Source organism: Phalacrocorax aristotelis, chromosome 1, assembly GCF_949628215.1.
Source record: "Phalacrocorax aristotelis chromosome 1, bGulAri2.1, whole genome shotgun sequence".
Taxonomy (NCBI): domain Eukaryota; kingdom Metazoa; phylum Chordata; class Aves; order Suliformes; family Phalacrocoracidae; genus Phalacrocorax; species Phalacrocorax aristotelis.
The window spans coordinates 97,177,325-97,410,839 of record NC_134276.1 but is presented as its reverse complement, the minus strand read 5'-3'; the positions used below and the strand labels follow the sequence as shown (position 1 = coordinate 97,410,839).

The 233,515-nt window shown below is 42.0% G+C and overlaps 2 protein-coding genes and 2 long non-coding RNA genes across 6 annotated transcripts; 1 reads left to right on the top strand and 3 right to left on the bottom strand.

Annotated features, from left to right (window-relative positions):
- Positions 1-4,450: 4,450 nt before the first annotated feature.
- On the bottom strand, positions 4,451-40,697 carry LOC142059728 (ICOS ligand-like). Its single transcript, XM_075098712.1, has 7 exons — positions 40,541-40,697; positions 37,952-38,103; positions 15,584-15,667; positions 15,118-15,170; positions 10,155-10,499; positions 8,975-9,010; positions 4,451-6,159 (listed from the first exon to the last, which is right to left on the bottom strand). The coding sequence occupies exons 3-7, from the start codon at positions 15,589-15,591 to the stop codon at positions 6,056-6,058; spliced, it is 546 nt and encodes a 181-aa protein (XP_074954813.1). The 5' UTR covers positions 15,592-15,667; positions 37,952-38,103; positions 40,541-40,697; the 3' UTR covers positions 4,451-6,055.
- Positions 40,698-48,619: 7,922 nt separating this feature from the next.
- Positions 48,620-232,744, top strand: LOC142059703 (uncharacterized). The gene is made up of 8 exons (XR_012661496.1): positions 48,620-48,771; positions 76,444-76,588; positions 77,463-77,602; positions 79,603-80,379; positions 207,280-207,327; positions 216,928-217,030; positions 217,411-217,770; positions 232,443-232,744. It is a non-coding gene; the product is annotated as an uncharacterized LOC142059703 (long non-coding RNA).
- LOC142059698 (ICOS ligand-like) lies at positions 53,262-67,865 on the bottom strand. Its single transcript, XM_075098629.1, has 7 exons — positions 67,334-67,865; positions 63,962-64,002; positions 61,741-62,103; positions 60,962-61,246; positions 59,852-60,028; positions 58,688-58,723; positions 53,262-55,930 (listed from the first exon to the last, which is right to left on the bottom strand). Exons 1-7 carry the CDS (start codon positions 67,345-67,347, stop codon positions 55,920-55,922), a joined length of 927 nt encoding a protein of 308 aa, XP_074954730.1. The 5' UTR covers positions 67,348-67,865; the 3' UTR covers positions 53,262-55,919.
- LOC142052128 (uncharacterized) lies at positions 153,227-166,824 on the bottom strand. 3 transcript variants are annotated; one of them, XR_012658727.1, is made up of 3 exons: positions 166,503-166,824; positions 164,508-165,760; positions 153,227-153,390 (listed from the first exon to the last, which is right to left on the bottom strand). It is a non-coding gene; the product is annotated as an uncharacterized LOC142052128 (long non-coding RNA). The 3 variants fall into 3 exon arrangements; XR_012658728.1 differs by lacking the exon at positions 153,227-153,390 and adding an exon at positions 164,099-164,421; XR_012658729.1 differs by lacking the exon at positions 153,227-153,390 and having other exon boundaries at positions 164,099-164,613; positions 164,850-165,760.
- Positions 232,745-233,515: the final 771 nt, after the last annotated feature.

The following is a 233,515-nucleotide window of genomic DNA, read 5'->3' as shown; positions in this document are numbered from 1 at the left end:
AAGTCACATCTGGATTTAGAAGATCTGAATTTGTGCTTCAAAGATGGCACTATTTTCTTGGGAGATTTCATAGAGATGTCTCGTGCAGATCACCAGCTCTAGCGTGATTACAAAGAAATCATGGAGAGAAACCGAGTCATCATGGTAGCAGGCATGGTTCATAAAGTGGATTTTGGACATACTCTGAAACTTTTTTGCTTGTGCATCAAATCCTTTATGAGGTTTTCTGTATCAAGTTGGTGAGAAACAGAATTTAAAGCCGCAGCTATGTAATTCAGTGCAAGTAAAGACTCCTCTATAAGCTTTGCTTGTACGTAAGTGGATGGTTTTAATACCAATTTTAGAGAGGTTTAGCAGATTATGGAAGGTCATTATTTTTATAAAATATAGTGACATTTTAAAATGTGTGTCTTTCCTACATCTGCAGGAGTTCTGAAAGAAATCTGGTAACATAAGAAAGTATCACAAAATGGAGAGGGTATTGAAATCCCTGGAGCAGAGGGAGAACAGCTGCTGCCTGTGTTAATGGTACCTTCCTTTCCTGTAAGAGTGATCTAATTTGAGCTCAGTTCTTCCCATCAGGAACCGTGAGTTAAATCTTTCCATTAGTTCCCCTCACCACAGCACGGTTGTGTGCACACATTTACCATTTCTGATATCTGCAGTTCCTAGTAAGTGCAGCTGTGGTGGCATAAAGCTTCTTAGATTCAGGTGTCCTGAGCAAAAAGACGACTTCTTTGAAGAAATTGCTATATTCGTGCAGTGACCAGCTGTTGCAAGTTGTTGGTAGATCATCCAGATGTTGCCTCTTTTTACAGACCTCTGACATTCTTTCTTAAATCCAGATACCCAAATAATTAAGACTACTAATAATCTACTCTGTACCTTTCTGAGCAGGTGCCGTGGTCGTCATGTGGATCCCTGACCTGGTGGCTTCCAGGTTGGAATATCACAGTAGCACATGTTAGAATCAAGTATGCAAATTTAAAAGCTCGCTTAATTTGACATGGCGTCTCTTCTGCTAAGTAACAGCTATACTCTAAAATAATGGTGTCAATATCAGTGACTGTTTGAGGGCTAGGGCTGCGAGTTCTAATGAGAGTAACCAAAGAACCAGCTCCTCCTCAGTGCCTGGATTGTTTTTCAAGGTAGTTATAAAAAGGGAGCTACCCATACAGTGTTGTCTCTGCTGGAAGCTTGGGCTTTTGGTGGGGATGGGACAAACAGATACGCACTGGGGAAATCAAAGACAAAATCTTATTTTCAGAACTAATCCCATTTTAGAGCATCTTTTTATCCTTTTTTTCCATCATTCAGAGATAACAGATTTTAAGGGAGAATCATGTGCCAGAATTGCCTTTCAATTTTTCTATTCTGTCTAATTTCACAGTAAGGTGCTGAGTACAAACCTTCACTACACACATTTTTAAATATTTTTTTATTGAATGAAGATCTTTTAACTTTGGTAGAAGATGTAAGATTGCCATTCTGGCTTTCAGCCAGTGTAAATTTGGAGGGAAATTCCATGCGTGTTTAGAGATTAATCGAGACGTTTGTCTGCCAAGCTGGGTTTTTCTTTTCCTTCCATAGGGCTGTTTGGAGCTGCCGAGGGGTTTGCTAGTGTCAGCCAAGTGGATAGAAGTTCATGATGAATATATTTTGTTAAATGCTCTCATAAATAAGTGGAAGAATGTGTATTCTTCAAGCCTCCACAAGGAGGCATGCAATATCTGGCTTATGGACCCTGCTGTTTTTCATTTTCAGAAAGCATTTAAGAACTTTGTCCTGATGAAGAGGAGTGGTAACAAACACCCCTCCTGCTTGTGTTGGTTATCTAGGGATGTGACGGGGTTAACTTGTGGGGTGTGGGGAGGAGTTGCTACCTCTCGGTTGCATTTCTGCCTGTCCCGTTTTGCCCTCATTGATGCCTACACGCAAAAACCATTTTATGAAATGTTTCTCTGTGGATTGTTGCAACGTTCACAAATTTGACAGCGGTGCTTTTTTTCTTCTAAAAGCAGAAATGAGAGTTAAGGATTGAGATGCGCTTTTCGTTTTTACCCTTCGGTTTGTGGTTACCACAGAGAGACGTTTGGGATGAATAAATTGCCAGCAGGGGGCATTTTGTGAGCAGCGTTCTGTGCAGGCTTTCACTCACCCAGGTGCAGTATTCCAGCTGTTATTTTCTGTATGACATTTTTGTGTTGACATTTTGGGCACATAGAGGGAATCAGACAAATACTGCTTCCTACTTGTTTAACAAAAATAAACAGGAATTCCAGTTCCATCGCAATGAATGCATTTTTCCTGCTGTGTTGTTAAGACTCATTTCTTCAACACAGTGACTTCTTATTTATCTCCCTGAAAGTATAATATCAAACATGCTTATACTGAGCTCTAAAGCCTTCCTGTGATACAGTTATCACTGAAAAAAATGAGGAAAAGTGTAGTATCAAGTCATGAAAGTACCCAGTGGGCTGTTTTTCTTGTTGGTTTTTGGAGGTTTATTTTTGTTTTTAGGGTTTTTGTTTGTGTTTTTTAGTTGTGTTTTGTTTGGTTGGTTTTTTTTTCCTTTTTAATAATAATAATGCTATTATAGCCAAAACCAAGATTTGTAGGGAGGGACTTTTATCAGGCCAAGAAATACTCCTGGAAGGAAACACTCTGTTTCTTCAAGGGTTTGTGTGTTTGCAAAGTAGTGGTACCTTACACGTGTATGTATACATACATTGGGTTGGGTGGGTTTTTTTCCAGAGTGGGAGCTTAGATAATCCTCCATCTGCAAATAATTGAGAGTTGCCTGCATTCCAGGGCTTGAGTCTTTGTTTGAACTGTTCCTCTTTCCAGTGGCTTGCAGTGGCTGAGGGTAAGCTTGCATATTGTATGGGTCAGCCTTAGCCCTCAGAAGAATTAAGGAACTGATATTTGGTTATCTTTTCCAAGGTGATTTCAGTGGTGGTCAGCATCTCAGTGGAAAGAGAGAGAGGGGAAGGGAAGGGGCTAAACTCGGACAATCCCAGAAGTTGAAACTGAAGTTAACAAAGAGGTTTGCATTACCTATAGCAACATGATTTCCTGATGCATATTTTAAAATACTCGAGTATTTTTCAGTACCCTTTGTTCAGCCGCGGAGGATCGTGCTATATGAATGACTGCCCTCAGACTTAGCTGAAATAATGGTGAAAATTCTGAATCACATGTATTACATTTGTTTCTTGCTGATGACCAATATGGGCCATTTCTCCTACATGATATGGAACAGAAAGGAGTTCAGCAAAAAGCAATAGCGAGTTAAACTGACCTCACTGTAAACTTAAATAAACTACAAGATGAGCAAACTAACTCCTTTTTGTCTCCTACCAATGTCACTGTCAAACATGATAAAATGAACTTGCTTTTACAGCTATTCTTTTGCAAGAATAATGTACAAGATCCCTCAAGAATTTCTTTAATATAGCAGAGTATCAGTCGATGCTCTTGCATATGAAATACATAGGTGTAGGCCACCAAGGCACTACGAGTGAGAGAAGAGGAGATCCCTCATTAAATGTGTGAATTGTTTTTGTGCTCCTTTGTTTTCAAAGCTATCCCTCTCATTTACCATGAAACTCTGGAAAACACCAGAAGTATGTGCTGCTCATGTTCTGCATATTGAGTGATCTTTTAAGACAGATGCTTGCGGTGTTATCACCCAGGCAAGGAAGGACAAACCAAGGTCTGGGAATCATTCAAACCTTCACTGGTAGTCTCTTATGAAATTGGAATGGCGGTCATATATACTACTGGGAGTGGCATTAACTACAGCTCTGGGAAAATATAATAAACAGGGACGTTTAAACACTCCAAGTGCCGCCGCAAATCTGAGTAATGAAGAAAGTAGGGTTGTAAGCAACATTTAGAGGTCATCCAGTCTTCTTCGCCCCCCCCTTCATTCTTCCTACCCTCATGTGCTCGTGAGCTTACTGTGATTCATTCCAGATTTGCAGGCAGGCGAAACTGAGAGTGAAAGATGCAGATGACTGAGGGAATTGGGCATTCCTCGTAGGCACCAGCCAGCACAACACCTGCTCTTAAACGTACAGCTGGGCTATCCCTCTCTGCAGCAGTGAGACTCTGTTGTAGCCCTGCATGCCCACATAAAGGTCTTTAAGTAATTATTCAGTTGCTTGCCCAAGAAATGCAGCTATATATTTGCACAGCTTGCGCTTGTGAGTGGAGGTGCTCATGTTGTTTGTGTTCCTCAACACCTCTTGACAAGTGGAGGGCTGCTTAAGTGGCTATTAGATTTTAGAAATCTTACAGTCCTTGAAATGAGGGCAAGCAGTTCAGACTTTTGGGACTAACAGACCTGTACAGATGCCACCTTTTGGACCTTCTGATTGCACAGTGAGCCGAGCTAACTGTAGGAACAACTGGAATACAAGTAAAGAACTGTTAGAGACCAAGCAATTGCTCTTACCAGGGTTTGGTTTGGGTTTTTTTTTTGGGGGGTGGGGTTGTTAGGTTATTATTTTTAATCAGCTTTTATTTTGAAAAATACATAGAATCTGAGGCAAACGTTTGGAGGGTAGGATACAAAAAGACCGTCACTATGTACAGTTCTTATATTCAAATCTTTCTGTGAAGTGGGACTCCAGGTGTTACACTAAGCTGCTCTGTACCCAGGGTAGCCTAAGTACCAGCTGAGCTTCACTGCAGCAGCAGCACAGGCTGTGTGGGGGATTTTGTCTCTCTTCCCTACCGTGGGGAAAGGGCCCTTTTTTAAGAAAGTCAAAGGTAACTATGTCCTTCACCTCAGTGGATATGATTTTAAGCTGTATTTTATTCTGTTCCATGCCTTGCAAAAACAATTCTGTCTGTCCTTTGAAAGAGGGTGGAACTGTTCCAAATCAAAGTGTCTTCATGTGCATCCTTACGAGTCACCTCCCTCTGCTTGAGGGCTCAGCCAGGAGTGCATTGAAGTCACTGCTGTTCACCAGCCCAGGTGAGTAGTTCTCCAGGTGCTTCTCAGTTTTGTAATCGGGTGGGTTCAGCAGCTCTGGCCTGAAACAAAACTTCTGCCCTTTCTTGATACTGTTGGTACACAGCATCCTTTCAGTCTTAGTTTTACACAGGACACCTATGCTACCTGAACTGAACATTTCCAGGACTAAACTCATTTAATTTGCATAGGTATCAGTTACAATTATACTGACCAGTTTTTAATTCTTTTTCCCTCCAAAGGTACCATTTTTAAGGCAGTAACATTGTCACAGTAACAATTTTTTAGCATGCAGTGCTAGCTTAAGAATCCAGCTTTGGTGTGATGATCCCATTTACCTTGCTGTGTTTCATGACAAAAAGAAAAAATACTAAATTCAGCCTTCTAAAGCTTTTTGCTTATTTAGAAGTGGATTTTGTAATAATACATCACTTCCTTCCACTGTGTTGATGTTTTATGAACTTCCACCATCTTTCTTGGTCAGCTTCACCCTTCTGCTGAAGAAATACTACATTTCTTGTGGAAAAAAGTTGTTACTAATAGCCCATGACACTTAAGAGCAAAAACAGAAGCTAAAGTTCCACAGGCTCAAGTTTCATAAGGTTTCCATCCTTACGTTTCACAAAATATGACCGTCTTCCTACTTCCAGTTTTTATCTGACGCAGGGAGTAATTACCCCTTCTCCTCCTTTCAGTTCTCTCGAAGGACAGCGGGTAAGATGTTCAGCGAAAGATCTCAATTATAATGTGACCTTGAAGTTTTGTGAGTCCTTTATCCTGTCACTAAAGCAAAACCACAAAATCCAAAGTAAAATGTTCATATTGGCAGCACTAAAGCTGGGCTCCAAGAAACAAATGAAAAAGCAGACTTGCCGCCTCTGAGTTTTGCTGCCTTTGGTTTTGTGGAACACCAAAATGCGGGCCATAAACACCTAGTGCTAGGTCTGTTTTCAGATATTGGTGTTTCTTTCACATGGCTCTGGGACAGTTGTCACACTAATCCCACAGAGCTGTTCTGCCCAGCGAGCTCCTCTGGTGAGGAGAACTTTCCAAAGACAAGGTTGGCTTCCCCAGTTACAAGTGCCAAACCCTCAGTGTGACAAGGAGGTGGAAAGAGAGGGGAAGCGTAGCCAGGCGTGGCACATCAGCAGGGCTTCTGGAGGAAATCTGACTGTGTCCTGAAAATTAAAAAAGAGAAAGTTGGCATGTAACTGGTGGCTTGACAAGAAGTGTATTTGAAGACTCTGACATTTTACATGAATGCATTGATGAAAGATTGTAAAATCATGTGGATTTTGGCTCATTTTCAAAATTCTCCTTTGTGTGTGCGTACACCATCCAGAAAAACCAGTCTCAAGATACTGTGACAAATCGTTTATTCTCCTTCATAGAAAAGGAGCAGACACTCAGCAGCAATGAATATAACTTCATTTTCTGGGTGACTGAGAATTCTTGTTTAAAATCCTGAGAGAACAACAAGAACTAAAAGAATATAAAATACATTATCACTCTACCTACTCAGGGCCTGAGGGAGACCTTGCGATTAGGAGTCCGTAAATAATGGTGGTAAGTATTAAAAAGTCTAGGCCACAGATGCTTAGGTGGTAGCAGCACTGTGTACCTCTATTGGTACGTAAGCCACAGCGTGGACGCAGGGCACAGATTACCCTTGCCATAGGTGGTACCTGCAACTCATGCTGGATGTAGTACACAAGTGAAAAAAGATTTTGAACCACTGACTTAAGCAGTAGAGAAGTTTTTCCTATAAGCGTTTAGGTCTAAGTCCTTCTCTGGGAAGATCAAGCTGTATATTGTTTTCTATACCAATTCTTAGGCTGTTTCTATCGCTGTGGTAACTTATTGCTAGTAGGGGTGCTTCCTTCCCCTCTTCCTAGAAGAAGTATGTGGTATTAATGTGTAAAGAGCAAGTAGATGTTGGGTAGTCCTCAGTAACGCTTTGAAGTAAATCATGGGTTTTTTTATATGAAGCAAATTAGGATTTAAATTGGGGTAGAAAAAAAGAAGGATTATAGCAAGTCTCCTGGCCTCTTGTGACCTCTTCCAGGCCTGGGCACTGTCAGTTTTCCCAGAAAAAATCTTAAAAGAAGTTTTGATTGACCCAGGAGGAGTCTTGCAAGAAACCCAGAGTGACAGTAAAATTAGGCTTTTTAAAATAATTGTGAAAAACAATCAATCCAGCATATAAACAAACAGAAATGAAGTGGAAATGAAACAGATCAAAACTCTTTCTGTTTTATATAAAAATATTAGATATCTGCTGGTCTGCTTATGATGACTGCAAAGTGAGAGAATTATTTTGCACACAGTGTCTTTGTTCTCAGCAGGTCATTCAACTTATTCTAAGTCCCTTCCAAAATAACAAATACAAACCAGATTCTTTTCCTCCCTTTCTTAAAAAATTGCTGAAAATACAAAAAAAAAAAAAAAAAATTGGAGCTGCGGCTTCTTTAAAAGAAGTTGGCAACAGGAAATATGTTTTCCTTTTGCAAAAAATTATGTTTCAAAAGTTAGGCTTTTGTTCTTTCCTTCATCCCCAAGCTCCCCAAAATCCAGCAGTACAAGAACCTTCAGGGGTCTGAAGTGTGTCATTTAGTGTGTTCTCCTGTAGCAAAGTTGAAGCACTCCCCCTTGTCCCAGTCACTTCCCCCCCCCCCCCCCCCCCAAATGGAAATAACTTTTCATGGCCAGAAATAGTTTATATTGGCGATAAATTGTCAGAAAGTTTTCGGCCAAGTCAAACATATGTACAACTATCTCCTTTAAATACAGCCTACTTACCTTCTGCTTTTGAGAAACTTCCATTGCTACTGGATTAAAAAGTCTGACCCTTGGTAATCACTTATTTCTTGTGGAAGGTAACAGCTACAAATATTCTAGTTCCTGTTCTGTTTGCATTTATAATGTTATAATGTGCTGTGTCACTGAAGTCATATGGTACCATATTGAATTTAACATCATGTTTTTAGAAACTCTTAAGCCAGCTAGAGGAGATATCTTAGGTCTGAAAGGGTATTTCCTGTAGTTTTTCAAGTTGTTTATTGCTCATGGAGTACAGACTCATTTTTTCTGTGTGGTCATGAGATAAAACACTGGAACATTTTTGTTCTGTAGTTTCTATTTGAGTTTATTGCTGCTTAATCTGGCTGTAATTTTGTATTGTGGCTGAACTTGTTACGTTAACTGTAATATAATTACTGTTATGTAATGGATTCTATCTTTCAGCTGCACTGAGTAAAACAAATTGCAGCTATTGATTTTTATATGACAAAATGTTACAGGTTTGATACCAATTTAAGATTTTGTAGAGCTAAGAATAATTTGGCTTCCAAGCAGGATTTTTATGGGGGGATTTGCTGATGATGGCATGTCAGAGCCGGGCAGCCCTTCTGCATTGCATTCGCTCCAGAAGCATTTACAAATGATCCTAATGCAGTTACTTCTCTGTAATGATTAAACCTAAACATTAGCATCTGCACTATACTTGAGAATTACCTTCAGAGGAGATCTACTTTAATTTTCCCAAAAGAGATTATGTGGAGTCATTAATCATGTATTTTTAGAATATTTATTACTTTATTTACCCAAAAGGACCCCCCCCAAATCTCTTGATCTGGTAGTTCATTTGTGCCACAGTAATTTACAAAGTCCTTAACTCCCAGAACCAAATGGCTTACGTGTTACTTGGTTTTTACTGATTGTTACGATGCCCGTAATGGTGCGTAGCTTTATGGACTAGTGACTAGTCACTAGGCACTTCAGTATTCTTCCTTCTGCAGTCTAGGTCTGTCTTAGTGGTAGAGATATTTCTCCCTGTCTGGGACAGCTGTGTTTTGCTAGACTTGGTAAAAGAGAACAAGCACCATAAATCTGTTGGACTTTCTCTATTCAGCACATTTTATCAATCTTACAAATTCCAGTTAAAGCATGGGGTAATCACTCAGACATGTAGCAGGTTAAGGAGTATTGCCTTACCAGAAGGGGAAGGAGCCTCCTTCATGCTAGATGGAGCTGGAAAAAACCCACAATAATCAAAGTTATTTGTTTGAGCCTAGAAGAGAAAAAGGGTACTGATAATTGATCTAAGGGTTGGTGGTTTTTTCTGAGAAAGAATACATTTATCAAACAAATTGAAAGTTTAAATATGATCACAGAATTAAATCAGAGCAAAAGATACCTTACTGCTCCCAAAAATTAGATGATGAAAACATTCCGAGCCTGCATTTTCGAAACACTTTTTTCATTTTCAAAACTGCAAAATATTGCATGTTGAAATTTTCTGAACAAAAGTATTTCACTTTACATTTTAAAAACATTGTTCTCTTGAGAATGATGTGCATTAAAACAAAGATATTAAAGGGTTTATATTACTTGAAACCAAACTGTTTTATTTTAAGCAGAATTAAATGTGTGTGGTTGACCATAATGAAAGTTTCCAGCTGATTTATTCAAGGAAGACACCTTAAAAAACCAAAACTATGATTTGTTTTGACGTGTATCCCCTCTCTTATTAATTTGCTTTTTCAGTTGGTCAGCTGGCCATGCTTGTAGGTAGTTCAAATATATTAGCTCAGTTGTTTGGCATTATTCAAGCATGTGTTGTGGTCTCGCTCATTTTCCTAAGGAAGAAAAATAACAATTCATGTTGTATAAGTCCAGATCTTCCAGCTGGAAGGGAAATGGTAATTAACAACTCCCTGCCTTTCATCTGAAAGGGTCTATGGCCTGGACTTTGGATCCAGTTGTCAGAGGTGAAACTAATCATGTTTCACAGACCCAAGTGCAAGCAATGAAATAAACTCTCCCATTCCCCTGGGACAAGGTGGATCCAGTACAAACCCATAAATAATGAAATGCTTAACAGTCAGGGGTGACCTCATTATTCATTAATGTCTCCTGCAAAGGGAGGGGGAAGAGGCAGGCAGCTTGCCTTCAGGCCTGCTGCTTCTGTGGATATGCTGTGCTGAAGCTTGACAGAGATGCATTTTTTTTCCTTTTCACTTAGTCTTCCAGCAAAAGCAAGGAACAGTGAAACTGAGTGAAGATTTGCTTTAAAAATTGAAGTCATCCCAGTCGATGCCCATATATGGCTTGACAACAAGAAATGCGGCCTTCAACTCCCTCCCTCTGAACTAAAAAAAAAAAAAAATCTTACCTGATACAATGAGTGTAATTTTAGATTTCTGTGTTTTGTTGAGTTGATCCCCAGTCTGCTTGTAGATGCAAGTATAGTCAGCTGAGTCCTGTAACTGGACATTGGAGAGCTTTAAGGAAAAGTTGCCATGCTTCATCTGGTCCAAAAAAAGACTAGTTCTGCCATGGTAACGTTCATCCTGGAGCTTCAGCGAATCCTGCCCATTGTGAAAAAAGTGCACTACGACAGGGCCTATCTGCCAATAGAGTTTTGAACTGGAAAGGATCAGCTGTCCAGGAGGGGTGGTGGTGCAAGGCAAAATGACAGTTTCTCCAACAAATGCACGATACGTTGTGTTTTGTTCACCTGGAATAGAAACCAGACAACTCGCTCAGTGCGCAGCAGAGCTAGGGACGCCAGGATTCCTACAATTTGGCTTCATGGTATCATTATTGCCTCTCTTCCTCCCCCTTCTGCCCATGTCCTCCTGCTCCCAGCCAGGCAGGAGGCAGTACGTGCTCTGCCAGGACCAAGGGCCATGTATGCTCAATGCCCGGGCAGCTGCACAGCTGGACAGATGTTGCTGTGTGCAAGTTGCCTTCACTTTGTCTGCTTGAACTTATCTCCTCAGCTGGTGATTTTTTTTTCTCCCAGCTGCTGGGGATCTTAGTCTCTGAGATCGGGTGTCTGATTTGATTTTAGTTAATTGGTCAGTTCACAAGAGGAAGAGGGGGTGCAGGGCAGTGAAGATGGGCAGACTTGATGAAGCAAGTTTTGGTTTTGTAGGAAGTCTGGCTGAAAAAAGGAGAAGCGTGAAAAGGGTGTTACATCAGCGAGAGAAAAGTCCTGGATGAGTTTAGTCTCCCCAAACTCCCATTGCTCACCTGTCACATCATGGCTCCTGATTTGCAAACAATGTGCTAGATGCCCCTGACTCCCTTCCCCTGCGACATCTGGCTTGGTGCACCACTCCTGCGAACACCTGTCCAGCTCGTACTCTTTGGTACAGCTATTCTCCCAGTACCCCAGAAAGGAGGTCTGTCATTCCCACTTTAGGTAAATGGCTTTTCCAAGGCCTCAGGGAAACAGATATTTTGTATGGGTGGCCCAGACGATGGGCAGTGATGTTACCAACCTCACCAAACAATTCCAGCACATGCAAGAACAGGGGTGAGGGTAGCCCGCTGGTGAACAAACGGGCAGACAGGGCAGGAAGCCGGATGCGTCTCACTTACTTACACACCTTTAATAACTTTGATACTAACTACGTTTGTAAGTTCTTCCAAGTTAGTCGACAGTATACTAAAACTTGCACAAATGGAGGAGTCTGCCACTATCACGTAGGACATCTCTTATTAGATAGTGGTGTTATATTTTCTAGGGAAAGAACGGGTTATGGAAGAAGATTTCTATGCATTTATGAAGCATAGACAACTAGGTATTTTCAGCACAGAACGCGGGCTTAAATTAACACTTTGACCAAACCTGTTTCATAAATGACTTTTTAAATTAAACCGTTGATGAATTAAGTTGGGTGGGAAATTCATCCCCAGAGGGGAGCCGAACAAAAGCAGCACGAGTCTGCGGTTGTGCCAAGAAGAAAAGTTAAAATTCACTGTGAAACAACTCAAATCTGTTTTCATGGCCAAAGGTCTGAGAGTCATAAGGGGTAAGTAATCAGCCTAAATATAGAAATAAATGGTTTTGGTTGCTGTGTGTTCATTCCTGTGTTCTAGGCCTGGACCAGCTCTGTGCATACATAGGGCTGAGGACCAAAAAGGTGCCCAGTTCCTCCTTGAAGTCACTGACATCAGCCAGGGCTCAGCTTCCATATTAATCAGAGTCTGTTTTGAGGCTTGTTTGGTGTCACATTGTGTCCATCCAGACAGACATAAAAGCAGAAGGAAAAGTATAATTCAGAAAGCTGAATTGCAGAGCCAAGTAAGTCTCTCAGATTATAACTCTTTCACCAAATATCTGCTTTTCTTAGGTTTTCAGATTTTTCCGCTGAAAATCCCAGTCCACTTTTGCCCGGCAATGTAAACTTTTAGCTGAAAAAAACACATAACCCCGGTGCTATTTCTGGCTGTTGGTGGAAGAACAACTCCGTTACTGCATGGACAGCTCAACCATTTTCAGATTGTATCAGTCACTGCCCACATTTTGCTTCTCAAGGGAAACCTGAATTACAACAGTATCCAAACAAGGGGCTTATTTTATTTACAGTAAAGCTCAGCCTCCACTGTACCGCACCCTTACTGCCACAGCACATACGACCCTGCACCCCCCAAGGAGACTGCCTCAGCCCTGCAATTAGTGGCATACCCAGGCAGGGCTGTCAGTGGGGCCCAGCACACCTACCAGGGCCACTGCCGGCTGAGGGAGGGCAGGGAGCACCCTGAGACCTGTCCCTGAGCTGTCTGGGCCTGGGGAAGCTGAGTAAGGCCGTGCTCAGCAGGGTCCCTCTGAGGCAAGGGCACGTCTGAAAGCAGACCGTGGTTACGGCTGACCGTGGTTAGCTAACCACCGTGGGGACATGAGTGTGCCTGAGGCTGCTGCAGGTGTTTTGTAAGCCCTGGGAGAACTCGGCCTCCAGAAGAGCTTTCTGGTGGGAAGAGTCCTGTCCACTGGATGCCATTAGGACACAGAGTGCTTGCAATGTATGGTGTTGCACATGGATGAAGAAAAGATAATCCTGAAATCCACAAAACTTGTAGCTCTGTTCAGAAAAAATTTCTTAATGAGCAAAAGTGGGAGAAAGAGCATTGGTCCTATCTCCTGATTGCGGTCACTTCTAAATTTGATATTGGTTTTAGAAGTGCATCTATTTGCTTTTTGGCTCTTGATTCTTTTTCTGAAGATGGAGGACAGTGGTGCCCAGCATATCTGAGGCTAGCATAACCATTCCTTTCCTGCATGATACGGTGTAAAAACCTTGTAACACTTGTGGTGACGCACCCGTGGGGTTCAACCCACCCTGCCCGACACTGCTTTCAGCTGGCAAAACCAAGGCAGCAGGAGGCGGCACTGCTGAAGTTGCCTGGGGCAAGAACAGGTGACTGAAATCTGGCTGTAATGAGTTATTTAACAGAGCCTATGGCTGCATGATGGCTTTTGTAGATGGGAAGAACAGACTTCCAGGTACAAGTCAAATAAGTGACCTTACGGAAGCCAGCCTTGAGAAGAAGGGTAAAGTCATGCTGAAGGTTGGTGAGCCTGTGTTGAGCTTCTCACTGATGCTACTGATGCACCAGGAGGTGTGGAAGCAGAGTGCTTCCTGGCCAGAAGACTGAGGCAGCTGTGCAGTGGGGATGGGGGCAGCCGCTGCTGGGGTGCACAAAGCACGATGAGTAGTGCTCATTTGATCTACCTGGTAAGCTTTGTACATGGAAGGTGCAGTTCTCTACCTTGGAAAAAAGGGTGTTGGCACACTGCTTTCACTTGCGGTTGTAAGACTCAAATGTCAAGTGAGATGAGTTTATTTTGTGTGGATTTTTATCATTGCACATTTTAAATATTGCCCAAACGTTTAAGACTGAAGGTGAAGTTGAGTGTGCTAATTTAATGAGTCTGTAAGATTCCTATAATGAGAAAACTCTGCTGCCTCAGTATCTGAAGTGTGGTGCAGGGAAGCTCATAAAGACTGAGCTTTCTTGTTTCTCCATCCTTTCTGCCCCTGAAGATGATCTAGGGTAATCATCTTTGTCTATTAATTATTTATTGCTTATATTGGAGGAATCTGGGATGCCAGTAGGCAATCTAGAATTTACGCTCTGTGGAAAAGGGCCTGGAAGTGGAAAGCTCTTGAGTGCGTCTCTTAAGTTCACTCTCGTAACGTTAGTGCAGTTCTGACAGTTGACAGAATAGTTTAATAGTGGAAGTAATGGCTTAAGTGGAAAAAATGTTCAAGTGTTAGAAAGAAGGTAACAGGGAATTTCTTGTATTTCTGAGTACTTATGAGCTCAAACTGAAATGTGTTACCCTGACAAGGCAGTGTTGTGTGATTCCTTACTAGCTCATGTGTTACCTACATGCAAAAGTATTTTATTGGAGGTATGAGGCTGTTTGCGACCCCAGCTGCTTGCTCACAAACACTGACCTTGGATTCCCTCATTTTAGGAAGGAGAAAAATAAATAGAGTCAAAGGGTAGTCAGTTAGGTGGCTCTACATGCTTGCAGGTGCACTCAGCTACCAAAAGAACACATATTGAGTGACAATACTTTTCCCCCTGCTCTGTGGAGACACATGAAAGTTTTCCCCCAAAACATTTGTTGTGCTTTCAGAAGAGAGACAGACAGACCAGTTCCAGATGAAGTGTAGCCCCCTGAACAACTGCAGCAGCTGGTGAATATGAGGCACTTCTGGGCAAACAGAGGAGGTCTTAATATTGCTGAATTTAAGCCTCAGATAAGGAAGTCAGAGGGAGTTGCCCCTGAAACTTGTAGAAAATTCCCGCACCAGCACGTACTAGTGTATCTCTTCAGGGATGATAGGGAAGATCATATCTAATCTATATAATGTCAGAAATCAAACTCTGCTAGAACTTGGCAGGGCATGTGCAAAGATTTAGGCAGAGAGACTGCTGCTGGGCTCCAGTCCTTCTGGTTACCTGGTTATGCCTGTAGTGAGCCCAGCAACTTAATGAGTTTAAATGCAAAACCAGATGCAGCTGGGGCTTGTAAAGCCTGAGATTCCAAGTCATCCTTAGCATTATGGAAATAGAGTATTTTTAAGAATGTGGGCAGGATAAACTTTATAGGTAAATATTTGTGGGCCTGAGACACCTTAACCTTGAAACCACTTCTTTCAGATATAGAGGTTTATCTGAAGGTTATTACCTGTACTTGCAAACCTTGGACTGTGATGAAATGTATTTGAAGCAAAGCATGTTTTTGTTTTGCTCCAAGATTCTCAGTTTGCAGTTTGTGTATTCACATATAAATACTTCCACAAACTCCTAGATGTGTATTATAGTATATTTACCTCTGGGTAGAGATGGGAACAGTAAGCAGGCAACCATCCAGAGAGCAGTCTCCCTAATAAAGTGAGAGAGAGAAATGCCAAATGCTTTGTTAGAATGCTGGAGCAGAGATCAAAGACCTTTTCTCTGCCATAAATTATGCCCTGTGTCACAACTCCCACATCCATAAAGAGAATTTGGATACAAAGCTGGATCGATTAGAAACCCTGCCTTCTTTGGTCACCTAGTCTTGGTGTAGGTTGTATCTCCTGCCTGTAGATCTGAGGTTTCTCAATTGTCGTAATGGGATGGGGCTTCAATTGCTAACACTGGACCCGTACTTCCTGCTTGCGTTCTCATGTGGATAAAGATAATTGCGTATATGTAGTCGTAGTTTGCTCTTGAGATTATTTTCTATAGGTAATTAAATGAAATTCCCTCTGCTCCTAAACTCCAGCTGCTTTGCAGCACAAGAAAAGCATAGCTTACCACTTCATTCTTGTGCCTTTCCAGCCCTTAGGAATCCCTCCCTGTTGTGAGTTTCACCAGGCGCTCCAGCTGCTACTTCTGTCTCTGCAAAAGAGTGAAAGGCTCTTAATTTTTGTTGCCATTAGGTATTTCTCCAGAAGGGGATAGATTATTTACTAGTACTTAATTTGCTGCAGTTCAGTCTGTTTTCTTTCACTCTATGTATATAATACACAGTGTGTTGTTACATATATTTTGTGTATATAATACAGACACTGTATACAACAGTGTGTATTTACACTCTGAATACACTCTTAAAATACACAGTGTATTTGTTTTCATGAGAAGAATGGATGTTGGTCCCAGGCTGTGCACTGACTAGCTTTGAGCTTTCAACCCAGTGAAGGGATTCTTGTTCTATAGCCAGCTGAGATCAAAGGAAGTGGTGAAACCTAATGGGTATTGTATTTATCAGGAGGTATAGATACCATGCCTCAGACTACCAAATACCACCCAAGCTGCATATCTACCAACAAAACACGGACACAGCTAGTAAGTCTGTAAGGAAAATGTTACCTCAAAGATCTTTTTTAAGAAGGCTGTTAAATCAGGTACTTTCTCAAAGCGGGGTGACAAAGGGAGAATGTGGGTTTTGGGTTTCTTCTCCCTGTCCTCATAGCTTAAGGAGTACAAATATCTGAGTGATTGTTCCTCCCTGGTGTGCTCCAGAGATAATGCCGAAGGTGGAAGTAGTGGTTTAGCCAAGATCCTTTTCCTGCTGAGGCAGCTCTGTCTGGGGAAGGTGCTGGTGCTGTTCTCCTGCCTATTGATTTGGTGCAATGGTGCTTTCTAAGGTGAGCAAGACCAGAGAGCTGGATTTCTGTGTTTCTCCCTTTCTCCTCATGGCCAAGCCTTGGTTGTGCTTCATTTACCAGCCCCTTCCTGATACTCAGTGCAAGTTATCTGCCATCTTTGTCTTCTTTCACGTTAAAACCAGTGTGTCCGGCATGTTTTTGATGAACAACCCCTGTGGTTGCCTCCTTCCCCATTGTAATGGTTATTGTTTCAATCGAGGGTATAAATTTATGCAAAATGAGCCTGTGTGTGTTTCCTGCCTGCCTTTAGTAAATGAAACTGAGGTACTGATGGCCACTTTTATCTGCCTGACCTATCTCCAAGGTGCCCCACTGAGTTTACCCTCCCTCTCAGCTTTGTACAGATGTTCCACTCGACATAAGTTTGGTCCTGGCATTTTTGCAGAGCAGCCTTATCCTGCACTCTGGCCTGGCACTGGGGCAAGAACAAGGTGGATCTGGAGGGACCAGGGCTCCACATCAACTTGCTGTGAGGCAGCAGCAAGGTCTCTTGCCAGGCTGGAAAAGGGCAGCCTAGCAGCTGGTGCTCTGTAGTGTTACTGTGGCCATGCCCACTCTCTCTGTACGTAAAGGGGGTCCTTATGATATCTTCTTATGCAAAAGAACTAAAAATTTGGTAGGTGTGGCCAGCTAAGAAGTCTGTGTAAGTCAGAGCTCCTAGAAGTGATGTCACTTTTCTGAAGGGTGAGTTGTTTTCTAACAGTTTTGATTCTGACTCAAGAACTACATGAAGGTGGTTGTTCCAGCCCAGCCACCTAGTTTGTGTCTCCAGCTTTGGCTGGCTTACTCCCACAGAGTCCCTGTGGGGTTTCTGGTTCTCACAAATGTCTGTACAAAAGTCTTGGACTGGGAGGGAAGTGGGATCAGACCTGAAATAACAAATTGCATGTGAATGTTGAGCTGTCTTGCCATCCACATGCTTTTGTTACTTCCCTACTGAAGTTTAAGCTTGTGCATATAGAAGGGGCAAGACAGGTCTTGTTTTAGGAAGCAGTATCTAACTGCAGGAATGCTTCAGACTGGTCTAGCTGGAGCACCTGACCCTAAATTTAGCTTAATCCAGTGCTGTTTGGTTGAAGTAACATTTCGTTCTGGATTGAGCTGACTCTGCTCAGAACAAAAATGTTTACACTGAGCTTCCAGAAGGATTGTTCTTCGTACACTAAAGGAGAGATCTGTTCCTGTCTGTGCAGTTCAGCTGGTGTAAGATGCTTCAGCCACCACATGAATCAGGATTTAAAATAATTAGTTGCTATTTGATATTTCACATTTCTACCTCCCCCCTGCCCCCCAAGTGCTGGTTTAAATAAAATGGAAATTTAGGAAACTAACAAATTTTTTATTTGTTAATGTTTTGAATTTAAAAGCTGATGCATTTACCATTCATTTTTATCTGACAAAGGAATTATTTAGGACTTACTTATTTTTCAGAAGTTAAAGCAATTAATTAAGGCTTTGCAATGAAGACTCAATTCCTGAAGAGTTAAAATACTAATTAATAACTTTTTAAAACACTAATCTACCTGAAATAACTAAGGCATGTGACATAATTAAAGTGTATGATTAAACTGCAAAACTCTAAACTTCTTGGCAATGTTTGTCATCCAACTTCTGTGTTACGTGTGCAAGGCCATTTACTGAACACATTAGCTCAGCCTGCAATAAAACTAAAATAATCAAGTAGGCAAGTAACAAAATATTCCCAGTGCCTGTAGAAGAGCAGGACTTTGTGTCCCAAAGTAAATTGATTGAAGCTGTCCCTTCCCAAAGCAGGAGGGGTGGGGGTGAGAGAGGGTCTAAATGCTACTGTTGAAGGCTTTATGCTCCTGTAGCACCAAAACTCTCTCTTTAAGAAACTGTTATTTCCCAGAAGTGGTCTGTTAACCCTGGAAATAGTGTTGTTGTATATTGAGGACATTCCCCTGTGAACATTCTGTGGTCAGGCCAGCTGGGGAGGCAGGAGGGGAAAATGCCTTGAGTAGAGATGCTGTGCATAAGCCAGGAGCCCATGTTGTATGCAGATGGTTTTTTGTTTTGGTGTTTTTGTTTTTTTCTATTGCCATAAAACTTGCTGTGAATTCTGAAGGCAGCTGTTTGATCGTCAGGGATGAGTGGTGTGGTTGACATGCCTCTGGATGGGATACCGTCCAGAGGGAACTGGACAAGCTCATGAAGCGGGCTCATGTGAAACTCATGAGGTTCAAAAAGGCCAAGTGCAAGGTCCTGCACCTGGGTTGGGGCAACCAGCCTGTATCAGTACAGGCTGGGGGATGAAGGGATTGAGAGCAGCCCTGCTGAGAAGGACTTGAGGGATACTGGGGAATGAAAAGCTGGGCATGAGCCAACAATATGTGCTTGCAGCCCAAAGGGCCAACTGTATCCTGGGCCGCATCAAAAGAAGCGTGGCCAACAGGTCAAAGGAGGTGATTCTGTGCTTCTACTCTGCTCTGGTGAGACCCCACCTAGAGTGCTGCGTCCAGCTCTGGAGCCCTCAGCACAAGAAGGACACGGACCTATTGGATGGGGTCCAAAGGTAGGCCACAAAAATGATCCGAGGGCTGGAACACCTCTCCTATGAAGACAGGCTGAGAGAGTTGGGGTTGTTCAGCCTGGAGAAGAGAAGGCTGCAGGGATACCTTATTGTGGCCTTCCAGTACTTAAAAGGGGGCTAATAAGAAAGATGGAAAGAGTCTTTTTACCAGGGCCTGTAGCAACAGGTCATGGGGTAATGATTTTAAACTGAAAGAGGGTAGATTCAGACTAGACCTTAGGAAGAAATTCTTTGATGATGAGGGTGGTGAAATGATGGAACAGGTTGCCCAGGGAGGTGGTGTATGCCCTCTCCCTGGAAATATACAAAGTCAGGTTGGGTGGGGCTCTGAGCAACTGGTCTTGTTGAAGATGTGTCTTCTTATTGCAGGGGTGGGTGGACTAGATGAGCTTTAAAAGTCCCTTCCAACCCAAACAATTCTGTGATTCTATGGTGCAGCTGAAGCGTGACGCACCTGTGATCATACAGGGGGCAGCAGTTCTGGTGGCTGAGCAGCTGGGTTATGATACCAAAAAACCCACCTGGTTTCAGTGATCAGTCCAGCAATGGTTTGTAGCCATGGTGCACCTCTATACTTTCACTGCAAAGAATGATCAGTTTGGGATCTAGACCAGAAAGGACCTGGGAGCTGAAAATCTAGAGAAGGATTGTGAGAGGCTGTTATGGGATGATGGGCTGACGTACGGTGCTGGCCAGGGCAGGGAGGGAGATGCTGAGCTGGAACCTGTTTGACACAGGGAGGTACCTCTGTGTGGTGACCACCAAGTCTGACACTGATTTAAAAGTTGTGAACTAAGTGGACATGACAATTTGGATGTTAAATTGAAGGGATTGATTTGCTTGCTAGCTCTTCTGCTTAATTTGCCAACCTCTAGTACTGGTTGAGTAATATAGGTAATGCAGCTGGGCAGTGCAGCTGAGCACTGAATGAATGGTGATACAAGTTGGAACAGGCACCAGCCGGAGAAGAGAGCAGTAATTCTGAAAGGATTAGCCAAAATCACCTAGCAGATGAATGAAGGCCACTGCCAAGAAGGAAACTGCTTGTTATGCACCTGGCAAAGCTTTGTAGCTTAGTCACCCGTAGTTTCAAGTGTTTGCTTTTCCCCCTGCCTCCCTCATATGCCTTCAGCTTTTGACAACAGATTTATGCAAGCTGTCTGTTGTTACCGATTCTTGTAGGAGGATGGGGGGACCTTTCTCCGTGGCTTTGTGAAATCCTGAGAGCACTCTGAGCAGAGAAATGTTGCCTTACTATTGCTTGTCTGTATCAAGGTAATTTTCTGTCATGTCTTTAAATGCTCTCTGCTCATGTAACAGTCTGTTGACCTTTAGGTAAAAGCTAATAGAAAGCTGATGAGTGAGCTTGCAAGTGGAAATTACAGTCTGGCTTCTTAGAGAAAGTTCTTCTGTTGCAACAGCCTGTACTGAAACTGGATAATTACTTCTGACTTTATCTGAACACAACCTGTAAACAAAACAAGGCATCATTTAGAGACCTGTCCTGTAATTAGTTCAAGGAAAGATAAAGATCTTGGTGAGGGACATGCTGGCATGTATCTAAAAATGACAGTGGCCTTTTCTTTTAGGGTTTTAGATCTTGAAATAAATTACCCTAATTTGAAAGCAATTTTCTGGGGATTTGTGAGCAGTGGCAGGTAGTGTTTCTGTAGCTAACTGCTATGTCATTCACCCTCTTAGCTCAAAGCAGTGGGAAGGAGGGCCCTTTGCCTCCCGTGGGACTGTCTGAAGCTTCAGGGAGCAAAAAGTGCTGTGGTGGCAGCTGAGTCCTGGATTGGGATGCTTATCTTCAGGAGCACTATAGCAGACTTCATGCACTTGTGAGGGTGGCTGGCCTGGTTTTCGTGTTTGTTTTAGCAAAGTTTATAGCTGTTTAAAACTCTCTGAACTTGTCCTTATCTGCTGTGCGCTGGAGTGTTGTGTACTCTGTCCGTACTCAGTCCCTTCCCTCCCTGTGCTCCAGTCACACCATCTATGCTGTGGAGGTGGCATGGGGTGGGCGGAGTGCTGGCTTTGGGCTTGCTTACGTGTCCCCACGCTGCTGGAATTTCCCATTGCCTAACTAAGGCTTATCGTGGACCAGAGTCAGGTTCTGGGGACTTGAAAGATTGTTATCAAATGCATATCTAATCTGAAAAGTTATTCCTTCTCAGGGATAAAGAATGAATGAGTGATGGTGTATGGCTTGCTCCCAGTGGAAAGTTGTACCCTATACAGAGTACTGCAGCAGGAACATACACACCTTCCCCTGGCTTTGAATAAATAGTTTTAGTAAGGAGGAATTTATCCATACATATAGAAAAAACATCTGGGGGAATCAGAAATTACAGTTTATATATCTGATCAGAGTATCCAGGATTCAAACACACAACCGTCTTCCTAAAGTTTTGGAGGAAAACAGCAAAACTCTGGATCAGTCTGGCCAAAAAGGGTGTGTGTATGAGCTAGCACATCTGATAAACTGGAATGCTCAGGATATTAGACTTTATAATTGATTTCAGAATAACCTTTCTAAATAGCTCTCAGGCTAAACTGAAGTTGGTTGTGGCTTTGCAAAATAGGAAGGGTTTTGGTGGCTCAGGGGACTGATGCTAAATGTGGCACGTTTCATTTCAAGTTTCGGAAGGAAGGAAGCATGCTCTTGGTATGCAAGTGAGCAGACTTCAACACTGATCAAATGATGCTACAGTCTTGTGGGTATTTAGTGGTTTCATGTTTTGTTTGGTCTGGCTGAATTCTCAGGCAGTCAAGATCCATGCCATCCATATTTCCAGCTGTCATTTCTGAGGAATTTTATATCTGTCATCTGCTTGATTCCCTTGGGTGAAGGTCAATCCACGGACTAGAAGGATGGCTGTACACAGATCCCAGAGGTATGTCGTGCCACTGCTGCCTGTGGGGTCTGTGTTACAGTTTTGTATGGCAACTGCCTGTAATTTTCAGTAGTGGGCACTCATCCCGTTCTCTGAAAACATGTTTTTTCCTCTGTGTAATGTAACTTTTTTGCTAGATTTACCAGTTAGGTTTTCAAGAGAATGCCACTGCTGTATAGAATGGCAAGGCAGAGCCTTTCATTTGCTTGCTTGCTGTTGGAAAGACTCTTGACTTAGGGAGCAGTTTCTGCCCTCTAAATTCCTAGCAAGTGCTCCCAGTCCCACCTACCCCTGTCCTGCATATCACCAGTCCTCCGGGGTTTCCAAATGCTGCAGATTTGATGCCTTCTGGGCGGAAACTCTGGAGGCACAGCCTAAGCAGAATGTGATGTATCCCACTCTTTGCCTGGCCTTGTGCTTACCGGGTGACACTATTTCCTGTGACTAGCAGTGTGCGGTGGTCTCATGCCCTTTCATGAAACTTCTGAAGAGAAACCAAAAAGTCATTGTTCCTTCTTGTAATGTCTTTCTGACAGCTACCCCAAAAGTTCCTATTTTTCTCAATTCCTTTTTGCTCTTCTGAGAGTTTCTGCTGCTCTTTATCTGTTGGTTCCAACAAAATGTTTTTTTTCTCTTTCGATAAATAAATTCTTCTCAAGAATAAAGAGCTGTTCTTTCAAGAGATTGAAGTTACATGAAAAAGGCATAGGGGTGTGTGGTGTTTTTATTTTTTCTTTTGCCTTTTAGAAAACCATAGCCTTAAAGTAGCAGCTCACAAGGGACAATGCAGAAAGAGGCAAAGGTTCCTTCAGCTGAATCAATAATACGTTTGGGGTTTTTTTCTGACTTTGGGGGAAGTTTCTGTCTGAATATCTGCTTCTAGTACTCTCTGGATGATGTTTTGTTTTACTGTTGTTTAACTTCCAAAGATAGAGGTATTGTAGAGTAAACGTTAACATGGAAATAAGGACTTCAATTTTTTGTTCTTCACTGTGGGTTTTTCTCTCTGGCATCTGCTCAATCTAACCTTAAATCAGTGGCATTACCTGAGTCTGGAGCACTCTATTCAACAACCAAACAGCAAAGCTGATGCTGAGATTCCCTTATGTGAGGAGTCCTGGAGTCAAGTTAACTGATGTCAGTAAAAATGTTTGTTGGATTAATACAACACTGACCAATACTAATATTTCTAAAGTGGATGATCTGAAGCTAGTTGTGAAAGTGAGACCTGGTTTTGAAAGGAGAGATGATCCAGTTTGGGTTACTGATACCAGTTTGGAGTAGAAAGCTCAGCTTCTGTGAAAGTGGCTCTCAGTGGGTGCCTACTTATTGCCGTAACCTCTAAAAAGCTTAGTTAGCCCTCTTACTGCCTATGAGTGTGCGTAAGGTTCTTGCTGGCCATAAGCTGAGGAGAAACTCTTGTAGGCTGTATTGGGGTAGGAGAGAAGATGGGTGAAATAACTTTCCCTTGCTGCCCTTCCTCTGGCCCTCTCAAGTACCGAAACATCTTTTTTTTTCTTTAGCCAGTATGTCAAGTGATATGAATCTCTGTATAAAGAGATACATGCAAGAAGAACCAAAATGGATTGAAATACACGGGAAGGTCTTGCATATTATCGGTGTGGTTGATAGATATTTCTCCTTGTCTGTCTTGCGGCCTTTCCTAACCACTGTAGTTATGATTTTCTTTAGAGGGTTTTGTGCTATCTGGATTAGAGATTCCCTATGTGAAATAATTCTTTCTTATTGAAGGACTGGATCGTCTAAAGCTGCTGTTAATCTTTTACTTGTAGAAACGTCCCTAAACTGAAATGTCTTCTCCTAGATTAAATTTTTCTAAAGAGTTTGCAGCTCTATTGTTCAACGGGCTAAGCTCTTCAACTTGCATCTCTGTTGGAAAGCTCATGATTATTTGAACTCTTCCTTTGTTAGGAAGCCCCTGCAGAGGAACAAAGGCTGCACGGTACATGCAGAGATACACATGTACAGAGCTGGTTCAGGCTTCTTGGAAAAGCAGGCTGAAGAGGGTACTGCTGCTAGAAATCATGGAAAGGACAGAGCAGGGCTAGTGGTTGGCAAAAAGGTGTGTGACATGGGGTGCTGCCCCCTGCTATGGAGGAATGGGCATCACAGGAGCAGCAGCTGCCTTGTACTTCCCAGCTCCAGCCAGCCACCAGCCCTCTGGTTCAGCGGGGCTCTTGGTGATTTAAGCAAAAGCATGTTTTGCCTGTATCTCAGGCTGGGCCTGCTGTCCTGCAAATGCTGAAGCAGGCGTGTGGTCTGACCTTGGCTCCCTGCCTAGCACCTAGGTTATCTTGGCAGTCTTTGATTTCCTCCGCTGCTTACAGCTGATAAGTCTCTAAAAGCTCATGAATGTGATTCCTTTTGTCTTTGTTCTCCGTCCCATCTCTGCAGTGTCTTGATAGAGTGCAGCTGAAGGGCTGTGAAACTTAGGGAGTATATAACTCAACAATAATTCAGTTACTGAACGCAAAGTAAGAACAGTACTAAGCTATTTATATTGTAAAGTTCCAATGCAAAAAAAAAAAATCCCATTCAGTGTGATAATTTAATAAAGGTTTGCAGTGATGGCTTTAGCTGTGCCTTGCTCAATATATTATCCATTTTAGAAGTGTGTTTTTTCTCTCCAGTCAGCAATTATCTTTCACACCAAGTCAGGATTATAAAACCCCCTCACTAAATGTCATCAGTCCAAAGAAGGAAAGAGGAAAACTTCCCTCCCTTTGAACTTTCAAAATCATGTAGTAGATAAAGCCTGGTCACAAGGGAGAGGAAGAAAGGGAAATTTGGGGGGACTTTCCTAGGAAGCAGAAGGGAAACTACTTCAGGCTCAAAGCACTGCTTTGAGCTGATGGGACAGTCAATAAAATGCGTTTATTGCTTTTGTTCAACACCTGCCTAGGAGGAAGTATAACACTAATTCCAGAGAATTTCCATTCTCCAAAATTACTTTCCAGTTCAATACTGTGAGAGCAGGGAAAATTCCAGCCCACAGATGCTTATTTTGGCTGGCAACTGTTGCCAGCAACAGGCTCGAGGACTGCCAGTTGCGTTTCTGGATCATGAGTCCTCTCTCCTCTTAGCTCTTTTTAATTTGCATATTGTAGAAACCACCTCTCTTCAAGACAAGATGATGCTGTTAGTGATACAGATATACAATTCCACTAAGATACAATAGTCAGTTTATTTTTTCTCTGTCGGACCTGTTACTAGACAATATATCTCCCTGACCTGTAAGCCTACAATCAATTGGGTCCATATTTCCTGACAGGTGAGAGAAGGAAGAAAGTTGGATGAAGAATGAAGTTCAGAAAATATTTATTATTGTCCTCTAGGAAAGTGTTAAGTATTCATCAGCAAAGGGTGAACTTCACAGGTAAATGATGCTAATTAGTAGCTTATGCTGTTGTAGTTGCCACATTGGACAGGGCAATACTGGTAATGGTGGATCTGAAAATGGAAGCGCAGGATGCTAGGCTGAGGGGAGAAAAAGAAACTGAGGTTAACCAAGGCTGGTGTAACTTGTCTTGGCTCTTCCCCAGAGAAAGATGTTAACTTGTGACTGAACTGACCGAGCCATGTGCCGGGCACCTCGCTGAGTGTTTGTATGCCTAAAAGACAAACTACAGCAATGGCCCCTCTGAACGAGAGGAACCACCTGAATCACATCCTGAGTTTTTTCTACTAAGCTACAAAATGCAGTTTGTTTGAACATGCTTATAGGCAACAGTTCATCACAAAGTCTTTATAGTCCTGGAACAAATCCCGGGGCCAATCAAGACTATTAAGTGACTCACTGATGTCAGAGCTACTGAACTGAAAGGAGCCAGTCTCTGCCTGAGCTGGTGTCTCTAGGAGCATTGCTCTGTTAAAGCAAAAGTGAAGGTGTCTGGGTTTTATTTGTGGTTTGTTTTCTTTTAATTGTTGCAAACAGACCTGCAGCTGCAGCTTGTGAGAACTTTTTGAGGGAGGAACTGTTTATAGAACAACTTTCCCTGAAAGCAATACACAGCGTGTACCCAGTCCCACCTGTGTCCTAACAAAGTACCTCTGATATTCCAGCATATTCTGGTGGCACCGTTTTTTTATGTAAGGAAAACAGATAAGTGCAGTGAATGTAAATAACTGAGAAAAGGAAGAGCTATTCCTTTTTCTAGGAGCCCATCTTGGCCTTCTCCATAGTTACCCAGTGAAAAGCAAAAAGTACTCATGTAATACCTTGTACTAGTAAAAATAGTTCTGGTGGTTCAAGGACTCTTAAACCAGTGACAAAAATACGGCTGACAGTTGCAAAATATTGCAGACTTAAACCTGTCCCACTCCTGCCAATAGAATTTTCTTCCCAACCCCTGCTTTTTGAAAATATTTACAAAGCTTAAGTCTACAGAGTCTTTTAAACCTGACTGCTCTAGCATCAGAGCAGAAAGTTTCTAGTTGTATGGCTGTGTTACAAGCATGAGAATGTTAATGTCCAATTAACTTCTGTCTGTCAGAGATGGATGCAAACAGGATCCTAAATAGTGCCGCTAAAACCACCTGTGAGCACTTCATGCTTGTCTTGCTAAGCTATAAATAATTGTTCCAAGCAGAGGATAGTCACACATAGAGTTAGTGGGATGTACATAAATATATGACATAGTTATGCTGAGAGCACTAGGTTAATGGTTGGATTTGAATACCTTAAAGGTCTTTTCCAACCTAAACAATCCTATGAGATGCCCAAGTTAGTTTGCCCAGGTGTTGGAGGACTGCAGGCTCTTGGCTTGATAGCTGAGGTAGATTTGTATGATCTAGTGGGGCACTTCTTATTTGGGCAAGAGCTGCAGAGTGGAACGCATGTGCGTCTTAAACACAAGGAAAGAAATAACTAGGGCAGAGAGACTAGGAAATCCAACTGATGTTACTACAACAGCAATACAGGTGATACTACAAAGGATGCCTGAAGAACAGAGTGAGCAGCAGACAAGTTGGAAATGTTTTGCGTTGGATGTTGTATTCCCTAGTAGAATGGCTGTGTCAAGGGAAGACAAACTGTTGTTTCATAACTGCTGGAAGAAAACTGCACAAAAGTGCATGGAATGGGCAAACGAATTCTGGCATGGATTCTGCCTCCTGAATGTTAATGTCCTTGTTCTCTAACACAAATTCTCTGGACTCTTACGAGAGCTGACTTTATAGGGCTGTCTTGGTTTTGTCTCTTTTTTTTTTTTTTTTTTTTTTTTTCTTGCCTTGAGAACAGTGCTAACGACCTCTGGTGTGTCGTGGCATCTTTTTTTTGTTTGGGTTTTTCACTTATTTTTTTAAAGACTTGTCAAAGGGCTACAAGGGATGTTGGGGAGAAGGAAGAATTGGACAGATGCTTTGCTTGATCACAGAAGCCTTACTTTTCTCAAGAAACCAGGTTGTGAGCTGTTAATTGCATCTTCATACAATTGGCTTATACTGATCTTTCTGCGTTGTGAGAGAACAGAAGAGATAAGCCAGTCTTTGAACTTAAAGATGACAACCCAATATACAAAGTTCTTGGGAGCTATAATCAATATGTGGGGGATGTAAGTCCTAAAAGTTGCTGTTTTTCAAGTGGTCTTTCGTTTGCTTTCTAAGGTGATATAGTTCAGTGATAATAGAGCTCTGGTAGTGAATTCTCATTTCCTCAAAGGGAACTTACTCCAATTATAGCCATGCACCCCTTCGCCAGTTACTATGTTTAGTACCAGAAAGCATAGCACTTTTCATTTGAAAGTGGGACATAGCTGAAAGTAAGCTGGGGAATTAATACCTGAAAGCAACCAGACGGTGTCAAGCTTATGAATGCTACCCAGATGTCTTGTATTGTAATAGCATCTGATGGTCACTTGGTAGTGGACAATAGGGTCATCTTGAGGGTTGTGGTGGAGGTCACTTTAGATATCGCCCTGGGTTAGAACAAAATACCTTAGAAACGAGTCACTGGATCAGCTTCACACAACTCTGCTATAAAGGCAACTTGCTGGATAGGTAGGCAGGCTAGACATACACTAGGAGAGCAGTACACGGGTAGCTGCTGTCATTTCTCTTCTGTAATTAAGAGTCCATCAACCTCAACCTTTCTCAGTGTCAGAGATGCTGAACGAATTCTTACATGTTTATACTGTTTTAAGTGTGTTGGTAAGTAATGACTTCAAAAGAAAAAAGCAGCTTGTGCAAAACCACAGGCTTTCATGCTGTGAAAGATCAGCCTGACCTCTCTGTGGTCCTACACTTTCAACATAGGAAACCCCCTGTGAAAATTTAGGTAAATTCAGCGTTACGGTACATTTTCAACTAGCCCCAAAATGGAGGTTGAAGGTGTGAAATGCACATGCCAAATAAGGCTTGCAAATTCAGCAGCACATTGCACTGACCTACAGTTTGGTCTCTAGGCCTCACCTTTCCCTGTTGAGGCAGTAAGCTTTGAATGGATTAACTTATCAGCCTCAGGAATGATAGATACAGTTAAACATTTTTGCAATCGATGGAGTGATCTAAAACAAAATAATTTGAAATTTTGTAGGGATTTAGTCCTGCATGACAGGGTTCTGCACTGAGCCCCTGGGTCTGCAAATAGCAGCCTCCTTCAGGCACAGAAGTCGGCTGCCTAGGGCACATCTAGAGTCTGAGGAAGTAGCAGCCACCAGGTGGAAGGCTTGTCAGCTGCTGTTTGGGGAGAGGGTGCTAGAAGACAGAGACAGCTTCTCCACAATCTTACTTTACCCTCTTCCATCCCTTCCTCCTTCCCTTTGTTCTGTAGTGTAGGGGCGACTGAGCCCTTTCCTTTCAAAACAGCAACATATAGCTTCACTAGTGTTGTTGGGAAGTCTTGACAGTGGTCTAGCTGAAGCACCCCTTCTGTGACCATCTCCTTGCTCCCACCACACACACTTTAACGCCCTTGAATGCCTGCTCTTTCCCCTCCATTGGCTAACGCCCTGTGAAATACCTTCTGATGGCCTCTTACATCAGGGTTTTTTTCCCTAGGGTGATCCAGGCCAAGTAGCTCCTTCTGCAACGGATGAGCAGGCTGCAGATCCGCTGGTTGTGATCTAGTAGTTCTGAGTAGCCAGAGGAGCTGGTTTGGTCTCTACAGTGCCATAACAAAGATACAAGCTCTTCCGCACAGTAGCGGGTGCCATGACGCATCTGTTTTGGCACCCTTCAAGCTCTTGGCTGGAGTTGTGCACAAGTGATGAGGCTTTGCATCACTTAGATAATAACTGTTCTTTGGAAATCCAGGAATATGTGGGTTGGAGCATTATGGTGATTAGGTCGGCGCCACTGATTTTGGAAATGTTATTAAGTATGTCTGTCATAAGGCAGCAAACTGCTAGTTGGGCGCTAGATGTGCCTTGAAGTATGAAGGGCACCATATTGTTCCAGCAATATAAAAAAATCAAGATATGAGTGGAAATTTCTGATATTACCTCACAATGCTGCATCCTTGGATATCTTCTCCAAGGATGTCAGAGGACAAATATAATTTGGGAGGCCACACATAACTGAGCAGATGGTTATGACTATGTAGTTGCAGGGCCAGTCTTCTCAAATGTTTCTCTGTCTACGTATCCTAGAGCCATGACATAAACTTTGGGAATCCTAGTTGTGATAATCCTTAAAACTGTTTACTCTCAAGCTCTTCTGATAGTCTCAGCTTTAGTGATCTCTTAAGGTGCATATTTACCCAGATCAGAGACAGAGACAAGATCTTAGCTTTCTGTCATATCATACACATTCTGAGAAGTGTAAACACCAGTGAATAGCCCTGCTTTCCGTAAGTGAGAGCAAGACATGCAAAATGCCAGCTGAAGGGATTGTAAGCATTTCTGTATAGGTGAGAGATCACTGTTTGTCTTTGGGTTTCTCTAACTAAAAGTTCCTGTTATGCTTCTCTAAAGAAAGACTACTTTTATTCAGTTTTTGCAGAAGATCCATTTAAAATCACAGGCCAAATACTTTGAAGTAGTGTTTATCCGTGTGTAGAGTACAGAGACAGGACCATATCTGGCTAGGTTCTCTGGCACGTTGTAGTATGCTGTGGATATTTTGTTAGGATTGAAGGGTTGTCTAGTCTCGCATGTCTCAAAGTACTTATGAGTGTTTCTCCCCTACAGTCAAACCCTTCTAAAACACATTATTCAATGCACAGCTGTTACTGCTAGAGTGAATGATTAATTTTTCTGCTTTGTCATCAGATTCTAGGGAAGAAGACCCTTCTAGGGAGATGTCTAACAAAGCTGTAGCCAGGAGGGGTTTTTGTCACTGTAATATGCCACTTGCTTTTAGTCTTGACAGATATAGCAACTAAGTGAGTCTTCCTACTGCTGCTGGGAAGAGATGTGCTCCCTGGGCCATCCCTGTTTCCCACAGCTGGGCTGCCTGAATCCACATCCTCTCTTGCCACTAACACTTCATGAAACCCCATCTTTTGGAGGCAGCCAAAGCCTGAGTTCTGTGTGTTGTGGTAATGTATGACAAGACCTGGGGCCTCAGAAATGACTAAGCTTAGAGTCAAAACTATACAGAAACTTTGATTTGGAAAGACAGGATTCCTTCTCCCTTTTGTATTTGCTTACTAGTAAAAAGAGATGATGCATTCAATGAGAACTTAAATTGATTGGTCTTTGATGGGATTGTGGAGGTTACCTACTGCTGACCCAAACCGCATCTTGTAATTTTAGTTGGGAAAGTGGGGAGAAGAATGTTTAATGGGACTTGCTATGCAACCAACTGCATGCCTAACTCTTACAGGAAAAGGGGCATCTGATGTGCTCAGGTAGGCAAGTACAAAGTGCGAATTGACTAGAAAAGGCATTGTATTTGGTTTACTGGCAGCTGCCAAACATCTTGAGGACTCTTATAATTGCAGGTAAACATGTTTGTTGACATGTTTGTAGAGAGTTAACTAGCAATCATAAGGTGTGATTGGTACTGTGCTTTAACTGAGAACTCTTAAAGTAGAAGCTTATGGGTTGAACACAAGGGAGAAATCATTCATAGAAAGAACTCAAACTATGTAAACTCTAAATGACCTAGTGTTGAAGTGCTTCCTCTGAGCACTCATGGAAATCTTCTCTAGATGTTAACATGCTGATCTCATGCCTGCAGTTCAAAGCCCTTACATCCCCGTCCTACTACCAGATGGGATTTGAAGAGCCTCATTAGTTACGTATCTCACAATGGCTCAGATTTTGAGGACTTCAAAGCTGACCTTGGCACTTCTAGGACTGTTTATTTAGAGGACTGAACTAAGAGTGCTACATGCTGGTCTTTCGTAATCCTTAATTCAAGCTGTAAACAGTTGGTTGGGAGATGAAGTTGAGGTGGCAGCTGGAGGAGGACTGTGAACTCCTTTGAGCAGCTCTGAACTGGAACACAGAGTTTTTAGGAACTGAAGCAACCCTATTTCTAAGCAGTTCATTAGGGATAGCAAAATATCTCAGGATTAGCTTTGCACCCTTGCAGCCCCCTAGGCTCTGGAACCACCTGAATGAAATACTTGCCCTGGCCTACACAGGGTAAGTCATGGGGTATCTCTGATCTGCACCTGGCTGGTCTTAGCCATGACTTGTGTTACCTTAGCTATGCGCTATTTCTTACAGCTGCTCCACCCCAAAATCTCCTGTACCATTGGCTACAAATCTAAGGAGGATTGGAGCTGAAGTAGCACTTTTACACCCCCTGGAGATGACCCTCGACACAAGGACTATTTCTGAGTAGAAACTTGTTTATGCCTCTCTCAACACAGAAGAAAAGTAAGGAAAAATGGGAACAAAGACATTAAAACTTAATTTTAATCAAGGCTGTCCAAACTTAGATCCTTCTTTCCTTTCTTTTGAGGTATGGAACAGATCTGTAGTTGGGGTGAGGTAGGAACACACTGCCAACCACGCCAAGCCAGCAGAGTTGCACTGACTTAGGTTAGCTTGTGCATGTCACTTGTGCATCTGAATCAAGATGTTCAACTTCAGCTGTGAAAGCAGTATTCAGAAGACACCTGTCAATTAATATAATGGCTTCATAGCATGACCACCATGACTACCTCACTACAACTGCAAGTTCCAAAGGGTAAAATTAATTGTGTGGAGGATAATCTTTGAGGACAGACACTTCCCATGAGGAAATTCAAAGATCCCCCAGTCAGACCTGCCATACAACCCTGTTAGCCCTTTAATTTAGGTATTTTGCTTTTGGCTTGAGAATATTAAGGCTTCCTCCAGACTATAGTGCAGCCACATCCTACTGCCGTAACAGGAGTCTGTGCTCAGCAAGGTGCTGCTGCTTCTTTGGCTTTAATGGACCCTAACTGTGGGCCCAAGAGCTGTTTATGGAGTTAGGTTTCCCCTGAGTGTACTTATTAGTTGGATGACAATGGTCTAGTACAAATGAACACACTCTTTTCTGCTTCATTCCTCTGTGAGGAGTGACGAAATAGGGGAGGAGGTAGTAAAATGAGTGTTGTAGTACAGGGACTTACATGAGTTTTAGTCACAGATTAAATGCTAACCCCTGACTTTCTAGCTTGGCATAGCTGTTTCCCAGCCTGGCTTGCAGAGGAGACCTTTCCAGAGAAACCTTTTAGCCTCAAAGTTTTTAAAATTATTTTTTTCTCCCTCTCTTCCAGCAGAGGACTTGGAAGATACAAGAGATGCAGCACAACATGGGTACTCCAGGGAGCTCTCGTTCACATCCTCTCAAGATTGTTGTTGCAGTCTTTCTTGTCAGGAGAGATTCCTCCTTCATCTCAAACAAAATAATCACTCTGTAAAAGAATACAAACTTTGCTACAGGAGACAAAAGTTCTAACAACTTCTACTCTGTAGATTCTAGCACAGAAGGGCCTCAAATTCCTACACTGCCATGCTCTGCTTTCAAAACTTTCTTGGAAATATAACTCCAGTGCAGTTGCTGCAGGATGTGCAGATGCTGAGCCAGCTTTTAAGCCACTGCTGTGCACTTTGCTAATAGATGAGCAGTGTGTGGCAGCACAGGAGTCGGAGCAGGCAGCAGTTAGAGTAAGATTAGGCCGTGTCAAACACTGCACTGCCCCAGGCAGCTGGCTGCAGCACTGCTGACTAGCTGTAGTTCTGCTAGCTGCAGGGAAAACTTAGCTTGCAGCCTGAGTAGTCAGAAGCATTGCTATGGGTGATTGAGTGAGGAGTGCATGGGAGTGAATTAACCATGGAATGGCCCTTGCTGGCTGTGCTGTATTGCTGGAAAAGTGGTGACACTCCCTGTCACCGTTTGTCACCTCTTGGGCTTTACAAATGCTTCTAGGCATATTTTTTTTTCTTTTGGAAGTCCTAAATGTGTATTTCTGGTGGGTGGAGGGTAGGAATGTGGCTATTGGGCAGATTCCTTCATCATAACTATTTAAGAGATACGTCTTCCTCTGGATAGTAAAGTGTGTTTGGGTAAGAGGAAATGGCCACCTTTCAGGAAGCAAGAGTTCATGGTAACTGCAAGAGTTAGTAACTGTAAGATAAGTGTGTTTTGGGTGCAGTTCAATGTTTGCCCTATTCGTTTGCTGTAAAGGGGAAGAAAGACAATGCCAACTCCTCCAAAGCTGGGTAGCTGGAACTTGCAGAGTCTGCACGTGTACACAATAGTCAGTTTGCATGCATGCAAGGATGCAGAAGGCAAAATGTAGAAATTCCCTATAGACCCTGTAAATCTACTCTTTAAAAAGAACAACCAAGTTTAAGGTGGGCTGCCTCAGCAAGGGAAATATAGGGAGTTCTGGATGTTCTTCCCTTTTCTGATGTCAAAATAAAATAATCTTTTCAGAAATGATGGCAAGGATCCGCTTGGCTGTAGCTCAGATAGCTTTCCAGGTGTGGTGACAGGTGATGTTGCTCTGGCAAGGCTACTGAAAAAGCAGCTGAAAGCAAGCTGGCTTTTACAGAAGACTTGATGGTTCAAAACTTAAGCACGTGGCAATGTAGAACAAGGGGAAACTCGGATGTTAAGAAATGACGTCTGGGAAGCCAGAGGTGAAGAGGTGGTACTTCAAGCGTGCTTAGTTGAGAAATACATTTTGACTCTACAACTAACTTAATTTATTCATAAATGGGGAGGGTGGAAATGAAGCAAATGCAGTCTCCATCTCACTGTCCCTAGTCATTCCAGCAGTCTTGCAAGGAAATTGTAAGTGAAATAAAATAACACAGAAGACTGAGTGATAATATATGCACAAGGAGGTGTGAGAGGAAAATAGCAGCATGCAAAATTTAGGTTTTTTATTTTTTAAAATTATTTCTACACCCTGTGTTCTCTGGATGAATAATTTGCCTGCTTTCTCTATCCCCTCCACTCTTCATTCAAGTTTTACTCTTTAACTACACCAAGCAAAAGCTAACTACACCAGTCACCAGCACTCTACAGAACAAAGGTGAATTCAGAGTGAAACTCTGGTAAACTGCTGTAACCAAAACCAAAATACTTGGAATGAATCCTTGCAAATAACACTGTCCTGTGGTTTCATCCACTGCAGGTGCTCTCTTTCAGGATGCTACTGAGTGCTCTTACTGTTAATGCTGTGTTAATGCCTGCTGTGCTCAGTAGGTGGGCTGGGTGCCTGGGTATATTCCTATATGGATTCTGTAGTCATAGGCTTTGGTGTTAGCTCTTGATGCCTTTGTAGATCTGTGCAAATGGCATTTTGCCCATCTTGAAGTCTTGCTTACACATTGTCCTGTCTGCTAACGGAGCAAGTCTCTTCCTGAAAGGGTATAGTTGAGCCACCTTCACTTACACTAAGAGTAAGGGGTCCAGAGGATGTGGTAAAGCAAATCATATATGGGCAACGTTTGCTGAGGTCTATGCACAAAGCATAGCAAGGCACGAGGCTGACAACATGGGTTCAAGGGCTTCCCTCCCACACACACACTTGCAAGGAGGTAGACTCTCTGAGGTAGTAGCATCTGCTGCCAAAGTTGCTATTATGTTGTAACTAGAAAAGCTGTATTGAGCTTTTCTGCTGTGCACCAGGGAATTTTTTTTCCTGTGGTTGCTTTAAAAACAAAACCAAAAAGTGGTAACCCACAGATGGGGGATGAAAAAAACCCTATGGCTTAAAGACAGTTGGCTCTGGGATGTCAGAAAATCTTAACTGAAATTAGAGTGTGGTCACATCCTTTTAAGAAGTTGCATAACTTAACATGCACAATGTCAAAGCAAGTCTCCCATCCTGGAAACTGTCTAACCCTTGAGCTAGCTATGTATTTATTGTTCCTAAACTGTTGTGCTGGGAAGGCAGAGTTGTTATAAGCAATCTGCATTCCTAGAGGCTGATAGGCACACGGAGACCTCTGCAGTTTAGGACTTGTATATGTTCTATTCCTTCTAGAATAGATTATATTTTCTCTAGTTTGTGGTTTTAATTTTTTAACTTCCTTTACCCCTCCTCCTTTACTCAGTAGGCATCTTGAAACAGGTAATGACTAAGGACTACACACTTTCTTCTATCGTGCCCCAGGGGGGTAAAGACCATCCCACTGTAAGGGAAGATCAGGTTCATGACCACCTGAGGAACCTGCATATACACCAGTCTATGGGACCTCATGAGATGCATCCCAGAGTCCTGAGGGGACCTGGCTGATGCAGTTGCCAAGCCACCCTCCATGGTATTTGAAAAGTCATGGCAGTCAGGTGAAGTCCCTGGAGACTGGAAGAAGGGAAACATTGTGTCCATGTTTAAAAAGGGTAGAAAGGAGGACACCGGGAACTACTGTCAGCATCACCTCTGTGCCTGGGAAGATCATGGAACAGATCCTCCTAGAATCTATGCTAAGGCACACAGAGGACAGGGAGGTGATTTGAGGCAGCCAGCATGGCTTTACCAAGGGCAAGTCCTGCCTGACCAACCTAGCTGCCTTCTATGATGGAGTTACTATATCAGCAGACAAGGGAAGAGCTACAGATGTCATCTATCTGGACCTCTGTAAGGCCTTTGACATGGTCCCCCATGGCATCCTTCTCTCTGAACTGTGGAGATACGGATTTGATGGGTGGACTGTTCAGTGGATAAGGAACTGGGTGGATGGTTGCATCCAGAGGATAGCGGTCAATGGCTTGATGTCCAGATGGAGACTGGTGAGGAGTGGTGTCTGTACTGGGACTGGTACTATTTAATATCTTCATCAATGACATAGTGGGATCAAGTGCACCCTCAGAAAATTTGCAGATGACACCAAGCTGAACGGTACAGTTGGCACGCCAGAAGGGTGGGATACTATCCAAAGAGACCTAGACAAGCTGGAGAGGTGGGCCTGTGAGAACGACATGAGGTTCAAAAAGGCCAAGTGCAAGGTCCTGCACCTGGGTGGGGGCAACCCCCAGTATCAGTACAGGCTGGGGGATGAAGGGATTGAGAGCAGGAGAGCAGCCCTGCTGAGAAGGACTTGATGTTGCTGGTGGACAAAAAGTGGGACATGAGCCAACAATGTGTGCTTGCAGCCCAGAAGGCCAGCCATATTTTGGGCCGCATCAAAAGAAGCGTGGTCAGCAGGTCAAGGGAGGTGATTCTGTGCTTCTACTCTGCTCTGGTGGGACCCCACCTGGAGTGCTGCGTCCAGCTCTGGAGCCATCAGCACAAGAGGGACATGGAACTGTTGAAGTGGGTTCAGAGGAGGGCCACAAAAATGATCTGAGGGCTGGAACACCTCTCCTATGAAGACAGGCTGAGAGAGTTGGGGTTGTTCAGCCTGGAGAAGAGAAGGCTGCAGGGATACCTTATTGTGGCCTTCCAGTACTTAAAGGGGGACTATAGGAAGAATGGGGACAACCTCTTTAGCAAGGTCTGTAGCAACAGGACATGGGGTAATGATTTTAAACTAAAGCAGGGTAGATTTAGACTGGATATAAGGAAAAAATTTTTTACAGTGTGCGTGGTGAAACAGTGGCACATGTTGCCCAGAGAGGTTGTGGAGGCCTTGTCCCTGGAAATATTCAAGTTTGGGTTGGATGGGGCTCTGAGCAACCTGATCTAGTTGAAGATGTCCCTGCTCATGGAAGGGGGTTGGACTAGATGATCTCTAAAGGTCCCTTCGACCCCAAACTATTCTCTGATTCTTTCAGTCTTCTTGGGCACCTCCATGAATATACTGTCCTAGTACCAGCATTTTATTTTATTCTGTTACAGATGAATTTAGCAACTAGCACAGGGGTGTACTGGAAGAAAAGTCTGGTGGTTGGAATTGGAGTTTACAAAAAAGAAAATACAGAGACAATAGAGGTAAAGGCAGCTGAGAGGAGAACCAAATCTGGAATTAGTAACAGCCATAAAACAGATTCCTTTTAGTGACGCTGAAGGTGGCTCTAGTTTTATTTGTTCAGTATTCTGTGAGCAGAAAGGAAAAGGAAAACTTAGAGGAAAAATGCCCAAACAAAACCAAAAACCCCACCATCATAACCAACATCTCATTTGTCCCCCCAGCAATAAACCCAGTTAAAAACCCAAGCCAGTGTGAGTTCTGGTATGCCTCTGCTATCTGCCATAGGTGATATGGATGCCTTGGGCCAGTGCTGAGCAGCTGAGGGTGCCCCTGCAGCCCTCTGCTATGCTGATCTGAGCTCCTCTCCCAGTCTGGGAGCAGAGCCCTGTGAGTGTAGTGTGGGGAGCTGCAATTAGTAACGCCCCATCAACACAGGGAATTCGTGCCAGTACAACACTGCACTGAGGCAACGGCACTTCTCCAGACCCTGTTAGCACAGGCACCTCTGCACCATGCCTTGCGTGCACTTAAGGTGTGCCTGAAGGTGCTGAGGTGCTGTCTTAGAGACATATGGGAAGATGTGAACTGAAACCAATTACTAAAAGTCTCTGAGGCTCAGGATGCTTTGAAAAATCTGACTGCAAGTATATCTGCAAGGTATATACACCCCACATGCCTCTGAAAATTGGTAGTGTCCAAGGAGCTATTTCACGGAGTATATATATTCACGTTCAGTATGTGTGTGCATGTTTGTTTAATGGGCTATGGCAGAAAAGTATATTGTTGTTTAGAGGCTTTTTTCCTCTCCTCCTTTCTCTCACCTGTTGAAACAAAGCTCTGTCCATTGACATCTGCCTGCAGTGTCTCATCACCTGGACTGGACTGCCACCTTCTGCATATGTTTTCAGGAATGCTCAGCTTCCATAGGGGGTGGTTGGCTCTATAGGCTCCTCGTTCTAAGTGAGAGGGAAGGCTGAAATACAGTTTAGAAAAGCAATGTGACTGGGGGTTCGAGACACAGAAACCATCCCAACTTTTTCAAAGGATTCTTAAATACTAATCATAAAACCACAGAAAGGGTTGGAAGGGGCCCTTAAAGATCATCTAGTTCAACCCTGCAGCCATGAGCAGGGACACCTTCCACTAGATCAGGTTGCTCAAAGCCCTGCCCAACCTGGTCTTGAACACTTCCAGGGATGGGCATCCACTACTTCTCTGGGCAACCTGTTCCAGTGCCTCACCACCCTCATCATAAAGAATATCTTTTGTATATCTAATCTAAAACTACCTTCTTTCATTTTAAAACCATTGTCCCTTATCCTGTCACTACAGGCCCTGTTAAAAAGACTCTTTCCATCTATCTTATAAGCCCCCTTTGAGCGCTGAAAGGCCACAATAAGGTCTACCTGGAGCCTTCTCTTCTTCAGGCTGAATAACCCCAACCCTGTCAGCCTGTCCTCACAGGAGAGGTGCTCCAGCCCTCTGATCATTTTTGTGGACCTCTCTGGACCTGCTCCAACAGGTCCATGTCTGTCTTGTGCTGTCAGTAAGCTGTAGATGCTATCTACAATGATAAGGTGGGAAGAAGCCAACAAGCCCCCTAAAGAGTTGACTGCATCATTGTGGTGGTTGGGTGTTGTTTTTTTTGTTTGGGTTTTTTTTAAATTTTATAATATATAGGGTTGTTTTTCTTTTGAAGAGTAAAATGTTCTTCTAGCCTTTCCCCCTGGCCCCCTGCCCAGAATGGCTTCTCTGGCAGACAAAAATGTCAAGAAGTGGTGACTTCCACCAAAAGATCAGTTTGAGTGTAGTATACATCAATGAAATCTTATTTTAGGATTTTCATAACAGGACACAGCATATTAGAGATATTTTTTTTGTAGTGTTCATCTTGGTAAATATTTCAGTGGTTTGGTCTGCATTACAAGAAGAGGGTTTGGAGATAAAATTTTTCTACCATCTCCTCTCCCTTTCTAGAAATAAGTAATTATTTCTCTAGAAGAAAAAAATCTGTGCTGATCTCTGCCTTTACATTGCTTACACTTGTATAATCACATTAAACTCAAAACAATAGCAAGTTTTTTCATTTCATGAGAACTGAAATCTATACCTGTGTGGTTTCACTGCTCACTCAGTATTCAGTTTTAGTCAACTGGTGAAATGCTTCTGTCAATTTAGTCTTCAAAAAAGCTAAATTGTCTGGTATGAGGTGGCTCTTGAGGGACCTGAATTCCAAGTTTGCACAGAAGTACAAGAAACTGGGCTTCATGACATTGGTGACTTTCTACTTTTCCAAGGTGACTCTCTTCTACCATCCTCTCTCCCTGCATTACCTTGGTGGGTACAGTTTCTTCTGAAGAAGGGACAAGCTATCAAGAATAAAAATAGATTTTAAAATGGAAAAGTTGTTTTAAATGCCCTGCTGTATGACTGGTACGTATACCTGTGGCTGTGTTCTTTCTTTTTATTTATTCATTCATCTAACATAAACCTTCCATGAAAACTCAAAGGCAACAAGTTCCTCTGAAACCTACTTGTGCAACAGCATCTTGTTATATTATTTTTTAAAGCCCACAAACGCTTGTCACAGAAACCATGGTGACTCATGACTTGGGCAAATCCTCCTATGCACTCGCTTTGCCCTCTTTCCTTTCTTTTCACTCTTGCACTTGATTTCATCACTAGCTGCAAACTGAGACCTCGGGTTTTGTGCAGCATTGACTTTGGCTGTGCGTGCACTGCTCAGCACGATGGGACTCCTTACCTTCATCGCACGGGGGTTTTTAGCTGCTGTTACACGCTGTCAGTTTGTAAACAGTGACCATTCAGAACCTGAAAAGTTACGTATTATTTTGGTTTTGGTGTGACTAGTATGCTGAATGTCTTGTCTGAGCCTTTTACTCAGCTGACACTTTGAGGGAGTGAGTGTGATTATTTTCAGCCTGGTCTTCATTCTCTGAACTTCACCAAACCAAAACTCCCCATTCAGTCACTTCTGTTGGTGTTGTCGGTTTAATGACTGAAGAAAAGCAAGAAGATAAAGAGCAGAAATAAAGCCAAACTATACTCAGTGAGAAAATTAGTTGGATATACCTTTTGTTTTACTGGTAGCCTTAGCCTCGCTTCTCATTTTGCAGTCTAAGTGCACCCCAGCTGGCGGTCAGCAAAGGGGAGTGGAGTTACAGAAGCCCCTCAGTCTGGATTTTTTTTGTCTCCAGCAAGCTGCCACTTAACACACACACAAAATAACCCCACACCAAAAACTAAACATAGATTGTTTATTTTTCATTTTTCTCACGTTCACGTCATCTGAAGCAATTGTAAAATACCTTAGCTATAAAAGGCATAGCCAAGATACTGCAGCTTTGGTACTTTCTAGTACGAGATAGAAAATTTGATCTCTTACTTACCTATGTGGAATCTCTCAGTATGCTCTCTGAATATGCTGAGATTCAAACATGCTGCTGCAAGGAGCCTCTGCCTTGAATGAGGAAGTGCTGAAGCAGGACAGGATGTGGAGCAATGACTCAGATACCAAGGGCTGTGTTTCTTGACTAGCTGAGGAATAAAAGGAATTGTTGACAGCACTCACTGTAGGGTGCTCAGCTGACGTAAGGACTTGCTGGCTACCGCTTCACCAATAGTAAAAGCTCAGGAACATTCTCTATTTCACTCTTTATCTTTTCTCAAACTTTAGCTGCTTATGATAATGCAACATTCTGGTATTGCAGTCATCTCTAGGAGGATTATTTGCCTTTTGTCCAATAAAACATACATCCCTGCCAAGAAGGATTTCTTTGCATGAATGTGCCACTTGAAGGTGTTCATTTTGTAAAGGAATTTAAACTTACTTTCTATGGGCATTTCCTAGCATGGCCATCACTTCAGTGGGGTGGCATAATTGCACAATTCAGCACTCACGCATCAGAAATGGAGAAATATATCAGGTGGATTCTGTCCCACTCTTGCCTTCAAGCTACCAGTTTCTGGGTAGTATCTCTTGCATTGAATTGAATTCTGATATCTCCCTTTGTTAATTTTAAGTGTATCTGTATAGACCTACAATGCACTGTTAGTGTTGAACTTTCATTATATAAACATGCCATAAAAGGCATACTAATTGGTTTAAAAGAATTATTATTCCAAGCACTGTTCTCATTCACCTCAACTCCTCCTCTGTTTGGGTTAAGCAGAGAGCTAGCTATTTAATCGTGCTGATGAATTTAAATATTGGTATGAAACTGTCATATAAAAAAAATTTGCTTAAACTTTAGAGTAAGTCTGAATTGTTTAGTACTAAGCCAGAAGTTAAATAATTGAAAAAACTCTAGGAAATCATGTTCATTTTGCCAGAAAACAAATGAAATCCCTATCTTCTACTTAAAGGTCTGAGAAGTAACACTTGATAAATTAGTCAGCTTTGTGGTAAGTTTTTCAGCAATACACAGTTTCTTGCTTAAATGATGCTGCAATGGAATTGCTCATTCTCTCCTGTGACAGCGATGATTCTGAGTATTTCCTGAGGCACTTCACTTTTAGAAAGCTTTGAAGGCCTGATGCAACTCATTAGATGAGTGGTAAGACAACACAGAGGAAAATACTTCTGAGTCTGTGAAAGTTATTCTCTGTCTGGCACTGAAGCACAGAAGTGGAAGGCTTCCAGGACTAAAATTCCTGATGAAGTACCAAAAACATCTATCGCCACACTAAAATAATGAGAAAGATGTATTGGGTATTCCCCCCTGTGCTCTTCTGAAAGCTTATTTCTTGATAGGATACTGCTTCGAGAGCTCCTCGAGAGCAGAAGTATTGTCCAAGTTAACACAACTGATGGAATCTGATTCACAGATGCTATGTCTAACTCCATGTAAAAGAAAATCACTCCATAACCACATTGAAGAATTTGAAGGTGTATCCTTAATGCTTCATGCATTAATTCCATCTTTATGTGCCTGAAACAGGTCTCTAAGATTCTATGTAGCCCAGCCTAAATTTAAACCATCGTCTAAGGTATTTCCTCAGTGTGTCCAGTGATTTGAATAGTCTTTTTTCAGTCCATACCCTTTAAAGCCCTATGTCACTAAATACTCAATGTTTTTCTTGTGTTTGATCTTTGAAGTGCACTGGCATGGTGGTTAAGTACCATTGAGCAAAAAAATCATGAGAAAGGAAAGGTTGCTCTACTCCGGCTTTGCACCTAGGTATCCTCTGTGTCTTCCCTTCCATCCTTTTCTCACCTTATTACTGTCCTCCCGTCTTGTAGGAGGAGGTAGTGGATCTGGGTTACTAATGTTTTCTTCCAAAACAGCTTAGTGTACAAAAATACAGGAGTCACAGATATGTATTTTTTCATGGTCTGAATTGGAGGTTGTGTGTCTGGAGGGCATGCCCATACAGCTATTACTCAATTTGATTTTCAGTGATAAAGACAAAGAAACTGTGCTGATCTGTGATGACTGCTCACCAGGATAAATCACCCCAATATGTACAGGGTGTGGGTTGTTTTTTTGGTTTGGTGGTGTTTTTCAGTTTTTGTTTGTTTTGCTTCCAAGCTTGCTAACTGCTTATGTGGTGGAAGTGAGATACTGTGACTGAATGCTCAGTGTCCCACTGCACTACACTGAGTGTAGTTAAATATGAAATAAAATAGAGGACCTGGCAGCAGTGCGATACTAGCTTATAATTGTTCATCTTGACAGATAAGACTGAATGTTTTTTTTTTCTTTCTACTTCTCCTGTTCTTCCAACACAGTCCTCATAGTCCTGCTAAACTTAACACGGGTTGAGTCATCTGAAGGAGGTTGCTGCTGTTATGGCTATACAATTTGTTCATGTTCTCTCCAAATCCAGCCATAACTTTCCCAGAATCACAGAACGGTTGATGTTGGAAGGGACTTCTGGAGGTGATTTGGTCCATCCCCCTGGCTCAAGCAGGGCCACCTGCTTGATCTTCAGACAGAGCTTCCTGTGTGCTTTTGTGCCCATTGCCTCTGGTCCAGTCACTGGGCATCACTGAGAAGAGCCTGGCTCTGTCCTCTTTGCACCTTCCCTACGGGTTTTTATATATATTGATGAGACCCCACCTGAGCCTTCTCTTCTCCAGACAGAACAGTCCCAGTGCTCTCAGCCTTTCCTCTCAGAAGAAATGTTCCGGTTGTTTCATCATCTTACTGGCCCTTCACTCAGCTCTCTCCAGTAGCTCCGTGACTCTCTTGTACTGGAGAGCCCAGAACTGGACCCAGCACTCCAGGTGTGGCCTCACCAGTGCTGAGGAGAGGGGAAGGATATCCTCCCTCAACCTGCTGGCAATACTTTGCCTAATGCAGCCCAGAATACCATTAGTCGTCTTTGCCACAAAGACACATTGCTGACTCGTGTTCAATTGGTTGCCCACCAGCACACCCCCAGGGTCCTTTCTGCAAAGCTGCTTTCAAGCTGGGTGACCCCCACCATGTACTGGTGCCTAGGGTTGTTCATCCCCAGGTGCAGGAGTTTGCACTTTTCCTTGTTGGACTCTCTGCTAGCCCATTTTGCCATCCTGTTGAGGTCCCTCTGGATGGCAGCACAACCCTCTGGTGTATCAGCCGCTCCTCCCAGTTTTGTGTCATCAGCAAACTTGCTGAAGGTGTGCTCTGTCTTATCATGCAGATCATTGAAGGTTTTGAACAGGACTGGACCCAGTACTGACCCCTGCTACTGACACTGTTGGCCCCTTTTACTGGCCTCCAACTAGATTGTGTTACTGATCACTACCCTCTGGGCCAGGCTGTTCAGCCAGTTTTCAGTCCATCGCACCGTCTGCTCGTCCAGCCCGTACTTCATCTGCTTGCCTATGAGGACCTTATGGGAGATGGTGTCAGAAATCTAGGCAGACAATGTCCACTGCTCTCCACTTGCCTACCAAGCCATCATAGAATTTTCTCAAGTTGGTCGATCATTACTTACCCTTGGTGAATCCTTGCTAACTACTCCTGATCACTTTCTTGTCCTTCATGTGCCTGGAAATGGTGTACAGAATTAGCTGCTGTATTGATTTCCCAGGGATCAAGGTGAGGCTGACTGGGCTGTGGTTCCTTGGGTCATCCTCCTTGCCCTTCTTGAAGATAGGAGTTACATATTTTTCTCCAGTCCTCTGGCACTTATCACAGTTGCTATGATCAGTCAAAGATTATTGAGAGTGGCCTTGCAATGACATCTGCCTGCTCCCTCAGCACTCATGGGTGCATCCCACCAAGCCTTGTGGACTTATGTATGTTTAATTTGCTTAAGTACTCCCTGACCTGATCCTCTTCCACCAACGGTATGTCTTCCTTGCTCCAAACTTTCCCCCAGTCTCTGAGACATGGGATTCTTGAAGGCTGGTCTTGCTAGTAAAGCCTGAGGCAAAGAAGGCTTTCAGCCTTTTCCATGTCCTGTGTAACCAGGTCTCCTGTCTCCTTCAGCAGTGGGCCCATATTTTCCCTAGCCCTCCCTTCCTTTAGTCTCACAGGTACATATAGAAGCCTTCCTTGTTGTCTTTGACATCCCTGACTGGATCCAGTCCCAGATGGACTTTGGCTTTCTTAACTATGTTCCTGCATGCTTGGACAGTGTCTCTTTATTCCTTCCAGGTTCCCCACCCTTGCTTCCACCCTCTGTATGCTTCCGTTCTGACTTTTACTAGGAGATCCTTGTTCATCCATGCAGGCCTCTTGGTGTTTTTTTTCTTAGTTCCCACTTGTTGAACACAAATGTGTTGAGACAAGCTACCAAGCTGACATCAAATCCTTAGGCTGATTTGTGTACTAAAGACCATTGCCTAATACCTTGTTGGTTTTCTATCCCTGGGGCTGCTCGCTTTAGTGATTAGAGCTGTTCAAATGAGCAGTATCTCTTTCATGCTGCTTTTAGGTTGTAAAAATTTGCTTTCTTTTTTTCTTCTTTTTCGCCTTCTTAATTTGCTGTATCCTGCATATTTGCTAAAAGGCTTCCAACAGAGGCAAAATGCAATCTTCCATAGAATACAGCAATCCACTTTAAGTAACTTCCTAGCTTTGTTACAAAATGCAGTTGCCTACCCATCTGCTAATTCAAACACTGTCAGCTGAACGCTTTCCAAAGTCAAAGCCAGGCTGTTTTCACCACATATAGGTGAATGGGTCAAAGAAGGGAGGGTTTATATAGTTTAATCTCCAGTATCTGGAATATAAACTTGGGTTCAGCTAAGTACTTCTGTAGACTGGTCAAGTGACCTGTGTAATTTCCTTTGGTGCTATGTTAGCATGTTGTAACCTTGTGATGTTCCTCTCTTAGTTGCATTCTCCCATCTGCTTGTGTTTAGAGTCAGAATGCCTTCTGACCCTGCCAGCACAGTACTTAAAAAAAAAAAAGTCACACATTTCTGACTGTTATGCATCACTAATCATTAGCTGATGTTATCAACAAATTGGAAGTTTTCTCCCCCCCTCCCCCTTTTGTTATCAGATGAACCAAATAATACAAACATCTTTAATCACGCTCACTTCAGAAGGAAAGTGCAAACTCCATTTGCTGTTCTGAGCAGAAGACAGTAAGGGTTTTTTTTGTGGGTAAGGCAGTATAGACCAGCAGTAGCTGTAGCTTGCTATGCTTGTCTTCTCTACTTTGCTAAACCTTATTCCTTCTTCAGTCCAGGTGGAAACAAAAAGGCTATTTACACTAGGCTGGTGAGCACTTGAGGTCTGTGTGCTTTAATTGCCATTTTGGATTTGGCTGTAGACTGAGGCTTTCTAGCCTGTGAGAAGCATTCCCAGTTGTGACTGGTTTCACTTGTTTCTGTTCATCTGAGGTAACACAGTCTGTTCATGTTATGTGGCTAGGACTCTTACCCCAGAATGAGGGCAGACACAGAGGTATGAAGAAATAATGAGTGCTCATGCTGGCTTTCGAACCATTTGAGCAACTCCTGAGGTCTTTTCATGGTGCAACTAGAGTAGTGAAAACTGAAGAAACATGTTCCTTTGCAAATGAAGAGGCAACATCATCAGTGCTGTAGTCCCAGATGAGAAATGTTCTTTTAAGTTCTGGCAATAGGAGGTACTTGGCAAGAAATATGCATATGTGGCTGAGGCCTAGTGATCTGAATGTGTAAGCAGAAACAGGAACAAAAATTCTGCTTGACTGTGAGAAAGGAATGAGAGTGAAGCTGGTCTTTAGCTACTTTTGTCAGTCTGGCCTTTTAAGCAACAAAGCTTCCAGGCTGAACATATGACTAAGAGCATTGCTGAGATGCTCCTAGACCTCTCACAGGCTTGGTGCTGTGACCACTTCCCTGGGGAGCCTGTTCCCTGACACAGCTTTGAACCATTCCCATGTGTCCTATCACTGGATGCCAGGGAGAAGAGCTCAGCACCTCCTTCGCCACTTCCCCTCCTCAGGAAGCTGTAGAGGGCAATAAGGTTGCCCCTCAGCCTCCTTTTCTCCAAACTAGACAAAAAGACATGGGCTGGCCTGCCTGGTTAGCTGAGCAGGGGCGGGACTGAGTAAGCTGTGCAAGAGCTCCTGCTCAGCCAATCCGTGTGGTGAGCAAACTGTCATCATGGGCTCAGCTCACTCCTCCATCTGTATATTTACCTCCCCAGCTTTCCTGGTGCTGCCTTTCCCCCATCTCTGCAGCCCCCTGAGCCATTTGGTGAAAAAGCATTTTGTTGCATTCCCTCTCTCTGCAGTGGGCTCTGGCACATCTCAAAGGGTGCAAGTCTCTGATCTGTCTCTCTTTCTCAGCCACTCTTTTTCTTTCTTCATGGTGATTTTTTTCACAATGAGAGCAATGAGATGAGCCATTGGAATATTCTCCCCAGGGAAGTAGTGGATTTCCCCAACATTGGACGCTTCAGCTGGGCAGGGTGCTGGGCCATCTTGTCTAGACCATGCTTTTGCCAAGAAAGGTTGGACCAGATCATCCTTGAGTTCCCTTCCAACCTGGTATTCTATGATTCTTCTCTCCTATTACAGCCACTGTTATACTGTCCTACTTTGTGCTGGCCAAAACAGGGCTCACAAGCCTGCTTGAGGTGGAAAGTTGAACTGATGGTGGGGAGTCTGGTCTTGTGCATGGGGGCTGGTTCAGTAGCAGTAGGGAAAGGGCTATGCTCTGTCTAGAAATGCATGGAGAGCATACATACCTTCCGACAGGTATTTCACATTCCAGCTTGTTTACAACTATAATAAAATATTTGGGGATGTAACTGGATTTCTCTCTGGCCCTGCTAACTGTATAAGCTAAGCACTGAATGTCCACCCTGTGCTCTCCATCAGGGAAAACAGGTATGTACTTTGGACATTCAGCATAGTCACAGTAATGCTGTCTGCAATCCTTCAGCGATGCAACTGGTCAGACTATTGCTAATTATAGGAGTGGTTCTTTCATTTAGGCATGGCAGGGAAAGCATCAAATTCAACAGCAAAACCCCCCAAAAACTTGGTTTATGCAACACTAAGTATGCTGTGTGGTACCTTGTGTGACTTTTGCCAAACCTAATGCATACATTTCTAAACACAAGCAATGAAATGGTCACACCCAAGAATGCAACCTCCATGAGTGACACTTTTCCTATAGGCCTCAATTTTAGGTCTATAAAGTGCACAAGTTCAGTTTTCCACACTCTACCATGAAAGAGAAGTTGTTGGGGACATTCCTATGGTTCAGGTTTTAAGCTGCTTTCCAGGAAGACTGTCAGCTCTGATTTCTTCTAAATTTGTTTTCTGCCCTGCCCAATGATCTAAGTCTGCATGCCAACCTTAAGACCTGTCTGCTCTGTGTCTTACACAACTGCCAACAGCCACAGTGACTTGAGTGTCTCTGAGCTTTTCTTCCCTTGTGCTAAGCAGGGTTAAGTGAATCATAATGCTTTTCTTAAGGCACGCAAAGCTTTTTTTCCTTTGATCCCTGTGACAGCTTGGTTCACACCTTCTCTAAGGAGAGATGCCTTCCAGGGTTGACTGAACCGTTAGTGTGTGTTGAGACAAAATGTCCTGGTTTACCTTGTTACCCAGTGCAGCTTCTGCTCTCGCAGTGGCCGCCCTGGTGGGAGGGCTCCCCTCCTCTGCAGGGTGCTCCAGTCCCAGGGGCAAAGGAACTCCTGTTTCTGATCTTGATGAAATCTGAGCTTTGCTGAATATAGTACTGCAGCTCCAGCCACTCCTGCTGGCTTTTGTTAGTACTTTTGTTTGGTTGGTTTTTTTTTTTGAGAGGGATTTTTGCTTCTGGAAGGTTGTACTCTGTAAATGCTAGTAACAATTAGTGCCCATTTTGCAGATGCTATCTGTGGTCTTTTACCCCTGACCTATCAGAAATTGGTCTAATAGCAGGAAAATTGTTTAGTTCAGCCACAGCTGCTATGCTGTGTCCAAAGGCCCGTATAGCCCAATACCTCTCTCTGTGACTATGTCAGCAGAGTGAGCAAGAGGCTTGGTTACTGGGGAAGCATATAGAGGTAACTCTCCAGACCACTCCCTGGCCTTCACCTAGAAACAAATTATTGATTTTTAGCTAAGTTTCATGGGAGGAAGCACAATTTTTCTAGTGTGAAAGTTCAGGCAGGCTCTAATAACTTCCTGTGTAATTGGTGTTGCTGGTGTTCTGCCAACCTGCAGGGAGCAGCATCTCAAGAAGGCAAAACAGGTACGTGCTGTCTTGGCAGTAAACAGTGACACCAGCTTTGGGGTGGGGGAGGAGATAGGATACCAGTCTTTCCTCCCAGAAAAGTAAATAGTCTGAAAAAATGCGGTAGTGTGATCGTGCTTGCATTCAGTCTGTGGCAGCCCTGCCGCTCAAACAAGGACAGGTGTTCTTTGCAGGATCCACATGCTTTCTCACTCATTTTCTTGCAAAACCTGCCCTGTGTTTGGCATGCTGCTCCATTGTACTTGATCTGGGTTCAAATATGCTTTGGTATGCTGCTGTTGCGCTCACCTCTGTGCGATTACACTGACTGCTTGCATGGAGTTTCTAGCTGGCAGAGATATGGTATACAACTATTTATCTCCAGGCTGAGTGTTCTATCCCATCCCAGTACCTGGGTGTGCAATGATTAAGATTATAGCAATCGTTGCAAAATATGTAGTGAGCAATGTGTAAGAGTGCTGGGCTGTAAAGCCAGACCTTCACAGGATGGCGTTAGGGTCTATTTCCAGCTTCAAACCAAACTTCCTACCTGGCTTCTGCCTGTGTGCAGAAGTTGAACGGTTTCCTTCTAGCTGTCTGGAGCAGCATTGCCTAGAGACTAAAACAAAACAGAACTCCTTTCCTCCCCTGCCCTCCAACCCCACCCAAAAGGCTTCTGAAAAAGTGTGCAGGCAGGGGCACACCTCTGTGCCTGGGATCCCACACTCCTGTGGGGCACTCAAGCCTGAGCACCTGTGACCTGGGGACATTAAAACCAGTTTTAATGCAAAAACTAGTTCCTACTAGCAGCGGTAATTGACTTGCATGCCTACTACTGTTTCCCAAGACTTAAAGGCATACTGATGCAGTAAATGCAGCCACAGGAATTGGCAGATGACAAATTTTTCTTTTGCCAGGTTTTCTGTTTCTGAGGAACTGTTTATTTGACTTTGTTTGTTTGTTTAGAAAGTCTTCTATCCAGATATGTTGTGATGCAATAGGAGTTGCTCAAAAGTGAAGCTAAGACACATTGTATGAAGCCCATCAGTGTTCACCTCATTGCCAGAAATGCTAACAAAAGATACTGGCTCACTGTGTACACGCCTGGTGGGTTTTGTGGTTGATAATTCCAGCCAGCCAGAGCATATGCTTGTTAATTGGAGTTCTTCTTAAGGGCTACTTTTTTTTAAAAAAAAAAAAAGAAGAAAAATAATAAAATGTTCCCACATAGAGTTTCATCGCCAGAGGGTGGATGAAGTGTCACTGGGCTGGAGCGGATTAAAAGATTTCTTTTTTACTTTTATCTTTCTTGTTCCTACTCTCAGCTGGATCAAACTGTTCCATGAGAAATACCTGGACAGGCAGCTGTCTGCCTCATGGTAGTAATGAAAATTTCAACTTTAAATAAGCAAAATAATCTGAAGTTAAACAGAACAGATGTGTAGAGTTTGGGGTTGTTTTTCTTTATTGTTTTGCTTTTTCCTGCACAAAGGCACTTATTCCTTAGAGCTGGACTGTGCCCTGGTGTGCCAGGACTCCTGATGGGGTGCCCGCCTGCTGAACAGAGACCTAGAATGATAATTCACCCTGGCTGGGGATCCCTGGAGGCTCACCTGTCTCCATAGCCACTTCTTCTGCTTCTCCAGTCCCTCAGTTCCTGGGCACACTTCTTGCATGAGCCGATGCCAGCAGTCTAGGAGACCTTCATGGGGTGCTGGCTTGCTGCCTCACCCTGTGTAGAAACACTCAATGAATTTCCCTGGGAAGACATTTCATATCTGGCCAGCTCTATTGCCTGGTTCAGTAGATCAGGAACCAACACAGGGCTGTATTCTTCTCATGATTCTGATATGAGAATTCAATAACATATATCTTAAATAAGAGAGCAACTCTCTGTGCTGCAGGTAGTGCCAGATAGATATGGAAATATGAGCATATATACAGCAAAATAAGAAATGGCTTATTTTACTGTATCATAAAAACAGGTTTATGATAGGACTTCTGGCACTTTGCTGACACACAGTTTAATGTCACTGGCAGTTTATCAAACTGATCTGAGCTGGCTAATAAGATTTCCAATAAGGTGATAAAGATGCTTCATGTTTGCCTTGTGTTATAGAAGCAGCTACAGTGCTTTGGCAGTATTTCAGACGTTTTATACCTTTACCTCTTGACCTCGTTTTAGTTACCTTTACTTAACCTTTACTTAATTTTCTTACTTATTTTTTACTTTAAAAGGAAAGTTTAAAAGTAAGCTTTTTACTAAAAAAAAAACCCTTATTTTTTCCTTTACCTTTACTTAACTTTTTAGTTAGTAGTTACCATGACGGTAGTAGTGATGCATTTTAGAAGTTAGGTAAATAATAATGGTAAGTCTGACTGATAAAGAGATGAATTGAAAGGAATAGAATTGCCTCTAGTCCAGCATGATGCTGTGGAAAAGAAGTTTTTGTAAGGAAACCTAATTTTGTATCAAAACTACTCACACTGGCTAGTAAGAGGGATGACATGTGATAGCACAGGTCTCCTGGTGGAAGAAATTAAGGAGGAAATGTTAGGATGCACCCCCTGACTACATTATGGCTGCATTAGAGTTGCTTCTTACTGACACATTCTTAAAAGTTTTCCCATCTCAACTGAAAGACATTTTGTCATCTTTCTCCCCTTCCCATTTTTTTTAAGGGCAGACTCTTTTTTTTGTGCAACAGATGAAACTGTAGTCTGGCAGATTTAAATGCAATCCTATTAAAAAATAGTGAGTGGCTTCTGTTGACTTATGACGTCTACTGGGGTGAATGCAGCAAAGAAGTAGGCTTTACAGTCCAGCAAGTGAAAGGAGAGAAGAAGGTCTCTGCATGCTGGAAACGTGAGTTCAAACACCAGGTCAGTTACAGGCTTGCGTGACCCTGAGCATGTGACTTCTGTGTCCAAGTTTTCCAATTATAAAATGGTCTCAAGCAGCACTTCTTGAAATCACAGGAAAACAAATTAGTGTTTTATTACTAAACCCTTGGGACCTATTTTGGGCAAGTTGTGAGGTCGGCATAAGCCTCTGTTGATACAAGAGCATCTCTCTGCACAGCAATTTTCTGTGCCAGAGCAGAATGGGAGACAGGCTCTTTCCTAACAGAGTACTTGAGTTTGAGATTAATGATATGGTCATGAGTAGTTCCTAAGGGCTTGTGTTTGCAGCATGGGGCATTTGTTCACATACACTACTTATGCTTATTAGCGGTGCTGATAACGCATGAAGTGTTGGAAGCATTTTTCTTGTGTCAGAAGATAATTGTACAAATTGACATGTTGCTGCATAAGTGTGTCTTGAAAGATGAATGAGACAGAGGCTACTGGTCTGTGGCCTGTAATTCCCTGGGATGCCAGATACAGAGGAGATCACCTCAAAGAACATGTGGGACCAGTTTACAATTATTCCATCCTGTATCACCCAATGAATCTGGTGAAGTTCCTAATGCCACATCACACATTGAGAGGAAGAGTTCTCAGAGCCTAAGAAACTTCTGGGGGTGTGTGTGGGTGTGTGTGTGGGGGGTGGGGGGGGTGGGTGTGGGGGTGTGTGAGTCCTGTCCCTGCGGGGTTGAGCAGTACTTCATTATTCTTTAGAAGCAGTTTCTCTCTCTTGCCCTGGAAAGGAGAGGTTAGAGATATTACCCTCAAGGGGTAACGTGAACTTTTGTGTATATTTGTTACAAATATGAATTCACTTTGCAGTTTGGAAAAGCAACTAATAAAGTTTCTTTGAGGTAGCACAAGGGACTATTGAGAAAAGTGTTTGGAGTCAGGGTTGTTGAAGTGGAAAAGGGAATGCATTTTTGAGCAAGAGATCTTTCAGCTCTCACAGGTGAAAAGATTTAAATAATGAATTTGACTACAGGACAGATGGATTCAGACCACTAAGTAGCAACACATGTTGTCTCTCGGGGCTTTCCATCTGTGGTTTACCAGCCATGCCACAACGAAAGCCTTTCGCTTTTCTGTGAAAGTGAGTCCCTTTCTCAGAGTCTTCCCACAAAGCTGCATCAAGTGGTGCTTTCCTGTGCATGTGTTTAAGTTGCCTGGGACATGCAGCTCATGCAAGCAGCTATCTTTAACAAAGGGAGACACAGGGATGCTGGTGCCTAAGCGCAACACTGACCTGGGACAGTGCAATGAGCTGGTTTCAGTTCTGGAAGCAGGAGGGTGTGTTGTACCTTTGCTTTGCTAGGTGTTGTTAAGTTGGGTGAGAAAAGGATGTATCAGCCTAGGCTTAGTGCTGCTTTCAGGCTACTGTGTGGCTTTCATTGAATTTGTTCGAGGTATTTTGTTGTGCAGGCCAAAATAGAGCAAATCTTGTCAACCCTCTGTGTTGCATCAGTCTCTTCTCATGTGAGGGCTTTGGAAAGGAGCGCTCACATTCCCTGAGGGATGTGGTTGAAAGTAACGCTGCCACTTTGGTTGGGGCAGTGGTTTGGAGTAACTTGTCTTTATGTGCTGATAGATGTAGTCAAACATCCAGAGGAATGAATGGATTTTATTTAAAATATAAACGTGGTAAGTGATGACAAAAACTCTGTTATTACAAAATTTGCAAGCCCTTGGAATACTAACAAACAACTACCATGTAGGGTTTACTTGCCTCCAAAAAGAGCAGGAAACCCCCATTGAATTTACACATTTTGCAAGAGTAGGCTGTTGCATTTAGATGTATTCAGTACACAGCGTGAAGTAGCCCAGAAGTAAGGAAATCCAACCAGTCTAAATTAGGTTAACAACATATTGTAAAGCGACTGCTAGGTCACCACTTACATCTCTAAACTGTTATAGCTTCTTGCAGTTACAGAATATAAAGGTGGAAAACTGTTTTTAGAAGAGGCTTCTGTCAGTTACAGCAGCACCAGAGAGGCTGCACAAAACAACTTCATGTGATAGTGAGCAAATGTCTGCAGGATTTCTTACTGAACCACTAGGAAATGGTTACCCTTCACATCACACAGATGTTCACATTTTTAAGGTGTCTGCAAGCTTGCATGCTTTCATCTAGTGAATCCCCTTTATGGTTCACTGAAGACTAGATATGGACTCAGAAAATATCTAACACCTAAATTAATGGACATGAGAGAAGGCAAGGAAAGGCTGACATTTAAGTAACTTACGGCACCTCAGTAATCTTACTGAAAAATGCTATGAGCTAAACATCCTACCTGATAGGGTATGCTGCAGTTGTAGATTGGAAGGCAACAGAGCACAGAAGTGAAATTAATAAATAAACCAGTATTTTTTATCGACAACATTCAAGATTAGCAAATATGCAATAAACTTTTTTTACATTAATAGATAAAATGTCTTTTAAAAACCCACAATTGTAAAGTTACAATCTAAACGAGACAGGAGATTAATTATTTAGTTGCAGCTTGGCTTTTTCTTTTCCTGGGAAAAAAAAATTTCCCAATTTCCCTATCCTGTTCAAATTGGTGAGTAAGCCTAGATTGCATCAAGTGAGATCTAAACTGCCCCTTCTTTTAAATGCCATGGAGGCTGAGCCTGTGCAGCCTTCCCACAAGATACTGGTGCAGCGTTGGTGTAGGGCTACCCAATTCTGAGCCTCCCTGGGGGTATTGCTTCAACAAAAGCTAATTGTGCTATTGCCAAATGGTTCTGGATTCTGTGTGATGGAAGAACAGGACAACAAAATTGATTTTCACCTGGCTGGGATTTGAAAACTGATCTTGATATGAAAAATCAGTGTCTTATTCACTGGAACGCCCCCCCCATGCAGAGCTAGGACAAACAAGGCTGAGACTTAATCACAAAACCAGTAGGCTTTTAGTCTAGCAACTGGTGCAGGAGAAGCCAGGTGTTTCCAGGGCTCACTTTAAAATCATCATCTCCACTCCCCCCCAATGACATGATGGAGAAAACTACCCCACCAAGGCAAGAGAGCTAATATAGACTTTTCTTCCTTCAAAACCTTGTACCATCAGCAAAGTTTACTGCCTTGCCATTTTCAACCAGTTGCTCTTGGCTGACTCAGGGCTGAACCAGTGGGACACAGGCACTGGCACAAGGAATCTGCAGTTCCTGGCTTTCTAGACATTCATGGTCAACACAGTGATATATCACTTTCTGTGTCTGTACTTTTTTTTGGGGGGGTGGGGGGTGGAGGGATGGGTCACAAGGAGAGGTTCAGTTTAAAATCCTCCCTGGAAGATGCAGGGGGGTGCTTAAATAAAGGACCAGCTGAATCAAGCAGAGCTTAACCACAGTTTTTGTTCCATCTTGAAAAGGGTAAGTCCAGGTAACCTGTCATTAGCATAGCACAGAGCACTATTTGTAATCGGTCAGATTTCCACAGCCTGTTCATAGGCACTGGCTTCTGTCAAGAGTGGAAGTCCCCTTTTTTGGTGGAATATTCAGTAAAAAACAAAACGTTGATATCAAGTGCATTTAAAGAATGCATGTTCTCTTACATTAGCGCATTCAGCACTTAACCCTGTTGTAGCAACTTTCATTTTTGGAGGATTGGGTCAAAATGTTCTACCTCATTCTGTACACAATAACATGCAGCTGGTGAAACCAAACAATGAAAAGATGCACTGTAGAGAGAGAAAAGTGGAAAAGGTCACAAATTTCACTTTGCAAAGAGTCCTTCAGTTTTCTTTTGTGTGTGGGTTGTTTTGGTTTTGGTTGTTTTTTTATTTTTTTAGCTGCCATTCTTCACATTCAGTAGTCATTGTTGGGGTAAAGAGAAGCAGCAAGAACTTCCCATGCTCCTGAAACATGGTGGCTTCTGCTACTAGCAAAGTTCTCGATGGTGATGACGAGAGACTGGGCATTCACCAGCTTTCAGCGCTCTGGCACAGAGTAGCTAAGTCCCAGGCTTACTGCTTCCCCCAGTGCAGGAGCTCGAAAGGTCTGACAATCACAGAGGACTGTCCAAAGTGGTTAGCTGGTGTGGTGACACAACTGTTGTGTGGATACAGCCAGTGGCTGGAGCAGAAATCCAGCAGATTTTGCTGTCTGTTGTGCTGGAGAAGCTTTTTTTTGCCGTCTCTCCTGGCACACTCTGCAGAAATCTGTCTCTTGTGTTACATGCAATGCTGCCACTGAGGTGGGGGTGATGCTTCTCTTGACGCATCTGCAGCTGCCCAAATTGTTGGCAGACTTGCCATTTAGACAGGTGCTGTAAAAACAAAACAATTTATTTTTAGAAAAAAAAATAGAAAAAAATCCCCAGAAATCATCACGACCTAGGAGTTGTTTTTCCTACATAACCAGTGGAACAAGCTGCAAAGCTATGGAAAAGATGTATTCGTGCTGCTGAGAGAGAACCAGCTGGGGTGAAGCCCTGCCTCAATACCTGAGGCACTGGGGGCCCTCTGCCCGTGTGCCACAGACCAAAAGTACCTCTCCTTCTGCAAATGCAAAAAAGTGTTCCCCTGCTAACATTCCCCTCCCTTGTGAACGGATGTCTGTGTCACCTTTGGTTTGTTTTTAAGCTACTTCAGAGAACAAGACACACAAAACTTTGGTGGCAAAGGGAAACCAGCTTCCAGAGGCTCCTCTACAGGGAGCAAAGGGATCCCTCCAGAGCTCTGAATTTCTTCTCAGTAGACTGTCCTGCCCCACTGACTGTAACGGGTGTCTAGAGAGACTGACCCAACGGGGATGAAGTTACTCTTCTTTGCAACTTGCCCTTCCCATAGTTTCCAAAACTTTTTTCTTTGTAACAGCAAAGCTAAACTCAGTAGGCTGTTTTTGTTTCTGCAGTATTTAGGGTTCCCACCCTTTGTGAAACGATCTGACCTTCTTTATAAAGTGAAACCTATAGAAGCAGAAACATATTTATATCAGTACTGAAAAGCAAAATGCCATGGCAGAGTGTCCCTGGGGGTGTGACCTCCACAGGACCTTACTCATTTGAAGATCTCAAATAATCATTGAATTAAGCTAGAATTTCGCTAAGAGCCCATCTTTTTGCCCCAAGGTAGTACCAGCTATTTCTAAATAATTCTTGACAGATACCGATTTCTTTTTTTTTTAAGGATAAAACAGAACAGTAACAAACCTGGACTGATGGAGACTTGACACCAACTCTCTGCCTTGGTGCTCAACTACCGTTACTCTTAGGCCTTTTTACATAACATGTAGCTTTAATCTCCTGTGTTTAAGCCTGTTGTGCCTCAACTGCTGTGTCTGCTGGGTTAACTTGTCCCACCCTCTTTAAGGGCCCTCTGAAGAGGGTTGGTATTGTGCACTTAATCAGCCTTGCTGTCTCCAGTCTAAACAAAATATAACCAGTCTTTCCTCAGAGATCACATTCCTTAGATTATTCTCATTTCTCTAGTATCAGTCCAAGTTGCCCTCAAATTGGGATGCCCAAAAGATACTGACTTCTACGCCTTGCGTGGCTCTGTTGGCAGAGAACAGAAATGGGACAGTTTTGGATAGCAGCGAACCACCAAAGCTGCTGTCCCACCTCCTCTTCCACAAATGGTGCAGAGACATGCTAAGGAAAAGATAGTTTCAGGAAGGCAAGTGTCTTTGTTTTGTTGTTAATGAACAAATCATGCTACAACACCCTTCAATGTAAGATAAATATTTACCCGTATTTATGTCACAGAGGTTTTTCTACTTATGGTCTAAGTCCAGGGATCTAATAAAATAGGGCCTAGTATAAGTAAGTCTGGAGAAGAAAATGTTGACCTTAAGCGAGCTGATTATGTTAATGCAGTTCACACGAATGGAAAGAGAAAATGTCTCTTTATCTTAAGGAGAAAATCCATCCTCCTTTCTACATTATGCTCTACAGGAAACAGTACAATGCCTGTTTGATGTTTACCAAACACAAATGTTGTGAATCAAGCTGGGGTTGCATGATGGGTCTGGAAAATAACTGACCCTTAACCCAGTTTGTATGACCAATGGAGTTCTAGAAAAAGTTTTTTAACCTCAGGGTTATTTCGCTTCTGCTTGATATTATGGATAGGGTACATATACAGCATCTGCTAGGGCAAACTGTGCTTTCACTATTACAGTTTTGGTGGAAACACAGTATTTTCTGCCTGTTCTGTAGAGACAACCAGGCAACAGTCATTTGCTTCAGTAGAAACTACCAAATGAGATATAAAATAGGCAGATATTTCATCCTTTCTGTACTCTTGGAAGTCCCCTGTGCTGAGTTTGTTTTTCCAAGTTTGTCTTGGATTTTTTTTCTGTTTTTATTTTTCCCCACTATAAATGATAAATGAATTTGTAAACCTGCTGGCCTGCAATATTGCATCTTGCTTATAAAAATATGAACATGTTCAAAGCCTAAACTGCCTTTTTTTTTTTCTCTAGGAGAGAAGAGTGCTTAGTACTTTTTAAGTTGGGTGTATATACATTCAGGTTCATAGACATGAGGCATATGATGTTTCTGTAGCCCAGCAAAAGGCCTTTTAGTATATGGTGCCTAATAAAGTGGAGAACAACCATTTGGTGATGGGCACTGACATGATATGAAGTGATAAATAGTCAGTGTTGTCCAGACTTGAAAAATCAGCATTTAAAACATTTCCCAAAAGCATTTCCAAGTTCAGTTTTGCCTGACTTATAGCATAATCCACCCATCTTGACGGCAACAGTACCTGCAGCACAGTTGTAGAACAGGAGGGGAGGGTGTCTTCAGCCTGCATGCCCTGTGTCCCCTGTTGATTTGTCATGTCCTTTGGCCTGAACTGTTCAAGGAACTTCTGGGAACTGAGACTGTCAAGCTGCCTTTGGCAACGATTACAGAGCTCAAGGAAAGGGCTGAAAGAAGTAGGGCTACCACTTTACATACTTGAGTTTGTAACATCCAGCAAGTCTAATCCAAAGGCTTTGTACTGAACTTGAGTACTGAAGCTATGAAGTTAAGTTACTCTTGAGACAAATATAGTAACATATTTTAAATACTTACAGTTGAGTTCTCCTTTGTCTTCATTTGATAGGACATCTGTTGAAACAAATACACTGTTTTAAACAAGCAGGATAGATAATTATATAGTCTTTAGCCAAACAGGATTAATATTAAGCAGCACCCACCGAAGTTGAGGGTTCAGCGTGCTAAATGCTCTTTGGACAGCAAAATCCAGTCCATCCTCTATTTGCTTACAGACTAGGTCACCTTTTCAGCAAAGAGAGATTTTGGGCTTGAAGCAACAGCCCTGCTGCACGTTTTGGGACAGAGTCCTGCACCACTCTAGGGTTGTTTCTGAAGGAAGGACATGATTCCTAGCACAGCTGCTGCAGATGCTGGGCAAGGTCACTACTCTGCTTTCTCCTGGTCTTTCCTCAAGCACCTGAGCTTGCTAGCCACAAAGAAAAGGTCAGGGTCTGGAAATGTGGTTTGCCTTTGTCCGTGAAAAGTATGATTGCCCCTGCTCCCTTTTCTTAGATATTAGCTCTTATATACCTGCAGAGCGGCTTATACAAGCACTCAGATACATCAGCAGACTGAGTCTGGTTCACAAGATGTCTTTTAGAGCTACCTTTTGTTCTGTTTTGCCAAGCATCGAAGAGTCCCACACAAGGGCAAATTCAGCAATACAAGGGTACGGGTCTATTATGTGGAGTGACAGTGAGACATGCTTTCTTAAGCTTGTCTCACTGCTTGATCCCATTGGGGTCTTGAACCCTTAATTACCCAGCCAGTGATTCTAAAGCTCTCAGGATTGATTTATCCTCTGATTTCTGCTTTGGATTGTGTTAAGCAGAGACAGCTACTGACCCCAGTCCTGTTCCATGGGGGAGCGTCCCTCCATTTGTCCAGAAACAGCCTGCAGAGATCACAGTTCAGAAACTATGGCCTGAACAGGCACAAAGTCTGAGTTACCCTCACATCCAGCAGTTAATTCCTGTGAGGCTCAGATGCATTAGCAGAAAACCATAAAGAATAACATGTTCTGGGGCACTATATGTCCTCCCCAGAGAACCCCAGGATTTTGATAACAGCATGATTTCCTGCTGTTGTGTGCAGAGAATTTACTCCTACCTTCCAGCAACGCGCTGGATGATGTTAAATATTTTGGCAAGTGAAAAGGAATTCTTCAGACTGAGTCATGCAAATGAAGGGCCTCATTACCTGTGTGGGACACTAGCCTAGAGGACCTCCGTCTCCACAGCCAGCAGGTTAAAACAACTAGAAGACCTATCAGAATGACAATAGAAACGACGCCAGCAGCTTGAGCACCTCGCCCATTTTTTCCCAGGTCTTTCTGACTTTCTGTGCTAGAATGATTGCTTTGCTTCTGCTGCGTGTCTGGAACAAAATAGAGAAAGGATGTCATAGGGTGTAAATTTTCACGTTTCATACCAGGCAAATATTTGACCACATTTTACACACACAAAAAGATTCTGAAGGACTAAATATTTGTGCTATTCATATCACTGTGATTCTGGTGGTATTCCTCCTGAGCAAGGCACATCTCTGGCTTACACCGTCTAATAATATAGCACTAGTTTATTCCTCCCTGTTATCATAATGCATGCCCCCCTCTTTTTCCCTTTTTTTCTTCTTTTCTACCAGCCTGGAGAGACTGTATGTTTGAGCTTGTATCTAGACTCAGCTGAAAATAAATCTACACAGAATCTGTAATGTAAATCTGATGGTATTCAGAAAAGCAGGTGAAAACTGGTTTCCCTGAAGTTACTGATGAATTTCCACTGATTGCTGCAAACTGAAGGTTTCAAATCACATCTCTTACTCTTTCAAGTGTGGTAGTGCTTTTAGAAACCAACAAAAAAAATGAGATGATGAAGGTCTTTTCCCCCAGAATTCAATATGACAGAGTGCCGTTAGGAAACTAATGACAAGGTTACTTAGTTTTCCTTTCATCTAGGATGATAGCAAGGGTATGCTACCATACAAACACACTACTTTACCCCCCAAGTCATCACGCACCCGAGGAAGCAAAGGGTAAAGCCCAGTGACTGCCTCGGACACAAGAGCTTCTCAGTGCTGTTGTCATAACATGCTTGATGGGGCGTTCACTTTGGTGCGGAAGAATTCTGAAGTAAACATAAAGCCCATGGCTAAGCATAGCTAGCTTGAAGCAAAAACTGCGCTCTTCTCAGCACTTTTGGGAGCTACTGAATTAATGCATACCCCTTGTTAGTGTGTATCTACAGACAGAGACACACTGGTTGATATATTTGCTATCTAGAAAACATGAAGTATCATGAAGGGACTTACAGTTGGCTGACAGATTTTCCTGCAGTACTTTATTTTCTATGGAGCACTCTATTTGCATGTTGGAAGTGGCTTTAACCTTCAGTGTGCTAAAAACGCTGTAAGTGCCATTGGTGTGGGGAGTGATCTCTAGCTCTGATGGATGCAGGTGGCTGTTGTCCGTTTTATTTATCCAATAAACATTGGGCTCTGGGTATCCATTGCTGGACTTGCAGCTGAAAGTCACCTCCTCTCCAGCACTGCCACTGTTTCTTATTGGTCCACTGAGTATTGGTTGGCTATAACTAGCTGGAGAGCAAGAGAAAAAGAAATAGTCATCAACATGTTGAAATGTATTGAAGAGACAAAAGTTTAACGTGGGCTCTGAAACACAAGTTCTAGGTTTCACACGACGCTCATGACTTGAAAGGGAAACACCTGCAGGTTTGTTATGTAAGCCAGAGAGCTGTGAGGATTGCTGGAAGGGCAGAAGGCTGAAGCCAAACCCAAAGGAAGAAAGCAACTCCTTAAGCTGCTGTCACCTAGCCCTGTGCAAAAGCCCTTATGTTAATGAAGCCCAAGATGAAAAAAAACCCACACTGGATAAAGCGGCTGTTATGGGTATTCTCCCAGTTTTAGATTCCCTATCTGTAACATTTAAATTAATCAGACTTCATTTCAGCAAATGGCTGAAGTAAGTGTCAAAGTTAAGGGTATGCTTAAATGGAATATTGAAATGGGATGAATTTGAAAAGCTGGAATGAGAATTTGGGCAGATATGTGCAAGTGATACAAGTTCTTACCTGCTAAACTGAGAACCACTGCTGCCTGGTGAATCACTTTGGTATATTCAGTTTTCTGCAGTACTACACATTTGTACCTATGTTTATCACTCTGGCTGACATTTAGTAGTAGCAGAGAAAAATCGCCATTTTCCAATCTATCCCAGAATAACTGAGTTCTGTTTTTAAAGTGAATACACTGTTCACTTTCGTTGTCTTGACCAGAGATCAGTGCATGGACAACTGAGCAGTCTTCTTGATCATCCGCTATTTGCCAATATACCCGTAGACTTTTTAAGTGCAATTCTGTTCCTCGATAAATGCAACTCAGTGTAGCGTTGTCTCCAAGTTTACTGACGATGATCTTCTCCTCCAGTGCAATAACTACACGATTAAAAGAGAGAGAGAAAAAAGGGAAGTTATGTGGGAAAAGTGTCATTCTTTTCAAGTATATTCTACCACATATGGACTCCACTATATTTATAACAGGCAGGTGAATGTGCTCACTTCACAGTCATTCCTACCTCCCGACATGCCAGTGGCTAATTCTCTCTGTGTCTGTTTGTCTGTACTTTTTCCAAAAGGACCTTTTACAGTATAAAGCCTTTCGCTTATTTCTTTCTCTGAGGACCGACCGGCCTAAGCATTCCCAGCTCCATGAGTACCTGCATGTTTCACCTTGCTCACTGCCTGGGACTGACTGCAGACACATATTAAAGTCCTAATGCTTTAATGATAACTTTTTTTTTTTTTAAATAGGAAAAATGCCAAATAACACCAGGTAAATCACACGTAGTGGAAACACTGATAAGAAAAAGAGTGCTACCTTTTTTTTGAGACCCAAAACATTAAAAAGGGGAGTAAAACCAGTGTTTCTCAAAGTGGGCATGTCATAATAATCACATTTTATTGCTACGGTTGGTGTCACCCTCTCAACTTTTCCTGGCCTCCTGATATGAGAAAGTCAACCTCTCCTCCTGGTGAGTAATGAGAAGGCGTGAGCTGGCTGACGAGCGATGCAGAAGGTGCAGGTCAGCTACTCCAAAAGGGCCAAGGTGGGTCTGACCTCAGGTCCCTGCTGAGAAGGATGCATCACCTCTCCTCCACCCCAGCAGTCAAAACCTCTCTGGTGCACCTGGTTGCTGAGATCAAAGCAGTGTGTACATTGTAAATGTTGGACTGAGGGGTGGCGCGGGGTCAGACATGGGGTTCGATGGGAGAGATTACAGCTGGGCAAAGGAATTATGCAGGTGGGTGAATTAGGGAAAGAAAGATGACAGGAGTGAGGGTCTGGAAATAGAGAAGCAGTGCATGGTGAGGTGGGAGGGAGGTGGCAACATTAAAGGGGGACATGTCTTTGTGTTGGTGCACTGGACTCAGAAGTAGCTCATCTACATGTCTGAGTTGGGCACCCTGCCTTAAAAATACCACTGAAGCAAACATAGCACTTGCAGGGAGGAAGGTAGTATGTTCTCTAGGCCCTTGTTCTCTGCTGGGGGAGACAAGAAGTAACGAGCTTGAACCACAAGAAGGATGCTGCAGCTCAGACTTTGGGAAACCCCTTGTAGCAGCAGGAGAAGTGACACTCTGGAACACATTGCCTGGGAAGACGGGGCACCTCCATCACTGGTGTTATTTAGGAACGGGCCAGCTGGCATCTAGTGAAACTGAATCTGGTAGTTTGGCCTGATTTTGGGGCCAGGGACTTTCCTTGATGACTTTCTTGTGATCCTTCTCAGTGATTAACCAAGAACAGAGGAGAGAGAACTCCAAAAACATTTAAATATCACCAAGTGATGTCCCTTAACCGTACCTTTGTTTTGAAAGGGATTTTCAGAATTGTAGTAAAAGACTTATTAATGTTGGATACTTGATACAGTGATGTATAATTCTAGTCATAATATGAGTATGGACTTTAGGCAGGTATGTTAGATCTTTTTATCATCAGCCCTTATTACCCCACTTCTACGGCCTTTTGTTGGCAGAGATAAATATGCAGGGATGTCTGTAAAGCAAGCGGAGCAATCTAAGCAAGAGCATCCATAAGGTCCTTTGCTATTCTCCATACTGAAACTGACAGAAACTGATTTTTCTTCTTCTTCCCCTGATGCAAGCCACACTGAGGCATTCTTGATGAATAGTGCAGGTGTTTGTATTGTACATATTACACATACTCTGTGGATTTGGCCAAACACATTAAGGGAGGGCAGCTTTATTTTTACCTGAAGTGTTCTGAACTTACCAGCTCTCAGGATATGAAGGAGCAGTACCAGATACCTATAGCTAAAACAAAAAAAGCAAACAGGAGTGTTACATGGTAGACTTTAGCATCTCTGTTTTTTATATAAGCAGTAAAACCTAATATTGATTGTTTCAGTATAGTAGCAGAAGTAAGTAAATTAGGTACCGCTGCTACCTAATGTCCCATTAAGTATTTGCATTTTTGACAGCTGCAAAACTTCTGTTCAAGCGACATGTCTCTGTGGGTGGGTGGCCAAGGCCATGAATAGCAGTAAAACGCACTAATATTGGAATCAGAGCAGAAGGCATGAAGCTGGTGTTGTGCCTGTCTTGTGAAAAATGAACCATATAGACCTACTGGACAAATAGGCCTGGGAGGATATCTGGATCACTTGGAAGGAGCATGGCTGCAGAGGCCTAAATCTGGGTCAAAGCCCTGCATCCCACTGTTTTGCTGAAACTCAATAAGTTACCGTTTTATCTAGTTAAAGGATGACAAGCAGCTGACCACGTTGCCAACCATTTTGTGTGCTCAGTAAAAATGTATAAACAGGAAATGTGCTGATAGCAGGGAGCTGTGCAAAGGTTTTGCTGGGAAGAATTCGGCATGTTTGATTACTCTGGAGGGGTAAACCTATGCAGGAGTTTCCCAAGGGAGTTACACCTGCTGGGTGCTATAGGCAAAGCCAGTTTAACCTGTCTACAAAGTCCAGGAGATTTAACTCTCACCCCGTAGGGCTTTAAGAAAGATAAATGTGCAGCACTTTCCTAAGAGTGACTTTAACCTTTCCATAGCCTTTCACCACTGTGCCTAGTTATACATTGTGGTCTCCTTCCTCCAGGCCGCTGTGGGAAAGAAAAGGAAGACAGTGGAAAGAAGGTTTTAGAATGGGAGCTGCGTGACTGCAGTTGCCCACCTTGTTTTGCTCCTGTTGCAATAAGGTTGCAAAGCTGAGCCAATGGGCAGAGGGGTGCGAGCACCTGCTTATCCCGTTTCCCCAGATTGCTTTTGCAAGCAAGCAGGACTGTGAGACCACACTACCTGAGTGTAGTTGGTTCCTCTCCCCAGTTCTTCTCAACCCTCAGCCAGGTCAGGCACTGAGCCAAGGGCTGGGGCAATGGGGCGAGTTGCCCCCAGCAGACCATGTCCACCCAGGAGTGAGCTCCAGGGTCTCCCACCCAGACTGCTCGCCTTCTTCCCTCCAAACCAACCCTGCTCTGTCTCTAATTTGCACCTACACCCAAGAAAATTATGATCTTCCCAAACATTGGACACAAGAGGAAAGTTTTTCTACAGCGAGGACAGTCAACCACTGGAATAATCTCCCCAGGGAAGTGGTGACTCGGCCACATTGGACACTTTCAAGAGTCATCTGGACAGGGTGCTGGGCCATCTTGTCTAGACTACGCTCTTCCTAGAAAGGTTGGACTAGATGATCCCTGAGGTCCCTTCCAGCCTGTGATTCTGTGATTCTGTGTGATATTTGGCTTCCACAGAGAAAGCAGAGGACATTCCTGACACAAAATCTACCTCCACTTGAAGCCCCATATCCAGAGAATGGGACAGGGAAAGTTTAGGGAAGAATCAGTGTGCATTGCATTACTTTTGTATGAAGAAAATACTTTTGTATGAAGAAAACACCTTCTTTTCCTTTTCTTTGGCCTTTGAAATGGTTTCATAGATGAGGTTTCTAAAGTTTATGTGGATGCCCAGTGTGGAACTTTTCTTCTCTAATGCTTATCTTAGTAAATCCGCAATCGGCCCTAAAGTAAGTCTCCCAAGTAAGCGGCACCTAATCACTCCAGGGAGGCAGCTCTGCTCTGCTCCATCTCTGGCAGTGACTTTTGGTGGCTTTCGTACATTGCCTTGTATTGTATTTCTGCTGTATACTGTGTAGGAGCCATCACTGCCAGGTTTGTAGAGGTCTGTCCTGACAAGCTCACCTTAATATAGTTCTTAATCATTCTTAATCCTGTGGCTGTGTTTTATTGTTCCCCGCCCAAGTGAGAAACTGTGGATATAGTCAGTCATTTGAAATAAACGGAGAATAACAATTGACTGATCTTTATGGGACTCTTCAGGGAATTTCCCATGGCAGGTATTTGCTGATGCCAACAAACATTTAGCTAGTCAAACAGAACTGATTCTCTAACATGTGTATACAGAACACATCTTGATTTCTTATTTTAATAAATGATGTCGTCACACTTAAGATTGGACAGATCTAGAGATGTTCACGCTCTTACTTGGAGGAAGTTGCAGCTCTATGGGGGCAGTGGGAGCCCACCATGTTCTCTGGAATAGCATTAATGCCAAGCTGCTGTTGGAAAAAGGGAGAAATGCTCTTGTCTGAAGAGAAACCTCCCTTTTGACCCGTACGTATGCTCAGCTCCTGTGCCCATCAAACTGGCAGTGAGCCCCACTAAGTGCAGGTGTAACTGCGTTAGTTAGGTTGTCTCTCTCCTTTATTTGTTATAGGAGATTTTCATTTTCCCCCCCTTTTTCAATTCTTTCCTACACCTTCCCCTTTATACATTTTCTAAAACGTCATGTGAAACGGGAGAAAGTTGCGCTTCCTGTTTCATACATTCTTGTTTGGTGAAATTATTCTTCCTACCAGGGTCTCAACTTTTTCACCCACTATTTATTTTGGAATCACAGGCTGTTGCTTTTCTGGGGCAGGTTAGCCGGACAAAAGATGTCCTAATGCTTGCAAAAATAACTCTGGGGCTTTCGCTCCGCTGGTAAGATTTGCTTTATCTCCTAACCTTGTAGCGACATCCCTCTTCTTGCACCAGCAGGTGCCCTAAATAGGTTATCTGTGAAGCTTTTCTAACGTCTACTATAAGGCAATACTAATCCGGGCAATAAAGACCGGTGGGCGTGCTTGCCTTCTCCCATCATTCACATTCGGGCCAAAAGGCTCCTTAAAATGCCAATTCATTGCCTGAGGTCTTCGACGGGGCAGGTCACACACTAGAGGCGGGTGGGGCCCCTGCGTGGGCTGACCCGCTACGCCAGGTGCGCCCCGGCCGCGGAGGCAGCCTTGCAAAACCCGCGTGTACCGCCGCGACCCGTTGTCCCGGCTCCGGGAGGGGAGCCCACGCACCGCCTCGCCCCTCTCGCCATTTTAGAAGCCCCCCCCCTCGCCAGAACTTCCCCGGCCCGCTGCATTGCAACGGAACTCGGATTTGTTTGTTTGTTTGTTTTTCCGGAGAGGGATGCGCGTCTCCCTGCGTGCCCCCGAGCAAGCAGCCCGCCAGCCTCCCCGCAAGCAGCCGGCTTGTGTGTGTCCCATCCCGCCCCACCCCCCCGCGCCCCAGCGACACGCGTGAGGGGCAGCAGCTCCCCCTGCCCCGGGCCGTCACTCACCCTCGCAGCTCCATCGCAGCGGTGCGGGAGGCGGGTGGCTGCCCGAGCCGAGCCGGGCCGTGCTGAGCCGAGCCGCGTTGAGCCGAGCCGACGGCAGCCCAGTTTAGGCTATCGCCCTTTCCCTCCCACGCCTCCTCCCGCCGGGGATTTCCGTCTTCCGTGCGGACCCGGAGCCGGTGCGCGGCCGGCCCTGCAACCGGGGGTGCCGTGCGGCGGGCAGCCGGACCGCCGGCAAAGCCCTCCTCTGGGCCGGGTCGGGGCCGGTCCCAGTCCCGGTCCCGCACGCCGGGCGCTGCGGTCCGAGAGAGTCTGGACCCCTCCTGGGGCGGGGGGTGGTCTCAGGCACTCGCCCATCCCCACCGCGCCCTTTCCAAAGCCTCGCCGGGGCCACCCCGCAGGGCCCCCGACCCCCGCAAAGCCGTCGCCCCCCGCGGGGACGTTGCCTGTGGCCCGTCAGGCGGGGCGCCCCTCACCGCCGGCTCTGGGCGCTGCTACGGGGGGGCTGGGGAGCCGGAGCTGGGCACCGCTTTTTCTGGTGGCAGGGGGAAAGCAGCATCTTTTTGGCCCTGCGAGGTGCTGGGAACCGGTCCCACGGCCCTGCTCGGCCTCTGGGAGGAAGGGGACAACGTGGCACGGGTCTTTGTGGAGCCCGCCAGGGAACCAGGGGCTCTGTCGTTGAGTTGTGTTTCAAAATACGTTACAAAAGACATTAGGTTTACGACTGCATAAATAGTAAATAACTCTACACGTGATTTGTTATGATGCATGACCACACCTGAAAACATAGAAGATAAAAGTTCTGATAGACCTGTGTTGATTAGGGGTGTTGGAACGCTAGTCAGCTGTTTGAAAGTGGTTGTTCACGTTCACTGGCAGTTTTGTTTCTGGCTCCACATCGGTGGCTGTGTTTGGCTTGTTTGCTGACAGGCAACTCAGCCCAGCTGGGACTCCTGCGCCAACCTGAATGTTTGTGACATTGCAAAGCTGTCACTGCCATGCTGCAAACAAACGCTACAGTGACAGTTGTTAAAAAAGATTGCCACGTTAGTGTTTTGTTTGGTTTTCGTTCCGGGTCACCCTGGGAATGCCCATTGCTCTGTCCAGGATGAACTAGAAACTCCAGCGTTGTGCAAGACCTGCAGCGCTCGATGCTGTTTCCACTGCCAGCCAGCTGCAAGGGCGGGGGGGTTCTCTGTTTTGAGTCTTACAGCCAACGTTACTTCAGCCTCTCTGCGTATTGCTGATACGCCACAAATCAGCGATCAGTTTGGGAGGGCAGACTTAAATTTACATTAGGTTTAAAGGAAGATAAACCCCTAGGATGATAATTCCTATGGAATTATGGTTGAATCGGAACATATTGGCAGCAGCCAATACACATCTCTCACTGACACATTTCCTGATGGAACGTCTTAGTTTGAGAACACTCTTGATATTTTAGGTGCTGTTGTAATAACAGACACTCAGTGAACAGGGATGCACATGGAATTAGTTCTTTGTGGCTAAAAGCTTCCTGACTTTAAGTGCTTGTGGCTTAACTTTATAGGTGAATTTTTAGAGTTCTGGATATAAAATTGTTCTTTCTAAAACACCTAGTTTGAGTGTACTCTTCTGATGTTCTTTGTGATGGTTTCTATCATGTTCTCTTCATACATGATGAATTAGAACAGCCTGTTACTGCGCATGTGTGCCAGTTTTGGGAGAAAGGTATTTCAGAAGAAGGAAGAAAGGCAAATGTGTCTCTGTAGCTAGGATACTCTTTGGAATTTGCCAAGGCCTCTTTCCAAACCTCTTCTCTGGCAAACCTCTTCTCTGCCTGCACTAGGCTTTTGAATCTGCGTTGCCTGAAATCGCGAGTTTTTAATCTATAAGGCAACTTTGGCTTCTGTTTCCCTTCCAAATGGTGTCTTACTAAGTTCCAGCCTTAGGCAGGTCCTAAATTGCCCCTACAATACTTGAAATACAAGGATATTCTTCTGCCAGTCACTCTATTCCTGTGGTACACACTGAACACCCCTGCAGTTAATAAAAGTAGGCTCTTACTGCTAAATCACTGCCATTAGATGCAAGATGCTCCTTGGGGAGTGCTCTTTCCACTCAACCAAAAAAAGAGATCCTCCATTGCAGCTGATGTGGATCCTTCTGATTACACTGAATAGCAGTATATTTTTATCCTTTTAAATACAGATTTGTAATACGTCACTTACTAACAGTAAGTCGGGGTATTTGGCTTAGGGTCAAAATGCAGATCTAAGTTATATGATCTTTCCCCTACAAGTATCGCATCAAAGATAAGATGAAAGATAACAGGCAAGGATGTTTGAAAAGCCTGGGTGAAAAGTTTTCATCAAAGATGTGGCTCCTCACCCCTACTACCACATACCTGTAGAAAAATGCAGGCACGTCTGGAAGTTACCTGGTGTAACCTCCACCTCAAAGAAGGGCCAGCTTCAAAATTATAGATCAAAGCTACTACTAAGGTGTGGTTCAAAGTTACTACTGCTGCTTCCCTATGGCTCTGAAAGTTATGATAAGACTTCCTTCTTATCAAAGAACACTGGGAACTTTTATCAGCTGTTGTCATCATTTCCCAAGGTCTAGTTTTAGTAATGCAAAAATGTATTTTTTGTTGTTGTTGTTAAAAAAGCTACAATATAGGATAGTCACAAGGCAAATCACATGCAAAACTGTCTGGTTGGGTTTCTAAAATTACAGTGCTTATGATAGGAAAGATGGATCTTGTCTTCAGAACATCAAGATATTTGTGGTTGTTAAAGTGCAAAACTCCTTCCCGTTGTAGTACATAGGTGCATTCTTGGGTAGCTGCTGCACTCTCCATTTCAGACATAGAATTGGCTCAAGGATGATCCATTTGGTCCCTCCTCCTGTGTGCATGTGTGCATCTCAGTGTGGTAGAGAAGCAGAGACAGCTGAGCTCCTGAAGTAGAGTATTTGTTAAAAAACCTCATTGTTGACAGTTAAATTTTCCTCTCTTATGTGTGTCTGCACCACTTGATGCAAACAAATTAAGGCATTTAAGGCTGACAGAAGAAGAAACTAACTCCTATGGCTTGTGCGTAACAAATGTATTGCCTATGGAGTTTGAAACTAGAAACATTGGGAAGAATGGGGAGGAAAAAAAGGAGGAAATACTCTGATTTTTCTAGGCTGTGAGACAGAGAAGTGATCTACATACCAGAGAGCTAGAGAGCTGATTGTTTTCAAATGGGTATCACGCAAAAAGAGGAGGTGTAACTGCAAAACACACACCTTCAGTGGCAAGCTCGTTAATGCAAGTATTAAGAATCCAGAGAGACTGACTAGACTTCCTGAAACAGACACATACCTCTCTCTACACGTATAGAAGAAAAGAAAATCTCAGACAAACAGAACACCTTTGAGGAGAACTGAAAAATGGGTGACATGACTGTATGTGATGTGGAGGTCTTGGACCATTTTTGGAGTAGGACAGCCATGAAAGAAATGCACATAAAATTAGTAGCAGAGGATAACTGAATGCTGAAAAGTTTTTTTTGGGTGGCTAGAGCATGTCAGCTATTTGAAAAGCAGATGCCTGTGTCACTAGCAGCAGGCAAAATGACACAGTGACGAAACCAAACTGAACTCCTCCCCTTCATGCACAAACACACCAAGACAAAACAGGAGGTAATAAGTTAACATCCAAACTTAAGAGACAAATATGTGACGAAGGCACAGCAAGTTTGCAGCAGACAATGGAGACATGGTTAAAGAAAACATATTAAACAGGAGTAGGGACTAGAGTAGGGACAACTCAAACTTTCATGTACCATGTTTTAAACAGATACATTGTCTAGATGAGCAAAACAATCCTGCTCATGCACTGCATGCACCTCAAGAATAACTTTAACTAGAAAAACCTTGAAGTGATATTACATATGCTAGGTTTGGGGGGCTTACCCCAGAATACAGAAAAATAAAAATCTGCAGGTATTTTCACAGGACCAGAAGAAGTATTTGGAAAACCAACAGCTGATCTCAAGCCTAATTTGTCTTCATATTAAGTCAGAGACAATAGGTAGTACCCTGCTATTAACAGCGACAGCCGCACTGGCGTTGGTTTGACAGTATTCATCCACTGTGAGAGGAGAAATCAGTGCTAAATTCAGGTACAATAGAAATGCCAGTCTACAGCACCATGGAATATATGTTTTCAGCAAATAAATTCTGGGAGAGAAAGCTTTAAAATCATCACCGTAAAAATGTAAATGGTGGAAGACTATGTAAAAATTAGCTAACGCTTCCTAATATTAGGAAATACATAGCATGTATTTCCTAATAATGTTTTTAGTGTACAGGTTCTCTACCAAAAATCTTATCAAACTCCATGACTGTGGTGCTACCAGTACATGAGATGATTGCTAGGAAAGGGTCACAAGCCGAGAAGCCCGCTGGTGCATCACATATCACAGCGTAATTAAAAGGGTGGAAAATACCTGCAACTGAGATTGCAGTGGAAGAAAAAAACCCAAATTCTGGTCATTAATCTTCAAAGGAAAGCAATCAAGTGGAAGTACTAAAGCCTGCCTACTGAACATGGGTATGGGTTATGGTGCTTGTATGTTCTCTGTCATGTTTGGCTGGTGCACTTAAGACCTAACTAAACGACTAAAAAGGAATTTGTTTGCCTTTTTATATGTCACCTACACAGAAGATATAGCAGAAGAAGGAGCAGAAATTAATAGAAAGACTAAACGGAGTCACAGAGCAAGTAAGCTGTTCTGATATTAGAAAAAGGAGGCAAAAGGCATAATCCAAATAATGTAAAGTGGTAGAGCAATCAAAAATAACCTTACAAAATGGAGTGAACACTGCCCTATGGATCATAATCCTCCTTTCTTCTTGGAAAACATTAAGAAGTAACACTTCAAGCAGCAGATCACTACTGCTGTAGAAGAACAGTCCATTTTGAGCATACTGATGCCAGATGAGCAAAATCATACTCAAATGGAACAGGGTTGACGTGGCCTTCTTGTTCTTCCATCAGTAAATGTATGACTGTGCCTTATCATTTGAAATATACCAAATCCTCATGGAATGCTCTCCACAACTCTCTGGCATTTGCACTATGGAGATTTCAGTGCATGACACTAAAGCTAGTAAAGTATGACTTGCAATTGAGAAAAAAGTCAAGAGAAAAATCACAGTAGCTCTGGCCACTTGTGCAATTTTACGTATGGGTAAAGAGCAAAAGAAGGTATGAGACGTGAACAATTTTACAACACTTTTCCAACACTTTTTCTCCATCTACAGAGAAGCTAGCAGAAGTCACAAGTGGAAGAGAGACATTGCCTCTTAAAAATAGAGGTTGAGGGGAAGACAGCTTGCACAACAGCAAATAGTTTCTTTGACTGCTGGAGACATCTGGAGTAAAGCAGCAAAGCTGACTGCTGAGAACAGACGGGTGACGAAATGAGAGAAAAGATGTGATTCCAAATGAAATGTTTCATGATTCTGAGAAGACTCTCTGAGGTGGTAAGCTTGGCCTGATGCTATGGAAAAGAACTGCTAAAAAATACACTTGACAGAACTGAATGAACTAAGAGAATACAATAGGCTGTCTGTTCGCTCCCTGTCTTGCATTTTGTTGTTGCCCTAGGAACTCAGGGCATTGGCCAAAAAGATCACTTTTAACACCCAAATTTCAACACCACCCCACGCATAAGAGGACACTTCTAGCACTGTAAAATACTAGTTTCAGGCAAGACGTGCTCTGTGTCCGTGGCAGCAATGGCAACCAGTTTATTTATGCCCAGAGAAGGGAAAGACTATGATATATTTAATTATGTTGTTAGCAAGGAGCACTGGTATTCACAGTTCTTTATTAGTCGTACATAATGAGATAGTTGATTTCCTGTTGTTGTAAGAAAAGCAAGAGAATAACCTGGCAATACTTTTACCTGCTCACTGTGTGTGTTGGAAAAAAAAAAGCAAGCATTGAGAACAGTATGTAATTGCTGAAAATGTCTCTTAAGCCTCTCCTACACTGTCCTGTGTGAATCTCCTGTGTTGTTAGTGATCCAAGCAAAAGAGTGCTCTTGCTGTCTGAATTGCCCTCTGCTCCTTTAGTCAGCTTCATTTCTGCCAGATGTGCTTTGTTTTGATCACAAGGGGCAAAAGCTCATTTGTTAAGAACACCAGATAATGCATCGAAGAAACTGTTGTGGAAATGGAGTTCACAGGTTTTGGAGTGTGAAATACCTTCTGGAGAAGGATTATTTTCTTTTGCCAACGTTTAATACATTAGCCATAAGAACGGTAAGACAGTGGGCACAGCTGAAGAACAAATTCAGAGTGAAGTCAGATGCAGATGCCTTTAGCTAAGGAAGAGAAGGAGCAGGTTTGTCTGAGACCACCCAGCTAAGTTTTCCGTCTCCAAAAGGAAGACGTTGGTTTCCAGGACAACTTCAGCATACCATTTCTTACCCCATGTAACACACAGCACATTGGAAATCCTCTGAGCATTTAAAAAAATCTATCACGGCTAAGCCTGAATGCCAATGACTGTCAAACTCTCTCCAGAGAGTGTGAAGAGGGAGTTCATGGTGCATAAAGCGACTGATCTCTTGTTCGAATGAAAATATTATGGTATATAGGACCTACCAAAACTAACTTCAAACCTCAGTCTTCCTGAACTGTAATAAAATTAGATTCATACAATGTCATACAATTAAGAGCTCCCTTTGTTTGTGATCATCATGATCTTCTGGGAAGAGACCTAATGAAATGTTCAGAGAAAATGCTTAAGAGCCATCTTGGCAATCGCTGAACAGGTGAGGTATTTTCAAATGCAAATATACTTATGTAAAAGCTCAAGAGAAAAATTTACTATATGGACATAAGTATAAAATGCCGTACCGGTATTTGTTGTACAAATTAAAGATTTTTTTTATATCTCACTGGACATCAAGAATTTTAAGAAGCAGATTAGAAGAAAAATGTTATTGGTCATTTTATAGATCTAACTGTAGCTTGCTTATGTTTTTGATTATGTCAGTATTACATTGTTAAAGCTCTGATTTGAGAAAATGAAACATATTAAGTATGGGTTTGGATATTGATACGATGTTCCAAACTGACAGTCTAAACAGACCATATAGAAAGCAATTTTAAAAACAACCAGCATAGTAAACAATATTCTTAATACTGCAGTAGAAAGCAAACATGCATTTGTCCTGCTATAAGCTATTGCCATGAACTAAAGAATCTAGCAAATTTTGGAAAATAGCCTGTGATATGAAAATATTCCTCCTTGAAGAAAAACACAACTGTATTCCTGGATACGTTAGTGTCCAGACCAAAACAATGCCCGTCACATACCTAAAATAACCTTTTAATGTTGTCTGTAGAATGAGAAAATTTAGAAAAAGGTTTATTTCTCCTCATAGCACAGTCAGATATGAAACCGTGTAACACAACAGGATGTGATACGGGTGCCAAGTAGAGTGAGGAACAGGAACTGAAATCTATGTGTCTTATGTTGTTTATTGAATTTTTTGATCAAAAATGGTACTACTACTAGGAGCAGATTTCATGAGAACTGTAGTTCCATTTTATTGTAAAAAGCTGTTCTGACCCTTAAATGACTCAGAAGATTCCCTCTGATACCACTTACAATACAAACAGTAGATACAGTGTAGTGTGGCATATGGGCTTTTGAAAATGTGGTTGTAGGACTGATGAGTGGTTTGGCTGAATTCCCCTAAAAGCCCCGTCTTTTAGGAGTTGTAGCGGTCAGGACATTAAGACTGATTCCATAATTGGTATAATACATTGAATAATGTTACATTTAGAGGCATGCTGTTAGTTGTCAGTCTTCTAATGAGTACAGGTGGGAATACTGTCTGGTCTTGTGTGCATTGTTTTGCCATGAAATGCAGCCATGGTTGTGCAGCCCTCCTTCTTCTATTCACACCAGGGCAGGGCTTGCCCCAGAAAGTCAACAAGAAGCAACACTGTATGGCTCATCAGCTGATGAGGACAAGGGGGAATGGACACAAGTTGCTCTTGGGGAGATTCCGATTGGACACCAGAGGAAAATTTTTCACACTGAGGCCAGTCAACCACTGGAATAATCTCCCCAGGGAAGTGGTTGACTCGGCCACATTGGACACTTTCAAGAGTCGGCTGGCCAGGGTGCTGGGCCATCTTGTCTAGACTGTGCTCTTCCTAGAAAGGTTGGACTAGATGATCGCTGAGGTCCCTTCCAACCTCTGATTCTGTGATTCTGTGATCTTCCTTTGGCCCCCAGTGCTGAACTTTTTTGCAGCATTGTTGACATATATGCAGTATTTTGCAATGTTTTATTTCTAACTCTCCTAACTACTTCTTTTTTTCTTGCACTTGCCTCTAGCTAATATTGCGATATGGTCTCTTTGTCCTTTTCCTACCACTGATGTTGGTATGATGTAATGTAGGCAGGCTTTGGTGGAGCAATGTACGTTGCTATACAAGTTACAGCTCAGATTGAGAGAAGTGACTCTATTTCTCAGTTTTGTTTTTCAGCTTATTGACTGCAACTTTATTTTTCTTGTTGAAGTCATCTGATATATTTCTTAGTAGTGGAGGTTTAGTAGAAAAAAATGAGAGAGAAAGAAAGAGTAAAAAAGAAAGAGATTTGGAAAAGAAGGTCTACATCAAAGAGAGCTGATAAGTGCTCCCATTATGGGTCAAGGCAATAGTGTGATCTTTGTCTAGACAAATCTCAGAGATAATTCCTCCTGACTTTAATTTCCGAAGGAGAAATTTTGAAGACTCTGCTCTTTTCTGTTAAAAGAAGTAATGATCTGACATAATTTGATGATATTTAAGATGAAGTTTTTGTCTTTAATGACACAGAAGTAATTTTTCCTGGGGTAAAGCAGGATGTGAACTGGCAGGGTATTAGCTGTTCTGTGAACACTGCCCATTCTCATGCTACTTCCCTGAAATCCTCCAGAAAGCAGTGAAAAGGAGATGAACTTTGTCACGTGACAGCACACTCCCAGGCAATTCTTGCCAAGCAGCTGGTGCACCATAAGGTCATCCAACAGCTTTCCCCAGAGTAACTTTCTCATTCGGCCAAACTGTAGGGGGACAGCCGCGCCAGTACCCTTGGCCACATGCTGAGCAGAGACAGGCAGGGGAGCAAGGCCATGGACTTCTGCAGAGGGCTGCACTCTCCAAAAGCTCTAGGAGCCAGCGCGAGCCCTCAGGGGCCACCATGGCCATCTCCAGGTATGAGCAGCTCTGAGGCTGGGGACTCTGTTCAAACCTGGTCATGAGCTGTACTAGAGCCTGATTCCAGAGGAGGGCGGGACGACGCTGTTTTGGGCAACGCAGGAACGTGGGGTATATAAGCTTGCCAGCGGTAAGAGGCAAAGAGCCAACATACTAACAGTTGGGTGGTTGTGCTGCACAGCCAGCACTGCAAAGCAAACATTGATCCCTGACTTTGTGACAGTTGAGGGGACCCTGTTCAGGACAGTGCTGGCTACAGTGCCCCTGGCCCTGCCACCTGGCTCCAGCCTTTCAGCTTCCCCACTGCACTTCTGGGACCTGATGTTAACCACAGATCCTGGGGCAGCTGGTTTCAGCCACAAGACTCCCTTTGCTGCAAAGAACAAAGGATAAAAACCCGAATTTGCTTTCTAAACATGCTGCATCAGAATGATAAGAAAGCTGGCTGGCCCCTAGCTGGCTGACATACTTACCTGCCACCTCTACCCAGGCTCTCTTCAGACACTGTCATTCTGATCCCAAAGGCAGTAACAGAGGCAACAGCAGCTGGGAGACTCTGGCATATTTGCCGCCACAGGTACCCCACTTATCCCGTGTTCTGTTAAGGATCTGTATTTGACACAGTGACTTTGCAGAGGCCAAAAGAATCATTAAACCTGCTATTTTGACTCCTGTGAGCCACCAGAGTCTAACAGCCCTGAGCTCTCCAGCAAATGTTTGACTAGAGCATTGCCTCCAGAAAGACCTCCAGGTTTAACCTACAATCCCCAAGAGAAGCAGTTCCACGTGGTGTTTTATGTTAGTGGGTGGTTCATTCCCAGAGCTCATAGTTCTTACTCTTAACAACTTCTTCCTCACTTTCCCTTGACAGTGGCCTGGATTCGCTTCCAGTCTTTGGCTTCCCTTCTCATTTCTGCGCTGGAGTGAAGAGCCTTGTTAGACTGGCTACCTCCTCTCTACTGTCCCTTAGCCAGCCATTTGATAGCCTTTGTGCCACAGCATTGCTCTGAAGTACGTTTCTGTTGCTTGTGAACATTGACCTTTCATTATGTTTCTTGCTTTTCCGCAGTTTGATGAATTATTGACATGGCCTACTGTTCTTCACCTGCACAGCATTGCGACTAATGGTAGAAACCAAATTCAAAGTCTACAACGAATAAAAAGGCTTCTGGGCTTTAAATGTGTAGAATCAGGTTCTTTACCTCTGCTCCATCAGAGGAGTTACATATCGAATGAATTTTAAGCCTATGAACACTTCTGTCTCTTCTTAGCAAGTCATTGAAAATGCTGTCTTAATTGCACTGATGTTAACAGACTGGATCTTCCCAAAATCTTAGTGGAAAATGTAAAAAGAAGAACAGAAAGGCAGGCAGGCAGACATACAAAACCCTGGTAAACCCATTTCTGAGACCAGATGACTCGCATAAATAAACCCAAATTAAGCTTCAAGTTAAACTTTGTGGGAACTGATCTTGTGAGAAGAAAAGAAAGATGGACTAGAGTTCATGCCTTCCTCCATCATCTTTACGTTTATACTATGCCTCAGAAAAGAAATCCTGCTACAGTTGTACTTGTTGTGGTTTCCAGTTTTATTATTTAAAAAAAGAAAGCAAATAATTTGCTGTCTTCACCAGTAGATAATTTTGGAATAAGGCCTTAAGTACATACATTTGAAATGTTCTTGGCTGTACAGGAAGTTTTTTTTAAGTGTGCTAGTTCATAAAGTGAGCTCTAAGTGGAAACAAGGAAATATTGCCCTTGTAAAGACAAATATTTATTTCACTATTAAAAGTGCTGTGCAGTCATTCAGCCTTTGAGGTCTGGGGTTGCTGAAAGGCAACTTGCATCAGATGCTTTAAGATCCTGTTTCAAATATTTAAAAGATTACAGGCTTAGTTTTCTACAGCATTTGGAAAGACTTGTTTCTCCCTAGTGTGAATGAGGAGTTGTAATCCCTTTTATTCTTCTCTTTAAATATGTTTATATTAGCAGGATCTAAGTCTGCCATTCTGCAACAAATAGGATTAACATACTGACTGCTCCTGCTACATCTCAGCTGAGGCATGGAAATGTGCATTCCTCTTTCTCCACATGTACATGTTTGTATGCGCATATGTGTTTGGCATGCAGTGAGACTGCAAGGACGGGACTGCAGATGTGTGCGCAGCTGTGTCCCTTGTCCATCCTCCCTTTCAAAACCTTGGGAGTTTTGTTAGGAGAAAAAAGCTGCCTAACAATGTTTGGACCTTCTCTGAGTGACTGTTTCAGGGACTGACACATCTCCTCTTAGCAGTGCTCATTTCCCTTATTCTAGTCAGTTCTACTTCATTTCCAAAGGTACTCAAAAAAACTTCAGTTTACTGAAGTACTCCAGAAAAGCACTCAGGGTATAATATATCATCCTTGGTCGAAAGGAGCATTGCCCTTACAGCTCATAAGACTGCTGTAGAGAAAGTGCTGGGTTTTTTTAAAGCTTGCTTTATTTTTGCTTTTCAAATGGACCAGGTTGTGCATTGATTATATTCTAAGGGAGGGAATGAATCCCAGTTCTCCTGCATGTTGGTACATATATCTGTACAGCAGATGCCATCCACATTGTGCTCTGCTTTCAGAATACCAGGACTATGGCAAGGGAAATGTACCTATGTATGCATACGTGCATGAGGACAGCATGGATCCTCAAGAAAAGTAAGATGACATTTTGTTAAAATGCCCTGCCTTTCCCTTGACCATTCCCTTTATGAGAACTTCCAGCCATGAGCATGGGAAGTTGGAAAAGAGAGTAGTGGGAATGAGAACCACGGGAATACATTGGCAACACAACACACGTTACTGAGGCAACTCAAAATTCAGTAGATGCTTATCTCTTACTTTGTTCTCTGCGTGCTATACAGAGATTTTCAGTCATATTTTAATTTGCTGGAATGAAAAGTGTGAGAGGATACAGTGAGAGTGTCCAGTTTCCCTATTTGCACTAATTTTACTATCTGAACATCTGTTTTTCCACCCAGGGCCATGCAAGGTTTTCCTGGAATCACAGTTGGAAGGGTCTCAGTCGAGCATGCATGCGTAGCAACTTCCTCTGCCAGGGCTCACACGCGTACGTCTTCCTCGCTGCAACTCGCATGTACTGCCCATGCCTGTCCACCCACACAACCACAAAAGCAGAAGAGGCTGTGAAAACACAAACGAAAATGGTGTAGTAGCTACTCTGTGACACAATGGAAAATGTTTTGCTGAATGTTGTGCACTTCTAAATAAGTACAGCCACTAGCTGCAAGGATCTGTGAAAGTGTCGTTGTAAGGCTGATGGACAGCATCCATTCTTAATGGAAATGTTGCTAGCTTTGTCAGCAATGGAAATCATTGAAGAGTATTTGGGATATTTCTGTCCCTGAAAGTTCTGCTCTTTAGGCCACATTATGAGATATAGATATATATATCTATCTGATATGTATTACAAGTGTTTGTAACTCTACTACCTGCTTGGGATTGGCCAAGGCATTATTCTCTTCATTTCTAAATCAGACTCCATGGCTCCTAGATGTGCGTGTTCTTGTATTACCCACTAACAGTGTGTTTTAATTTTTACTGAAAATATTATCTTTGGTACATGTCTCTGATTGTGGTTTGTTGTGGAGCCAGTGCAATATGGTCTTGCCCAAGCAGAAGATATCCATCTGGCATTCTTCTTCCCACAGGAGGGGAAAAAAATCTTTGGAAGGAAAGGAAGTCCTGCAGAGGAGGATATCTACTGCTCTAGCACCATGGCCCCGAGCATTTTCTGTGTGAGTCATATTTTGTAGAAAAGATTAACTTCCTGCTGACCAGTGGCAGACTGAGAAAGTGTCTAAACAGTTTGTTATGAGGGTGCTATAGAAATTGGTGGTGTTTCACTGGCTTTGTGCAGTATGATGAGGTCCAGCTGTTGAATACGTGGTTGGGTCTATGGCTGTGCTGCCTTTGAAGCTGCATTCAGAGACAGGCAGGGTTATTACTTTGCTGGTGGAGTGTACCATGCTGAGAAGAGTGATGTCTGATGAGGCCGGTCCCTGTCTGCACTCATGCCTCAGCAACAGTATTTGCCAAGAAGGTTGGGGACTTTGAGCCAGGGCCAATTCATTAATTTCAAAATGAGAAACATTTAACTATTCTTAGTTATAAATAAACATTGTTTAAATAAGTGTTTGAAAATATTGAAAAGAAAAATATTTTCATATGCTAGTGTTTATGTAAAAGACCTGATGGGTACTGCTGGAAGTCTGCATCCTCCAGGCAAGTCAGTCTTATAACTGAATACATTCAGGGTTCAGTGGAGCTACCCCAATAAGGTATTTACAGAATCAAGTTCTCAGTGGTCTACTAAATCACCACAAAGAGTAGCATATAAACTCTCTCTGTGTAGCTAACAGAATAGCATAAAAACAATCTCAGCCTCATAGAAAAAAAAGCAGTAATATGGTTGTGGAAGGAAAAATGGTGGGGCTTTTTTACAGTATTATGGAAGAAATGTGAATAAGCGAAGTTGCAGTCTAGGTCTGGGTCAAGGCTATTAAGAGTCAACAAGATGATCTTATTTACTTCAGTGAACTCTGGACCAGGACTTAATACTGAAATGCCTCAGAAATCTCATAAATTTTGTATAGCCCCTGGTCTGAGAGGCAGTCTTTTTTAGTCAGTGGTGGCTACAGTCCTTACGTATCTACCATACAACTGTACTTGCAAACATTAACTGAGCAGTTCCCTTAGTGCTGGGGGGATTATTAGTCTAAGCAAGGGAAGACTTCGTTAGGTCTGTATTTCAAGCATGCCAGGAGACAGTGTTATCAAATACGACTCTATTTTATTATTAGTAATGTCCTTAAGAGGTGTAAGGATGTTTTTATAGTGACTGTGGTAGAAATAGATACCAAAGCTTAGTTGTGATTTATCTAAATAAAAATGTGACCTTATTGTCTTTTGTCAGCTTTGAATAATTAAAATAAGCATATTTTATTTGCTGAGAGAAGAGTTCAAAATAGTTTAACAGGATTTTCATTGTGTAGCAAGATAAGGGCAGTGATAATGAATAGCTTTTGCAGTTTATGTGTTAGTTTAATCCATTATGAGATGTGGTTCTGGGAAAAGACTTGTTCTCAAGAAAAAAAAAAACAGTCCGGGAATCCAGGAAATGAGGCAATCCTGTCTAGTGTTTGTGTTTCTCCTAGAAGCACTATGTGTAACTGGGAAGTATGTATTCTTAAAATAGCTGGTATCTTACTATTGAATGGAGATGGCAGAGGTATCTTTGGCTCTTTTAGCCTGAGGACAATACTATGAAGTTTCAGGTCAGGTGAGAAAAATTTTAAAAGCCCCAAACTGAGGAAGTTAGAAGACCTGGTCTACCAGAGGATCAGATCCTAATACAATCCTGAAGTACGTATACATAACATTGTTCTTCAATAGTAAAACTAAGAGGATGATAGGAATAGCTGGGTGTTTAACCAGAAAAAACTAGGGCCAGAAGTGAGACACAGTCCACTCTGTTGGCTCTAGACCCTTAGCCCAGATGGCTGAGCAGCTGCTCAGGTGCTGTTTTACAGGAGCAGCTTTGAACTAAGCCACTGAAATCATGGCAACCCATTTTACAATGTCTAAAGTGCTCCTTAGAGGTTCCAAACTCTAAATCCAAGTTTGGCCTCAAATATGCAACAGCTATAGATCCAATAGCAGCCACATAGTGAACCCTTAAACATACATAAGCCCCCTGGCTGGTCACCTCTGAACAGATATGTGTTGCTTCCCGCAACTATCATGTTCTGGATGCTATCCGCATGACATTTTTGTGTGGTCAAGGCCTTTGTCTTTTAAAAGAGAAAAATACACAATGGACTGTGATTATTAGGCTACAATGTCAGCCAGGTTTTAATACCATGTGGCGCAGTGATGCCTTTAGACATAGTCTTCTTACTGTGGGCTAGATAGGGCAACCCTCCTCTCAATTTGGGAAGTGTGTGCATGTCAACCGTTTTTACAGTTTGGGATTTCTGGAACATTTATACTTTGAAACAAAAATTATAACTCAAAATGATGTGTGAAAATTTGACATTTTTTGTCAAAGAATGCCCTGACTGATAAAGAAGATGGTGCTTCTTGTATTACTGAGTTGACCAGTATCTTTTAAGCAAATGGTGGTTATTTTTTTAACTGCCATTACCCTGAGTCATCCCCATACCCCCCCCTTTTTTTTTTTTTTTTGTGAACTCTAGTGAGTATCTGCTCCCTCATTGGGTCATTTGCCTTCTCTTCTGTCCCTCTTCTCCCCTTAATTTTTTTGTACGGAAATGAGGACTTTGTAATCTGGTCCTCCCAGCACATCCTAGCATGATAAGAAGCATTGGCTTTTCGTATGAAAATCTTTACCAGTACTTTATAGAAAAAAGCAAGCTCATGTAAACAGGGTCTTTTTCACCCCAGAGACAGGGAGACAAAAAGAATGTGACTGTGGTTCTTCAAGAGCACATGCTTAAATATGTAATTACTCAAAAATTGCATTATAGTAATTGAAAAAAACTTAAAACGTTTGATATCATTTTAAAAAATTAACCTTCAGATATGTAATTTTTCCAGTTAATAACCCTTCTTGCTGTCATTTGAGCCCACGCTGTCCCAGAGTACTTCTGTGATAGTCTATCTGCTTTTTGATCCAAGGACCAAGCATCAGCAACTTCTGCTGAAGTCAACATGAATGGATGTTGCTCATGCTTTCTAAGAATCAGTGTCCCAACTCTGTGGGGATGAGCTTCTTCACCAAATATTACTGTAATAGCACTAAAAATGTATAATGCTTTTACTTGCATGGAAGGTTTACAGTCCTTTCTATATCAGATACAGAACGGTTTCTGGTTTGAAGATTCATTATTAGATCACTTATTTCTCAAAAAAGTACTGAAATTCTTGAAGAGAAGGTGCTGTGAAGTGTTAAACACGGCATACTAAAATCTGAATGTTTTCACTTCATTTGTTCACATGTAGTGATTAGTGCACCAAAACAGTCAAATGCCTGTCGCATGCACAGAGTCTGTGGTTGCATATGTGTCATTTTAAAGTCACTTAACATTAATCTGTAACAGACTTGGGTCAAGAACTTTGTCTAGGACTTCCCACAGCTACGAGGAAGTTCAGGTCTGGATCCTAGTGTAATATTCTCTGTTTAATTTGTGCAAGATGGATTCCGGGCTTCCAACATTAGCCATTTACTCTCTTTCATCCTTGTAGGTCCTCTGCTTCAAACTTTGGGTAAGTTTAAGCTCTGACCCACCCTTCATCTTTAATCTAATGAGTGGTGGCTGTTTCGGCTGGAGAGAGGCATAGCAGAAGCTGTGGCCCCCATCTAGGCCAGGAGCTGAGCGGCTTAAAGAACAGGGGAATAAACTGGGTCTGCCTTTTGAAAGAAAACATTGTCACCCCTGAAGGACAAAAGGGGCTTCAGCTGGGAAGGACCTACCTACCAAGTTCTGAGCATGAGTAATGTGGGGAAGCAGTGGATTTTCTGAGAACTTTAAACAGGCAAGAAACTGCTTGTTTTTGCCCATTAAAACAAGATTACCTAGTGGAGTGGCCCCACTCAGCACTGCCCGGAGCTGGTAGCGTTGGTGGACTTGCCAGCCTGCAGGGAGGAGGTGGGAGAGGCGGGAGGGGCACAGGGCACGTGAGGGCTTGCTGCGTTGAGTTCATGAAAATAGGGTCTCAAATCCTCTCTTTTGAGTATAAAAAGATATAGCAAGGGAAGTTGTTTGGGAGTGAGTATACCGCTTCTAACATGTATCAAGATTTTTCTAACTTTGGGTTAATGTTGTATATCAGAGAGACAATGCCGGGGGGACATTCAAAGCCAGCACAAGGCCACAGACTGCATGAAGCAACCACTTCCACCAGGTGTCTTTCAGGCCCTGGGTCTGGATGAGATCAGGGGACAAGTGGAGATGAAATCTGGGATGTGGTCAGTATTTGCAAGTGACACAGGATCCCCGGTATGAGGCAATATGGCAGACAGCACACCGTTACTTGAAACCTGGTGGTGCCTACAGGTGCACAAAAAAGGAATTAATAAAAAGGCAAGTACAAAAGAATGTACAAGCTAAAATTTGCATAGGGCTATTTGAGTCTGTACGTAGGTGACTCCAGAGAGAGCCTGCAAAATAAAGTGAGGGAGAGAGAGACAACTGTGTGCTGTGACTCTGGTGCCGCTCCCACACTTGCCAACCCCAAACCAGGTTGTTAGCCGACGAGGCTGTGTGCAGCACTTGCCAACTCCAGTGATGAGGAATAAGCATGTATGAAGGGTTAATGTGTTTGGCATCACAAAGCCAGTCTTTCCATCTTTTTGTTGACATGGTCCGGAAAGGTGTGGGCTGGTAGAAGAACTGGCATAAAAAGATTTCCATTACCTACAGCCCCAGATTTTGAATTACCATGCCGCAGACTGAACGAACAGGGTTTACACCACATTGGCACTGGCAGGGAAATGAGCATGCATGCGGTCAGACTCTGAATCGCACAGTGTTAACAAAGGATCTGTATAGATGAGGATTTTTCCAACAGGCATAATTAAAAAATAGTCTAACAGAATAATTATTGTTACACTGAATTGTGCTAATGTGGAAGCAAATATTCAGCAGTTCCTGGTGGGAAATAAAAGCTCTTGGAATGGAGGCATTTGCAGTGAGTCTTGTATATCATTATGTCATGTATACACCTAGAAAAATTGTTATTCAAGCAACTGCTTCTGTATTGGAAATATAAATCACAATGCCAAATTTTATTTAATTTTATACAAAAATTGGCATGCACAGAATCACTTTTCTACACCCTGATGATGTATACTCAATAAGGAGACTTTTGTCCAGTAGGAACCTCCAAAATTTTTGGGCCAACAATACTATATAATGCTTGTATACTGGCATTTCCTACAAGAACCAAGAGGCTGTGCATTACAAAAATACACAGAAAGGCACAGCAGTGAACTAAGATGCAATAAAATGTTCTCCAAGTCTTTTGTATAAAAAGTGGTTTTTATACCTTTTGCTTTGCTTGATTTTGGTCATTTTGAGGATGGCTTGAAAGCCTCAGGAATAAAAAAGTTCAGGCTAATATCCTGGGGAAAATTAGAAATACCATATTATGGGAGAACCTTCACATTTTTTGCTAAATAGTTCTTTATAAAAAAATCTTTTTTTGATTTCTGGTCAAGCTTTTTAGGCTAGCTGTAATGCATTAGAATGGGGGGCAGCTTTGTGTGCATGTCATAGTGTAGCAGGAGTAAGACATGCTTCATGAAAGATGTTTAATATCTTTATCAATGATCTGGACGAGGGGATGGAGTGCACCCTCAGTAAGTTTGCAGATGACACCAAGTTGGGTGGGAGTGTTGATCTGCTTGAGGGTAGGAAGGCTCAGCAGAGGCATCTGGACAGGCTGGACCAACGGGCCGAGGTCAACCGTATGGGGTTCAACAAGGGTCAGTGGCGGGTCCTGCACTTGGGTCACAACAACCCCATGCAACGCTACAGGCTTGGGGAAGGGTGGCTGGAAAGCTGCCCGGTGGAGAAGGACCTGGGGGTGTTTTTTAGCAGCAGTCTGAATATGAGCCATCAGTGTGCCCAGGTGGCCAAGAAGGGCAACAGCATCCTGGCCTGTATCAGGAACAGTGTGGCCAGCAGGAGTACGGAAATGATCGTGTCCCTGTAATCAGCACTGGTGAGGCTGTTCCTCAAATACTGTGTTCAGTTTTGGGCCCAACAGTAGGAGGAGGACAACGAGTTGGTGGAGTGTGTCCAGAGAAGGGCAGCGAAGCTGGTGAAGGGTCTGGAGAGCAGGTCTTATGAGGAGTGACTGAGGGAACTGGGGTTATTTAGCCTGGAGAAGAGGAGGCTGAGGGGGAGACCTTATCACTCTCTACAACTGCTTGAAAGGAGGTTGTAGTGAGGTGGGTGTTGGTCTCTTCTCTCAAGTAACAAGCGATAGGAGGAGAGGAAATGGCCTCAAGCTGTGTCAGGGGAGGTTTAGTTGGATGTTAGGAAAAATGTCTTTACTGAAGGAGTGGTCAGGCATTGGGACAGGCTGCCCAGGGAGGCGGTGGAGTCACCATCCCTGGAGGTGTTCAAAAAACATGTAGATGTGGCACTTCAGGGCATGGTTTAGGAGGCATGGTGGTGTTGGGCTGATGGTTGGACTTGATGATCCTAGGGGTCGTTTCCAGCCTTAATGATTCTATGATTCTACTGCATGTGCTGTTTCCTCATTAAAACCAGTGCGGGAGAATTTTCTCAGTCCATCCATGATTTTTTACCATGTTTGTTTGCTGACCCTAAGACTTGACAGTTATGCTCACCTTTTGCAGTATTATCCAAGGGAAAGGGAGACTGGTTTTTGCCCTCAGACAGATGAAGGCAGATATCTCTCAGGATGATTCTGCTCTGAATTAAAAAATTGCTTTGTGTAATTGTCTCATTGCTTAAAGCTGTCAATTCAGGATAATAATATGTACTTGATTAGATTAATTTGGCATGAGCTTTTGATTTAGATTCCCCAGGACAGGTCTGAAGTGGTGCTTGCCATGAATGTTGCATCACTACTTGGCACCAGCGCTGGCTCCTCTGTGTGTGGGAATTGCCCCGTCTGCAGGCAGCCTGCTCTTCCTTAATTAAATGATCCACCCCAACATGTTGTCCTTTGTTACTCAGAGCCTCTCATGGCCTGAGAAGCTCATAAAAACAGTTACAAGGGCTTTGCATTCTTGGAGCAGCTGAAATGCTAGATAACAACTTCAGAAGTAATGGTTTTACGTGCTGGAGATAAACACATAGCTACCACTTGATTGCGGTTACTGTACTTCACAAAAAGGTTTCATTTTCTAAGCCGAATCCCATGCTTCAGCCTGCACCTAGTGTGCTGCTTACACCATACACCTGCCCATGCACCAAACCCTCCGTGCAGGGTGGACAGGCAGCATGTCCAAGTGGAGGATCTGGCTGCCCAAAGGTGGGCAGCAGTGCTGGGGCAGATGCCCCTGGGTATCTGAGACAGGTCGGGGGGTACAATGTGGACCTACGGGAAGTCTGCTCCTGCCTGGAGAGCAAGGTGTCTCCTATGGCATGAAAAGTGTTCAGGCAACTGAATCATTCTCGTCATTTCCAGCAGTTAAAATGGCCTTATCTGAAAGTAGCCTGACCCTTCTCAGTATGGAGGAGTACCACTCCAGACCGGCTGTTGGCTGTGCACAAGAGGAACAGTTGCGTTTTATGTTAATTTAAACTGATACTTAGGCTTGGGACTCCTCATTAAAGCTCTGAGCAGCGCGTTTGTGTGGGTGAGAGGAGAGCCAGGAAAAGAGTGTGGTTTGTGTCAGCTTGATCCTCCTATTGCTCAAGAGGAAAATTGCTTGGGAAAAAGAAATCCACTCCGACCCAAAACTTAGAGCATTATCAGTGAGGTTGGAAAGATGCTTGCCCACCGCGGGGGTCCCTGGGAGAGGCATTTTAACTCCATGCATGGGAGCAAGCATAAGAATAATTGACGTTAAAGCAAAAAAAAACTACCCACAGTTCACTTTAATTCACTGCAGCTTTAAGTCTGCAACTGGCAGAACTCGGCTTCCCCCTCCTGGGGACAGGGCGAACGGGCAGGAGCAGGCAGAGGCTTTTCCTCCTCCCTTTGCCCCACTTTGAAACTGGTTTTTCACGGCTGACTGTGGACACCTCTGGCTTCGTACTCCTAAGGTGCTTGTGAAGGACAAGATGATTTGGAAAAGCAAGCCTGTTCCAGTAGGATGAAATCTACTATAGTAATGTTTTTATCTCTGTTAACAAAAAATAGTTAGGGTCTAGTCATCAAACCCCATAAGTCATGTTTTGCAGTTATCACTGGGGATAATATTAATTGTTCTGGTGTTGTAAATAGAAGCTCTGTGTACACTTAATACAGAAGTTATTTTCTGAGTCACAAGAAAATACCTTTTCCTTCTTTAACTTGAAAAATCTCTTTAAAGGATTGCTGAACAGGTAATTGAAAGTTGAAGGCTATTCAATCTTGATTCCTTTTTTAGAAAAAAGAGTGCAACGTCTGTTTTGAAAAAAAGGCATGTCTTTTAAAGATACGGACGAAGAAAGACAGCGTGGAATTGATCTGGTTCAGTAATAACGTCACCTCTTCCAGTGAATCTGTCATAGGGCAACAGAGCTTTCTTACAGACACCTGAGCATAACAGCACTTCAGCTGTGCATGCTATTTCGTATTTTTCTTTAGTAGCCTGCGGGCACTCAAGCACAGATACATAAAACATAGCCAATTACTCATTGCTTTAACTCTGCTGAAGGGTCAAGGACATCCAGCCACTTGAAGTGGTAACGCCTGTTCATATGAAACAACATAGTTCCAGTGTTGTACAGGTCCATTTCCATGAACGGCTCAACTTGATTTGTTACTCCTCCTCCTTTTAAAACCAAGCCCAAGAGAATGACCTTTTTCTCTCAGACTTTTTTTTTAACTGGAGATGCTGGTACATATCTTGCCTTTGATAAAGTGTGTAACTTTAAATGAACACAAGTTTGGGAAGATTAAAAAAGAAAATACTATTTGTTTATGCAAAACTTGGTGTATGGTAGGCCTGGAGACACAAGGAGTTTTGTACTTTCATTAATGACAGCAATGCTACATACATCCATAAATCTACTTACATGTTTAATCTTATTTCTAAGACAGCTTCCAGAAAAGTAAGAAAAAGAGCTCTGACTGGCTCAAACCAGCAGTGGGCTAGTAGGCTTAAGTGTATTGAGGAAAAAAACACCATTTCTTTGGGGTTCAGGAGGCAGGAAACATTTTTTTAAAAAGAAAGTAATTGTGTCAAGGCAATAAAGGCTACACCCTAAGTAGGGCATCTGGGAAGATTAATGGTCCTCAAATTGGGCAGTTTGCCTACTGGGGAGAAGGCAAAAACACTCAGCCATTTTCCCTGGACGTTCACAGGACATTAGGTTGTTCGTCATGTTCATGCCCATAACTTTTCCCTGGGTTGGATCTTTCCTGTTTTAGAAGGGCAGCATGTGCTAAGGAAAGGTTTTTAACTTGAGGTGTTGCAGTGCCTGGCAAAAGGCAGCATGGTACACAGCACCAGCTCCCCCCCAGTAGTAAGGAATCAGAGGTTTGCCACTGATTTTGGCATGTCAAAGGTTGCCCCAGGCAGAGCTGGTGGATTTCCTGGGGTCCAGAAGACTTCTTTCTTCTAGACTTTTAACCATCTTCAAATAATTTCCATTATTTTAATACCTAACTGAAAATTAGTTTCCCTGATACACAAGTGAATGAGGCAGCGTCTACAGTATCAATGCTGTAAATGTGGGCCTGACACTTATTTGTAGAATTCCATTTGTTACTGAGAAATGAAACTGGGGTTTTAAAGCCACAGCTTCTTCCCTAGTTCTTACCTAACTGCTGTTCCACAGGTAATTTGTCCTAATATATTTGGTGAATACCAGGTACTTAAAAATATGTATGTGCACAACCTGAATTAAAAGTTTAATTTAAAAAAGTACAAAATTGACTATGTATTAGGTAGGTCACTGTAGCATGTTTACACACAAAATATTTGTCTCTCATCTGGATTTGTACAGCTTTCTCTTTCTGAACCATGCATTTGGTTGTGCTTTTCTTAGGTAAGGCAAGAGATATGAACAGTCAGAAATACCCCTCTTGTATGTTCTAGTGGAGTTACCTCATGCCTTTTTTCCCCATGCTTTTTATGTTAAATAGTTGGCACTTCACAGTTTTCTCAGTGGTCTGCTGAGTGCTAGCAAAAAGCAGTCTGGTTGCTCTCTCAAGCAATGCCAGCCACTCATGATACCCAGGGAACAAATACAAAGTCTCTATTTAATAAGGCGTGCAGGATGTGAGCCTGGAAATTGCCAGTCTAGATGCAGATTTCAGTCAAAATAGTTAATTGTGCCTTATGTCTATATCTAGTCCAAAGGTAAAAATTTCTGTTTCTTCTTGTGATTCCTTCCTACTTAGATATGCAATTTTCGTACACATAGACCAAAAACATGAGAAGCTCATAGTTCCCCAGTTAGTAGCTCTTATTAGTGCATGGTCGTCATGTTTGTTAGAAAAGAAAATTCAAGGTAGGAATGTACTTCAGTGTGTTAGAAGATATATTTCTAAAACTGTGGACTTTGCTGGAACATTCGGAAGGCTTCAACATTAGAAATGCTGTGTTACACAGAAATATCTGGTGAAAAGTACTTGTTTTTATTAAGCAGTGAAAATTGCTGACTAACACAAACCATCCTAAATAGTCAGCTATGGAAATATCTACTTCTAGATGCATCAGCTTTAGCACTGCTTCGAAAACCTTTTCTTTCTAATGTTACCTGCTGTTGCCCAATCCGACATCCAAATCTGCATTGTTTGTATTTAAGAGTAGGATCTTCACCTTGCAGCTTTGATTTAAAAAGAAAAAACGAACAAAAAAAAACCCTAAACAAAGCCCCACACATTAAATGTTTCTAGCCAGACAGATTTCCCCTTGGCTTCAGATGCCAAATACACCCTGTATTTTGAGGACCAGGCGTAGCATGCTCATGGATGTCCCTAAAAGGAGCCAGACAGTGGTGAGAGATCACCTCTACCTCCATCCACCTCCAGAGTGCCAGCCAACACCTACATGCTGATAGTTTTTCAGTGCGTTGCATTTCTTCATCAGGTGCTGACAATGGCATCTGATTATGTTTGACAAGAAATTTCCAGATTATATAAGCTTTGAGGAACTGATGGCATGGATCAGGTTTAAAACTGATGAATCAAGTGTGAAAGTATCCATAAGCCTAACAGTTATGACAGCTGCTTTTTCTTACCCTACTTTTTCTTCTCTTTAATCATCCTTATGATGATTAGCTCCTTTTTCAAGTGATGGAACTGAAATAAAGGATAACACTAGTGGGAGCCCTCGACAGCGCTAACAGAGCCCTGTGTGCTCCCTGCCAGGTGGGACCATTCACAACATTCAAGTTTCCCTCTTTCACTACCCCAGTTTTTAACCCCTGCTGTAGTCTACTGAGATTCCCAAGTCCTTTTTCTGGAGCAAATGGGAAACTATTTCCTCCACCATGCAACCTTAGCCAAACAGTTTCAATCTATTTGCAGGGCAGTTCACTGGTCCTATGCTTTTTTTTAAGTTTTAAGGGGTTGTGGCATGAATCTCCCAGGACTATTCAGACTGCCAAGACAGACCTCAGGCAGACCCACTCTGCCTGCACCACGCAACAGGACCTGATCTTCCCTTCCTTTTCCACTCTCCCAAAGGCTTTCCACTTTCCACAATGCTTTGGGAGGCTCTGGTTTCTTTTGCCGAACTGAGTCAGAGAGATGATGCTCCGTCTCCTCCAGCACCTCTGTGCTGTTTGCAGGACTAGGAAGGTGCCTTGTGATGGAGAGGTGCGGGCTCCCTGTGCCATGGGATGTGCTGGAAGGGAAAGGGGGGCTCCCAGGTGGATTTGTAGATTCATTTCTTGTGGGCTTTCCTGGGCAGTACCAACAGAGACACTGAAGAGAGAGGGGAGAGAGATTTGTTATTTATTGACAAGGTAAGTTTTCCCTCTTGGAGATGTTCCCAGTTTACATAGGGGGTGCGCAAGCAGGCATACCAGGTAGTGTAAGTAGTGTAAGCATGGATGAAGATTATGCACCTTAACATTACATGAAATGGTCGGAAACATTTTCAAATATCCCTAAGCTTTTTTTTTTTAAATAAGCTGATATCCATTTATCTATTTGCATGCTTATAAACATGAAGAGCAACATGCATTTTATCAGTCACCTGGTAATATTCTATGGCAATAGAGTTATTGGAATTTGTGTATTGCCTAATGTATACACTGCTTAAATTTTTAGTGGTAAATGTGAAGTGGTTTTTAGCTCCTAAAAGAGATATATTGTTGTTGATCTGAGGAAAGCCTTACATTTCTTTAAGCTAATTAAGTTATTGAGAAATGCCTGTGTTAATTTTGTTGTAAATTTTTGCCTTATTAGAAGGTCCATATTCATGTTAGGATTTAATGCGGAAGATTTATTTTGATGTCTTTTACTCAGGATAGCAAACAGTTACAGTTTCAATCATCCAGGCTGCACTTGATTAAAAAATCTGTGAACTTGAGTGTATTAATTAAATGTTTTTCTAGTTTAAGGATTTTTTTTTTTGGCATATATTTTCTTCCTGAATGGCAAGTCATCTTCCCATGCAATATCAGATAAAGTTGGTTCAACAATCCTGTTACTTATTTTCCACACAATTTCTCTCTTTTGCCTTTGTGGTGTGTTTTGCGCCTCGGTCCCTTGATACAAATTTGTGCCACTGCTAGTTCATATGAAATCAGTTATGGTTTCACATAATATAGTTGCAGGTTTTTGGACATTGTCTGGTTTGAAAAAGCTTATCCATGGTTGTCTTCACAGTTTATTCTAAAATTCTGCTTCAGAAATATCACAAAAATCACATAATGAATGAGAAATGTAGTTGTTTGGCACTGTCGTGGCTTCCTCTCCAAAACCCCAAAGTTATTCTCATTTATCAACTAAACCTTAATTAAATAAACCTCACATAACCCTATCTCAGCAAGGCTCTTATGAAATGTATTTTATGTTTTGAGACCCTTAGCTGAAATGTGCTCTGCAGCTGCAAAATGCTCCCCTTACTTATTGATCAAAATTTTTAAATCTGCTGCCTGCTGCTTGCACTTCAGGGTTTTTCTTTTTGGTGTGGTAACCCATCATATTCTCTAAAATGTCCTAGGAAAAGTGTTAGTTTTTGTGCTGGAGGGATCTGTTGTACTAGTAGAAGCTGTTAGCAATGATGTTGTGGAGGACTAATAATAAAGTTAGGCTAAAGGTAGAATGTTCTAGTGGAATGAGAGAATACTTTCCTGCTATAGATGAAGAGATTAAAGAATATTTGTGAAGTGAAAATGTACATCTTGAGACCCTGAGGCTGATCTATGATCCAAACAAATGCCCACATTCAAGAAACTGAGGCAGAAAGTAAATGTCAATTAATTGCATCAGTTCCACTTAAGATAATATCTAACATATACAACGTTACAACATGACCTGTTGTCTCTAGCCACTATTCCAAGAGAAGAAAATGTAGACAATTAACTGCAGTGTTGATGATGGCACTATTAATCCAGGAAGAGTGTCAAATGATATATCATGTATTTTCTTCATCAAGGTAATGAAAGGTTGGGGATTGACAAAGGTATTGGCAAGGCAAACTTTCAGATTGCGTGCAAACACAATTAAATTAGTAGGAAACTAGTGCTTCTCTAGGAGGAAACAACCTCATTATAATTTTGGACCTTCCACTTTGAAACAAATGGAAATATTTTACAAGCAAGGGTCAAAAAAAATCATAGTGAAAACAGACCTGGCTTAGAGTCAGTCCTGGCTTAGACCAGTCCTTCATTGATTTAAGTTCCCACTACAATCAGAGAGAAGTTTAATGACGGGGAAGAGGTCACAGGAACTAAATAGTGCTAAACCAACAAATGAATTATTCTATTGACACAGCACATAAATGTGTGTTCTGCTGGAATGAGTGAGGTATGTGGTTGTTCTCTGCTCCTCTGGTACTGAAAGAGAGAAGTTACAAGTATTTAATGTGAATGGGTACTAAATTGTAAGAGAAAACTGAAACAGTGCTAGTGAACTCTTCTGTCAAAGCCCTATATGAAAAAGAAAAAAGTGAATTCTGACTTGAAATACATCTAGTATCTGGGGTTTGAACTTTGATTTGACCTAGTATGGAGTCAGGGGTAAGCAGCAGAGTTCAGGCCCACACTAGAACTTCCCCCAAATCTTTGGGAGCTGAAGTGGAGGACCCTTTTCCCGTTAGAAGCATTGTTGAGACAGCATATGATGCAACACTGAATGAATGATGGACAGAGCATGGTTGGGAGGTTTGGTTTCAACAGGAGAATGCATTTGCACACTAACTTCAATGGGCTTGCTTACTAATTCATAAGAAGCGGGTCTTTCATTTGCACAGCTGTCTCACACATCCAGCCACAGCTGCACTCCTTATCCTCCCCGCTTGTATCCCATCCATCTGCTGTGACCTCTTTCCTGCTCTGCGACCCAGTGTGGGGTGCAGGTAGTGGCCTAACCTGGATCTGGAGCCCAGAGGGCATCAGCCATGCTGCCATATGCTCAAAGCATCCCCACTGAATGGTGCCTGCTTTGCAGCTGCTACCTGCCGCTGCAGCCCTTTCTCTGCCTGAGCTAAATGCTGGGGCGAGAGAAGTTAGGCTTGAATATTCTCATTGTGAAACTAGTAGCCGAAGAAAATCCTTGATGTAAAATAGCTGGCTAGCGACTGATACTAAAATGTGCAGGGGGAAATCAATTCATGCAGGTGAACAGCTTTGTAATGTATGTCCTGAAAGCTGGTCTAACCTGTGTTTCAGAATGGACAGAAAAAGGATGGGCTCTTCAACTAGCAAGGAAAAAATGTTGCCCACTTCCTCATGTGTTACACAGACAAGTTTAAAAAGATCTAGTGCTGATGAAATCCACTGGGTTGGCAGTTGGTGAGACTGAAATCCCACTCGTGTGCACAAGCAGTGATGATCTGAGTGTATCCAAACCGACACAAGAGTATCAAGCTCATACTCTACACTAATTAAGTCTTTGATGTCCAGGGGTGTTAATTAGGGTTAACGGTGTGGTGTTGTCAGTCACTCTTTTCCAGTTGTTCCCAAATTGCACTGATCCAGGACACTGCATTCCCTTTCTCTTTCCCATCCTTCTCCCCTTCCTCTACCCCTCTTCTGACACCCCCTCAGCAGTTCTGCCTTGGGTACCAGTTCAGACCTTCCTCACTGCTCTTTTTCACCACAGGCCCATGTGTCCCTGCTACTGCAGCCCAGCAATGCTGCCTCTGGTCAGTGGGGCTTGGCGATGCCCTTCCTTCCCCTCTGCTGCTAATACATCTACCCGCTGACAGCTAGGTCATCTCATCGTGGACCAAAAACCTGAGCTGGGCCAGGAAACTCAGGTCTTCTAAGTCCTTATAGAGGCACCTAATGATTAAATATTTAATTAAAGCTGACATGGTTCCTAAGCCAAAGAGATAACATACTGCATACCTTATTTTGTGTCATAGGGAGATTCGGCTCCTGGTTTAGCAAACATGTTATGAAATAAACTTCTGTAAATAAATAAATGTAGAAACATATACCAAATATCTACATTTTAGCTATAGGTGGGGAGTTTTTGTCTGCATTGGATCCGTAAGTCTTGCCCAGGCTGACCAAATCACATAGGCTGGCCCTGGCATGTCCCTGTCGTGCATTCTGGTGCAGCTCACATGATGGGGATCTCTCCCCTACCCTGAGGCCACACATCGCCTTGCCTGTTCGGAGGCTTCATGACCCAGGGCTGGTAGGCGTGGGTCATAGGTAGTGTGCTCGGCCCTGGTTCCTCTCTACCTATGTGGTGCCAGAAAGCCAGAGAAAAGCTTTTCTTTAGAGTAAAACACACAAAAAGCAGAGTCATGAAGATTTTCAGGCTACTGGAACAGCCCTTCTGCTCTGGGAGAACAGCATGGTTAAAAGTTGGTTATTCCTGCTGTGCAAGGTAAGAGTAGAAGGTAAAAGCTTACGTAGCAGCTTATGAAGCTTCACAGGTAGAAGTTTGTGAAGACAGAATTTAAAATAAATCATTATTATCATTAGGTAGAAGTGTTTTCATTCTGTGAGGGAAGTGTCTAGAGCTGTGGCCCACATTTTAACCCATAGTCATTTTTCATTGTAATCCTGGTCATGTAAAACTCAAGCTATACTTATTAGATTAATATACCGCTAATTCTCTTACTTGCTATAAATGAAATCAAATAGCTTGGTTTGGTTTATTGCCAATTTCTTCTTCTAGTGATCCCACTGCTGCTTTCCAGCACTGCAATCTCGTTTTAGGCTGTACTCAATCCTTCTGCAGCTGTGTGACTGCACCTGTACATGCTGAAACCCTGCTAAGAGGAGGAGTCCTACTCTGGAAAGTGTTAAATAGAGAATATACAAAAAATAAAGCATAAGATTTATTTAGTCAGTACTATTTTATGTTGCCAAGCAAAAGAGGAGCCACTGGAATCATGAATCTAAATTTTTCACAGTATCTGACAGCACTGAGAATGTCTTTGGTTTCATAGATGAATGACTTGAACTGTTCTTGCCTTCAAGGCAAACCTGTGAAATAGCAAGAAGGAATGTTGCCCTGAAGAGATATTGATGGGTAACGAGGAGATTGCTGTATGATTACTGGCACTTGTGCTCTTGAAAAAAAACAGTACTATTACAATGGAAGCAGCATCACCTGAAAGCAGATGAGTTAGGGAGGAAAATCCCATTTTATTATGCTGTATTCTTCTCAGAAGGAATATGTTATTTTATTACTGTGATATTTTTACCTAAGGTATTTGCTAGTTGATGCTTGTCAAATTTAGATTTATAAAAGCTGTTTTTTATTTTAAACCTGCCTGCCTTCATAGCACCATCTGCTGGTACTTTGTGGGTCCTGTAGGCTGCTGCTGGAGAGCAGTGTTCCTCTGCATTTTCCAGAATGTAAAGAGGTGGTGGTATTTATTGCAGCTTGATTGCGTTATGGAGCTGCAATAACATTTCTTGAGCTAAACTTCCATTTAGCATCCATTCATCATGACAGAGTCTGTTTTCTGAAAGCAATTTTTATCCACATTATGAAAACCATTAAAAGGAACAGGAATATTTGCGTTATGGGGACTAATGCTTGAGTAATGATTTGTGGGCTTGGCCCCTTAAGTTTCTTGTAAGCTCATCCATAGCTTTGTGGCTCTGCAGAGAAAGAGGCTGTGCTTTACCAAACCTGAACAAAATGTGTTAAACAGGTTTTGTGTTGAACTTTTCAGATTTTCAGTTATGGCTTTTGTTTAATGTTTTACTGCATCTCTTCCCTGCCTAGCTGTGATTTATTTCATTCTCAGATATGAATGAGCTGGCCATATTTGATGGTAATCAGTGGTAACTGATGAAATTTTGAAATGTATATTTAGAAGGTACTTTTAGGTCTTAACTGTGTTAAGGGTGTCAAAGAATGGTTTTATGGTTTTATTAGTGGGTTCTAGCCTCAGACCTGTAGATGGGATGTCAAGGTCCAGTGACTTTTTCTCATAAAGGTTATCTTTAGCTTTTAAGCCATAGCACAGTTTTGAATATCATGTGTCTCCAAAATACCAAACTCTCCTATTGCTATCCACAAACATCTAAATGATTTAAAAGATTTAGTACTCATATTTTAATCTTGTAGACAGCTGAGTTTTTTCTAGGAAAAAAAAGTCTAACTGAGCTCTAAGATACAAAGACATCAGGGGGTGTCCTAAAAATATATACAGAGCAGTTAATGTTCTTTCCAACCTTTAAATGTGCCTGAAGACTTAAGATTGCATTAAGGAAATGAAGTACAATTAAGCGTAGGCTTATGTGGAGCTAGAAAATAAAGGTTTCTGAAATAACTGTTATTGTAAGCAAAATGTTAATTCTCTGCCAAAGAACGTGATGGAGGAAATTTTGTTACTGCTGTCTGAACCAGCAGGGTCTCCTAGACAGGGGTACATTGGAGCCCCATGCCCTGATACGCTTGCTCTGCTGACTCCCTGCCCAAACAGCCCCAAGTGGGGCTAGTAAACCTGAAGGGTCCTGTTTCCCATGGCACTCCTTCACGAACTCAGGCTTGCAGTTATGTGACTGCTTTGTATTGCACTGAGCTGCAAGAATTGCACTTAAGTCAGCATGCTTGTATGGAAATTTGATCTGGGTTGGTCTGGGCTTCCAGGGATATCCTATGGGACTGGATTGTTCTCACAGGCCAGGTGTCCTAAGAGACTTCATTAAGCCTACATAGCCTACAAGATGTGAGATCTTGTACCTCAAGAAAGCTTTATCAACTGCAAGCATCTAAAACAGGAAAGAAGAAGGAACTTTTAGGCTGAAATGGAGAATCTGTTGGGAGGATGGCTATGGATGGTAAGCTTGGGAATCTTTATAAAATACTTTTATTGACTCTGTTGCCATAGTTTTGACAGCTGCTTGTTAGATTGTGTATATTTATTTTACAACATTACTGTGAGGTGGCATTATTATTTCAAGGAGAGAGGTGCTTGTTCATGATCAGGTAAGTTATCTAAGATGCTGAAAAGAATTGAACTGGTATCCAGTTGCACACTAAATCCTTTGCTATAACCTCCTTCACTTAGTACAGAAAGTTTGGTGTGCCACTTCAGCTGAGTGAAGTACAGCTGAGCTTCTTGAATACTTCAGGGTACTGTGTTTTTGCTAGAGAAGTTAGCTCCAATGTAGGCACAAGAATAAGTGCTTTTTTGAAAAGCTGTTCCCAAATGTCAGTCCCAACAGTGAATTCAGAGGACTTGAGGTTAAGCAAAAGTACATTACTTGGCTTTCATTTGCTGTCAGATTTTGTGTGTATATGGCAAGCTCAAACAGCACCTGCCAAGTACTTACAGCTCTATCCTAAGCCAATAACCAGTTAGTCTTGTCCTTCATTTACATTTAGTTAATCCACTCTGTGTATTATTTTGTATCTACTTTCAGAATTGTATGAAAAATGATGAAATTTAAGGTCCAACGAAGTACGCAGTCTCAAAGCAGGAGTTCTCATTTAACATGACTTTGTAATCAACAAAGAAAAGTTGTATCTAAAATCAGTCACCAATGCACAGCTCGGTAGCAAAACTATATTTAAAAGAAGCAGTGTATCAGCCATTGAATGTACCAGAGTGACTAAAGAATCATATTAACACTTTTCAGACTGACTTTTAAAACTAGAGTGTCTGGATTGTACCCAAAAGATATCTGAGACCTGTTCTTTGTGTCCTAAACTGTCATCAGAATGCATAGTCCCACATGCTTCAAGCAGGATAGGCACATGTGTACTATTATAATATGTTTTATGCGTTCTTGTTTGAGAGTGTGTCTTAGCTGGTAACTGTAGAAAGGACTTTGTTATCTGGTAAATACACTTTCCTTGTTCTTGCAACTTTTGATATCACATGCAACGTTAGTTTATAATTCCTGTGTAGCTTTATTTACACAGGTTCTGACCAATTGGTCCCTGTCCTCGGTTCCTGTTAATAATCTGTATTTTGCAGTCACCTACTGCAAAGTCATTGTTGTCCCCAGCTTTGTTTCGAACATTCTGTCTCCTCTCTATCAAGTCCTGACAATGAGCTGTCTTCTTTCTTCTCAACAATGTGTTTGTATAAAGGGCATTTGTGCAACGATATGTCTTGGGAGGTTGGTTTCAGTATATGTTACACAAGTAATGCAATTCTTCCTCACCTACCTTCTATGCCAGGAAAGACATTTGCTTTGTGTGAATGGGTTTGTTTACAGTCAAGGTGGTGGCAAGCTTTGCTGAATCTCCCATGTATGTATTTGCATTTCAAAAACATCTTTACAAAATAATGATCAAAACTGTCACAGACAGTGGTTTATATGCAGAAATATTTTAAGCTGTTTTCCTCTTTAAATCAAGTATCAGATTTGAGAGTTATCGGAAGGATCCATTTAAAGTAAAAATGGAGGCTTGAAGGAAATCCTTTATGCCACATTAAAGAACCTTTTCTGGAAAGCCTCTTCAAAAGAAGATGCTTGCCACACAAATTGGTTCCCAACTCTGGAGCTGCATGAATTGTCCTGAGACTTAGGTTGAGATTTACTTAGCTGAGTAGAAACCAAAAATCACCTTGGACCCAAACCAGGGCGAGGCTGTGAGGCTGGCCCACCCTAATTTAATTTCTCTTTATTCATCTCCAAGTGTTCTTTCCTTATACTTCACATACTGATATGACAGGCACAATATTTTTTTTCTCCTATTTAAGACAAAAGGCGATATTTCAACTGCCCCCTTCACAAAGGATTGGTGAAATCACCAGGGAGGTGTATTGGATCACTTGGTGCCAAGTCGCCAATATGAGATGGAGGGGTCGCCAAGACCCTGCAGTGTGCTCCTGCCCTGAGCTGCGTGGGCTTGTCTGCAGGCTCGGAGCAATGGAGGAGAAGAATCTCTCCATCAACATGTTGCATCCAGGATCTCTCTGGCACGGAGCAGTGCAGATGGGAAGAGGTTTGAGACAATAAGTTCTGCTAGGAACCAGGCAGATGCCATAGCCCCTTCTTCATTTCTGTGCTTTCATAAACTGTCCCTGAATAGTTGGTTTGCAAAGTGAAGGCTCAGGTTCTGCCAGAGTAGCTCTGCATTAGGGAGAGAAGGTTGATAGCTGTATCTCCTTGCTGATGCTCTTTTGCTGACTGGTAACCTGTCTTCTAGCAGCTCACTTCTATGCTGCCAGATATCTTCCTTTGGGAGAAGTCGTTTTAATTCAGTATGGGAAACAGCCTCATCTGTGGTAGATTTGAAGGAGTGTTGTCACGTCATAAGGCGCAGTTCTGGATTTTGAACCAAAGCTTAATGCTCCAAGTACATACGCACACACACCATTTTGCATGTGTGAACAGCATCGTGCTTGTTAAATATGAATATTTCCAGGACTGCTGCCCAGTTCTGCAGATACAGCATTCTAAGATTATCCATTTGGTGTCTTTCCATCAAATATATTCATTGCAGGAATAGAAAGATTTCTTTTTACTATCTGCCAACCATGGAAACTCTGAAAGTCAAACTGTATTCTTTCTGGCTTATGAATCATCACCCCTAACCTTGACTCAGCGATCACAGGGGAACACTTAGGCCATGGTTAACATATTCTTCTGATCAAAAAGATTTTGTAGTATGGTGCTACACTACTCCTTGTTTCTTTAATAATGCCTGTATGGAATCCCACTCAACTTTTCTGCTGCATTAGTTCAATGGAGCTAAGGGAATGAAACAGTGGAAAAATATATTTAGTCCTTTGAGACAGGTATATCTGATATTAAGTATGTTATGAATGCAGAAGAGACATCACTTTACTGGCTATAATTAACTGAAAAATCAAAATAATTTATTGCTTCAAGGTGGTAGCTTTTAGTTACTCTGAGGTATGATGCTCTGGCTGGAGGAGAAAATATATGTGAGTGTGTTCTGGATGTGAGAAGAATACTCTAGGAATCTTCATTATTAATATAGCTTTTGGATATACTGTGATTATTTATACCTATAAGAAGAAAAGTGTGTTTTACATGAAAGGCAATTATGCCAGTTAACAGCATGTTCAGGCTAAGATAATTGACTGAACAATCTTTTAATACTTTGCCCCTTTCAAACGTGTTGCTTGGATACCAGTTTCTCTGAACTATTATGTACCTTGCTGGAAATTAAATAGTAAAGAAAAGGTTTTAGCAGCGCTTTCCTTTGTCTTTTCCATAAACCCTGTATTAAAAAATAATTTCAGAAGCGGAGTCAAAGAATTATGGCTTTCTGGCAACAAAATACTGACAGGAACAGCTGGAAAATGCAACTCATGCACAACCTGAATTCAAACCTTTGCTTTCTAGATACATGTTTTTTCTTGCATGCAAGCTTTTCCTTCCTCTTCCAAGGGAATTTGTCTTTGAGACACAATGAACAGGTTCTTAAATTGTAAACATCCTGAAGTAACTGGATAACGCATTCAGGTAAGTCTCTTACCTGTGAGAATGGTTTGTTCCCTGCTCAGCTTTACTCACTCACTAAAATATGTAATCTGAGAGTGTGAGGTAGTGTTTGTGATTTGAGGACTTTGTATTATGAAATGGTTTTTGGTCTCCATCTAAATGCCAGGTTTTCTATTGAATTATATCATGCCATGAACTGTGTTGGTTTTTTAGGCTGTGAGCTGCGACTTTATCTAAACATAAAGCCTCTCAGAAACACCAGAGGTACCTTAATGCGAGGGTTCAGATTTGCCTACGGGACTCATTTCACATTTTGCCATTGCAGTGGGTTTGGGAAACCTCTGGGTTTATCTACCTTGCTTGACTTCGCTCTGATTCAAGTGAGAGGAAGTGCTCGAGATGAATGGTCCGGTTGGCTCAGCAGGCAATGTCTTTAGGTTCATCTTTTTCTGGGATCATCTTATCAATTAAGCCCAGGGCTTATGTGACATTGCTACCTGAAAACCGAAGGCTTTCCAGTGAAGGTGCAACCTCTGATCTGGGAAGTGACCTGTTTACAGGGAAGACAGCAACTCCAACCCTGGCATAATGTTTTGACCTACATTGGGCAAAGAGATATTTAAGATTTGTACTAATGAGGACAGCTTTTGCTGTGGAAGGCAAGGAAAATCTCCTGCCTGTTCCCTGTGACCACTGTGCCTGAGGAGGTTTGTCCTGCCCCAGGCCAAACACACCGTGCTCCTCCCTGTGAGGTGCTGGGATGACTGCCAAGGTCTTTGCTGAAGCTTATGTTAAGAGAACAGACCCAGTGAGAGAAAGAAAGCCTTATTCAAGTAGACACACATGCTTTTCTTTTGAGGGCAGAGCAGAAGTTCTTGTGCCAGGGTCGGTGGTTGCGGAGGGCATCAGCAGCAGTCCTAGCGGGATTATACCTGTGGGGTTTACAGGGGGCGACCACTCCCCTCTTCAGCACTCTAACTGGGATTGTTAGTATTGTATTATTAATAATAATATTGTTGTTATTATTAGTGTAATTAGGACCGTTGATCTGCTCGAGGGTAGGAAGGCTCAGCAGAGGCATCTGGACAGGCTGGACCAACGGGCCGAGGTCAACCATATGGGGTTCAACAAGGGTCAGTGGTGGGTCCTGCACTTGGGTCACAACAACCCCATGCAATGCTACAGGCCTGGGGAAGGGTGGCTGGAAAGCTGCCCGGTGGAGAAGGACCTGGGGGTGTTTTTTAGCAGCAGTCTGAATATGAGCCATCAGTGTGCCCAGGTGGCCAAGAAGGGCAACAACATCCTGGCCTGTATCAGGAACAGTGTGGCCAGCAGGAGTATGGAAATGATCGTGTCCCTGTAATCAGCACTGGTGAGGCTGCTCCTCAAATACTGTGTTCAGTTTTGGGCCCAACAGTAGGAGGAGGACAACGAGTTGGTGGAGTGTGTCCAGAGAAGGGCAGCGAAGCTGGTGAAGGGTCTGGAGAGCAGGTCTTATGAGGAGTGACTGAGGGAACTGGGGTTATTTAGCCTGGAGAAGAGGAGGCTGAGGGGGAGACCTTATCACTCTCTACAACTGCTTGAAAGGAGGTTGTAGTGAGGTGGGTGTTGGTCTCTTCTCTCAAGTAACAAGCGATAGGAGGAGAGGAAATGGCCTCAAGCTGTGTCAGGGGAGGTTTAGTTGGATGTTAGGAAAAATGTCTTTACTGAAGGAGTGGTCAGGCATTGGGACAGGCTGCCCAGGGAGGCGGTGGAGTCACCATCCCTGGAGGTGTTCAAAAAACATGTAGATGTGGCACTTCAGGGCATGGTTTAGGAGGCATGGTGGTGTTGGGCTGACGGTTGGACTTGATGATCCTAGAGGTCGTTTCCAGCCTTAATGATTCTATGATTCTAACTGCCTGGTCATGTGCTGGTGGTGCAAATTTCATGTCTTCCCTTCTACAATTAACTGCATGTAGGGCCTGTGCCATGTAGAGGGACATTTTTTGTTTGGTGAAAATGCAGACAGCAGATTTCACAGCGTGGTACTGATTCAAGCAGACTCTTTGTAAACCACAGGCTGTATCTTGGGAAGCAGCACGTACTGCAGTAAGTGAAAAGTCAGAACTATGGTGTAGCTCATTCCTCCAGTGGGTGATGGGGCAGAGCTACAAAGATAGCTGCGGTCCATTTGTCTCAGCCTTCAGCTCTTCTCTACTTCCTATCTTCATGAAAACAAGCAGAAGCAGAGGGGAGGTTCCTATCTGGATACTGAGTTGGATCGCAGACATCTTCTAATCTGGATTTGGAGATTTGCCCATGATCTCTAATGCAAAGGGAATGTTTTGCCATTTTATGTTTGTAGCCAAGCCAGTCATCAGCACTGTCGAAGTGACTCACAGCAGTGCTGAGATTGTGACTCACTGCTGTGTCCTTTCTGGAAAGACACTAATCCTCCTTTCCTGCTGCTTGGGCTGTTTTGGGAACCACAAAGTTAAGCACTGAAAAGCACATTTATTAACTGACACATGCCAGGACTGAGTTTTGTTTGTAACAGTGAGGAAGTACTTTGTGGCCTCTCTGCTGTTGACTAGACACTGACACATCTGGCACCCAGGCACCCGAGGATGGAGATTCGAGCATTTGTTTCACTGGTTAGATCTGGGTGTCAAGCCTATTTCAGTCAGTCGGTCTTTGGGCTGGATTCAAGAGTTTTTCTTAACTACCAACATCTGTCAGATGGCAACTCCCTGAATACACCCTTCCTGGTTATGCTATTTTAAGGCACTTATGCTTTAAATAATCATAATAACAAAACCCTTAAAGATTTTTCTCTGAGTAATTTGTGCTCAAGGGACTTCGAAGTCCTCAGGTTTCTTCCTGACCAGTGACAGGATGTGGTGTATCCAGCAGGAGTCATCCAACCCGTTGCCACACAGGCAGTCTGGTCAAAAGCCTTTGGGATTACTTGTGGAGCACGAGGAGCTGTGCCCTATGAACGTACTAAATAGTTGGTAACTCTACCTCGGTTGATTATTGGTGTAGCTCTTGCCTTAAAGCATCACATTTCTGTTTTAAACCAACAGTTGGTTTGTTGTGGTCTCCTGAAGCCTTTAGTTAGGGCAGGAGTCATCTTGCATGTTCTTCATGTCTTCAGACATTTGTAGAGGATATCTTTATCTGAGCTCATCTCCCTGGGCTCCAGTTACAGTCAGTGGAGAGAAACTGGTATTTCAGGGGTTGATTTATCTGACATGCTTTAGCTCTCTGCCTTAGGAGACGAGAAGTTGTACCCTAGAGGTGCCTGTTTCTCTCAGTGCATTGTAAAGTAGTTCATGGGCGGTAGCACAAGTGGAACAGTCTGTACTGAGTCACGTGAACAACACCCACAGCATTTAGTTAATGAATATATGCTCAAGATAAAATTTATCCATGCAAATGCCAGTTAACTCAATTTCTGCAACTCTCTCCTGGGGCTTGGCCTTTGGATATTTTTTATCTAATTAGGCGTATGGTATTTTTCTTTTTTTAACCAGCGGAGTTATATATGTGTGGTTTCTCCTTCCTTGAAGGAGGTAGGCACATATGTACGACTGTCTGGCACTGGCATAGCTACACTGATTCACTTGGATTGTACCAGTGTTTCTAACTCTAATCGTTAAAAAGTTATGAAAGGTTTTCAAACAACGAACCTGTGAAACTTTTAATTCATTTTCCCATACTAATAATGCAGGGTGAAGCCTTCAGGCTGCATGGCAGTTGTGAAGAGGCATTCACTCGCACACTCAGAAAAATGAGCCCTTCTTCCTGGCTCTCTGTAGGCAATGTAGTGTTTCCTTTATTATCCCCAGAGCTCCTTTAACTCAGTGCTTTCACTGTCCTGTACATTTTCTCCCCCTTGCCTTCCTTTCCATGCCTTTCTCTTCCACCTTTAATTCTTCATCCTGTTCCTTCTCCCAGCACTGGAAGTGCTGGCAGAGCTTCTGAAAATCTCTGTCTTCAACCAACCCATGCTTGGAAGAATGCTTGTGTATATCACATCCTTTTACTGTGGGTATCTACGCACCCTCATCAATGCAACCACCTTAGCTGGAGGAATGACCTCTGTCTTAAGCCCCGTTAGGGCATCAGAGTATGCAAGTTTCAGCAATTTCTGTTCCTAAAATACGAAAGGATGCGAGGCAGAGTCCTTTCTAATGAGGACAATGAGTTTTTAATGTTCTTGTTATATATTAAAAACTGTATCCAGAAAAATTCCAAGTGGAATCACTTGCGTCTTGTAACTGTTATGCTTATACTTGACATTTGAGAGCTATGTTGTAGTTCCTGTCACCTTTTCTTACTAAGATTTAGTGTGTTGGAGATAAGTAGCAGTCTTGGAAGAAAAACTGTTGTAAATCTGATATAAATTTTTCAGGGTGAGAGGGATCCTTCTGTTTCTGCTTGTTGGAGTTTTTGACTATTGTTATCACAAAGAACACTGATGAAATCCAAAACAGCTCATTTTTTTTTCTTAACAAATACCTGTCTTTTATAAAACAGAGGTTCCCAAGTGGGGGTAAAGCAAAATAAGTCTCAGCAACAGTGTCATTAGCTAGGACTTCTACTGTTAAAGGAAAAAGTGTGAAAGAGAACTCAATTTTCTAAAAACATGATCTCCATAAAATATTAAATAATGATGTAGTTTAAAAGCAGGCGAAGTACAAGATTCCGTGATGGTGTCAGGTTGGTATTTTACTGAAGTACTGTGCACCCCTACTTCATCTGATAGGTGAAATTGGAGGCTGGGCACAGTGCCAGGCAGAGATGGTCAGGGTGTCCCATCAGCCTGAGTAGAGTTCACAAGGCTATCCTTCCTACCAGGGTTTCATATGGAGTATCTTTCCACACAGAAGTGCGTAAAGGTGGTGTAACAGATGTCGGACTTCTAGTCATTGGCCATTTTCACCTTTGATGACGTGAGGCTGTTCCATCCCACAGAAATACATGAGTTCACTTGAATTCCCATGCTGCCCATATGCCTACATTTCAAAGTTTGTTACGTTATTAAGTGGTGGAATATGCTCGCTATAGTAGTAGCAATGAGAAGTGTTTAACTGCACCTTACGCGGTCAAAGTCCAAAGTTTTAAATCTGCAAAACTCAGCTGCTCCTAACTCAGCTGCTCCTAACTCAGGAACTCCCATAAAATATGAAGATTGAAAGGATTCTTATGTTAAGTTTTTCAAACACTCACTTTTTGCATTGGGGAAATTGGAATTTCACTGGAAATTGCAAGACAAGATGTTCCACTGCCTACTTTTCTTTCTGGTGCTTGGTTTGACTGGGCTTTATGAGTTCATGGCTACTGGCTGCTTTTGCTCGAGTTGATCACTCAATACTCAAAGCACCCCGGCAGGTGCTAGAAATTTTAGGTTCAGTTCCTTTCTCTCTCTCAGAATTAGTAGTATTGCCTATCTAATCTGCAAGTCTATTTTATGAGAAATGTGTCCATGTTGAGTCTTAACTTCAAAAGGAAGAATTTGGATCTGTGACTCCCAAGGGCAGGAGATATTTCCTTGCAGATGAAAATAATACATCATTCAAAGCACAGGTCTTAATGATTGGGTTAATTTGCTCTGCCTCAGACTTGTGTAGGACTACTAATTTAAAAAATAGGATCTTTTTAGGACTGCAGGAAAACCTTTCCTTCCCTTTATGAGGTAGCTACAAATTTAGAATTGGCATCATGTTCTCTAATGGAAGAAGTTTTTCTTTTGAAACAATAAATAATGTCTATAATAATTGTCTAGGGTTGGAAGATGTCTTTGCTGCTGGAGCCGCCACTTTTGTAAGCAGTGTGAACTATGAGCTTTTAAATATGCTGAGGATTAAAAAAAAAATGCTATGCTGTCACTGTAATCCACTACATCTTCTTCCCTTCAAGAATCTCCTATTACCAACAAATGAAAAACAAAATTCTGGCAAGAAGATTAGTAACTCTTGAGTTTCTTCTCTGATTTGGTTTTCAGATGGGACATTTCTCTTATGCCTGTAACTGACCCTTCTGTGAAGAAAAGTGCTGTGATCTGTTGGCTCATGTATTGGCTTGGAACCAAGAAAATTTGGGTTCTCTCCCTCCAGGTTTCCCAGTTATTGTATCGAAGAAATGGCAGCAACAAAACCAAAAAGTGATGATGTTTAATGCAGGAAAAAATATCAGGATAGAAATTAATTTGCTAATCTTTGATATCAATCTTTCCTTCAATGCCTCCACTAATGCCTTTGTTACAAGGCATTACGAGGAATGTATGCATCATGCTTGTAGCAAGGTTATGTCAAGGCAGAGCTTTGGTCTTTAAGAGCAGTTTTCATCTGTTTTGGAATTCTGTTTCTCGTCATACGAAATCTAATCATGCTGTTTGTTCTCTGCACAAGTGATTTAGCTAACTCCTCTATATCTTTTTACATAGAAGTGCTCCTTGCATTTACATTGCCTAGCAGTGGTGTAGGTAGCATGGTGGAAGATGTAGCAGGAGGAGCAGCCTCCTCTTACCTGCTGCCCATGCCTGCTCAACTACATTATTTTCCCCTTCTCCATGTTTAAAACTTGTTTTTTAGTGGTTTGCAGATGCTTCTCTTGCTTCCCACACAAATTCCGAGAGTATGACCAGATGTCTAGTTCATTTCTCTTGACACACTTTACAGCCGTAATCTGAAATGTTAACACCAGCCACAAAAGAATCATATGCTTGTTGTGTAAATTACTATAATCAGATAGCCAAAACATTACCTCATGCTGTCCTAGATGTTATAATGCTTGCAGCTAAAATGCTCCCTTGGGATCTAGGGCAGAGGTCTCTGGGCTTTGACTGTGCTCTGAGGTGGGCAAAGTCAAACCTCTCTGTGTAAGAGTGTGCGTGTGTACACAGTCTAGACAGATGGCATACTCTGAATCAGTTACTGAGGGCCCATGAGAACTTGTTCCTTTAATGGAAAAGGCAGGAAAGAGGAAGAGTTCATATAACTGGCTTTTAGGAGGGAGGAGGTGATGATGTTAGTGTCAGCCTGGCTCAACAAACTTGCTCTGTTTGAAAGTCCTGCTAGCTTCAGCGGCTGTTCTGCCTGTTGGCAGTGTGAGCAGACCAGTCATAGGTATAGGAGTCATAGGCAGCGACTGACTATGAAGGAGAGCAAAAGGTTTATGCCCTGAGAATGTGAATCTAAAACTCACCTTGATAAAACCTTGAAGTTTGGATGCTGGGCTGTGGCTAGGAAAGCTGCATTGTACACCTATCACTGGCCTGCTAGTCTTTCTTATTTTTTATTTTTTTGTGTGTGCACTTCTGTATTTGTAAAAGGGACCTCCTTTATTAAACTCTCTAAGATTCACACAGATGGAAAGTGCTGTGTAAAAATTAAGTTGTTCTTTTCACTACTTAATCCCCGCCCCCCCCCCCCCCCCCCCCCCCAAGGCCTGGGTGAGAATAGAAGTTTGAGTTTGCGTGCAGAAGTTGTATTTTTGTTTTGTTTTGTTTTCCTAACCTCTTCCACATGCAATCAAGTGTTATTGCCAGCTGCTCTCCATGGTTGGTCTCCTGGGAACCTGGGCTCCTGTTTGTTGCTAAACTCATAACAGTTGGTTCGTTTAACTTTTTGCAAATGTTAATTTATCAGGTTTGGACTTCCACCAGTTCTCTTTACCCAGCCAGAAGTGCGCAATGGAGTAGGCACCAATGTGTAAAAAGGGCTTGTCAGAACCTCAAATTCCGGTAGTGGGAGAAATGGCCAAGTTTATGGCCACTCTCACATTCTTTCTGTATTGAAATTAAATATCTTGAAATTTTTCACTTCCCACACAGCAGGAATATGAACTTTCATTTGATTAACAGAAGAAAGATTTTATTTCAGAATTTTAAATAGGGAAGGACAGGGCTCCCCAGGATGATTACTGCAGGGAACCCACAAGCTTAGACACGCTGCTCACCAGGGAGGATCCCAGGGGGGCCAGCAAGCTAGCAGGAAACCAGGTTTCCCTAGGAACCGTGTCTGGTCACTGTTAGATGATTTGATTGAATCAATCTGTTCCTGCAGAATATATATGCATATTTTTCAGGAATTGGCATTTTCCTATGGAAAAACATTTTACCGAGTTAAAATTGGAGATTAGCTAGCATGCTTTCCAGTCAATCCTAGCTGCATTGGTGAGGAAGCCACATGTACTTTGTAAATATATGTAAATATATGTCAATCTAGCGTATCTAATAATTAGGCTATCCCACCAGACCTCTAAAATAGGGCCGATGGATGACTTAGAAGTCTTAAAGAATTTTGTGTGATTATCTGTCAACCTAAAACTAACACTGGCATGAGCAGACCATCAGGATACTTCCCTACCTTGGAGGGGAAGGCTGTGTGGAAATGGGCCATCAACAAAGCAGAAGCAGAAGGCAGCTATGGTGAGAACATCTGTACCTCCTTCATCTTTTAATAGTTTCAACAAATTAATGTGACAGCTGTGAGTCCTGTGCATTTGCCTGTGGAATTTATTATTTTAAAACAACGGTCTGAAAGTATGCTTGATACCATTGTACCTGTAGCTGGAAGACTTGAGGAATTGGGCATCTGCTCTGGATTTAAGAGTCAGTTATTGGTACCAGGTCACAGAGGCCTGAGCGCTGACTGCACTTTCTGCAGCCTGCAGGATATGCTTTACTGGGGACCATCCAGAGACCTATCAAAGTTTCAGAGGCTAATAGACAAGTTGCTGTGGTGCCAGGACGGGCAGCATGTGCTGGTGGTGGTCTGGCCCCACCACAGGATGGACAAGGCAGTGGCAAAAAGAAGGAGGGTCTGGGGCCAAGTGGGGCAGTGTGCCCCGTGGCCAGCCCCACCAGGTCTTCCACTGGATGTTCCAGAGGAGAGCACATGGGAGAGTTTAGGTGAAATCAGGGCAGAAGCAAAGTGTCTGGCTCTGGGTACAAGAAAAAAAGCTGAAGGAATCTTTCCTGTGGTGTCCTGGCATGTATAATGGACAAAGGTCTGTGGGTCTGGTGTACTATTCAGTGTTTGGGAATCTAACTCAAACAAAAAAATGCATTTTTCATACACGTTGTTGAACAGAGATGAACTCTTGCAGGGGTTTGTAGATGGAGACCTTTCTACCCTGTGCTTCATCAGGAAACTCTCTGTGAGAACAAAAATGTGTGGTAAGGCAGAAAAGTATTTAACCATTGAGTGAGCTGTGGAGACAGCAGCGTCTCCTACTGTTACTGTTACCCTCGTGTCAGATCATAGGCTCTTCTAGAGCAAAACTGGGCTTACATGGTGGTGCCTTCCTCTGCACCTGAATGCTGTCAGTTAGGGCCGTGCTTCCAGCTCCATTTTGCAGGGACAGAAGAAGAGCTGTGGTGCAGTATATGGTCTATATATGGCTCTACTTGGTAAGACAAATGTGGGTGGGAGGAGTAAGCGTAGAGGTTTAATTTGCTATGTGCAGATGTGGTGAGGAGACTGATCCCTGGGAAGACAGAACAGTCCTACTGCTTGATGTGAAGGTTTTATTTTTCATAATTGGATGAAATAATCTCATTTCATTGTCAAGCAGGGAATAAAATAGTCTTTGGCTTCCTGAATTTTTACACGGAAAGCTGTTGTGCTCATTGTCCTGGCTGGCAAGAACTGTGTTTAGCCCTCAGCTGGATCTTAGTTTGTATTTTAGCGGAAGCGCAGCTCCTTTGGAACTGCCATGCCCCATAGCGCTTGAGCCCCACCAGTGACTCAGTGCTGAGTCAGAAGAAAGAGTGCATTTACTGAATCAGCCACACAGCTGTGGTTCAAGCTGATGTTTTCCTTGGCGTTCTCCATCAAAATAGTGACCAGACATGTAGATCTATTCAGCTTGCTAGGTAAGATGAGATGACAGCTAAAGAGGCTAAAGTCACATCAGGGCATATTTGCAATGAGAAAAAAGCCCTATTTTCATAGACTTGCTTGTTTGTACAGGATATAGCGGGAGGTATGATGCAGGGCACCCAGATTTGGAGCTCTTCTGGACACTTTTAGAATTTTCCAAAGGCAAATCATAATTCACACTGCAGAAATCACTTCTGGGTCTTTTAATGGAACTATTATACTAATATGCTCGCTGGCTCCGATTCTGGTGTTTTCCCTGTGTGTCTCTCCTTCGCAATGGAAATTTTTTGGTTTTTGTGGACTTGTGTATTTTTTTAAATTACCATCATATCAGCTGCAGTGTTTGTCATAGGGGTTAGTGGAAGGTGCTAAAAGTTATTTAATGACTATATAAGAGTCAGTATATTACTCACCTTTCTGATATAAAAATAATATACTGAATTACAGGGAATGCACAATATGGACTTAACACATTACAAGAAAGGAATGATACTGAGAAAGGTAATTTTAAGTTAAACTTCACAAAGCAATTTTGTCAGGTCTGTTATTCTGCAAAGTATTTCCCTGGAAAGGTGGCTGAGAGAAGACCCTTAATACAGCATTTGACTGCACCTACATGGAGTGTTCTATAGTAGAAGTGCAAGTAATCCTGTCTCTCTCGCTGCTGGTGTCTGTGATCACAGCAGAGAGTTGAATATTTGCTTCCTATGTATTTAGTGCCATAATAAATTTAAACAGGACATTGCTGACCCTGTCATCCATCTGTTTTTGGTACTGGGCTGCCACATAGTGGCCTCCTTCATAAACCTGGAAAATGGGAGGAGGGAGGGAGGATAACAAGTTGGTAATAAGAACGAGCAAATATAAACCTCATGACTCATTTTACGGTATCTGTTAATTCCTTACTGGCTGAGGAAGCAGAATTTAATTTTGTACAATCCAAAACACAAGAAACAAACATAAGAACACGGTAAAAAGAGGTAGGAAACCCCTCGGTTAACTAACAAAAGGTTCTTTGAAGGAATATATAAAGGAATTTATATGAAAGTAGAAGAGTTTTCCCTGACATAGTAATAACTTGTTTCTTTTCTTTGCTACCTCCTTTTTTCTGTCTCGATACAGACAACTAAGATTTGAAGTTTCTTCCTTTTAGATGAGCTCAGGTTAGGAGGGAAAGTCATAAATGGGTGTACACGATGGGAATGAATGTTTCCTCACCTCAGGCTCAATCTTGATATTCAGGGTGGTTGGTTGATTTTGTACCAGTGGTTAATGGAAGTGCAGCCTCTCTGTTGCATTGACCCATGTGCCCAGCTGCACTCTGTGCTTGCGTGTGTCCTGACTCCCTGCTTAGCAGTGCAAGGCATTGCTCCTGACCCGCACCAGGATACCTGGGCACATGGCCCCTTCTCATGTAGCTGCCTCACGCTACGGCCTGATGCTTAAAAGTGACTTGCCTGAATAGCCTTCCCTTTCTTCCTGTCTGGATCTGCCAGGGAAGATAGGCTTTCCCCTTCATATTCATGTTCCTCTAAGGAAAAGAAATCTATTTTTCCAGCTTGCGGAACTGTCTTGTGCAGAATAATTTTTGACCTTATTTGAAGTGGTGGAGAAATCCTGTCTGGATCCAGACCTGGACCCTGTGCAACTTTGAATTTCAACTAAAGCATTCCTTTGCACAGGTTCTGCCTTCGTAAAATATCCAGGAGGGAGGTGGGAATGGGGCCCACTTCAAGCCTTAAGATCATGCCTGGATGAATACATTGTAACTATGATAAAATGCATAGTGTTTTGCTGCCCTTTAGGTTGAGAATTTTATGCCCTTCACTCCTCTATGCCTACCTCATTCCTGTAAGCATATAATCCATTGTAGGTGGTCAGCCTTGGAGACTGCAGCTTTGGTCAGGTTTGTGCATAGCTGCCCATGACAGCCTTCTGTGAGAAATGATCTGATGTGATAGAAAATCTTTAAGCTCTTAAATCTGACAGTGTGTGGCAGCCTGGTTTTCTCACATACCAAATATGCACTTTAGACCATCAGCATCCCTTCAGTGGAAGATGGTATTCAGGAAGTTCGGACTTCAGCAGTGTATGTGACTCCAGTCAGGCTAGGTATGTGCTAAGCTCCTAGTGTTGGTTATGGTACTTTCGTCATAGAGTTAATGCCAAGTCAGGAAGCAGAGAGGTAGGAAAATGAAATCTGTCCATAAGAAAAGACTGTTTTAAATGTTGAAAATAGTTTCATGTGAATATATGATGAGCTTAGAACTATTATTTAATTATCTGTGATAGAAATGTTCAGTACCTTTTTGTTCTAAGAATAAGCATCCTGTGCATTTTGATTTTCATAGTGTAAAAAGTCTGATGTTGTTTACAGCAGATGGATATGAAATACATTTCTGTACAGGCTCCAGGGTCTTCATTTTAAGACATGGACATTAGTGCTATTAGCAGAGTAGAGAGCGTTTACTTGTGAAATTATCACTTGTTTTGTCATTGTGCTTATAAGGCTGGGTTTATTTTGTCATAAATTTAAAAGCAGGCAAAGAAGTGGGACTGAGGCAGTTGTTGCATGCAAAACAGTTCCTACTTGGGGAATTTTTATTTAGTCTAATGTATTGCCAGTTAACACAAACTTCTGATGACCTCGGTTCTGGTGTTGAGAAAAAGGAGGACAAACCCAATCAAATAAACACTTCAGTAAACATCTTTCCTCCCCCTTCCCTGGGCTCAGCAGAAGCCAAACACCTATCATCCCTCCTTTCCAGCCTCACCTGCCTGTATTTTTGCTGTGGGTTACACTCAATCCACCCCAGTCCCTGAAGCACGGGAGGACTGGGGCCACGTGCATAACTGTTTCTGTTGGCTGCTCTTTGCTCCTTTGGGTTTTCCTGCTTCTCTGCTGCTTCTTAGTGTCCCTGCCTGGTGTGGGTCACCCATGGCTGCAGTTCCCCAGGGGGGACCCCACTAAAGGTAAGGAGAAAGTAAGGTAAATAGATTTACTGACCAGCATTCCCCGAAACAAGTGCCTGGAAATAACAAATGAGAAGCAGAAATTTGAAACTGTTGTTAAAAGGACTTGCTGGGGCACTTGCTTCCCTGGATGTGTAGTTTCAATAAAAGCAACCACTTTCTGCAGCCTAATATATGTCTCTTATGGCTTACTTATTTGGGAAATGGAAACCAGGTTAATTTTAAAAGTCCATGCTGGGGATGTATATACACGGAAGATCCCAAAAGGAAGTACACAGAGGAAACCAAATCCCATATTCAAGTCAGTGAGACTTTTAGGGACCCTCCTTATGAAAACCCCAATGCAATTAGCCAGAAAATAATTTGTCAGAAAAATCTGATTAATTCTTTATGTGGAATTTGCCTATGTATTATCTTTTTCAAATAATTTCACAAAGAAATTTAAAAACATATTTCCATTTCAGAAAATGTTTCAAAATAATAAAAAGGTACAAAAAGAAATTACATATTTTGCTTGAAAATTAGTTTAATCCTTTATATGCGTTCTGTTAGTAAAAATGTGATGAAATTTTCAGCACAATGTTGTTTTACGTAGAAAGGAGAGCAAAATCTTCAGTATTTATTGAATCACTACTGTCAACGATTTTCAAAAACTGAATATAAAATTAAATGTTTAATGAATTAATGTGAGTTATAGTCAGTTCCTGGTGTATCATGAGAAATAGAACAGTACATATTTCCAAGGTGAAATAGTTAGTGACCTGCTACACTAATTAGACACACACAAGTCTATGGGGCCAGATGCGATCCACCCAAGGGTACTGAGGGAGCTGTTGGAAGTGCTTACCAAGACATTTTCCATTGTTTACCAGCCATCCTGGCTAACCAGGGAGGTCCCAGTTGACTGGAGGTTAGCTAATGTGAAACCCATCTATAAGAAGGGCTGGAAGGAGGATCCAGCGAACTACAGGTCTGTCAGTTTGATCTCAGTGCTGGGGGTTATGGAGCAGATCATCCTGAGTGCCATCACACGGCACGTACAGGACAACCAAGGGATCAGGCCCAGTCAGCATGGGTTTATGAAAGGCAGGTCCTGCTTGACTAACCTGATCTCTTTCTGTGACAAGGTGACTCATTTAGAGGATGAGGGAAAGACTGTGGATGTTGTCTGTCTAGACTTTAGTAAAGCCTTTGACAGCATTTCCCACAACATTCTCCTGGAGAAACTGGTTCCTCATGGCTTAGACAGGCCTACTCTTTGCTGGGTAAAAACTCTGGATGGATAGCTGGACCCAGAGAGTTGTGGTGAACAGAGCTAATTCGAGTTGGCAGCTGGTCACAAGCGGTGTTCCCCAGGGCTCAGTGTTGGGGCCAGTCTTGTTTCAAATCTTTATCAATGATCTAGATGAGGGGATCGAATGCACCCTCAGTAAGTTTGCAGATGACACCAAGTTGGGTGGGAGTGTTGATCTGCTCGAGGGTAGGAAGGCTTTACAGAGAGATCTGGACAGGCTGGATCGATGGGCCGAGGTCAACCGTATGGGGTTCAACAAGGCTCAGTGGCGGGTCCTGCACTTGGGTCACAACAACCCCATGCAACGCTACAGGCTTGGGGAAGGGTGACTGAAAAGCTGTCTGGTGGAGAAGGACCTGGGGGTGTTGTTTGACAGCCGGCTGAACATGAGCCATCAGTGTGCCCAGGTGGCCAAGAAGGGCAACAGCATCCTGGCCTGTATCAGGAACAGTGTGGCCAGCAGGAGTACGGAAATGATCGTGTCCCTGTACTCGGCACCTTGAACACTGTCCCAACAGTAGGAGGAGGACAATGAGTTAGTGAGCGTGTCCAGAGAAGGGCAGCGAAGCTGGTGAAGGGTCTAGAGAGCAGGTCTTATGAGGAGTGACTGAGGGAACTGGGGTTATTTAGCCTGGAGAAGAGGAGGCTGAGGGGAGACCTTATCACTCTCTACAACTACTTGAAAGTAGTAGTAGTGAGGTGGGTGTTGGTCTCTTCTCCCAAGTAACAAGCAATAGGACAAGAGGAAATGGCCTCAAGCTGTGTCAGGGGAGGTTTAGTTGGATGTTAGGAAAAATGTCTTTACTGAAGGAGTGGTCAGGCATTGGGACAGGCTGCCCAGAGAGATGGTGGAGTCACCATCCCTGGAGGTGACACCCATGGCAAAGGTTTTTTGCTAGAGCACATATTTGTTTGAAATCACTGAAATCTCTTCTAGTTTGCTGCAACTTATTATTGCTACTGGTTATGTCCTTTGGAGTATAATCCAGCAATCTAAGTAGTTTAGGGAATAGAAGTGTGATTTATATGCAATAATGAAAATGAAACTCTCTTTAAAAGCCAGCATAGGGGGTCTTCAAATGGGATTTCTGCTGAACTCCCTACAAAGATGATCCTGCCCCAGGGAGAAAATGTAGGTGAATATGAGTATGCAAGTGAGTAAGTGATTTCCATCTTTGGTCACCAGCTGATCATAAAATGCTGAAAAACTTATAAAAAGGAACAGCAAGAGTGCTTTTAAGGACTGAAATTTTAGAATTGGTGAGAACCACATTGCCGTCCTGGCAAAGCATGATGAAGCCTTGTTTTTTTCTTCCTTAACCAAGGAACTGTACTTGTTTGATAGGTCACAGGCTGAATGGTTTTGCCTTGCATGAAGGAAAAATAAACATATATGGGGGATGGTGGTGGCTGTTTAATTTGTGATGAAGAGGAGGGTTAAAAGCAGGTATTTTGGAACTTATATGCTGCCATTTAGAAGGTGTTACAGTGAGGTCTTGAACAGGAAAAGAAGACAAAAAAAGGTTGTACTTCTTTGAATAAAGCCCTTATTTATAGGGGCAACCAGAGGGGTTAAATAAAGGCTAGGATTTATACACATGGGAAAATAAATTATGTATGTTTGTTAGTATGTCTAAAAGAAAAGGAAAAGGAGAACACCCGTGTGGCAGTGAAAAGGTGAGATGTCTCTGTAAAAGACTTTTTTAATTCCGTACAAATACAGCACAGTGCTGACAGCTCTAGTGACTTCATGTGGTATGTATGATGTCAGTCTTGGTGTCATGTGATTGCGTATTTTAGCTTGGATTTATACAAATGAAACATAAACACTTAGGTTTTCTTGAAATTATGAAACATAAGGGCTCCAAATTAAACAGCAAATAAAAATAACTCACATTCCCCTCCAAACTGTCTTGCTTTGCAGTCCGTGCTCCAGTCTAGAGGAAGCTGCTCTCCATCACCAAACCGGGGGAGGCAGTTGTAGGTGCCAAGGGAGGGATGGTTTTCTCCCATCTTTTTTGTGCTGAGGCAATTCCTCTGGTTTTAATTACATTTCTCCTTCTCCTGACCAGCAAGATCAGAACCGGGACCCCAGTATCCAACTGCAGAATGACGATGTACTGAGAAAGCTGCAGCCTGACTGGTTTAATTGATATAGTAATTCTGTATCTTATACATTTATCTCTTCTGCAGTACTGACTAGTGCAGGAATGTGGGGTTAAAAAGCACCTCTCGGGTAAGAAAGTGGAGTTTCACATTTCACACTGCTTCTGAAGAGCTTCCTGGTGCTCTGCTGGGAACAGAAAGATAATTTGCTACTCTGACACTTCTAAATGTAAGACTAAAAATGCTATTAATGGTGAGCTGTTACATTAATTAGCTAATTATATAATTGTTTCTAAGAGCCATTTCTATTGGTAAAGGGTAAAGAGATTTAGATCCAGCTATGCATATTTATTTAAAAATCTGGAAGAGAGGAGGGTTTCCACCTGGGTGCATGTTTCTAATTGTTTTCTAAGAACCTGATTTATGGAGAAAAGATGATGACAACAGCCTACTTTAAAATTTTTACCATTTGGGAAAATTGTACCATTTGGGAACCCAAAATCACTAATTACTTTTCAATCCTGCCTGTTGATTTCTTTATTTTGCTTGGCCTTTTTTTGAAGAGAATATAAAATAACTCAAGTACACTGTGCTTTAGTGTTTGTAAGTGATTATGCTTCTGCACTTAATTCATAGAAATTAGGGTAAATAGCTCTTACTGATCAGCATTAATTTAAACAAATTCCTCGAAATAATAGAGGCCCGATGAAGGAGAGAAAGAAAATTGAAACTATCTGAAAAGTGGCTTGCTGGGGCAGCTGCTTTCCCAGAAGCATGTATTCAGTAAAAGCAGCCATGTTCTATAACCTAATATATGCTTCTTACAGGTTATTTATTTGGGAAGTAGAAAGTAGGTTAATTTTAAAAGGAAAACCCACTACTGAGGAAGTTAAAGTCTGCTCTTACAGCCCTATTGCTTGTGACAACCATGCCTTTTGGTCTTCAAAATTTGGCTGATCTTGCAACATCTTTTGCAAATGGGCAGCTCGAATATTTGGGGGCGGGGGAATTCCTCTGGAGTTTGGGTGATTGCAGTGGGTTGTGTGATTCCTGCACCAGGGGATACAGGGTAGCTGTATGCTGAAGAAGCACAGAAAATTGTTTATGTAGCTAAGAAGTTTCACAGATTGCAGGTAAAGGAATAATGTTAGGTTTTTAGAAATACCGAAGGTAGCTCAGGTACCTCAGTTCATTATCTGGTGCTAAACGCTTATGTAGTATCACAGCATACGATGCTTTTCATATGTTACAGAAAAATATTGGCACCAAAGCATGCTACTGCCTTTCTTTAGTGTTTTAAATTTCACCATTGTTTTTTCTTTATAAGGTTCTGTTGAATTAAGCTGTATCTTTGAACAGCACAGCTAATTAAGTTATCCCTGAAGTGTATTCCAGCTCCAGATATGCTACTTTCAGTAAGTTCACAGCGCATTCATGAAATAAATGAAGTAAGATTCCTAGAGTCTGCCTGTTGAAAAAATGCATTATGTGTTGATATGCAGGAAAATCTAGGGCAGAAACCAACACAAGTGGGCATTTAGAGGAACTCACTGCTGTTACATCATTGAATAAAACCTATTTGATGTCTTTAATGAAATGAGACAGTCTGAAGGCAGAGAATAGCTTGTGTGTTTACACTGTGGGAGCATTGCAGAAGCTGTCTGTTCCAAAATTCAGGGTACAAATTGTTTTGCAGCTAAGGGTCAAGAGGAAAATACCCTCTTTTTCCCCTCTCCATATCCTGCAGGACGCTATAGAACAATCAAGTTCGTTGGGGGAGGATTAATCCTCTCACGGAAACATCTGGAATTGGTAAACACGCGAGGCAGGAGACCCTCTCAGAACAGAGTATGAGGGATTTCCACAGTGGAACAAACCATCTTTTACTCTTTCCTTTCTTCTCTTCTTAGCTCTTTGTTAAGAGATTTTAAGATCTGAAGCATGGAAAAAGTGTGTCTGCTTAAAGGGGAGGTTTGAAGTTGAGAACTTCAGCCAGAATGAATATTATAGACCAGACAAAGGATTTGTTTATTCAGGGTGGGATGAAAGAAGAAAATATGTATCAAGGGGCATAAGACCATTTGATCTTGCAGATACTTGGGAGTAATGACAAAATAGAGGGGAAGTTTCTTCTAGAGAGTGGAAAAGCAAGAGAAGGAGGGAAGGGCTTGGTGTGTCTCAGAAGGTTGTTCCCTCAAACAGAAGTTAAGAATCACGAATAAATGATAGATACTTGCTGCTTACTTGCAACTAACACTTATTTTTGTCTTTATTTCTCTGTAATGGATTTCAAAATGTGTGTAACAGATACGTATTCAAAAGTGCTAATTTTTATAGACCCTCGTATTTCCTGGCTGGGAAGTTATTTATTTTAGACCACAAAACCTGAAAATTCTCAAGTCTCAAGCAAATTAGACCTGTATATGAGAAACTCCTCCAGTATGGTAATTTTACCTGGATTATTATGATTTCTGCATGCTTTTCTGATGAGGGTTCAGAAGAGGTTGATTCTGTATTAACACTCTCTTGCAGTACAGACAATCAGTCTTTGTAGAGATATACCCAATATGATAATTTTCCTGCAGGGAAATGTCTTGTCTTGATGTTTTTTCTTCAAGGCTAAGTGGGAGGAAGCAAACCGAGTCCATCTCAGCTGACATTCTGAACTAACTGAAATCTGCATACCAGACTTAAGGAATGTATTAAATGCGACTTGTGTGGTATATACTATACTTTTAAGCTTCCTGCATATCTCCTGCCAAAAGCAATTTCAACTGGAGTACTTTATTTCAAAGACTTCCCACCACCCCCCTTCTTTTTAATGTATCTGTATTTGACAGTGGTATTATTTTGTAAATATGTGTATGTGTTTACCACAAACTAAACCAGAACTGGCTGTGCTGGAGAAGCTAGAGTTCTCTTTATACAACTATTAAAAGCCTTTTCCTCCCCAAGAAGTTATGACTTTGTTTTCTGCTGAAACTCCAGTGTGTGGCTTCAGTGGTAAATTGACTTGATTTACTTTAGATCTGTTAAATAACATTTTATTTCGATTGAAATTGTAATGTTGGACGCAACCTGATTCTTTCTGTGAATATCCTGTTCTCCAGCTTCTATCAGCATGATTGTTATAAATAACTATTATCAAATTAAGCTGTTACGATTTAAAAATGTCAAAGAAGTTTTTTTCTTTCGTATATAAAGCAAATATTATGACAGCTGTCTTACCCCAGCTGTCTTCATAATTCTTCTTGTGGGATTTCATATTAGCAAGATTTTCCTGCCTATAGGTTTGATTTCATAGATGTAGGGCTGCCTGGGTGTCTGACTGCTGCTAAATCCCTGGGCTCATTACTATTAGCTTGAGCACAGCACTAACCTATAAATATGCCACCTCTGTGTGGGAGCTGACTAGGGCCAGGGCAAGAAAGTTGGCGCCTGTCTTCAAAAGACTGTTAGGACATAAAAACCATCTCTCACGAACATCTGAAAATTAGAGCATCTGCTCTGAGACCCTGTGTAATGCACACCACACAGCTTCAGCTGTACCTTTTGCACTGGGTGCAGGAATTGGATTTGGTTTGTTGATTATCGACGTGGCTTTTGTGAGCGACTTTGGCCAAATTTCCAGCTAGGGTGTTTGCCTGCTTGAGATGCGGACGTAAGACTTGACTGATATGAAGTCACCTAAGACTACAGCCTGTCTCTTTCCCGTAGAAGCTTTGCTTAAAGCATTCCAATGAAGAAGAATTATCCTCTAAAGGGTTATCTGATCCTCCAGAGACCAATTGGTGTGATATCAAGAAAGCGCAGGTTGCTGCAATTACTCCGTGCCAGTTCAGGAGAGGGTGAAGTAAAATCTCAGTTTATTAGTCACTTTCAGTATTGCAGTGACATGTGTTCTTATGTTAATGTCTGTGAGATGTGCTATAGAAATTGAAGAGTATTTTATATTCTCAGAGATATTGCAAGTCTCCATACACACGTATAGAAACTATTTGTCTCTTTCCAGGTGTGATCCCATTAGATGTGATGGAGACTTACATACCCACTTGCAAGAAAAATGGTCATTTCAAAGCCACTTGAGAAACAGGAAAGGAGTCCAGAATAAAGCAAACAAAACAAATGAAAGGATACAGCGGCTATTTCAACACTGCAGCTAAAAGTAAATTCCTGCTCTGACACAGGTATCCAACCTAGTTGGCCTCAGTCTGTGGGGCAAGGAATGATGCTGAGAACTAAAACCTACAGTGGCTGAAAACCAGAAGTAGCTAATAAAGCACAGTTATTGGCTGTGGTTTGTTACAATGCTTTAACACAAAAAAAGGCTGACCTGACAAGCTAAGATTCCTTTAGAAACCATCTATAATCTTTTTACATTACCACTAACACTTTGCAGCACTTAGCTAATAATTAGGAATTCCTCTGGTTTTCAGTGTCACTGTATGAATCGTTCGGTTTAAATGCAGATACCTTAAGTAGTTCTGAACGATTCTGCTGGAATCAGCAAATTAACTAGACCGTTTAATCTTCTCAGCCATGTTTACATGGCTATAGGAACTGTGGTACAGACATTTTGAATGTTAATTGGAGACTTGTAAAAATGAAGGTTCCTCTTACTTTTGTAAAGGTCAGCGGAATGAATAGTACAATTCTCATCACTAGAAAAAATGAAAATTGTTTTATGAAGTCTCAGAAGTGAAAAAATAGCATTGAAATGAATAAACATGTGAAAGTATTACATGCAATGGATACAGAATGTGCTTTGGGACTAGGGACCCCCCTTTTTTTTTTTTTCTTTATGCATAAGTGTGCATTTGTCAACCAGCATTTTTAATGAGTAACAGCATATATTACACACTTAAAAGAATCAGCTGGGAGGCACAAATAAAGTAAACCCTATGACTGTACTCTAAAGGTAACATATTTTATACTCATAACTACAGGGTGTTACAAATCCCACAATTTTTCCATTGGTGATAAAATAGGTGGACTTGGCAACTGCATGAAATAAATGTAGGATGCATTGAAATATTATTTATCTACTTCAAAGGAGTTACCAGTCTTTCACTTAATAGGAAAAAAAAGAAATTTCTTTGCTCAACTTCTGACAGGTCCCTTTGAGTGTTGTATTTCCCATTGTTTTCCTGTTTTAATGTTTGTTGGTTGTTTTTTTTTAATTTCTTGCTTGAAATGTTAGTTTCTGTTCTCTTCTTTTAGCTTTTCTTCTCTGCAACTGCTTCAGTGCCACTCTCCTCCCTCCCTTTCCCCCAGATTCGGCAGCATCTGCAGGTCAGCTGTGCTTTGTGCAGACCAGTAAGAAATTACTGTAGGCAGCAGAGCTGGCTGCTTTGTGTGAAGGGAAATGCACTTTATGGAAGCAGCTTATGTTTCTCACCTGGGGTCTACCAGTGGTTAAATCTGTTCCATCGAGCTGCCTACAGATTGAGAGTCCCGCATCTAGTCAAAGCACTCTTAACCAGAAGCAGCATTTAACTTTCTTTCTTACTTGAAGTCTTAGACTTCAAGGCCATCTGCTCAGAATTAATCTTCAGATATCATTATTAAAGTATCAGCAAGGGATATCACTTGAGACCAGAGTGCCCTTGCTCTAGTTCTGTGAAAACACAGACAAGGAAATATTGCCCGCACCAAAGAATGAAATGGGTAAGACAAAGCAAACAGAAGCACCTGGAAGGGAAGGAACTTGGTTGCAGTCACAGAGCGAATCAATCCTTGGCAGAACTCAAGGTCTCTTGAGTTTTGTGTGGTTGATTTTTTCAAAAATAAATGCAACAGTGATTTGAAATGGTATCCTCAATCCCTTTTTTATTTCTGGTTATTGAGCCACAGCTGGAAATACCCTTTCTGCCATTTCAAAGGATCTCACTGAACTGCTGCAGTCCATACTCCCTATTACCTGCCCCTCTTCCTTCACCTACCCTGGGATCTAGGCTGGGCATGAAAGAATAGAGCATTGCTACCTTGCATCAATAGCCATTTATCACAGACAAATGAACTCCAAAATGGGGAAAAAGTGAGTTACCTTAAAGTGGCCTAATTTATAGAGATGGTAACTCTTTTGCAGACCAGGAATTTGGTCAATTTTCTTTAATAATGAACAGATCCTACTGTAAATCAGTTCATCTAGTGTCACAGGTATAGAAGAGGAATAGAAACAGTGGAGAAGACAAACGTACTGTGTTTTTCCAACTGCTTTTTCATCTGGTTCCCAGTTATCTTTTTTGCCTATTTGCTCCCTCACGCATCTTCCTGTCTCCCATGGTGGTATTTTGAAGTGCTTCTGTACATCTTTGTATAAGAGGTCTCCACTGAGGTGAGTGAGTAGTAGGGGATAGATAGAAGTACTTCCACCACCAGAAGAAGTACCACCCAATCTGCCTTCTGGTGGAACACGCAGATGCCGCTGCCTTCAGCCCAGCTGTGTTCCCTTATCTTTCATACTTGGCACCCTCTCCCCTACAATTATGTGAAAAAATAATCATTAACACTGTTTTGAACATATATATATTTAAGATTTGGGCCAAGATTCCCACACGTAAACTTAGATTTTAAAAGCAATTTGCTTTATGATGATTAGGTCCCTGTTTCAAAAGGCAGTTTGAGGTCTCACTCGTGCAGAAAGCCATGGAAAGCCACCAGTTCGAAATGACAGCAGCCAAGCTCAAGGCAGTAGTGCAGATTCCGGGACTGAATATGTGTCCATACACCATGCAACCAGTCCTGCAGCACAGACAGTGAATTGCACCCTGGATATCAGGTTGCACTCCCTGGCATATCAGCCTGGCACTGCCCCAGGGCTCTCAGCAGGACTAATGACACCAGGGCCAGTGCCACGAGGAGACGGACATGCTGGTGCCTGTCCCAAGCGTTGTGCACAGGCTGCCAGGCTGATGGCCTATGCAAGCTCTCGCACAGTGTGGCAGAGACATGCTGTCAGCCACCTCACTCCACATACGGCTGGCTCTTTATGGGGTTGGAAAAGGGCTTCCTGGCATCTCCAGAGGTTCACTTGGCTCAGCAGGAATGTGGCTTTCCTCATCCTCCTTAGAGCTCAGCCATTACCAGCTAAAATAAACAGTTTCCATTCTGCATTCAAAACAGACTTTGGGGATCACTTTACGTAAGCGGAAATCTTCATGTACCATCTACAATGCATACGTTATATTATTGCCATGAGCAAGTTAAGAATTCTGGAAACAATTGAGTACTAATAACAAACTAACCCTTAATCAAAAATGTTTTGCATTGTCTGGGCTCATTAGCCTCATGGTGGTTGAAGCAGAATAAGGCATCTGCTTCTAGTTTCTTTCCTAAATCTGTAATAAACATTTTAATGTATGTAATCGTGACAGACCTCATAGTGTGGTGTTCTGTCACATCAGCTGACTGATTCTGCCCATTTTACAAACAATCTTTCTCTGGTAAAGTGACCTACTTTATCTACATTAGCATAAGCTCCGTCTGCAGTAGTGGATGCATTCAGGCATAGTAAAATGTGTAAGTGACCATTTTTTAATTTAGTAGCACTTAGAGGTCTAAGTTGGGGTCAAATCTCCATTGTGCTAGGCACTGTAAAGATTCACAGTAAGTGACATATAATATACTTATCTAAGTATGCAAGAATAGCCAAATTTAGGACATAAAATAGTGGTGCATAGAAGAAAAACATTTGCCAAAGTCACGTCTCAAGACAGTAGAAGAGATAAATTAAACCATAGTCCTCATACAGTGTCTTATCCAGAAATCCTGTTATTTTCCATAATTAAACTATGAAACAATAAGATTAAATGAAGACAAGAACCACACACCTCAAATAGCCTTTCTGCATTCTGAGGTGCTCTGGTATTTTTGTCGCTGTTTGCCTTGTATCTGAACAGAGCGTTCACTTGGGGAATGTGGACTTCCACTCTGCCCCAGTTATGGGCTTTTAAAATCTTCTTGTACGTTATAGCATGGAGACTTCTGATTGCCCGTCATCTTCTTTCTGGTGAGGAAACTGACTGCTCTTTCATTTGAGGAAACATGTTCTGCAGGGCTTTCATGTTGCTGATGTATCCTGCTTCTTTTGATGCTTCCAACACAGAAGACCTGGGGTGCTTTTCCCTGACCTTGGCACTTTCTACAGACTGCCTATCTCCATCCTCAAGCTTGGTGGTTTCCACTTCCCAGTTACCCTCACTTCTAACACTGTTGCTGTGGCTGCCTGCTGTGACCTGTGCCTTGCTCCAGACTCACCTGGCACCTTTTCCAGCAGGTGCTTGCTGATCTGATACTTGGACCCAGGTCTCCCAGTTTTGTGCAGTGTCCTGGGCTTGGGCTTTTTTGCTGTAGGGCGGTGCTTGTGTCTGGGACTCACCTGGCCATTGCTTACACCTAAGACCACAGGTGATGAGAGACAAAATCCTGGCATTGCAGTCCTAGGGTTGGCTTGCTCCAGTCATCCCAAAGCAGGGGCCACAGCCCAGGAGCAATGAGTTAAAGAATCCTTCCAATAAGTTGTAGTTTGTTGTTGTGGTTTAGCCCCAGTCAGCAACTAAATACCACACAGCTGCTTGCTCACTCCCTGCACCCCTGTGGGATGGGGGAGAGAATCGGAAGGGCCAAAGTGAGAAAACTTGTGGGTTGAGATAAGAACAGTTTAATAATTGAAATAAAACAGTAATAGCAATAATAATAATATTAGTAACAATGAAAAAGAAAATGACGAGAGGGAGACAGAGAGAGATGAACCCTCGGGACGAGGGAAGAACAAACATCCAAACAACAAGTGGTGCAACTACTCACCACCCCCCGACCAACACCATTGGTCTCCAAGCCACGACTGCTCCCCTCCCCAGCCATCTTCCCCCAGTTAATATGCTGGGCATGACGTCACATGATATGGAATATCCCTTTGGCCAGTTTGAATCTGCGCTCTTGGCTGTGCCCCCTCCCCTCCCGGCTTCTTGTACACCCGGCAGAGCATGGGAGGCTGGAAAAGTCCTTGACTAGTATAAGCACTACCCAGCAACAACGAAAACATCTGTGTGTTATCAACATTATTATCATACTAAGTCCAAAGCACAGCACTATGCCAGCTACAGTGAAGAAAATTTACTCTATCCCAGCTAAAACCATGACATTGGTTCAGGATGGCTCCCCATGGCTTATGCTTGCCTCTGCCTCTCTTGACTAGAGGAGGTCATTTAGGCTCTTTCCCCCTGTTGCTCATAGGCAGGGTATTTTTAACCTTGCTTTTTGCATTGCTTTGTGTAGATGGTGCTTTGGACTGTGACACCTCCATTCTCAGCCAGCTGCTGGTCCTTTACCTTGTTCTGTGCAGGGGTCTGTGCATAACATGTTTTTTCCGCGCAACAGTTCAACTCCTCTTGCTGTCTGTGTGCCTTTCCCTTGGGTTGGATCTGCCTGCAGACTACAACTTCTCCCGTTGGCTGGAATAAGTGAGCCGGAAATGTGCTTTCCCTTAATTAAGGAATCCTTAACCTCTCCAAGTTATGTGTTGGTATGTGGGTTCTTGGGTTAATAATGTGCGTATGCAATTCATATTTTGCTGCTTAACTTCTAGTTCAAGGCCTCTTCGCAGCCCTATTCTCTCACAGGAGCCATGACAGTTCACGGTCGGCTTTGTGCTAACTCCTGGCAAGACCATGTGTCTTTTATGTCCCTTCTTCCCAACAAGTCAGCAAAAAGCTCCACCTCTCTGTTCTTTGCCCTACTCCCTATCAATAGGTTTGTTTATAGGCTTTATTGTTGTTACTCTTGCTTCAGTGCTTGTGCAGATTTGTAGACTCAGAAATGTAAGTGCTGCTTTGTTTGCCTGTTTAATTATAAATTCTGTCCTGGTGTGTGTTCTGCCCAGCTGACCATTGGTGCTATATTTCTCATACATTTATTAGGCAATAATAAAAGAGCCATAGCCTCTGAAACTACATTAACTCCTTTCCAGGGAAATTATTTACAGAGATGCTGTAGGTACTGCTAGCTCTCCATTTGAGCACATGCACACACACACTGGTTTCTTGGCCTCTTCCATGAAACTTCTCCATTTAGGGTTTTACAGTTTTACAATATAGCAAGAAAAACTAAAAGGTCCTGATGAGTGGGGTCTTCACCTACAGTTTACTGTAGCTCCTTCCTCTCTGAAGCAGAAGAAGGGCTGAAATTACACTGGAATGAAATTATGGTAAAAACAGGGACGGGAATACAAAGCAGTGAATGCCATGAAATACTACAGTGTGAAGATTTCCAGAGTAACAGCATTGCCAATGCCTGAACTAGGAACTGAAGGATTTAGGAAGAAAAAGGTTCCTCAGCAGCAGATCACAATTTCCCTACATATTCAGTTTCTTATCCTGGACTGACAGGTGCTTAACATTGATAGGACTAGTAGCAAATCTGTAACTGTGCCCTTCTTCATCTGTAATTAGGCATTAGACAGTAATTAATATACTGGTCAAGTAACTAAAACAAACTGAACCCCTTTGTGATTACTTCTCTCTTTGAACAAAGATTTTTTGGGGTCAGATACAGAGTAGGGTGATACAGACATTTCCATGAGCATTGTCCTTACACATTGCAAATCCTGGGAGCTTCCTTGCAGGAAAGCATCCTGGAGATAGATTGCCTTTTTTCCAACTCAGGAGACTTAACTATGCTGATCTTTCCACTGATGGCATTTTAGGCTGGGTCCTTTTCCTCATGCATATCTTTTGATACTTGCATGAAAGCTGCTAGTATAGAAAACCAGGTGTGGTGTGACGAAGACAATGACTATGTCACTTGGCAAGTTATACAACCTTAAAATCTGTCATAGGAACATAATGTATTGGAGTTAAAAGACTATTTGTCAGTCTGATTAGATATTTATATTTGATTTAGAATAAATGTTTGGATGTTTTCACAAAATGACTGGAATTTTAGGTGTTCTGCTAAACTCTTTGGCTCTCCCACTTGATTGCTTCATGAAAAGCCCCGAAGTTTTTCCAGTGCATAAAATGATAGGCTTTCCTGTTGCAGCCACGCTGTGCTACACTGCACCTCAGACAAGTGAGATCTTTGGGAAATGACACTCTCAGCAACTTCTTGACTGAGCAGATGCAAATATCAGAGAGAGAGAGTTCTCTGCTGTGTGGTTGTTGGGGTTTTTTTAAGGCTGGCTGAGGCACAAGATGGCCTCTGCTGCTTTCCCATCTGGGAACCGCAAGTGTATTTCTAGTCTTTATGCTCCTTTATGGTATCCGCTTCTGTCTGATCATCTGCCTGTGCTTGCTGAGCATGATGAGGAAAGCTTGTTTCTGGAAACGAGTGGTGACAAGTCAAGGCCCTACAAGACCAGTGCATCACAGATCTCCAGTGTGGTCAGCCCTGAGGAAAATGGTCCAGGTGTCTGCCCTGAGCATGCTCTGACAACTCTGTACTGAGAAGTCCCCTGAATGGCTGGCCTGGGCTCCGAGATGCCTCCTCTGCAAGTGCTGCCGGATCCAGGCAGGATGCAGGGAGATACAAGATCTCTGTAGCTCTTCTGCCTGGCAGAGACTGAACCCTAGGCTTCATTATTGCCCCTTTGTAAGAGCTCTTAAAACCCTGCTAATATCCTGCCCAGCGTGGATGTCATAGGCAGACTATGTGGCTGCCAGACACAGCTGACCAGAATTGAAGGAAATCTATGGGAAATGGCCTAGCAACTGGTTTGCCTTTTGTCCTCAACAGCCCTCAGCTGAAGAGGGTGTTTGCAGAGGTGAGTGTGTGTTGCTGTTACTTACTGTGCTCACACACTCACCTGAGGGTTTTCTGAAACGGAGCTGTAGAGGCCTGAAGAAATATGAGAGAGGCTGTTGTTAACATTACCAGGCAAACCCAAAGTATAATTGCTGTGACTCTGACTGCCAACTGTGAAGCCAAGTGTGTTCTGTGACCGGACATGTATTCTTGCATGGCTTAAAAAATAAATACAAAAGATGGTGGTGTTTCACAAATGGAAAGGAAAGGGAGCTCTATAAAAAGCAGACAAGCCAAATGTCAGGGTTAAATCTGGGCTTTGAGGGGCTAAGTCAGGTGAGAGGGCAGCTGAGGCTGAGCTTCTCAGCTTGCAGCACCGGCAGCACAGTTTGCACACCAACAAAACGTTTTGCTCTGCATAGTGTGCTGGTTATGTCAGACTCTGCAACTCATCCTGGTTCCCCAGAGCAGAAGAGACACCCCCCTGGCATTGTCTTGCCACCAGCCTCATTCCCAGCAGCAACGGGAGACAGGAGCAGGCGTTGTCCAGGCAAGGCTCCAGAAGGATGCAGTTATCCTAGTTCAGGACATGTATGACCTTAGAAGTAAATAGGAAAGAGTGCATTGTTTACTGTCCTTTTTCCTTTTCCTTTGGTTTTTTTTTTTTAATATGCAGTTTACATGTCCTTTGGAGTTAGTCCCAAATGGTGGGTGTTTAGTCATTTAATGTCATGCCCACCTGCCATTTTCAGACATTTCAGAAAATGACTGGTTTCACAATAGGATTGCAAAATATGTTAGAGAGGGACAGGGACATTAGTATAAAATTGGAGAGGGAAGAAAACACAAATGCATCCAGAACTGTTATTTCATGCTAATATGCAGATGTTTTTTATTACATAAAGACATAGAGAACTGTGCAGGACTTGCTCTCCTCACTCAATTCTGTCCTGCTCCTATTCCTCAATTTTGCTTTTTGTCTGATTGTCGCATCTTCTTGTAACCAAGAGTGTGTATCATCCTTGAGGCACCATCTGTTTACTTTGTATTTGTGTGACATGTCACCATGGGACCTGGCACTCATGGCCTCTGAATGGTCCGATGACACATATGAATAATCTGATGCAATAGGGTAGTTCTGCAGTTCCTTAATATTCCTGGGTGCAGAGCGTGAATAAAATAAGCTCTAACACAGGGAGCTTTTAACTGCTCTTCAGAAGATTGTAATAAGGCATTTGGATTGCTACAGAAGGTTTCTGTTTGGAGTGTATTTGGAAAGACTATATTTTCTTATGTAATGCAGTCTAAAGTACAATTCTTATAACTCATTTCAGCTAAGTTAGAATCTGATACAGCTGTCTTCAAAATGCATCTGGATTATCTCCTCAATCAGTTATACCTCACCTTTAAAGTGTGATAGGAATGCCGTTTTCCCTGAAGTTTTCAGCCTATCATCAGTAATTCAACATGATCTATAAAGATATGGCATACTCAGATTTTCCCCATTACAATTTGGAGATGGCCTCTTTAAGCAAGAACGTTTTTCTTAGACCATATTTCTTGGTTTGTTTTCCATCGCCCAAAACTCAAAGCCACAGAAGAGTAATCAGCAATATTCAGGGGTTTTTTTGAGCCCATATTTTGTGTCATTGTGTACGCCAGCATCCTTTTCTATAGTGCAGTAGAGCAGAGAAGAAGCATATCTAAAATCAGGCTTATCAAACATCTTTTCAGTATTTAAGAAGAAATAGATGTCTCTTAAAACTTATATTTTCTGAATGAAAGATGAATTCTGTTTGCTCCAAGCTTCCAATTTGCTTTCAAACCTGAACTTAAGCCATAAAAAGGACGAAGCAGCATTGTGAATGCATATAGAAAGAGAAAACAGGACACCACTTGAGGGCAGCAAATACTCAGCTTCTCTCTTTCACAAGCTAACGAAGTATCATAGAACTAGGAGACTGTACTTTTATTTTGCATTTATTTATCTTGTAACTTTTGACTTGTAAAGAGTACTGTTTCAAAAAAAAATTGCACTGGTAGAAAGAAAAGTCATTTTTGCATATCTGCAAAAGAAAAGAGGGGATTTTGTTCTGAATTTTTTTTCTTTGAAATTCAGCAAAAATGCAAAGGTGCATGGAATTTTTTTGAAGGTGGCAGAGAAGTGGTCCAGCCGCATAAGCTCATTTTCACCAAGTACGTCCTCAGAATGTTACGACAGAATTAGTGCAAATGTTCACACTAGAAAAAGCAGAAGAAAATATGAACTTGAAAAAGTATATTTTCAGTCAATATAAATGATAGTGTCAGATCACGTAACTTTCAGATACATAAAGGATGAAGACAGTCTCAGAACACATATTTGAGGATGTCAGATTAAATCTGCACAAGAACCTTTAATCCTAGCATAGACTAAATTCTTATAGCACTTGATTTCACAACCATATCTTTTTCTAAAAAATGCTCAGTTTTAAAATGCATCAAAATGGTAAAACAAAACCCATCATCTGGAACTAAAGTTATGCCTTCGTGTTCCATTAACAGCTTTAAAATTTAGATGTAAAGCAGAGAACTTTACCATCAATGTAACAGAGTGATCAGCCATGAGGTTATTTGAGATCTTGATGGAGAAGCCCATGTTTTGTTGTTGTGCCTCACAATCTGATGATGGTGATGGAGAAATACCAGGTTTCAGTCTAGGTTTTTACTTTCTTCCTAGTACCATCTTTCCTCAGCTGATCCATTTTGCACCTTTTCTTGTGCCAATTTCCACCTTCCCTGTAGCCCTTTCATCCTCACTGAATGTCTCCATTTCTCCATTCTGCAGTTTGGGCTGCTCCCCTCAGCCCCTCGCTTCCCCTTTTGTCACCAAGCCTCTTCCTAGCTCTTCCTCCATGCCAGCTGTGCTTCTTCTCCTCCACATTGCTGAAGCATGAGGATGTGGTGGGGAGTAGAGTGCATTGGGAGGCACTTCTGGCCTCAGCTCCTCTACTGGTGCTGCCGCGCCAGCATGTTGGAAGATGTCATGAGCAGGGAGGGAAGTCCTCCTCAGCCCCATCAGCTGTGAGTGTGTGTGTGCATATCTTGGAACCTCAGAGCTTTGTATAGAAGAACCTGAGGGGAATTTCACATGGGGTTGTAAATATCAGCACTGGTTTCACCTGCATCTTTGCTGAACTTTTGATCTCTGGTCAAAAGCACAGAATTACTGAAGAGTTTTAGTTTTATGGTGGTATTTATTTCAAAGTTGAGGTTAGAGAAAAAGTGTGGTTGATTTACCATTTTCAGAAAAAAGTGAACTATATAAGCTAACTAAAAATATATCTGCATACAGAAATAAAATTCAAATTCAGCTTAATGCAATTCAGCACCGTAATAGGCAATTTTAGTGCATGTGAACAAAGTTGGTGAGATTTAATTGAAGGCAGCCTTATGTAATGGAAAAAGTAAAAGGTGTCTTACCTGTAGGTATTGTTATTGGTGTTATCTCTGCTCTGTTTCTCTTGTCTGAGGTTGTGTTGTCCTGTGGACATACAGGAGTATTAGAAGGGGATAAACAGAAGATTGTCTCTGGTTCACAGATAGGAAAATCTCTGCTCAGAAAGACTGTTGGTCAGAGTTTTCAAGATTTGGCACCACTTTTAAAAATTTAAATTTTCAGCTTTTGTTATTCAATCTGAAAGAAAGAAGCTGTCTTTTCAGAGTGGCTTTACATTTGTCCCTCCCACTGAAAGTAAACTGGGGCTCCCAGTCTGCTTTTCTAAAAATCAGGTCTTAGGTGTTTCAGATGGAGTCTGCAAAACCTGGTCATTACTGAAAAGTATAATTTTTTTTTTTTTGCCCTATCTTGCACAGGAAACCTGTTTCAGAGCCAGAAATACAGATTGAATCTCAGGACTTCTACACCTTTGATTCAGCAACAAGACCATCTGTCACTTCTAATTCCTGCTATGAAAAAGACAATCTAGTTATCTTTGATGGAATAATTCTGAATTTGCAAGCTATATTCTTCTCCCTTTCCCCAGTTAGGTTTTCCTCCCCTCATACATACTGGAATTTCTATTTGAAGGTTCAGCCTTGGATAAAGCTAAACCCAAAGAGAACAATCCATTTTTAATTGCTGTCTCCCCATTGGATGTGATATAAACTTGCAAAACATGCTAACTCCTCTCACCAAAGCAGTCTTGACTCAGTTTCAAAAGGGAGAGAAATTTGAGAACAAGTGAATTCTTTGTCACTTTAGATTTCATTAAGGATGTGCAGGACTTTTGCTCCATTTTAAGCTTGATATATATTTTGGAAGATAGAAGATGTATAAGGAGGGGATGGATATTTTTTCAGGCATGTCTACATCTTAACTAGCATCTGCATATCATTCCAAAACTGCTCTTCAATCTACTGGGTTCTCACTCAACTTCGTTTAACTCTCCAAGGCAAAGTACTGTTTCTCATAGCACCATTAAAAACATGGCTAAATTCTCTTTCACAATGAAGAAACAAATCAAGCTGCTTCTTTGGAGAAAACCATCGTCATCTGGGTAAAGATGTATTTCCTGAGATCATAATGAGTTCAGTCTTTCACATATATGTTTTCATGGTGTAAACCTCAGATAAAAAGCACGTGATATAGTTTCATCATTTAGGTGGCCTTATTTTTCATGGCTGTAGGTGAAGGAACACCGCAGTAGCTCCTTCCATCCAGCTATTGTTTTTCTCTCCCATGTATACATAAATATATTCCTGAAGCACAAACTCAAATGTGTTTGTATAGTTCAGGGCATGTCTCCACTGTTAAATTTTAATGAAAATATGATCGAAATTTTGGGGATTAATGGCCACTTGGCAAAAATTCAGCTGATATCTACTTTATCTGCACCAGTTCTTCCAACCTTCTTTCTAGAATGAATAACTGAAAAGGACTGAGGAACTGAAGGCTGTTTCTAGGATACAATGTGCAGCACTTCCTACTCTTGGCTCACTCTAACTTCAACCTCTCAGCTCTGTCATTTTTTTTTCTGTCTAAGAATTTAAAATAGGTTTTGCCACTAGATAGTGAGGTAAAAGCAATAGCATTTGTCCCAGCTGTGAGTGGGATCACCTTGCTACTGTGGTAAAATTGAAGGGGCTGATCTTCAGAAGGGTTTTGTGGTAGGATAATTTCCACACATTACTTATCCTGCTGTTTGGAAAAAACCCTATCCTGCAGTGTGTTCAGAGACTTTGTGTATGTATGTGAGCACACATATGTCCCTATGCAAAGAGTGGCTTCTCTGCGTTGGCATTCCAGCTGGCAGTTCCTGGAAAGCTGTCTGGAAAGTCACTGTGTAGCTCCAAAAGCTGATGCAAAAAGGAAATCACAAATGATATGGCCTCCCTCCAGCCATTCGTACCTGTACCATCCTTTCTGTACTCCAGTGCTCTTGCACGGGCTAAATGAGCAAGAGATCGTTGTTTTATCAGGGAGAACAAATTCCTTACGGGGCTGCTTTCTTTGGGCAGTCCAGCTGAGGGGAAGAAAAGGTCTTTACACTGTGTTGCTGCAGGTTGATCTGGGTATAAACACTTTGGGTACATTGATCCATTGTAAACTCCTGGAACAGGAACAGGATGCAGGTATAGTGGACAATTATTATAAAACAATTGCTACTCTATAAACAGTCAGTTTACAGCCTTCTGGTGTCCCCGAGATATAGGTGTTGGTTTCATGTTCTTGGCAGCCCTTCACTCTGTAAGTCAAGGTCCCTCTTTTTGACCAGGAGCTGGCAGGAGGCTCGCAGGTTGGTGGTAAAGGGCTGCTGGGGAAAAGCTACCCTCAAAGTGGAAAGCTGTAGAGATTTTTTTTCTCATTTAGGTTTGGGAGACAAACCCTCTCACCAGCATTTTGCACTTGCAGTATATGATTACTTTGAGATTTAGAAAGCAAACAAACAGTAATCATTAAGAGCGGTTTATTAAATGAAATAAATTTCTCCTTGTGCCATTGACTAAAGAGCAGGCAATTTAGCTGTTCCTAATTACGGGAGTATGCCTAGTTTTTTCTAAATTGAAATGACAGTTTATATACGTGGGGGTTTTTCTAGGTCTGTGTGTACTCTTCGAGGGTTTTACATAAACTAGCTCTTTTACCTCTCCTCTGTCAACAAGTGCCACCATGTGCAAGTGATTGAGAATCTTGGTGCTGCTTCTAGCCAGTCACAGAGCCCTGAATACATGGCACATGCCCCCAGGCAGTGATCTGCCCTGGAGTTTAGCAGAGGGGTGTGTTTTCTCAGCCAGTTCAGGCAGGGCAGATACACACGTTCACCCCAGGCCCATGTTTGGGATGGTGAAATAAAATAGTTCCCATAGTTATTCCTAGAAGTTAATTAGCTGTGACAGTGGGAAAGTGACAACCTCATGATTCTTGGATATTTATAACGAGGCTGTCACTTGCTAGGTTAGTCGGGTCATAGAGGAGACAAGTGTGTGAAGTCAGGTTTCTGGCAGGACACAGAGCTAAACCTGCATCGTCGTGCTTCCTTGCGATTGCTTAGATGTTGGCAGAAAGGATCTCTTGGTGCACGTTTGTAACACTACACCAGCGTGTGATCCATATCTTTGGGAAACTTGGCTTCACTGTGCTGCAGAGCTCTGTAGGTGCACGTGCATTGCCTTCTCCACATGCCTTTAGAGTTTGATCTGGGATTATTGAAATCGAGGCATCTTTTCTGCTCCTGCTTTCACGAGCACAAGGTCAGACTTCCAGGGGCAAAGCAGAGCTGTGGCATAGAGAGGTCACAGAGGACATGAGGAAATGCCGGGGCGCCATCCCTCAGTGCACACAGTCTGCTTAGGTGGGTGCTACAGCGTTCACCATGCCTGCACCGTAGTGCCCTTCTGCACTATGCACTGGTTGCTCCATGGGCACCATAGACAAGTGGTTTGGGGTCTTTTGCCTCTACTTTGTCTATTTAGCAGGCAGCACTGCTACCATCGTGCTTCAGGACTCACCGTAACTATGGAGTTTCCTAATGCAGGAGGTGATGTTAGAGTTTGACTCTATTTTTACCATGTAATCAAGGCTTAATGTGCTAAATGTGTTCACTGTACACCAGTAACAGCACAGCTGAGCATGACTTTTTATTAATACCTAGAGAGCTGCTCAGGTCCAGACAGGCTGCTGGGAATATTTCTGAGAGCATTTCTTGTATTTTTGAGTGTTAAAAGAGCAAAAGAGTTACACAAGTGGAAAAAAGCTCTCGAATTAGACATTTTGTGCAAATCACAGGTATTTTATTCGTAATGATAGGCTAACCTGGAATAGATTATTTCAAAGATCTCTCTTATTCAGAGTACCGTTTAATAATGTTGCCACTGCTCAGAAGAAGAGATATCTCATGCTGAGAAATATATGAGTTGCCATCATGATAAGGAGAGAGTACAGAATTTGGTTCGTTTTTGCCTGTCTGTCATCCTGGTCCTTCAGTTTTAGTAGGAAAAACTATCATACAACTTCAGCCTGATCTCCAGAAATTTTCTCCATGAAAATTTCCTGCCCATAAATAGTATGCCAGATTTTGTAGTGGGTTTGTCATCTGCCCAATATTCTTCAGAGAAGGCAGCTGCCTGTTGGCTTCCCTAACTATTTCTTCCTCTAATATTTTTTCTTCAGAGCTAGCTTGAAGGGGGAACAAACCCCAACTATACATAAATAATCAACTCAAACCAGACATTTCTGTAAAAAAAAAAAATAATGTAAAGCTTTGGAACAAACAAAAATACAAAAATAGTTTCATGCAAATTTCTCTCTCTTAAAACTGGCAAGATTTCAATAATCATTTTCTGAGAAACATTTTATTTCACTGAAAGGTGGGACACTGTTTTTTTGCGTTGCTACAAACCCCCACTGGAAAGCAAAGCTGGGAAACTGCCAAACATCTCATACCTGCTGTGACAATGGGTAGCTGTATCAACATATACAAACCCATATTTAACTAAGCTGTTCAATTGAATTCTAATCTCCAGCTAATCGCTAAGCTCTGAAAAAAAATATCTCCCTATTCATGTTTTATTTCTAAAAAATACCTTTATGATGTAATGCCAGTGAATGAATGGATGAGAGACTCAAGCACAATATGCTCTCTACAAAGGTAAATGAGCTACGGGATTCATATTCTGTTAAATATTTGACCCATGAAACTCTCAGTTACAAAGAACCTTTAAATGGAGATTAGGAAGTCACTGAAGGGCCCTTTTAGGGATTCTCAGAACAGAAGGTGATAGAGATGTGGTTTTGTTTTGCACTCTGACATCCCAAGGAGAAAGCACTCCATGCCTCCATAAGCTGCACAACTGAATGAGATTACAATTGGAGAAGTACCAGGGGTCACTGATTTGTGCGTAGTAGGTATACTTTGTGTTCAAAGCAGAACTGCAACCTCCTGAATGAAGCGTGTGTGTGTGTTTTGTAGGGGGTAGGGAGAGCTTTCACCTTCCCTACCTCAAGACTATATGCAGAAGTAAGCATGCCGTGTCTGAGTCTGTGCATCAAACTTTGCATCTTCTGTGTGACTGGCAGTATCCAAGTTAATTTTTTCTCAGTATTTCACAGTGGGGGATATTACAGAAGTGAAGAGGTGCTCCTCCCTTGACTTCTTTGGGGGCGTAATTTGAAGTTAATAATGGGGGAGATGTGAAGTTGAAATGCACAGTCCCTAAGTCAGGAATGTAACACAGCACCTCATCATCCTCAACAAGCCCAAATGGGTACCCTGACCCAGTTTTACCCAGGAAGCACTGATGTTCCTCATAAAGTCCACTTCTGTGGAGAAGATGCTGACCTGTTACAGCACCAAAACATAATTTCCTATGAGGATGATGTAGAGCGAGTGTGAAGAATGAGATATCTGTGTAGAGCTGCTTCTCAAGCACAGCCCCTCAGGTGTTTCATACACCAGAAAAGTGTATGAAAACCAGAAAAATCTTCCCTGGACATCCTCACTGAGTTTCAGGTGCTTACATTCAGTCTGGGTTTCAATTCCCACCTTTTTTGCAGACCTGAACATAAGGGCAGTCTGATCTGTGCTAGTGTTTGGTTGGGGCACCCAGCAAAACTCTCTGTGTGATAGCTCCTTTTTGCTGATTTTAAGAAATACCTTGCAGGTGGCTCATTCTCACTCTGTTTTTCTGTGCTGCACAGCAAGGCTGGGCATATGCTTAATTTAACCTGGCAGTGAGAAGTTCTGGCATGTACTTTTAACTGAAGTGACTCTTCCTGACCCAGGTTTTATGCTTGCATGGAAACCCTGTCAGTGAAAATAATTTTCCAGTGTCTTTCCATTTGTTCTGTTATTATACCGTGTCTTCGAATCTCCACCTTCTGAGTGCAAATGGGCCAATGTGACCTTCTTACCAAATGATTATTGAAGACTACAGCTAACAAAGTATTCTAGGGGGCTATCGAATGTCTCCAAGGTAAGGCATGCATAAAACATGAGCACATAGTCGTAAATAACCAGGCTCCTCTTCATTTATTTTAAAATAATGATGGTTGTTTAACTGGCTCGAAAGGGTTACTCTTTCACCCCTAGCTTGTTCTGAGCACCGTGGGAAAATGACATGAGCACTGTTTAGTTTAAGGGATGTAGTCATGCAAAACCTTTGCTGTGCTTGTGGAGGAAGCTGGAGTGTTTCAAGAAATAATGAAGGTGTGAATCATCACAATTCTGAATTGTCTGATAAGAAAATCTTTTAATCTCTTGTAGTAATGTAAGGACTCCAACTGCTGCAATTCTCTTTATAAATTGTGCAATAAAATATGGAATAAATCACTACAAAAGAATCCAGGATTATCAGCAGTCTCTTCCTTTGATATCAGTATTTCTGAACGGTGTTCTTTAAAGGCTTTTGCTTGTTAGTTTAGTTTTAGGAGACAAGTAAACTAATTAGTTCATTTTTTTTTCACTTTATGGTCTGTTCTTGGCACGCTTCGAAAACAATTGAACTCAGATGGTTCATTTTCAGTTGTGCCCGTTAGCAGGAAGGATTTCCATTTTTCAAAAACAACTTAAGAAAACAACCAGGACGAGATACTGCTTTCATTAAAAGTATATGCAAAGGATAAGGAGTTAGGTCGCTTAATCCTTTTTTTTTATTAATATATTTTAAATGGCTTCAAAATGTACCAAAAATTCTTCAGTTTTATATGTGTGTGTTCTGTCAAAAAGTCCTCAAGAGCTGCCTTTGAAAAATACTCTCATTTCTCATTGTTTCTGGAATTTGGCTCCACATGCTCTATGTGATTTTACAGGATATCTATGGTGTTTTGCGAAGTTTTTATGTTTTTATTTATACAAAAATCACACAATGCAGTAGGATGTCAAGAAAGTGAACAGCTTTGTAAGGTTTAGGCTTTTGAGGTTTCTTTTATGATCAAGAAAGATATAAAATAATGTCAATCTCTCAAATTGGAAACCTCAGAACCTAGCTTTGATATATGCCTTTTCTCATAATATACAATAAGAAGACTTTGATTACAGCTTTATCATTTCATTTATCACCTCCTAGGCAGCAGCTGCCCATTGGCTAGAGAGGAAATCAAATGTTTAGCCACTGCTACCTTTGCCGGTGGAGGGTAAAAAAGTATTCATAATATATGACAAAGTCCTGCCACAAAATATTAGAATAGTGGAGCTAAACTGGAAGAATGAACTACAGACATGAAGAATAGCATGTAAAATGGTTGGGTTGGATTCTGTTGTGATTTGTCTGCCAGGTTCTTGCTCAGGCTGTGGTGTGTCCCGGCTGCCCGCCCCAAGATAAGAGCTACAGAGCAAGGCGCAGCTCCTTGCTGGGCACCTGTGAACATCCTCCATGCACACCATTTTCAAAAGGCTGCGAGGAAGTGGCAAAGCAGTTTTTGGAAACAACATGTGCACTTGCATATTAAATGTTGGTGGTTTTTCTTCCTCACTGGAACACATTTTATAAATACTTGATGGATGTCTGAAAAAATGTGAAAAATCACATCAATGGTAAGATTGCTTATGGTGCTTTAATGTATTTGATCTATTTAATTTCCACAGGAAGTTATTAGATAAGATACATTTGGGTGCAGATTAAAGATATGTGACACGCTTTGACTAATTGTCTAGATGTGTAGCTCAGACAAGAGGGACAAGCTGCCTGCCCCTTTCTCTGTCACCTCCCTCACTTCATACAGCTGTTTACAGCCAGTAATTGGCTTGGGAAACAACGTATAGTACAGCCACTGTTGATGCCATCATCAACATCATAAGTGATTCCTTTCCACAAAGAATTCCCAGATTGGCTTATGAAGGTATCAAAATAAAACTACTTTGCTCATTTAGCCCCAGTTGTTTCACCTGCTGGGCTTTGGATGCTAGAGGGAAGAAGCCAAGTGACTGCAAGCTGCTGGGGTGTGAGTGGAGAGCAAGTGGGTTGGTAGTGGCATGGGGAGGCCACCTCTGCCTGAGATTCTGGGCATGTTTATATCTCCTGGGACTCAGAAATAGGTCCTATGGCAGGCTGATGGTATAGTGTCCCTGGGAGGATGAGAGAGGTCCTGAATGTGAGCTGAGACCTGTTTATGGCTGAATAAGAGGATCTCGGAAGGTGGTGAAGGTGCACCTTCAGGAAGAGATAAGAGGACTGAAGATATGACAAGGAGTAGGTGAAAGACAGCATCTAGCTGGTTTATGTGCAGTTCGTAGACTGAACTGGAGGACTTGATGGGCCTGAACTCTTCTCACAGCCTCCTGAAGCATTGAGATGGGGAGCATGGTGATGGATCTGGGAGGGGAAGGGGGCTGCTCAGGGTTAGTCTCTGCGCAGATCTGCCTTGTGGTGAGGCCAGCTGGCCCTGCCTGGAGCTCTGTGATGCAGTAGCGAGGTTACCTTGCTGTTCTGCTCTGGATGCAGTCATGAGCTCATGGTCCCCATCATGCAGAGCAGTGAAGGAGCTGTGTTGCTGTAAAAATTATATGGATGCCTTTGCATGTGTGTGATTGTATTCTAGCTATAATGGGCTTTAAATACCATCTGATTCAGATATAATCTAATACAGCATTTTGGACTGTGTGTAAACGGCTTGATTTCCCCTTAGGTTTCTTCAAATATGAGGCAATTGCACAGTAATCTAGAGATAACCTAGTGTAGAAAAATAATAGAGATGCTTCTGTTGTTCCCTTGCCATTTTTATTTCCTTTCTTTTTCTTCAAAACCACCAGTTATTTCCCTGTAGAGCTATGAAGTAACAGGAAACAAGAACCCCCCCAGCCAAGCAAAGTCTCTTTTGCAGAATTACAGAAGATCACGTCCTGTAGAAAGGTTAATGAGGGACTGCGACTTTTGTGTGTCAGGATAAAGAGAATTGCTCACTTCCTAGTGCACTAGAAGCATTCTTGAAACCTTTTAGGAAATGTCAAAATGTATTTTTAGTGTAAGTTAGAAAAAAGTTGCAAAAAGCTGTACTGTCAGTCCTGGATTTGATACATCAGACACTCAGCAACTGCAGTTTTCTTGCTTCCTTATTTCATTGAAAATGGACGCAGAGGACTTTAGAAAATATCCTTCTTTTCTCATTTCCTCTTCAGGCTCTCCCTAGAAAATGCACATCAGCCAATGTGTGTGAGCCAAGCTGGTGCTGGACACGGGTCCTGCTGGACACCAGGCAGAAAGCACAACACAGCCCTCTCTCACCCACCTCCGAGAGGACTTTTATGGCTCAGTGCCCATTGCCATTTCCCTGCCTCTTTCTCCTGGCCTGCGGCCGCTGCTTTCAGGGCTGCTCTACATGCACAGAGGGTTGTTGTTTTTTTTTTCAATCTCTGCATTTTAATTACATGTCCTCCATTTCAGAAGGCTGGATGTTCTGAGATAACTGAATATTTCCACAGGTCATGCTGCTTTCTCTTTCTCTGGATTCCTCTACTAACAGAAAGCTACTCCTTTCCAGAAGGAAATGGTCTTGATTTCTTTATAGCCCCAATCTGTTCTCACTGAAGCAACTGGCAAACCTGTTTATTTTTCAGGGATACAAAACTAAGCCAAATGCCATCAGGCAGAGATCAGCGTATATATTGAACCATGAGCAAAGCCTGGGGAGCCTAGTTAAGTCATTCATTTGAGCTACTTTGAAAGGCACCCGAAAGAGGATGAGAAGGGGGTTGGACTGGCTGATCTTTAAAGGTCCCTTCTAACCTAAACCATTCTATGACTCACTGAAGTATGTATGCTTGTGATGTGTAATTTCTAAATGTTCCTATTTACATCTGGTTATGAAAAATAATGTTGGAGTGGAAAGGGCCATCAACCTGGGGAAAGTAGAAGCATCACTTAAGCCCACACTTTGTGTAAGGAGTTGGATTCCACATCATGATTAAGTGTGACGCTCTCCATCGCAGGGCACAATGTTAATTCAATGCTCAGAAAGCAGTTAGAGGCATCACAGAAGATGATCTTGTCAAGAACTATAAGCAAAAACTGCTTTTAGTTCAAGAAATTGCTGGAGACTGGGAGAGTATGTTGAAATAATACCATGCTATCTTTACCTTGTTCTTACACCTTTATCTAGGCACATGGTCACTGTCCAAGCCAGGCTGTTGGGCTGAATGCATATTTCATTCAGTCTGGCACAGCTGGGCTTTTTCTGCTATATTAAAGAAAGTTTACATGAAGGCACCAGAGAGAATAATTCCTGTCCCCCCTTCAGCTGTTCCTGCTCTCTGCAATTAGTACTGTGTGTCTGTAGCTGCATCGGCTTTTGCAGCTGAGATCTTCTACAAGGCTCTGAAGGCATCAGTGAAGGAAAAATGATAGAGACTTTGAGAAGTGCTGAGGCTGGAACAAGACCAAATACCCATTGGCAATCCACTGTTTTTCATCCATCACTGACAATAAACTGAACTCAGGAGTCCACATTATTTTAGGCATTCAAATACCTAAAGGTCACTGAAATGTCTGGGAGTAAAGTGTCCGAATATTTTTATAATCTGGGTCATAATAAAGCCAATGAGTAGTGTTTGTGTGAAATCAGAGGGGTGATCTGGCTGACATTTGGGCCCATTGGGCATACAGGAAACTAATAGTTACTCTCAAAATGTTTAAAAGATCACATGGTTATCTTGCATTCGAAACATCGCTATCAGCTTAGCTCACCGTTGTGTTGCATTGTGTTGGTGTCACAAGCAGTACACAAGCATAAAAATAAAGTCATTAATGATTAATCCTTCCATGATTCTTGTATTCCAACAAAGAACAGACCAAGATTTGCCTTGTATTTTGATTACAATTTTCTTTATAAGCAGGATATATTCTAAATATTTTTATTATTAAATAAACTAGTCTGTTCAACAGTATAAATAGGAAGTTCCTAGGTTTTTTTGCTTAAATCCTGAGTCCACATCAGTTGTATCCATGGTGATAGTAAGACTCTCATTCTGATTCCTTTTCAAGTTAGTGTTGTGATTCTTAGTGATTTTGAAACTGCTTTTCAGTAATTTTAAAAATTAATGGTTAGGCAAATTGTCTCAGCTTTGGCTCAGTCTTCAGTGTACATGCACCCATTATTAAGTAACAGCCTACAGCAGCAAACCCTTTCATTGTGGTTTGGGTTCTTGTGTGGTGTCTGCAGGGATAGGATAATCTATTTGAACAAAATCTGGTGATATTTCACCAAAGCTTGCTACATGCTTTATTGGGAAATACAAAGGTCAAGCTCCTTCTTTGTAGAGATTGCTGGCGGAGTATAGCTTTAGTAGTAGGAATGAGTAATAGGAATGAGGGAGTGGGGTGATAAATCAGAGGAGCGCTTATTTCAATAGATATCTCTCTTACAGTAATTTGCTCTTGATAAGATATTTAGGGTTTGTTTATCATTCTATCTTTTCTGTGGGTGTGCAGCCTGGAAATTTTTTTGGAAAAAAACATAAAGCGAAAAGATGGGACTATAGGGAGATGGCAGATTATATAGTTAGGTCTCCCCATGTATATGTTGCAGATGAAAGGAGTGAGGAAGGCAGGTGATGGTAGTGTAGGAGATACAGCAGGGTGTGCAAAAGCAATACCATGGAAAGCAAATGACAAATATTCTCAATTTTGACAGCTGTGGAGTAGGGAAACTTTGGCTGGCCACCCCTTGCAAGGGAGGACATGGAGCATTACGCTAATGGGACCAGCAAGAGCCTGGGTTAGCCCAGACTGTTGGACATGCCAGTGGGAAAATTGGTGCGTGACGGCTACAGCTCTTCCTCTTGGTGTCTAGAAACTTTTCCCAAAGCTTGGACTGAATAAAATTAATGCACATCTGATAGGAAACTTAAAAATCTTCCTGGTATTCATCAGGAACTGCAGGTTTCCAGAAACCCTGTATTGCTAAGCTCAGCCTGAACAAAATGAGGAAGTGCCCCAGAGATTTGCTGTACTGTGCCCTTGAACAAAAGTGAAGCTTAAAAAAGCTTTAACAAACATTTGTGTTTTCCAAATGCTTATCTGGAGCTCTCGTCTCCCCCTTAGCTGTATTGACTGAAGATGAGGAGGGAGGAACCTGCACTTTCCCCTGAGAAGGACACCTGGATAAAATGGTTCTTGACTGGACAAGCCCAGTGAAGGGTCTGCGCTGATGCTACATGTATAGTTTGTCATTAACATACATTCACAGTGACTTACAGTTAACCTGAAGTCTTGTTTCTGTGATTGTGGGGCTTTTAAAGTTACAAGTGTACGCTGAATGTTTTCTCTGTTTCCTCTTCAAGTGAACAAGCAAAACGTTTGGCTCTGGCTGTTCCTTACGCTTGCCGTGAGTGAGCGCCCTGAGTCAGTGATGACAGAATATGGTCCATTTTTTAAATGGGGATTTGCAAACACAAATATATTAACAAATCAAGGTCATTCAGGAGATTCCACATATTCCTGCCCTGAATAGTCTCCAGACTCTATGAAAAATACAACTGGTCTGTACTCCATATGACCATGGATTTTTAGTTCATTCATGGGAATACCAAACAATAATCACTGTCAGCCAGTTTCACTAATGGCTAGAAATTATTCTCAAAGAAGAGAAGACAGTCAGTGCTATCAAGCTAAAAGGCGTCTGATACAAGTTATGCTACTTCTCATGTACAATGAGATGCAAAAATATCTCTCATTTTTACACACAATTTGGCTGATAGAAGAGATGCTTTTAAAATTTGACACGCCCGTTGGTGGTGTTGCAAGATCTTCTGGAGGACATGATCAGAGTTCAAAATGAACTTGGTCAGACAGAGAAATGAATAAGTGAATAAACAAAAGTATGTTCAATGTACCAGCTATGACATTTGGGAAGGGGAATACAAATGCCAGGTGGGTAGTGTCTGCTAAGTAGTATGGCAGAGGAAGATTTAGAGGTGAGAGTGGAACAGCAGCATATCAGTCAGCAACATGGTACTGCAAAAAATGGAAATGTCACCCTAGGCTGAAGTTGAGTTTTAAATAATTTGGTAGTCTTAAAAGTCCTTTACCAGTAATTCTGCAATAAATGCCTCACTTAGTCTGATGGCCACTTATTCTTTGCATAGCTGCTCCATTTATTTTTACAAAGCTAGCTCATTCATTATAGCTAGCTCTTAGTAAAGCGAAGCGTTCAACCAGGTAGGCTGGTTTATGACAGTCAGCTTAAAGACATCTCCAAATTTGTTTTAAGTTAGTTGATTAGGCCCAGTGTAACAGCTCATAAAGCCCATGTGTAGTGTGGAGAGCCTTGTCTCCTTGAGCTTGGTCTGTGGGAGTGAATTGTTCAGTGGAGAGAGACACAGTGCTGCAGAGGACATCCCAGGGAGTCTTCCTAGGACTCTTGTAGCCAATGGAGTTTAATTAACAGCAGCGTGGACCAGCTAAGAATGGTCTTGCACATAGACTGTAGATCTGTATGTAGGTATGTAGGTATCTTCCTTGGTTTCCCAGGGCTTTCCTTACTTGTGCATAGCTTTATAGCTAGAACACAGTTAAACAGAAGAAGCTTCTTCCCCGTGTACTTCGTATTGCACAATTTTGCCAATAGTTTAGCTTTTCATTTTAGCTGCGCAGAGCTTGGCTTAAGCCTTCCACATTAGCACCACAATCTACTGAAAAAATGAACCCCATGACAGTTATGAATACACAGATGACCTGACAGCCATGCCACATTTAAGATGCGATGGTGTATCTTTTGGTTGAATTGGTGCTAGTGATGGCGCTGCATACCTAGCTGGAGTTATACCACTTTAAGCAAACAAAAGTGGAGAGGAGGACAAGAGGACTCATGGCAGGGTTAGCTAACATGACCTGTGAAGAAGGCTAAAGGAACTAGAGTTGTTCAGTCTAGAGAAGAGAAACCAAAGGGGGAGCAGGAGAAGTTTTAAAATAGGAAGACCTTTTTATAAAGGAGATGGTGATCAGTGGTTGTCCACAACCGCTGGAGAAAGGACAGGACAGTAGCAGCTTGGTTTACAGCAAAAGGAAATTTAAGATGGATTTCAGTGGAAGCAGAACAGCATGTATGATGAAAGAGTGGAATGAGTTTAACTGGGCAGTCTGGAACCCCTCTCAACACTAACCTCTAACTTTAGGAGTTCCACAAACTCCTTTTAGGTATAACCTATTAATAGTTATTCCTGACTCATCAAAGGAGGGCTGGGCTACATGACATCCTTGAAATCCCGCATGGCCTTGAATTTCTATGACTCCTTTATTTCTGTTGCTTGCAGTAATGCCTGTCTTCAAACTCCTTGTAGATTTGTGCACACTGAAAAATGTTTCCTTTGCTAATCTGAATGCATCATCAAATTTAAACAAAGCATGGAGAAGCAGGCTAGCTGAGTGAAACATTCAAAGTCTAGTAGCTACTACGTCTTGTCTGTGCGTGGACACCCTCAGTGTTGCAGGCTTTGTTCACTGTTTTGCTCACAGAGGTAAGTTTGTCTTATCTGGAAATATCTCCATACTGGAAGTTTATAAGCAGAGCAGATGCACACACCTCCCCATACTATAAAGTTCTCTGTAAGGTTGGACTATCTGGTCTTATAAACCAGAAGCTATCATCAACAATCTGCTTTTTGAAGTTGCTGCATGGGCTAACTGTAGAATGGTATCTCCCTCTGAAGATAAGGTCTCAGACTGGACCTTCTCTGCAGCTGTGGTTAAATGTGACAGGCAATATTTTTTACTTTTTTCCCCTCCTCTCTCTCATACAAACACATACACGCTAAACAACGCATGAGAAAACAAGTGGAAATAATTGGGATAAAACAATCTAACGTAAAATCATTATCAACAGCCTTGGCCTCTGCAAAGCTTTAAAAGCATTTCTGGCTGACTTAGCTGACAAACCCCCATCACTCCCAGTCTTGTTCCTGATATTTTTACCTTAGTAATCAGGAAGATTTCTCCCAGAGAGACTATTGCTCTTGTTTTTTCCTACCAGTAGTACACAAATTATATAGACCACAGCACTTCTGTCCTAAACCGTTGTCTGAAGTCAGAAACGGGACTTAATGCAAAGTACCCAAGGAAAGTCAAAGGCAGGGTTGGGTAGCTCTTGAGATGTGTTGGGTTCACAGGCAGTTCCAGCACAGATGTTTTGCCTGGGTATGTGACTGGCAGCAAGGCTTGCTTTGCTACGTGAGGGTCTATGGGTTGAAACCCATGCTCAGCGGTGGGGGTGAGCCAAGTGGAGCAGCTGAGGCCGACTTCCCTGGTCTGTCCTTGAGCCCCATCTCACAATGGAACAGCAAACCCCTCCAGGAGCTGCTGTCATTTCCTGCCTCCACGCTGTTCCCAGGGTTTCCCAGGCTTGCCAAGGTATAAGAAGTGTGTCTTGTGGCTTTTCTTCCTTACAAGAGAAATGTGAGATTTCTCTGACCTTTAGAGAAAATTATGGTTTCTCCACAGAGTGTAGCTGATTGGAATATTCTTAGAGTCTGTCTTTTGGATCAATCAAATCTCTTCTCTGGAATTCAGTCCTTCCAGTCTGCAAGATCCCATGCCAATTAAATCTTGAGCACTTCATTATTACACTCGTCTGAGCTCAGTAGCTATGGAAAATTCTCTTGATATTTTGGATAAATTGCAAATACTTTTTCCTTATACTCTGGAATAAGTGTGCATTATCCCTAAACCCGAGATTTCTTATATTTTCCCCAAATGCAGGTTTAATATCTACTGAAATATTCTGTTGATTAAATGCTCTGAATAGTGTATCCAGAAGACTAATCGATATTTTAAATGCACTCAGACATATTAGCTGCTTACTGGTTACACAGAGAAATAATGAACTTGCTATATGAGAAGGTAAAATTCATGAATAATTCATAACCATTAATCTATTCAGTTTTGCCTTTTGAATTGATTTGGCAATTATTCTTGTACTGCACATCATTTACAAATGCTTAGATATAAATATTTACAGTTGCATATTTGCGGTCAAATCATTTCTATTCTCTGATTGAATGGCTTCTGTAGCACACCAAGCAGTGCAAATTGTGAATTTTACTGTTAAATATACAGCTCGGTAGAATGTGGGTGCTTGAATGATCAAATACAGTGGATACGTACTGACTGTAAATATGGTCAAACTGATGTATTTCAAATATAAATAAATATTTGCAGGCAGGTTTTTCTTCATCACTTATTGCAGTAAGAATGAGGGAAAGATCTTCTGTGTTGTGCTGCCACAGACAACGAAGACCAATGTCCTTTGGCACTGATATTTTTATTGTTTACTCAGCTCTTCTCTCTTTTTCCTTTGCAAGTTTTTTTTCCTGCTGATTATGTTCTACATTTTTCAAGGATGATTGCAACATTCAGGAAAAGAGAATTTGCTTTAGATGTGGATGACTGGCAAAAAGCCCTCTGTTTTCCTTAACCCCCTGGTGAAGCTATGTAGCTAGAGGATCCACAAGCAGAATATTACGGATCTGTGAGGGAACTGATGGTCTGAGTGAAAGGGCTAATTCACAGTGGCTTACTACAGCCAAAGAAGGCTTGCCTCCTAAACTCCCCTTGAAGTTATTGGAGAAAGAAGATCTCTAGAGGATGATTCAGAACAGGAGCCTAATTTTAAGTACTCTGAATCACTCTGCTAGTCTGCTTATTTTGAACAGTGCAGTTTGTCTTCCTTCCATTTCCTACTTGCTACCCTGATTGATGAGTCAGGATTTATGCAGAATGAATGAATTTCACCTTTTATGAATAAAGCATAGCATTGTAATCATTTAAAGCACTTGATTTGAGGCTAAAGAACTAGTGAAAGCATTAAGGTGTATTATGTTATATATTTCTCTCTCTGAACACTTAGAAAAACCTTGAAAAATTCCAGCTTTAAGCATTTAAGTCGTTTAATACTTTGCAATAATTCAAAGTCACTTAATGTGATTTTCAGTTTTTTTGAAGCACTCCAGAAAATTATTTCTCCAAAGTTCCTTCACTTTGAAATGCTTCCACAGAAGCACTTGAGGCTGAAAGTAAAGTTAATTCATTTACAGATAGAACCTTCAGAAAAGAACAAAACCTATAAAACTAAAAAACTACAAAAAGTTTGTTCTAAAGGAATAAAGATGAATGCATTAGCATTTGAAGGAATCCTAAAGTAAAATTAGGTGTTTGGATACAAACACATTTGAGAAATGAGAGTGGACTCTCAGGTGGTCTTAAGGCCAGGCCAGTGGTAGCCTTAGGACTCCTGTGTAGGAATGTAAGGGACGTTCAGAGGAAATTTGCTCGTTGTGTGCAGCTCATGAATGGGTGTGAAACCACATTCAAACCTTTTGTGACTATTCTCCTGGGACAAAGTGCTGTTGCTCGGAGCAAAGTTTCATGATCACAGCAAAACTGCTGAAACTGCCGCTCCCAACTCTTCATTGCTGCTCTTGGGAGCACCATCATGAAGCTGTGTGAGCACCTTCCATCTAGGTAAGTGCCAGGTCACCTTGCTGAGTTACAGCTGACACCCAGGAAGGAAACTCCTGATCAGTAGCCTCCATGTAGACACAGGGTTTGCTGTAAGTGCGGTCCACAGCCTTGCTCTCCTTGGTGGACCCACTGTGTCTTTTTCTGTGTGGCATTGGGTCAGACGGTACTACGGATGGCATTACAACAGAATAGAATAGCTCAGCTGGAAAGGACCTACGATGATCATCTAGTCAAACTGCCTGACCACTTCAGGGCTGACCAAAAGTTAAAGCATGTTGTTAAGGGCATTGCCCACATGCCTCTTAAACACTGACAGGACTGGGGCATCACCCACCTCTCTAGTAACCCTGTTCCAGTGTTTGACCACCCTCTTGTCCAAGGTGCAGGATCCAGCATTTGAACTTACTAAATTTCACCCCATTAATTGTTGCCCAGTGCTCCAATCTATCTAGATCCCTCTGCAAGGCCTCTTGTCCCTCAAGAGAGTCAACAACACCTCCCAGTTTGGTATCATCAGCAAACTCGCTAATGGTGCATTCAAATCCTGCATCCACATTGCCGATAAATGTGTTGAACAGAACTGGCCATAGCATTGAACGCTGAGGAATGCCACTGGTGACCAGTTGCCAGCCAGATGTAGCCCCATTCACTGCGACCCTTTGAGCTCTGCCCTTCAGCCAGTTCTTCACTCAGCACATTGTGAACTCACTCATCCCACAGTTGAACTACTTCTCCAGAAGGATGCTGTGAGGGACAGTATCAAAAGCCTTACGAAAAACTGCATCCACTGCCTTCCCCTCGCCCACTAGGCGGGCGACCTTGTCATAGAAGGATATCCCATTAGTTAAACAGGACTTTGCCTTTGTGATCCCATGTTGACTGTGCCTGACGATTTCATTAGTCTTCAAATGCCTTTCAGTACTACCCAGTATAATCTTCTCCATAATTTTTCCAGGAACTGAGGTTAGACTAACAGGTGTGTAGTTCTCTGGGTCTTCCCTCACACCCTTTTTGCAGATTGGAATAACATTGGCTAGGTTCCAGTCTGCAGGGGCCTCCCCAGACCTCCAAGACCTTCGGTAGATGATTGAGGGGGGTCCTGTCATAATATCTGTTAGTTCTTTCAGTACTCCAGGATGAATCCCATCAGGCCCCATGGACTGTGAACATTCAGCTGATACAGCTGGTCCCTTATAATTTCAGTGTCCAGGAAACATCCTTCTAGCACACCAGCACCTTGAGACAACCACTGATAATGCCTCCAAATTGAAATTAGGTGAGTAACAAATGTTTCTACAGATGTTCCACAGTGCATCTATGTATGGTGGCCCCCATACAGGACACTTAGGATGGATGTCCCACTAAGGACATCCAGCTGCCAGGGGTTGATCTGCAGGGAACTCCTGTCCCAGGCACCTGTAGGTGGTCCCACTTCCTATGCTAGTTGCCTGCTGCCATCTGCCAGTTTTTTTCTAGTGTCTTTGTCACCCCTGTACTCTCTGGGGACTTGATAGGACCTCCAAGCACCCTTCTGAATGGCTTGCCATAAAATGACTCTTTTAAATATAATTTCCACCATGGGCAAGGCCCCTATGGGGTTTGCTCCTGTTCAGAAGTGCCACAACATGGGGAGTGATTGGTGGGGAGCTCCTTACAGCTATGTCAGGTGCCTGTAGTGTGCGTGCGCTCCCCTTTGGTCACAAACATGAATTGAGAAGAGGAGAAGCCAAAGGGGCATTGCACTGAGGTGAGAAGTTCTGTGCTGGTGGCTACTGTGACAGTATGAAGGATGCTTGAACTTGGCTTTCTGCTCATTATGTGTTACATTGCGTGGTAGTGTGCCTGTGATTAACTCTTCCTTCCCTGGCTGAACAGACAGGAATTATATTTGCTACTTCGAGTAGTGCTACAATACTTTTGAGTCTTTTCACATTTTTATGCAAAAAGTAGGAGCAAAATTCTGCTGTCAGTACAATGAATTGTCAGAACAACTGCATGTACTGAGTTTAATTTCATTTCATATTTAATGACTAGCTAGCTTTTTCTGGGATTATTTCACAAGAAGAGAAAGATCAGAGCAGACCTCCTGCTAGTGTAGCACAGCTACAGTGGGAACTGCAGAAATGCTGGGTCAATCCAGCAAGAGATTCTGCCATCTGTAGTCATCCTGAAGAGCACTTCATTCCTCAAGGGTCTGCACTTGGGTCAGTAGGACTGCTGTAGAGGAAAGGATACATTCAGTACTCATTAATGCACAGAATTTGACCCTAGGTGCAAAATACTCCCTCCCTTGGTAAGAATAAACTGTACACGGTTTAAGGCAATCCTCTCTATTCTCCTGCTTTTTATGAGAGGGGGTGGGAGATTTCCTCCCAGATTTCACATGTCACAAGACTGTGCAGTCCAGCCCTTTCCACAGCCACATAGATTCATCACTCAGCCATGTCATGGTGAGGTTATTTTATATAAAGAAGACTTTCCTACAATAATGTCCACAACATGTTTGGAACAGCAATCTCCCTACATTTCTGTATGGCAAACTCCATGCTGGATACACTTGACCATCAAATAGTTTCTATAGGGTTTTGACTTCAATGTCAAAAGTAATGTTTCTACACTGAGTGGATTAGCAGATACAGGTGTTGGTAGTCCACACAGCAGAATAGGTGCTAATTTGTTTTCTCACAGTTGTGTTGGCTCTGCAGTGCTAACAGTCTTGTTAGTTCTTGGGTTTGGTGTCCTCAGATGCATTCCTCTGAATTTTGAGAGTTAGAAGAACCATTAGATACAAGGAAGGAACAAGAAGACCCACAGCATATGTTCAGTCTGCAGGCGAACCGTACTGCCTGTGCTAACCCTAATCCATGTGTATAAAGATGGTCTGGGAAGCTAATTCTGACAGGCAAAAAACAAAAAAAAAAAAAAAAAAAAAAGAAGAGAGAAAGGACTGTAGGAATTTGCTCCAAATGACAACAAATGCAGTTGGCAGAATGACTGAAACTCAGTCCCTGAAGAATCCCTCCAGGATACGTGTTAGCTTTTCTGACACAAAGTGAGTGGGCTTATTAGGTGGATTCAATGACATTAGAGTCATTGAAAAACCATTTTCACTGATTTTAGAATCATAGCCAGGCTATTTTTCTCTGCCATTGGATAGAGACCAGCTCCATAGATCATTTTGTTTATTTGTGGTTTGGTTTTTTTTATGATGGATTAATTGACTGATAGTGTCATCACCACCTTGTGAACCCAAGGATAAATTCACAGGCTGTGAACAAAAGCACTGCCTGATGCCTGTCATCTCTACTGAGCAGGCATTGGTCCTTCCTCCCCAAACTCTCAGGGTGGCTTGAGGCTCCTTTGCCTTTAACGTTTTATCTTCCGCTGAACTGCACCCTTTGGTTAATTTTCCTTCTTACTTTGCAGCTTTTCCTCACCAGTCTGCACCGATATGTGGGTATATTCTACTTTCAGATCTTACAGTTTGCCAGGCTCGAGGCACAGTGAGAAACAGTGGCACAGATTTTAGAGAACCTGGCTGCTTTCTCTCCTGGCTGTCATTAAGGAGCAAATAACAGAAGATTTGTACCTCTTCATTTTAAATAAATCCCCAAAGATTTCTGAAGACATAGGAAAGATGGTTTTCAGGTATTGCCTTTGCTTGCCTGCCAGATGCCAACAGGGGGAGTTTCAGCTCTGTCTCAGATTTATGCTTCTGACAGTATCCTCGCCTTTAGTGATATTGATCATGAGGGATAAAAGTTATTTATTTTCCCACATTTCAATAACATTTCTTAACGCCTCTTTCCTTTAAAGAAACACTTCTGTAGCTCTTCTATAGATTGAAAATGAAGGCACAGTTCATATCTCTTGCTGAAATCCTTTTAAAAAGAGACCACTGATGGAATAGTTCTACACCTTGCTTTGCTAGAGTGAGAGAAAACTAATTTGCCTCTGAGATGAATTGAAACCAGATTTTAGAAAACTCTCCATTTCACCCTTTCCCCTGAAAACTCTGAGGATTGAGGCATAGTTGACTTCTCTTGCTCATTTTGTATAAACTAAGATTTGAATGATAAGATCTTAGAAAACCAAAATCTGCCTCTGGCCTATCTATTTAAATCAATTAATTCATAGCTAGATAGAAAAAAATGTAGAAAAAATATTTCCCTTTGATTTGTTTGTTTATTTGTTTAAGGAGGACGTAAATGGGGAAGAACTTCACTTGTGAGGAGGCAGAATGGCATCTTAGGGAAATGAGGTTCTGTCCTTAAAAGGGGGATGTAAGCCATCCTGTGTTGAAATGAATGAAGGAAGACTTTTTGGAGGGACGTTTTATTAATTTATAAATAGGACAGAATATGTCTGTGCAGTGCTGCAGTCAATTCTGCCAGGTCCCAGCAAATTGCAGTTTCTTTTCTTTTCACAAAATGTATCATTTATTTCTTATGTGAAAAAATGTTTTTGAAATTGTCCTCAAAGAACAAGGACTGCATCTTTTCTGTAACATAAGATGATATTTTCAGTTGCTACTGAAGAATGTACCTTCCATATATTGAGCCTCTAGGGTTCACTCAAGTTGCATTTCAAGCATTTTTTTGCTGCCATCCAGATCAGACTTCAACTTCTGAATCTGCTTCATTTTTGGGTGTGAAAACATGAACAGATTAAATACCAAGCTCTTCAGAAGAAAACTGAAATGTCCTGAGTCATCCAGTGAGAGTTGACACTAGCTCCTCTTTTCAAAGTCTTATTACCTCTAGCTCTGAGCTTCAAAACTATAGCTGCTTTCAGCTATGATGTCTCAGCTGACAGGGTCCAGAGTTGTGATCATGTCAACAGAGGGTGGAAGAAATCTCCCTTAGGCAGTCTGTCCTCTTTGTGGGGATCTGGCGAAATTGACTTCTTCCTAATTTGCAGAAGGAACATTTTTAAGGGATTATAATTTCTTCATCTTCCTTTTGGCATCTGAATTTTGAATTCACAAGCTGTGTCATTCTGTCCATACCCACACACAGGAGGGCCATGCTCTGTGTAATATACAGAAACATGTAAGAAAAGATGCGTGTGTGTGTGCATATATATGTGTGTGTATGTGTGTATATATATACACACACACATACAAACTACTGCAGAAAGCCAAATTAAAATTCATGTCTATAGCAGTGTTGATCATCATTTTACTCAGTCCAGTTTTGCAGTCAGTTAAAAAACCTTTTTAATTAGTAGCTATCAGCAATTTGGTGAGCAGGTTGCTGGAGTAGAGAAGGTTAATGCTGTATCTGGTGGGGGGAGGGAGTCAACTTACTGCTGTAGGAAGTAGGACATTTTTCTTGATTTGATGAAATCATGTTGGAGAGAAATCCACTGTGTCTTGATATTGACATAATTGCGTTGCATATGCTGAAACGGCCCTCTGAAATGGGCTGATCCTGTGCATGTACCAAAGGGCAAGGATGGCCTGGTGCAGCTTGCCGAGATGCTCTGTCTATTCCCATGCCAGCAGTCCAGCCAGAAGGGGTGAATGATTCCAGGGGTATTAGGAGGGGTGCCAAGATCAGTCAGGGCTGGCAGGTTTTACTGGGACAGTTGCAATATTGTCGTAATACATCTGCCTGGGCCTGGCTCTTGAGTAAGAAATGGAGAGTGAAAGTAATTCCCAAGGATACTGAAGTAGGTCGTCTCCATCACTGACTGTGACCCAAATATCTCCCCTGAGAATGAAGCCTCATTTCACACCTCTAGCCAAACAGTGTGAAGACAGGGCTGGAAACCCTTCCACTTCTCCTGTTCATGAACTTCCAGTTAAAGCCCAGATTGGTTGTTCAGACCACTGGCAGAGAGTGAAATAGAGGAAAGACATGTGGATGTAAGGAGGGTGTTTAGATCAATAACTAACAGAGGCTATGTCACAGGAGTAAGGCAGCTATGCAGGCTTGCACGGCCATTTCCACTTGTGCTGTCCTCACACCTCTGAGGGAAGATTTGTGTCCCAAACACAAGGACTGTATGTACATTGCAGGATACACTGCCGTGCACCACACAGCCATGGCTTCTGGCCACATGTCTGCTTGTGGGGACATGCCAGTTGGCACCATGCCAGCGTGTGCCCTGCTTTCCTTGAGAAGGAAGCCCAGGTGCACATGGGCGGGGAAGGAGCTGAGGTGCAGCAAGTATGCTGGTCAGGATAGCTATGGGGACCAGGCTTACAAGGTGCACTGGGGATTTCACCATCCTGTAGGCAACACATAGACTGAAGTCATGCCAGGGGCTCAGGGTTGCAAGTGCATCAGTGCCCAGGGAACATGGCTTTGAGGCAGCACTCTTACAGCTGCATGAATGGGGCTCCCAAGGCTATAATCTGTAATCATGGGATCTGGGCTGTGTTCAGGAAGTGTACAAAGTGTTATGGTTGCAGTAGGACATGGGATACATTTTCTGTGTCTTTGACCAAGAAGGCAAAACTGGTGGTGTTGCACTAGTAAACACCATATAAAGCACTGAGGATCATGATGGTGTTTTAAACAAGATAACCAAGTCAATGGGTAGGCTGCTGGGTGCACTACCTGCACAACTAGCTTTGTATATAGCAAAATCAAAAGCCTTGTACAAGAGTAAGCAGGGGAACTTAAGTTAACGTATAGTATGGGGTGGACATTTGAGGTTAGTACATTAAAACTTTTTACTGGTAAATGAAATATCAATGGAAAATGGCTTATGTCTCTATCGATGACTTCCAGACTGGCTTACATGGGTATTAAATAAAACAGTATGCTTTTTTGGAGTAAGGTCAAGATGCTGTCAAGGATCATATATCTTTTAGTCAAAAGTAGTGTAAGATCCCACTGTCTCTAAAGAGAAATAGGATGTCTACGGAGGGAAGTGGAAATAATCTGTAGAAGACTTGTGGTTCCAAAAGCTGTGTGTTTAAAAAACAAAATCCCATGAAACATTGCCAGGAGTGGCAGAGGAATGAGAGGCAATGCTTTAGAACAAAACAAAACAACAAATAAAGAAGCAAGTAAGAGTTGTGTCTACCATGTGCTTAAAAACAATAGCGCTGAGTCAAAACCTGCTGGACTCAGTTGGGAATGCTGTGGTTTAACTAGCCCAACTGAGCTGAACTGGAATGCTCCTTTTGTCTTTCAACAAGCCTGTAAAAGTTGGCAGAGATCTGATCAGCTGTTCAAGCCCTGCTGAACAGTCCTTGGAGTTCAGCTCTTATATCTGGTTAGGGGCCCAGCAGAAAAATTAAGGGTCAAGCAGGTTGTAGGTTTAGCTGATGGTTTTGTTTGAGAGGTGTGCAGAATAAGATGGTTTTTCCTGCATGAAAGAAAAATGTTTGTTGCCTCAGAAAGATGTGTCCTTGTGCACTTTTCATTTCTGAAGCAGAGGCTTGCTGTGTAAATAGAAGCATGAGCAGTAGCTTGGGGAATTATTTCATGCTTGTGACGTTACACAGACTAGCTTAGCTCTTTGTCTAGGGGCGCATGTCCGAGTCAATTTAGGTCTGTCTAAGTCAGAGTTATTACAGTTTGGGCCTGCACCTTGCTCCCTCTCTCCTTGCCAGCACTGATATTTGCCTGATCTCATTGTCAGCCAATTCAGGGAGCTAAACTGATTGAAGACTACTGCTTTTTCCTGCAGAGTTACTTTTTACCTGCTTTAACTCCCTGAACCAGCTCACAACAGGGTCACAGCAAGGCCTAGTACTGGCATGCAAGAGCTAGCTGGAATTTGTGGCTAGGGTGAGAAGGAAAAGCCAGGACTCGGATTAGTCAAGCCCTTGGGGAACCTCAACCTACAGCAGTTTACCCTTCCTCCTGATCCACTGCATCCACTTATAGACCACCAGGCCCCTTACATATTTTATATCCCAGGTTATCTGGACTCTTTAACCGAAACTATTTTGTATTTCATTGACATACTGCTGGACCTGCTTTCTCCTTCATACTCCCACTGTGCTCATAAAGGCTGGACTTTGCACTCAGCAGCATAATGTATCCACCTGGGTCTATGAAATGCCATGGGTCCCAGCTTGGAAGGCTTAAATCCCACTGCCCCAGTGGCTCCCACTCAGGTTAAGGTAACGAAGGCATTTAGAGAGGTACAAAGACACCCTTCAGAGCAGCTGGGGTGATGGTCACTTAATTTGGGCAAATCTTGTGAAGGCAAATATGTTGGTGTCAATGTTTCATCCTCATCCTATGCTGGCTGGTCCTGAGGAAAGAAGGTCCCACTATTCCCAACCCCATGGGCTTTCTTCTATGCCATCCACCTGGCTGTTTTGTAGTCTGACATATGCTACACATTCAATGTTGGTAGAGGCAAGACTGACAGAGGTATGAAGAGTGACTGCATGTGCTAAAAGTGCTTGTGGTGAATCTTAATAACATCACTCATCTTCTGGGCACAGGTAGGCTATGCAGTCACTTTCATTTTATGTAAATAAAGCTCAGTGTGGTAATGATTGATCTTGTCTTCTCCTTTAAGGGGTCCAGAAGCATCAATAAAAATGTGCGCTTTGGGATTACTAGTGGGAAGCAGTGCTTCAGAGCATAGTCTTAAACGGTGTCCCCTGGGAACTTGCCTTACCAAACAATGCCAACTCTTTCAGTTCAGAGAAAGTCAAAGTATTTTCAAAATTTGACGTGTAAGTAATAGTTGTAGTTGCTGCAGAGATATTGAGCAATGGTAGCCAAGCATGGGAAGTGGCCTGTGAAGTCGTGAAAGGTGGGGAGAATTCCCAAGAAACAATTTCTTTCCTAAGTGTGGGTTCCACATTTTGTGAAGGCCTGAGAGCCTGCCTGTAATTTCACCTTTTTTGGCAGTTTGACTTCTATTTCCACTTGCTGACCATTGTCATTCTTTTAAGTCTCTCTATCTCATCTGTTTGCCTTAGCAATTTCTGTTAACTCTAGCTCAGCCTACATGTTTTTAGCTGCTAATGGTTTCAGATGGAAGGACATGACCTTCCTTCCTTAATGTTTTCTCAGTGTTGCTTTGTTGCTGGGTATGGGATGCAGGAAATACTCTTTTTTTCCCCTCAGAATGAGGCTGTAGTTACCTGAGGGTTGAAAAAATGAACGTTGTAATTCAAGGCAATAGCACATAGCAGTGAAGAATGTAAATGGTGCTTTTTGCTCAGCCTGGTTTCTTGCAATCCCTTTTTCACCAGGAGCAGACAAATGACTATTCCGATAATTAAAAGGAATACACCTGGAGAATTAGCTGTATAATGAATGCCCCAGAAGTTGAAACTTCAGCTCTCTCATTGTGCATTCTATCCCCACAGGCCTAAAATGCAGAAACCAAATTCCAGTTTAGAGCTGCTGTTTTCAGATGGAAGCATGAGCTCTGGTTCCAGCACCATTTAAAGAACATATTCTTCTTATATTAATTATCCTTTTCCAGTGCATACCTTAAAGTGACATTTAATGGGAGCAAGAATAGGGCAGAAATAAATGCTGAAATGTGATAGCATGCATTTTATGTGGATTATCCATGGTCAGAAGAGGAAGTAATGATCTGATAAGGGTTTTGAGTTCTAATACACCTTAAAAAAGGAGATAATAACTCCCACAATGGAGTTATCTATGGCTATTCTTGGTCATATGGGAAATATGTAGCTTCTGTGGCCATGGGTGATAGGACAAAATCTGGAGTAGCTGTACTCCTTTATGTATAAGTAAACTGGCTGTGTTTCTCTCCTATTCAGAAGACACTAATCTTGCTTTTTAGTTAGAATATAACCAGTGCTGAATCTCAGAGAAAAGGGTAGAAAACCAGTAAGTTTCTTTTTTATGTTATACAGCTTTGGGCACCCTTTTATGAATAAAATGGCTTGGCAAAGTGTGAAGTAACAAAGGAATTCTAAGCAGTGGCCAGCACGTGGAAAGTCAAAACTATCTACAGCTGAATAACGTTCTTATTAGAAATGAAGGACAAACAGGAATATAATTGATTATTGCCTCTCTATGTGGCTTCAGAGATCATATAATCCAAAGTAAATAATGGCATGCATGTGTTCCCTAAGATATTCTTCAGAATGGAGGGACTATATATCAAAACCTTATTTCCTGGTAATGAATTTTAAATAAGTGCCCAGGGCATCAGGTCACTGATGTTTCCACTTTGCAAACTGGGTGGGCTATGAAAACCCCTAGAGCCCTCAAAGGCGCCTTAAAAAAGATCCCTAGCTTTAACTGACCAAACTTTTCAAGAAAAATACCTGAAACAATTAGGAGAATGAAAACCAGGAGGTCAGATTACTTGGCCCATGGCTGAGGATTTACATAAATAGGCCTAACCTTTGACTTGAAAATAAAAGGTAAGTACAGAGCCCTGACAGAACAGCAGGTCATTGGTATTTACTCTGTAAAGTACTGCCTCTGATGCTATGACAAAAATGCCAGGAATTCCACTGATCACTATGTGCTGATAGGGCTCAAAGGTATGCAGCCAGCTAACAGAAACCCAGCCTACCTGACTGATCGAAACTGCATTACTCCCACGCATTTATAACCTGCAATCTGCGAGCGTGGGAAAGTGTGCAAGGCCTTAGACTAATTCCTGAGGGAAGAAAAAAAAAAAAAAAGAAATTTGCTGTCTTTAACAGTTTTTTGTGTTTTTTGTGGTTTGGGCAACATATAATAAAATTAACAAAAAGTCTCTAAGTGAGCAACTTAAGACGTTTACTTCACTGCACATACTGCTGTTCAAGAGAATCAAGAATTGGCGTTGCACGTGCAGGCTGAGACTGGTACCGCATTCAGCATCATGCAGATGCGGGACTTTGTCAAAGATAATCTGTACTTACAAGCAGTCTTCAACTGTCAAAATGGTAACAAGCTATAGGAAGCCAGTACCCTGCCTCACTTTTTAACCGATAAAACTCTAGGCAGTAAACCTAGAGGAGAAATTGTATACTGTGCTTGTGTTACATTTTGTCAAGCAGCGGCTCTGCGCTCACAGGTTAGAGAGGGCAAGGTGAACCCCAAAACTTTTTTTTTGCTTTTTTATGTCTAGCACCATAACAAAACTGTTTTAGATATTTTTTTCTTTTCTACATGGAGAGCAGAGAAAAGAGGACCCCTGTGAAAGTGGAAACAATAAGTGCAAAGCCTTTATGTTCATGTTTTATAGAGAAAGATTCAGATTCCTGTTCCAGTTTGAGACACAAGCACACATCAAGTATCCTGCAGGCTGTTTCAAACTTGTTTCTCTAATTAATCAAAAGTGATCCATTACAGAAAACCTGCAGGAATGTCAGAGATGGATGCTTCTGCTCTACTGTTTTTGATTTGCCTGTTGCAACAGAGGGGGAAGCTGTTAGTGCCTGTCTAGTAAATTATTGAAGGATGGTGTAAGAGGGCCTGCCGCCTTCCTCTTGAAGGGCCAGGAAGCCTGGGGCTAGCCAGCCCTGTGCTGCTTTCTCTGTCTGCTGTACTGCTGCAGGATTTTGGAGGGAGGTGGAAGAATACCCCACAGCTCGGGACTGATCAGGGAACAAGATGGGCTGGCCCCACGCCCTGGGGCTTCCTGGCCAAGTTGTGTGGTTGGGAAGCCAGGCAGGCAGTAAAGCAGGAGGAGCTTGTGTTCACTGGAGGATGGTCAAGCAGGGTTTCCTGGTGAGGAGCAAGTTGTCAGTTCCCCTGTGCTTGGTGAGTTTGAGCACTGTGAAGGAGAAGCACAGTCCAGCCCCACTCTCTGACCAGCATGGACCTCACAGGGTACCACTAGGCACATCTCCCTCCTCCCCCTTGCCAACAGGCATGAACCCAAGGTATAATTTTGAAGGGAAATTAAAAGCATTTGAATGACATCCAGTCTCTGGAGGGTGACCTAGAGCCCCTTTGGCGTTAGTACTTGTGTGTCCCCTTGCCATGCTCAGCTGCCTCCTCCTATGACCCCTGCCTGCCCTAGGTTTCCTGGGCAGAGTGGTGGCCAAGTGTCCCCTCCTCTGAGTCAGTTCTGTGATCCCCCCATGGGAAGTGTAGGCCAGTCTGCTTTTGCCTCTGTGCATAGTGGTACTGTGTTGTGCTGGCACTGTTTCACTGATGCACTGGACTCAGGGGCACTGTGGCAGAGTTGTTACCTATGAAGTCCCATACTGTACTACCAACTGCTTGATGTCTTGCATGCTGAGCTGTGGCCGTCTGTCCTGCTCTGTCAGATTGAGTGCATCTGGCAGAAACAGATTTGCTATGTACAACTACGAGGTCAGCAGTAACGAGGCTATCTCAGGGAATTGAGGGTAACAGTTCATAAACAAGCCATTTCCAAGAGGTGTGCAGTCCAGACCAGGGAGCTGCCACTGCTGATAATGCTACTTCGCAAAATTATGTGAGTGAATCCCTGATTCAGGGTAAAAAAGGAGTCGTTCTGTGTTGCTTAGGTGTGAGGAAAAGAGAGTTGGAGACCTATACAGTTTCCCATGGCCTCTCTATCTCAGTCCATAGACTAGGGCCAATGCTCCCTTTCCTCCTTGACCATGTGGTTTCCTAGTTTTTTTTTTAGTGTGCATGATGTAGATGATGTCACCTCCTAACTTGAGCTGTAAAGTTGTGGGGGGACAGGATCAATCCTTGGGGGATGTCTGTGGACAAATAATTTAATCCATATTTTCATCTCACTCCTGATCTTCATGTTCTTGTCAACTACTTCTGTTTCTCAGGCAGTCTGTCAAGAGCTGCATCCTTTGTAGACTGGCTGTCCCTGCACAGTTTGCCCACAGACTGCTCTTGAGTACTCAAGACTAAAATTTTGGGCAGTGAGATTGATTTTGTGGAATGATAAGCTTTGTAACCCCACCTTGACCAGTAAAGCAGCAGCCTTTGGCTGTACTCGACTTCTGTTTCTCTTTTTATTAAAATCCTCTGTGTGTAAACCCTCTTACCCATTATACCATCAAAAATGTGTTCTGGCTTCCGATGAAATATCTAAGGGCAGTACTGAATTAATCCCTACATGATCTCTGATGGCAGAGGACTTTTTATTATTGGCACTTGTGCCACTCCATTCTTGCAAAAATACAGGAGAATACCTACTATAAGAGGACTTTCAAAACACTGCACAGCCATTTGCTTCCTTCACATAATTACTTGCTTCTTTTTGGACCACTTATAAATGCAGCATTCACCCTGTCGTCCTATAACGGCTGGGAAGTTCATCCATGCAGTAGCTTTTTCTGATGGCTCTGTACCTCGCGGAGCAGTGCACCTCTCCAGCTCCTCTTTTAGCTTCTGCCTTGGAGAGAGAGCTAAACTTCTACTCCCTGCAAGAGCTGAACTGAATCTCTTTGGGGAGACCATGTTGGGGTTGAACACTTTTACCTCTGTTCCCTGCCTGCTGGTGCTTCTCTCCCTCCTGGAAAGTCATCTTCAGTCCCTTCAGTCTCCTCCAACGTTGTTTTGTTCCCGGCCAATATGTTCTGTGCCTCTGTCCCCAGACAAAACCAAGAATTCATACAATTTTAACCCCAAGGAGATTATTTTCTTCCTCAACTCTCTACTGTTTCAACATGTTATTTATTCCTCCATTCATCTGCTTCCTGTAGTGCTTAATTAGGGTAAAACCATTCCTATAAATCCCAGATCAGTCCATCTCCTTCTGCATATAGATTTTCCTTCAGACCTAGCAAGACTGCAACTGAGATCACAGGTTTGGGTACCTACACCCAGCTGGAAGTTAAGGTATCCCTTTTGCTCATATTGGTTGCCTGTTCCTCTGCAGGTGCAGTGCTGTCCCTGGCTTCAGCAGAGGATTCCCTTGAGTGGTATCGTTCCCCTGGGTTGCTCTTGCACATGGTCTCCAAGCACTGGAAAACTCTGGCCCAGCGGCCTCGTGGAGCTCAGGCTGCTGCGTTAATTCCTACTGCACAGAAGAGCTATTTCATATATTCCCTGATAGTTGGGAAACATAAACATTCAGAAGCAAAACATTACTCAAAGTTGTAAGGAAGGAAGGCTGCATTTGTAAAATCTTGTGTGGAGAAGCCCATTTTCTCTTGTGAAGAGCTCTCAGACACCATATCAAGCTTATCTTTTGCTAAAGGAAGCATCAGCTGAAACAGCAGCAGCCACAGGCTTTGATTTGTTTCATTTATTTTTAACTTTCCCATTGAAATGCCTGACCAAAAAAAAACCAAACCAAAATCACTTCCTTGGAGACCCCTTCAGCTCTGAGAAAGACACCTACTGCAATCTAGGAAGAGGCTTGTCCTGGGAACAGCCTGGCCAAGCACTGCCCAGGGGGCTGTAGTTTGTTCTTTCTTTCTTTATTTATTTATTACTTTTGACCCTGAACACAGCCACCCCTTTCAAAGGCTGTTGTCGTGAGTTGGTTTTTTTGTTGGGTGTTTTTGGTTGTTGGGTTGGGGTTTGTTTGGGGTTTTTTTTTGTGAAGAGCTGAGCATGCTCCAGCTCATGGGAGCGGAGCGCAGAAAAAGCCGGGAGAGCTCAAGCGACGGCGGCATGGGCTGCGTCAGTCGGCCAGTCACAAGGATGCCTGTCATGTGCTGCTGCTCAGACAAAGATCCCTTTCTTTCCGTGCCTGGTGGGCTCTCCATCAATGAAAGGACCTTGTCCTACAAACAGAAATCAAACCTCTGTAATTGCAGTGTCACTGATAAAACATGACTTCTTTACCAATTTGTACAAACACTTTGACCTCTTGCCTTGGTGCAACAGACAGAATATTTTTCGTCTCTAGCTCTTTTTATGATTTTGGTGGAAATGGTGTAAGAAAGTTTATTTTGGGAGTATTTTTGATCTATCTCAGCAAGAAGCTAAACTACTGAACTTACAGTCAAAACTGCTATGAATTGTCTGGAATGATTGTTAGCTCTAAATAAAAATTATTTCAGGTTATGCTTTACTTTTTGTTTAAATTTAGAACTACTTTTGCATAAATAATTAGTGTTATATGTTTTCAACAAATATGAGAAAAAGATTTCTTCTCCCCACAGCCTCCATTCCTAAAAAAAATGAAAAATTTACATAAGAAGGCTGCAAAAAAGAAGAGTAGTGCTGAATAGCATGGCTAAGCAGCTGTGTTATTTTTTCTTCCCCCAATTGAATTATTGCTATAACTGTTCTTTCTAAGTTAAGATCTCACTGGGGGAAGGAAGAAAGTTTCTAGGTTTCAAAGCAGGAAAGTCTTTAACAAGAAGTTAATTTAGCATAATGAAGGGGTCAGGAAAACAGTAAGCACAAAGGGATTGTCCAGAAGGCTGTGGAAAGATAAGAGTGTGAATACATACTAAATAAGAGAAGAAACATGCAGCAACCATTTGAATTTAACCTAGCTGTTCAGTGACAAATACGTACCGTATACATGGTGTATTACCGTGTGCAGAGTAATCAGCAGCAGTCATGGTCATCGTCCCAGGATATCAGAGAGAATTAAGTTTCATGTTTGTACACATGTTCTTCTTTAAAGGGAAATATCTTACCAGTGACGGGATTTAAAGACTACAAGATACATGGGAAGACAATCCTGTTCAAAAACAAAACTGAACTGAAAATGAAGAGAATTGGGATTGTACTTGAAGTTTCTAATATTCAACTCCTGCAAAAGGGGAGTATATCAGAGAAATTAACTGGGCTAGCAGACCAGTTAGCTTTGCTGTTGCTTTTCAGTCGATAGGTCACTTCCCTGGGTTAGGGGTTGTGCTCTGCCAAACAGCAGGATTTTTAAGTGGGTCCCAAATCGACGAGAAAATAATTCTCTGTTTCTATGGTGCCATAGGTCATCAGTAAAATAGGAAATTGTTGTGTTCTTCAATACTGCAAAATTGCTGCCTTTGCTCTTCTTAGAACATTAGATTATTTTAACAATAGACTAGATTTTTTTTTTCAAATGTATTAAAAACTCACCTCAAAAACATATTTTTGCAAGGGATTTTATAGAATTTGGCTTCTGAATTACATACAAGATGCTGCATACTAACTGTGCTGGTAGTTAATTCAGATTTAGTAACTAGAGTGTGATTTTGCCAGTTAGCTCCCTTTAGGGTCAGGCTGGGGCACTCTGAAATATTATGGCCATAGAGACAATTTCATCATACAGAGGTAGGTACCTCTCTGATCTATGTAGTTGTATTTGTACTGATATCCCTAACAGTGAAATAACTGGCAGCTTTAACCACTGCATACGATGGACAAAAGTCAGCATTAGTAGCATTGAGTTCCAGGAATAAATCTGTATTGCTGCCATAAATTAAATGAATGATTAGCAACAGAAAAATGCTATTTCCTCTGCCAGCTTCTGGAGATTTTATTATTCTCTCACAGGATAAGAAGATACTATGTTCCTTATTTCAGAGAGAAAAGAAATGTTTTTATGTGTGAGATGTCCTCACTTCTCAGGCAGAAGGTATCACAGGTTAAAGTACCTAAACACTAAGGAAAATGACAGCTCTCCCCTTTCATTTTGCCCTCAGAGAAACCAAAATTTTGGCCAGCTACTGGTATTTTGTAGGAATTATGCCTGCTCAGTTATTTATTTTTATATTGCTGCAACTTTTTATCCTGATTCCTGCAGAAATGAGGCTTATGCAATCCTGCTGCATACGCTTGTATTTCCGTCACTTCCACACCCCCAAAATCTTTTGAACCTATTGACAAATTTCAACCAATTGATCTCTCAAAGAAAATCAAGTTCATACAAGCTTTGCGGAAATAACCTGCCAGGTAGTGCTCTCACAGAGGGGTAGGCTGCAGTGCAAACAGGCCCTATTTCAGACAGTGTAGAACCCACTTATAAGAAAGTGTTTATTTATAAACGCCTGCCCATGGGGAGCATTTCAGAGAAAGTTTGTTCCTTCTTTGATCTGAAGTCTGTTGAGTCTGAAGCTTAGGTCTTTCACGAGCCAGGCTCCATAGGACTGATCTCCACAGCACGTGGGGATACTGCTTTGCAGTAATGATTTACCACCTTAACTGCATTTAAAGCAAATGTTTTTAAAAAACACTTAATTTTCCATCTCTTTTCCCTTTTTTTTTTTTTGGTGAAGGACCAACAACTGCCCAATAGCCTCTCTCTTAAGACCAAGACTTTATGTTGTCCATCACCCTAGAAGTCAACTCTTGACCTTTATCACTGTCACTTTTCCCCATGGATTCTCTGAGTTTAAAGTTACAGAATTGCCGAAACAGATAACAGAGTGCAGAAGGCTGAAAAGTGGCTAGGATGAACCTCCAGGGACAAAGTTTATCTGTTGGAGCATTTCCTGTGTGTACTTTGAAACCTCTCAATTTAACTTGATCAAAGCATGAGCCGACAGGTTTGAGCTCCCTACTGAACAAACAAATTTACTGCTTATCATTGTTGCCACCTCAGTCTTTAATTTACTTTACTTAGTAAGCCAGTACATGTTAAATGAACAACCAGGTTATTACAAATGCTAGCTTCTGATCTCAGAAATAGGCTACAGTTTGCCTGACATTAAATTACACAGCACATCACAGACCCTCTCCTTCCCCAGGATCCCCATGTAAAAGGAAGCTTAAGCCATATATAGCCAGCGCGGGCAACAGTGACCTCTTTGGGACCACTATATCCATCAACATCTGTTGGGTTTTTTTAATATCTTGGGCTTCCTCATTTCTTTTTCATTAACTTCCATAGGACATATGTGGACTGAGAAAATAAATGGTGGTGTTTTCAAAATGCATTAGTTAAGTCACATTAACACATTTCAAAGCACAGTTTAGTGCATATGGTTTAACAGATCATTTTAAAGATCAGGGGTTTTGTCAACAGTAGTAACTAATACTTTCTAAATGTTCTGGTAGCTGGGAATTTTTTTTTTTTCATGAAAAGAGTATTTAGTTAAGTTAATAATAACAATAGTAAAGATTATTGTAAGGTGTTGCATAAAAGGAGCATGGGCAGACAGCCTGGCTTGTAGAAGATAATGAGGTACAGTGGCTGCATGTCTGTTCTTAAACCAAAATAATTTGGCGAGTGTTTTTAAACCGTGTCTAAAATATTTTAATCGTTTTCCACTTACTTAAAACTACTGACCCATATTTTCCAGCTTATGTGGCCTTCCTTATTCTTAGGGAAATTGAGTCCAAAACTTTTTATTTCCTTGGTAACTGTTGTTCATCAATAGCATGTCCCCCGGAATGAGATAGAGTGTAGTACTTGAGGTGAGGCTGCTTCTCTTTCAGCAGGCACCTGCAAGGGCAGGGACGAGTGCCACGCATTTGGTGACATTTGTCTTCGGTTCTTGAATGTTCTTTCTGTGTGACTGCAGAACCCATGAACTAAGAAGTTGCTCCTGTCCCTCCAACGTGTATATTTCTGGGTCCATAATGCAATCATTGAAATATCCTGGGTTAGAGAAAATAACCGGTCAATAAACCAGCTTCCCAAACCAGCCTTCTTCTCAGCACAACACTAAAAGGGATCTTCACTTGATGTAGGTAGATACAGATATAAACTACTCTTCAGCGCTCCAAACTGTGGTTGCCTTTGTTGACTGGCAGGTTTTTTTCCTTCTTTGAAGCAAAAATAACTTCTTCCAACATCCTGCAAGTTCAGATATTAACCATAATCATTTTTTATTCTACTTCTGTGCCATCACTTACTGAAAATGTAAAATGCTTAGACAATGTAAGTTTTGATGGAAATTTTCTAAAAAAGTGCAGTGACACGTCTCCTCTTAGAATTAATGGGACATGCATGACGCTTTCCTGCACAGCTTCGTAAATGTCACTCAGAGACTTCAGAGCATCTATGTAAGAAATGACAGGAAAGCCAGCCACATATGGCACTGTGTGCTGCCACAGATCAACCTCCACACGCAATTCAACTAATAAATGTATTGTGTAACTTTCCCATCGTAACCACAGAATAAGGATAGTCGAGTTCAGGGTTTTGTGAAGCCTGCAGATAATATCTTGGTTTTGCTGGCTTGTAAAACTATTTCAAATCCACAAAATTCCTTCACAATTTGGATTTGCATAGATTATTTTCTTCTGATGGTATTAACTTTAACAAGTTAGATGACTTATTTTTCTGCCTAAATGAAGGCTGTGCCAGATGTAGAAAACTCCTTGCTTGAAAGATGAGTTAACACAAATGGATGTCCTGCATTTTTTGATTAGCTGTGATGAATTAACTGTCATTATTGAGATAATCTAAGATTTATAATTTTGCCACCCTGCTTTTAAATTTGTCAAAGGAAACCTTAGTGTAACTGCTTCTGCCATTTTCAAGAATAATTTAGACAACAGAGCTGGGTGGGAAATGCTCCCATGCTGTTCTGGGATGAAGCAGATCTCTAGAAGTATTCTCCAAATAGGGAAAAGAGCAGCTTTGTTCTGGGCTAGGTGGTAGCCTGGTGCTTGTGCTTCACACTGGGACTACTGGAGAAATACTTTTAAACCCTTCTTTGGCTTGAGCTGGATTTCTCATGTGCCAGGAGGGATTCCCCTGACACCAGTCCATCAGCTGCTCTGTGATGGGTCTCCTTAAATATCACTGGCCATACAAGTTGCTTGTGCTTCTCAAGAGATGTTGTCTGTGCGGGTGTGGGTTTGGGCACTCCTCTGGGACGGGGACACTTAGATGCATGCTTTTCCTCCAAGTGCTTTTTATTTATAAAAGTGGAAACTACTCCAGTGAGTGGAATTGGATAAGACGCCTTCTCCTTTCCAACAAATGATGCTGGTCAGGAGCACACCTAGACCTGAAACTGAAACCCCTAGTCCAACTCTGGCACAGTAGATATGTTGGCTCCTGGAGCAACAGAAGCTGTTATTTTTACTGAAAATTTCACTTTAACAGCTATATTTCGCTAAGAACCTCTGTTTTTAACAAGTCAGTGTTTTGTAACGAAATTTATTTTGTAGACATTTCCGTAGCAGGTCTAGAGAATAGGAGGTAGAAGGACCAGTTCCTTGGACTGCTCTGCGGACTTCGACCTTCTCATTTAGTCTTCATCCCTGTGGCTCCTCTTCTCAGGCCAGCTGCTCTTGGCACAAATAATCACAGAAGATCACAGCTGACGCTGTCTGGAGCACGCTGCTAATTGCTGCAAATGCACTTTCAGGTATTCCTGGCTGTGCTGAAACAGCCAAATCATTCAAGGTCCTTAAATGAGTAGGGCTATGTGGAGGGCAGCAGTCCAGAAGTGATGTATCCTACATGGGGAGCCCTTACACTGTGGGGATTTTTCAAAGCAGAATGGCAACAAAATGTTTTAAATCCCCCCATAAATGAGTGGCCATCGGCTGCTCAGTTGTGGTGGAAATCCTGTCTCGATGGCAGTCTGGTAGATGGCTGGGAAGTAGAGAAACCCTGCAGATCCTTGGCTGCTAAGGGAGTGGGAGCCAAGATTTGGGGGCCTTCCATGCTCCTCAGTCCTCCTCTGCTGGATAGATATTACTTACACTTTTCTAGACAGTTTTATGGGTAGGTAGAGACAAAAGGGAAAACAGATGAGGAAAAAAATCTAGCTATTTCCGTGATAAGGCCACCTGCTAATTTCTTCTCAGGATGGTGGCCTCATTGTGGGTACTGCTCTTCTTTTCCTCTACAGACAGCCAATGTTTTAGATGTCTGCAATTTTCTAATGATGAGTTATATTAAATTCAGACACCAGTTTTAGTTTTAGAAAAATTAATCTTTGCAAAGCATCTATGTCAGGAAAACTGCTGTCCATTAGTAGGAAATTATTCAGAAAAAGGAAGACGATTTGCTTATTTATGTAAGAAACTGCTGTATAATTAAGTACAGATATAGGTCAGTAAAATAAGTTCTTTGATCTATTGCTACAAGGAATCAGTGTAAATACGTTTCCTGATAAGAGTTGCTACTGCGTAATTGCATTTTACAAACTGCGTAGTGTGCTATTACTCAGGAAATGTGTTTACTGATATGCATATCTCCACTCAGCCTCATGGCTGAAAGGTTTGCTTTTTCTGATATTTATAGTTCTTGCACATTTTCAAATAAGGCGATTGAACTTGTGAAGGGATGGAAGGGAGTATAAATAAGGAAAATTGATTCTAGAGCATACAAAACCACTATTGAAATAGAGACCAGTTGATTGTTTTTAAACAAATGTAGGTTAGTAGCATTTGAGATTAAACTGCAAGACAAATATTAAGAGAGATTAATTTATGCTGTCAACTCTGACTGTGCAGGACTTCATCCTTTTGTTAGAATAAATGTGAGTATGACTCGATCACAGCTGTAAAAAGGCTTGCTCTTCATGGAGGTTCGTCCTACGTTAGGGAGAATAATACTCACTGTAGAAACTGAGTCCCTGCAGAGCTTGCACAAGAGCTGCTAACTGAATGCCAGTGGTATTGAATGCTCACTAGTTGCTCACCTAAGGATTGACTTGTCCTGGGCTTTAGCAGGATTGCTGAAATAGGAAGATGGGAATCAACATAGTGTTGTTATAACTCCAGCCATGATTCCCTATTTACTAGGGATGCTGCCATAATAATGAAGGGTATCTGGGTAATTCTTTTCAGATTTGGGTTTTAATCCCTGTGAATCTACCCAAGCAACGTCTACTGGATAGACATTGTTCAGGTAGGCAGGACTGAGCTCATTAAACATTGTCTCAGCATGAAAATATGTATATCAGTGTCCAGGTTTAAGTGAAGCCTCATAATATTTTAATCTGGGGGATATGAAAAGACAATTGTCTAGTTAAAAACAAGAGGTGCAGAAAAGTGGTTGCATTTGTACTACTTTGTTTTGCAGAGCACGTTGTTGAACTATCAGAAGCAGAAAACTGCTGTAGGATGGGAAGGGAGCCCTCGCAGAGCAGGAGTGCATCTCTGCACTCTAGTTACAGAGCCTGTGATTTGACTAGTTGTGGGCTGCTGAAAAATCCCACTCTGCCGAGGCATGGTGTTCATAACAGGGTAAACAGCCCCTTTCAGTCTGGAGTAGGACATTCACTCTTCTCGTGGTCTGTAGTAGGCAACAGAGGAAAAAGCAGTGGGTCGTTCCTGAGAGAGAGGATGTGGTTCTGGGTTTGTGGCAAGGGTGGGAGGCAATTCCCGCATCCTGCCTTATCTTTGGGTTCTGGAGCCAAGTATGTTGTTCTGCACATCATGTTTTCGTTGATAGAAAAAACTATTTGTACAGCTCTCTTCTCTGCAACAATTTCAGGACGAGGCCTTCCTGGGGGAGCCTAGGGAAAGCCCTTGCTTTTTCTTATGGGAGTTACAACATGCAGGCACATGCAGGGCAGCCTGAAACCAAAATGAAATTGAAACCTGATTTTTCTTTGCCTGGTTGCTTTGGAGGAGCAGTGGGTGCCATTGTCATGTCCTCCATGCTCAATTTATGCAGAAAGAGGTGCTGCGTGTGGTTGGAGCCCTGCTTTGGGAGTCCAACAGAGGCCCCAGTGCTGCCTTAGGGAGTAGTCATGGTCTAAAAGTCCAGTGGGCTTGGGCTGAGTCAGAGCTATGGTGCTCACTGTACAAGTGGCACCATTTCTTTTTAGTAATGATTGGTGCAATAGTCTGTGGTTTACATGCAAGTCAACTACAGAGAAGAAAAAAAAAGGTTAGGAATAAGAAGGGCTTCCATCTTGATCTTCTTGCTTTTACTGGAATGGAGTAGGGTGCTTTAACAGGGTGGTAGGGTGCCCCTCTGATGACTGAAAACTCCATAGGAGGCAACATACACCAGGGGATGATCATGCTTTGGTTTGGGATTTAGGTGAGCCTTGTGCTTTTCCATGACTTTACTGCTCCTAACCTCTCTCCTCAAGGTATCTCCTTTCACTTCTCTGGAAAGCAGTACCCTTGTGTGAGTGTGAAATGGGGACAGTAATACTTGCCTTCCTTCCTAACTCACTTTGGGATCTACCAGTGGAAAGCATTTGGTGGGACAGTCTACGTGTCTGATGGTGGTTCAGGTTATGCTCAGTTTCTACAAAGCATCTTTTTTTACTTTTTAAAATACCTTAGAATATTGAATAGGACAGGGGGAAAGAAACCTATAAAAGAGTGCACTAAGAATATATTTTAAGCAGATGCCAGGAAACAACAATGTTCAGGTTGCACACAGAGTCTGAATTTGGCTTCTTTATGACAGTACAGTCTCTAATTACATGAGCAAATATCATTTTTTAAGTCATATGATATAAAAATATGGACTATTTAAAACCTTAGACAAACATGGAAGCTCCACCAATTACGTTACACTTATGCTGCTTTATTGTCAGAGTGGTCTACTTTATTTTTATTGTCTTGTGGGCATGACACTCATTTTCTACAAGAGTTCATTGTCAGTTCAGAGGGTCTGCAAGTGAGTGCAAATGTTCCTGACTGCAGTGTTTTTCTGAATAGGGATAGATGCAAAAAGATGTTGAAATGCTTTCCTGACTCAGGTCCATGAAGATTGCTAGCAGGGGTCTTAGCTGGAGAGCAGAGACCGTTGGCAAGGAGGAGGATGTCCCCTTGCTTATTGGAGGAGCAGGGCTTATCTTTTTCAGATCTCTGAAGAGAAATCTGAAAAAGGGGAGTAGTCTGTCCCAGACAGAAAATTGGTTTCCTGATCTATGTGAGGCGTCTAATCTCAGCCATCCTACTTAGAGAAGAAAAACTGGAAGAAAAGCCTCAGATACTACAAGATAAGACAACAGTTTCAGCTATTGATTAGGTACCTGAAAAGCACAAAAAGAAATTAGGCATCTACTACAGACAGCTGCATCAGACTTCTCCTCCCTCTCCTCCCCAGCGGTATTAGATGGAGGAATTCTTCCTTCTGCATGAGCAGTTTTTCCAGTACTTAAAGGCATTAATGAAGGCTGAGGCCTTTAAGTCCTCTGTTCCTAATGGACTGTATGAACTCAGTCGCATAGTTTTAGTTCCCTAAATTTCAATTTATTCATCTGTAAGGCAGCCTTCTGTATTATATACCTCACATAGCTTCATGAAGACAGACTTTATGTAAAGCCAACAAAGGAACTGCTGGGAAAAATGGTGGTACAATCATGACGTATTATAGTTATTATCAGTTACCATTAAAAGAATTGTACTTTAGCTTGTGAGAAAGGGAAGAACGAAAGATGCTCATTAGCAGCTTCCTTCCTCAGGCTATGAGCTTCCACGGCCTCCTCTCTGATAAGCATGTACACAGCTGCAGTCCCACGGCAGCCTAAGCTGATGTAACAGCTCTGCTGCAGTGCGGTCCCACCGTCTGTCCCTCTCCCACAATCCCACTCCACCCCCTGCATTGGCTCAGATGTTCTCTGCTCCTTCGCAGAGCCATTTTGAGGTGTTAACCTGAAAAAAAGCCTACCTGTTACTTTTTTTGTGTGTGGGGATAGTTTCTGCTGAGGAGTGCTGTGAAGCATGGCGGACACTGGCAGAGGGGCCCTGGAGGTGCTGCAGGAGAGGGGCAGAGCGCAGAGCAGCACAGGTGGCTGTGGTGGACAGCAGCCACTCTGACAGGCTGCCAGGGAGCCACAGCCCTCCCCTCCATGCTAGAGTTTTCTTGTGTGGTGAGAGCTGCTGCTGAGTCTTTCTGGCTTACCATACTGCCCCACAAAAATGAGTGTTACCCCAGCTGATGGGGAAGTGCCAGGGTGAAGAGGAGTCATGGGGAAAGAGGAGGAGTGAGGATGCTTAAAGATGGGACTACAGTCAAGAACAAGTTCAAAAGAGAGAAATAAGAGTCATTATAGAGAAAATGTTGGCTCATGGCTCAGTGGCTCTCAAAAAGTTGACCAGACTGGGACTATTAGAAGTCTAGCTAACAGTCTGAAAATACTGCTTTCCCATAGTAGAAGGTGCCTGGTTTGCTCATCTCTTAAACTGCAGGGAGTTTTGGTTCCTCCTCCCTGCCTCAGAAGGAATGAAGTAGAATTAAAAAAGGTTCAGAGAAGGGTGGCAAGGATGAGCAAAGGTAGAGAGCACGTCCTCTATAGGGAGAAGCTGAATAGAATAATCCCCTTTGAGTTTGGGAAAGAGAGACCTGGCAAGGGCAGAGAGGGGCTGCTGGTTAGCAGTGCTTCATGGGACAATGAATGACATGGTGAGTGAATAAGAAGAAAGTGAAAAGAAAGCAGTGTTTCACTATTTTGTGCTAAAAAAGGTGGTGAACAACCTGCAAAGTTATAAAGACAGAACAATTTAGGCTGAAAGGGACCCCTGAAGGTAATCTGGTTCAACCCTGTCTCCAAGCAGGGCCAGCTGAGTGTTGTCTGATTTTGAATACCTCCGAGGATGCAGATCCTACCACCTCTCTGAGCAACCTGTTCCAGTTATCAGACAAAAGATTTGAAGAAAATGAAGGAAGTGTTTTATGCATTGTATGACCACTGAATATGTTTAACTCATTACTTAGGATGATATGGGGTGGAAAGTCTGAATTTTTTCATAAAATGACAAAAATCCTAGAAGAAAAGCACTTCCAGAGCTATTAAAACTGTGAGCACAACATCTGGCTTGAGAACCCGGTAAGCATCAGACTGAGGGAACGTGGGAACATACTGTGGGGAGAATCACCACAGTTTACTTGCCCTCTTCTCCCCCAAGGCACCTACTGTTGACTACTGTCAGAGGTGAAGTACTGGCTTTGAGAGGCCTTTGGTCCACCCAGCATGATGGTCTTTGGACTGGTAACACATCAAGTAGGGTGAAAATGCATTGGAGCTCTTAATGCTGTCCTCAGTTTCACAGAAGGACAGCTGCCCGTGCAGGTTCAGACCTATTTCCATAAAGCATTAAAAGTTGGTTTCATAACACGTATTTTTCTGTCAAACTTTATGAGTAAAACAGTGCAGGAAGATGTCGTGACTAACGCGAAGCTTTTTATTCAGGCAGCAGATGAAGTGGGTTAGTTTTAGAAAGGAGTAGGAGTCAGAAGAACATTCAGCTTAAGCAGACAGACCAACCCCAGTTAAACTGAAGGGAAAAGCAGTGACACTGGGTGTTGTATATCTGATGTGAAAGACTAGGAATACAATACTGGATTTATCGTTCAGGTTATACATTATCCCAGAACACTGCGGTTTTATAGTGGTGACATCTGACCACTTGCTATCAAGGCATAACTTGAAAGTGCCGCATGATAGGAAAGCTGTTCCTTTCTTGTTGCAGTTATTTTTATTGACGAGCTTTCAGACACCATGAAAGAGTCCACTGGTACACAGCAGCAAAATACGATGCACAGCCAGTCAGAGTAAGATTGAAGGTATGAACAATAAAGCAAATTAATACCCTGCTGCCTCTCTGCACACATAGCTGCTTATTCAGCCTTCGAAAATAAGTAAATAAAATGCACAGGTGTTTGGGTTCAGAGATAAGATGATCGCATAGTACAGGGACATCTCCCATTTTTTGCATCCAATGTGCCACGTATTGTAGGAGAGGTGGATGTGGAGAAAGCTGCTTTCTGCAGCACGTAATCTGCAACATAACTCCCTCACACTCACGTCAGACCCCTCCTTTCCCACTCACGAATTGATACCCTCTTTGTTGCAGAAAAATTAATGGATTTCTTAGGAAAAAAAATACATTCAGAAGGAATGCAATGTTTTATTTATAGGTTAGTTGTTGTTTTTCTTCCTGTAAAGTGCTTTTACTTCTGGAGGCTGATTATTAAGGAGGGCAATGCTGTGATCACAGACTCTGGGCAAAGACTTTCTGGTGTCTTGCTTTCTCACTTTAATTTGTGCTGTTCCCCATGCAAAGCTCAGCTGCAAAGGGAAGCTCTGCGCCAGCCAGGGTGGAGGCCTGGGCTCAGGTTGGCACAGAGCAGGGCAGAGGGCTCAGCAGGCAGGTACTGGGCAGGGGATGAGTCCAGGGACCTGTGATGGGCACAGTGCCTGGATCTGCAGCTCCGGCTTGAGAGGTGTAGCCTACACAGGTGTGCTACGGCCAGGACCCAGTGGATGGCCAGGGCGACTGTGCTCAGCCAGGTGCCATCACAGCCACCGGCTACACCAGATCACGCAGTGTCTAAGCCTATTCACAAGAAAAAGGTACCCTCCTTTCCCCTCCCCACACACCTGGGGAAAGGAAGAAATCATACTGTGTGTCCGGTGGGGCTCTGTCTCAGATGAGTGAATCTGGAGCCAGTGCCTAGCCTGGTGATGGGGAAGAAAGAGCAAGCCTGCTACCCAAGCTGGCACATGGCAGGGATCGGGAGACCATTAACATGCACATTATTTTGTTTTTGCAGCACATATCTTACCAAGCTTTTTTTTTTTTTTTTTGAGATCTCAGTTAGAACAAGAGAAATGGCAAAGCTTTTAGTAAGATCAGTTTCTCTAATGACTCACCAAGTGCTACAAAGTCAAAACAGGTTGCTTGTGCTTGAAAGGTATAAAACAACAATGTCATTTTTATGGTTACTGTACAAAACACTGCATATATGCACACAAGGGAACATTTTAAAACCTCATATAGCTTTTTTTTTTCAGCTAGAGGCTCCTTTCTCCTGGTTTTTATTCATGTGTCATGCTTTGTATGAGGTATTATTGCTTTAGCAATTAAGCTAATTTCCTCGCTGCACTCTGCCAGTCAGGGTGTTGCTCTTTTGTATTCCTAAAAGAAAGGAGGAATTAAGTTGAGGTACCAGTGGCCCAAACCAGTTGCCTCTGCAGTCTACCAAAATTCTCCCATTGGTGTTAGCAGGGGCAGCTAGTTCCATGAGCACTGGGAAATGAGTATTAACTATGCCTCATGTCCAGAAAAGACCTACAAGCCCATCAACTTCTGTTACATAAAATTATTTTCAACAACAACAATACACCTACATTTCTGTAATGTCTTTCATTCCAAATGAAATTTCAGCACCATAGTGTTTCAGGAAAATGTGCATTTTTTTGTAGTTACACAAGATTTGACAAGAAAAATATCCCTTTCAGTGAAGTCTGACAGAAAAATGAAATTCCAAGGAAATAAAATATCTTGTAATGCAATTAGAGATTTTAACAAAAAACTTTTGAGAAAGATAAATACTCTCATTTCTTCAGAACAAGACAGCCATTTAGGATTTTCCAGTAGTTTCTCAATCTCTCCCCCCCCACCCCTTTTTTTTTTTTTAGGAACAGGAAGTATCCAGAAGTATTCAATCCCCTAGAGGATCTAAAAGAGTATAAATAGTAGCATGTGATATTTCCTTGGGTGGAGAATAATTCTTATACATCACATTCCTTTTGCAAGTTAGGGTATGCCTCTGCTACAGCGCTTGGGTAGGTCCCAGGATGGTTAATCTAGGCCAAGCTCCCACTTCCACAGCAGCACCTCTACCCAGGCCCCCACAGCTGGTGTGAAGCTTGCCCAGGCACTCTGGTGTGAGCTGCAGACAGAGGATGCTCTAGTCATTCCCAGACTGTTTCTGGAGCTGCCTGAAAAGGACTCTGAAGGGACCTTGTCTCATAGATCCCTTCAAGGAATAGCAGACATCCTTGGTTTGTCATTGTATAAAGGTACATTACAAAATTCCCGTTAGGACTCAGTGAGGGGTACCACATCCTCTGTAGCTGAAATGGCCTTTTTCCTCCTCTTCCTCCATGCTGGGGAGCTGTGCCAACCATTTACCTGGGGGACTTGCCTTCTTACCATGCTGGTTACAGTATGAGGATTGCTGTCTTGAGGGAAGATGGGGATGAAGTCCAAGTTTTAACCACGCTCTTCCCTTGCACCAGTGGCTTCACAAAGGCACCTCCCCTCCCTATGCTGTGACATGGGAAGGTGGTATAAGGACAAGTTTAGTTGCATCATTCCCATATAGATCTGTGGAAGAAATCTTCTCTGGGTTTTTTTTCTTCACTATTGTCCTGTGACCTGCACGAGCTGTCAGGAAAATGGGGGGAAAGAGTTAAATGCGATGGCTTATGGGAGTGCCTTCCCAGCTTGATGCAGGTATTTCCTGCCTGACAGTTCAAAAATGGTAATTCATAGAACAGGACACACATTTCTTTCTGCTTTCTGCTCATTAAAAAGTCAGTGATGACAGACATGATCTCCAGGGTGGCTGCTTTGTGCCTTGCCATGGGTCTAACCTTCCTCCAAACGCGAGGGCTTGGTGCTGGTGAGTACCAGGGTACATCTCTCGGGCCCAGCTCCACACATTGCAGTAGAGAGAGGAAGAGGTCTGGAATGCTTTTTGACCCTCCAGTCCCTACTCCTGTTCATGTCCTCACAGAAGCCCTCAACTAAAAGTGTCTTCGAGTTACAGGAGAAACATGCTGATCTATGCCTTGTGTAATGCCACAGGATGGGGGATGTCCCCAGCAGGGAGGAGTTGTATTGGCAGGATGATGAAAAGGTGAGCTCACTGCCCATGGATGACTGACCCACACCCCAAACTGTCCCAGTAACTGCTCTAGGCTCATGCAAAGATGGCTTGCATGTCCTGCTCCAGGACTACTGAGCTGCTCTACTTCCTTGAGCTTTTTTAATTTGGGTTTCCCCACAGCCAGACCTTTCTCAAGCTGCTTAGCTTTTTTTCCTAGTACACCCACATAATTACTCCAGCACAAAGAGTGGGCTTGTGAAGCAGCAGCATTTTAAAAAACCACAAACTCTGATCTCAAGGCAATCGTTCCCTCCCACTTCCTCCCCCTTCAAGCAGGGGTGTCAGCCGTGCTGTTTCTTTCAAACTTTCTCTGAGTCATCTCATCAGGCAGCTTGTAAATACTTGAATGCATCCATCAATGTCAAGTCAAAGTAAGTAAGTAGCTGCATATGCTGTGCAATGGAGTTTCCCTCGTTCACATTTGTCTCTCCTTTGGAGGTACAGAGAATTTAGGAGTGGTCCTATCTCCCTGTATCATCAACATACATATATAGATGTCATCAAAGATGTTGTCTCATCATGAGAACAAGACACAGATATAAGATCAGCTTCTTAGAGTTGAAAAAACTTACACTCTTCTGAAAGTCCCACTGCTATATGATCCAGAGTAGAATGCCTTCATGCAACATGCTCCATTCTTTTCAAGGCTGGGAATTAGTGACTCTGAGGAGCTGTAGTAACAGCAGCCCTTTGAGGATGTACCATGGCTAACCATTTTGGACCAGCTGGTCACAGCCTTATGAACTGTTGCTAGGAAAATATCCTTTTGTATTACAAGGGTGTAATTTGCTGTGTCATCATTGCATACCAAAATCTAAAAAGCAGAATGTGATTCAGAGGGTGTATAGAACACAAACCGCCTCCTCAGAAGGCAAAAAATCTCTGCTGAAGAACAGTAATGCTCCCAAGTATGACTGATAAACATGTGAGTTTCCTCTTGAGCTAAATGGCAAAATATGGACCCTGCTCCAAACCTTTGCTCAGCGTGGGGCAAAATTCACTGGTTTGTCTGCTATCAGGCTGGTTTATGATAATGAAATCATTGCAGTGGGAAGAAAGGAAAAGTCTTGCAAAATTTCTGAGTTATTCCCTCCAGATAGCTTGGAAGGAAGGTCTGGTGTCATCATGATATTTGCCTAATAAATATGAAATGGTCAATTCAGGTGGATGAGTGTTCTCTCAAATATGTACATGTATGCAAATATGCTCACCCTCAACCCCAAATGGGTTGGTTGTGTGTGACAGTTACAGTAGGAGCCAGGAGCTCAAGCTTAGTGCTACCTTATGGAGTAGTAGGGGAGAAACCAGCCGAATGGGAAGGCAGCTCTTAAGAAAAATGTGAGAGAAGATGCCCTGAAAACTCTTCCTCCCCTCTGCTACAGCCCACAGTGAGAGCTGGGCAGAAGTGGTGCTGTGAAGGGCACCTCATTTGTATCTGTATGTTTTTAAAACATAAGCCACTGGGATCTCTCACTGGATTCAGTTGCCTGCCAGAGTAAGATGCTGGTCAGAGTGAGTATGGATGGTAGTCCTGATCTGTAACCAAATTTCCCATACCATGACCAAGGGACATTTCAAGCATTGCTCTTCCCTCTTGTTTCTCAGGGAATGCGAGTTGAGAATGAGGATAATGGCACAGCAAAAATGCTTTCCATCTCACTCCTTTATTTACTTTTTTTTTGTGATTTCCTTCCACTCCCAGGTGAAGGAATGTAGGCTGTTTGAAGAGCTGATCTGCTGGGGTGGGGCATTGACTTAATTTGAAGCATTGCTGAATATTTAGTCATGTTCCGTAGGAGTATTAGAATCATAAAATTCTTGGATTCCTAGCAAACTGTGCACGTGCACACAATCTTCAGAAAGATAGGTGTTTAAAAACAAGGCTCTATACACAATTCTAAAGTAATTTAAATATGAGATATATATATAAAATTCAAGTTAAAAACATCTTGCAGTACTACGTTACTGGCAGCTTAAAGTCAGACACCAACTGTGATGGCATAGATCTGTAAGCTGCTTAAGGGAAAAATTGCTAACATATAAATCTGATTTTAAAATAAAGATAGCACAGAGGAAAGTTTGAGTTAATTTAAACAGAGGCATGTCATTTATAAACAGAAGCCTCTTCCCAGTGGTCAAATTGGTCATTCAATGGTGGTTTAGGAAGGTAGCTCTCTTATTTTTAAATACATTAGCTTGTGCTGTGGCACATTGGACCTTGGTTTTGTGACTAACATGTTCAAATTAAGATGCTTGCCTAAGTCTGCTAATGTCTGTAGCTGGGTGAGAACCAAGTTTCTCTTCTCTCAAAGATTTTGCGGTTTCAAAAAAAATTTCCCGTTTTGGACAAGGATGAACGTGAGAGCTTAACTGACTATTTCATTCAATGCCTACAGAAGTGTTTTCAGCATGGAATCACTTCATCTCCCATTTTTAGCTACCATTAAAACACAATGTCTTTCCACTGTTCCGACACAGAGTGCCTGTCATTGCAGTGCCGATGAGACACTGATGGACAGGCTCATGGAGGCTTGCGAAGGCTGGTTTAAGCTTTCTGTGCCATCCAGTCCACATACTCCCAGATGGAGATTGCCAAGGGAAAATACACTTAATTTTTCTCAGAGTAATAGCTGTACATGTCTTTTCAGAAAAGCATGACTACCTGATTAGGTGATGGCTTTATAAATGGGCCCATTTCTGATCCTGCAGACTCAGACTAGAAATCAAAATCACATGATGTATATTGGAGTGATGTGCAACCAGAATGGGACCCGACATTTTCAAAGCAGGTCCACTAATGGTTTACAAATACTAGCTTCTGGCTCTTTCAGTACAAGACTTCAGGAAGGCAGAAATTGTTTGTAAGGCACAAATATTTGTATGGTGACTATACCTTCAGTGTGTGAGAAATGAGCTCAACGCTGATGCTGGATAACAAATCTGGAATTGACTGATTTACCCAACTTCCATGTATAGTTTTCCGGCTGCAGCTCCAGAGCCATAGTCAATGATATTTAGTCATCTAACTACTTCCTTGACAGGCATAATGAAGTAATTAGCTGCCTAAGTGCTATCAGATATACTTGCCTATATGTGCCCACAAAACTGCTCCTTTGAAAGTCTAAATACAAACCTGGAGGTGAATTCAGGCCTTAACACTGTGTTCACAATCAAAGTGAAGAAAAGACAGCTGCTGTGTCAAAACTTCCCCTGACTTCCATTGTCAAAGGCAAATTGGCTTGCAGGTCTTAATGGTCGTTACCCAATTCCTAGTCATTCACGGTGGTTGAAATGCAGCTCTCCCACAAAGTCACGCAAGCATCATTCACTCTTACGTACCATGTTGGCTCCAACACCAAGGTACGTCTCATGCCCTGACTTATCTTTGTACATGTTGCCTATGAATAATTCAGGACATCTCCAGACAAGTTTACTGTTTCATTCCAAGTGAATAAGCACCAGTAACAAATCTGATGTGAAAGTGTAGCAACAGACTTCATAGCTAGTGTAAGGCAAGAAAGGTTTCCATGGACACCCTTTTGCTCTGATAGGTGGTTTTAAGAGAGAAATACAGTATTACTGTAGCGGGTTAAGGACATAAGAGAAGACAGGCTGTTCCAGAAACTAGCATGCATCAATTGTGTTCAACCGGTCAGTCAGGCAGGCGTGTTTAATGAGTGTCAGAGGCACTTAGTAGTATAAAAGTTGCACAGTATGCCATTCCCTACAGTCCTGGGCTGGTCTGAGCTTTGCTGGTGTGCTGCACTGATTAATCGCTGTTGGTGTGATGACTTGTAAAACTCCTCCTGTCACATGCACTGCACTCCTGACATTTCAGGTGTGCCAGCTGCTCAGAGCTCAGGTGCCAAGTCACGCTGTGCGGGACATGGACACACAGAGATAGACCTCTACACACATCCTTTGGGAGTGGAGACGTTTCATTATAATTTTACATTTTTGCTGGGTATTGATAGTTTGCTGATTTTGTAATGATTTTTTTTTTTTGTAGCCAGAAATTGTACCAACCAGTTCAGATGCTTTTGTTAGAAACAAGCAGAAGTTTTGTGACAATGTGTTTGGCAAGGATAACACTCAGCAGGTTTCAAGGTCATTTTGACAGGGAACTTTAAGATATGTTGTCAGTGCTATAAGGAGAAAGAATATCCTCCTATTAACATGTATCTAGATTTTCTCCTTGATTGTTTGGTTAATGATCCCAGCCTTGTTAGCTGCTATCAGGGAAGATTCAGCAGCTAGAGATCTGAGGTGAAGACAATGAAGAATCATGGATTTCTAAATTAGAAAAGTTCAAAGGTAGAAGGAGGTAATAAGGAAATGGAAAAAAAAGAAATCTTTGTGATCATCATCCAAACTCTAGGGGGAAATAAAGAAATCTGCTGTGGCTAGGAGATACTCTCCATTCAGCCCTTCATGTCAAAGGGTTTTCTGAGGTTTCCTTCTTTCAAGAGAAAAAATAAAATGAGCATGGGTTTAGGAATATGGCGGAAAGCCCTAAATGTGGAGTGGAAATGGGAATTTTTGGAAAGGTTGTGGTATTTGAGTCCTTGTTGGCCTTAATCAGTGGGAGGGGAATGTAGTCCTCTGGGCTGCATGACTTTATCCTGTGAAAAACTCTCACACCTAAATTACTCAACTATTCCTGTTAAGCTTGTCCCTTGTACTATCTGAGTAGCCAAAAGCTGGGCCACCTTCATAGGTGGATTTGTGAATTTGTTGGGGTTCAGGGTTTGAACTTTTAAAATATTTTATTCTTATGTTTTTTAAGGACAGGTTGTTTCTTCTTTCCACTGTTTTCTGCAAGATCTCTGGGCAGGGATTGCCTCCTGCTGTATTAATATATTCTCCCTTCTATGATGAGCCCTGCTCTGGGGCAGGGGTGCCTCTCTTGCACAGATCACATCTAACTTTTTATTTTTACAATCAACTTCTAAAGGTCTTGGCTGTCTTTTATCTGTTATTTAGGTAAATAATCTACAACAAAGAAGCCTATAAGTCTTTTCAGTTGCCTGCCAAACTAACTGAAAGAAGACTTATTAATTTCTTTTGGGCATTTATTACATAGTGAATAATGCAGTAAGTTAGTACAAGCTCCTGTATATTGTTTCCTTGCTTTGTGGATTATTTTCTAGCATGCCTGCAGCAGAGCTGTTTATGTTGTTTTCACTTTGTAATTTTGTGCATGAAGAACTACAATAAACATAATTAAAACCAAATTTCCCTATCTCTCCTCCTATTTTTCTTCTCGTGACTATTCCCTTCTCTTAATCTTCTTCATTCTCTTATTTCCTTTCTCTCAGATTTTTTTCTTTACTTTACCTGCTTTGTCTTCTGCTTTGTCTCCCTTCCCAATTCTTTTCTGCCTTTTTTGTATTCCATGTGTTTTCAGAGACCTCAGAGGGCCTACACTTAGCATAAGCTGGGGTTTCCAGAGATGACAAGGCTGTGGGCAGAAGCCAATAAGATTTGAAGCTGAAACACAATCATAAAAACTCTTGCAAAACTGGCTTGTATAGACTCATACCTGTGGATGACATATGAGCAGACTGTCTACATTGCTTATATTTTCCATTTAAGGTGATCAAATGTCATCTTTCCACCATTCATCCACCTGCCTTTTTTTCATACCAATCAGTACTTTTCTTTTTAAGGAGGTAGTGGTTATGATATGGAAAGCAGAGCTGGAATTGGTTCCCTGAAGTGTTCTTTCTGCATCTGCGTTTGTGAATGGAGCCCTCTGTTAGGGGTCTGGACTTCAGGGCTCTCCAGTCTTTGCTGCTGGGTGACCATGGGTCGGTCAGTTCATCTTTGGTCTTCTGCTTTCCCGTCTGCAAATGGGGATATTAACTTCTTTGTAAACCACTTGGAGACTACAGATGACAAAGGTCTTTACTGAAAAAAACGCTTTCTTCTTTCATTTTTGCTGAGAAAGCACCAAACGGTTCTTGATGGGCGTTCAGTCCTTGCATGCAGAGCAGATGAAGGCTGACCACTGTGGTGAGAGAGGTGAAGAGCTTTCCTTAAGATTTAACAGTTCATCTGAACAATGTGCAGAAGTGGATGGGCACTACCCAGTGGGTTTTTTTTAATTACTTCTTTCTCTGTGTCTCAGGAAATGCCATCATATCTCATTACGTGGTTTCTGCTCACTAAGTGGGAATAATTGGCTCTTGGAATGACACTGCCTTAGATAGGCACTGTCCGTGATGTTATGACAGAAAGCATATCCCTTTGCTAGAAAGAGATGACATCCTGACTGTGCTTAACACCAATATCAGTCTGCATTTTGATATCTTTCTAAAGTGTCCCTGTAGCATTAGCTCAGAAATTTTGTTGAGCCACTGGTAAAGACTGTAGGATTTGGCTTTTAATGAAGATGATAAAAATTTCACCTTGCCGCCTTTCAGAAACATCATATTTGCAGTTTCAGGAGAATGCTCCTGCTCAGCACAGGTTTTGTCCTCATGAATCCTGTTCTGACAAACAAAATGAAACATAGATTAATGCTGTCATGCTAAAATGCTCTCTCATGCACCTTTGCTCACTTTGCACTAAAAAAAATTATCCCAAGTTATAGGATGGGATCATATTTTGTCTTACAAATGCATAGCTTCCAAGTTGCTTTTAATATTATTTACCAAAGAAAGAAAGGTTAGTGTGTGTCCCCACTCCGCCCATCTCCCCACCGCCCCCCACTTGCTACTATTGCAAAATATTTCAAATGAAGAAAGAAATCTGACATCCAAAAATTCTCAACAGCCATTTAGGCACTTAGTAGCTACAGAGGGGAAAGCGTTAGCCTGTCATAAGCTAAGAAGAAAAGGCAGCTGTTCTTAGGCTGCCGGCAGCAGGCAACTAGGAGCAGCATGGGCAGAAGCAGTCATACGCAAATGCTTCCATTCCTGGTGCACAGCAGTTCCTAACACTGAGCATCAACTTTTCCTTCTTCATTGAGGCAAGAAGACCAAAGGGTATGATATCTGTGCTAGAGGAAGGTGAGATTTTATGATCAATTAATAGAGTAGGTCGCAGAGGAAGCTTGTTCTTTTGCCCATGTACTTAGGCAGTGCTGGAGAGGCGTTTGTAAATGTACACATACCTGAGTGGTCCCATTTGGAGAAAGGGGCATGGTTTTTCAGTAGTCTGTGTGTGACCATGTGTAGATGAGGACAGTCAGAGAAAGCAATATGCAACCCAGGGGAACATATCTCTTTTTCTTTAAGGTCATCTCCAGTGGAATACAACCTTGGCAAGGAACTTTTTGAGTCCAGTGGTCCACTTAAATAGCATTTTTCAGGATATTTTTCCAAATGATTAATTTGGCCAAGACAGTCGGCTTCTTTTCTGCTAGTTGATACATTCAGTTTTATACACCAAGTCATCACTAGGTACAGCTTAGCCTGATTGCCTATCAGAGAGGTATGATGAAGATGATTTAACAATTGGGTCTTTCAGACACAACTACAAAAATTATTTGGAAAGTACTCAGACAGCTGGGAGAATTAAATCCTATGTTTGCCAGCAGCTGAAATGGGCCCACTTACAGGAATTACCACTAAAAGATACCTTGCTTTTTCAAGTCCAGAATATCTGCACTTGTAAATTACAGGGTACAGGTGGCTCAGTGTAAATACAGATGCCACTGGTTTTTAATGCTGAAGGCATCTAAAAACTCTCACAGCACCAAATACAGCTGCCATCTTCACCTGACAATTTTTTCTACCCACTTAGTTGGAAGGATCCTTGCTCACTAGAAGGGAAGAGAAAGGGCTCATTTCAGACTGTGGAAATCAGCAGACAGACTTCCCTTAACTTTGCTGGCTCAGGCCCCTGGGGATCATGTACATGTGGGTTTTAACATGGACATTTCTCATATATCGCCAATCCAAACCGGGGGTCTTGGCAGCAAGGCAGCCTACAGGGGTGACCCAGGTTTGATCTCACACCGCACCGAGGGCAAGGCAGCTCTCTGTTTCCATTTTAATTGTGTCACTGTTGAGCCAGGGCTCATGTCTGCTTCCTCTCTCACACCACAAAGGGAAAATGTGTGCCAAAATGCTTCCTGTTTTTCACTGCCAGCTGAGTCGTGTGCTTGGGGTGAAGCTCGTTAAGGCAGTGTGTGGCATTAAAAAACAGCAGCCTCCAATAGTGGAAACAATCATGTTTCAGCATCCTATTCCTGAGTGGACTCAAGTGGAAATCAGACTGCAGAGCACAATCAGTCCAGAAACAAAAACTGAAAGAGTGAAGCTGGTCATATTTAGTGTTGTAAACAAACGAGAGAAAGTGGGCATGTATTCCATATAGGCAGTGTAATTGTTCTTTGCTTCAGACAAAGTAGGAAAAAGAGCCTGATAGGAACACCTAATGGTTGAAAATTGCTTATAGTCAGAGGGGTTTGTCTTCTTTCCCATAGTATGAAGGGGTTTTCCACTTTAACAACACTTTTCTGGCTGATAGTGACAACATGTATTCTAAAAACATTATACTGTTAACTAACCTTCTAAGAAATAAACGATTTCTTGACAAAAGCACACATTTTTGTCTTTACGCACTTTTCTGTTCTGTATTTTCCTCAGCTGTGTTGTTTCTTCCTCCCTCTTTCTCAGCTACCTTTTCCTAAGCTCTTTCAGTCTAAATTGTTTGAATAATTACTGGTCATTTTGTCCTATAAGGGCTTATTTTTCTCCCAGAGCAGGTGACTGGGCTGTTATGTCTAACTCCAATCTCACACGTGGAATACAAGACAAAGAAAAGCTGTCTAGTGTTTCAATCTCTCACCCTTCTTGGTGGCTAAAACAAGATTTCATAATAATGTTTATGTTTAGAATTTCTGCAGTAATAAGCAGATCAGTATCAGTGTGTATGTAGTAAGTTTAAAGAGCTGTTAATAGACAGTTGGATGGCTCAGGAATTTAGAACCTTCATTACTATGTCATCAGTTCGAAGTCAACTCAGTTTACCAGGGATCCCTGATAGCATCAGTATATCCTTCCCAGATGAAGCAGGTATACTTGTCCAAACTTGGAATAGCAATTCCACAGAAAATTCAGAAATTGAAAATTTTTCATTCTAAACTTTCTTACAAACAGTATTTTTAAAGAATGGTCTTCGGTCTACAAGCACTGCTGTGTTTTAAAGGGAGCATCTAAAAATGCCTATCCATGGGAAAGTTTGAAAAATAATAGATGTGGAGACAATTTTTGTTAATGTGTGTTGAATGTCCTTCTGGCTTTGTTTGTCTACACGTTCTTTAGGATGAAGGGAAGGGGAAGAACTGGTTACCCAGAGTATTTCATTTAGGTTTTCCTAATAATTTGCTAGTCATCTTGTGGTCATTTTCCATAGTCACCAGTTGTGATCTTGCAAAAGGGACTATAAAAAATAAGGAAGGATGGAAGGAAGGAAGGAAGGAAGGAGTGAAGGGATGAAGGATAAAAAGAAAAAAAAGAGAAAAAGAAAGAAGGAAGGAAGAAGAAAGATACAACACAGTGTTTCTTTAACAGTGTAAATACAACATGGTAACTCTCTGTTACAGACTGCCTTTCCCTACCAAATACTCCATGATGAGACAGCACATCTTTAAAAATATGTAGTTGTAGGTTTTAGATATTTTCCTGGCAAGTCTCACCAAGCAAGGCCAGAGGACTGAAATGTAGCTTACCATTTCCTTTCTCATTTCTACCATCATCAGGAGAAGCCAAAAGTTATCTACAAGTGATCTGTTTCTGCCTTCCAAAGCCAAGTGAGGAGCCCAGAGATGCTGATTCTTTTCTTGTGTGAGAAAAGTCACTTTACATTTACTTGTGTTGCTCTCCCAAGAGAGGATTTTCTTAATGAATAGGATTCTGGTGGTGAGAGTGGATAAGGGTGAGGTAAGTCCAGTTTTCAGCTGGTGAAGTGCTTGGGACAGGGGTTTTATTTACTCCTATATTAAATAAAAAGCAAATTTCATCATCTCTTTGACTCTGCCAATGTCAGTTGGAATGTAGGTGCTGATCTAACATAAATAATAATAAAGGAGGCAAATTTCTTAAACCGCAAAACTTGAATATGGAAAATCTCCACTTTCATTCCTGAAGAATCTCTCTGCCTTTATCACTTTTTTTATTAAAGGTTTCCTAAGCTATGGCTCTTTCCTCTAGTGCCATGGTTTTCAGCTCTCATGCTTCATGGTCCAGAAAGTGTTTCTAGGGTTCAGGAAGAGGTGAATAAGTAAAGAAAGTTCATATATGCTCTAGAGTGACCTTTACACATGAACAGATAATGGAAAATTGAAAAGGATTGGACATCCATAAAGCAAAATATTGCACTTGCAGTCACTGAGAAGTAGAGGAATCTTGGACATAGATATCTGGGAATCATATGTTCAGTCTAAAAGACTTTCCCATAAGTTACTTTACAAATAAGTTGAGGTGATATAAAATTATTCCATGATATTTTTTAAAACATGCAATGAAAGTGATAAACTGGTATTCACTTCAGAATATCTAGGAAAGCCAGACAAATGCAGGATTTCATACATACAACACGCAGCGCCTGATTCCCTGACATGAGAGGTTTTTACTTACATACTTTCTGAGTAAGCATGGACAGAAATATCTTTTTCCTTAGAAAAACGCACGGTTAAAGAAAATTCCCAGTGAACCAAATCACTTGTTAATATCCTTTCAAAAGAGTAACGTAATGATGGAAGTGCTGCATTCCAACTATCAGACTGTAGCTTCCTATGTTTTCTTTTATATTTCTCAGAGCTACAATAATGGCATGTTTCTCCTGGTATGGTATCTGACATCAGACTTAGCCACACACTCTGAACGCTGGGGAAACCTGATGGGTTTTCGTCATCTTCTGACATTCTTCTGTATCCCACGGGGGGGATCAGGCCTTGTCTCTTCCCTGGTAACACACCTTATAGGAACCGGCACCAACTGACCTGCGTGCTTCCTTAGGTAAACTGCCTCTTGTATGGAAAGCTTTGTCCCACTGGTGAAAGAGGCTTTTTGGCAATTATGATGATGATGATTATTATTTTTATTATTATGACTACTACTACTAATTTTTTAGAAAGAGAAAAACTCTCCACACATTTTCTGCAAGGCTGCAGCTTTTCTGTGTCCAATAAAGTACTCGCATTTGATATCATCTGAGGGTCTGAATAAAAACATCCTTGTACTGGTGGTTATATAGTTTACACCCACACATGCAAACATATACGTGTGCGCACACGCGCGCGCACACACACACACACACACAGATATGTGATCATATTCATATTCAAGGTGAATCATAGTGTAATATATATAGCTAGAAATTACCTCCCTTTCCCAGTGGTTTTAACCAAGGGAGACAAGGAAAGAAAAGCATTGTCTCTTTGACTATATTACCTCACTGGTAAATGTAGAAGGATAATAATAAAGTCTTCACGTTAAGCTCTGTATTTCCAATGATACAGTGCATCTGACTGAAGGGAATAATTTAGAGAATGCCTACACTTCCTCTTTGGAAAAGTCAGCAGTCGTTTGCTGTTACTGAACTCTGAGCTCACTTACAGCATAAGGCAGCTCCCAACTGAGGGATTATGATGAGGTGGGACATAATTCCCCATCACTAATCTCTAATTTATACTAAACAAAGAGAGGTAGAGCAAGGGGACATATTTGCTTCCGCAGTGCAGAATGCTGCCTTTCCAGGTCAGTGTAGCAGTATATCGGGGTGTGGGCTTCATGCAAAATCCCAACTTTAACTTAAAACTAACTTAATTTTGGGGGGTCAACACTTTCAGATTTTCAGGTTGGCATCTACACAAGTAGCCTGATAGCTAGAGACACTAAGAGGCAGGGATGTTGGAGTCAGTGAGAGTTACATGCATTGAACGTCTTTGGAAATCAAATTACTTGTGCCTCTAGCCTACAAAAAGATGCACGCGTGCTTGATGCATGAGCAGTCTTGTTGATGTCAGAGGGGCAGCCTCTGTGCATACGATGAAGTATATAAATATTTGCAGGGTGGAGACAGTTATTTTGTGTCTTGATCTTCACTTGAAACCAGTGAGGCTTGGGAATATTGTCTTTGCTTCTTGTAAGAGACAAGGCTAAAAAAATCTTATTGAAGTTACTGTTTATACTGGAGAAATGTCTGAGTAATCTCAGGACAAGGTAAAATAGTTAAAGCATACGTTATCTTAAAGCAACCAAATATCGTAGCCAAACTATGAATCGTAGTTGTCAAGTTCAGCATCTTAGAACTTACAAATGGCTGCAGCTTCATCAGAAAACCAGATGAAGCTGGAGATGGTGGCACCTTAGAGAATCCTTCTGTGACAAGGAGGTGATATTTTCTAGACTGCAGCATCATTTTACTTGTTTGTTATTTGCAGATGCCCATAGCTCAAGCAGGCTGAGTCAGTGAGACACAGGAGTATCATGAGAAACTTTGTATTTTCAAAGGAACTGAGTAGTGATTGTAAATCATTGTGATTGTGCAAATATCTCTGAACTTCTCACAACTTCATGAGTGCAAAATGGAATGACACAGGAAGGTCTGAACTGGAAACCAGGCACGATGTCACTTGACACAAACATTTGGAGAAAATGGCACTCTGTCATCCATTCAAAGTCAGCTCAGTTTATCAGGGATCCCTGATAGCATCAGTCTGTCCTTCTCAGATGAAGCATGCTTTCCAAACTTGGAATTGCAAAATTCAAAAATTGCAAATTTTTATTTCCACACTTTCCTACAAAACAGCATTTTTGAAAAGTGATCTTTGGTCCATTCTTTTAATTTAAATTCTTATTTTTAAAATTTCATTTGGTCTGCAAAACATGCATAAACAACGAGGATTAAAAATATGGCAAAAAGTAAAATGACATTAAAAATATTACAGTTTTTTTCTGAAGGAATAAATTCTAAAAATATATTTTATGGTTATGGTCAAGAAAGAACATATCCTATCAAAATGTGTCATTTTGATTATTCTCCTAAAATAAAATTATGTCGAAAGGTTCTATTTTGATTTTTTTTTAATAGGCAAATATGTCTGTTGAAGCTCTCCTGTAAAACAGGTCAAAAATCCAGTGCAACAGTCAGTATAAAATGCATTGCTATTTTCCATCAAACCAGTTGCTCCCCCTCTCCTCTTCTAGAGGAGAGGATTTGAACAGCCTCAGTGAAGCATCTGCCTTACTGCGTGCAGCAGTGGACTCATGTCACCACTAAAGTGACGTGGCACCAGGAAATTCAGCAACCTCTGCATCTTTTGTATATAAAAATACAGCTATATACTGCAGTTTGTTTTGGTGGCTGTAGTACCATGTGCTGGAGAATCTCAGCTGTGAGCATCAGGATTTTCCTGCACAGCAGACTTGCACACAGAGAGTTTTAATGAGCTTTTGATATGAACAAACTGTGCCTTAAATCCCTGTTATGAACAGAGAGAGCATAAGGCAACAATACACTCCATGTGAAAATTATTTGCCCTCATAAAGTGAGAGCTTGGCTTTGGTAGCCAAAGGAATGGTTTGTTCAAAGGCAACCCAGTGAAAGATAGAATGAAATTGAATTCCCTGTGGCCAAGTCTCTTTGGTCTCAAGGACATCCTTAAGTGGTAATTACAGTAAAGAGCTTGCAGTGATTGTTTCAATACCTGTGCAACAGAAAACATACATCACAACATGTTTTATGAAATGCTCCCTGGGTAATATTGGAAGTTAACTTTGCAATATGAAGGTAAAAGTTCTCCTCCTGTTTGGAGGATTTAACGAAAAAAAAAGGTGGATCTCCCACCGACAATTTCAAAGACGATTTAAACAATATCACACTTTTGTTTGTTTATAGTAAGGCTCTTGTCTAAACTTGAAGATTCAGGGTTGTTTTGCCCTGCAGTAGTTTTCTTGGCACTGTTCATAATCTTTTAAATTCCAAGCCAGATTTTGGAGGAGAGTCAATGTATTACTTCATATGAAAGCTATTATTCCATATGAATAATTAGCACTCCATCCTGCAGGACGATGAATGTGAGGCTTAGTGCTGAGCTGCTGCTAGGAATGCTGACTGTGGTTTTCACAATTTGCACTCCAAAGTGGAATAAACTATGGGCTCGGGCTGCCTGAAACATTGTACCCAGGTCTATGGGCTGCTCACTGAATGAGCGCTCTTTGGAAGAAAGCCGATGGAAGCCTTTTTGTGTATGCGGAGGTCTGTCCTCCCCAACGCCAGATGCATCTGTAGGAAGAGCAGCTTGCAAAAGTGAAAATGGCTGCTGTGTAATTCCTTGCCAAGTGGAGGATTTCAGCCTGCAATGTGACTAGGTTGCAGGCACTCGCCCAATGTCCTCCTATTGGTAGCGGTGTCACTGCAATTTCTATCCATTCCCAAAGAGGTCAGACCCTAAAATGGCAAAAGGCTGATGGAGAGAGCAGGGCAAGGCAAATTATGTTTACATGCCATAGTTTTCAGGTTTTGAACTCACAGATCTCTGTGCTGTGATACAATGTCTGGTCAGACTTACAGGAGCTGCTTCTTATCCTGACTAAAACTTTGTTTCATCTGGTTTCTGAATTAATCTGTCATAATGATGTAGGAATATCAGTTGCTTGCTGTGATCTACATAATACAGCCTAGATATCTTTATAGATGTTTAATTCTAGCATAAGCTATTTACCTCAACACCCATATAACTCTCATGTGAGATACTGATAGTGCTGGACTCTTCTAGAGCACAGGAGGCTATTGCATAAAGAATTCAGTGCAGAAACCTAAAATATTGAAAAAGGTAGTGTGCTTCTGGTTATGGAGGTGCAAACAGTCATAGCAACCCGGAGAACAAATAAGCCATATTCAGCACTGCATCTCTGACATTAAGAAAACGTGGTTATTTCTAATGGCAGGCTTTGAAAACAGTTTTAATTCCAGGACTTTTCAGAGTGCTCCCAAGAGTTTGAAATATCTCAGGAATGACATTTCCTCACAAATTGTGGAACTCATTTATGAGAGTCTGAGGTTTAGACCACAGGTATTTGCACATGACCTCAAAAGCCAGCGAGTTTGGTTGTGAGAGGACAGGTAAAGCGAACACTTTGTTATTGACCTGATCTATTTTTACCCAGCACCAGATGTTTTCACAAATCTTGTCTAATTAGTCTTTCTAATTGTTTTTTTGCTCTGACTTGAATATTCTGGTAAAAGTGTGGAGTCTCAACAACATCTCATTGTTCTGGAGAACAGAAGAATGGGAATTTGCACCTAGTGAACGCTAAACCTTTGTATGAACACTGCGGCCATATCGCATTTTTTCCTGAACAGGCATACGTTGAGAGAGAGAGAGAGTAAAAGAGAGACAATTCATTGAAGAATTTCTAATTTAAATACTCCTCCCTTTATGCCACTGGAATTGAATGCTCAGCATATAGCTTTAATGCCAGAAAGGACTATTTTTGATCAGCCCATCTGACAAAAGCCATAGATTTTTATCAACTGGTTTCTTTGTTGAGCCTCTAACTTCTGTTAGCAGGGTACATAGGTTCAATTTCGAGGCTTCACCTGAGAAAGAATCCAGTGTACCCTTGAGCAAGTAATTTGGTTGAAGATCCTGATTGTCAGGAATGCATGCCTTTGGTCCCAAATGTAGTTAGCATAGTTGCCAGATGTTGGATCTTGCTCTACCTTTTTCCATTAGTTTAAAAAGCCCTCTGCTATCAGAGGTGTTTACAGACCATGTTCAGATCACTTTTTACCTTTGTGGGGATAAACTAAACAGACTGAAGTCCAGGAGTCTTCCTGGAGCCATAAAATGTCCCCTCACAAAAAGCTTTAACTTTAGGTTGTTGCTCCCTCTGAAAGGTGACTGTAAAAACAGTACTGCAGAGTTTCATGTTTATGACTTTAATGGTTTCTATATAAAGAGCTTTGGTTTACCAGTTAAAATGCAGTGTGACTGGCTGCCAGACCTTTCAGTTCTATCATAGTCTCCAAGGGAAGTTGAGATTTTTGCATCCTGTCCGTCATCACAAGCAGTAAACGCAGATTAAATCAGAGCCAGGCTTGAAGACTGGTGTCAAGGTCCATGGCCTACCTCCCTCTCCCCTTAGAGGAAAGGAGTCACATGCCTGGTGAGATCACACTGTCTCATGTCATGCAATGTGACTCAGAGGTTGCTCAGTCCCCCCCTTCCCTGGGTGCCTCCTCACCCCCTGCCTGAAGGAGCTGTACCCACTCCAGCATCTTCTCTGGTCACGCTACGCCCTCAGCTACCCCATGTGATGGCGGCACCATCAATACCCTTCATTGGGTCAGCAGCAAGCATGGCCCTACAGAACCAGGCGGGTGGCCCTGCTAATAAGTCACAAGATGGAGCAGAGGTCTGAGCTCACTCCTTTAGCCACGCTAGCTCTCCCTGCAAATACCAAGTGAAGCAGTATGTTGCTCTCCAAAAAAAAATAATCTAATGTCCCTTCACGCAAAAAGTGGCAGTTTTGTTCAGTGAGACTTTTACACAGTCTTTTTTTCACAGCAGTGCTTCCCTTTGAGGCAAAAGAAACTATTTTTTTCCTCTTGTTGCAGTTGTTGGTGTAAGTAGGAAGAAAATTCCATACTTTAAAGATAGGAGTTACTAAAATAGTGGATTATATTGGTGACTACAGGGAAGAAAATCTAAATACAGAAGGAGGGAAAGAAAAAGGGAGGAAGAAATGAAGTAAAGCAACAAATTCTTGAGGAAAGAATACAGAGTGTTTCTTTTTCTCTCTATTATTCTTTCTTCCCACCACTCCTTCCAGTTTAAGTTTCTCCTTTGGTTGTAGGCACTAATCAGCAACTATATGAAGCAAGTAATTAATAGTATGTATGGAAATAGTGTTATTAATTTAAGTGACCACGGTCAAGATCAGATTTCTGTTTCTTTTTTCTATAACGTGCATGTAGAATTATATTTCCCATGGTGGAATATTTCTTCTGCAATTTGTTAATTGCCTTTTTTATTATGAAAAGGATTTGTACTCTGAGAGCTACAAAAGGGCATGAGGTTCCAACGGCACTTAGAAGCACAGTCAGATCTGCAACAGGAAATAAAGAAATGAATAAAACAATCCCCAAATGTTTTCCGAGCCTGGAACACAAGTTATGGATGTGTCTTTTAACAAGTTGACTTCTCCATGAACACATCCACGCTGTCAAATAGGTAAACCTCAGACTGTGCCCAGAGCTGAGGAAATCCAGTCTCTTGCACATTAGAGATGCACTTGCCAGACTCACAGGTGCAGCATCAACCACCACCAGTTGTCTTTTAACATGTGGGGAGCTAGATGCTAGGTTTGGGGAAACTCTGCATATTTCCTGGGTGTGCCTCAGTTGCAGGGTAACAGGTGAAACACCACTCCTGCTGGTCTCTAAAAAACTAGCTTAAGACAATAATGCTGTTAACCTTCCTAAAATGCTGGGAATTCAGGCTGCAATGTTCTAGGCTGGGTAGCACCACCATCTTCCTTCTGTCTGGAACATATGGAAACGAAGTTTCCAAATACATATCACAAGCTGTGTCTTTTCCGTTACCATTAATGATATTTAATTCCTGAAGATATATGTCTGCTTAAATATTTATTATAAGTAAACTTGCATTATAGAGTTATAGTCCATTTTAAAATGCAGATCATCTCTAGAAAAGAGATTTAATACAGATCTTATGCAAAATTTATCAATTAAAACTAGTTTCAGGGTTCCATAGTTGCGTAATGATTTATAAATAAAAAATAATACTGGAGGATATGTTTCATTTAAACGATTTTTTTTATTATTATTTAGTTATATCTAATATTTTGGTAGTCAAATTGAAATCCTGCTACATAATTTACATCTGAGAACATAAACTAACATCTAATTTAATTTCATCTTCTTTAGGATAGATATAAACTGTATTCTGCAGATTCATAGGAGCATTGTATTTGTGGGATTTGTTATAATGAATGTGATAGGGCATAAGAAATGCAGGTATGGCAGTCACTAGCAATTCTCCACCACGGATAAAGTCTTCTTTGAAAGAGACCAGGATTGATATAGACTCCTTAAGAAGACCAAAGAGACAGACCTTTGGTATTATAACTTGTAGGGCCTCTCCCTGCTGTAGTCAGTGCAATGCCACCACTGACATTTATGTACACTATTTTCTGAAGGCCATGCATATTTGCTGCAAGTGTTGTCCAGACCTGATCCTAACTAGACTGTGAGATCTAATACAACTCTGGTGCCAGGTTCAAAAGAAAACAGCAGTTCTTCATCTTCTGCTGCCGTCTGAAGTGTTTGGTTAATACAGCCAGTCTAAAGTGAAAGAAAGCCTTCACAGGATTTACTAGATTTACCTTCCTGTATGTAATAATCAGAAAGTTACTATATAATAGTTTTTCATTGTCTCAGTTGATTTTTTTTTCAGAAATAACACATTATGAAGTTGTTATTGATATATTGTATTCATAGAATATTTGAAATTTGCTGAGCAGTCAGAGGATCATGGTGTCTTAAATGCATTTACAGATTCAGAATTAGGCCTTGGTATTTTTGTGTAGTTCAGTTTGCCCTATTTTCCTGTATCCTTCTGTTGTTTCTTATCTCAGTCTTACACCGAAAAAGCCTTCAGGCACAGAACAGCTTTTGCTTCTGACATTGTGCCCACGGTAGGGTACTCTTGCCCCATGAAGCCTGGATGATACAAATAATCATAGCAAAAGGCCATCATGAATATCTGTTTAGGTTTCCTATAGTAGCACAGGTCTTGAGACTTCTTTGAATTGATTCTTGTTTGGATTACAATGAGTCTTTTGGAAAAAAAGGTATCCAATTGTGATTTAAGTATCTCCAATGATGGGGAATCCATCACACTCCTCTGCAATTGATAAATGTTCGTTATCAGCACTTCTATCAACCATTATCTGTTACTTTAAAACAACCACAACAAAAGCTACTTGTATGTTTATTAGGAATTGCAGGTGAAAAAGATCTGTTCAGTTTAGTAGTCTGCAAGGATGAAGGTATCTTCATGCCAGGCCCCTCCATCCCAAAGGATATCGTAACTCTCTCTATAGCCCCAGACACATCGAAGGGTCCTTGGGGAGATTCCTTCTCTAAACAGCTAGCAAACACTAGGACTGAACAAACAACTCACAGTGAAATATGTAACACTGTGAATTTCACTTTTTCCTGCTCTAAAATGTCCATGAGCAGCTCATACATTATTTAATACGGCTCTTCAGAATTACTCTATTGAACTGTACGGTTGTGTGTGTGTCGGAAAGAGAGAGATTACTATTCCTTCCCAATGAATTGCTTGGAAAGTTCCCTCTAAACATTTGGGTCTTGAGAAATACTAACTATGATGGATCGTATCAGTATCTCAGTATTACTTCTGGACTTGACAGGTACTATCAGCAGGTGGAATGTATTTGGACTCCGGCTCTGCCATGCAGACACACAGTTAGAAAATTCAAAAAACCAAAACAAAACAAATCTCCCTTTCCTGGGCCAGTCAGGCCTTAAGTGAGACATCATTATTACAAATCTTGTGTTTACTGGTGAAACCCATGGACAAACTGTGAAATGGATACACCTTACTGGAGTCAGGCCAGCCATGGGCACCTGCAGCATGCCTCCATGTGTCCCTCCAGACGTCTCAGACCACCCAGCTAACAACTGCCTTGGTAAGGAGAAATGGGTGACAGGTTCATGTTTCACCTCTCCTCTTACCCTCCATGTGGATATGAGTGATACGATATGAGATATCTCATCTGATAATGAGAGATACATGCACACCCCGTGGCTTCACGGCCTTCAGCAACTGGTAGAACCTCAGGTAAGAGGTATAGGACAGCAACCCCTGTAGATATCCTGGTCCACCCACTGCCTCCAGCTAGCCAGGAAGGGACCCAGGAACAGACTGAGTAACAAGGGTGTAGACTGGGTTCCTTCCAGGTGCGGCAGCATCTAAGATTTGAGGGCACTAAACAAAATTGCTTTTTACTAACAATCCTCTATGAAATTAGAACCTACTTTTTCTGATTGATTGATTGATTGATTGATTGATTGTTTTTAAATACCTGAGACTGAAATGCAGCTAACAGCCATTCTTGGTATGGCTTCTATTATGAAACAAGAAATTATTTTAATTGCTCTAGCAATTCCCTTCCCATTGCTGTAAACAAAATTATTTCCTTCAGCAGCAGTCTGACTCACGTCGTACTCGACAAAAGAGCTGCTTGCTCTGATCCGGGCTGGTGCAAAGGCTGCATGGGGGCTGCAGCCTCTCCCCTTGCATAGACCACAGAGCACAGGCTGTGTCTGCAGCCAGCTGGGTGATGCTGCTGAGGCAGGGACTAACCTCCCAGCCTTTTGCTTCACCCCATCCTCACCTGAGTCACTTTATACAGACTCTGCTTCTCTCCCTCGCAACAGCACTTATTTACAAGCCATTCCAATGTTTCCTGTTTGGAAACAGTTTTAGCATAGGGAAAGGCAAGAGCACTGTACTGGAAAAGCTCTGAGAGCCCTGCCCTGTCTGAACAATTGAAGTACCTTTGTGAGCTTTGGAAATTTTTTCCTTGAGCAAGTGCATTCCCTGTAAAGGAATTAAAGTCAAGATAGAAAAGCAGATTGAATCCAAAGGAGCAGGAAAAGGATATAGTTTCACAGGAAAATCCTGTGGATTTTCTCTTTGGATGTGCTGATCTATAGATTGATGCGCTCAAGGCAAGCACAACTATTATGAAAACACAGCTTTGGCACTGCGCAGCCTGCAGCACCTCTTCTGCTGGTGTTGGCTTTGAGCTCACAACTTCAAAAGTATTGATTTAAACATTTTACTATTGATTGCAGAATTAAAGCATGAATGGGGGGAAGGAACATGCAGTCAGTTATGGTATTCAGCTTCACTTTATATGACTCAGAGACACATTATTTATTTGCGTGTTGCTGTTGGATGAGATTATAGTGTCTTTAGACAGGATTTTGGCCCTCGGCAAGTAAAATGCCTTGGATGAATATCCAGTCTTAAGCCAGTAGCACTGTTATATGAAGACCGCACTTACGCTTTCATCTTCTGAGTGCTTATTCATAATGCTGTAGTTAACTAAATGTCTGTAACTTTCTCCATAAGCCTAAGAAGTCTGTATTATTAATAAACATATCCTTCGTTGAGCCTTTGAAAACTTCTCTGTATACGCCATGCTCAGGTAAAAAAGGAAGACATGAAGAGAGGTTTTCCCAGACATTTCTGAGTGCAGAAATGACATAATTACTCTCTTCTTAAATTCATAATACTTTTCAGTAGGCTTTACTCTGACCAATATAGAGTTTAAATTACACTAAAAACTCCCAGACGTTATTTAAGAGACAGAGTTAGGATTCTACATACCTAGAGAAGTATCTATTTTTCCTTCATGTATCTCTGGTGGTGTTAGTGGAACTGCAGAAGTATTGAGATGCCCCAGTTAGAATTTGCTCATAGACCTAAGAAATCCTTTGATAGTGATGCACATTCCAATTAAGTAAAGAAGAAATGCCTTGGAACTGGTTTGTGTAGTAGATGATAGAGCAAAACTAAGCAAGGTACTTCTCAGAAGTGTGTAGTCAGTACCTTTGAATCTGATGGCAGCAAAAGTAAAATCTTCCTGATGCAGTGGAAAGCAATACAGAGAGCATTTGGGAGAGAATAGAATGCAGATTCAATGACAAATATTTTCTGTTCAAATGAGATATGAAATGAATGATAACTTTTTTGTGTGTGTAAAAATTTATTGTCAATGCTAAATAAGCTGGAACTGCATGAACTAATAATTCTTTAAAAGGTACCTCAGGTAACTCACAACATTTACCTAGGTGTAATCTTAGCAACATTTTCAGTTCGGATATAACACTGGTTTACTGTGATGGCTGCACTTATTCAGCCTGAGATAAAGCAGAAGAGATGTTATTTATAATAACTCCTTCCATTAAACTCTTAGCTTGCACTCTGTACCACAGATGAGCATCCAACAGTCTACATAGTTCAGATTACTAACAGTTCAGACACCAGTCTGGGCTTTGTCCCATAATAAATAATCGTCCATCCTTCATTTTTATTGCTACCTAAGCATAACTACTCAATAGATATGGTGAAAGATGTATACCACTATCACCACTAAAACATCTTTGTTCAACATCCTGCCCATGACACTGCAACACTCTCTTTTTTTCTTATCCTTTCAAAATGCTTTTGAAAAGATTTGCTGTATCGATGAAGTAGATTTGCCCTTAAAAGCCTGCAAACTGCATTGGGAAACCTCATGCAGCTAGTTTACAGAACATTTTTTCACTTACTTATTTTCTAATTGCATATAAATCATTGCTGAAAACTTGATCTGTAGGTCTGAACACACACAGCCTCTGGAAGACGTGATCTAAACTCAAGATTGGTTCAGATTGCAAAGTCTGAAAAGGTTTCTTGTTTTCATGTCATAAAACTCAGAAACCAAACAGGTTCACCTTCAGAACATGCCAAATTATGGGGGACAAACCATTGCTAATCAAAACATAGAATTTACAATCTATTACAAAAAGAGCAGAAGAGTCTCTAGGTATTGGTATTGTGGGTATCAGAGTTAATTATTCAATAATTAATTACATTTGGTTCAAATTATTAGCTTTTGTTTTCTGTTCTTCACTTGTTTGTATACCTGTGCCAGCTTGGGCTATTTAATTGGTCATACAGATTGAATAGAATTACTTCTCTTCCTTTGGATCGCCTGATGCTTATAAACAGGACAAGTATGAGCAAACCACTTTTGGCTTTGACTTTTCTGATACACACTCCTTTGAACTAAAATTTGTAACACTCTAGGGATTTGGTGAATGCTTAAAAACCACTTTGCACTCTTGAATAGTTGGGGTAGTAAATAACACAATCCTGTCATTAGCCTTAATCCAAATTAAACGGAAATATTTTCTCCAAATATACCAATCTTTCATGGAAAACCAAATGGCATTTTGATAATTTCATGACATTGCTAATTTCTAGTTAGTGACCAATAATTGGAAACCCGTATTATTCAAGGTTGCTTTTTTCTATATTCACGATGTTTATTATGAGTACACTGCTTAAGGGTTTGCAGGAATATTTTCTTGTCTTTAATGTGAGTAGTCTTTCACCCCCTGAATTCTGTTCGGATTTCTGAAGACCATTTGCTTCTTCAAAGTGAATCCATGCAGAAGCATGAACTTGATTACATATGAATAAAGTTGACAGCAAAACTTGACCTCAGATTTTGATTTTGTTCAAAACCAAAACCCAGATAAAAACACTAGCTTTTCTCTGTCAAAAATGGGCAGTACTGAGAAATATCTAAGTTAGTCAGGTACATTGGAGAAGTTCACAGTGCAGTCGAGGAAGATAATGTAGTTTTCAGGTCTGTAGGTTTAAAACCAGGCAGTTCAAAGGAATGTTGGTTAAACTGATCATCTTCTAAGGAAATGTGCTCAGTATCTTCTCCAAAAAGAAGATTCATCTGGCTTATAAGACTTTTCAGTAGATATTTACCTACAGAACAAAAGTTCTTTTCTCAGCCTACAATTTAGACAAATAGGACATATTGGTAGTAGGGAAGGATTGAAAGGCTTGTTGCTTTGGTTGGGGCTGTTCACAACTGGCCTGGGTTACAGCAGTTCCCATGTTGTTGAAAACTATAATCACAGAGGTTGTATTGCAGACGTCCAAAGTATCAAGGAGTTTATGTCACTAAACCTCATGTCATACCTACTTCTTGGTAGAATTTGGCACTTTAAAGTCTTGGACCTTAAATGTAATAGATATACAGAAAAAATTAAAAACATGCTGGGGAAATCAGGATTCATAGTAACTCAGTTCATTAGGATTAACTCTGCCTGGCACTGTACAGATTGGGCAACATGGATTGCTATTCTATATTTATTTTCTGAATGTGGTCTGAATATGATCTGAATTTCCACAGTAAACTCTTGAGTTAGGAATGATATTCTCTGTTTTCAGTCAAACTAGAATCACATGTATACGCCTCATATTTTGACTGGGTGTATTAAGCATTCATTTTTCAGTTAATTATGCACATCAGAGCACTTACAGATCATCTCAGATATGATGGGAAAAACATCAGCTCCTGGGTAACTGAAACCTGCCCCAGTCAGGTATCTCTTCCTTCCAGGCTCACTATATCATGTTTCTACATAAAGAACAACATCCTTCCTGGAATGCTCCCCCTTAGGGGGAACCGCAAGAAAAAAAACAGGGAACTTGGGTGTGAGACAGTGGTATGTCTTTGATTCATTGATCCTAAGGACAGTGCTGAGACATCCTCAAAATTCGATGGCTTTGGAATCTGAGTTCCAGCTTGTCAGTGGTTTTGCTACCCAAAAAAAACATGGAAAATTGAAGAGGTGGGTTCCTTTTTCCTTTCCTTTCCTTTCCTTTCCTTTCCTTTCCTTTCCTTTCCTTTCCTTTCCTTTCCTTTCCTTTCCTTTCCTTTCCTTTCCTTTTTCTGGCAGTGAAAATGATGGTTTAATGTTTTGCATTTGGCTGGGAGGAACAAGACTCAGGCGCCCTCTCACCTACGCTATGTCAGCATGAAGTCAATAAATGATGTTGGTATTAAAAAACTGAATCCTTTTCCTTTCCTGTATTTGGATCATCTGTGGATTATATCCCTGCAGCTGCACCGAGCCCCCAAAAGTTCATAAAGCTGCACTTAGTGTTTCCACATGTAGTCTGATTGCAGGGTCACATTAAACAAATATATTAAAAAGAAGGTTTCAAGAGCATGGCCTGTCACTCTTCCCTGTAAGTTTAGAAGATAACTGTATTCTTCTTCTGTTATTCTAGGTGTACTGATATAAATTAAGATTTATTTTAATTTGAGTATAAGATCTATCTTAAAAAACATCATTTATTTATGAGTAATGTTATAAAACAATATTTTAGCCTGGAATGTCCTTAAGCATGTTGAAACTGTAAAATCCTATTCAAGCTGTCTCTTCTTTACTTCAGTCCATTCAAAAAACAGTGTCTAAAACTTCCAAATACTGACAGACGTGCTTGTTAACTTCATAGAAAACATCCAAACAGTTCATGGAATTTTTGCCTTGGGGAAGCATTTGTTTTTCTTGTTTGGTCAATTAAACACTGCTTTTCCTAAAAGACAGTGTATTGTAACATCAGGCATGATAATAACCAGAAACACCAATGGGTGGATGCAAAAAGTTTGGGTTGATGTCCGCGTTCCAGTTATGTTTGGAGAGCTCAGGCACTCAAGGGAGGGGAAACACAAACTGAGGAGTCTTCTGCATAATTTTCCTTGAGATTATTCATACTGAAGAGCTCCAAGCAGATAAAAAGCAGCTTTCTTACTAAGATGATAGTACTCTAATGGCAAGGAGCAAAAAAATTAAGATACGTGATTATTTTTTCAATGTAAGTAAAGGGAATTTTAAATAGGAATGCTATAAAGAAGTCATCATGGTGCCATCAAAAGCATTGAGAAGGCTTTTCTGCTAGAAATGAATAGATGTAGAGAGCATACGAAGTCTTGAGCTGGATGAACACTGAAGTACTGATCCAACGCAAATGGATAAATTTGACAGAATACAATGGTTTCACCAATGTCTTCATGAAAAATATTATTTCAACACAACCAAGATGTGTGACGCTTACTTTACATTTTATTTTTATGCTTACAATTTAGATTTATCTTTTTTAAACATTAGAATAGAAATGTCAAAATGATATGAAGCTGCGGTGAAGAATTTTTGTAGGTCTGAAATGAACCACTTACTTTAAATTATTTCAGTCACACACATAATCAAGGATTACAGACTTTGAAGCCTTGGTCTTTCCCATGAGGTGAGTCTCAGGTGGGAAATCATCTCTGTACTGGAAAGCTTTTAAACACACACTTAATTGCTTGTCCAGGAGAGGGAGAGTTTCAGCATGTACTTAAGCGTTGTGGTTATCTGAAGGCTCAAACAGGTGTGTAAAAGGATTTGTGAAGGAAACTCAGCTCCTGAGAAAAGAGGGATGGATCCATCTCAAGCTGCTGTGGGCACCTGCAGTGCAGCTTCCTGGGGTTCCTGCATGCCTGTTGGGCCAGGAGAGGACGATTCACCTGTCTGAAACCTCCGTGAGAGAACGAGATGAATTGTGCCTGGGAGGGTCCCAGTCATTTTCTAGATTTCACACACACACACGAAAAAAAAAAAACATCTAGGAGGGAAATCTGCCAGGTAGTACATAATCTATTTACAAAAATAGGTCTTATGAATTTTGCAGACATATAATGTCAAATAGCGTGTTTCCTTTCATTGGTACTGTTTACAGATACTGCTTCCAGAGTCACAAACATTAAGTCAGTCCAGCATTTGCTCTTTTTAAGAGGTCTGGTTGTAGAAGTGCCTTTAAGAAGATATGTTCTGTTCCTCTCTCTTTAAGTAAATGGCTTCTTAATGTGTCACCAATTATTTAAAATAAGATATAAGGAGTATTCTTCAAAGTTTTCAATGTGAGCTTCCTCTTTTAATTTTGTACCTACCTTCTTGTCCTTAATCGATTATGTTAAGGATGGAGTTGGAGATGGCTGGAAGAATAGCCATGTCTATACTCCCTTCCCTTCTCCATTGGGCTGGTGAGCACATATAGGACTGCACTCCCTAGCAGGCTTGTGGCATACCATAAGTAATAGGACATGTGAACTGCAACTGTCTCACAAAGCCCTTATTAGGCTAAACCAGATTTTACTCTCTTTCTTTCTCCAGGTTGCTGTGGGAGTGTAACTGATGCGCCTCATTAGAGTTTGAGATTGTGTGAGTAATCCTATTGTTTCTATCCTTCTGTGTAAGTGTGTATAATCACCCTGCTTCCTCATGATGGTATGAGTAACCTCATTTTATGACAAGCTTTTTCCATATTCCCTATTTTTTGCTCTTTAACTTGTGATTCTACTTCTGTAACTTTGGATTGATTCAGGTGAGGGAGGAGGCTGGGAGGTGGGAAAAAGGAGGGATGCAAAGGGAGAACAAAAGCACTTTTCGTTCCCTCACCTGTAACCCTTAAGGTTCAGTTTGACTATGGGCTAGAGCTCAGACGATAAGCTGGAGGAAATCACACAGACAAAATTCACGTGGCTCAGACAGCGTTGCTGCAGAGAGCAATGTCTCTCTGCTGCTGCAGTGGCAGAGTTCAGGCTTGTCTTCTGCTGGGGGCCTGGGCTGCAGGTGCCCCAGAGGAGCCTAGGCAAGAGAGTTTGCACCCTTTTTCATGGGCGAGTCTGACACGACTCTGCTTTGGTGACTAAGAGGGTGCAAGGAGCTTGTGCATGGGCTTTGCAGACCATGACCTCTGACAGGGTGCCTGTGGGAGTGCAAGGGGAGGGAAGGGAGAGCCCCGCATCCAGAGATCACTCCTCCTGCAGGGAAGTGAGAAACACTGTTCCCTGCCACTCTCCAGCTGCTGCTCCCTAGGCTGAGGGTGGTATGAGAGGCAACCTGTACCACCCACATGCAGCTCGATCCTCCTTTTCCTACTTCATGTGAGAGCAAGGGAGAAGGTAGGATGGTAGGGGTGCTTCTCAGAGCTCCTTCTGAATGTGCCTGCAGCACCCTGTGCAGCACCACCTGGCTTACAGGGCGCGACTGCTGAGGGGGGGTCACAGGGTGCCTTGTCACCGGGTAGAATCGGTCGCTTGGTGAAGGTGTCACCATCCTAGGGGCTTTATTCGTGTTAGCTCTGCCATGGCTGCTCCCACTGGTGGAGCCAAACCAGTAAGATGAGAAACCTAGGGCAAGAAATCAAGGGTAGGCAAGGTCTAGAGTTTGTTTACAAGAAGTTTGCTACCTAGATAAATCATAGTGTAATAAGTCACCATCTTAAAAGGGTATACAAATCCAGCCACTGGCTGAGCATTATTGCTGTCTCCTGGCTAATTACAATTTAAATGATGATAATCAGTCTGTCCGAGTCCTTCCCTTGTCCTCAGCTACTCAGCAAAGCTGCTCTGCTCAGTCCAACATCTTCCATCATTCACCATGCAGATGTTGGGGTTCTTTGAAGTTCTTCTGAGGTCTCAGTGAAGAAGGATCTGAAAAACAAAAACTTGGATTGGCTTTGGGTGCAAGGGTAGTGTTGCTCTTTACTAATGTCTACTAGTTACCCAAAGCAGTGAACATATATTTAACTTAGCTTCATTATTTCAGATTATACATTCATTTTCCTCTTGCTGTATATGCCATGTTATTGCAGCTACTCACTATTCAGTAATGCTGGCATATCCAGCACATTGTAGTGTTTTTTTCGGTGTGTTCCTGTGTTCAGCTCCCCCAGTCAGAGTCATACTGGGTTCTACAGTCACATGTATTTTGCAATATCCCTCTGCCAGTGATTTCCACCAGTACCATGTCTGTCTCTGCTGCAATGTTTTGCTGCAGGAGATGGGCAACACTGTTCAGAACATTTCCCAAATGCTCAATAGGCATTTTGTTTCTGCAGTTTAAGGTTTCTTGTACTTCCTGGGGATGATACCATTCATGGTTTCTTGGAAATACAGGAGAAGCAGACATATGCAAGACTAAGGGAGAAAGGAGGTTAAACATCAGCCACTGGACTGATGGATCCATTTGCCTTACTTCCTTCATAATATATGGACATAAACCAAAATCTTACATCTCATACTTTGACATTTTTGGCAAACATCAAATACAGACCAACACAAAACAACAGGTACACATACCAGGAGTCAGTCCCACAAATCAACCTTTTTTTACCTTGCTGCCACAAAACCCTGATCCCCATATTGTCAAAATATTTGCCTCTCTCCTCCATACAAGCTTAGCCCACTTAGGTAGTCTATTTCTTTTTAGTGTCTACTGTCTTTGCAATAACATTTTTATTGGCAGGATGAGAGGGGAGGAAGTCCACAGGTGACTTTCCTGTTGCCTCTCATTTTATGCAAAATTTCCTCACATGCTATAGTGATGTGTATCTGGGCATCTTTTCTTCTGTAGTATCCAGCCCAGAAGGGTCTTGATCCTTGTTACCCATACAGTAGGTACTCATCATTAGCAACCTATCAGTGCGTAGGTGATCTTAAATGATTGTTGTTGCCACTGGCTGGATAACAGAATAAATGGCAGGGAAAGCATATCCTGGGCAAGTATTGATTGCTGTTTCAAGATGTTGCCAGAAATTAGATCCACAGTAACTACACTAAAACTTTATAGTACAAGTCGGTGAGACGCCATGTTCTGAACTGTTTTCAACTTCGTCGAGAACATTATTGATCATCTATATCCAAGGGGGCTTGGTTTCCTAAGTGTTCTCGTTACAGTTTCTGGCTCGCCTACAAGCACACTAAACTGAGTATACTTTGTGTGGGGAACTAAGTGGTCTCTCGTCTGCCTTGCCCTTGAATTGAAACTGCCTTCTAAGAGATTTCCTCAGCCCTGATGTCGTCAGCAGAGAACAGAGCTGTGTTGGAACATGAGGGGAATATTAGATCATGGAAATTGACTAAGTGGAAGGACTTAATCTAATTCCTTCATTCCCAGGTTGCTTTTTTTTTAAAAAAAGCCATAACAAATTAAGAGGACTATGTAGTGCAGGAGAAAAAACTTTACCCAAAACAAAACCCTGGGAAAAAAAACAGTAGTTCCAGACTCATGATGGCTTTGCTTTATGTTCTAATGTGTCCCTACAGATGTGATTTTAATGCACACCAGGTATTTTTCAGAATATGCTCTCCACTGTCTTGCATGGAGCCATGGATTACTGATGCCACTGTAATGTGATAGAAAACAGTTTTAAAATTCCTGGTAAAAAGGATTGTGCTCGATACGGTCATAGGCTGATGAGATGATCCAGAAGTGGTGCTGATGATCTGTGATTTTGCTATTTCGGGAACATATATCCTAGGAGCAGGGCTGATTGAAACAGCTGTAAATAACAGAGCTTTTATTTTAATTGTTAATGAGAGATGATAGAAGGCATTCACTGCAAAATGATGCTTGTGGCACGTTGGTCATGTAACTGACCTGGCTGCAGCATTAGAGCATCCCTGAGTCTGAGGACTGATTGGGGCAGCTTCCCAGCTGCCCTCAGACAGATGGAGGAATGGATGGATGCCAGACGTCTCCGTGTTTTCTCTACAGGTTTTATGTGACCCAGCAGAGCATTACTGAAACAGCAGGTCCAGTACTACTCATGTAGTAAAGGCTAATGGGTTTGTTGCGGAAATTTTTAGGTTTTCTGTGTGCAGTTGTAAGCATCCCATTTATCTAACAGCTGTGCTATTGTTCTTTACGACCAGTGCCTTGAATGAGTTACCAGGAGCTGTTTTCAGAAGGGGCTCTCTGCCGCCTGTGGCTGTTTCTATCTATGCTCTTGTGTCCCTCAAAAAGAGCTGGGCTTTAAAAAGGTGTGACTCAGCACAGTTGTGTCATGTCATTTATTATTATTTCTTGCTGAGAGCCTTGGGCATTACCTCAACACAGTTATGAAACATGGCCCTATTGTGGTTAGCCCTGTACACAAATAAGCTGAAGGGTAGTCCTGTTACAAATTGAAGACTACAATGAGAAATACCAGCTAGAGACAACAAAATGAGTGCAGAAAAACAAGATAATATTGTAGCCGTCAGTGGTCGGGTTAGTCTGTAACTGCCACAGCTGAAAACACAGGATTTCTAGTTGCAGAAAGCTCCTAAAAAAAAAACCCAACTAAACAAAAAACAACAACAAAAAAACCACCCACCCAAAAACAAACCAAAACACTTTACACCATATTTATGAGTCAAACAGAAACAAAAGTTTTGAAGTTGTGAACCAATTGAAAAATGCTTGCAGAATGATTGAAACAGAGTACTAGCAAACTTGGACTTGAATCTTATGATCCTTGCTGCTGAAGAACAGGCCTGTTTCTGTGGCTGGTGGTTGCACTCCCAGTCCTGTCCTTCCCTGACAGCACACTTCTGCAGGCTACTTCATGGTGGGACTGAGAGTGTGCTGAGTCTCAGACCAGCTGGCTCAGCCAACATGTCTATTGGTTTGGAGAGGACTCCCAGAATCCAGCCCTAATCCCAAGGGAAAGCACATGGCCACCCAAAGAGACCCCATTAAAGGTTTCAGAAATTTCTAAGCTCTCTGCTATAGAGCTTGAGCTCAGTTAGATTAAGAGCTCCAGGACTTTTGTTTCAGCTCCACGGATAAATATTTTCAAACAGCACACCTTGAAAGCACTAGAAATGTGTCCTGGATCCTGTGAACACAGGAGGAGGAGGAGTCCCTGGTGATGGGCCAAGAGTCCAGGCAAAGTCCATGTGAACCATGTCTTCAGTCTCCCAATGCCCACTGAGTATACACTATCTGGGGGTTCAGTTCAGCTTTCACTGTTGACAAAGTTTTCCTCTAGGAAAACTCTGATGATTTCTAATCATAACATTTAAGTTTCTAACCCCTGCCAGGTGTCCAATAGACCTTGTGGCTGCAAAATGCATTTGATTTTGGGGAAGCTTTGAAAGGGCAGCAGTGATTCTGCTTTGTATATTTTCAAGAGACCTCCATTAACTCTTAAGGCCCATCTTTGATGAGAGAAGCATGGTGTCTGAAGGAAAACTACATAGTTGGGGTGAGAAGATGGGTTGATGTGAGCATCAGCAGCTGGGTGCCACAGAGATCATAAGAGTCATTTTCAAGATCCTGCCATTCACATGACAATCTATGACCTGCTATATAGATTGTGGAATCTGTTCTTGTTGTCTTATCTTGGAAGGCAATAATTAAAGGTCTGAGTATAAACATCAGCTGATGGGTTTCCATTAACTACCATGGTCTTTGCGTCCACTCATATGTCAAATATTTGGTTATCTCTCTGCAAGAAGGTGTGATTGTGTTGTCCCTCCTGCCACTGGTTTCCTTTGCCAAACTCCAGCAAGGTAAAAGGTTTTAATGCCCAAGTCAGCACTGAGGAAAAAAAAATCATTAAAAAGATTTCTGCCCTGTTGCAGAAAGTTATACCTGATGTAAGGGTACTGACTTTGTCTAATTTAGATTTTTGTAGCTGTTAGTATTTACATCGTGAGATCACTGGATATTAAGGAGATGTAGGATTTGGACAGCAAAGCATAATGATTTTTGAATCTTCAGATGGAGGTATATAGGAAACATACTTCACAAATATCACTTAGTACAGAAAATATATGGGTAGAAGATGATATTTCACTGGGACTGAAAAATTTTTAGAGCCAAGGAAAAGAAAAGGAATGGAGATAGTGGGAAAAGCAAAGTAAAATAGCAATTCCCCTCCTCTCCTGAATCTCCCCTCTCCCCAAATCCATGTTGAAAAGGTTGGGTGTGAAGAGGAAAGGTGTGATTAGGCAAAGTAGGCATTGAAGTGGCATTTAGACAAAACAGTTCACAATAAAAAATTAAAGAATCAAGGTAGAATTAACTAATAGAAGGTGGTCTAAAAACCCACAGGGAATGGCAAGGCCACTGCAGTCATCTACATATGGAAAACCTCTGAGTCAAAGGTATTGCTCATAGCAGGTGAATTTGAGCGATGAGGAGGAGCAGAGCAGGGCCCATGAGGAGGCATGAAACCCTAAATCAACTCTTTTTACTAGTCCCTTTCCAGTTTAAGTTAGTCTGGTGGGACACAGGCAAGGTGGGGGGGGTTGTCAGCTGAGGGATGAGGGGTCAGGGTATGGCAACAGGGTGGCAGGCTGAAGCCCACAGTCACCCTAGGCACCTGAGTCCCTCTCTGGGCACCAGCAGCTGCCATGACCGTGAGCCTCTTCTCTACCAGCTTGCTTCTACTGGTTCACTTTCCTGACAGGTTGCTGAGCTGAGCTACCTTTCTCAGGGGCTCAAGAGCCAATGCAAGAAAAGCTGCATCTGTCACATTTAGGAGGGGGAAGTAGGAGTGCCTTTTTCAAGGTGTAAGACTAATTTTATCATTAAGTGGCTGCTGGGCAACAGCTTGGACTTCGAATGCATTTAAACCAAGCCATATAATCTGAGAAGAGCTTAGAAAGAGAATGGGACATGAAATAGACATTACAAAAATAACTGGGTTGGAGGGAATAGAAGAAACAAAAGAGCACAGGAGAAGAGCCTGATTGGTTGCACAACAGGTTTTGAACACCTAAGAACATCCATGAGCTCAGGAAAAACTCCTAACAAAGTCTGCTTTCTATAGAAGTGAATTGAGCACATTTCTTACTGGTAATACCTGGGTTGCTGAAGTCAGTGGCATCTGAAACTGGGTAAAGTGTGGCATACCACCATCAGCCATTCATGAGAAACAGAAATAGTGTATTAGGGTTTTGGTTAGTAGACAAAATAAAGTGCTCAATTATGTCCTTTTTACATCTCTGTATAGTTGTAAAGTCTTTTCACATTGATTTGAGAATACATAGAGCTTCCCAGTAAACAAATCTTTCCCTGTGATTATGGCTTTCTCCTTCACAGTCCTCCTCCCACGTCCCTTCAGGAGTTCAAGGCACCAGACCCTGCTGCTACTGCATAAAGCTGTTCAGCTGAACTCTGTGAGGCCATGCCAAGTAACCATAACTGGGTATCTGTCCCATGGATTTTTTTTTCTCTGATTAACAGCCTGGCCACATTCTTCTCCCCATAGTCCCATATGTAGCTCCTGGGAAGCTAAGAAACCTGCCTGTGTGTGCAAGCCAGGCAAGCAGAAAACTTGGCCAGGACTGCCCTGCTCCAGTGTCTGGTAGATGGCTACCACAGTGGTTTGTTCCACTGGAAACAAAACATGCTGCTTTGTAATAATAATGCTTTTAAACAGAGTATTAGAAGGTGACAAACAAACCTTGCAAGTCCTTGAGAAAAGCATGAAGCTTTTTGTGTCTTTCCCACTCACATATAAAATGCCAAACACATTTCTTGCTCCTCTAGCACTGGGATCTGCACAGCCTGGAAGCAAGGCAAGGTGCAGATAGGGAAGCTTTGCTGCCATGTGCCTGCAGTCAGGGCTACACACAGCTACTTGGGGACACCTGGCCCAATGGCCCTGTGGTCCCCCTCCCCACCTCCATCCCACACATTGGTTTGTGCTGCTTCTGCCACTCTTTTGCAATGTATGGCATGACCTGACGAGCGAGGCCTGTTAGCCAAGGCATCACACTTTTCCCAATCTTGACTTTATGTTTCAGAAGAATGAGTTTAAGCCAGTGCTCACAAGCACACATATTGTGTGCTTATTTTCTGGAGCTGTATTTTGGTTTATTCCCTCTGTGTTCCACCTGCAAAAGCTGTAGAAACAAAATATTCCTCCTCATCAGGATGAGTTCACATGTTTGTTTGGGAATTGATTTAGTCATATGTAGGAGTTAATCCCCCAAAGTCCAATATCAGGTCTATGTACCAGCACACCAGTTCCTCATGAGAAATTTGAAGCAATGATGAACCACTCTATGGTACATTCAGCCGGGGATATTGCAAAATGAAGATGTAATTTAGCAGCTCTTCCTGCAGTGCCACAGTTCTTTTTTGGAAATAGGAATAAAAGTTTTGCTATCACTCAGCAAAGTATGAGCTGGTGCCTGACCTGCTGAGGACAGCTTCTGAGCCACAGCAGGTCAGTGGTTTCCAGGCCAAATGAAGGTTGCAGCAGGGAGGCAGCTCCCACTGGTCCATGTAGGAGCTCCAAGAAGAACATTACTGCTTATTTTCCAAGTAGTGAGCTGAACTAAGCACGCAAAAAATTCTGTATGGTCAGCTGCGGAGCCTCAGAATGAGTATTTAACCTGGGGAAAAAAGCACGTAAATAGATAACGTGTGTGTGTTGGGAGGGGAGGTAATTATTTTTATGTCAGGAAATACAGTGTTTGGAAGTAACTGATTCACATGGTCTTCTAGAGTTAGAGGAAGAATGTTCATTGTTTGAGTCAAGGAAAATCTGTAATTTTGGGGTGCTATTCTGAAAATAAAAAATTACATGATTAGTACAGGGATTCTCTAACTGCTTACCCATGAGACTTAAGCATACCTTTTTTCCTACTTAGCCATGCATAGGTTTTCATGCTGAATAGCTGTTTTCAGGAGCCTGATGATGCCAAGCGTCTAGGCTGGCTATCCTGGCTACCCTTTTCTCTCCAGTTCATACATCTGGCGTAGTCCAGTCAAGGACTATACTGTGAAAACAACAGCATCTTAAAATTAGACTCATCACTAAGAGCATATAATTCATGTTATGACAAAAAAATGGTTTCAGATAATTTAGCAAGTGGCATCTGTGTTGTTGCCAGCTGCAACTGGATCTTGTCCATCTCCCAGTTGAGGACTTTCCTTTCAATTTTTCAATTGACACTGTCGTTGAAACAGCTGAGGCACAACTCCAAATATCTTAACTTTCTGTTTTCTGCTTATTTTAATGCTGGCTGATTCTCCTGGATTCCCTACTCTCCTTATTAATTATACATTGAAAAGATAACAAAATATTACAAAGCACTGCCATGTCTCTGGAATCGAGCATATTGAATTTTTTGCCTTGAGAGTCAAGCAAGATTAATTATTCTGATAATAGCAGGATTAGTCCATTCATCACATACAGTAAAAAGGCACTGTTAACATTTTGATCTAGTTATTCTTGGTCTTGAGAGGCGCAAATGGAAGACCTGGCATTTAGAGGGCATTTGTGCCTTTAGAAAAACCCCTTCCCCTGTTACCTTCTCCTGCTTCTTGGGCCAAATTCTTGCTGCAGGGCTGGATGTTACCATGGGGTTAGAAGGGAGCCCTGTGGAGGATTGTGTAGGTATGAATGTTTGGTAAAACCCTCGAATTTTAGGTAGACAGTATATTTGTGCTATCATTCAACACACAAAAAAAGAAAAACAAAATACCCAAAAAAAGAGTTGTTTTTTTTTTTTCTCCGATTGCCTTAGTTCCTGCTTTCCTACGGTGAGATTGTCAAGATCTGTTGCACGGCTTTTGAAAGCTAATTTGAGGTCAGTGAGTCAAAACTGATTCTTGATTTTTGTCAACTGTAAGCTGCAGCCAAAGGGTCTGATTTGGGAAGCGGGTGAGTGGCAATACTGACATGCTGCCCTTGCTGGTGGTTCCAGCTGTCAGCATCTTCTGGATTGGCCTCCAAGTTTCTGCACTTCCTCTGAACGGATAAAACTCAGGGCCAGGGTCCTTTCAGCTTAAACCCCTCATTATCCAAACTTCTTTATGTTTGGGTACTACTCAAAGGAAAATAAAGTTAGACCTCTGGAATACACCCTCATTAAAAGGAGGCTGGTAACTGGCTGGCTGCACAACTGGAGCCCGTCTCAGCTTATGCATTTGTAACTGAAACACCTCAACTTTCCGGAAGTCTCTAAATGTATTGCTTTCAGTCAGAACAGCACACAGACATTATAAAACCTGCAATTACTTTTACTGTAGGGCCATAAAATATGGATCTGCTAAAGTCTGGGTGTAGAAGACACGGGCATCCTACAGTTCCGACCAGTGCAGATGAGAGTCTATTATGGATGATGAAAACAAGGTACTAGAAAATCCATTAGAGCTATTTGTTGCCACTTGCAATGATAGTCCCTGTAACCACATTAAATCAAAGCATCCCTGGAACTTCATTACGAATTTCTTATATCAATACCGTATGCTGATATAAATAATAGCGTAACGAAATCAGGGAGAAGAAATTATATTGCGTTGTATGATTTAGGGATTTGTGATCAATTATTTAGCATTTGTATCAGAGAAGCACTTAATGTTTTCCATTGGGGTGGGACCGTGTAGTGCTAGGGACTGTGTATATATTGAGCGAATGAAAATTGCTGTCCCAGAGTGTTTTGACCATCTAAATTGGGTTAAGGACATATAGGTGTAAAATGAGAGAGTAAAAATTACTAAACTCCTCTCTAGATACCGCCACTCTGGGATTGAAACTATACTCATATCCAGTAAGAGAATGGAAAGAAGTGTCTGCTTTTGAACTCTAGGAAACAGCAGAAAAGAGGCCGACAGAAACCTGTGGTCACTGTGCATAACACAGCTCTTTCCCCATGCTCTTCAAACCCCCCTCCTTTTCTCATATGCTGTCTACAAACAGAAAGAAGACCAGCTGGTGTCTCTTCTGGAAATAATGGGGCTGGCCAAGAGTGGCTTGTGAAAAGAAGCAAGAACAGCATGTTTTCATGGTAATAAATTGTACAAGATTGTCATCGTGGTTTAGACAAGAGTCTGAAGGGAAACCCAGCCATGTTCTTCCTGATCCATGAGGAGGTTTGTATTTGAGTTTGCAGGCTCTATGAGCTCAAAACATAAAAAGGAGATATGAATCAAACACGCCAGTAAAGTTCAGTGAAAGGAATATGAACCCAAAATGATTATTTTTTTTTTCCCCCTACAGTTCTGTTTGCAGTATGTAATTATCACGAGCTGGTTGGCAGTCTTGTAATAATTAGGCACAACAGCATGAGTTAGAAATGTATCATCAATCTTAACTTACTATTTCTTTGCTTTTGTTGGTTTATGCTAACCTCAACATACTTAAATAGTGGTATGCATCTTTGTGAAAAAATGTTCAGAATGAAAAAGCCCATCTTTAAATTATAGTGCATCCCTCAATTTCTAGCATAAATAGGTAATTTGCATGTTAGAAACCTAAGAGTCATACAACCCTTGTTGACGTAGATGAGCAGATGTATCTGTGCTATAAGTCATTGGTTTCAAAATAATTTTAAACAATAAATCTGAAACCAAAACTTGTGAAATGCTACATTTGCAGGGACTGCCTGTGTGGGTACAGCTCAGATAATGGGGGCAGTGACTCTAAGTACGTAAAGGATGTGAAAAACCAGTTCTTACTCAAGGTGGCTTTGCAAATCTCAGCCTGTTTATTCAACATATTCATAGCCATGCATTTGTCCCTGTAAAACACGTGTCGGGGAAACATGTTCCTGTCCTGAAGGGTGATAATGCTCTAATGAAGACAGATTTTCAGGACTTTTCTTTCAGGATGCATGTGGGGGAGAATAGAGTGATGCTCTGGCCTCTGTGGACCTCAAATGGCAGAGCACTGTTTGTGTCTCCCTCCAGGGCAAAAGCCCTGGAGTCCTTCCCCAAGCTCTGGGCAGCTGGAGTTGATGCCATCCCAACACTCCTGCCTGGGCAGGAGCAAAGTCTTAGTACAAGCAGCAATGTTTGTTCCTGACCCAGGTCCACAGTCTTCTTATCAGCACGTGGGCTGGTTGGCCCCAAGACAACCAGCAGCAACTGAATATCTACCCTTCTTTGGGGCCGAAAGTCTGGTTTTGTTGTATCATCTTCATTCTTTAAAAGGTTGAGTGGAGGCGAGTATCCTAATCTCCTAACAAACAGAGCCTTTGGGGCAGTTCCTATTTTGATCCTTAACCAAACCAGTTCTGGAGAGGGCCTAAATACAGTCTGTCCACATTGCCAACATATATACGGAAAGCGGGGGACCCTACACGCGAGTGTTACAGTATTACGTCAGTATTGCCCCTTTTTCTCTTTGCCTTTACCATGGAGTGGTACCAGAAAGGTGGATTTATCAATTATTTACCAAAAGGATACAGATTAAATAAACATACCACCTCCTTGCTCCCACTAGCCTGTAACTACCGGCTCTCTAAACTGCTTGTCTGCATGCCATATAGCAAAGCTAAAAGGCAGAAAAGCTTCCTGTCCTCACACTGTTGGTATAACCAATGCCTTTGTCTCCGGTATCCCTGAAATGAAAACTTAGGAGGTTTAGCTGAAACTCCTGAGAACATCCTTGAACATGGCTTCTGAACATCTCAAAGTTTCAGCTTTTATGTGTGTATATGTGTCTGTGGACCTATTTATGTATACATAAATAAAAAAAGAAATTAAAAGTCCTCTTCAGTTTCCATTCCCAGAAAGTGGAATATTTCCATCGGGTTTAATAGGAGAGTAGAATTAAGTCCCAGTTCAGGAAAGTGCTTCAGTCCGAGCTTTGAGGAGGTGACTTGTCCCAGAAACTTCAATTAGGCATGTCAGCAAAAGCTTTGCTGACTAAGGACTTCCACAGCTCAGCTGGTGTGGAGGGCAGCATCCAAGCTGGATGCTATAGGATGTTGACCTCTCTCAAGAACCCCGTGCAGCAGCCAACCATCTGCAAAACATGCAGAGTAATCATAATAATTCCCTTGGCAGCCTCTTTCAGAGAGGAAAGGGAAAAGAAAGAGTAGAAAAAAGAAGGAAATTCATTTTAGTTAGCGTTGAAATACTCCTGTGATTATTGCCTTCACATTTTTCAGTTTGGGGCTATATATTAGAACATTTCTACTCTCAACACCAAATGTTGTAACAAGGTCCTCAGGGCTAATGAGTGGTAAGAGGGGAAAAAGAAAACCCGTTATACTAGTTTTGTATTCTCTTGCACCAACAAAGGTAAATCTTGATCCTTAAAAGGAAGCGTGTTTTAGGGGTAGTTAGCATTATTTAGTAGTTGCCACAAATAGCTTTCATATCTTATTGTAGGGATGGGCAGCCTCCCTGACCCCATGAGCAATATGCCAAAATCGCCATATGCCTGAAAGCTTGTTGTCCCAGAATTTATGTGAATCCCCTGATTGGGAAAAGTACAAATATCAGGGTCATGTCTGTCTTCTTTCCAGTTAGATTTACTAAGGATTTTTTCGGTTGGTTTCTATGGGGAAAGAGGAAGGGAAAGAAGGTTGTGGGTATTTTGTTTCTTTCTGAAGCACTGATCTATGGGAAACACCAATATGGCTAGACCTGATGCACTGAACTTGCCAGTTCCTCTGGAAGCACTGGTAATGGCAGTCATTTTGCTGAATGGCTGCCTCTGGTTAGTGACTACTGGGTAATGGGCAGCATGATCAGGCCAAAGTTGTTTTACATGGAAGACCTGTTTACACAGGAGAGGTCAGAGAGTGGTGGTGTCCCCATATGGAGATGAGCCTGTGAAAGTCTGTAAAGCTGACTTTAAAGTAAAGGCATGCTTTAGCAAGTTCGGTTCTGAAATACATTGCATGTACAATGGAGGAGCAGAAAGTAGAATGGCAATATTTTTCACATACTGCATGTAATAACCCTTTAAATACTTTGTGAGCCCTCTAGTGGTGCTCTCCATGCCCTGGAAACCTCCAGGAGTAAGCTGCAGCCAGGTAGACCTTTGTCCATCATGATAGTACCAACACTGCTCTTCACGGTTAAGCATGCGCATCTCCTTATTTCAGATTACTATCAAAACCACAGAGATTAGAACTTTTTTCTACCTACCCATGATAAAACGTTCTTCAGAACATAAGAGGGAACTCACTGAAACCTGTTTCTCTTTTTAGTCCTCCCTGTACAAGTTCAAGCAAGAGGTGCTCCTTGGTGGATGTCCTGGAGCTCCCCGGGTCCCACCTCACAGCCGCTGCCACACTCCCATGACATCATTCAAACCTGTAGGTGCACACACTGTACTTCTGCAGAGATGACATTATAACAGCCTCTGCACTGCTGTCTCTGAGGGGTGGAAGCGGTGCCTGCCTGCCTTGTGTGAGGTGCTGCTGCTGGCCAGCTCACGAGCCGGGGCCGTGCAAGGGCTCTGCTCTCACAAAGGTGCGTGGCTCCTACATCCCAGGCAGCCATGGGGGACAATTAAGGCAACATCATGCCTACCATAGCAGCTACAGCTCTGGTTTTCTGTATGCCATGCTATCTGGGCTTTGCTGAAGCAGCGCGGTAAGGATGCAGCGCTGCAAGCAAGAATTCACCAGAGAGGAATAATTTGGCTGGAAAGTCCTAAACTCATTTCTAAAAGAACTCAGCTATGGGATTTCGGTGCAGTGGAAAGCATCACTCTGCTTTTATTCTAAACACAGTTTGGAGCGCTCCTTTATTTTTTAGAATTGACTCATAAAGACTACAGGAGGGCACCAATTAGTGAAATAAACCTCTAATCCTCAGTGCAGTGCCTGCTATAGGACTGCTGTTTAACAGCCTTCTTGCTAATCAATTCTCTTCAGTCAGCTAAATGCCATAGATGCTATGTAAATGCAAGTTTAAGAGTATTCTTCAGTGAGCGGTTAAACCTATATTCCTTCTACTCCACCATAAAATCAGCATGCATGTTAACAGATATCTACTCCACCTTATACAAATGACTTTCCTTGTTCATTTGATTGCTGTTGCTTGGGAAAAACAGCAGCAGGGAATAGCAATAAACTGCCTGTTCTTCCTGGGCTACATTATAAAAATCTGATACCTCAATGGCAACCAAGGCGTAGAACAAAGATGCATATTTTAGAGTCAAAATAATGTCCACAGTTTGGATTATTTTACTTCCATTGTAAATTTTAAGCCAGACTGCCATCCTTCAGCTTCTGGATAAAAGGGCTGCTCCTCATAGCCTTCTTCATGTGTAATATTCATCCAGAGGAGATTTTTTTTCCCTTTGGAGTCGATATATTAGTGAAATACCTACGTGTAGTTTGAAATGAGGCAGTGTGCAGAATCCTATCAAAGACAAATGAAACCCAGCTCCATCAAGGCTGATGACAAAAACCACGTTGTCTTTAATGAAACTAGAATTTCACGCCTAGTGTTTGGTGTGTTTTAACTAACAAAACTTTTTCCGAAGCAGGGTCAAAGACAGCTGGACAACAGTGTGTACTTGTCATTTCTCTTCTGTGGTGTCCTGGGGCAAGAGCAATGATGCTCAGGAAGAGATAATCAAACACTTAATAGTTTCAATAGTACATCCCAGTATCCTTTAACACAGAGATCAGTGTATTATTGCCAGGAGATGAAATTACTTTCCCTGAATTGTTCAGCAGAACTTTAAATAAAGCACAGGTCTTGTGTGTTCATGGCATTGAGCAGACATTAAAACAAAGTAAATAAGATGGTGCTGTGTCCCGCAAGTTTCACTGAGTTGCTCACGTAACATTCTTGGTCTGTCTTTATACTAATGTTGGATAATAAATCTTGAATAAATTAAATATTTTGTTTGAGTGTCTAGCTTGTAGGAATTTTCAGGAGCTCCAAAGTTCCATTATCTTCCCTGTGTAGGGAAATTGCATCCTTTCCTTTTTCTTTTTTTTTCCAGTGTGGGTTTTGTTTATCATTTCTTATGATGTTGTGTGATATGTATCATGGGCGACTTCAAACACTCATTCTTTTCATAGATAAATGATCTTAATTGCAAAAATACCTTCTGTATAATGGGAACTTATTATTCTAGCGATGTAAAGTATACATCAATAGTAACTAATTTCCACATATGTTGTTTATCAATATTTTAGCACATTGCACAGGTGATGAGCTTTTCACTGATTAAACCGGTGAGTCAACTGAGGTAAACTATACTGACAGACTGTATGTATCTGAGATAGGACTGTTGAAACCTAAGAATTTCACAAAGCAGAAACAAACATACCACATTCTATACTCTCCAAATGTTACCCATTTGGGAGCCACTGCTCATTTCCTCCTATGCACACATACACACAAAATTTTCAGCATTTTATTAAGTATAGAGAATTGAACCTATTGACATACTGCACATGCAAAGCAATCCCGAAATCTTTAGTTTAATTAATAGACAGTTAAATGATTTCAGAATATGTTTATAACAGGCAACTCAGTGAGTCCTGGTGAAATTCCAAGATAAAAAGATATAACCGTTTCTTTGGAGAATATTTGAGAAGGTTTGTTGGTTTGTTGGTTTTGGGTTTTTTTGAAAGTTTATTTCAATTTTATTTGTAGTATGAGAGGCTCAGAAATTTGATTTTTGGTTTTCTTAACTTACCAAGTCCCTATCCATTTAGTAAAACATTGAGGGCTTTCTTTCTACCTTGCATTGGACTGAAAATATGTATGTTTAGTATAAAACAGCTTTAAAATATGTAGCATATTTTCCTGCCAAAGATCTGTGTCTGCTGTTACTAAGGCTAGTGGTTTGTCATAATAAATCACACAAGTTGTCATGGGAAAAGTGCAAGGCAAGCATCATGAGTGTGTAGTAAGAAACATGGATCATTTTATTTAAATACAGACATTCTTTATTTTCAGTGCATGTATTGAAAAAAAGAACAATTTCCGTAACTATTTATCTTTAATTCAGTGGCAGCAATAGCACAGAACCATTATTGCTCCCTCTTCATTTCTGCTGCCCTGTCTGTGCAAAGGGAATCGGGCGTGTAGTTTTGTGGGTTGGGGATTTCTGCCTGTGGTCCACAGATGACTTCTGCAGGGGCTGCCAGGAAGGAAGCCAGCCAGGCAAGCCCCTGGTCAGTGGGGTAAAGCTCATCCTATCAGCCTTCAGCCCTCCGATGGAAAACTGTAGGGATCTCTGATGAGACAAGTTGAAAATCATTGCTGTTACAGATTTTCACAAAGGCCGCCTTGTCCCTAGAGGAACTAATGTCTCTGGGCTCCCTCCATGATCACAGCTGAGATAAGGGTGTCCTCAGTCACTTGCCCAGAGAAGTCCATTATCCTCCACTGATTAAAGGATCAATCCTGGTGGATGAACCTCCAGGAGCTAAGATTTGCCTCTATGAATTCTGCCCCCTGTTAAGCCCCCCTCCATCCAAACCACAGGCATCACAGATCTGGAGGGAGTGCCTTGACCTGAAAAGCAGCTCTGTCAAGCCAGCGCTCACCTTCGACTGAAAAGAAAGGTCCTGCTCCTTCTCCCCTGCCCCCTTTCCCCAGCTGCAGGTACCCTCCTCCCTCCTCATATTGGCTTTGGCAATTATGTGGCCTTAGGGCAAGTCAGCTCAGTTGACAGGTTGACATATCTGGCAGCATACTGTTCTTTTATTTGCATATTTATTTATATGCAGTGTTAGATTTCCACTGGGTCAATTCTGTGAATTGATTTGCCCCAGGGCTGTCTGGTTGCTAGAGCTATCCCAAGGGGAATGGGGCAGGAGCGTGTGGCTGGGGGAGGAAAGAGGATGAGGAGTAGGAACTCCTTCCTCTTCCTGGGCAGGCACTCAGCATGATGCGAAACCATAACCAGACGATGAAACTCAATGGCAGCTTGATGTCCTGCCCACTCCTGTCCTGCGCTCCTGTCCTGCACTCCTGTCCTGTCCTTGACCAGCTCTGGGGCTCAGCTACATGGGCAGCGAGCTGGCTGCAGGAGCTGACTTTGCAGAAAGCTTTGCAGTCTGGGTTTTCAGCTGTGTTGGCAGAAATGCATTTTCCTACTTGCTGCATAGGCAAGAGCCCACCCACCCTGGTGGAAGGGAGCAGGCAGGGCAGGAGCACAGGACCACAGCAGATAGATGGGACGCAGATGGTCTTGAGCTACTCTGGAAGTACCTCAGATATCCAGAGGAAATCAAGAGCTCTAGCTGTGAGATCGCATCCTTCAGAGCACCCCTGGAAGTGTTAACAGTGTCTCTCTTCCCACATCATTCTCCACATCATTCTCCTCTTAAGAAACATGTCTTCTTATGGCAAGAGCTATGGATTGATTTTACAGCACATGAAGCCAGCTGAAAACAAAATGTATGCGACAGCTATCACAAACTGCAGCTCTAACACTGATGGGAGCCTAGATGTTGAAACAGTGCTGAAAAAGTCAGATGCACTGTGGCAGCAGTCATCAAACCCTGACATGATGGGAGGTATCCTTTCTGTAAGTACACCCGGGCATCCCAGAAGCCAGAACTGTCTTTCTGCATCTGGCTTATAAAAACTTACTTCTTACGCTACACATACCTATTCAGTTTTGTTTTCTTCTGTATGATGAAGAAATGTGAGCATTCAGGTTTAGTAAGCCACAGCTGTGAGATACCTCTGACAGGGAATCTGCAAAACCAAATCCCCAGTCTGATGAATATTCTCAAAACTGAACTAATTCAGGCTTCTGTACACTGGATATCACACAGGCTTTCACAAGATGTAAGGGACTGGCAAACCAGAATAGTAAGTTTAACTAAAAAACAAAAAGCAACTATGAGACCAAATATGACAGTAACTAAGAGTACCCAAAAATACAGCAAGTAACTATGCCTTCTTGATATACGAAGGATTAGCTGTTACAGGCCTGATTTATCACTGTATTATACCGATTTTATGCTGGTGTAAAAACAGGGTGATAGAGCTGTGCTGAGTATCACTAAGTATGCATCCCTTCAGTTCTGTCATATACTCTCACAGGCATAAAAACAGCTAATAATTGAGCAAATCAAAGAAAAATTCTACTAAAATGAAATGGTAGAAATGTCAGGTGCAGGGAAAGACCATCATTATACTCCTTGATCAATGTAGTTTTACTGCAATGATCTGGCCTAAGGGGCAACAGAAATTTATTGAAAAGCTAATTTTCAGTAAGATAAAGTCCTCTTGCAAAGCAGCATTAAAATGTCTTTGATAAGTAATTAAACTAGGCTGGAAGCTTCTTAAATACTCTAGAGTTAAATATTCACCTTACATATTTGACCATCTCCATCTTACCACGATGTTTAATGCTTGCAGCTCTTCGAACCCTTGGGTTCGAACTTATTATTGGGCTTGTTGTACAGTACTTTATTGGTTTAGGAGACCCTTTGATTCACAGTGAATTACTCACAGAATAATATTCTATCCAGGAGAAACAAGCCTATGACCCTCTCTATAACAGCAGCATATTCTGAGTGGATATTATGCCACAGGTTGCAAAATTTATATTCTTCACAAGGCATATGTTTCGTGTCGTGAGAATTCATATTTCTCCTTTGAAGTTACACACAAGGCTTTCTCAAGTGCAAAAGGTATTAGGAAATGCACTTGAAAACACTCTGAAGTTCATTTCTAAGCGTGTTTATTTGAACAGAAACGTCAACAAGCACAGATATTGCTAGGCTAGAACAATGAAGGAAAGGACTTGCAAAAAGGGGGCCAGTGTGGCTGGGATTAGCGTATTGTGAGAAAAGTACAGCTTGCATGGTAGCAGGACATTTGAATAATGCAGTAACAAATGGTTTCATTTAATTACATCTATGATCGGTTACTTTTAGCTATTTAAAATATTGCAACTGTATTCCTTATGTGATTGTTTCAAAAAAATATTTGGCTTGCATTCAGTCAGTAATAATCAGTGACAGCGTTACTTTTACAGTAAATGTACATGAAGTTTATGAGTGACTGAGCAGTGTGGCATAAAGATATCTATTTGGCATTTCCAAGTTTTATGAGTTTTCTCCAGAAGAAACTTCTGAGAAGCCTATTTACCCATGTAGATATCTATATACTCACTTACTGTAAGTGAAAGCAGGTTTGTGTCATCTGTTACGTTTATTTTGATTGACTATAGTTGTTTGCCCTTTGATTGCTGCTAATGTTCTGTGGAGCCATTTGTTTTCCTGCAGAGTTAATGGTATGAAAGGAGAAGGTATTGCCTTCTTTTTAGGATGAATTAATTTTTAAAGTGCTTTTGTTTAAAAGGGGAAAAGCCCCCAAAAAACCAGAGTGCCCGTTCTCTCACCTGTCCGCTTTAGGAGTGTTCACAGAGACACCTGAAACATGGAGCTTACTACAGATTAAGGGAGAATATTTCTGTGAGGAGCCCTCTGTCAAATTATTGGCAACAAATCACTTGTCCCTCGGGACAGTCAACACTCGCATTTCTGCTGGCAAAAACTAGAGGCAACCTGGTCTAAATTCATCTGCTATTTATCCTGAAAAGTTTTAATAAAGGCTTAATTGTGAAGGGGTTTCCAAGTAATGACTTGTAGCTGGTGAACATATCCCAGTCCAGGGAAAATAACTGTTCTGCTGCATATTTCAGAATCTTTGGGATTAGGGATGTGGCCGGTGGAATTTTTGACAAGAAGTGTAAATACATCACGATGTGATCATTTGGAGATTGCTTCTCATAATTGCCCTTTCCCTTCCTTTTGCCTTATTCTTCCCTGTTGCACAGCCCCAGTCACCTTCCTTTTGTGAAAGCAGGGCAGGCTGCGGAGCCGGCGCAGAGACCATGGGGCTGGCTGCTGGCTCACCCACAGTGGAGAGGGGCTGGCAGCCACCCTGATGTGCTCAAAGGGCTCCAGCCTTCCTGGAGAACCCTCCAAACACACCTTCCCAGGAGAAAACAAAAAAATGAAGGCTCAGGGTCTTGCTGGCAGCATTAACCAAAGCAAGATGTTGTACCTGCTGCGGGCAAGGGCTTTGGTACCCTACAGCTCTGCTCTGGTGATGATCTTCCTTTGTTTTCAGTGGAGGACTTTGTTGACAATAGACTCCTCTCCACCTGAAAAATAGAAGCAGCAGCTTTGCTATTCGTCTTTCCCACCAGAGTTTTTCAATAGCAGGTGTGCCACAGCAGCATGGGAGAGATTGAAGAGTCCACTGCTCTCACACCACAGAGACAGAGAAAGGCATGTGGGCTTGAAAAGCCTTTCAAGGGGCTCTTGAACCTGAACTTGGTTGCCTCTATGCCTGTTTTGAATGAAAGCAAAGAGCCAATCAGTCCTAACAAAACTGGTGTTGCAGCAAAGAGAATTTAAATCCTAAGCAGGTTTTGCTTCAAGACTATGCAGACTTTCATTTGGTCACTGGTCTGCCTTTTCATTCCAGCACTGTTGTAGGAATGTAAATTAGGACTAACAAGGAACAAAATGGCTTCTTTTCCTAAGTAGATGCTTAAGTTACAGCCATCAGATGTAACTTTTAATTGTCATTGAGGGAATTGACTACTAACATTTTTTCTTTTGTTTCAGACTGTAATTATCTCATTTTACACCTTTATGGTCATTGCTTGTTTTCATGGGCAGATTTTGCGCAGTCCCTCATATTGTGTTAAAAAAGAATCTGAAATTACTAGCACCATAATTAGGACTGAAACTAGGAACACCTCTTCCTAATGATTTCAGATATGATGAGTAATTGTAATTTATGGTGGCTTTGTACGCCACCATGAGTTTTACAAAAAGCAAGGAAACAAAAACAGGCCAACAACCCTGTACTTCCTTTTTGCCAAAACTCTCCCCTCTGCTCCTGGTTTCTGTGAGCTGTGGCCACACTATCGGAAAGCCGTGGGCTGAGCATATATCTATCAGGTGTTGCTGCATCTCTCCAGAGCATAACATGGGCATGAACTACAGTGGAGTATGCCCACCTTACCCCCTTCTCCCTCTGTACCACATCCTCAAGCAGTGTCCTGACACAAGAAGACTGTGTGTATACAGGAATCAAGTGGTGCCTCTCCTTCAAGTGGCACTGACCTCTTTGCTTTTATTCCTCTTTGCCTCACAGAAGGAAAGAAACCTGCAGAGCAAATGAATTATGACAGTTTTTAAAAAAATAAGTGTTTATATTTGGGGGCGGGTTGCAAGCTTTCTTTTTTTAGAGGTAATTGTATAACAAACAAGGTGTTTCACGTTTCTATAGCTTATCAGGAACCTTGAGGTCTGGTGCTGCACTCAGGCAGATCTTAAGGCTTAGAGGTTTGAGACCATCTGGTAGAACATCCAGATGGTGTCATTCTGTCCTTTCAGTGATGATTCAGACTTTAAAAAAAAAATCAAATTTTTTTTCTTTCAATTTGGTTTACATTAATATCAACATACAAATAAAAAACAGGAAGTTAATAAATATATGAAAGTATCATTAATCCCAGTGTTGAATGACTAAGGTAAGAGTGCTTTTTCCCCTCCCCTGCATTTCCATGGCATAAGAAACTGGTAATACGCCTGAAAATCTTCCTTTAAAATGTTGCTTCACAATCACTGACTAGAAAGATCAGAACATTTCCTGAAATGTTGTGGTTTGCATAAGGTCACAATAGAGATGAAATGGAAAAATTGCACCGTGCACCATTTGAGATATGTGAGTCTTTTGACCACTAAATTTGATCTTCTGTCATTTTGAATATTTCCTGGCAAAAGAACATAGTCAAGATACCTCTACATATTGTATTACACATATATCTGTATTTATATACATACCCATATATAGATATTTATATATAGTAAGTGCAAACATTTTGGGTTTTTTTCACATGCAACTGCAAAAGTGGTTACTTCAGAAAATTAACCAGTGGTAAAATGTTGTCATTTTCCCTTGAAAGACAAGAAAGCGTGAATAAAGATTAGATTTAGAAAAACAAAGATTCACCTGGAAAAACATGCCACTACAGTAAGCACTAACTATTGCTCTTCATTGCAGCATGGCTGCATAGTCACCTACAGCTACAGCAGTGTGGCAGGTGTCCTTGGACACTACCGAGGTCTGCATGCTAATGGCTCATACTTCTCTCACAACTGTTAACTGAAATATATATGAAGGTAAATGAAATAAAACGAAGGCAATACTGGAGTACCACTCCTAAGAGTGTGTTGGAAGCCGTAGAGCTATGATGAGTTGTCTGGCTTATAGTGTATCTGAAGTTCATCTGAAAATTGGAAGGGGCTGCAGGAAGTCATCTAGTACACCTAAGAGATAACAATGTAAATCAGTTTTTGTGGCAATTAAGGTATGTGTGGTGAAAGCAGAGGCAGATGCATGTTTAGATTAGTGAGTTACGCTAGGTATGAGAGGTGCTGAAACTTCAAAAATTGATTGCCAAACTTGTTATTCACATTCTGGGCAAATATTTGGGAATATGAGAAGAGTCATTAACATCCCTTCTCTCAACACGTACCAGTGTAATGATTAGCAAAACATCTGAAACCATGCTATGTGGCCCTCTGTAGAACTGGCTGCTGATGTGACCCAATAATTTTTTCTTACATTTCGTCATATTTTGTCTTTTGCCTCCTGGTCTCCTAAAATGATACTTTTCCATCTTTTTTGTCCCAACCCTTGATGTTGGAGACTAAAATGAAATATCTGACAGAACCCTCGGTTCTCTGGGTCAGTAGGAATATTCACTTGCTGAGAGTTAATCACACATCAAAGAGGCATTTTGAATGGTCGTTTTAACCCCAAAACACTCTGGCGTGTACCAAAGAAAACTGTATTGGCAGGGTCGATACTATTCACAATGTTGTCTCTCCGGCTTTGTTTATGGCAAGAACCTATGCTTATAACTTATCATAGTTCACTTCTGAAATCTGGAGTCGTCATGCAAAGCCAAACAGAGCAGTTGTTGTGGTGATGATTATTAACATTATTATTGATGTTGTTTATAAATTAAAGCCCACTTAGGAGAGCAGTTACATGCATGCTTTAGTCTCATGGAACTGAAAGGACCACTGAGCTACCCATGGTTGTTTAAATGTTATTCCAAATAGGGATGAACCCGAACATATGTTTAAGTGCTTCACTGAACTGAAGCCTACTAGAGATATGGAAAGTCTCATTTTCTTCATGGGATGAACCTTTGTTCATTCCAGCTAGACCATGCAGGCATAAATCATGCTGAACAGCCAAAGAAGCATCTCCCTGCATAAATTCCTGGATTGCTTAAACTTAACACCTAATTACAGAGCTGGTGAACCTAGATACACTGAAGGCGGTTTGAAAGGCTGCCTGAAACATCATGGGTTGAGATGCCTTTGTCGGGAGCATTGTGCTGTGATGTGTAACGTGGGTAGATTCCTGTGGGATGTTGACAGTTTGTGGGAAATGCATGTAGGAGGAACTGGGTTATGAAGACCAGGGTTTTAATTTTTTTTTTTTCTCTCTTTCTCTCATTGTACTGTTTGTAGGCTTGGGGAATTTTGGGGTTTGTTTTGTTTTGTTCTCTTTTTAAGGTAGGGGGAAGGAAAAGCTTCTGGTTTTGGAAAAATCTGGCCAATACATGCAGCATGTCATGAGTCACTTTTTCCTGGAGGTTTGATACTACACCGGTCCTTTCCTCCCAAAAGGATGCTGGTCGATGCTCCTGAAAGCCCTGATGTTCCTTTTTTGCTCACGGCATTTATATGGAGTGATAATCACTTGATAAGCCATGGATTTATGTAATAAATTAATTAGCTCTGGAGTGTTTCCTCCACACACTGCCTGCCAGTCTGTCTCTACTGGGAATTGTTCAGTTTTTCCCAAACAGTTACAAATAGCTCTCAGTATTATTATTTTCTTTTAAATCATTTGTCAGTAAAATGTTTTCTCCTTTCCACACCAGAAGTGGATTTTGTCCTCAGTGTTATTCTGGCCTGAGGCACAGGGCTGGCACCATTTGGGTCTGCACCAGCAGTGGGTTCTCTGCATGCAAACATGCAGAGCTGAAAGTTCACTGGCTTACAGCAATGCAAGGATAGGGCCAGGAGCTTTGCCGTTGGAAAAGGGTAAATCTTACCTTCATGAACAACTTGTGACTCTTACATCTAATATCAACAGGGCATGAGATACCATATTTGAAGCAGCAATGCCATTAGTCATAGAAAAACTATTTTCATGCCACCTTCCCTCCCATACTTCCTTTTTCCTCTTCTGACTCTATGCTGGAATTGGCGTATGATATTGGACCAGGATCTGTTTAATCTAAAGATGGTAATATAACTTCTTGAAAAATATTTCTTGAACTTAATGAATTTGCATATTCTAATTTTCTTTATAAGTGTCCAGTACATTTTAATCTTGCTAGAACAAAGAGTTCCAGAGAGTAATTTTGTATTTGTGTTGTGTGAAAAAATGCAGTCTTTTCTCCCCCCTTATGGATTTTTATCATGTAATGTTTCCACTTTTTGAATGACAGAACTGTTGAATAGGAGCACAGGGTATTTCTTTTGGATTAGAGTCATCATATTGCAACTTCTGATATACTCCTTATTTTGCCTTTAAATGGACCTAACCCTTTTTATGTTTTCTCCTCTACTTATTTTAATTATTTTTTATCTGAATCCCCTCTGTTACTGTATTATCTCCTATAAAAGCACTGACCAAAACTGAACGCAGCATCCCAGTTGGCAGTGTATTATTCATTTACCTATCACATTATGCTGTTTATAATGTATTTTCCACCCTGTTTCTTATGCCTTATAATACATCATTTGCCTTTTTTTTTTTTTTAGCACAGATGACGTACTCTACAGAAGCTTTCCTGCAGAACTGTTGTGATCCAGCCCTTTTCCAGAGTGTCACAGTTTATACGTCAATGAATTGCCTGTGACTTCTACTAGTGGTTGCTGCTTTTTATTTATCAATATGTACTGGGCTGCCATTCACTTGGCCTTGTTAGGGTCCTCTCCATGGTTTTCCTCAATTTTGGCCAATACTTGATATCTGCCTCTGTGTGTGTGTGTGTTCTGCAGATGCTCCCACATAATCACATAGCCCTTTCTTGGGTTCATTCCCATCAACAGCCCTGCTAGAAGGCTTGGGTTCATTCCCATCAACAGCCCTGCTAGAAGACATGAGACACCCTCTGCCTCAGTTTCTGTCAGGCCATCTAGGTTGTTTGTACTTACTCTTCATTTCACGCCTCTGTACTCTGCTCCAGTTGTTAGTGCAGAGTTGTTACCCGAGCTCATGCAGGCACATCTGAGCTGCCTTTGAACTTGTTAGCTCAGGTGAAGCTGGCAGCAGTAGGTAGTGTGGGAGGCTGCGAGCCCTCATGGTTTGCACAGCCTCTGTTAGGTAGCTGTGATGATCTCTGTGCTGATACACCTACCTTCCTGCAGTACGGGAACTACACTAGCAAAAAATGACTTGCGTAAATCTCCTCAGCCACATTTCTGAGGGCACCTTGCTCATGGCCTTCCTGTCCTAGCCATGAGGAGGGTTTCTCTGGCATCCCAGTCTGCCATGTGTGTTAAACAGCCTTTCTGGGAAAAAAAAAGAAGCTTTATCAAAGGCTTTTTGGCAGCTCTAGTGCATTATATCCACTGAAGTAATTCCACCGATTCCAGCTTTTTTTATAGGCCTCCATCTAACAAAGCTCAGAAGCGGTTGCTTAGTATTAAGCTACTGTCAGTGGGAGGGATTTTTCCTATGCTCAAATGTAAAAGCATACTCCTATGCCATACTCAGAGAAGGCTTTCTGTTTCAGTACTTGTCTGAAGAAATAGGCTATTTCATGGGATGCAAGTCTTTACACTTTAATTCCTAAAAACCTCCTTCCTGTAGCATGCAGAGCAGGTACAGA

Coding starts and splice junctions, on each gene's coding strand:
- LOC142059728 (XM_075098712.1), bottom strand. Junction 10,500..15,117: donor GTTCCCATCTCTACCCAGAG/GTAAATATACTA, acceptor TTTCTATTCCAG/GTGAACAAAACACAACGTAT. Junction 9,011..10,154: donor AATTACACTCATTGTATCAG/GTAAGATTTTTT, acceptor GGTTTTTTCCAG/CTCCATCTAGCATGAAGGAG.
- LOC142059698 (XM_075098629.1), bottom strand. Junction 62,104..63,961: donor CCTTCATATCCTGAGAGCTG/GTAAGTTCAGAA, acceptor TTAATCGTGTAG/TTATTGCACTGGAGGAGAAG. Junction 60,029..60,961: donor GGAAAATCTGTCAGCCAACT/GTAAGTCCCTTC, acceptor ATTTTGTTCCAG/ACACGCAGCAGAAGCAAAGC.